A 288,358-nucleotide genomic window follows, 5' to 3' on the forward strand; every position below is an offset into this window, starting at 1 on the left:
TGCCAGTCCTCATGTATTCCTCGGAAACTTGGGTTCTTAGCAAGAAAAATTGCGAACTCTTGGCCGCGTTCGAGAGAAGAATCCTCCGAAGAATTTTTGGCCCCCTACATGAGGATGGACGATTCCGTAGCCTACACAATGACGAAATCTATGAGCGATACCATGACCGTCCGGTTGTGGATAAAATCCGGCTCAATAGGTTACGGTGGGCGGGTCACTTAATCCGTATGGATGAGGATGATCCCACCCGGAAAGTCTATAAGGGCAATATCTATGGTAGAAAAAGAAGACGAGGCAGACCCTGCCTAGGATGGAGCGATGGCGTGGGCCAGGACGCCAGACAGCTTTTAGGGATATCGAATTGGTGGACCTCGGCGCAAAACCGGGATGTCTGGAGTTCCTTATTAAGGCAGGCTTAGACCGGATACCGGTTGTTGCGCCGTTGATGATGATGATGTTATCGGTTGTGATTTTCGACCCTAGATAGGAGAAATTATCATCCTTATTATGGATGCCTGCAATAATCATTCCCACCTGATTGTCAGGGGGAATAGCGACGTTCAATTATCATGTGGTCAATTTGGGTAAAAGTGGTCCCGTCTGGAGGAACGTGGTACTTACACTTGTCTGTGGTACTTCTAACGACTATTTCGTGTGACATTGCTAATTAGATAATCCGCAGTCCGTTATCATTGGTGTTTTCATGGAAGCTATTCGAGCCAACGTATACTTAGCTACTTAAATGCTGAAATATAAAAGTATGATTTGAATATCATACTTGGGATAGTCTTCGAGGGTTCGTTCCACTGTCTCGTAGAAGGTGTCCTTCCCCGTCTTTGCAGTTTCCGTTGTAGGTTAAAGTTAATGAGCCTAAGCGCAGAGTGGATTGCCGTTCGTTTATATATAGCTGATAAAAGTAGGCTTTATTCTTTTGGCGGCCAGAAAACCTACTCCGAATATATGGTTTACTGAATTGTCGCTATTTGTTTGGGAGTAGGGTAGATGAATGCGTTTACGAACAGGGTGTTAGACTGCCGCAAAAATACGCTGTCGCACTACCAACTAAACACCTCCCTTTCATCACAGAAGTAGCCTGGAACCGTTTGACACATTACTTCGGGCTAGCCCTCCCGGGTTTGAGAGCCTTCAAGTCAGGGAATTCCTATTACCAACGGGAAGAGAGGGGAGGAAGGGAGTTGTCAGTTCAGGGAACCCCTTACCGTCTGATCCCTCCGCCGGTCAAGTTCAATCTTCTTCGCAATAAGAAGAGCCCAAATATAATGCACAATACGATTCCAGCTGCCAACGCTCTTCAGCATCTCTTTGACAATGTTGTCTGGAGGCAGCTCCCCTTTGTCTGCATAAAGCTGATGACGAAAGCCGTCCCACCTCTCGCAAGAGAAAAAGGTGTGTTCAGCGTCGTCCACCACTCCATTGTAGAACACACAATCAGGAGATAGCGCCTTCCCAATCATGTGCAGGTAAGACTAATCAATCTTACCGTGCATTCGGTTCAACCACGGGTCTAAATTGTCGATGGGCCGCGCAATCCATCTGCTCCTTGGCTCATTTTGCCAAGAAAGTTGCCACTCGGTAAGGGTGCGTTGACGTTCTTCACGGGCAACCACCTCTCCTAAGTTTTCGCCCTTATGGAGGTAGATAACTTTGCGTTACTTGGCAAGGAGGGCAACGGGGATCACTCCCGCGATCACCATCACAGCCGGTTCGGAGACAGTGCGATAAGCAGACATCACTCGCAAAGATCTCCGCCTCTGCACTTGAGCAATGCACTAATGATGCACTTCCTTGTCAAGGGCATCAGCCCATACCTCCGCGCCATAGAGCAGAACCGACTGCGTTGCTTCCATAAAGGAGACGTCTCATAGTAGATATAGGGCTCCCAACATTCGCCATTAGCCGACTCAAGGCCGCGGCTCCAGCTGCAGCCCTGTCCGCTGCTGCTTTGATTTGCTCGAAGAAGCAGATCTTCGAGTCGAGGTATTTAACCACTGGTTTTGACTTGCCGATCGATATGGGACGCAGGGTGAGGATTCTCCTTCTGGTCAAGATGGCTACTTTGGTTTTTTCCAGCGCAAGGCTGAAACCGTGAGCAGTCATCCATCCGTTCACCTGTTGCATCAATATGCCAAGTCTGCTTTGCGCCTGTTGAACAGTGCGTCCGGCAACAAGTGTCGCAACCTCGTCTGCACAACCGACCATGTGCGACTCTTCGGGCATATCGAGTCTCAGCAGACTATCATAGGAAGCGTTCTAGAGGTCCGGCCCTAGGATGGATTCCTGTGCTACTCCTGACGTGATTTCCATTCTCCTTTGGCCCTCTAGCGTCTCATAGAGCAGGGAGCGGTCTTTCAGATAATCCCTTAATATCCGCAAAAGATAGCTTGGCACGTAAAATGAGTTTTCTAATGTGCCTAGCATATCTGTCCATCTTACGGAATTGAAGGCATTTCTGACATCAACCATTAAGAGGAGCACTAACCGTCGAGATCGGTGGCTGTGTGCCTCGGCTAGATGAACAGCATCTTCAACCTTCATAATAGCATCTACCGTGGATCTCTGGATAAGTCCCCGGCAGCGCAGATCGCTTCAGCGAGTGTCAAGGCCGTGTCAAGCATACACAGCAGTCGGTATGCAGACGGGAGCTCCGGGTCTCCTTTACCCTTGCTGGTCAGCGCGAGTCTGGCCACTTTCCAGCGACAAGGAAAAATGCCCTCCTTCCAGCAAGCGTTGAACGCCTCAAGCAGCAATTCTGACCGTTTGCGGAACACCAGTCTGTAAACTTCCACCGGAATGCCATCAGGACCTGGCACCTTCTTGTTTTTTCATAGTGAGAACCGCTTCTTCGAGCTCTCTCATTGTGAAAAGGGGGTAATTCTCGACGCTTTCCGCGCTATTGACATCAACCCATACAGGATGTTTGGTGAACAATGCCCGCACAATGCGGTTCATCTGGTCTATACTTAGTATGCAGGGCCTCTGCAGAGCCTCGATTTTCCGGGTGACAAGCTTATAGCCAACTCCCCATGGGTCCTCATTCACCTCGTTGACAAGGTTCTGACAGCCGCGAGCTTTGCTTTTATTTATAGCGCTGCGGGGGTCTCCTTTCTGTTGATCTATACTGCGCTTTTATGGCGCATGTGTCCTTGTTGGCGTGCAAACTACGGAGCTTATGATACTCCCTCCGTAGGTGGGCAATTTCTGCCGTCCACCAGTACATAGAAGGCTGGTCGCGCCTGGGGCCCCTCTGGGGCATGGGAGCCTCACACGCCGTCGTTATCAGGTTCATTACTGAATTTACGATGGTGTCGGCTGTGATCCTCTAGCGTGGCCCTGCCTGATCCAAGAGCTTCGACGAACTTCCCGATGTTCACCCTCACGACAGTCCACAGGCAGGGGGAGCGTCGCGTTGGTGCTCGCCGCCAAGTAGCATCAACCACTTTGAACGCGATGTACTGGTGATCTCTTGCCGAGAAGTTTTCTAGGACACGCCACCCGTCCATTGATGATGCCAGAGATTCCGATGCAAAAGTGATGTCAGGAATGCTTCCTTCACAGCCTGGGCGCCGAAACCGTTTCCCTCTGGAGTCTGACTGAGGCATGCCCCATTCAAGCGCCCTGGCATTAAAATCACCGCCTACCAGGATTCGTCCCTCCGTGCTCGAAATGGCGTCCTCCAGAGCGTCAAGCCGGCGCCGAAATTCCGACATCGTCTCGTTCGGCGTCAGGTAAACGCTAAAAAACGTTATCCCTAAACACCGGATCCAGACAAACCCGTTTCCTCGGCCTTCGGCAAGAACACGAAGTCGAATGTCGTCTCGAACCCAGATGGGAGCGGTGCCCGGTAAATCGAGATGCCACGAGGACGGGTCCTTGTTTCGGTATTGGTCGCTAATTAGCACTAGATCAGCATTTACTTCCGCAGCGAACTGTGCTAGCAACTGGTGAGCGGTTGTACTCCGGTGCATGCTAATTTGTAATATGCGGATCATGCCCTTTTTAATTCCACCCTGAGCCCGCCGTGTGTGCGACGCTCTCACCAGACGCGCCACGATCCCTGCAAGGAACGCAACTCTCGCTTTCATTGCAGGTCTTCGCTTGATGACCCACTTGGCCGCATCTCCGGCATGCTATCCTCTTGTCCGGTCCCTTGCAAGCTGCTGACGTGTGTTCATAGTCCAGACACCTATAGCACTTGATGGGAACTATCCGCATTCGCACCCTGCATACAACCCATCCGATTTTGATTCTCCCGCTGCTAAGAAATTTCCCCGCATATTACTCGGGGACTTCCACTACGGCGAGCTTTTGGCCTCGAGCATTTACAGAGGTGATACCTACCCGGGTATTGGTTAGCTCTGGACATTCACACTTTATCGCCTCCTCCACTTCGACCTTTTCTGTGAGGCAGTCAAGATCCCGGATTTCCAGAGAAAACATGAACTCTAGGTTGGAAACAAAAGCCGTTAAAGTCTCCTTCAAGCACCTCATCCTTTTTCCGTTTTTCCCCAGTTCGCTGAATGGTCGCTCTAATATAGTGTAGTTGCTTTTCTTGAGGGAACCCGTCCCTGCTTAGCAGCTCCTACGCAAATCATTTATCTGTTTTCGTCGCTAAGTCCGTTGTTGTGCAACCCATCCAATCCGAGGCTCCTTTTCTAGCTTCTCCATCTTCAGTATTTTATTAATAAGAAATTCGCAACGATCAGCACGCGCGGGTGGAAATGAAGTTTGGTAATAGAGCAGTTAACGTTGGTTCAGCAAATGTATCTCGGGTTTTGTGCTCCATTGTGAGTAATAACTCACATTTTCGGGAATCTATGCTATCGCCCATTAGATGCTTTTCTATATTTCAGAAAATTTATTGTATAAAAGATTGTGTGTGATTTAGAAGAAATTTCCTGGGAATTAAAACAACTGTTAGAATATCGAACATAAAATTGTTGCGCAACATTTAAGACTTTCGACAGTGTAATTTCGATACTCGCAATGTTTAAAGTCGCAGACATCGCGTCATCGAATTTTGACACCTCACTGTCAACGACCTGATTGGCCTAAACTATTAGTCGCTCCGATTGTTTACAACTTTAACGTCGACTTTTTGAAGGAATTAGCTGATTTCAGGAAAGTATTGCTACATTGCAACAAGCCAAAAATAAGACAAATCATAGTAGAAAATGGTAAGGAACCCAGCTACAAAATTCGGCATCGAATAATGCACAGGTTATAACCTCACTCCGGCTTTTGCCCGGATGTTCAGTTTTCGTTGCTACATAGACAGGAGCAAGCCCATGAAGAGTGCATTTGGTCGTGCACATGGGGCCGCACAACCACGACAAATAATAAGGACAGCGAAGAAGCCGACCCCGATGCGAGCCGCGATTCAATGCATTCACAGAACACACCAGAGACCAGGGACTTCATAGTGACCGGTGGATTGGACGATTTAGTAAAAATTTGGGATGTTAAGGAGGACAATACGCTGAGTTTGAAGCACCAGCTCACGGGGCACTCGTTGGGCGTTGTATCGGTTGCAGTGAGTTCAGACGGAAGCAGTAAGTTGAGGGGCTAACCCAAAACGTACCATATTGTAACCACTTTGTTGTCCTTGTTTAGAAATCGCCAGCAGTTCGCTCGATTCTGGGCTCTGTTTTTGGAATGCGAATACGGGGCAGTTGGAAAACCAAATCGCGTTGGGTCCTGTGGATCTCTGGACAGTGGCGTTCTCACCTTGTGACAAATATGTAATCTCCGGCTCCCACGACGGGAAGATTTCTATGTACAGTGTGGAAACCGGCAAAGCGGAGCAGGTGCTCGACCCTCAAAATGGAAAGTTTACATTGAGTATAGCCTACGTAAGTGGCTTCACAATCAAAGTGACTTCTGTCAATAATTCTAAACATGTTTTATAGAGTCCCGATGGAAAATATATCGCTAGCGGCGCGATAGATGGAATTATTAACATTTTTGATGTCGCAGCCGGAAAAGTGGCGCAAACCCTGGAGGGCCATGCTATGTCTGTGCGAAGTTTATGTTTCTCGCCGGACTCGCAAATGCTGCTCACAGCCTCGGACGATGGACACATGAAGCTGTATGATGTGTGAGTACAAAGTATTTCCTTGCCATATTCGGAACTAGTGATATCATTTTCTTCTAATCACATTCCAGTGCTCACTCTGATGTTGCTGGGACGCTATCAGGACACGCCTCCTGGGTACTCTGCGTATCTTTTTCTCCCGATGGCAAGCATTTTACATCGTCTTCCAGTGACAAAACTGTGAAAATCTGGGACTTTGCAGAACGAAAGTGCATGTACACGTTTGCCGAACATAAAGACCAAGTGTGGGGCGTGAAGTACAGTTTCGACAATGATAAAGTTGTCTCCGTTTCAGAAGACAAGTGCCTGAATATGTACTTCTGCCCACCTAATATTGTCGTGTAGCGCAGTCGCTAGTGTAGAATAGGAAACAAATTTAGACTCGGCAATTTGTGACTCCTCGAATTTTGCGGAAACAAAACTAATATAAAATGCTGATAAAGTGTCAAAGGGGTGTCCTTCACAAAGGAAACAACGTTGTTTTATGCTTACTTTTAATACATAATTTATTTACAAAAGGCAAATATTTCGCTAGTTTCATTTCTAATTGGAAGGCTTTTGTGACTACTGACTGGTTACTGCTTTTTATCACTGTCGGAGGAGTCGCTAAGCGGTAGGGATTTATTGCTTCTCGGCTGCACCCTAAGGATGTTCTCCCGTTTGTGCTTGTCGGGAATGTAGATTTGAAACGAACGGAAATAGTCCAAAATTTTTCCTGAAAGAAATAAAATACGAAAAACGCTGGGTCAATAAATAATAGACTTAACTATTGAAAACGCATTCTTTCCGTAAAAAATAATTTCATTCCTCAATGGCCTTGTAACTCGATGCGCCTTTTTTGAAGTCCCTTTTCAAAATGTCGATGCTTTTTTTAATACGATTATAGGGGTGCTTACCACACCTACAGGATAGCAAACCTTTTGGCACCCACCCCAAGAAATATAAAAACATTGAGTGATTGATATCACAAGAGGGTCAGAATCTTTTTCCCCCTTTCCACCATCAAGTCAATCCAGAATTCAAGCGATGTAATTTATGCTTTGAAGTATTTTTAAGTTGTGAGCCAGGTTAGATCTAGGATTCCTTCTATCTTTCTTTGTCTTCCACGAGTCGCATTTTGATCTGTTTGGCTTATGCGTGAAGACCTTTAAACCAGTTGGCCTCTTCCGTTGCGTGGGGAGGCAAAATGTCTATAGAAAAATTTCACTTTTACTGTGGAAGTGATGTGATATTTGGAGGTCTACTTAATTTTTAATCGGTAGTGGGGAGTTGAGTGGGTTCTTTTTCGATTCTCCGTGTACCTTGCATGTTTGGCGCATTACTTGTGGCCGCCAGGGATGTTAGAGTTTGCGAGTTGCTAAATCTACAGTGCGTTGCAAAATTGTTCAATGAATTACGGCAAACAATTTCCAAAAAGGGTTTTAAATTGAAGTTTATTAAGTAATTTTTTGACTAATTCGTTAATAGTCATTAGTTTGATTAGTATTGGTTAAGCTAAACCAAAATATTATCAAAAACTGCATTAAGTTTGATTGTACATTTTTTGTAGTTTTTTCGGTTCACGGTAGACTGTTTCTGACTAGTTGCTTTGCCGGCCTGCTACCAACAGGTAGACGAACCATTCAAGCGTGTGAGTTGCGCTATTTTGGTGTAGAGCTTAAATGAACCTTTGCTAAACGGTTTCACACTACCCCACGCCCAGTTGATACTGGGACTCAGCGACAAAACCCTACTCCTGGCCCGCCAATTTACATTGAATCTCACACACCGTGCACTTTTCTTCCCCGAGACTTCAGCCCCGGGGGTAAAAGGCTTTAACCTGGACACGGAGACATTCTTGGGCCTGTGTCGGCTTCGAGTCTCAGGAAATGCTTCCCTCTGTTTAATACTTTACATGGGTCCTCGTATGGTGTTTGCAAGGATTTCCGGGAAGCATCCACGCGAACCAAGACCTGTGCGCAGACGTTCAAATTCCTGGGGGCGTTAGCTTTCTTCGATGAATGACGGGATGGCGGGGCTGATTTTAATTTGGCCACGGCGTCGCGGAGCAAAAACAAAAGCGCAATGGTGGAAAGGGCTGACCCGGTATCGAACACAGGATCGCTAGGGGTCGCAAATTCTCCCCATATATTAGCTCGGCGGAACTGACGGCAAAATCTTCACGATGGGCTGTATGTAGTTCAAGTAGAACGAACAGTCATCGTGTACCATTATAGCGGTTTTCAGTGTCCAATGTCAGCGTTCCCAGCATCCCATTGGATTGCGGGCGGTACGCAGTCGTCCGATGGTGTTTTAAGCCCAGGAGTTTACTTAACTCCGATAACAGACTAGACTCGAACTGCGTTTCTTGCTCAAAAATGATTTCGGCTGGAACTTCAAAGCGTAGGGACAAAGGGCCTCGTAACACGATTGTGTGGAAATGTCAGCCAGAGGTATTGTTTCAGGCTGCTGCGTGAACCTATCGACGATTGTGAGGTAACACTTGTAGCCATATGAAAACCCTTTGTAGACCGAGGGAATGAGCCTACCTTTTTCTGTACATGCTTGTTGACCTTAAACTTCTGGCACGTGATGCATTTTCTGGCCCAGGAATTAACATCCTTATTTATTGAGGGCCAGAAATATTTGCTTGTGACCAATCGATTCGTTGTCTGAATGCCTGCATGCAGAAAATCGTGTACTGCAAGGAATACCTCCTTGCGAAACCTGGCTGGAATATGTGGCTTAGGCCTAGTGTACTTCGGAGGTTGAGCCGAAAAGGGGGAACTCCCGAAATTTGTATTTGGAAATATCGCTGAAACTCTGCGTCATCCTTCTGCGCCTAGGCGATGGCGATGACGTGGCAAAACGTCTGCAACTGCATGGCCCTTGCCAGACACGGGCTGGATGTCCAAAGTAAACTGGCTTAGTTTAGGTGCCGAAATTGGCGAGGGGACGCTTTTCGGGCTTCTACTTAAAAGCGAAGGTAAGAGGCTTGTGTTCCGTGAACACGGTGAACGGTCTGCCTTCTAGGGATTGCCATGTACGCGGTTGTTGAGCTGTATTCAATTTCTTGGAAAAGAAGCTCAATAGCTCAAATACCTGGACGGCTCCCAGCAAGCAGGCGTTGAGGATCGCATGTTGTTGTTCGGCTTTGGGCAAGAAAGTAGTGGTGAAGACCAACAGCTATTTGCTGGTCTGCAAATACCCCGCTTTAAAAGTATGTCAGTATGTGAGCTTCTAGGGTGACAATGGACGCACCTTTGAGAAGATATAAAGCCAGTAGTACATATCATGCTTAGCTTATTGCAAGAGACTACTTTCGGTAGTTATATTGCTGTATTTTTGAAGGTGAATGCGAGAGTCGCCTACTTCTTCAAAAGTTATAGAAAGACTGACAGTAGAGCAGGTGGCGAGCTTTCCTGAAGACTTGAGCGTGGTTGCTGTGGTCTATAAGAGACCTATTCTGCAGATCCACTAACAATCCGTAGTGGCCTAGAAAGTCTGCGCCTAATGTGGGACTGATGATGTCCGCTACAACAAAACGCAATTAAACCGTTCGTTGAAGTTCCCGACTTACGTCTACCTACCTGTAGCCGTAAGTGCGTATGGTTGAGAAGTTTGCCGCCGCTAGTTTGAGTTGTTGCGGGATCAATTTGTGATCCCGCGATACCGGGAGAACTGAGACATCTGTGTCCAACGAGTTCAGTTTTTTGATTACATGAACACGGGCTGGTACACTTCTTTGTTTTGTCGGCATACCGGCAAATTGTAGGATTCGTTGAGGTCCCCGACGTGCGGCTACCTGATCTCCCATTTCGGTTGGCGAAACGCGAATAAGTTGAGGGCCCACATCTCGAACGCAAAGCTCCTACTGTTGCCGCTAGCTTAGAAACAGTAGCCGCGAGACTTCCCACCGTCTGCTGAAGCTCGGCAGTTTAGTTCGTAGCCTCCCGCGACATTTAATGACCACGGGGTGCGCATGCACCTCGTAGATTAGACCTACAAAGATCCCGACTCCGCACATGCCGAGATGGCCTGGCTGCTCTCCGGGAGCCGATGTAACGACATCCACTAAGCGGCTCCACACAGCAGTGCCTCCAACAATTTAACAAAATATTTTGTTCCTATTTGCTTATTGTATTATTATTCGTTTTAGTTAGTCGGCCATTCCGATTGAGAAGAAATTCGGGAGAAGGGGGAAACTGTGTGGAATGATTTTCTCATCAGATAGCAGATATGGCGAAATCATGACTAATTCTCCACTGAGTTCACTACAATTCCGATTCACATCCTCATCATCTTTATTAACTAGCCCGTTCAGATTAAATTTCTTGTTTTGGAAAAGAGTATTTTTCAGCAGATCTCTGCTCCTTTTATTTAAAGCTCTTTCGCCACGATGACACCATTATCATCTTTTTAAGATTTCATGGGAAACAAAACGTTATTAAAATTGGTTTACTGCCCATCTGTTTCTCACACCAAATTTCTCAGAAAGCATTACCCCCATTGATAGGAACTTTTGTAGAAAGGTGCGAAATTCGAATCCCCTTGCGTACAGTGAGTACTTTTAGTCGCTTTCCATCGTCTTCGATGCTGACGCCAATCTTGGCAAGTGAATTCTCGTTAGCGCGAATTACGTGAGAATACCATCGAAGGCGCCTATATCACAAATTTTCTACGGTCGACGCAACCCCATATCGATTGCGGATATCCTCATTTCGGATGTATTACGTTATTAGTTCAACATAACATAACAATATATTCGTCTCCGTTATCGCGGCGCCGTTCATTGTGTTTTATATATATAGAGCAATTTCACTCAGGGCACGAGTTCTTCTGATATTAGGGTTTGCCGCAGAGCATACCAGATGAGTTCGTGTGGTACACGGTTAAATGCCTTCTCTAGATCCTGAATTGCAAGAGGGCAATGCTTCTCACGGTGTTTCTCCATGAGTATATGCAGTTCTTGATAAACTTTTCACTCTTATTTGAACGATGTCAAGAATGCGTTCACATGGGGATACGGACTGTTGCTCCAAGCAGAAGAGAAATCATTTCGGCACTCAAACGGAGTAAAGGCTGGTCTCCCCACAGACTTATTTATCGTTCCCCCCCGCAGCTGCTGCAGATCTGCTGCTTCAGCTCTTACGGAAATCTTCGGAATCCGAGACCTTTCCCAGAGAGTGGAAGAAGTGGATGATCATCAAGATCCCAAATAAAGGGCCCCGTTTTGAGTGCGACAATCGGAGTCGCAAAGATAATAGTTCAAATAATCCTAGAACGCATCAAAGAAGAAAGAAGGCTGGTTTTCTGAAATGCAGTTACCTCAACACGAAGATTAAGTTGAGACTGTTCTATGCCAGTGTTCTTTCTGGGAGTAGCATATGAAAAGTGAAAAGCTCCAAGCTTGCGTTGGCCCCTGTCTGCGTCGTATCATCGGAATACGCTGGCCACAATTACAAACAGAGAACTTGGTCGGTGTATAGGCTTGTCACTCGTATGCACTGTGATCGGAAGACGGAAGTGACAGTGAAAAGGTCACACATTAAGGAGGGGCGACAATTGCATTGCGGGCTATGCCATGCAGTGCAATCCATTTTCCTAAGATGCCCGACGAGTGGGGCACCCAAGGGCACTTGGTTCAGAACAGCAGAAGAGGAGTGGGAACGTCTTGGGAAGTCGGCGAGTGAGTCAACTAAGGACACTTGGTGCAGAACAGTAGAAGAAGAGTGACAACGTCTCGGTAAGTCGTGGGGGGAGCTGAAGGACATTTCATATAACCGCGATCGATGGCACGTAGGTGTTGTTGACGCGGTATAACCCAACACCCCAACAAGCTAAGCCAGCCAGCCATCTAGATAAAATAGGTTCAAAAATGTTCATGGTATCGGACATCAATCGAGTCGGACGATAATTTGAACATTCTGCTGGAGTAACTTCCTTTTCCCATATTGGAATGGTGGTGCTTTCTTGCCGGTCATCGATGGTGTTCTATCTTCCTCAATAACTGCATTAAAGAAATCACTGAGCCACAATATTGGGTTTCATCTCTTCGCTTTCTAGAGCTCAGATGTGATGTCGTCAAGTCCTGTTCCTTTCCCCGATTTCATTCGTTTGATTGCTTCGTCGACTCCAGTAGCTTTGGCAGTTAAGTCCTGGTGGCTTAACATGAGTACCTGTCATTTGAGAGAGCATACAGACAATACCATCGGGGAATACCAAGGTGGCTTCAGATCCGAACGATCGACCATGGACCAGATACTCGCAGTTAGGGGAATATGACATCGATGTGCACCAACTGTTCGTTGATTTGTGTCGGGCGTACGTTAATGTAAATCATAATGTCCTATACAGAACAATGATCGAGCTGAAAATCCCACCGAAGCAGGTGCGACTAGTGAAAGCCACAATTATTAAAAACGGAGGCCAGGTAAACCTCCAAAATGAACTGATAAAAAGCTCAGGACTTGAGCAAGGATATGGTCTCGCCCCCATCCTCTTTAACTTGGTGCTCGAATAGATAAATAGGTGAAACTGGTTATTTTTGTTCGACCGATGCTTCGTGCGGAGGAAGTGTTCGACCAGCGGCGAGTGAAATGACGCAAAGAGTCAAAACGAAATACATAACACAAACTCGAAAAGCGGCTACTAGTATGCAGAACATTGTAATGGTCAAATATAATTTAGAACAAGTGGACCAGTAGCCGACCAAAACGTAAGACAAGGAAACGTTGGGAGGACTCAGTGGACACATATTGCAGATCAAATTTAAGATTTGCTAACTGGAGGACGCGGTCTTTGGATCGAGATAATTGGAGACGATGCATCCGGAAGGCCAAAGCTCGATTTGGGCTGTAGCGCCATCGAAGAAGAAGACAAAATACATGGCAGCAATGTCAAAACTAAAAACGAAAGCAACAACAGCACCGAATGGTCAAAGCTTACTGTACAAGCCATTGATCTTGCTGTACACGACAGTTGCGACTAGTAGACATGTTCAACCGTGTGACTCGAATGGAATTTCGTTTACAAATGTCGAATCCAGGCCATTATGAGCCGCATGCAGGACATAACATTAATGATCTTCAAGTCTACGCTATGACCGAGACAGAGCTTTACAAGTTCATAGGAATTCTGAAAGGAACCCATGCTCGAGTGGGTAATTTGAAGGATGCTCTCTGTCCGAATCTATGGGACGTGCAACGCTGGTGCTGATATTGCATCTAATCAGGAAGAATAAAATAAGCGCAATGTATTCGCTATCACTTCACTGGCATACACATTCGGAATATTACCGTGGAGGAAGACTGATCTGGAAAATGTTTAGCACACTGCCAAGTCGACTAGCTACACGCTTATTCCTGCAACAGAGATCGGGCAGGTCGCTTAAATGCGCCTTTTTGTCAAGCAGATTACGTACTAATTACACTTAACTTGAAGGGTCGATCTTCCAATCCTCCGAGTGAGATGAAGCCAGACCAAGAGCGGATAGATGAATGGAAGTCGAAGGCAATACGCGGTAACCAAGTCGCAGACATTTGCGGATCTATATGCTGTCGAACATGTGGCTAGGTGGTGGAGAGCTCTTTGCGGAGGCGGAGGGCTTGTAGAAGCTCATAATGAAAGAGCGGATGTCGTGCAGACTGTATGGACCACCTCAACTGCACTGTTTTGGTCAAAACCTTGCACACAAGCGTGGGCTAGCGTATCTCTCTCGGAGGGATCACGAGAGCATGTCGGGTTTGCCGATATGAACCGCGGGCATTACTCGATGATTCCGTTTAGGGCGAGTATGGGACCAGCGAGTTTTACTAATCTTTACTTTACTAATCGCCATATTGCACATAACAAACCGGATGTGCTGCTAGTTGACAAGATCGGTCGTTTCGCGTATATTATTCATATTTTTATCAACCATAATAGTAACATTGAACAGAAATACGTGAAAAAGGTGAACTGTAAGCAACTGGCTCCGAACATCAAAGGAATTCGGCGTCACGAGAGGATCGCTATGGTTTCTATAATATTGTCAAGTACAGGTATTGTGCATAAATCGCTCAACGAAGGATTTTCCTCCCTCTATTCCTTTGAAGTAAGTAAAATCGTCCGAGTTTAATTACTTAGAAATAAAATGTAAGTAAAAGATAATAAATTCAAAGAGCATAATAAACTAAAAGAAACCCATTCATCTCCCCCCCATAGTGTTACAATTACGGCTAGATTTAAACATTTTGTGTTCCACCTTCCTCGGAGCCGAATAATGGTGACAAAACGTAGACAAATCTAAGGACGACAATCGCAATCTACAGGAGAGAAGAACAGCCGCACATAATTTTCTTTGTAGATCGACAAGACACAGCTCGTGGTCTCACGTTTTTTGACGTTTTTGCCGTCTGATTATCCGGCGTTAATTCACGATACAAATTCCATCATTTATTGATTAATATTTGAAATACTTTAATGCTTTTAGTGTGACATGCTGTCGAAATGGGAACTGGGAATTTGTTAAATTTCAAGGTGCTAAAGAAACTACATACGTACAACAAAATGAACCTTCTCATCAGCTCGACGCAGGACAAAGACGAACGAAATTATGCATCTGCGGTGAAGCCGCGGACACTACAGATTGGGAAACCAAATAACTAATTCACTAACAAGAAACAGGATGGACGGCGAATCGAAATAGTCGAAATCCTGAAAGCTAATAAAATCAAAATGTGCACACGAAGCTTGAAACTTTTGAATAACATGGACTTCCATACAGTAACAAAAGAAAGAGCATTGGAGTGGAATGGCTTTAACTTGGTGTTAGTTTTGTTAAGAACCGATTTTGAATTTTGAGGAACTACTTACTAAGTGTAGTGTGTGGATCTTATAGCCGCTTTACGTCACTGTGAAGAAGTGAGACAACCTTTGACGTGTTTGTCCCTGTCCTGACGAACAAAACCGTCAGAAAGCAGTTTTTTTCTGTTGGCGTTAAGATAGTTGCAATTCCAATAAACGGATGCCACAAAATTCAACCACGCTTTGATCAGCCTGGAAGAGGAAGCCGTTGCACTCGTCGCCGACGTGCTCCTACGCCCGCCTAAAGGACCAGTTTATCAGACATCTGTCGGTAAGTGAGACAGCCAAGCTGAATCACTTGCTGACAGATTTAATGCTTGGCGACCACAAACCCAGTCAGCTCTCAGATCTCCGAAATCAACATCCTAGCCGAAGTCGATTTTTCGACACAGCTCTTTAGAGCTCGCAATCGGACTCCAAACACAAGTTCACGGTGTTCCCTATTTTCAGCTCATATTTCTCTATCGACTGCGAGATCTCTTTAGGCCTTATATTCCGCTTTTCGTAAGGAAGTATATATTTCACTTAGTTCACAATCTTCCGCATCCTGGCATTCGGACAATGAATCGATTAATCTTTAGCAAATATTTCTGGCCGTCCATTAACAAGGACGTGAACTCTTGGGCCAAAGAGTGCATCGCATGCCAAATGTGTAAAATCGCTAGACACGCGAGACTCGCACGGCTGCAAGTAATGCTTTACGATCATTGATCGATTTACGCGGTGGCATGATGCAATACCTCTGAAGGACATAACAGCACAGTCATGTACTGACGCCCTCTGTCGAGAGTGGATTCCGCGGTTTGGTGTTCCCGCCGTCATCATCATGGAATGCAATTTGAATCTACTCTCTTCTCGGAGCTTGGAAAGCTGCTGGGATTCAAACGTCAACGGACAACTGCATACCATCCGCAGAAGGTTACCGTGGTCTGCATAGTAGAGCGTTTCATTCTTGGGGAGGGTCTAAAATCACACCCACTACATGAAAACTAACATGCTTACCAGAGTCCTGTGAATCTGCTCTTCATTTTTTGGCTTTAAAAATAGAGGATGCATATTCATCCCTGGTGTGGTGGTGAGACAAAAAGGCTTCACTGTAAACTAGCCACACTATAAAGAACAGCGTGTCTGGGTGTTACCGGCATCCATATTCACAGTAATGCTATGAAGGCAGCTCATAGGTTAATTTGCTCAGATCAATAGAAACAACTGAAATGAGGGTTACATAGCGACGAGTTACTGGCGGAACTGGATCCAGTTCTTACAATGCCTTCTGATTCTTGAGTCTCCAGACATATGTTTGGTAGAAGTTATGAAGTTTCCCGGAAACGTAGAGAGAGGAAATTCCACAGGAATGCGCGGCGGGATACATCAATCAAATCAAAAACAGAACAGGGTTTTGGAGCAGGCGTCTACATCTTGAGTAAAAACGAGAAGTGGGAAAAGCAGGAAGATTTACAGAAGTATGTGGCCTGATAGGCCGTAATTCACTACCTGGACATATGTTCAGAATAGGAATTGTACAAGATGATACGTGTTTCTTCTCTAATGAGGAACTGGATTCTACGGAGCATTTTCTATGTTAATGTCTTGCCTACGGACGCATCAAACTTTAGATCTTTGGTGCTGACGTGCTAAAGTTGCAGCAAGTAGCTTCACACTTATCTGGGACATTTCGTTAGGCAGGGGAGTTCAGTACACTGAGCCACTACGGTCTAAGTGTTCAGAGGCAATGCTTCTCTCCCACCCCAAACACACAACAGAGGGCTATCAACTCGCTTCGCTTAGGTCTAGAATGTCCAGTTTATATCGCCAGAATTTTCGCTCAAGTTGGAGAAATAGAGCATTCTAAGAGACCTCGACACGGTTGTACCTTCCGGAAACTAACCCTTAACCGTTTTATATAGCCAAAGGTCGCGCCTGTGAGATCAGTTCCTATCCGAGGTGCTGGTGATGGCGCAGTAGTGAGAAACTTTCAAAATTTGCAAATTTTTAGGATGCGAGTTTTTAGCCTGCTGAAACAACACCAACAGCTCTACTACCAAACCCTATCTCCACGTCCGCGTGGTGATCGCTGAGAGTTCTTTCTTCATGAAAAACTGCAGACGGAGAAGAATGAAGGCGGGTCTCCCGCGCCTAAAAACGGGACAAAATGTACCAACTGGTCCTCCAAGTTGGAGGTTCGGTAGGGTTGACAGCCCTACACGGAAAATCGATGTTACGACGCCACGGAAGGAGCATCGGACAGGATGGATCTTACAACGACGAACCCGGCAACGACAATGGATTAATGATTTACGCATTTTCTCATGGAACGTGCGCTCCCTATACAAACCGAATGCTGCTGAGTAGCTAGCCGATACCCTGTCTCAATATCAGGCTGATGTAACAGCGTTGCAAGGGATGCGATGGACAGGGACCGGTTTCCTGGAGAAGAGCCGCTACATCATATATTATAGCGACCATCCAGTAAACCATGTGCTCGGAGTAGGTTTCTTAGTCAGCCAAAAAATGAAACCTGCTGTTATCGGCTTTGAAAATATAAGCGAAAGGCTATGCATTCTGCGTTTGCGAGGCAAGTTTAGAAATATAAGCCTCATAAACGTCCATGCCCCTACAGAGGAGACTGCAGAGTCGGAGAAGGATACCTTCTACGAGGCAGTTGAGTGGACCCTCGAAGTATGATATTAAAATCATACTTGGATATTTCAACAGTCAAGAAGGGACAGAGACCGTATTCGGGCGATACGTCGGTTCTCATATCTTACATAGGGATACCAATGATAACGGACTGCGTATTATTCAGTTAGCCGTATCGCACGAAATGGTTATTGGAAGTACCTGGTTTGCGCGGAAAGCGGTCCACAAACATACGTGGGCCATCATACGGGACTACTTTCAACCAAATTGATCACGTGCTGATTGAACGCCGCTTGCTAGGCCAGATAGCTCCATACACCCAGAACATCATTGGCCCATACCAAAGGGGCTTCACTCCAGGCAAATTAGTAACAGATCAGATTTTCTCTGTGCGGCAAGCGATGGAAAAACTGTTGGAATATGGACAACAGTTGCACCATCTGTTTATCGACTTTAAAGCCGCCTATGGCAATATAACCAGGGTAAAACTGTACACGGCCATGAGAGAATTCGGTATCCCGACGAAATTGATAAGACTGACTAGGCTGACCCTGACCAATGTGTGAGGCCAGATAAAAGCAGCAGGATCACTCTCGAGACCATTCAACATCAACAACGGTCTAAAACAAGGGGATGCCCTATCATGTGTCCTCTTCAACCTGGCCCCGGAGAAAGTGATTCGCGATGCTGATGTAAATGCAAGAGGCACCATCCTCTTCAAGTCCACCCAACTACTGGCCTATGCTGGCGATATCGACACCATTGGAAGAACTACCCGAGACGTACAAACTGCCTTCATCCAGATCGAGCAGGCGGTAATTGGCGCGAGATCTTGGGCTACACATTAAAGGCAAGACGAAGTACATGGTGGCAACGTCAGCACCAAAACCAAAAGAGCGAACAACATCGAATCGCACTGGTCAAACAAAAACAATGAAAAGAGGAGACTACAACTTTGAAACCATTGAAAATTTCTCCTATCTAGGGTCGCAAATTACAAGCGATAATAGCTATGACGATGAAATCCGCGCACGGTTTTTGGCAGCCAACAGAGCCTATTTCAGCTTACAAAGACTATTTCGCTCGAAATGTCTCACCATAGGGTTAAAGCTCTTACTGTACAAGGCTATGATCTTGCCAGTCCTCATATATAATTTCTTGGAGACTTGGGTTCTTAGCAAGAAAAATTGCGAATTCTTGGCCGCGTTCGAGAGAAGAATCCTCCGAAGAATTTTTGGCACCTTACATGAGGATGGACGATTCTGTAGCCTGCATAACGACGAAATCTATGAGCGATACCACGACCATCTGGTAGTGGATAAAATCCGGCTCAACAGGTTGGGTTGGCGGGTCACTTAATCCGTATGGATGAGGATGATCCAGCCCGGAAAGTCTATAAGGCAATATCTATGGTAGAAAAAGAAGACGAGGCAGACCCTGCCTGCGATGGAGCGATGGCGTAGGTCAGGACGCCAGACAGCTTTTAGGAATATCGAATTGGTGGACCTTGGCGCAAAACCGGGGTGTCTGGAGTTCTTTATTAAGGCACCCCTAGACCGGATGCCGGTTGTTGCGCCGTTGATGATGATATTGAAGTTTTTATCCCTTTTTTTAAAATGATAAAATGGCAATAGAGACGAAGATTTTGCGTTGGACCAGTGGCGTAACACGCCATGGTCACATCCGAAATGAGGACATCCGCTTTTGATATGGGGTTGCACCGATCGCGGAAAAATTGCGAAAGAGGAGTCTTTGTGGTGTGGCCATGTTATTCGCGCGGACGAGAACTCACTTGCTAAGATTGGTGTGAACATCGAAGCTGATGAGAAGCGGCCAAAAGATGGGCCAAAACAACGATTACCTTATACGCTGGCTGATGAACTGAGAGCCTCATGACTCCATTCAGATCATGTCTTTGATCGGGCAAAATGGCGCAATCGACGAAGACCATCTGACCCGCTTCAGATCTGTACAAATTCTGAAGGAGAGCCGCACTCTAGGAGGCTATGTGACCAGCATTGAGCTCACTATCTCTTTAAGCTGCCGTTTACGAAAGTGTTTGCCCATCAATTCGACTCCCTCTGAACATTTTGCATTAAAAAGGATAAGACGACCTCTGCAGAACGGGGCTAGGGGCTGTGGTAGGATATAAACAAGCCAACAGTGCAGTGTGGGAGCGTAAAACCAGATCCTACACAGGTTATCTCGCGACGGAATGCACTCAAGTATTCTGGCGCCCTTATCATCGATCTACCGTAGACCAACTCACCTACATTCTCCTCTTTTAGCTTATATTCTTCCGCAATTTTCTGCCTTGTCCACTTCTCGGGATCGCTATTGTGGTCCGTTATGAACTGCATCGCCTGCCTCAGTGTGCACCGACCGGGCGTCACCCTGCTTGGTTCCATGAAACCATACTCGAAATCTTGCACCACAGCCCTATCCAGCGGGAGCGGTCGATTCGGATTTTCCGCCTGTCGTTTCTCGAGATCAATCTAAACAAATTTCACATTTTAGTCAAATTTCCAACCACAAGTGCGAATAGGTTAATCTTACAAAGGTGTCTTTTGATGTTACATAAACTTGTTTCAATCGATTGTCAAGTCCAGTGTCCTTGCGCGATTGTTTCTCAATGTAATCAGGTTCCTCTGCAAAGTAGAATAATGAGTCACATATTCGTGTAATGTGTGAAATCTCCAAGCAAAGTTTTCTGTTATTGATTTACCTTTTAACACTCGTTCCATGTCCCTCAAATTCGATTCGAACTTGGGAGCAATATCTCGTTTTTCTTTGTCAAGGAGCCGATGTGCACGGTTTTCCACGTTGAAGCGATTTGCTTTACGCATCATCACAGACATTACTTTCCCCATTTCTAATAAATATTCTGTGTTGATTTGCCGGACGAATGTAATGTGTCCAAATCAACACGGTCCGTTCCCAATCGGTAATTGAGGTTAGTTGCAGAAGTTTGACAGTAGAAATGCCAAGAACGAACAGTTCTAAAAGAAATGACAGCGAAGACATAGGCGCGCAGTGCTACAAAATGTAGGGACGAATCCCAATAAGCATTGTCCGGCGATCAAATTTCGGGCGAAGTTTTAAATTCAAAGATCATGGTAATGCCAGATGTGTGCCGTCTCTTTATTTGTGTATTTTCTCCTTGTTCGGTTGTTAAAAGGAGTTCCTTCTTTCCTAGCATGATAGCATGTAATTCTGGGCAATCTTGGCTGATATAATAAACTAAGATACAATTCCTCAGATTTCATTATAATTTATTTGAATGACATGACAGCTGATAGAAACTTTCGCACTCGCACTTGACGCGAGTATCGTTGGAATGTCGCCGTGCCGAGCGAATTTGAGACAAATTTCAATTCAATTCCAATATGGCTGCTTGTCGCTTGCCAACTTGCGTTCGTGCCTCTCTTTGTTGTCTTCGCGTGAATTGAGATATCCCATCGCGATTTTCGACGTTGAACTGCTCAAATAGCAAGGAAGACATTATTCCTATCAGCTTCCAGAGGAGCTCAAGCCGCGCGTTGATCTGGAAGTCGCACATTGTCGCGCTGCTCTGTGTCTTTCGTGCGTGTGTGCAGATCCAATTCGACGACAAGTTTCTTATTACATTTTGCCAGATTCACGCGAATTTTCCCATGCGATTGTTCGATCACCCGCGTTTGGTGTTTGCCAACAATTCCAAAACTCTTCGGGTCAAGGGATTAGTTTGTGTTGGGGGCCTGGTGATTTGAGAGTGCAAGGAACCACTTTGGTGTGTTGAGTGTCAAAAATCGAGTCGACGTCCAATCTGAGTGCAAGCCAGCGAGCAAAACGACACAGACGGATCAGTCTCGTTCGAGAATTGTGCAATTTCGAGCTGTCCCCGACCTGGTATTATGTTTGGATGCCATCCAGTCGTTCCAAAGTGGATTTTCCGCGGCCAAAAATTGTTGTGAATTGAATTCAATTGCCCAGTGATAGAGCAATGAAGGTGTCCTTCTGCTGGTAAAAAACGAACCGCGATTCGCGTTGAAAACAAACCCAAAGTGGCCTTTTCGAAACGTGAAGAAAGTGAAACCCATATTTAGTGGAACCAAGCCACGCTCCCCCAGAAGAGCCTGAAGTGTCGGGCGCCGTGAATAAATTTGCGAGGTCATCGCCATCGTTAATAAAAGCATTCGCACCAGTGGCCCGTACGCGGGACACCGAAGTCACCTACCCTGTGGATTACTACTTGATCGCCGCCTGAAGCCTTGGGTTCGAAATCTCAAGCCAGCCACCACACGCTTTGAGGAATTCCCAAAAATAGACTCTGGGATCTGCGGCTCCGACGTTGCGGACGACGGTAAGTTCAGAGTTTCCCTCCTCGCCAGCCTGCCTCATATTTCTTTCCTTCGTCACTCGCTTGTGCAGCCTGCGGAAGAATTTCGCGAGCTCGGCCGTCTCGGATCCATCCGCCGGAATATTTGCAAGTCTTTTCGCCCAGCGACTCGTGAACTTGCCACAGCGCTAATGAGGCACACGTCTCGCTGGCTGTCAGCTTGGAATTTGTTTATCATGCAGAGAAAGATTTCGACCCCGAAAAGAATATTTTTTCGATACGCTCGCTACCGCTGCAGGGGAGTTTTTTGTCTGTGCTGTAATGAAAAATGATTTTCGAGTTTTGGACGGCGAGCCGCCAACGGGGAAAGCGCTCCGTTGCGTTCGTCGCTATGTAGCAAAAATGCACGCTGGACGGCGGCCACAAAATCAATCTGTTGTAACGATCGCTGCGCGGGGAGAGTGCGAGCGGTGGCGGCGGCGACGGCCAGAGATCTCCGCTATAAAATGCTCTTTGCCGCTGTGCTGTGCAATTTCAAAGATATGTGGAAAAATGCCGTCCATTCCATCCGTCCGGGCCGCTTTGCGGGCTTGCTAGCTCGCGATGTTGTGAAGGTTGCGATGTAGTGCGGAGTGCGCTAGTGCGAGTAGCCTTTCGGTGGATTTTGTTGTTTCTGTTGGAGGTTCAACACGGGACAGGCCAGGTTGCCAGATCTTATCGCTGCTCGGCTGCCTCGGCTAATCGAAATTTGCAAATATGTGCTGGGGGACTATCAGCTCCGAAATGTACAAACACTTGCCTCCATGCACATATAGGATCAGTCATGTACGCCAAACTAAAGTAAACATTGTCAGATGCTTGGTAAAAGTCGTGAGGCAATTGCTTAAATGGCAGCTAATGAGTCCAAATCGCCGAAATTCGGTTTGAGGAATACCACTTGAATACGCCCCCGTACTTTTGCCCAATAAAATTCGTTACGCTTTAAATGAAGTTAAATTGGTTTCAAGAATTTGTGCAATGGATGTAACCACCAGGCTACGCGGGTATTATCCGTCCTAAAACTTTTCAATGATTAGTCAATGAAATTTTAATGAAATCTGATTGACTGTCCGCCTTCGCTTTCCCTTCCTCGAAAACTCCTAATCCCTTGACAGCTGTTATTCATGACCTCTGAACTCGTTTTGAGTTAGCTAAAGTAATCGTATTCATAGGATATCAGTCCAAAATTTGCCTGGACGTTCAAAATACCGTGAAACCTCTCTAAGGTCAAATTCCTCTAGGCCTAATTATTCTCTACTCGTACTTTGGGGTCTTTCATGCGCGTTCCCATCAATTTCCTATATAAAATTGGACCTCTAAGTCTGGGGAAATTCATACCTTATAACACCTTTGAGTCAAAATCGAAGAGTCGATTCCACGGTGCAAATCACAAATTTTTCTAACAGCGTCCATTCTCTTGAGATCTGAGAGCAGGAGAAGTCGCTGGTCCCCAGCGGATCTGGAGAATATAGGGGATGCGGACGTATTTCGTAGCAAAATTCATGCAATTTTGTCATCGTTTTCATTGATTTGTGACACGGTGCATTGCCTTGAAGAAACAGCACTTTCTTTTTCTTCAAATTGTGTCGTCTTTCCGCGATTTCATCCTTCAAATGCTCCAATAATGCTATGTAAGATAGTCGATGAATATCATATCACATCACATGTACATCCCAAAGTACTGATGCCATAGCCTTGCCAGCCGACTGTTGCGTCTTTGTAGGCTTTGGAGTCAGTTCACCACGTGCATTCCAATGAGGTGACGATCGTTTTGATTCTGAGGTGAAATACTGGAGCCATGTTTCGCCCATTGTCGCATATCGCTGCATAAAATCGGTTTTTATTAAGGAAACTGCTCATAATTGCCAACGCCAACAATCGCTTTTGGTCGATTGCGAACCCACTTGGAACAGAACTTTCGGATACCCAAACATTCATCAAAGGAAGGAAAAGGATGTCAAAGGAACATCTTCAGAGCCTCAACTATTCCGGTTAACTTCACTTTGCGGTCCTCCAAAATCACTTTGTGGAATTTGTTGATGTTTTCGTCGGTAACCGGGTCTTTAGGGCGTCCATTGCGTGCTCTGTCCTCGGTGCTCATTTCGCCTCGTTTAAACTTAGCAAACCACTCCTCACCGGTTGATTTTCCAAACGTAAAGTCCAAATAATGCTTATCAATCCAAGCCTTGGTTTCAACAGTATTTTTCTCACCAAAAAGCAATGCTTTATTAACACACGAAATTCCTTTTTATCCATTTTTTTTCAAACTAACACAAGTTGTTTCACTCAAAATTCTCTGTCCCACAAACAAATAGGCGGACAGTTGCCAAATTTGTACACGTGTCTTTTAAAGATGAGGGTTAACTAAAAATAATATGGATTCAGTACAAGTAACGTCATCTGCGTTTTAGCATACGAACTTTTCAGCCCAAATTTTAATGAAGAAAGTGAAAATATTGGGGCCCCCACTATTTCCATTTTAACCTTAGTTTCTGTGCATGATTTTCACTCCGAGCCCAGATTTTCTCCCTAGTCAGAATACTTACATTCACAAGTTGCTAAAACAGGCAAATCTATTGTTCAATTTCAAATTTTCCTTAGAACTTGTATTCCAATAGCTCAGTGGTTAGAGCACAAGGTTATCATACGGAAGGTGGCGGCTCCAATCTCATTCAGTGGGATTTGTATCATGATTTGACGTCTGATACCGGTCGACTCAATTGCAAATGAGTACCTGAGTCAAATCAGAGTAATAATCTCGGGCGAGCGCAATGCTGATCAAATTGCCTCCTACAGTGTACTGTAGTCTACCGTTACGGTGTTGAAGAAGTGCTCTAACGCACTCCAAGGCCCTGCTCCAATTGGATTGTTGTGTCAACGATTATTATTATTAGTTCTTTATCTCCTATTTGGGTAGAAAAGGGCAGAAGCTTTGGAAATGCTAGTTTTAGTGGAAGTGTTAAGGGAAGATCATGCAAATACTAAGCTATTTTCGAATCGTTCAGTCTAACGAAGTAGTCACCCCATAGGTGGACCAATATTGAAGGATAGGGCCCTAGAATTCGCAAAAAGCTTGAATTATCCTGCTTTCAGAGTCCGCGATGATTAACCTGATTAAGCTGATTCAAAAATAGACATTGGATCCATGAAAAATGGAGAAAGTGCAGCAATTAAGAAACTGTGGACGACCGGATTGGAGAACTTTCTTTAATATTGTCGCATCATTCGACTGTTGAAATAAATATTGGAACAGAGAGCATAGGCTAACGATGTTGATCGGGCAGAAAATGACTAGGCAGAACAAGTTGAAGTCTTAAATAATACGGAGAACTAACTAGCCTCATTTTTTGACGAACAAATTACCTAACTGTCAATTATATGGCAGACAGGCCATCGCGGATAATAAAATATTTTTGCAAACTGGTTGAGAGCTGAGCACATTCAAAATGCATTACCAGAAAGTTAGGTTAAAGAAAGTTCTGGAGCTTTTGGAGAATCAAAACTCAATCAAGTTGTCACGCTTACCGTAATAACAAATTGTTTTAGAGAGTGCAGACGATAACGGTTTTGCCGATGGCACAGATAACTCATGTGATGCTGCTACCTTGGCAAAAGCAAAGTTTAGGCAGCTCTGATGAGTTGTCCCACTGCCCTGGACAAAACGGTAGTCGTCTGTGTTTTTAAAACTTTGGATGTTAGCCCAAAAAAGGGGTTTAAGAAGTTGGAGAAAGTTCAATTCCAAACAAAGTCGGGTGGGTTGACACTGCCTTTTTTCCAACGCAATAAAACGAATGAAATCGAGGAGCCACAGGACCTGACGACATCGCATCTGAGCTCTAGAAAGTGAAGAGCTGGGACCCAACACTGTGGCTTAGTGAATTCCTTAATCGGGTTATTCAGGAAGGAAGAACACCATCTGACTGGCATCAAAGTACCACTGTTTCAATATGGAAAAGGAAAAATAGTCCAGCAGAACGTTCAAATTACCATCCGATTCAGTGACTTTCCCATACCATGAAGATTTTTGAACGCATTCTTGGCAACCGTATTCGCGAAATCGTTGAAATAATCGTGAATCAAGCCGGATTCGTTAAAAACTGCGGAACTACTTAGGCAATACACGCTGCCCGGTTGCTCATGAAGAAACACCGTGAGAAGCATCGCCCTCTTTACATTGCCTTTCTGGATCTAGAGAAAGCGTTTGGTCGTGTACCACACGAACTCATCTGGTGTGCTTTACGACAACACTTAGGGCCAGAAGAATTCTTGCGCTCGGTTCAATTGCTCTACCACGATTCGAGTAAAGTTCGAAGTATGGCGTGTTCAAAACTGCTTCGTGTTTCGGTTGGTGTGGAAAGTAGCACACCCGATCAAGATGAGCCCTTCCTGCTTCTAAATGGAATAAACACTGAAGATTAGCCAATGGTACTGTCACTCAAATTGGCGGTTCCAATCCCGGCAAGGAGGAAATTGAATCCTCTTTTGTTAAGGCGTCCAAAATTTAATTCGAATCCATGCCACAAACACTAGGTGGCCAGAGTAGTTATCACCCAGGTTGTCATCCTTAAGATTGCATATATAATACTTCAGCCTGAAAGACCGTTATATATTGTGCCAGAAAAATTATTTTTACATGAGGGGTAGACCCCTGCTTCAGCACCTTGAACTGAGAATCAGATGAACACCACCATTATGTTATCCATCTAAGATTCAGTGTGTATTGCCAGTTCAGCAAGGAATAGAACCATTAACCTGGTACTGTAAGACCTACTGGACTCTCGGTTTTGTGGAACTTTCTTTCTAGAAGAACCTGGCCCTTTTTATGTCTCCGTTTTATTCCTTTGTGTAATATTTGCACAGTCCCTCATTATTGTTATTTTTCCCCATTTGATTTTCAATGAGACATTGCATCAGTTGCATTAGCATCAGACTTAATGTTGTAGAAGTGAGAAGCTTACATCAGGAAGACATGCATAAGACGAATAACACGCCTTGATCTGGCATGCTGCATTTTAATTTCACTGGCTTTAATTCTAATGTTGCGTATGACATTTTCTCCGCTTTGATTATAGTTAGAAAACTAAAAACAGCGAAGAATTTAAACAAAGGAAAGACGGAAATTGACCAGTGGGGAAGTAGCAGAAATCATGGAAAGACTCGGTGGACGAGACCACTTTAATGAATCGAGGTGCATGTTTGTCATGGGGAGATTTAGTAGCGACAGGGAAAAGAAGAAAAGAATTTAAGATTATCAAGAGTACGTATTTTTAAAATCAGTCAGTGGACTATAGAGTAGCCTTTATATATGGACCGGGGTGCTTCGGCACCGTTTTCCAAGGTCATATCAACCAGGGTTGATAAAAACCATGATTTTTTAAATTTAAAGGCAAACCAAGTTTTTTTTTATTTATATTTATTGCAAATTTTTTTTACCTTTATTCAGTGCAAAAATTCTAAGAAAACTACTAACTTTCTCCACCAGCAGCAATTAGGTAGAATTCTATTCAATGCCTTCGCAGTGGAGCGAAAAACTTGTCACGCGGAATGTTGCATAAATACTAACCACCAGTAATGATTATGTACTACTTTCGCTGATTCTTAATAAGAGTCCGATTTAAGATTTCGCGTGATAACTTTCTGTTCCGTAAGAAACGTGTTACAAGGGACGTCGGCCTCACACGGCAAAAACACTAGGATTCCCGCCGAATCGTCTGGCAAATATTGTTGTACTTCCAGGATACACTTAGACTATCTGAAATAATAAAAAACTTGTTTTTTTTCTTATTCGCTAGTGTTGATATTTTTATTTTTGCAAACACTGAAGGCAACAAGTGGTGAATAAAAAAAAAACAAGTTTTTTCTTATTTCAAATAATTAATCGCTGGAAACGCAGCACAATTACACTCACTTAAACTATTGTTTCTGTTGGTTCACCGGGTAGTCTAGGGGCCTTAAATTACAACATGTGCTATAAGACTCGGACCTAGTACCAGGACAGTAAAGAATATTTTAACATCTTCACTACTTCCGAAAAAAAGAGTTCGAACGTCAACTATTGTCAACGTTTGTTTCAAGAACTTCAGGTGTGTTCCAGCAACAGTTAGACAGGTAAATTCTACAAGCAACACTTAGCATCCTCAGATTACAAGAACAATCGAAATAATACAACCGCTATCAGTCATTATTACGATTCGAGTTAGTAAGAAGAAGATAAGAGGAATGCCACTTAAAAACTAACAATGAGATGAAAATGGTATATCAAGGTTAAGGTTGATAAAAATCATGACTTTTGGTCTTGACAATTTTTTTTATTTCGTGACAATAGCATCAGCTGTTTCCAAATAAATCGGGTATTGCAGACAGAAATTGAATCGATTCAAATAAGCTAAGATGGGTTAGAGAAATAGGAGGAGCTCAGTTTCAAGCATTCAGACCACAATAGTCCTATTGTATTATTTCCTAACGCGTCTATTCGGAGAACCTAACAACTGGCTATAAAAAGGATCGGTGATCTGAAGTTTCTCATATTCCCATTTAATAGACAGTGCTCCGTTGTAAACTCTGTTAGGGTTTTCATGTTCTCTAACGAAACATTCTTTCAGATCCCTTCATCAATCGTTATTTCATATTATTAAGCATTTTATAAAATTTCGAGATTTGTAAATCATTACTCCACCTTCATTTTCATCAGTTTAGTCTGTAAGGATAAGAATATCCTTTCTTCATATTTTCTAATTTTTGCGCTTCCTCAAGAAAATTCGCGCAAGCTATTCATTCAACTCAGGCACGAACATCACTTTGATATGGTGGCGTAGCCTGTACTAGTTCATTATTACACTAAAAGGGTCCGAAATATGGATATGGGGGCTATGGATTTTGCTCTCTGCAAATGGCAAAAGTCATAGACTTCGAATTCATCCGTGCCTTTAAACAATCATGTCGCGACTGACTGCTCTCACCTCTCTTTTCCAGAGCTATACCTGCAGTGCATTCTTGCTTATAACTGTGCTCTGTGATGTTTGGTTCCCAATTTGCATGCAGTCATAACTTAACTTTGCGGCGTTTGATGATGCGGACCGCCTCCGTTTATCTCCGCAAGTGTAAGATCAGAACTCTCTAGCCAAGCCTATCTTCTAGATGCTTTACGATTACAACTAGCGCTATATCGTCAAGGTAATACATCCGTTCTTGTAAATATATATCTACAATAGTAGCCAGACAGGAATACCAATCTTCGCCAGTGGTTTTTGTATTAGGTTCTAATTGGCCGAAGTTCCCTTTCCGTGAAATGCATCTTCGGCAAAGCCAATAACCAATTTGATGGCATAAATGGTTCATGTGGCTCTACGGAATCCAAAATTTCAATCTGAATGGTCTCTCAACGACCGGGAGCAATCTATTGTTGATGAACCCCTTTATCATTTTTTCCACAGTGTCCAGTCTTCTGGGTTTGTAGGAATGTGGTTCACGTGGAGGTTGTTGCGAACATGTCCAGTCTAGTTTTCACAGCGAGCTTAAAGGTGTGTTCGGTATGCCGTCCAGATGCGACAAGACAGCATGGAATCGAATCGCTGCTAATCAATTGGATCCTTCACATGCTAGAGTGGAGAAAAATCCACATATCGGTCGGCCAGAAGTCTATTGAAGCAGGATGTCTCAGGGGCTGCCCATAGGAAGGGGTAATCTCTCCACTGTTATGGCTCTTGGTAATGGATACCCTGCTATGGCTCCTGGAGGACAAAAAAGTCTTAGCGCAAGCATTTTCGGACGACCTAGCCGTAATAATTACCGGCAATTCTGCGGACACAGTACATCCGCAATGCACTCACGGTGAACGCTAGGAAGACTGGACTAGTTATGTTCACTAGGGACGTCAGGTGGGGCAGCTATACGCTAAGCTGCTAACGCAGATTCAGAGACTTGGTTGCCTAAGTATTACTGGAGCAATGAGCACTACGCCGATTGCGGCACTTGAAGCTATCCTAAATTTCCCCCCATTCACTTGGAGGTGAAACGGAAAGCGGCTAACGACGCATATAGGCTGGATACCATTGGGGCGTGGAAAGGCGGCCAACCAAACGGTCATGCGTCTATCTGGAAATTCCTTGAAAAACCTTCGGTAGCCCTAATGCCAACCGATCATATGGTTTCTAGATTCGTCTTTGAAAAGACATACACTGTCGTAATCACCGAAAGAGAAGAATCGTCGACAAGTGGCCATGAGTGTTTTCAGATTACAGACCTAATAATCTTCACCAACGGGTCAGTCATGGAGGATGGATCGGGCGCAGGGGTGTTCTCGGAGAATCCGATTATAGAACTGGCCTGACCCTGACTCGGAAAAATGACGACCAAATTCCAGCAGAGATATTATATATACCATTTCATTGGCAGCAGAAGAATGTCTGCGACAAAAATTGAGGGGTCGCACCATTCGAATCTGTTCCGACAGTCGGGCAACAACATATCAAGCCAGTTTTTGTGGAGTTGTCATCAGGTGCTGCTGAAACTTGGCCGACTGAAAGAAACATTCCTGATGTGGATGCCGGGGCACTCTAACATCGCCGGTATTGAGGACGCTGACAGACTGGCTCGCCGAAGGTCTGGATCCACAATGGTGGGGCCAGAACCAGCTCTTGGAATCCGACCATCTACTGTCAAGTCTACTCTGAAGAGCGACATTGCAAGGATTCACGCAACCGAGTGGAGAAATTTGGACTCTTGCCGGCATGCGAAAATCCTTGTGAAGGAGCCTAGGGCCACTAGAGTGGCATTTTTGTTGTCCCTTAAGACTTAAGGCTTTTGACGGGGCAATGCCCCTTAAACTACCATATGGAAAAGATTGGGGTAGTGGATTCGGCTGTGTGCAGCCAATGTGAGGAGGACGAGAAGACGGTCCTGCATTTTTTATGCAGCTGCCCGGCATCCTCAGATCTCAGACCAAGACATCTTGGTTTTCTTCAATGAAGAATCTGCACATTCTTTGCCTCTGGAGAATGTTCTAAGATTCGCTAAAGTCTGCTAAAACCGTAGGCCATTGAATAGGCAACTTACGGGGATAGTACAATGGGCTTAACAATGGCCTGAGTGCTCGGAGCTGCGGCTCCCCCCAGTTAACTAAACTAACTAACTATGCCGTCCAGATTCGGAGCTTTACTGTCGCCTATCCTACCACAGATCTCACTGAGACTAATGACACTTTTTTGCTCGGAGAATAATCCCTCGTAGATTTTCATTAAGAGGGTGAGGCATTTGATCTGAGGAGATGAACCATTACGGGGTGCTCCTTAACCATTCCCTCTTGTTCCGCTGGATGACCAGCTTGAGGGTCTTGCTGGCTTCCTTAGAGGCATATTCTTTTCCCTCTAATTTAATATTCAACCTGTTATTGGGTCTTCTTTTCGTAAATGTGCATCTAATAGGCATGGACGTGTCACATGCTCTGGCGATGTATTGTGCCACTTGGAGAGCTGTTTTCGTAGAAGCTCCTGCTTTATTATACTAAGTCGGGACTGGGAGCTTGGGACCGATGGTAAATTCGCAAATCATTCGATGGTCGCTCAGATTATAGTATTTACACTTGACACAACCGTTATTGATCTATGCAGATGTAAAGAGGTAGGAATGCGACTCATAACTTGATTGCCTTTATCTGATGCGGGTACACATTCCCGACATAAACAACAATGTAAAAAGGTTCTACTCTAATTCTGGTTCAAATATCTACCTAGCCTGAAATACAAGAAAACAAAGAAACTATCCAATCTCAAACGATCAGATAAAATCTGTATAAATTAGCAATTCTTCCAAACAAATAAATCAACGGCGAAATATAGCTTTTCGAGTTCTTGCAAATTCTTGTGTCACTATATGTATACTGGCGCTAGCGATTATTGATAGTGACGTATCTAAATCAATAGAATTTTGATATATTATTTTAACCATTTGCTTGGGAAATTCCCAAATCATCCATCATCCCAATTGAACCGCAAAAAGTATAAAAGTAAATCATCAGAACTCGAACAAGAAGAAAACAACTTACAAATTTGTTGACACAAATATCTACGTCAATTACAATTTATTTGGAATAAAGGAATGTGCGTTTGTGTATGTATTTTCAGATAAGCAACTCATCATTTTGCGTGGAGCAAATCGTAAATCATAAAGAAATGAACTAAAAAAAAATTGTGGAAATGCTAATTATTAAGTAAATTCCTGGAAATGTGAATCTATGTATGCAGAAGTCACCGAAAAGTCTTCCAATCTGAATTTAATCGGAGTTTTTTCTTCTTTTTGTAGAAAACGGCCTCGTCCCGAAAGACTCGATAAAGAACGAAATCTGCCTGTGGTTATTTAAGTTTGAATGTGTGCAAGTCTTATGGCAGAATTTTCATATGAAAAAATTCTTGGAATTTTCTCGGAATTTCTCTCGCATTGAAATTGATCCTTTTGTTTGTTTATTTTCGAATTCTTAATAAGAAAAATTAGATTGAAAATCTTTTTTGCTGTTCTGTGAAATATGACTGTTGATCTGATCTGATTCCGTTTCTTTTTTAATCTGGTTAGAATGCGTATATTGGATCTGCTCAAATGAGGACTGTGTCATTAAACCTTGTTTTTGTTGTTGTTGCGTAGAGTTTTTGTGATAGCTCAACGTTCGGAATTTCTGGTCAATTATCAGGCCACAATTGAGCAGAATAGAAAGCAGATACTCTTCGGATGTCTTCACACATTTCATTGTTTCTTATAAGTCATGTACGAATTCATCTATCGCCTTGTGGTTTGCAAATCATAACTCCAGCGCTTCCATGCTTTCCAATCAATGATCATTTGACCCAAGCTGTAGATACGTACAGATAAATTTGAAAAAATCATTCTATATTTAACTCAAACTAAATTAATTTCTTTCTGCTAACTAAAGAAAAACTTTTCCTGTAAAATTTCATTTTAATGATATTTCACAGCAATTTCTCCATCGCATCCAATATTTTTCCCATAATACAACGAATTCGGGGATGTATCTTCTATCTAGCTGGCTGCGAAACGTTTTCAATTTTCCTGAGATCATCACGACAATCATGGGCAAGAAAAGATCGCGATCTTTGGAGCGTTCAACGCATCCAGTACCGCACATTGCACAGCGTGTGCGAAGTGTGTTTAGTTTTGTATAATTTGACCCAAAAATATAAACTTTTTCTTTTCTTGTGTGTAAAACTAAAAATCTGTTTATACAAAAATGATCTTCAAATCGTCTGACGATAGTATGACTCGCATTTGCGATTTTCTGTGTTGATGAATAATAGGAAGTTTAGCTGATTTTTTGCTCATTTTAAGGTGGCCAGGGCCTCGCTCAATAATAAATAAATGTAGTTTGCATGGTCTCTCAATAATTCTTTTAAGCTCGGTTGCTCTGCGCACCTTCCGTGAATAAGCGAAAAATATGAAACCTTTCCATAAGTCAATGATATACCCTATCCCGAAAACACATTCCGAAGCACATAAAAGGAGATACAGTTTTCAAAAAGGGAATCGAAAAGTTTTGTCTTAATTCACAACATAAAATTTTAGTCCTCCCCTCTCAACTCTTTTATATTCTCCTTTTTATCTTTGGGAATTTTCGGACTCAATTATAGTATTCTTTATCGTTGCTTTGACAATGATGTTACGCTCATGCTATGCTAACATTCAATGCATTGAATTAACATCAAGGGATGTTATTTTATAAGACTTTCAGTCCCTATATGGGCATTTTCCTAAGCTGGAAGGTAAATTATATATGGACATTCACACAAATTGGTTCGATATGAATCTGTTCATTAAAATTTCATCGTTTAAGATTTTGTGTTTCCCATTGTGATAGGTAGCTTAGCCTATAATGACCAGATTGATTTTATTGTACATTCCGACCGGTGCTCAGAGGTCACGGTGAGGAAGACGGGGCGGCAACCCTGTCGCCCAAACCAAAACCAAGTGGCCGAGGAGGACCTCCATAGTGGTGGCATCGGGAGACGCTGTACTCACTTTGGCTTGCCGGGCGTGATGCAGTAGACGAATGCTCCAAAGGCATAATCAGAGCGATCAGACCCGAGTCCGCACGCATCTGAAGTGGCAAATTGGTCATGAAACGTCACCAGGGATATACTGGTACCATGGGAACCGGGATAGCTCCTGGACTCTCATACTTCGGGTGAACTCCCGTTGTATGTGAGTACAGCTAGGTTATTTGCGGTTGGCCCCCTAGTGGGAGATTCATGGGGGTTGTTGGTTATGCTCAAGCGAGAAGAGACCTTTGGGCCTCGGCGTGGTGTTGCATTTTAACACGGGTGCCGTACTCCTTAGTTCGGTAGAGATTTAGGTAGGTCTTGCATCCACCAGTATTGTGGTCACAAAATCAATCCGTGTCTTAAGAAGACCGTGGGATTAACCCGTCCAGACAGGTACACACGTTAAATCCTCAAGGATTTAACTATACATTCCGACCATATTTAATTTGCAAAGCATCCCCTCGATCATTTTACGTAGCAATATCTTTGCAATATTCCCCCAGTCTGCTGTTTCCCATTGGTGTGTCACATGTCTTATCGACATGAAATTTCGTTATTATTCTGTCTTTAGGTATTAGGCACATTAAGTCAACACTGCTTCGGGCTCTCCGATGTTAGAAATCATCCTTGTTCCGCCAAATTCGCGAGTAACATCTAAATCATAATTGCCAAGTTCCCATTTTTAGCAGAAACAATGACTCTATCGGCGCGTATTGAATCTATAGACAGAGTTCAATCGATTTCTGCGTTCCTGAACAATTTTAGAAGTGATCAAACGGTCACAACAGATTGTGATCAGCCTCCTTCAATCGCTCGTCAATCATCCAGGTTGCCGCCCTTAGGATCGCATACCCTGCAGCCTGAAAGACCGTTGCATATTGTCCTAAGGGAAAAGCCTACTTCACGTTTTTATTCGAGAGGTAGACTCTTGCCCTAGAACGCTGTTCTTTGTTGGAGCCATCGGTGTAAAAGATGTCAGTATATGCTGACACGCGTTCTTTTGATTTGTTCAAATTTTCTCTTTGTTTCAAAACAACTTAATATCTTCTATCAAACAAATGTATAACAATAATGGTTGGCTCGACAATCTAATTTGATCAGAGTCTTGAAGTGTTTTAGAGCACGTCGTTCAAGACCTGAAGGGTACACTAGAGTACACCACCTGAGATTACTACCCTGATTTGACTCAAATACTCATTCACAATTGAGTCGACTGGTATTCGACATCCAGCCACGATAACAAATCCTCCTGCCATCAATGAGATTTGAACCGTGAGACCTCTTCCATTGTTTCCCCATTGATCTGATCAAATTAGTCTATGAGTGTTCTCACTGTAGTGCTTTGAATAAACAAATCCAAGGACTGCAAATTAAGTAATGCATTAAGAGCTGCTCATGGCACCGGTAGATCCCAGTGGCGAGCTTACAGTGAAAATTCTTTTTGTTTCACTTTAACGTCATTTACTTCCCTCCTTTTTATAACAAATACCATTGTGGTTTTATTTGGATTTACTGAAAGTTCATGCCAGAGGCACTAACTGTCAATCAAATCGACGGCACGTTGGGTATTTCTACACACTATTCCAAGATTTCGACCAACAACGAGCGCAGCAACGTGAGCATGCTTAAACTTGAGCGTGTATTGGCAGATTTTGCAGTTTACATTGTAGTGAGTCGGGCAAGATACTTCCCAGAAGCAGCAACATACCATACTTCCCGGAAGCAGCAACATACCATACTTCCCAGAAGTGGCGATAGAACACCTGCTCCAGGGCAACCTTTCGTTTCTTCCATTGTTAGGTAGCGATCAATAACCACTTTAGCATACAGCAATCTCTGCCTTAGCATAGCAGGGATCCACTTAATTAAAGTTTCATCAACACCATGTTCTCAGGCGACATCACAGAGCTTTTCTAAGGGCGTATAGTCAAACGTCCCTTCAATGTTCACGAACGCCTCCGCAGCGTACCCACATTTCATAGTTGCATCCTCTATCTTTGAAAAAATGAAGAGTAGAATCACATTGATAAGAATGTTGGTTTTCTTTTGGTGAGTATGACTTTAGCGCACTCTCACGAATGTGGCGCTCAACCATACTCTCCAAACATTTTAGTAAGAATGATGTTGAGCTGATCTGTCGGAAGTTCTTTGAATTTGAATAGTCATCTTTCCTCGGTTTCGGTATGGAAACTGCCTTAAACTTCTGCCAAGAAGTAGGCACGTAGCCCAAAGCAAGGGTAGAGGACAGTGTGACAGCTCCCACTTTTTCATTGGTAACAATCGCTCTCATAATGTTCCAATTTCCCTTCCAACATTTACTTGTTGAGAAGTTTCCAGGAACTGCCAATTCTCTCTCTTCCACTTCTGTCATCTGATCTCTCGCATGGTGTAATTTCAAGGGAGTCTGTAATGGTTCGAATGGGGAGTTAGTAAAAGTACCATCCGGTTTTCTAAGGGAGTCCAACTTGGCCGACTTATCCCTTTTAAGAACTCTACAGAGCCTTGAAGTCTCTCTTTTGAGGAGATTTGCAAGTGTGCAAGTGTGGCACTGCTTTTACGGCGAGCTTGAAAGCCTTGTTAGGTTTGTCTTCCGCGCCAGAAGCTTTGTTTTCCCATATCCTACTGCAAGCTCCTGATAGTTGTATCCTGATCACGGTGGTTACTACTATTCTTTCCAAAACCTCTTATGGCATTTCAAACCTTGTTGACTGAGTGAATCGATCATAACACTCTAGAGACCCACCATAAATTTGCATCAGCCTCTGAGCAATGTGCTTTCAAAAATCTCCTTCACTTTGCATGCTCGCTAGAACCAGAAGTGACTATGGGCAAGACAAGATATATTTAAGGAAACCAAATTTAAGATGAATCTGTATTTTATGAGAGAAATGTAGATCTCTGAATCTGGCAGACGAGTATCTGGTCGATTCGAAAAAAGTGAAAGAACGATACAAGGACTCTCCAAGCCCTTATTGAAAAGCAGAGAAGATAACCTTCTTGCTCTAGGAAAAGCCGGAAGCCATTGAACATATAAATTACTCTCTGATGGAAATCGTGGAGTCAGAAAAAGAAGAACATGCAGGAAATGACTGCCTTTGCCACTGATAAGCTCCAGTTTTCATAATTGTTAGTACAATGGTCCTTCGAAGTATTCAAAGCGCGTTACCTAGAATAAAAAGGTAAGGATATCATGGACTGATATGGAGATGATGGCAAACTCGAATACAAGAATTGAAATTCGCTATTTCACGAGAACCGACAGACGCTCAAATTCATGGAGTTAACTGTAAGTTCCTTGAGTAGTTATGGTAGTTATCCAACCCCTAGTCTATTTTATTTTTTTAGACAATTGCAAGCATCTCTGCCCGTGATTGCGATTAGAATTCGGGGCGTCAAGTAGAGATCGTGATCCTGCCACCTAATCGTCTGAATATAGGCACCACTTATTAGATGTATTCTAGACCACGAAGCTTCGTCGGGAGTTATCTTGTATCATAGAAGCCAGGAGGGACCTTTTAAGTCTTATATAATGAGAAGTCGGAAGTTGTCAAGGGATAATCTGCACGCTTGAGGTAAAATTCACTTACAAATGAAATTATATATCATGAAATGTCAGATAAGGATTTCTATATCTGGTTTGGACACTTTATATCTTCTGATCTATCAGATTTCGACTGGACATAAATTAGTACTCTGGTTAAATCCCTGCAGGTACAATGTATCTTCATATTTCCAATTCGGTTTTCCCCCTTAAGCAAATCTTTTTCAAAATCCCGGAACAATCTCGGTTATAAATCTTTGTTTATTGTATGTCTCACAGTTGGAATTTGGGATAGCAATTATTCGCTCATTAAAGATATTCGTGCGAATCAGAAGCAGCTGGTCAGGAGGCATCATGCCATCTGAATTTATAAACAAAAGAATCGTTTTAAATTTAGAAAGAGCCAGAGGATTTCGGGTAATTCAAGTTGGAATTTTTCCGCGTTGTGCCTTAGAATCCATTAAATCGGAATAATTGGAACAAATTTCAAACTAGCGAATCATTTTCGTAAAGCTTGAGTCATTGGAGATCATAATAGGAAAAAGGTGTCAAATATAAAGAATTTCCGATCAATGACTACCAAAAGTTACTTTTGAAAACACAATTTTGTTACTATTACAGCTTATTCGGGCACATAAGTAAACTCTGCCGATATTTCGCAACTGATAAGAACTCGAATCATATAACGAATCTATATTGCGGTGGAGTACTTCACAAAAATGCTTGGAATGTCCGCCTGTAAACACAGCGGCGAGGTGATAATAATTATTTACATACATACATTTGAAATTTCGCCAAAAAATATATTCTCTAAACATGAGAGATTGTACGCCATATTTTATTTTTGCGATAGGGTAATTTTCGCTAAAATATCCATTACGAAATTCTCTGCGAAAACTGAACGAAATTATACCACAATTCATGGAATCAGTTGTGTTAATCTAAATACGTTATAGTTTCGGGGGAACTTACGTACTCGTAGACACATGTTACTTTGTTACGTTGTAAAGTTGTTCATGATGACTAATGAACCAGTTGGTGCTAATAAAAATATTCCGTCGAATTTATTTTTATTATTTATGTATAGTATTCGTTAATTTGCTCAAGGACCATGATTTTTTCATAAGCAAATAAATAATATATAGCTGCCATAAACTGGAAACCAAACAACAATTTAAACATGAATAAGTTGAATGAGTGGTTTAACTTTATGATGGAAGTCCTTGTTTCTGTCTTTGCCTAAAAGTATCGAAACCTACGCAAAACTAAACGAAGCTTATGCCTCCGAATCTAATTGAAAGTGAAAATTGAAACTAATCCTCAATAGATTTGGTGAATATAATTTGCAAATTTGATACTTTATCGAAAACCAATAAATTGAAATCAGATATTGAACAGATTTATGTATGAGAACTCGTTACAAATGTAAAATTTTTCCATCTAAACTGAAATTCAAGCCACGGATCGAGGCTTACAGATTTGTCAAACCTGTTAGCTAAACATAATGAGATTCCGGAATTAATATCCACTTGAAATGCTATTCCACTCATGTTTGGAAATTCGATTAGTTACAAATAGTTGCGTTTCAATAAAAAATTAACTTTTTAACTATAACCCAGCTAATAGCGCAAATCGATGAAGCCGATGAAAGTAACGAAATGTTGAGATAGTGGAGTCATCAATAACTGAAAACTGATCCACGATGTAAATTAAACATGATTCGTTATCATCTTGTTATAAATATTTCATTATTTCAAGCATATGTCGTCGTCGCGGTTTTTCCTCTCTATGACCCGCATTTATACGCATAATCGAATAGAGCCTATCCAATTACACAATTTGTTGAGGCTTGCATCGATTATGGTTTCTATGCAGGATGTATCAAAAGGTTTGAAAAGTTTTAGTTTAGAGCGGGTGCAATCTATTAAACTTAGTTTTTTGGGTAAGAGGGTTTGCAAAAATTATATATTGGGTTGTGGAAAACGTAATGTATTTGTCATCGAATTTTAACGCTTTATTTAACATACTTCGAATTATCCGATTTAAGTCAAATATGCGTCGTTTTGCACACTTGTTGCCATTTAGAAGGCAACTCCATTATCCTCCTCTTATAAAAGCCCCCCTCCTTATTTGCAAAAAACTCAGACAGCCAGTTTTCGCAAGCCTCTTTTGAGGCCAACTTAGTAGCACCAAGAGCGTTTTGCATGGACCGGAAGAGATGATAATCACTTGGTGCCAGGTCCGGACTATACCGTGGGTGCGATAGGGCTTCCCATCCAAGCTCCCGTAGCTTCTGGGGGGTCATCAAAAATGTGTGAGGCCAAGCATTGTCCTGGTGGAATAGAACACCATTCCTATTGACCAATCCTGGCCGCTTCTGGTCAATCGCCTGCTTCAAACGGTCGAGTTGCTCACAGTAGACGACCGAATTGAGGGTCTGGCCATAATTGACTAGCTCATAGTGGATGACTCCCTTCCAATCTCACCAAACGCTCAGCAAAACCTTCCTGCCCGTTAATCCGGGCTTGGCGATGGTTTGGGCCGGCTCGCCGCGCTTTGACCATGACCTTTTTCCCTTGAGATTTTCGTACGTGATCCACTTTTCATCACCAGCTACCATTCGCTTCAAAAATGGGTCGAATTCGTTCCGTTCCAGCTGTGCATCGCAGGCGTTGATTCGGTCCAAGAGATTTTTTTGCGTCAACTCGTGTGGCACCCAAACATCGAGCTTTTTTGGAATCCAATCTTCTGCAAATGGTTCTAAACGCTTTTATAGTTCTTACTCAGTTCCTGGCCAATCGAGCGAATGCTCATATGCTGGTCTACTTGGATGATTTCGACGATTTTATCTACGACGATTGGCCTACCAGTACGGGGTGTATCTTCGACATCCACTACACCACAACGAAATCGATCGAGCCAACGCTGTGCTATGCGAACCGTTACAGTATCGGACCCATAAACTTCACAAATTTGTTTGGCCGCCTTCGTTGGATTTTTACCTCTCAGGTAGTAATAATGTAAAATATGACGAATTTCTTTCTTGGTGGACTCCATCTTTGACGCGCTATAACTTGAGACTGAAACGTACGATCATAAAACTGTCAAAGAGATACCTGTAGCCCAGATTGTCGTCTTCAAATCGCCGTATAGTATGATGCGATAATTACAACACAACAACAGTGTCGCCATCTATTGACAGAATATGACATTACTTTTTCCCCAACTTAAGGGGGTCGTCCCGTGTGTCGGGTTGGAGAAATCGATTTTTTTTTTGCATGAATTGTATCTATATATAGTGGAGAATATGTGGGCAAAGGGATTTTCCGATATTCCGAGTCCTTCAGAAATTACAGGGTTAAACAGGTAAGGAGTTTGCAGCCGCGGCTAGAGTACTCGATGAGAAAGAGCATCGAATCTTTTTTTACCTGTTAGTTTTTTACCTGAGCCTTATAAATTTGAACACAGGTATAAATATAGAAAGATGAAAAACCAATCAATTGTCTAAACTTATTTGCTGTTTGGAATAAAAAGGATAATCCAGTCTAGAGTGAGCACTGAAACTCGTTCAAGTTACACTCAGTTATATTTTGTTGTAAGTATTGTGCTGTTTGTGTGTTCAGTGATTTTTTTAAATGGATCGTACGAAGGGAGATCGCTTAAACGTTCAACATCATGCTCGCACTAAAAAACGAGTATTTCATTGGAATCCATAGTTATCAGAGAATAAAAAAGACTTCGCATCAACATCAGCAAAGAAACTTTTAGCAAGCATGAACATGGATGTTCCAATTGCGACAAGTTTTCTATACTGTATATTGGATTTTGCTGGAGATTTCTCCGGTATTTCTGCAAATAATAAAATATACGTAGTAGTAAAAAAGGAATACGTAGGACATGTCGAGAAAAGAATGGGAACGCGGCTTAGAAATGCAAAGAAGAATCACAAAGGCATTGGTGGAAAAGGGGCTGCAAAACTTACTGATAAGGACCTAACTACATTTTCTGGGCTAGCTATTCGTCGACACGCAAATTCGATAGAAGGAATGAAGCAAGAAATTTGGGAAACTTTCTTCCATAAATGTTCTACAGACGGAAATCCTCAGCATCAAAATTGTCCAGCAGGCGAGGACAGTTGGTGCAAATGGCGCAAAGCAAAAGCTAAAGGAGAACTGGATAGTTTTCACCACGAGAAGGCACCTTTGACTGAAGAAGTTCAAACAGTCATCAAACCAATCTACAAAGATTTGTCATGAGATGATCTCTTGAACAGATGTTTAGGAGCAGAGACCCAGAATAACAATGAGTCGTTAAATACATTGATCTGAACTTTCGCTCCTAAACACCTTCATTCTGGGGCCAAGGTCGTAGAAATAGCCACTTTTCTGGCAATGAAGGATTCAATGGCATTCTCAAAATCCTAGTGACTATGGGATGTCAAGTTGGTCACATATATCAAGTTTATGCCGACCGCCGTAATGAAGCGTGAATTTGGCGGTCCGAACGACGATCGACTGACCTCGCTAAAAGAGCCATAATTGACACCAGAGAGCAACAATCGGCGTTACAAGACTTTTTTGAAGAAACGGAGGGTACTCTATAGACCAGGTATAGCAGATTAATGGTGAGCTAAAATTTTGCTGTTGATAATCACATTCAAATTTTCAAATGCGTTTTTCTCGAAACTGCATCTTGAAAATCGGCTGCCACCATAGCTCAAAATCTATCCAACCAAATTCTTTGAAATTTTCACGGCTTCTTTAGTACATATTTCTACGGTCCGCAAACTAGGATAATTGCAATCGGACGGGTAGTTTTTTTTTTATTCATAAAAAAAGCCGTAAAAAAACACCAAAATCCAAAAAATTAAGTTTAAAACCCCACCAAAAATTTACCTTTTAATATTTTCTAATTATCCTAGTTTGCGGACCGTGGAATATTGTCCACATTAAAATGCCGTTTAGTTTTTTTCCCTGAGATGAACACAGCGCCCTCCAGCGTGGCAGCAGAAAAACACCTTTTTTTGGAGATGGGTGCATAAATTAACACCTACTCCGAAAATTAGGTATGAAATCAAGCTGAAAAATTTATCACATATACTAGAGATATCAATAAACATATGCTGAAAAAATCACGTTTCTATCTTTATCCAGTCCTTCAAAATAATTTTTCAAAAAAGGGCAAAAAAAACGGTCTTCACACGGGATGATCTCTGGGGTAGAAACACAATAGTTTCCCAATTTTGTTCCCGGCTAGGCTCCATATACGCTTGACTTCATCTTACAAGTTTAGATTTCATGCCTCTACTATGTTGTTCGGCCGATTTTCCCAACCTTTCTTTGGTAGTATAATTCAATAGCTGGTAGTTTCTTGTGTTTGGCTTTAATAGTTAGCGTCTCGCGATTTACGGATCTTTGCGGCTCTATGCCTGAAGGTATTACCTTCCGAGCTCCTGAGGAGTGTCTTTCCCTACCTTTGTGTGAAACGGCAATCTATTCGTTCAGTAATTGAAAAGTTTAATATTCTATCTTCTTAGTCGGTCTGAAGTAACGAGTGCGATGAAATTTTGGTGGAAAGCGGAAGCCAATGCTCTGTCGTTCCGCCCCCACTGGTTTATCCTCACTTTGTTCGGATGACAAACGAAGAAGATTGAATTCTCGCGATTGCTTTTGAACTTGATTTGTGTTATCTTATAATCTGCGACGAGAAGCAACACGATTGATGTTTCTGCATCTAATAATACGTGTGCGGGATTTTCGCTGCGAAATTGGTGCACGCAGGTTTTGGGGTTGGGGTGGAATTTTGGCGCAGATTTCATGTAAAAGTTGACAATTTGGTGGAAAGAGGCGTCCTCAATTTGTTCATTACGTGGTTAACACACTATCTTCATCCAAACGGAGTAAAAACCGATATCTGGTCTAGGCTTGCCTTATGTCGTTTCCCTATCTGAGGTAGAGTTTGGCACGCCTTCCTTTTCAAACATAGCTATTGCCCTTTAGGCTTTCTGGACTTTCTTCACCCATGCAGATTAGGTAACCCGCGCAACTAGTGGGCCGTTCGTAAATTCCTTCGTTGTATAGACTACGGGATGGTCCATCCTCCTGCAGGGGACCAAAAATTCTTTGAGGGATTCTTCTCTCAAACATCAATCGCAATTTTTCTCACTAAAAACTCAAACCTCTGTAGGGTACATGAGGAATGGCAAGATCATTGTCGTGCATAATAGTGGAATAGTTTTCTGAGCTGAAATAGGCTGCGGCTGCCAGCAATTGTATGCAAATTTCATCGTCCGTAGTTGTTATCGATTGTGATTTTTGACTTTAGATAGGAGAAATTATTAACGGTTTCAAAGTTGTATTCTCATATCTTTATCATTCGCAGTTGACCAGTGCTATGTGCTGTAGTTTTGCCTTCATTAATGAAGAACTCAAAATCTGGGGCCGCCAACTTCTGCAATAAGTTGTACCATTTTATGTTCGTCATAAAGGGTACAAAATAATCCACTAATATGATGTGGGCATTCATCGAAAGGGCTACTTTGTTTTTGCAATTTTACGGAAATTTTTACATATTTCACGAAGCGGCCGCAAGAATCGTAACGTTACAAGCTCATATTTTCGGTAATTTTGTCATTCAGCAAAACGTAATCATGCCAAATATTAACTTGGTTTCAGTTCATTACATTACATTGATCAGTCTAGTTAGTCTTATTAATTTGGTCTTTCTCTAGGGTTTAATGAATTTTTACCACTTTACTAGTAATTTTATTGCTTTGCGCTAAAAAAAAATTGAACCTGATCAGCAAAAATTCGAAATCATTTTCAGAAATTTTTCACAGATTATCGGATAATTGCGAAATGAAAGCCAATATGCTTACCATCGTGGAAAGTTCTGTAAGTTTACTCTTTATTCCATTATTTCCTAGATAGAGAACATAAGACTGAAGGACGAGTATGCGACGGGGATGTTCGTGGTCATTGAAAGGAATTTTGACTGCGCACTTTTGCAAAACCTTTGTGTTGCTACCAGAGAGCATGGTGACGATGTTACTTTAATAATATGTCCTATGCTAACGCAGAGATGACTTTATATATGTGTTAATCGCTACTTGACGAGATTAGCAAACCAGAGGTTCGTCGTCATTTCTGGGCTTTGCGTTGATTGACTCACTGCTATGTAAAATGCAAAATCTGTCAATACGTGCCTGAGCTTATGCAGTGGAGGTGGCTGTACTAAGTGTTGGCCGAGACATCAAAACGGAGTGTGGAAAAATACAATGCGCGGTTGATTTGATTGACAGTTGGGGCCTCAGGTCTGGTCCTTCAGTAGATCCTTATAAAATCACAATGGTGTTATTCGCAAAGACGAGGAAACTGAACGATCTTTGCTTCCCAAAGATGAGGGAACCCTTTAGGTCTCCGAAGAAATTAAATATCTGGGAGGGACCTATACAAACTACACACACACTCGCATGAACTATCTTAACTTATCTTACTTTAAATATTTTTTTTTTTTAACTTGTAGAGGCAAAGATAAAACGAGTTCTTGTCATACAGTTTTTGCTCTAGGTGGGAACTTAGACGTCAGGTAGTAATGTGGATATATAGTATGTTGCTATCGTTAGACCATTGTTCATCCGTGCATCTGTAGTGTGGTTAAGATGAGGCGTAAGAGTTCATTGTGAATTAGCCTGACCGCAACGAACTGCATTTCTGGGTATTGCCGATGTCAGAAGCACAGCGTCTGACGCAGCTCTAAATGCCTTACTCTATTTCTAACCTTTGGGTATACATATGTATTCAGAGCATTCCAATAAGTGTAGCTCATAGCCTAATTCGTTTGGGACTATGGAGAAACATCGGATGTGGTGAAATCGTTCAGAAATGCAGAAATTATTTAGTTATACAGTTGATATCTACAAAGATTCAATTTGGTGGAACCACTCTAGATACTCTGTCACTGTGTCATAGTGTAAAGGGAAATCTTAGATAGCAAAGGTGCATCGAATTTTTGCTTTACCGGGAGCGATTGGAGCGTCAGACGCTTTAACTCATGCTGCTATCCAAATGTGGGAATAAGACTCAAATAAGGGCAAGTGGTAAAGTAAAATTGTTAGTGATTGGAATTTGTTGAGTCGATAAAAAAGAGTGCCCCAAAAGTATCGGTAGTATTTCCACGTCACTTGTAGCAGTACTACTAGCTATGATGAAAATTTCCTTTGTAAAAATTAAACATAACAATAACAATAAAACACATCTAAATTCAGTTGACAAAGAACATATTCCATTTTACCATCAAAAATCATTCAGAACAGGATGTACTCGTAACACTACACAGTACAGCACAATGTCACCTTACCTGCTGATGTTTGAGTCGAATAGAACTTCGCACATCTCACTGAATTGGATATGCAGTTTTATGTTGTGTGATCCTTCAGAAAGGAGTATAAGAAGGTGGTACGATTCCATTCTATAACGATGATGATGATGATCTACGGAATATTTCCTATATGGACGCATCAGACATCAGCTTTCTGGTGTTGATGTTCTCCAATTGCAGGCGGTAGCATCATATCCACCAACTGAAATCCCGGGATATATAAACCAATCCGGTATGTTTCGTTATTCGGGGGCGTCGGGTACAATGGACCATTATGGCCTGATTGTTCAGGAGCTATGTTCCTTCTTCACTCCAAAACACATTCATGCAAACACGCATTAGAGACTTGCGAGGCGTGGTGTTGTTAAGCCAGCATTCGATGCCTTTTTGATATTTCAATTTTCAATTTTCTCTTTGATTGCTCCTTTCAGCTAATAAACTTCCTGACGGTAGTGTCCTATATAGATTATTTGGTTATTAACCGGAAATACACGATACTTTTGTAGATCTACCAATCAAATAGAACTCCTTAAAGATTCCGAGTAAAATACAAAAAGCACAATTAGCTACTTGAAAACGGTTGAACTTGTTGATAAGAAATTTAGTAGGAGTATGTGTTGCGCGAAATTCTTTGTATGTAGTAGGTTCCTACTTGGAGGGTACAATCACGTCTATACCATTGCCGGTGTCAATACTTGTAACCTTGTGGACGGGCTCTTTCTACGAGCCATTAAAAGTTGCGCTGATTTCTACTTCAGTTTTCTTTGGTAGAAATTGTCTCCTCAAAATCGTTTTCCATTAACGTTTTGAAGTCGGGTAAGTTTATGGTGCTACAAAATATCTGTACTGAGCAGCCAAGTTTTAGATTTAATTAATTTTTTCCGTTTTGCTTCTTACCCAGTTCGAATAGTAATAGCAAATTTTGGAAAATATGTTACACTGTTTATTTAGGAATTTCTACGTTGTGCTGTTCGACGTCTTTCTTTACACATCTGTATGATATTCGGACTAGTTCCACCATCCAACGACTCTTAATGCTCCTTTTTACTTCAATTAAATTTACACACGTTCGGAAAAGTGTCTCCAAATTGTGACTCTCACCATTTTATATCCGTCTTCATCTTTAGCTTTTGTCCCGTTCAGCAACAGGTTCGGCTCATCTTGCCCATTTTATTCTGGAGTGACCTGGATGCACTTGCGAGGCATTTAAATCATCATCCAGCGGATCAAGCCACCGTTGTCTCGATCGGCCTATTCGTCGATTTCCATCAACTTCGATGTTCAGACCAATCTCTTTCGCAATTTTTTCATAACAATCAGTAGATATTCCTTGCTAATTCGGCGTTTTAAAAACATTTGACTTAATCACTGACCTTAAGGAACGGATTATATTTTTTTATTTTCAAAGAATTGAACGTTACAAGAGTTTTTCAACTTTTTGTTTTCTCAAAAAATCTGTACCCTACACCCTCTAATTTTTTTACAGCGTTCCAAACATTGGTAAATAATCGTCTAAATTTATGATTTCCATTATTGTTACTTGTCCCTTCGTTTTCAATCTTCCTCCAATTATCGATGGAATTGTTTTTTCGTAGCGGCCAAAGAATAATATTAAATTAAAATCAGGCCTTAGGGAAGAAAAATGAATTTTTAGGGCCAATTTATTGGTAAAGCAGATAATCAGCAAGGTTTTGTTAAAGTGAAGTAAACTTTTCACTTCGATTGGCATATAGTAGGTCGTCTACTAGTTTATAATTTGTACCAACGGACCTGAAATAGGTGTGTATAAATGATTTATACACTCTCACCCTTCTATTCTGTTTGACATTAGACCTCAGGGAACGTAGCACCGACGATTATCATGTAAATACCATCTGAAATGAATTCAAACTATTATTGCTAAAGATCACATTTGACAAGTCATTTGACCCAGCTTGATTTGTAAGGTTTTGTTGTTGATTTTAAAGGGGACGCAATTTTTTTCACCGGATATAGTCATCAGTGGTATCAAATGAAAGGACTTTATTATTGAGGTATTAGCTTTGACACTTTTCGACAAAGGAAGTAGTGCGGGATTCCGAAAAGGGTTAATTACTTCAAGGAATATTTACTGTGAACCCACCTTAAGTTTATCCTAGATCCGTGAAATTTTGCAGTAAAATAGGTTTTAATGTAAATCATCATACTGCCTTAGTACTGTTAACAGAGTTCCATCTTACGTGTCAAATCCCTAAGAGATAGAATTTCAGTACCACAACGAATTGAATATCGAGTATATTCAATGTATATGCACTACAAGCCAAGAACCATCGTACACCAAAATATCCTTACATAAAAAAATCAACTTTCATACCTGAAGGGCCGAGGTTCCGGTTTAAGACTTTTGTTTCGAAAATCTGTTCTTCCTGCTTAGATTTTATATTCGCACTGACAGTTCAGCTGTGCAGTCTAACCTTTCTTCAGTCTCAGTTCCACTTAATTGAGTAGTTGAACTGAAAAGAATGAATTTTTAATTTTTTTTCAACTGTTTGTTGCGTGTGTAGTGGTTCAGCTATACAGCTCTCAGTTAAGTGACAAGTGTGTTTGATTTTTTGATTTATTTACACTGTGAAAACTTGAAAAGTTTGTTTAAGAAATGAAAAAACTTGAAGATGATAATGTCATGCAAACCTCTGGCAAAAAAAGTTTGCATTATGCAATACTTTTACTACTCCTCGTATAGTTTTGTGATGTACCCTTGTTTAACAAATCGACCAAACTGTTAGAATTAAAAAAAAATAATAACAAATAAATCCTAATTTAATAGCCATTCATAAAAGAGACATAGATAAAATAACAGTTCGAATATTTGATTGGCAGAGACCAAACTGGATTCCTCTAGATCCTCCTGTACTGAACACATCATTATCCTGCGGATCAATGTGGAACGGTGCGTGGAGATTAGATCTTCGATTCGCTTGCTCCTCATCGATTTCGAGGAAGTTTTCGACAAGGTCAGCGGGTGGTATATCTGCAGGAGGGATATTTTCGAAAAACTAATAGCTGTTATTGGGGCGGCATATATTGGCACAAAATGCAAGATGTGCATCCAAGTAAAATGCCTAGGCTTATGTCTGCTATTTCTATTAGGAGTGTAGTTCCGAGAATTTACAAGTAAAAATAAACGATTCCGTATTATAAATTTGGTAAGGGTTTTAGAATGACTCCCATATAATTACTAACCACGCCTACGCATCGACGTGGTCGTTTTGGGAATGGAATTGTGCTTAATTGGTCTCCAGGGCTTCCCACGAACTGTTTACTTCTACTATAGGGAAAACATTGCCATGATATAACCTCTACTCAATGTTGGGGTTTTCTAGATTCTAGATTGAATGATTTGTTCATTGATGCCAATAGGGGTACTGCAATGACCTGTAAGTCTGACAACCTTGGTCGTCTGACTGTTCTTGCCTACTCCAAATTTAGTTTCGTTTAGCCAATGTGCATGACATGTGGTGCAGCAAACAGACCTCATCAACGAAACCGTATTTGAGAAGAGATCGTCAAGAGACGTCTTGCGACAAAGGCAACAAGAAATACATCATCGATGCAAGATGCGGAGACTATGCTTTTCATTTCTAATTGCAGAGATTTCATTTTACCTTTTTATTTGGTTTTGTTAACCATTAATGTACATGAATTTTCTATTCTGCATAAAAGAAACTTGTTAGTAATTTTTCTTAATAAGTTAGGCCAAGGTAGCAATTTAAAAAAAAAATTCTTTTTTTTTTTTTGTTTTTCGGCTGAAAGAATGTCCTGGCAACTTAAGAATAATATACCCAAAGGATTAAGATTTAGAAAATATCTAGTGTCCGATAGGAGCATACCGAAAATTTCTAAGCGTCGTGGAAGAAAAGCTGTACAGCCGTCATTTTCTTCTGTAATGCTTTCAAAAATATAGTTCATACAGATTATCATACTTAATAATTAATTTACTGAAAAAAATCCCAGTATAAGCTTATATAGCTTACTAGGCCGCTACAGTGGCCGCTCTCCGCCGCTGGAGTCAAAACTTTAATAAAATAAATATGCAAGAAAATAATTGTTTGAGACATTTATACCAGTATTCGCTATCCTTGTTCTATAGTGAGGAATATTTTCTCCCGTCCTGGGAAAATATTCTATTTTGCAAGCCAGTTTTATTTGTCTATGTTCGCCTGTATGTCCATACAGGCCTACCAAGCTTTGTCAGACTCCTTGAGGTAGTAACCCAACGGAAAGTTAGCATTAATGACTAAAATGTTTATAAAATATTCTTGCATGGTGATACTATTTGTGACTCTCTACACCTGTTTTCCTCTTGAAGAAGGACCCATTCATTGGATATCTGTAACTAAAACCTGTTAGCGAAGTAAATATACCCATAAATAGAGTATCATACTGGCCATGGGTCTGCTCGAACCCATTAATGAAAACATAACTTTATTCATTAGTAGTTACAGACAACAAAGTTTCTAAACTAGTTGCGTACCCTGCGCATACATACGTGATTAGTAAGTAAAAATTATGTATAATAAATTACGGAATAAGATTAACAATATTAATATGAAATTTCATGTTATCATTATCATCCTACGAGTGCGAGTATATGTAAATATGTGTCTATAGAAAATTATATATGCAAATCCATTTGAAAACCATTGATAGTGGAAATTCGCTGTCCTTCACGATATTATAGGGCACCCACATGCATTCCTACTGTGCCCACACAAACAGCAATTTGTAGCCCATTGGCTTCTGTTTTAAATAGATTATAAGTAGTTGTAAAAACACAGTTCAAACCACAGAATATTGAAAAAAGACCGTAATTTCCAGTTCACCAATATTTACGAGATTTAAGTTCCAACAATCGTGCACAAAATTAGCATTTAATTAAACTGTCAATCGGCTTGCTAAATTGATTATGCTAATAAGCGTTGGAATGTGGTAATATAACGATAATTATTCAAGAGCAAGGAAAAGTCAAACTAACTTCGTTGTAAAATGAGTTTGTATATTAAGTAAAAATAAAACGATTTTCGGGGGAAAGCATGGAACATTTAATCGAAATAGAGAATAGAGAAAAGTACTGTACGGTGAATAATATATCACCACCTGTCACACCATACACTAAATCAATTAAGAAAAACATAATTATTTTTTCAATTTATTAATTTTTGGGCAGGTATACCATAAAAGTGTTGCTCGCCGCAATCAATGGGCGCGATTGTGTTGATCACTGCTATTGTTGAGTGTTTATATCAATGGCGTAAGAATGCCACAAATTTTGAGCAGACAAACGGCGATACGATCCAATATTATCGTAGTTTTAAACGCCGGATCAACCCCAACGTTCCAACCCCCAGGCTTTGATGTGTGGATTCCCGACATGACTTTCGTGTCGGAATCACTGGCGTCGCTGATGGACGGATGGCGAGTTTTGGAAGACTTCTAGGCAAGCGACCATCAATACGTCGCCTTCGAACGGTTGACATAAACTATCCGTGTGCGCCACACCAGTGCCCTTTCTGTGTATGGAATGTAGCTAAGATGAACACCGGGAGATTAGTCGAAGCTCTAGGAGCAGATGGAGCGGCGATTTACGAAAATTCTTCTTTCTTATCTCATGGCAATAACAGAGAGCCAGAATCGTCTGAATTAATTTTTTTTTCATCTGAGGGAACAATTTAGTCCAACTTGGCAGTCCACCTCATCCTTTTCTTTCGTTTCTTGTCAAATTTGAATCTGGCGTCCTTAAGGTGGGGGTGGTGGGGCTGCAGCTGATCCTGTCGCAAATTAATTTATGAATCTGATAATGACGGTCTGCGAGGCTTTCATGTCCAGGAGGGCATCGAGACGTGGCAATACTTTTATGTATTGAAGGGCGAAAATTGCAGAGCTTCAGAAGGAATGTCACAGAAATTCGGGAACTTGGCACAACGTTTAAACCACCGGGAGAGGGCATGTATTACAATGATAAGAGTACAGATCAAATGGAGACTCCGCATCGCAATAAATAGAAGTAAAGTTCGCTGCTGGCAGACCTGGTCAACGAGGCGGGATCCGTTGTTACAAACCCGTAACCCGAAAAATCGGTGCTTTGCGGAAACCCTTTTCACTTAAGTCCGAGCAGATGGACACTATTCCCTGCGCATTCCGTACGCGTTGATGAACGATGGTAAACGTGCTTCCAGAAACTTATCCCTGGCGCAGTTCAGTTTTAGAGCAGGGAGATCCATATTGGATGCTAGCACGCAAGTCTTGGATGCGATCAGAGGCATACAGACGCCGAGCTTGACGGATGGTGTTCCTCATAACGTTTGATGTCAGCAACGCCTTTAATTCCGTAAGATGGAAAGATGTTCTAGGTAGACTAGACTATCCACGTGCCGAGTTATTTCCTACATAGAGGGACTATCAGTGGTACCGCTCCCTGCTCTATGAGACGCTGGAGGATGGTCACGTCGGCAGTAGAACAGGGAACCATCCTAGAGCCGGACCTCTGGAACGTTTCCTACGATAGTCTGCGAAAACTCGACCTGACAGAAGAGTCGGTTATGCAGATGATATTGCGGCCCTTGTTTCCGAACGGATTGTCGAGCAGATGCAAAGCATATTTAACATATTGACACGGCCGGTAAGCGATGGATGACTGCTAATTGTTTCAACCTTGCACAGGAAAAATGTGAAGTTGGCATCCTGATTAAGAAGAGAATCCCGACTATACGTTCCAAATCGATCGGCGAGTCGATAATCGACTCAAAAACAACGGTTAAGTACCTTGGGTTGACGCTTGACTGCAAGATGGACTTTTTCAAGCAAACCAAAGCAGCAGCAGATGAGGCTTTAACTGAGATTTCCACTTTAGGTTGGCTAATGGTAAACATTGGGGATACTAAATCGAGCAGGTGACGTCTTGTGATGAGTACAACGTAGTTTGTTCTACTCTGAGGGGAAGAGGTATTAGGTAGCGGTCTTGGAAAGAAGGCATATCGTAAGCGCCTTGTGCAAGTATAGAGACGAAGAGCTTTGGGGGGGGGGGGGGGCGTGTGCTCAAGAGAGATGGGCCAAGGGGATGGTGAAGAACGGCAACGTACACTAAATGAGTGGCAATTCCTTTGGCAAAATGAAACAAGAGGCAGATGAACTGCGCGGCTCATTGGCAACGGGGGTGCCTGACTTAATCGGAAGCATGGTGAGACTGACTGTTTCCTTATCCAGCTCCTAAGTTGTGGGCGTAGGTTTTCAGTATTGTGTGTATTGCAGTGTAGTTGGGGGGCGACACCGATCTCATCTTTTTTCTTATGGAAAGTGGGGTGGGATTCGCTAACTAGTTTATTTAAACATGGAATCTCTCTCCAGGCAACATCGTTGGCGAGATGCTGAGCAGTGCTGGCTGGTGGAACCATGATGCGCGGGCTAACACGAAGTCGTGTGGCAAACGATGGGGAGGACGAATTTTAATATGAAATGGGAATTCATTCCATCAGTGCAGCTTCCTATTGATATCTTAATGAGATAATATTTCACTGTGAGGAAAATAATTTATTGGTGAGTAAACAAGAGCATTTACTGTAGGCGATCTCGAATCCGTTTATCGATTCGGGGCTTGTAATCAGAGTGACGCGGTTTTTACTGGTGCAAGATATTATCAGTGAAATCTGAGCATAACTCCTGAAGTGACTAAAATTGATAGAGCTGGGGAAGTAATGAGGGTTTGAAAGAGGTTCGCACAGCACACAACGAAATAAAACCTTTAGCGAAGCAGCAGGTTCTTTTTGAAGAAGAGGACGGTGAATTGTACCGGCGAGGAATAGAGGGTTAAGTGTGTGTGATAGTAGAAAATCATTTTATCGTATAAAAATTAGTTATTTCATCATCATCAATGGCGCAACAACCGGTATCCGATCTAGGCCTGCCTTAATAAGGAACTCCAGACATCCCGGTTTTGCGCCGAAGTCCACCAATTCGATATTAAATTAGTTAGTTAGTTAAATTAGTTATTTATTGATAGTAATTGATATATTTCAAATTTGCTGCAATTCTAGCTCAGAAACAAAACAACCGATTGGCTCGACATTTTGACAGGTCAGAAACCAACCCTTTTTTGCAGCAAATTTCAAATGTTTTCTTCAAAACTACGCCATTTTGCCAAATTTCAATATTTTTTGTCAAATCCTAGTTTTTGGTACAGGATGGTCTCAACAAACATTTCGAATTTCTATACTTCATGCATGTTATCAGTCACAGATACTGTGCTCTCACATTTCTAGAGTCCTTATGAGGAGAAGCAAATCGAAGTTAATTAACATTAAAACACTGAAGCAGCTACTTAACATACAAAGCGTAGGATTCAACATACACATTTTACGAGAAATGGCGAATTTTGTATTCATTAACTTCAAAAGCCTAGGATTATTACCCTAGGTCTGGACATACTATCAATTCCAGAAATAGGTAGTTTCTACTCCTCCGTCCTGGAAGTTTAAAATATCGTAATTCAACTTCCCTACTCTCCAGCATGTACATTCAGTCCAGTTCATTCAGCTGCTCGTAGTTGTAGGTAACGTCCAGGTGGTATCAGGAGCATAGACGCAGAAAGGAACCTGCAATTAAAGATTCAATTTATTAACATCACGTAGTACCATTTGTAGCATTTGAAATTTGGAATTCATTTCAAAAGCCCTTAGTGGGCGGTCACTATGGGTTATGATAACGAAGTTTGACTATTTATCGCGATTTGCACAATAACTTCTATACGAGAAATGATCAGCGTTTAAAAAAAATTGTTCGGTCTTAGTTCTATCCTTGTAGCAATCAAGCTAAATATATCCCCTGTCAGAATTTTCATTGGCAAGTGAGACACTCGTGAAGCAATTGTCGCTTTTTTCTCAATGTGTGACATATCCGTTTCCGTTTTCTAATCAGCACGTTTACAGGCATTTTGTCCTTATGTTGTTTGTTTGATTTTGTTTCACGCCGATTTTTGTTTGTTTGCCTGCCAAGGTCATGAATTGATGAAAGCTTGAAGCTATCAAGTAACAGTGGTAGTTCCCTTTCATGTGCTGCTCTTTTGAACCTCTTCCCGTACTCCGCCCAAGGCAGAAAAGAGGGGGTTAGTAATAAAGAAAGGAAAAAATATCCATGAAAAGATGCAATCCTGTCGTATAATATTTTGTACTTAAAATTCCTTTCAAATTGTACCTCGATGCAGCATACGACATTTTGCTCCATCAAATGTCGCCCTTATAGTAGCTATAGATTTCTTCGCTAGTTTCTCCTCCAAATGTGCTCTCTACTCTTCCTGCCGAAAATCTTCTCGAAGCCAATAAAGAGCTGATGAAGAGGCAATCTAAACTCGGCGCTCTGAACGTGCTCGCCTCAAGAGGATTTAGAGTCGATTCCAATATTATTTTAGTTATCATTATTGCACACAAATACCCTTCCAATTGTCCTACTCAAGGTAGGTGCTCTTTTTCGAAATCTTAACAATCATCCAGTTCATTTTTCCACTCTCTAGGAAGGAGTTCACATTTCCAGGATTTCAAGATAGCAACTCTGTAGACTCTGCAGTGGTTGCAAAGAACGGAGACTGTGAAGCTCCGCGGGTTTACTTTACTTGGCAAAGGTAATTTGACATTTATTGAGATGAGCAATCCGTAAGCGCAGGTTATCTCTTTTCATCTACTAGAAGTGGAATTTTCTCAGATGTTATATGATTGAAAATCTTAGTGAAATACTCTTAAGCTTCTCATGGTCGTAGATGAGAAGCCTATAGTGTACGGTCTTAGATAATACAATATATGGTTTCGAATTTGTCGTTATCTGTGGCATCTTCTGCTTCCCTGAATAACGCAATAGTGAAATTTCTTCTTCACGTCGCACTCACTCCACGTTTCCATAGTCAGCCATGCGACGTTCTTTTGGGATTTGATCCACGCTAGGGATAAAGGCACTTTTGATGACATGGATACAGTGCTCATTAATAATCTCAGGTGAATTGTTTAGATTTTGTTTCGTTTGGGCAGCAAGAAAGTCTTACTATTGCTGGACGACAACCAGATTGCGGAGACGGGTGACATTGAATTTGCTTCTCTGCAAGCGGACGCATTTGCGCCACGCAAGCATTAGCAAACGACCATCAGATTTTCTATCGAACCATGTGGTTATTCTGATTAGACGTAGGTGGCAAGTCAGTCAGGCAGGCGCTGTGCTCGAACGGAACAGGAGCATGACATGCTTGAGCAAGAAGGGGAAGGGGTTCAGTGCCCACCTTGACATTCAAATTACCTTTCACATTCATGTTGTCATCTTTAGGGAGCCTTTCCTGAATTGCTTGCAGTTATTCACAGAAGGCATTCTTCATTTCAACATCGGAAATCTATGTTGATATGTAGCACTGTACGATTGTGATGGTTCTAAACGTGCATCTCCATAGTCGAGATCTTGTGAGAAGCGTCTCTCAGCCAATAAGAGTGCTTCTTGTTATAGCTGTCAGTGTCAGACCGACTTCGGATTTGCATCTACCACCACTAAACTTACCAGGCCTCAAAATCATACTACCGCAGAGGGACAGCAGTACTTTGCATACTCCCACTATCTAATTTCGTTGAGGAGCAGACCATCGAGTCAATTCTCGTTCAAGTTGGCGAAGGGAGCATTCTGGCGGTCGTCAATATCCAATATCTACAGCAAATAAAAAATCACAAAATTTGTTGTAGATGAATTAGGAGTAAGATGAGTTGTCAGGACCCAGTTCTATCAACTACGCTATCAGATCATAAACATAGCGGATAACCTGCACTTTGTCTAAGTTTCCTAGGTGAAAGGTTATGCTCCAGCGATTCTACCCTGACATTGAGCTACTTCTAAGGACTTCATCTCGACGTTTACAAAGACGTAATAAGTCAGAAAATATTGCACGATATTGGCAATTAGCCTTAAAGACTTTGGTTCATAATAGAACAGCGGGAGTTCATTCATTTCTAGGATCTCAAAGCATGAGGGAATTGAACGTCGATGAATAAGCAACAATCAACCCACTATTAAATTGTCGTTTTTTATCTCACATTAGACGTATTATAATCTCTTTTGTCATTAATATCATTAACATCGAGACCATATTAAGCACTACTGATATATTGTATGGCCATATCGCTAGACGGTCAATCTGACTCCATTCAAGACAGAGACGTTTAAAAACGCCACATTTTTTATTGTGCAATAAATATAACGCTGGAATATGTATATTTTTTTTTAAACCCACAACCAGTCACAATTCAAAAAGTATTTCGATCTATTCAATCGATGAAAAAAAGTGAAGCAAAAAAAGAAATGAAGAAATGTCTGCTATTTCATATAACATTTCCCCAATAGAAATGTGTAGATTTTATGCTTTCGCAAGAAAACGTTGCTCCCCATTAGATGATTAACATATGTGCAGTATGTGTTGTCCAAAGATCGCGGTCGGTCGTTTAGTTTGCGATTATAGGAAGATGGCTGCGCTCGTGAGGAACATGCTTTAGAGACTGCGATCATATATATGATCCACTGCTTGGAATTGACTCCATGTGCGCTACTGTACAGACAATATGCATTTGAAATCGAAATGAAATTTGAGAGTCTAACGAGATCGGGGGTCCAGTGGGCAAGTTCTGGTAGCAGTACTAATAAATCGTATCTTAGCTCGGTTGCGGATTGCTTGTTTCATTTACTCTCCGACGAAGACCAAGTCAGCAGGTTCCCCACAATGAATCTACGGAATTCCAACTAAATTATGGTCTATGGTTCCCCATTCTACTTTAATTAGTAATTTGGCCGTCCGTCGCATCTATTTCTTTCCATTTTGGCATGTCTATCTATTTTTGGGGCCAAAGTGGCAATCCGAGTTATTTGCACGCTTGATTGCCACCAAGCCGCGTCCCCCGTGGTGCACGTACATATTTAGTTTGAACATTCCTTGCTATTTGCTGATAGTTATGTATTGGCTACATAACATATCTTAGCAATACAACGTGACCATCGTACATATGAGAGCGCCTTTGGTGCTCGTTTGTTATTGGTCTCGCCCTCAATACTGGAATGAAAATTTGCTGTGATATTATCAAGTTAGCTTGACGAACTAATGCGACGTTAGTAGATACGAAGCGTAGCTATCAAATTTTAGTATTTTATTATTTAATAAAATTTGCACAATGATAGTCGCTAATGAGTTCTGTTCACAAACGGCTGGCAGCGGGAAAGATTGAATGCCAGATGCAGTTGTAAATAGACCGAAGATGTTTAGAAAAATTTGCGTTAAATAACAATGTGGCATTTCGCATTTATTTTCAAGCATTTTCTAGTGATAAAGGAATTTGGTTAAGATGAATTCAAGCTTCATGTAGAGGATGAATTGGGGAAGAGTAATAGCAGAGTAGTTCAGTACTTTTTAAAATTTGATTTTATGGATACCTCAGATTACTTATCCTGCTTTGTCCCTAGTTGATGTGTAGAGTGGCATTTCGGCCTAGTTTTCATTATCATCACCACGTTTTCAAATCTCATCGGAATTCCCGCTCTCAGATTGCCAAATTAGGATCTGCCTTGCTTTGGTGTTCATAAATCATATTTAGAGGGATGCGCCTTTGTTAATTAGAACCAGAAGTGGCGTGTGATCGCCCCAAAGAGTGGAATCAACACCTGATTAGTTGCTCGTGCTGCTGAACAAAGCCACCAATCCAAATATGAGTAATGCATTTTCCCAGAATGGCCGGCGGTGGGTTGCTCTAAAAACAATTGGTGGAGAACCAAAGAGGAGAAATGTAGGCTCTTTAGGAAGTCCTGAAGGAAGTTAAAAAACATTTACAGGAACCGGCAGGCGATGCACAAGCATGGCTGAGGCGCTTAAATTCGGAAGATATAAATACATAGGTTAGGACCAAATTGCGTATTTTTTCGTGTTTACAAAAAAGCAATGCACTTTCAAATTTTGAGCCTGTCTTCAACAAATGGTCGCTGCAAATGTCCAGTTTCTTTCTAAAAAAGAATGTAATCATGAGATGAAGGTTTCACCTTCATTCAAACAAAAAAATAGTGAAATTTTTGGAAAATATAAAGCGTTTGTCGTAATCACGAGGTACGCAAAATCAAACTTTTAGGCAGATACAATTTCTTCCAAAGGGAATGCGAAATCATTAGCTATCGAAGCAGTAGTAGAATTACGGCGCGTCAAATAACATCAGAATCATTGTCAGCGAAAATAGCACACCTCACGTTCGAATTAGTCGGCAATCTCAATATTCAAGATAGCAGTGAAAATAGCAAATTTCTTACAAATAAAATAATATTTTCTTTTTTTCAAATTGAAAAGTTGGACACTGATGTCTTCAGTTTCTTATTTTCGACTACAATATTTTATGAGCAATTCTCTTCGTGAACTACACCTACTTCAATAAAGGCAACACATCAGGAAGCCACCACCTTTTCATTGTCGGTGGTAAAATACAATTTTCTCAATCTACAGTTAGGATTTCAAATTCCAGAAAAATTTGATCGGGATGTAGTGTTGAGTCCATTATCGTTAAGTTCGTGGTGCGATCCACAAATATTTTACCTGAAATTGATTGTCTAGTGGCAATTTTTAACTTCTAAGAATATTTTAAATAATTCTTGTCCAATCTTACCACTCCCAAATAGAGTTCATTTGATTTTTTGTCCCCATGTTCTATTATCCTTTTCGTTTTCATATCCAGTCATATTAACATTAAAACGGGGCCTTTATTTGAAGACTGACGTTCGTAGTTTTCATCATTCTAAAATTTCCTTTGGTTCTCGTGGTCAGCTGAGGCATGAAAGGCTGCAAGGTTTAGATGATCTTTTTATTGTAGGAGGAAATCGAATTACTTCCTAAACCAAGGAATCTTGACATTGAAGAGGCTTTGCCAAGGATAAGATGGAAGCCGAACGATCGGGAAACGGAGATTTCACGAACAGAACACCACTGCGCAGAAACCTGCGTTCATTTACAGAGTGATCACATTGTTTCTTATGATCAGCGGTTTAGAAGTATCTTTGCGGTCACCATGCACCCGAATCTCGAGCGCTGTTACAGTGTAAAATCTCGCTTCAAACTTAGGAAAAACTGCCAAGTAAACAACTTCCAGAATTTGATAGTGAATTATCGATTCGTTTGATTAGTGGGAATGTAAGCCATTCTTACGGTATCGTTCAAATCACCATTGCAGGAAATTTCACAGTATGGGTAGTTTGTGCGAAGTTTGTCCCAAGAACTTCGAGAATCGAACAGAAAACGATTTTTTTAGAAATTTAAATAGATATTTTTTTCCTTACCTAGTTTCAGAAGACCAATCCTAGTGACCCCAGTATGACGTTCGAAATGGTACATAATCAACCTTCCTCGTCCGAAGAAAGCCCGGATGAGCAAGTCCAAGGTGAAAACAAAACAATGCTTCTGATCTTTTTTGATCATTATGGTATCATTCACGAGAAGTTGGTAGGTAAACCGTGAATGCATAGTTTTGCGTGGAAACCCTCAATGAGTTGCGAAAACGGGTTAACCGCGTACAACCAGACATTGCCGGTTCGTGGAAGATCCACTCCGGCAAAATGCCGCGCCACACCACCATGTTCTTGCAGGAGCGGCTGGCTCAATACAAAGTCATGTTGCCCATCCCTTAAAGTCGTGGTGTGGTTTCCTCAGATTTTTTTCTTTTCCCCCAAGAAAAGGGGTCGTGAACATGACTCGATAGAAGACGTCCAAGTCGCTGTAATAATGAGCTGGCAGCCGTCGAAATGCTACCCTTAAAAGAAATCGCATGTCTGAATAGGTCAGTGTTGCTATTCAAATCTCACCGGTGCCAGTGGGACTTGTATCGTGACGTCGGATACCAGTCGACTCAGCTGTGCATGAGTACATGCGCCAAATCAGGACGTGTCAATATCGATCGTTGGATACTTGGGGGTGCTGATCAATGCAAAGTTGGGTTTCAAGTGGCACTTTTACCATATACGAGAGAAGGCAACAAAGGCTAGTCATCTTTAGCAAGTATAATAACTAATGTGCCAGAATAGCTGAGTGGCACTAAGTGCCAAGCATTTAAGCTCGGACGATCCTACCTACTTAAAAACTAACCAGCGCTGGTGGTGGTGGCCGGTAGTAGGTTAATGGGAGAATCCGTCGAGAAGTCCCCGCAACATCGAACACGTATGCAGAATGGTGTACTTCTGCATGGTTTGAACCAGACTGTGCGAAAGTCCCAGGACATCAAGGGAAGCCGTGAGGGATTTAGGTACAATACCTGTAGCTAACAATATTATGGAAACTACAATCACCCGCTCGAGATGCCAAATTTCTTTGATTTCCCGAGCCAATGGCTCATAGTTCACCTTCTTCTCCACGTATTTCCGTCCAATGTTGCTATTATGGGGGATAGCAACATCAATAATATACGCGAAGCGACCCGTCTTGTCAACTAACAGTACGTCAGACTTGTTGTGTAGAGTATGGCGATCAGTCAGAACTTGCCGGTCCCAATACATGCTGTAAGCAGAACTATCAAGTACTGCTTGTGGCTGATATTGGTGACCCAGACATGTCCCCGTGATCAGCCCATGCTTGTATGCAAGGTTTTGATGGATAACCTTACATACAGAATTATGCCAGGTGATGTATTGCACTGGTGCCATGAGAGTACAGCCAGAAATGAGATGGTCCAACGTCTCTAACGCCGAACCACACATTTTGCACTGGTCGTTCTCCACCCGTTCTTTCATGATTAGCTTTTTATAAGAGTCGGGTAGCGACCACGCTGTCCTGAATGGCACACATGAACCCCTCCGTCTTGGCAAAGAGCTCCCCAGCATACAGCCATCTGTTCGACAAATGCAAATCGGCAAATGGCTGCCAAAGGCAATTCACGTGTTTACCGGATGGATGATGCTCCAGCTCGGTCTTCGTTGATCAACTCGACCATGGGTTTCTTGCAAAATTCCAAGGAACTTGTAGAAGTCTGTCTCGGTCATAGCTTCGATGTGGAGGTGACTAATGCTATGTCCGGCATGCGGCTCGTGATGACCTTTGCGAATGGCTTGGATTCGACACTTGTCTAATCCAAACTCCATCCGAATATCACGGCTGAACATGTCTATTATTCGCAGCAGACTTCTAAGATGGTTGTCAGTGCCAGCATACAGCTTGATGTCATCTAAGTACATCAAGTGTGTCAGTTCGCACTTAGCAGGTAGGCCATACTTTATTGAAAAACTATCAAGCATCATTCAGTAGCCATGAAAGGGGGTTCAGTGCCATACGAAACCAAACGGGACTCAACGAATCCCCCTAGACGATGCTCCTCCGTATACGGATGGGCTCTGAGGTATTAGCACCCTCAGATGTACACACTGATAATGTGGTATGCCACCCTTCCATAACTGTCGCCAGAAACTTTAGTTTCAGATCAATGCGATACAGATATAGGATATCGATTAGCCAGGTTTGCGAAACTATCAAAACCCATGGCATAATAGATATAGCAACTAAAGAAGTTTCTTTGGCTTCTAGTTGCTTGTCCTATAACTACCGAGTCGGTAATGAGTTGTCCTTTGCAACCCCTTGACCCAACTCGGCAGCGCTCCTGCTCCTCGGACAGAATGTTGTTGGTCTCGAAGTGCGCATTAATCCTTCCGCTAATAATGGACGTGATGAATTTGTAGAGGGTTGGTAAGCAAGTAATCGGCCTTGTCTCTGCGGAGTCCTGCATCGTGTCCTTCTTAGGGATAAGGTAGGTAATCCCCGCAGTGAGGAAGGGTGGAAATTCCTCCGGCCGACTCATGACCTCATTTATACTGCGTACCAACCGACTTTGTACGCTGGTAAATTTCTTATCCCAGAAATTCTGCACCCGATCCAGACCTGGGCCCCTCCAGTTTTTCGAGCTGTTTATGGCTCGTCGAACTCCCTCTTCGGAAACTTACGCAAAGTTCAAGCCAGACGTATTGGCATGGCGGGTGCCTTCAGCGGTGATCCACTCAGCATGCTGGGCTCGTAACCCCCAAAGTCTACCCCAATACCGAAAACTGTATTGTCCGCTGGTTCCTCACGTGTGTTGCATTCTGGACACGTCTGGAATAACTTTCGCCATACCCTCGTAACCGGCCTGCATATGACAGAAAGCTTCTGCTTTAGTGCCCAGTCCAGAATTTCAACTGCAGTTGTCTAACTGGGGATGGCATAGTCCCGGTAAACCCTCTACACTTTATTTCTCACCCGTCTGCTGGCATTATCAGTGCTGATCTGAATCAGTCTAGTAATGTCCTGCCTTAGTGAGTCCCGTCGACGTTCCAGACGAATTTTCCATGGTGAATCTCTTTGGTCACTCAAACCAATAACACGAAAGCGAATTTTCTGACTGTGCAATCTGATACACAAGTGATTGTAATTGCAGCAGTGACATATCAGCACACAGTCGAGATGCAATCTCATCATTAATTTGAGATAGAATTCCCGGAGTTGCTGGAGATGCATAGAGTCTGGGAATACCTGGTCTATGCAAAGGGTCCATATCCGAGAATTATATACACGCTCTTTGGAATTCGTCTCGAGCCGGAAACCTCAGTTGGACGGTGGAGAAGAGTGCTTCGGCGAGTACCGAAACTGTTGCCTGCAGTGCGGCGTGGTGTTGTTGATGCCGCCGTCTCTGCCCCCATCGACTCTCGGTCACTAGTTTCCCCGATGACCTCAAGTCGAACACGTTCCCTGATGGTGGTCGGGATTTTGTTGCTGCGAGTAATAAAGCGGTACTGGTTTGCGACTCGTTGCACAGTCACGTGCGCGAATTGTGGGAAACGCTCGACGAATCTCTGGTGCAACAAGGGGCGATAAGATGTTGTACCCGCCCTCGCCGTTATTTCGTAATAGGAGCGGGTGATGAAGAGGTTCATTTCTTCAGTCCATTTCATCTGCTGCCTACGCCTAGACGTCGAACCGCCTCATGACTAGCGGTTTCGACGCCGTGCTTTCCATTACGAGAGCTCGACCCAGTCACCAAGTCAGACGACTCCCGCCGGTTATCCGTACCGGACCTCAAATTTCTTCTTCTTCTCATTTTTGATGGTGCATTTTATCCCTAGATGCGAGGTGTGGGGATAGCTTCCTTAGTGAGTAATCTGCAAGACTGCAAAGTTCCTGCACTTTCCTCATCTACCCCCTGAGAGGCTGCGGTGGCATACAGCCATTCAGATTGAAGCTATCTATCCCTCCTCCTTTCACAACCGGGCTTGGGCTGGCTTCGGCGGAGTATTACTATTATGGGGTGGTGACATCATTCCTGCTCTGTCCGCTGGTAGGTGAATTGGAAGAGGGTTAGTTAATCATACCGGCCAATTGCACTTTGGGCAGCGCATTCAGGGCAACAAGGTTTGAAGCATCGCAGGAATGTTTCTTATAGATTTATCAAATGAGACGCATTATTTCTGACTGACTGGCGACTTCCAAAAAGCTGTAAGGAATTGTATAGAAAATAGCAGCAGCACTGAGTATTGGCAAATGGGCGAGCGAGAATAGAGTAAATTAAACGACTGCCTGGCATAGATTTTTACGGGACGGAATGGTTATAGAAGATATTTGCATTTGCAATGAATGCGTCGCTACACCGGTTGACTTAGAGCACATTGCCCGAAGTTCATGAATAGAAGATTGCGCGACGCCTTCAACGTACATATCGAGCCCAAAACTCTGTCGCCGAGATGCTGAGTTTAGATAAGAATATGAGATATGAGAAGAGTGACCTAGTGTAGCAGCGTCTTTATAAGTTTTCTACCTTCATCAATAAAAAAATAACCCTGAATATAACCCGTCTTTCTAACGAACGGCAATAAGATCACACTTTAGTGATTCCAGCCGCTGATCCTAAACGCTGTTCACCTGAAGAAAAAAAACTAGGAAAATCCACAGCGAGTTAATTTCTGAATGAAAATAAATATTCTGGAACAGTGGAACTGGTTTAAAATGTTGGCATTCTAATTACCCCAGAGGCTGTATCCCATTGGAAAAAACATTACAATTTTGCAAAGTGGCCCCTGTAACATATTTCTGTGATTTTTGAAGCGTCCAATCACACATAATTCATTCAATATTTTGAAATAATTCTTACACCGAATATATCAAACAATATTGCTCCACAGATAATTTATCCCGCTTTATTTTCGCAAAAAATAACGACGAGCGCCCCAACAATGTGCATTATTAGCAACAAATATCTTCTACAATAAATTTTATGGCCATCACCATTGCCCTCCCTCTACCCGTATTCCCACTCTGCACTGTCTGTATGCTGCCTTTATGTCCAGCGAGATATAACTACTCGAAAGATTGCATGCGGTCCATTTTTACATACAATATCTACGCTCAAGTCGTATCCATAACTATAAAGATATATTTATAGGAAAGATAAATTGCTATACACATCTCATGTGTATGATGTATTTTATGAATAAGTCACGCATTCAATAGTATTTGTCACATTCCAAGCATGCCATTCGCATTCTTATCGGAATACAGGTCCTTCAAAAAGGCAAACAACAAATACATATGTAACGCTGTATGTACGATTTCCCAATTGCAATGCATGGCAAATACTCAAGAAGATCCGTCATGTAGTGAGCGAATAATATGAAATATAAAGTATAGCCACACTCACACAATGAAATGAAATCGTTGTAAAATTTTTGATTTGCTGATCTTCAAAAGCAAAAATCGTACATTCATACATACGTTCGCGAATAAAAAATAAAACGCGCTTCAAGATTGAGAATGTGTAGTTCAAAATGCGGCGCGGTTCACACACTGAAGATGAATGTGTAGAAACGAGTGCTGATCGGCGAATGAATAAAATTATAATGTAATTTTCGCTGAGCTTGTGTGTGTGCGCTATGTATTTATTTATTATTCTCGGCTAAAATATAGCAAAACATGGAGCTATCTTTGCTGGCGATAAGCATAGTTTTTTCCTACACATAGAGACAAACATACATATTTTTTATTTTGACTTTTATTTCTGTTTATTATTTTATTTCTTTGGCATGCATAATGTTGATACGTGAGAGGCTCTTTCGGTCCGCGAAAGTATTCGCGTTTTGATTGCGCGAATATGAATATTGCAGTGCAATTGACTTTTATGGTAGAAAATAATTGTGCAAAATGAAATTTTTGCACATACGCCTGTGCAGATGTATCTTTATATGAACAAAATATGTGGGGGAATTGGCAATGATTGCTTTCGGATGATTCCATTTGTTAGGCTGGTTTGCATAGATGTGAACTGAAAGATGATGGATTGGCTAAAGTCAAGCACTCATTTCGGAAAAAAAATCTAGTTCAGATTTCGAATGAAAAGAGTCTGATAACTACTAAATTTGAAGTGAGTAAACCATCTTTACTGTGATATTTTAAGGTTTTGTGCAAAACGAAACCTTATTAAAATTGGTTCAATGTCTGTCTGTCACACGCACTTTTCTCCGAAACGGCTGAAGTGATTGGCACTAAATTTGGTGAGTAAATTTGAATTGGCAACGCCCACGCATGCCGAAAATCGTTTTACGTTGAGTTTAAGGGTGAGTACTAATACATGCAAAGGAAGAGGTGTAAACATTTTTTTACCGACTGTATTCATTTGGGATATTGATCATTTCTTTGACGAGACTCCCAAATAGTAAAATCTAAAAGAAATTACGAAGCTACAGCTCTATGGTGTCCAGGGTTCAAAATATCCTCCATATTTATTTCTGCTCAAATAAAGTTAGTAATATCTCTATATTTTTCGGAAATTGAGGCAAACCCGTACTATTACTGTCAATATTTACAAAAATTTAATCAAACTTATGTAAATTTTACTGCAGCCCAAAACACTGAATCTCAATATTACATTAAAGTGAATAGTCTGACATTATCATCATCATCAACGACGCAACTACCGGTATCCGGTCTAGGCCTGTCTTAATAAGGAACTCCAGGCACCCCGGTTTTGCGCCGAAATCCCTAAAAGCTATCTGGCGTCCTGACCTGCGTCATCGCTCCATCTCAGGCGGGGTCTGTCTCGTCTTCTTTTTCTACCATAGATATATAGACGAATTTTATCCACAACCAGACGGTCGTGGTATCGCTCATAAATTTCGTCGTTATGTAGGCTACGGAATCGTCTATCCCCATGTAGGAAGCCAAAAATTTTTTGGCTAAGTTTTTTGTTTTGTCTTGCTAAGAACCCAGGTTTCTGAGGAATACATAAGGACTGGCAGGATCATAGTCTTGTACAGTAAGAGCTTTGACCCTACGGTGAGACGCTTCGAGCGAAAGCAGAAATAGGCTCTATTGGCAGCTAACAACCGTGCGCGGATTCCATCGTCATACTCGTTATCGGTTGTGATTTTCGAACCTAGATAGGAGAAATTTTCAACGATCTCAAAGGTTTTAGTCTCCTACCCTTATTGTTTTCGTTTGACCAGTGCTCGTTGTTCGTTCTTTGGTTTTTGGGGCTGACGTTGTCAATCATGTACTTCGTCTTGCCTTCATTAATGTGCAGCCCAAGATCTCGCGTCGCCCGCTCAATTTGGATGAAGGTAAACTGTAGATCTCGGGTTGTTCTTCCCATGATGTCAATGTCGTCAGCGTAGGCCAGTAGGTGAGTGGACTTGAAAAGGATGGTGCCTTTCGCATTTACGTCTGCATCGCGAATCACTTGGTGAGACGTTTCGAGCGGAACAGTTTTTGTAAGCTGAAATAGGCTCTGTTCGCTGCCAACAACCGTGCGCGGATTTCATCATTGTAGCTGTTATCGGTTGTGATTTTTGACCCTAGATAGGAGAAATTGTCAACGGTCTCAAAGTTGTACTCTCCTATCTTTATTCTTCCCGTTTGACCAGTGTAGTTTGATGTTGTTAGTTGGTTGTTTTTCGGTGCTGACGTTGCCACCATATATTTTCCCTTGCCTTCATTGATGTGCAGCTCCAGATCTCGCGCCGCCTGCTCGATCTGGATGAAGGCAGTTTGTACATCTCGGCTGGTTCTTCCCATGATGTCGATATCGTCAGCATAGGCCAGTAGTTGGGTGGACTTAAAGAGGATCGTACCTCTTGCATTTACCTCGGCATCACGGATCACTTTCTCGAGGGTCAGGTTTAAGAGGACACATGATAGGGCATCCCCCTGTCTTAGATCGTTGTTGATATTGAATGGTCTCGAGAGTGATCCTGCTGCTTTTATCTGGCCTCGCACATTGGTCAGGGTCAGCCTAATCAGTCTTATCAATTTCATTGGGATACCGAATTATTTCATAGCCGTGTACAGCTTTACCCTGGCTATGCTATCATAGGCGGCTTAAAGTCGATGAAAAGATTATTCAACCGATGGCCATATTCCAACATCGCTTGCTGTAGAGAGAAAATCGGTTTGTTGCTGATTTGTTTGAAGTGAAGCCTCTTTAGCATGAACCTATGATCGTCTGGGCGTATGGGCTGCACTGCGTGATATCCCCCTTTTTATGTATGAGACAGATAATGCCCCGTTGCCAAACGTCAGGCATTGATTCGGTGTCCCACATCTTAAGCCTCAGTGGATGAATCGCTCGATGTAATTGCTCGTCTCCATATTTAAACACTTCGGCTGTAATTCCATCGGCTCCTGGCGACTTCTGGTTTTTAAGTCGGTGGATTCCATAGACTCTTTTTCTATGCTTGGTGGTGGCAGCATTTGTCCGTCGTCTTGATTTGACGGGACCTCCAATTGGTTGTTGAGCAGTTCATCAAAGTACTCGACCCATCGCTCCAATATACACATTCTGTCGGAAATCAGATTTCTCTCTTTGTCTTGGCAAGATGAGCATCGAGGTTTATAAGGCTTCATCCTGCTGGCTTGTTGGTAAAACTTTCGCGGTTGTTCTCTGTACTTTTCCCAGTTCGCAGACCTGTTGCTGCGTGCCAATGGAATAGTTCTATACTGAAATATTCTTGCAGAAGAAATACACAAAACCTTTCGCTTCTGAAGTGCCGATCTTCCGGTTTTCAATTCGTTGATGTTAATATCCTGAAGAGGATAAGGTTAGTTAAAGATTAATAGTTAAAATCAAATTTATCTCTCTATTCTGGATTTACAGTTGATTGATCAGTCGTACAAATAGATCCACCTTTTTCAGGTTTTGTGAACTAAAATCGGTTCAATGTTTGTCTGTCTGTTTGCCTGTCCGTCACTTTCTCTGTCTGTCTGTCACACCCGATTTACTCAGAAACGGCTGAACCGATTACAAAATTTGGTGAGAGTATGTGGGCTGTGTCCCTTTACAAGCATTTAATTTTCCCGGTGAAACATAGGGGAGATAGAGCACAAAATGTGTGCCCCAAAAAGTGAAACAGGTCTCGTTCTCAGAACCTACCCAACCAAAAAATCTCTGGTTTATCTAAACTAAATCTATACCCCAAAATACATCCTATTCCGATATCTGCACAAATCAAGTTAATGATAGAACATTACCATATTTTTAAAATTTGTCGGAAAGTCCCCCTTAAGTTCATCCGAGGAGTATAAAATTTGACGTCAGCAATCAGCATTGACGATAATATAGGACTTAATCCTGAAAAGTTTGAAGACAATCCGACTATTATTAGCAAAGTTATAGAAAGTCAAAGTTTTGCATTTCAGGTAAATTTATGGTACCCAAGGCATGTATGTCGTTATCATCAGATAAAGTGAACTTATATGAACGGCGGAGTCGTTTTAGTTGTCCTTTTTTGACTTTTTTTATTTATTTGCATTTCAGTGTCAATTACTCGAGGTGGACATGTGTATGTATAGGTAGATGCTAATAAAGCTTGCACGCAGTAACCAATATAATAGACATGTGTGTTCTGGTTACCAGCGGTTTTTAATTTCGATGCACGCTTTTGTGCATGGACTAAAGTGGAAATGCGTTACATCAATTTAGATGCGCATATATATCCATACATCGTGATGCAGTAATAGTCAATGTTTGTTTATTTCAGGTGAACATAGTATTGATGATAATATCAAATAACTAAAAAACTAAAAAAGAAAAATTAAAATGCCTCCATGGGCCTCGCTGTTCAAATAAGTTCGCTTTATATGATGATGACGTCATACAAAATAAATTAACGTGAAATTCAATAATTGAATTTCGTTCAAACTTTTCAGAATTCTGGGATGAAATTAAGGGATTTTCGGGAAAATTGTGTTGTTGTGTGTGGTGTTCCCTTTACATGCAGTAAGTGGCGCCATCTTGTGTTAAGTTTAAGGGGGGCTCGCCATACATGTGAATGGAGGGTGCAAATTTTTTTTTCACAGAATGTAGCCATGTGGGGTATCAGATGAAAGGTCTCAATTAGTACTTTTCGAAACTGGTTCAATTTTTGATATTCAGTGAAACATAGGGGAATGAGGGCTCAAAATATGACCCCCAAAAAGTGTAACAGGTCTCGTTCTCAGAGCCTATCCAACCAAAAATCTGAAAAAAATCACAGTAGTGCATCTCTACGAAATCTAGGCCTCAAAATATATCCGGTTCCGATATCTGCAGAAATAAAGTTAATATTAGTATATTTCCACATTTTAGATGGGAGGTAAATACCCGGCACCCCCCTTATGTTCATTGCAGAAGTACAAAATTTAGCATAGGTGTAATGAAGAACATGGTGCACAATTCGGTCAAGTTTGAAGAAAATGGACCATAATGCAGAAGTTGGTCAAGTTTGAAGAGAATCCAACTATTATTAACAAAGTTATAGGAGTAAAACTTTACAATTTTTTGTGAATTTCGTGCACTCTACAATCTGCATGACGTCATCATCACATATCAATTCGTCAATACCACAACGAAATGAGTTCTTATGAATTGGATCCCAGAGAATTATTTTGTTTTAGTTTTTTAGTTATTTGTCAACCAGACATGTGTGTATGTAGGTATATAATATATGCGTGCTAATGAACTTTGCGGGTAGTGCGAAATTCAAATAGATATAAGAAGTAAATCGGAAATATGCGTACGACCAATTTATATACATGCATATATGTGTACAGTATTCGGAAATAGGCAGTTTGTTTGTTTAGGGTGAGTGCAATATCTATGGCTGGAATATGTAAGTACGTATGTCTCGTTGTTGGATTGTAGCGATATACGGATAGAAAAATGTGCGTTGAAATTTCTTACATAAGATGAACACAAAACCTTTATACCCGAAGCGCGAGCTTCTGGTATTCCGACTTGTTTTTAAATTTTCATCAAATTGTAACAATGTTCTTACCTTATATACAGCTTTTGTATGACAGCGTAGTTTATGGTTTAATGAAGAATATACCTTCAAATTGTCAAAATTGTTCAAACTGATGGTTTTTATTGCCGAGCATTTATTTCTTGCAAAGAATTTGATCAACCAGGTTAATTGGCCATAGCATTCGTCTTTAACAGTCTAGCTGTAATTAAGTCATTGTTACTGTTACTGAGCATATATGAAAAAATTTAATTTTGATGTGAATATACGTTCGTTAATGGGTTTGATTGATCTAATTTTCCATCTGCAAAGGTGACAACATATTTTTTGTTACCTCCTTGTGGCTTCCTGTCCAAACCGCAATCACAGCTAACTGCACCCCTTGAGAAGGTACAGAGTAAACGGTTAAAGACTATATGAGAGGTATTGTTTCCTTATGGATTCCTCAATCCGGAGTATTTCTCCTAGGCACGGTATAGTGGCAGCTGCAGCCAGCATTGAAAAGTACTAAACGAAATCTTTCATTTGATACCCCACATGAATATATTTGATGAAAAGAGGTATTACACCCCCTTTTGCTTGGATGGAAACCTCCTAAGTTAGACATAGAACGATGTAACTCATTACATGCGTGGACAGATAGACACTAAGGTTAATAAGGTTCTGTTGTACACAAAGCCTTAAAAGGGACGGAATTGCTATTAAACCGCTCGCTGTGGGCGGTAAAAGTTTCAAATTGAAGTTTGAAAATGCTAAGAGATGTTTCATCATATGTGAATTGCATTGCTGTGTGGTCCTTAATTACAATTGAATTGGCAGTGGAATTTGTATCGTGATTTGACGTCGGATACCAGTCGATTCAGCTGTAAATGAGTACCTGAGTCAAATCAGGGTAGTAATCTCGGGCGAGCGCAATGCTGACCACATTGCCTCCTTAGTGTACTGTGGTGCACCGTTACGGTCTTGAATGAAGCGCTCTAACACGCCTCAAGACCCTGATCCAATATGGATTGTTGCGCCAACGATTATTCCTATACTATTTTTTTTTCTTTAATGATTGAGCGAGCTCCGACTTTGCATCCACTTGATTTTGGACTGCACCATTTGTGGAGAAACTTTTTCCCATTTAATTTTTCAAAATATTTTATTCAGAACGAAAACAACCTGGTTCAGACATAAGCTGGCGATATAGAATAAATTGCTTGTTTACGAATTGAACAAAACCACTTGATGTCTGATCAGACCACTTTTAAATGGTTCCAATTTTCAGAACGCTATGTTTTTATGTAATTTCCAAAGAGACATAAATTTTAATTTTTCCGAGAAGGGTGTAGAGTTTTAGGCTCAGAAAAAAATCAGAGTTTTTTTCATTTTTGAGGTTCTACGAGAAACAAAACTTTATTATTATTATTTCTGAAAAACGAAGCCCCTGCTACACACACTTTTCTTGGAAGGAGTGATATTTGCCGAAAAAAAAGTGGTAGGAAAGGTGTAGGCATATAGGGACTTTTCAAAGCAGGTTTTAGTTTTGAGATCGGCTAGAAAGTGAAAAGCGGTGAGGTAACTAGAAAGAGGTTAATTAAGTGGCTATTCTAAGAAAGTATCCAACTGGAAAATCTGTAAAAAAACACAATGATGCCCTTATATAATAGCCAGGCCTTAAAACACCTAATCAATATCTGCTCAATGAAGGTAATAATAGTATAGTGGAAAACATACAAATAGTCACACATGCATACATTGCTTCTTGAATCGATGGTCAATGGACACTATTTGTTCAGCCTATCTTGAAGACACCATTAAATGCAAATTTAATGTAAATTTACCTTTCATCACTGCCAAAATATTATAGAATCCAACATAAAAGCAAAATAGTTTATAGTTTGACACCTATAATAGTAACTTTGAGCTGTTTGCATTACCAGCTTTATTTACAATGAAATATTCATGATGGGATTTTCCCCAGGTGTCAAATTCATTTGTTATGTGTAATTTATGCTCAAATATGTTTGCAGAAGTTCATGACTAATTTTCGAAAGTCGATCAACCTAAAATTTCCCAACACGACATTAATATTTCCAGTGATTCGATTAGAACTCTACCACCCTAGCCAATCAGTCTCCCTCGAAATGACAAGTATCGCTACGGCGTTGGTGACTAACTACGATTTCTAAGCCTTATCTTACTTTTAATATGTGCTAATCATACTAATCTGCAATATGCTCGCCAATGATGGCATATTATCATTATCGTTGTTATAATGCGAAAAGTACATATGCAGACATTACGAATTATCAAGGCGTGACGCATAGAATATTTAACAAAAAAGATTATTTGGGAAAAATGCTCTAAAAATTGCAAATACCACATTGGTGTCATGGCAACAATTTGCATTTTTGCCTCTCTTTGATATTCTGTATTTATCGTAGCATAATCTCAAATAAATATTGACATAAAAGTGCTAAGAGGCTCAGAAAAAAGTAAGAAAGAAAATGATTTTAAGTGAATTTTTGATCATGTCGGAAGGTGTGAATAGAACAACTCAAGAGTTATTGAAGAATTCTTTGTGTCAACACATTGCATGAAATTTATTGGTTTTTTGTTTATTTCCACTGAGTTCCTTAGCCAAATCTTGTCCAACTAGAAAAAGTTGCGTGATTCATTACCATTTGGCCGTATGAATATGGTATGTCCAAAATTTTACTCTGCCTATTTGGCAATTTTTGGAAGGAGAGAAGGCGATATGTCTATTATTTGCACAAGGTCAGTTTTATGAATAATGCCGATATTTCTATTATTCAACCGATTGATTTGTATTAGATTTGCTTATTAGCTATTGAAAAGTTAACTGACCAGAGTATTAAATAAATTACTTCGGGGCTTATTTGGCCTGATTAAATTGACCAATGATTCATAGTCGACTTTGAAAATTGTACTTGCTTTAATGGCTATTTGGATGAGTTTACAAACTTCTGTCAGATGAAATAATAAAAAGTTGATACAGTGAAGAGTATACATAGTGTGAATGCTAGTAACTATCATATTGTAGAAGCTTTAAATCTTAGTGGGTGAAGCAATATTCTGCGTTCCAATCGTGGCTTTGCCGTTGATTCTGTTTAGAATCATCTATTCCTATGTATAGGGATCTCAAACGATGGGAATAAGTGAACCAAGTATGCTCTTATACAAAAATAGCGATCTTCGAAGCTTTTCAAGCCACGTAAAACATTGTACATATCGTCCCTGATGGCGGGTCAGTTCCATAATCGGGTTTCCGAAAATACCCCTGAGCCCGATCTGTCTTGTATGACCGACTCGTCAATGGAAATTATTAAGTCTGTAATTCCAAAAGACTCGTGTTCATTTGTCGATCGTTCTTCTCTCTTTGTGATTACGAGAGTATAGAGAGATATAGAGTAAAGACAAATCTAAAAACAATATAATCAGCAAGAATCAAAGTCACTTGATGTTTGCCAAGGGATTTCCAGATGAATGCATGATCGTATAATTGATGGCTTTTCCGCACTTTAATGGTATATTCCACATAAATATGCTTTCCGTTTCATTTTCTAATGAAAAAATGGCCTTTATTATAGACGTGTACATCCATTGAATCCCTTGTAGCGAAAGTCCCCAGGTCTGGCCTACCGCATTCCTACAGCACCAATTGGATCGGATGAAAACGGAAGGCGGACAATTTATGGTATTGTTCCTGGGTATGATTCTTTTACGTTTATTTGTCCTAAATACTTGATTTTTTGTCTCAGATTCACTCCTGGTAAGGTGAGTAATGTTTAGTTACCCCATCTAACGATCCTAGTGAACATTACTAGTCCAGTCCAGTCCAGAGTCACCAACTGCCGATTATCTGCAAAGTTTCATTCAAACGGTTGTAATTATTACGGCTTCATAGCAACGTGGCCATTATCAGGAGACATAACAAATGAGAAGGAACCACTGCTTGCGGGACGCTTCCAAACAAAATTTTGCCTCAATAGATATGTGACTCTGGAAAGCCTAGTGAAAGTGAGTGCGATCCGAGTTTTGGATGACTATACTACATTACATTTCTTGGGAGCCGCTTTCGATCAGGATATTGACTGCTAGATTCCTCTTCAGAATAAGAAACATTTCAATAGTACAGTGTTAGGCACCAACGGAGACTTTCGATTTAGAGAAGTAGAAATTGAAAGCTGTCTAGAAGAGACTTTCTAAACGTGACAGTGTGATCGTGCTGAGTGATCTTAATGCTAAGGTGGGCTCTGACAACGTCTTATTCGGACATATAATGGGGAAATACATTTTTGATGAACATAACGACAAATTGTCGATATTGCGAACAGCAGTAGATTTAGAGGCTGTTTTCTAGATGTACGTATCAAGAGAGACGCTGATATCGAGCTCGGAAGGGATTATCATTTAATGGTCGCTTGTATATTACATCCGGCGCCTCTCATAGGGGTGAGGAGCTGCCGCCTTCCCAAGCCTAACGTCGATCGCTTATATAATCCAGCTGTTACTCGACAGCGGGAGAACTATCTTGCTGATCGGACGGCAGATACCCAGAAATTTTGATGAGCATTGTGCTGCCATTCAAACTGCTCTTTTCTTGGGCACCGCTCAGATCTTTGCCCACATGCCGAAGGGACGTCATAAAGTTTGACTGATTGGGAAATCATCAAAAAGGATCGTTGAATGTAAGCGATTGAAGACTCTATTGAGCGCTGCGTGTAATAGCCGAACCAGTTGGTTAGCAGCTGAATAGATGGAAGGACCATTTCGCCACGGTTCTCAATCGTATCACATTTGGTGAAGTTATGATATATAGGCATTTATAGACGAACGTGAAGTGATATCATCTCGGTCACTAATGCATTCAAACGGAGTAAGATCGCTGAGTTTGAAGGCCTTCTCGCTATTCATAGCCACACTTGCTGTTTCTTAAGTTCTGCTACTTTCATTTTTACGAAAAACCTGAGAATTTGACAGTGGAAGAAGGCGATGGTCGTTATGATTCCAAAGAAGGGCACCCGTCTTGATTGCGGTCATTAAAACGGCGTGCTCTTTCCCATGGTAAAAATAATAGCTAAAATTATCCTAGTACGTATCAATGAACATTCGAAATTTGATTGATGAAAGATTTGATCTGCTCAGGATTCTCCCGATCATTTTGGAACATTGTGCGGAGCTTAGATTTCCGCTTCACCTGCTCTTCATCGATTTCAGGAAAACTTTCGACAACATTAACAGGGAGTGTATCTGGCATGCTCTACGCAGAAGGGGCATTCCAGAGAAATTAATAGCTATTATCAGAGGGACATATGTACAGAGTACCCCGTACTGCACCGAGTTTGAAGAATTTGAGTAATTTGAAGTGCAAAGCGGAGTCTACCAGAGTTAGAACTTGCGATCGATATTATTTCCTCGTGGAGGGCTTCTATCGATCATGATATATTTTCTCAGACACCTCGACTACGTTGGTGACATCTGTTTGCTCACTCACCATATCATAGATTTTAGGTTAATGGCTCTGTATTTGGAGAAGGGATCAAGCAGAGTGAGGAAATGAAAATAAACCCCAAGAAAACCAAAGTTCTCATTCTGGTTGGTCGTCGCATGCTTTCATCAATGGCGTTGATCAATTTGTATACCGCGGAAGCGCCGTTTGTGCTGGTGGGGACACCAAACCTGATATTGATTGACGTATTTACAGTCTCAAAAAGTTGATGGCAGGAATATAATCAAAATCAGCCTTTGACCTCGGAATTGTATGGAATTGTCGGATACTAGAAAGTGTTTTTTTGCTATCGACAGGGGTGGGAAATGTTAAGGACGGCGTTGGCCATTCTTTGAGCGGGGGGACGTTTTGCGCATGGGAATATCGACCAGTGTAGAGAGCTACTCCATCTTCTCTGTGAGCAGACGGATCTTACTGTTGTATGAAAATAGCAGCCCAAGGCGATGTCGATGCGCAATGTTTGGGGTGCTTCATATAAGATTTGTTTGGATACGTACTTTATACCATCATTGTTTTTTAATATGCTGTTACAGTGGCCTTTACTTCAGGCGGAATGTCTCCATCTGTGGAAGAGAGATATCGGTCGAGAAGATGATGTCGAAAGTGATTAGTGGTCGTATTTACTGTTTAAAGCAGAAAATCTTAACTGCTTTGGAGTGGGCTGCTTATTGACTTATTGTGGTCAACAAAGCGAGGACTGTTATTTAAGTTTGAGTTTGTTGTGACTCCAAGGTTGATGGTGTAATGGTTTATGGAGATGAGGAATTTATGGTCTCTCAGAGATATATTTCTAAGGTTAGCAGCCATTTTCAGTGTCATCTTCTTTGGCATTTTTACGGGTTCAGGACTAATTCTCACTTGGTAAAGCATCGGTAGAATTCAACCAAATTTGATATTCAGATGAACTTCACCGCGTATTACCTCCTTCGTGGTGATGTATATTATAAGATCATCAGCATATTGCAAAATTTTGATTGGATTGGGGCCACAGTTGGACTTAAGAATACCCCGTGAAAAGAACGAAAGTAGGGACGCAGGCAGAACGGAGCTTGTGGTATTCCAGTCGGGCTGTTATATGGAGATAACAGCTGCTGAACTTTCATTTGGAGTTGTCGTCCATCTAGGAGTAAGTATTAGAGGAGAGAGGTGCCGGTGGGAGTGAAGAATACTTTTAGCTTATGACGGAGTTCGCATTGCTATGCGAAGTTGACGTCAAGTAGGCTATTGCATGTCTCTTTCGATTAATTTCGAACAGAACGTCGGTTTTAAGGACTAAACGAGAATGTTAAATCGAGTAATCTGGTCGATTGACGAACTGAAAGCTTCGAACAGTGTTGTTCCTGTTGTGTTAATCGATAACTGGTTTAATAGTCCACTCGAGGATGTTCGTGAAAATTAATAGGGCAGAGACAAGCCTGTAGCTTTCAGGAAGTAGAGGCTTCTCGCTCCTTTTTGGTGTGGATGTTAACCTAGGTACAGATCCAGCTCGTGGAGAAGTGGGCGTTTGCTTGCTAAAAAGTTCAATTTTTTTTAATTGGCTAACATTAGATTGTTTAAACATGCTCCTAGCCTAGAAATTAGTTCATCATTAGCTTCATTAGCTCCTCTGTCACTGTTGCATTTTAAGACTTCTGTGGATGTTTAGGTTTTCCATATGCCAAGATGCACCGATGATCATTCGTATTATTCTGGCTTAATTTCTCTGTACCAATTTTATATTGGTATGCACGGTGAATCTCAGGGTTGAATTCTGTAAGTCTAGATTAGCATTATGATAGATTTAAACTGCTTTCAACTTCATTGGTTTCGTTGTGGTTAGGGCCGCTTTCCTGATTATGCCTTGGGGAATTCCAGCTTCAAAGTGGTAATCGGAACACGTAAAGTTTTTGTATTTCACTCTGATTTTGCGCTCAAAGAAAATGCAAATTTTTAATTTTAAAACTCAGCTAGAATTTGGGGGAACATTACGCCATGTTCAAAAAGGGTACTGAAAAGTACTTTATATTCTTTGGTGCACTTCTTAACTCAATGACAAGCCTGCGAATTTGCTCGATTGTATTGTTCTTCTGTTTTTCGTTGTATATGGGGTAATTTTTGAAACTATTAATTTTTCGAACATTTTTGAAAGGAAGATCTAGTTCCACACTTAGAAATAGTTATAATCCCTGAAATCTTCCCAAATCCCAGAAGATCGGTAAGACAAGGACGTGGAATTGAAAACTGAACAGCAGAATTATTATTTCATTGGACTTTCCTTTCCTTTGTTTTATAAAGGAAGGGAAGGGAAATAGTTGGTTGATTTGGCTCTTAGTTTTTGACATTTGTTCATTATTATGGGTACCCTTGTAAGTTTTGTTATGACTGGCGAATTGTCTGGAGGTTGCTCATAGTAAGGCTCGCTTCTTGTCAGCTCAGCCTCACATTTTTAATAACGATAAAATCAATCGGACATCGGATTTTTCGTCGATCTGGGCAGAAAGCGGGCTGTCCAGATTAGACGATGTCCAGCCTAGTATCTCGAATTAGCGCGTTCGATAACTGTTCTGGGTTTTCAACTCCCCGATGGCGAGAAGTATGTTCCCCAGAGAGTATTAGAGTCAGCTCAGACTTTGAAGGAGAGTAGACTGCTGTGATGGTTATCTGGCTGGTCGATTCCATTAATCGGATTGAAGCTGCTTGTAGATAGTTTTGCAGTATTTTGGGGGGGTTTTGGGGTTACCAATTTTCGGGAATATAAAATAAAGAAAATGAACTCTGGAGACCGGCAAATTTATACGAATTAACTGGAAATACGAATTATCGATGGAAGAATTATCGGGCTTCTACAGTATTTGCTTAATTTTGAGGTGCGAATTTTAGTTATACTGATCTGAGAGATACTGTTATCTGTCTTTGGTGATATTAAATGAAAAGATTCTAGTTTAAAAATAACGGGTAGAGTGTGCACGAGATTCATAGATAGAGTTATAAATGTATATACGAGTAAATATGTATATGATTCCCCTTCATAGCGAATTACTGATATTGTCATGCATTTAACAAAACACTAACATTACACTTTTAATGACGAATTTCAACTTTCTGATATCAGAAGACTGACATCTTTCTATTTTTGTCACATAGCTCCTGTTTGGCCTCCTTGTTTCGCTTAATTTTACTCTGAACAACAAAACTATTACTAGCCCATTCAAAATAAAGCGATCATATCAATCTTCTATTCTTTGGACTGAGACTCATCAATATTATATTGACTTCTGATCACGCGGGAAAACGAAAACGTCACTTTACAGATGTTTAAAGACTTTCAAAATCTTCCGTAAAAATTAGCGACAGATTTAAATTATGCCTCCGTTGAAAGAAGAGTCAACTAGTAGCGCTCCATATAGAAACCTAAATAAATTGAATTCCCTATTCGCCACACTTTCCTCTCATCGGTTCGCATTAATACATTTTTTTTAAAAAATTGTTATGCTTTGTGAATATAACAAATAATACATCTCAACACTTAACTATGTTCAGCTTTCATTAATATTCACCTCTTACTTCTTTCTCTGCGGCGATAAGCGACATTCAATTTTTCAAATGTACACGCGTTCAGATACAGATGATTTTCAACAGAAATTGGGAAAAGATTAAGACGATGTGATATTATCGTTTTCTGCCCACGGGTCAATGGAGGTTATTTTATTGTATTCATTTTGGACGATGGACGTAGAGTGATTAACACGATATTTAAAGTTGTTAGTATTTCTGTTGTTGGCTACCGATTGAATGTGAACTACTTTTTTCCTTTTTGGCTTATGTTCGGCCAAGTCTTGAATTCTTTTGTCTTTCCAATTTTCATTTCGAACAGAAGCTGAGGAGTGGGTTGGGTGACTAAAGCATAACTTATTATGAATCTTGTTGTTAAGGGAAGGTGTCTGATTACTGAACAGATTTTATACGATTCTTATCATATTTTCCTATGTGTCGCCACTATGTCAAGGTTTTTTCGTCATGAAACCTTCTTTGTCTGAAATCATGGAAATAGCAAAATCTACATCTTTTTCTTTTGTTGATAAAAGCTAATGGTCCTGCTTGTAACGAAATTTTCTGCTACGGGACTATCCCCTTAAATTTTTTCCTTGCTATAATTCATTCGAGGGCATCTTGGTACCCGCTGCCCAGCCTGGTGAAGTAAAAATTTGCATTTTTCTTTCTTTTCAATGAAAAATGATTCACCTCTCATGAAGCCGAATAACAGAAAAGTAATTTTCGTATTAATGCAAACGATTTTTCATTCTTTCTTTATTACAGATAATCTGCTAGAAGCATTTCGTCGCTGCTGTCGCGGTTGTGTCATCATCTATCCTCATTATCATCACAGGCATCATCGTGGCTTAAATATCGTTCAAATACTAGCGATTTGATTACAGTACGGTGTAGTATTTACACATTTATACAGTCGACGACTGGAAGCACGCGTATTCATTAGGTGAGAAGAAATACCTTTTCGTGGCATGACCGGAAAATCCACAAGCTTCTGAAGTGAGTGATTCTATGCCCATTGTGATTCATCCTTTAGTTTATATCCAATTCTGATCCAAGTTACGTAGAGTTGAATGTGTAAGCAATAGAATTGGGGGAAAAGTGATAGAGTGCGATATTTTATGGAAAGAAGTAAAAAGTGATGCGATTGAAATAATTAGTTTTTCCGAATATTTTATGGTAATTTATAGAAAATCCAAACGCTTAAATTGTTTCGAATACTCAAAGGCCGAGAATATCACATCGGTTCGCTTAAAAATATGATTTGAGTTCACCAAAAACCGCTAACATGTAGAGTTTAAGTTCACTAAAAATATAATCGTAATTAGTCGAGAAAAATTGAATTATGTGATATGACTACTAATACTTATTGTCGGCCACAAAAATGCATCCATCGGGCGGGAAAACAGCAACGGGTCGTCCCGTTAACTACGCTGCACTTGCAATCGAAATTATCAAGCAGGACTTGCAGACATATCAAGTGAGCAATGGACAGCTGGTTAGTATTAATTAAAATAAGCTTCTCTTATATAGTCGCCACGTATGACCTATACCCTTTTCTCTAGAACTCGGGCTCATCATCGCCACAAGTGCCTTTACAAAATGTTGGTACAACGCAAAATCAACTATCGGAACAGGATGTACAAATGTTGGAGAATTTATATGCGGGAAGCTATGACGTAAGTCTAAGATACAATATAATTAGCTATTCAGGAAAGTGAATAATTGATTAAGATTTGCTACGAGTAATAACAGGAAATTCGATAAAATGATTCTTCACAAGGAGAAAGAGTGTAGCAAGAACTATCAAAGGAAAAGATATGTATTATGTTGATTGAATCACATCAATTGCTGCGCCCTTCAATGGATACGTCCAACGGACTTCAACTATCCTGTCGCCATGAACTCTTATTATCTGCCGAGCTTTGATCTTGTAATGTATCGTAAAATCTTCGTGCTAGTAATCAATCGCACCACTGCTGAAAAAAACACGCCTCAAGGCATTGTCAATTCTAGACACTTTTCTAATTGCTTTCCTAACAGCTATACCATCTCAGATGATCTTCTTTCAATCGTATCTATAAATGAGCTAAACTTTCTTCGTCGATTCGGGTGCCAGCAATCAAACAATTTAAACCGATATGGAATCAATATGTTGCTTCTCAGTATGTGAATTATCATCGACTCTTCGGAGAATTTTGTCAACTTTTTCAGTGTTTGGTCCTGCAGTGAGAAGTGCTCCTGCCTAGAGATAATTGGTTGATGTATGTAACATCAGGAAAGTGATTTCGCCTGAAAGTGTAATATATCATTACTGAGCACGATCGAAGCATCACGTCACCAAACATCACAACATCCTCACATCACCACCCAGTGGAGAAATGATGATGATATTACTCTTGTAATATTTTATAATATCCGTGTCAATGTGATGGAAGATCATGAGATATCACTAAGCTTAATCGAGTAAAACTGTAACGTATCGTTCGATATAAAACACCGTTCATGTTATACTTTCCTGTTCTCTTGGCAGACTTTGGCCTAGAAAAATTATGTCGGGCCTGTGAGTGGGACGACTTTTAACTATGGGGATTCTATGCAACGCCGACCAAATCAACAGAAAATGCATATACTTTCACGTGATAAATAACGCTCGTTCATAAAAATCACGATGCCATGTTGTTTGTTTATGAAAATATCTTACTATAATATAGTATATGGGATTTTTTGCATTTCTTTTCATTCTTTTACTTGGCGCTAACGCACAAATTTTTTGTGTTAAGAATGTGATAAATTCAGATCACATATCACTATTCACTTTGTAACATGATGAGAAAGTGATGTAATATCACATTACCTACAAAGGTGATGTTTCACGCATTTCTACTTCCGTCACATTGAAATTTCTAGAGTGAAATCTCCAGAGCCATTGCTGTGCTACTAAATATAGATCCCACAATTTTTGTCATGGCCCTGCTTAAAATTTTTGCGATTCAGAAAAAAAAAATTTAAAACTTTAAAATATAGAAGTATATTTTTCTTGTTGATTTTTATTTTCTTTTATTATTTTTCCTGTCGCTTCCTTTTATTGTATCGTTTTACATTGTTAGTGGTCCGGACAGCTGAGTGGTTAGAGCGCAAGGCTGTCGTACGGAAGGTCGCGCTTCAAATCTCATTGGTGACAGTGGAATTTGTATCGTGATTTGACGTCGGATACCAGTCGACTCAGCTGTGAATGAGTACCTAAGTCAAATCAGGGTAATAATTCGGGTGAGCGCAATGCTGACCACATTGCCTCCTACAGTGTGCTACTGTAGTGTACCGGTCTTGAACGAAGTGCTCTAACACACTTCAAGGCCCTGATCCAATATGGATTGTTGCGCCAACGATTATTATTATTATTATTATTATTTACATTTGTACACGCATACGACATGAATGGCTTTATTCCCTTTCATTACGTTAGAATACACCGGCCAACGTTATATTGGTGCTGGTGTCTGTGTAAAAATGCAACTAACTACATTCTTTAGAGGTAATTTGCATTAAAAGTTGACCAAGATAACAAACTTAAAACATAACCATTTGCAAAAAAACTGACCGAGATATTTTTATATCAAAATATCCGGCGTCCGAAGGTGCCGTGGCAAAACAAGCTGGCATTATAACTTCGTCCACTTTCCATTGGCTTTGAATGCTGCCTTGATTAGTTATAACAAGTCTATTAGGCTCTTTTCTAATAATTCAATCAATATTTTCCCCATAACGATTTCTTAGTCGGAGATGTATTAGAAAGCACTTTTTTTAATTTCACACGCCCTGTAGAGGTAATTGTCAACTTTTTGGACTGGCGTCAGGCTTGTAGACGCTTATGCATCTACATCCTGAAAGCTACTTTCTAGATACTTTGCCGTCATGTTTCAATATTTGCAGAACGAATCCAGTTCCCGTTTTCCTCTTTAATAGGTGGGATTTGTTGAGTAGATCTTTCTAGATCTTTCGCAGCCTTGGATAGCGTTGTGTTTTTTTGTGCTGTCAGAATCCTAACAAATCGCCTGTCGTAGTGCAATTTCTTTGCCAGAATTTGGGTGCTCTTTTTGTTGGCAAGAGTTGCAAAAACATTCTCGATTAAAGGAAGTTCGACTAGTGTTTCATGGTTTAATCGGTCAAACTTGAATAAAATTATAGGTCGTACTGATGTATTTGTTGGATTGAGAAAACCTTAGTTCGACATACAATCTGAGTTTCCCTCTGGTAGTTCGTTCGACCCAATCTTGGTAAGCTTAATTCTTTTTGTTGGTTGTGCCAAGATATTCTTGGTCAAATCAGACATGGTAGTTGATCTTGGTTTCAAGAATGATTGCCTTTCTAGCGGAATTTTTTATTTTGTCTTTAAGTTTCGTTTATTTCTTGTTCGCCGAATATGTTGTCGATGTGCTGTTCCTCATATATTGCTGCGTTCGTTGTTCCTTCAAATTATTCACGTCGAGTTTTAAAAGGCTGTTTCACTTGACCACTCTCAGCAATTTTGATACCGGAACTTTGCTCTAATTACAATAACACACGTCAAATCATTCTGGGGAGATTGCCACATCTTAGACCTCCACTTTACTCACATTTTTTGGGCTTAGAAATGGCTTATTTTCTAAAAAGTTTCAGGAGCACTCTACATAGGGAAGAAATTTCGAAGAAACTAGATACTATCATCAAAGCGACATATAATTTCGCAAATAAAACGTATCACCTCGAGGTAAAATCTACGAGGAATTTAAAGTCCAAAGCGGTGTGCGATATATTCCTTTTGCTACCGGTAATGTCTTTCACTTTGCTTTAGCCGAAGGACGAGAAAGGGTTCAATGATCACGACTGTTATTCGAAGGCTCCAAGTACCATTGAATGACTTTGATCCGGGACAATATCAAACGACGGCATAAGAGCAGTTCTACTTCTGACTGTGCCATGAGGCTACTATTCCAGGATGTCCGACGAATGAGTTACCCTAGGACAGTTCATCAATAAAGGTGCGTAGAGGTAAAGAGCACGCTATGCCTAAATTAGTTACAGCCCGTATTTCGATTAAAACAGGGCCAATATGATTGAAGGTGCAACCATCAAATCATCCCCATTTTTGTGAGTGTCACGATATCAGCGCACGGTACTGCCTTTCAACCATCCATAGACTAATTTTGCTGTTCTAATTTTCAATCACATAAGCAATTGCATTCGAAGTATTGTGTTTCTTGCGAAACACACTTATTTGAACTTTCACAATAATAATCGTTGACGTAACAGTCCATATTGGATCAGAGCCTTGAAGTGTGTTAGAGCTCTGCACTCAAAACCGTAATGGTACACTGTGGTTCATCAAATACGCTATGTGGAGTATCAAAGGGTTCGATTAGTACTTTTCGAAAATGATATTGTTTCTGATATTGGATGAAACATGGAGGAGTGAGGGCTCCAAATGTGTGCCCCAAGGAGTGAAGCAGGTCTTGTTCTCAGAACCTATCCAACCAAAAGACCGGAAAAAGTCACAGTGGCGCATCTATACGAAATCTAGGCTTCAAAATACATCCGGTTCCGATATCTGCACAAATAAAGGTAATAGTATATTTCCATATTTTAGAAATTTACCTAGCAACCCCCCTTAAATTCATCCTAGAAGTACAAATTTGGCATTATTGTAAGCGATAACATAAGGCACAACTTGGTCAAGTTTGAAGAAAATTCAACTATTATTAACAAAGTTATATAGGGTGAAATTTTGCCATTTTTTTTTTCAATATCACAACAAAGTAAATTTATAGGAATGGGCTGCAAAGATACATATTGTTTTAATTTTTTAGTCATTTCTATATCAATTACTCCAGCCAAGCATATGTGTATATATGTAAATATATACATGCTAATAAAGTTTGCGGGAAGTGTCTGATTCAGATAGATATATTTATACATTAAACCAGAGGTATTCAATATACGCACTATATAAGTACATATGTATGCTTTTGTGCACGAACTAAATCGGAAATATAGGTACAATCAATTTATATACATGCATGTATATGTACAGTATTCGGTACTAGGCAGTCTGTTTGTTTAGGGTGAGGAAAATATCTATGCCTGTTTGGAAAACTATGAAGGAATATGTTGGATTTATAGCTATATGCGGATGGAAAAATGTGCATAGAAGTTTCTCACATAAGTGGAAAACAAAACCTTTAAACCCGAAGCGCAAGCTTCCGGTATTCCGATTTACTCCTTTGATGACGCGGAATGGTGCAGCTTTCCTTTTCTGAGGCGGCAATACCGCATACCATATGAATTTGGTAATTGTTGCTATTTGAGTCCTTCGAAGTATATACATTATTCAAAACAGCAAATCGAGCTGTGAAAAATTGTTATCAAAATAATAATTTTACCCATTGAACGTTTCAATTGTTAAGTGACGTTATTCGTCGATAAAACGATCCTATCGGGCATCTAGGAAATTTCTTTAGTTACGAACGAAAATATTCTTGTTAATTTTGCAAGCGTCATCATTGTTAAATCCGACGGGGCACGTAGCAATATGTTTCGAATTTCGTGGTGTCAGACTAAAAATTTCAAGTAAATTTAGTTTCATAGTTTCTTCTTTGAAGAATATAACAAATATAAGTAGACCTATTAAAAAATACGGAAATTATTATACTATCAATTAGCGATACCATGACCGTGAGGCTGTGGATAGGTTACGGTGGGCAGGTCACTTAATCCGTATGGGTGAGTCTATAAGAGTAGGTATGGTAGAAGAAAGAAGACGAAGCAGACCCTGTCTGAGATGGAGCGATGGCGTAGGTCAGGACGCCAGACAGCTTTTAGGGATATCGAATTGGTGGACCTCGGCGCAAAACCGGGATGTCTGGAGTGCCTTATTAAGGCAGGCCTAGGCTGGATACCGGTTGTTGCGCTGTTGATGATGATGATGATCAATATTATAAAATTGTAAAATTCGAAGGTCCATTTAAACATACATCCCAACGGGTTAAGGTCTCGTGATTAAACTTTTTCCATTGTGAATAAAATTTATAATTGGTAGTATATTATCATATTTTAGAGATTTACTGAAAACCAAGTAATAATATAGTACATAATATGTAGCGGAGCACATCCTGGAAAGTTTGGTTGAAAACCTATCATTACTAAAAAAGTTTTGATAGGCTCAAATCGCCTGTTTCAGGTGAAAATACTGCACCCTAAGGGATAAAATGTCAATATCACATTGAACTGAACATAGAAAATCTAAAAAAACCTCTATATCTCAAAGGCTTAGCTTCTGGTTTCCTACTCGTTTTGAACTAACTGCAGTTTTTTTGCGAAAGGTTTCATCAGAGTACTCAGAAGTGATATTTAGTTTTCCTAATTGATACCCGATCAGGTTATTTTTCGAAGAAAAAAAAAATTGACAATCAATCTCTCCAAGCATTTTGTAGCCTTTTGTTTTCGATTTCTTCCTGTTTCTTTGTTTTTACTGACCTCTTGCTGAGAAAATTACTTGGTGCGGTATTTTACAGTTGTCCATTTTAGACCATTTGGATGTTTGGTTAGAGAACACCACTTAAGTCGTGTTTTAAAATGAGAACTGTTCCACTTTTTATCTTGCAACAACGACACCATAAAAACAACTAGAATAAATGTTTGCAGTCAGATTTCTATATAACCGCCCAGATATTGTAAAACCACCTAACATATGAAGGGACGGAAAAACTAGATTTGAAACTATTATAAATAACTCGTGAATTCACTTTTTCCAAGTAAAATGGGTTAGTTCCTGTTAGTTTTTAGACAGTGTTGCTGACAGAACTGCTAGAATGCTTCAGGTTTTCATCCTACACACGCCTGAGACAATTATATGGTTTCGGTATCTTTTGAGACGGGAGAGAAATTACTGCAAATGGCTTAACTAAATTTCACATAGTTTGTTACCAGAATTGAATGACATGGAACTAGGATCCACTTACCACAATATAATAGGCTATGTTACCAAGCGACATCAAGGGACCATCAAATTCGTGTGATTTAACTCAGTCATTTTTTGCGAATATACCACGCCTCCCATAAAAATTTCAAACCAGTTCAGACCGATTAATTTTCGAAAAGTGATCCTTTCGGATTGACGGTTACATTAAAGAAATGCGCAAAATCAACTCAATGGTTGGAGCGCTAGGCTATTGTAGCGGAAAGGGGCGGTTCGAATCTGGCAGCCGAGGGATTTGTGTCGTGACTGGATGTTGGATACAAGTTGACTCAGCTGTAAATGGGTACCTGAGTCAAATCAATTAAATGATCACGGACAAGCGCAATGTTGGCAGCAGGGTGCCGTTGACTTGTGGTGTACGATTCTAGTGTTGCATGATGATAACACAGGAGCAGGAACGGCCTTTTCTTTGTAGTGATTATTCCACCACTCTGATTTTTCCAAGAGAAGGGAAGACTAGGATGTTCATTCCTTCTTTTTGGGATCTTTTTGCCCTCTGCTGGCGAAACTGCGGAAACTACGACATTTAAACGTTAACCATGAATGTTGTCTTCGTGGTATGTTAGAAGTTTTAATACATTCGTATTTTAAAAATCAGAATTAGACCTACTGAATCCATGAAAATAATCACTTCTTTGTAAAATATTTTCATAAACTTTTCCTTCACAAATAAATTCCACTATAGAATGAAGACATCAAACACTAATCTCAAAATTTCAAACATTTCAACATCAAACGCTATAAAATTCGTTGCACAGTGGTAAATGTCGAAGTTTGCCTATATTTCCTTCATAACAGGATTATTTATAGTTACAACTTCGTCGAATCATTACTCAAAATTGCATTCTTCAAATTCCAGTATAAAGTACAAAGTACATCCCGATCATATCGTAAACCTCCTCTTCATATTCTTTCGTCCAAATCAATTTAATCGGATTACTTATAATAAAGCCCTCCCATGGTTTATGTCTATTATTTGATTGGAGCGTACTAATTATAAATAGAAAATTATCTCAACACCATATTACAACAAATATAGCTAAGGATAAGATACACAAAACATGAAAAATTCTTAAGAAAATAGGAGCACAAAAAGACCAATTGAGTGGATTAAACATTTTTTTCTTGTGATAATGATCCTACTAAACAAAATGGACTTTTCCAAAAATCAACTCGAACGTGAAAAATATGTCACCGGATCAGCGGATAAAAGATGAGGAATATATATGAAAACATCTAGGATAATAATAAATTATCTTTGGTTTTGGGTGACAATGAGAATTTGAGAAATAAATCTAGTCGCCTTACTACACACTGCTGATGGTGGCTTCTGAATACTCGGTCTGTCTTGTCGCGTGCACATATGTATGTCTACTTGAGCGTCCCATTTTATCCCGAGTATATTACTAGTTGTTCGTCGTAGTCAGCAGCCTCGGAGAGATTTTACATAAAATTTTCATAATTCTCATAAAAATTAAAGAAAAGAAAAGAAAATATTTGAGGAATTCCGCTTGGAATGAAGAGACTAGGGTTGTCGAGTGAATTATGAAAAAGTGAACACGAAACAATGGACTAGCCAGGAAATAGCATATGACTTACGTTAGGGGAATTTGGCAGTGGGTTTTCACTGTGTAGGTAAATGAAGAGCATTTGGATACTTTATTTTCATAATGCATATTAGAAAACCAAGTATGTAGAATATATTTAAAGTACGAGGGGTAATCCAAAAGTAATGGTAAGTGAATATTTGGAATGAACATAAAAATATAAAAAGTATATTATCTATCCCCACTCCTAGTTATACACATAAAAACCGTATAAACAGTTTGTCTTTTCTGTTAGTTACATTCATTTGAACATTAACAGTCTTAAAAATGTATGAAAATAAAGTAATATCTGTCACCTGTCAGCAAAAACCTCCGCTTGTAAAAAAATATCTACCAAAGACGTACGCGTATACTCGGTAGAATCATATTACAGTTGGGTAAAACATCCAAAGAAGATGATTACCGCGAGAGTTGTGCCCTTATGTCCAAAGAAAAAAATTGAAAACCAAGTCATAGCTGACCAGTTATCAGATATCTAGTTGAAATCACAGGGCACTCATATGGCAACATCTACGGAATTATTACCAACCATCTTCACGTGAAAAAAATATCCTCACGTTACGTACCAAGAATGTAAACCAATGAACAAAAGAATCGACTTGACATTTTAAAAGTCTTGCAAATGCTCCAGGCAAATCAGAATGAATGTTCTTCTGGATGATCAAAAGACTAAGTAGCAGTCGATGATTTATTTCAATGCTGCCATTATAGCCGATAACTTTTGGGTTCTTCAGGGTTTTGACATCCGTTTTCTAGTATGCGTTCGTAATCATCATTATTGATTAAAGTTTAGCAGGCAGGAAATTTGAACTGTTTCGTTTCATTTAGTATTCGATAAACTCAGCTCATTATTTAAATTTTGCTTTTTTAACTTTGTCGCAAAGCAGAATATAAGCAATCTGAGTATATCATCATATACTCGGTGAATCTGACATTATTGAATCATGGGCAAGCTAGTTGCCAATTTCCATCTTATTCCTTTGCCGATATAAGTGGGCAATGACTTTGTCGATCACTTCTGATTGAAGAACTGCCTAAGAAATGGTGAATTGGAAAAACTACTTTTTTTCAAGAAGTTGATAGATTCTTCCCCGTAGAAGTTTCAAAATGATCTTAGTTTTTTACCGTTACCGTTCTTTGATGTTTAATCTTTTATTTCTGTTTAAGATTCATCTGCAATAGTATTTCTTGTTTCTTCTTACATCAACATGATTTTCCGTGGTTTGGTCCCCTGAGACCAAAGAAGGCATTATTGCGAGAAGCTCCAGAATAATGAAAAATTGAAATGTGTAATAAAGGCTCAAAAAATAATACCAATTTTCTGATAGAAAAATCAAGGTTTTTATTTTGTCCCTTTATTTGTTGAGCAGCACCGAAATCTAGCCCTCTAGCCAACTGATCGCTTTAAAATACCTAACGTTATCCATTAAAAACTAAGGATGGAAAGATCACAACTCTGCGTTGATTAAAGTTCGATCACACAATCCTGTGTTGATTAAAATCCGATGATTCGTAAGTCTCTGGAAAATTTTTAGTCCCCGGTCAATCGCTATCAAGTCTACCAACCAAATAATAAACAGACTGGCCGGCTTGGATTTGGAAAATGCACCTCTCCATTCTTACAAACAAATGCGTCCTAGAAATCAAGCGTGAAGGGTTAACATCGGCAGCTCTGCAATCAACATCGTCCCAATATTTAACCTCAGATCTTCCAAAGTATTCAAAGCAGCAGTTTAGATCAAGAAAGTGTAAGGCATTGTAAATGGAGACACTAAGGAATTTGATTCCTGTGGCTTTGAAAATCGAACCACTTTTCCAATCACGAATTATTCCCCCGGAAATCGGTCAAAAAAACTGAATAATCCGATTCTGCGCGATCAATCGTTGGACGGCAGTTGGACGAGAAGGGTTCAATATTTGTTTAATACTTGACAGCCATTTTCCAACCAAACCCTCAGGTAATGCAAGAAGAATTACCATCTTTGATTTTTCAAGATGCATTCTAACAAGCGGAATACTAAGATTCTCGGAAAGTCAAATTGACCCCAAAACATCTCTAACATTGCATGATTCCATCATCTTCAAAACCACAGAAGAGTTACACACAAATCGACTCCGATGATACATTGGGAAACGAGCACGTCGCCTGCTAAAAGGCATACCAATTCCTCAGGTTAATTAGATTAAGTACCTTGGAAATACACCTAAACGGAAAGCTTACTTGAGGAAATATATTGAAACCAAAAATCCTTCAGAGAGTGATATCACCTACTTCCTTATCGTGGTTTATTAGAAATTTCAGTATTCACCGCTTCTTAGGACATTTTTGCATTGACAGACTCTGAGTTACCTATGAGAGACTTTCAGCGTTAACCCATTGGTAGTAAATAAGAAAGCTAAAATTTGGTGTCAATGGGATGGATAGCTTCTCTAAAAGTGCATAGGGTCCACACATTTAATATGCCCAACGACATAGTTTTTGACTGCCTCTAAGCGAACAATTCCGCCCATTATGTTCCTCAAAATTTTGGTGTACATTTAATTCCAGTATAATTTTCATGGAAAACCCCTGTAAAAAGTTCATTATTAATAAATGCTGATCTTATTCTTCTAAAATTTTTAACTAGAAAGCGTTTTCTAAGTCACAACGTATCTGTAGATAATAGAAAAAAGAAAGTGAGACGATAATTGGCAAAAAAGTCACCCATAATCAATCAATCAAATTCTTCGTTGGCTTCTTCTCGAACGCGGCCAAGAGTTTGTAATATTTCTTGCTAAAAACCCAAGTCTTCGAGGAATACATAAGGACTGGCAAGATCATTATCGTGTACAGTAAGACCTTTGACCCTATGGTAAGACGTTTCGAGCGGAACAGTTTTTGTAAGCGCGCGAATTCCATCATCGTAGCTGTTATCGGTTGTGATTTTCGACCTTAGATAGGAAAAATTATAAACGGTCTCAAAGTTGTAGTCTCCTATCTTTATTGTTCCCGTTCGACCAGTGCGATTTGATGTCGATATTGTCAACATAGGCCAGTAGTTGGGTACACTTAAAGAGGATGGTGCATCTCGCATTTACCTTAGCATAACAGACCACTTTTTCCAGGGCCAGATTAAACTGGGTGAACGATAGGCCATCTCCTTATCTTAGACCGTTGTTGATGTCGAATGGTCTGGAAAGTGATCCTGCTGCTTTTATCTGCCTTTGCACATCGGTCAGGGGCCTTAAAGTCGATGAAAAGATGGTGCAACTGATTTACCTGGAGTGAAGCCTTTTTGATATGGGCCAATGATGTTCTGAACGTATGGGGCTATCCGACCTAGCAAGATAGCGGAGAATATTTTATAGATGGTACTCAGCAACGTGATACCTCTATAATTGCTATACTGCGCGGTATCTCCATTTTTATGAATGGGACAGATAATGTCTGGTTGTTGTCAGTTGTCATCAGGTATTGATTCGTTGTGCCACACCTTGAGCATAAGTTGATGAATCGCTTAGTTGTTGGTCGCCTCCATGCTTAACCAATTCGACTGTAATTTCATCGGCTTCTGACTACTTAAGATTTTTGAGCCGATGAAAAGGTGGCAGTATTTGTCCGTCGTCTTCAGTTGGCGCAACCTCCAATTCGCCATTGTTGAACAGTTCATCAAAATACTCAACCCATCGCTCAAATATGCCCATTCTGTCGGAAGTAAGATTTCTCTCTTTATCTCTGTTCATCCTGTTGGCTTCTTGGTGTGGTTGCTGACTGTATCTTTTCGAGTTCACAAACCTGTTGGTTTTCCCAAGCTTCCTTTTGCCGTCTGTGAACTGGCTTCTCCGCTCGCCAGAGTTCGTGATAAGTCTCTGCGTATGGCTGGGTTCTTGAAAAATGCAACATTACTCGGTATGCAGCATTCTTCTGTTCTGTTGCTAGCTTACTTTCATCATCGAACCAGCCGTTTCGACTTTTTCTGCGAATGAGGCCATATCAATGATAACGTTCTTCAGGTAGTTGTGAAAATCATTTGTCGATGCTTCATCTTCAGGACCTCTGTTGACTGCGGTTATTGCGGCATCCTTTTTCCTTCATAGGTATTACGTAGGGCTGCTTCAGTAATAACTCTCATCTGATTATCAGAAGGTATTCTAGGTGGTGTTTTTATTCCAGCCCGAAGCGCCATCCCAACAGAAAGATGGCGGCGTTCAATCAACACATGGTCAATTTAGTTAAAAGTAGTCCCGTCTAGAAAAGCCCACGTATGTTTGTGGACTGTTTTCTGCACAAACCAAGTATTTGCAACAACCATTTCTTGCGACATTGCGAGTTGAATAATCCGCAGTCCATTATAATTGGTAACTTTATGTAAGCTATGGGAGCCAAAGTGTCACCTGGAAATCTCCAAGTATGATTTTGATATCATACCTATAATCAGCGTTGAAAACAAGGTAGTATTCCCTTCACTATACATAATCTTATCGAAATAAAGAAAAATGCAATACATTTATTATGAAATCAAGCCCTCAGAACAAGACAGCATGACGAACGTCACGGATAACAAGAAGAAATAATATCGATCACAAGATGCAATTCTGACGGACTCCGCCAGGCGCTTTAAACCTTAAATTTCTCTGAGATTTTCCTCGGTCTAACACATGACGTGCCGTCATATGTCGCTCTGATAATAACTACAGGGTGCGGCAGCATAACTTCCTTTTTTCAAAACTCAATAAAAACTATTGTATGCATCGGAAAATATTCATTTATTTTTTATAATGTAGGTACATGTCTAAAGTTTTTATTTACATTGTTTTGGAGATCAAATCTGTTAGGTGACGTCCCCCATTCTCCATACATTGCGTAAACCGATTTCTGGCGTTTGTCATGACTCTTGTTAGCATAGCAGGTGTTATGTTGGCAATTTCTTCTTGGATGTTGGTCTTCAAATCTTGTAGGGTTCTTGGACGGTTCACATAAACACGGGATTTCAAAAAACCCCATAGAAAAAAATCACAAGGGGACAGATCGGGAGAGCGTGCCGGCCATTCCAAATCGCCTCTAATTGAGATAAGGCGCTCTGGAAAGTGTTCCCTCAAAACAGCCATCGATGCTCTTGAAGTGTGTGCTGTTGCACCGTCTTGTTGGAACCAAGTGTCCCCCAAATCCAAATTTTCTAGCCGTGGGGAAAAAAAATTCTGTAGCATGTTTACATACCGGTCCGAATTCACTGTCACTGTAACCTCATTTTCCTCAAAAAACCAGGGACTAATAATTCCAGCTGAGAAAATTGCACACCACACTGTGACTTTGGGTGAATGCAAAGGCTTTTGATGCAATTCTCGAGGGTTGGTGTCAGCCCAGTAGCGCATGTTTTGTTTGTTAACCGACCTACACAAATGAAAATGGGCTTCATCGCTAAAAAAACAATAGCACCCTCGGGAACGACATCAAGAAGAAGTTCACACGCGTTCATCCGAGAATTGAAGTCACGTTCTGAAAGTTCGTGCACTATCGCCATCTTATAGGGATGAAAATGAAGATCATCACGAAGAATTCTTCTCACAGAACGATCGGATAGTCCAAGGGCAGATGCGTGTTTGCGCGCAGAACGCCGTGGCGATCGCAACATTGACGCTCTCACTGCTTCAATGTTCTCAGGTGATCTAACGGGCCGAGGGACTCCAGTTCTTCCTTTTGTCGCACTTGCAGTTTGTCTGAATGTAGTGACCCATGTAACAATTGATTTGCGGTCTTGGACGGGAGCCAACGGGGCTAAATTAAAGCGATTCCGAAATGCACGCTGTGTTGCAAATGATCTGTGGGGTGTTATATGTTCAATGCAGGAGGATGCAGAGCGAAAACCAGCGTCTCTGTCGATCGAGCTTTCGAGATGTCCTTTGATACTTTTCAGGATTAGTTTAGCTATTATCTTTTGAATCTCCGTACGAGTGGAAGTAGCTGATCTATAGTAACTGCAAGTGCAGCGATAGCTCCGCGAGGAGACTGTGGCGGCTTTACATCATTTGAGAGCTTCAAAGAAGACTATATCAAAACAATATAAGGCTTCTCCAAAATAATAATAAATAAACAATCTCGCTTCACCTGGAGGAGGTTGGCACGGTGAAGAAGTGGACGAGGACAGATAGTTGCCGCACGAATTAACTGATGCGCAAAAAGAAACACGGCTCGACGCATGCTTTGTTGCCTGATTCTCAAGAAAAATGTATAATCTTTTAATTCATTTGTTACGTGTATGATAATCACAAGCGTTCATCGCCATTGTCCAAAACGGAGCATTCACCAAAAGAAGCTGCTGTTGTCTATTTGGTGGGCTGGTTCAGTTGCCATTGTCAACAGCTTCATGAAGCCTGGCAGATTGATCGTGGCGAACATCTTTTGTAAAATCTTGCAGTGAAACAGCCGAAATTGACCTATCGATCGACGTATTTGGCCAGAGCGATCGTGGCAAACCTATAGGAGTGGGAGTTGGAAATGCATCTCACTCACCACACTCGCAGTCATCATTTCAGCAGTTCATAGACTCCCGTGACCCAGATCTCTACGGTAAAGGGGATAAATGAGTTAACAACAGGCAGATGTGTATCGATAGTATGGCCAGTTTCATTGAGGATAAACAGTTTGAAAAGAATGATTAAATTTGCAGTTTTTATTTATCCATGTCGTAGGATAACGGATTAATATATTTAGTCGCCATAAACCCGAAGGCTCTATCACACTTCCTAGGATCTTTTGGTATTTTCCGTCTGCATGCCATCAAGCCTATTGTCACGAAACCATAACATTTCCTTCCTTGTGCTTAAGGGGGTCATCCCGTGTGTCGGATCCGCGGAATCGAATTGTTTTTTGGGATCAATTGTATCTAGATAAAGTGCAGAATAAAGGTAAAGTGATTTTTTGATATTCGGAGTCGTTCGAAAATTATAGCCTTAAATACGTCATAAGTCACATGCCAGATTTATGTCGATCGCCGTAATAAAGCTCGTATTTATCGGTCCGAATGACGTTCGAATGGCTTCGCTAAAAGCACAAGAATCGAAGCCAAAGCTGTACATGTGTTTCTTGAATAAACCTAAGGTTTATAGAATAGGTATAGCAGATTAATGGTCACTTAAGATTTTATGGCTAAAAATCACATTCTGCTTTTTAAATGCGTTTTTCTCTAAACTGCATATTGAAAATCAGCTGCCTAAATAGCTCAAAATCTATCAAACGAAATTCTTTGAAATTTTCACGTCTGATTCAGAACATATTTCTACGGTCCGCAAATTAGGATAATTGCGATTCATTCAGTAGTTCTTTTTTTCATTGAAGAAGCCGTGAAAAACACCTAAATTCACAAGAAAAAGTTTAACATGGCACCAAAAATTAAGCTTTTAATATTTTTCAATAATCCTAGTTTGCGGACTGTAGTTAAGTCTGCGCATTAAAATGCCGTTTACTTTTTTTCTTTAAGATGATCACAGCGCCCTCTAGCATGGCAGCAGAAAATCACCTTTTTTTGGAGATGGGTGTATAATTTGCTCTGTAATTCAATAAGGAACTATGTGATCGGGATGCAAAAATTTTTACGCATGCTCAAGATATTAATAAACATATGGTGAAAAATTTGTATTTGTATCTTTATCCAGTTCTTCACAAAAAATTTAAAGAAGAAGCAAAAAACGGCCTTCACACGGCCCCCTTAAGGGGGTTACACCAATCTAAGGTCTTAAAAAAGAGGATTTTTAAGATTTTTTTTGGAGTGAAAGAAAAGATTGCAGAGGAGTACAATTATTGCGGATATATTCAAGTGTATTGCACTAAATTTTTGTAAAGATGCCGCCACTGCAGCAATTCTCCTGAGGCCTGTTGAATTTGAGGTGCTCTGCGGCACGCAGTATAACTGTACGTATTTAAAGCTAGACAAAAGGAACAAAAATTCTTTCTTTTGTTTTAATTTTCACTAAAAATATTGACTTTGAGCGTTCGATAAAAGTAGGTGCAATGAATTTTGCCTAGGAATTGAAGGAGTCCTAAGTCCGCCATATACTTCATGGGGAATCGGACCAGTTGGGAAGCAACTTCCTTCCACAATTGTAGTCTACGGACTCCTCAGCGTTGGGTAAACACCCGAGCTGCAAAATTAGTTTTGCGGTTTGTCAAGGGCAGAGACACAAGTTCGCCAAACGTTGCCTCACGAGAAAACAAATCTAATTTTGTAACTTGGGGGGTTGCCCAAGACTGAGGGGTCCATGGACCACAACTGTGAAGGTAAATTGTTTCCTAACTGGTCCGTCACCGGAACGGATTTAGGACTCCCTCAATTGCTAAACAGAATTTAGTGTAATGGAAAAATATGGTTAAATTTTCAAGTAAAAGTATTGAAAATTGTTCGTTGCTGCGTGTCATTTTATATAATCATGTTGCGAGAAAAATGCCTCTAAAGACGCCATAGTCATCCCTCCAATTTGTTCATATATACTATCTTGTAGTTTTTAGCTACGTATGAAAGGAAAAACAAACACCTAAAGTTTCTCATATAAGAGAAATACAAAACCTTTCCCGATTTGTTTAATTTTTCCAATTATCACTCCAGGCAGGTTTATTAGTTGCTCAGGGAGAAAACAACAGATTCAGTCGTTATGTATGTGTTTTAGCGCTGATTAAATTTGGTTTTGAAAGGTTAGGAAGAAGTTCCTTGGTTAATTTTCGTATGATACGATCTGAGTTCTGCTAAGGAACACTTGCAGCCGGATTACTGGAGAAGGTCGTTTATCACCAACTTTGTTCAATCTCATCGTCGCCTGAAACGTATATTGGCTTTTCGTAGTTTGCTGGATGAATTCAAAAGCCTCACTTAGGATCGAATTGATGGCACTCAGTGAAAGATAGGTGAAATAAACAAAAGATTCATATTTATAAATTTGGCACTGTATTTCCTATTATTAAACAAGTCGGGAAACCGGAAGCTGGACGCTTCAGATACGAAAGGTTTTGTGTATTTCTTAGTACGTAGCACGTAATATATGCATATTATGTGAGAATATTCACTTTCGGATGATATTGACATTCATAGTCTGGAATTTGCAAGGAAGCGACAACTTTGACGTATTAAGCTTTGTTAGTGATAGTGCGATTTCCACCAAACTTGGTAGGATCATGCTCTATATTATACCCTACATTATTTCATAGTGCTAACATGAACTTAAGGGGGGTTTTGCAGCTAATTACTAAAAATTATAGTAATATACTATTACTAACTTTATTTGTACAGATATTAGTATGGAAGGTATTTCGGAACCCAGGCACCATATAGTGGCAGCCCCCTGATTTTTTTTTTCAGATTTTTGGGTTTGGTAATTTCTGAGAATGGCCCCCTTAAAGGAATGATCATTTTCAACCCCCCGCACTCGCCCACCTTTCCAACAAATGTCAAAACTAAGACCGGCTTCGAAAAGTACTAACCGAGACCTTTAATTTGATACCGCACATGAGTATATTTGATGAAAAAAATGTACACCCACCTTTTGCATATATGGGGACCTCTCCCTTAAATTCGACGTAAAAGGATGTTACTCACTGTATGTGTGAGCATTCATAGCTCCCACCTTTCTACCAAATTTGGTGTCAATCGCTATAACCGTTTCCGAGAGAAAAAGCGTGTGACGGACAGACAGACAGATAGACAGACAGACCCACTAGAAGATCCAATTATTGGTGAAATAGTAAACTTGCCAGCCTTCGATCGATTTGCCACAGAGCCAGACGAACGGCTCAGAGGACAATAGGTAGGATCGATCAGAGGCAAAAGGAGCATGCCTATAGGCAAGCTCGCCATCCAGCGGAGTAAGAGGGAATGTTTTAAGGAGCTCTGTTCGGAAGCGGACATAAATCCGTGGGGAAGCGCCTATAAAATCGTATCAGGACGATTCAGAGGCCGATCGTCTCCACAGATCACGTGCCCTATACTCTTGTTGAAAATAATCCATTAGCACTGGTTGTGGTCGCAAAGCATCTCGAGGATGCTGAGTTGTACTCAAGCGAAGCAATCAGTGTTGCTAAGGCTTGGTTAGGGAGTGCTAGACTGGCACTCGCGGAGGAAAAGACGGAAGCGGTCCTCATCATTAAGCGCCGCAAAAGAAATTACGCCTGCATTAGAATCGGGAATCGTATCATCACTTCCAAGCCGGCCATCAAATACTTGGGGGTGATGATAGACGGAGGACTTAATTTTAAGCAGCACATAGAGCATATTTTTAAAAGAGCATCCACCACGAGTATTGCTCTGGCAAGGATGATGCCGAACGTAGGAGGCCCGCGGCATACTTGCAGGCTGCTCATAGCCAGCGTGGTGAGTTTTATCATGCTGTATGCAGTCCCAGTTTGGGGAACAGCACTGCAGGTTTTAGGCAATACACATAAACTGAATACGGTTTACAGAAGAACATCCCTAAGGGTGTGTTCTGCCTACAGGACCGTCTCAGATGATGCAGCGTTCGTCATCTCGGGAATGATGCCAATTGACATCCTGCCAACCGAAATGATGAACATTTATAACACCAGGTCCATCTCTCCCTTATCTCAGGTGAAAAAAACCGAAAGTGAAAAATCCATAAGCAGATGGCAATAGCGGTGGGACCAGTCAGAAAAGAGTCGTTGGACCTACTGGTTGATCCCTTCCATCGGGGAGTGGCTGGAGAGAAAGTATGGGAGATCAATTATAATCTTACCCAGTGTCTCACCGGTCATGGAGGATACCGTCAATACCTGCACAGGTTTAAATTGGACATCTCGCCTAATTGTCCAAACTGCGACGGGTTCCAGAGGACCCAGCGCACGTTTTCTTCCAGTGTCCTAGGTTCTTGAAAGAAAGGAGGAACCTGGAGGAAACTCTAGGTGAAGTGCTAACACCGGAAAATTTTGTCCGGAGAATGGTAGCCTGTCAGGAAGACTGGGATGCGATCAATTCCGTGATCGCAGTAATCCTGGAAAAACTGCGAAAAGCAGAAGAAGTGAGGAAAGCGCGCTTACGAACCCCGCGGGTAGACGGAAGGAGACCTAGCTAAAGTAAGCTAAAGGTGGTTCCACGGGGTAGGAGAGGAGTCGGGGGTGGTTTTAGCAGGTAAAAATCCCACATTCTGGCGTGCTCAGGCTAGAGCCTTTTGAAGATTTCCACCTCCTTAAAAAAAAAAGCCGGACAGACAGACAGGCGGTAAACCAATTTTAATAAGGTTTTGTGTTTAAACAGAACCTTAAAAAATGATGGCTTTAAGTCAGTGAATTCCATTTATTCTCCCATATGCGAATTTTAGTAGCCAAGATGTTGTCACATTTATACCTATAAACAATTCTCAATTCTAATAGTTCCGTAATTATATTATTCTAATAGGTCTATCTAGTAATCCTGCTTGACCTCTTTCAATATTTCCACCTCGTCCATTAGATGTCCTTCCCTATTATATTTTCGTATTGTCTATTCTGTATCTGCTTTCATTCACGGTAGAATATACCATCGTTGTGGAACCTCAAAAACAGGCGTCATTGGAAGAAATCAACCTCTGTACATACATACTCTTGTCTCTTGATTTGGATTGCAAATCGCTTTGATATGAGTTATCCCCACATAGCCTTAATAAACAATGGATTTCACTGAATGCAATTAGAGCTTAAACTGAACCGAAAATTCAGAAATTATCACTCTGAATTTGCTGTGTCTTACAGATTACGAGTGAGTAATAGTAAATTGTGATATTATTACATTGGAAAATTGATTTGATTTCTTTCCTTCCTCTACCACTTACTTATATACTTCATACTAAGTTTACAACACTATTCACATACCCAAATCTTCCCATGAAGATTCAGCATACGCCGAGGAATCGTATCCACATAAAGAAGTTCACTCGTCCATGAATAAGTACGGACTTCTTGATCTTGGAATTCTTCACATTTTTTCTTTTTATTTTTACTCTTTTTTTTAAATTTTTCTTCACATTATTCAATGCGTAATATAGTTGATACATTCCTTCATGTGATGGAAGGGAGGAAAGAAGATGGCAGTCAGTAGCTGGCGGTGCATCCAAGTAGATAATTAGATATGCATTTTGATCGCATCAAGCAAGTGAAATGAGAAATGTTAAATATAAAACAGAACAACGAAGATGACTAATGGACATTGTAAAGTTCATTAAAAAAGTAGACTTAATGCAATTCCCATTCAAAACAAGAGACTAGATTAGTGAGTCATCATCATCTTGAAATGCTTTGGCAACAATTTATTAGACTCAAGAGTTTAGCCGCGAGTGCGTGTGCATGTGTGCTGTTTAAAAAATATAAACATTTCAGACTGAGTTATTGTATTTAGCAATTTTCAAGATGAAAATGAATAATAAGAGATCAGGAAATTCTTGGGTTGCAAAAAACGAACATCTGATTTCTGTGTAAAAGTTGATTTTTTCCGCTTGGTGTTGAAGATTGAAGATCGCGGAAGAAGAATCCCCTGAAATAATGATTGCACTTTTGCTTCTTGAAATTGGGCAATCGTCTGCCTCTGCACGAATTTTTCTATCCGTGATTTATTGAACATTCTCAATACAATCATCTCAGTTGACTTATTTCTTCTCCTTGAAAGTTTTTTATGGAGCTTGAAAATTGCTGTTTTTGAATCCAACCACTAAGAAAAATTTATTGAGGAATGCTACTGCAGAGGTTGAATTAAGATGTAATGAGAAGCTAAAATTAAGCAGTTTGTAATGAGGCTATTCCAACCGCAAAAAAATACAAATGCCCATTTTTGAGTAGATTTTCGGCTTTTGTAGAATTCTCTGTGTCACTGATGGAAGTCAGAATTTCATTCGACTTTCTAAAAAATGAGAATGTTTTCATTACAATTTCCATCTCAGTTGGATTCGCTCAACAAGAATTGCATTCTAAATAAGTTTGAAAGTAGTAATGAATTACACAGGAATTATTTGTAGATTTCGCACATTTTCAGCGTGATACTGGAATTTCATGTTGATTGCTCCGAATTGATTCAATGAATCTGTTGCTTTTCAACTTCTCCAGTAAAAGTGAGAAACTCTTCAAAGATCTTCTGTATGAACGGGATACGGTATATATGGTTGTCAATATCCCCTAAAAGAGGGTAAAGTGCGTCAACAACACCTGCGCGCCATTGTACTTGCTTCCTTCTCCAAATCCAGAGCCATTTGATCAATGTCGTAATCGAAGTATTCGAGGAAAGCTGACACCCGTCTACATTCTTTAACCAAGGCAACATCAAGAACGTTACTGATAACTAGAAAAAGAAGTACGGGAGACAAATTGGAAACCAAGCTGACTCCACTTTGAGCTTGAAATTTCTCTTAGATTTTACCTCGATGCTCCCAATCACATATCGTTTTGATAACAGATATTAATTTCTCCGGAAGGCCCTCCAGATACACTTTCTTTTGTGGCTTTCTCGAACACTTCGAAACGCAGGTGGAGCGGGGTGCTAAAATGGTCGACGCATTACGATTGAAAGTATTAGGTTGTTGCACATGAAATGGCCGATTTGGAACTAAAATTTGAAACGACTGTAAAGCTTACAAAAATTTATTTAATTAATCAAAATAGGTGCCAGTCGATTCAAAGCACTTCTCCCAGCGATATACAAGAGCATGTATGCCAGTTTCGTAGGAGTCCAATTTTCGGGTGTTGATAAACTCGTTGAAGGCAATTTTGATGGCCTCTTCATTCCTTAACTATTTTTCCGCCAAAAAATGATCCAAATGCTTAAAAAAGTAGTAGTCGGTTGGGGAAAGGTCCGGTAAATATGGTGGATGGGGCAGATTCGTATACTGCAGTTCGTTCAACTTTTGAACCATTGTTCTGGAAACATGAAGCCGCGCATTGCCATGAAGGAGTATCATTCACTGTTACCACAACGATGGTCAAAACTGAAATGACTCCTTGATTAAATCTAAAAGTATTTATTCTTCACTATCCGACACCAACAGCGCCAACTGGTGGTTTGATACAGCAAAATCACAACTAACTTCATTTGATTACCAAATCGGCCATTTCATGTGCAAAATAATAATAATAATCGTTGGCGCAACAATCCATATTGGATCAGGGCCTTGAAGTATTTTAGAGCACTTCATTCATGAGTATCCGAATAGCTCAGTGGTTAGAGCACTGGGTTGTCATACGGAAGGCCGCGGTTCAAATCTCACTGGTGACAGTGGGATTTGTATCGTGACTTGACATCGAATACCAGTCGACTCAGGTGTGAATGAGTACCTGAGTCAAATCAGGGTAATAATCTCGGGCGAGCCCAATGCGGACCACATTGCCTGCTACAGTATACTGTAGTGTACCGTTACGGTCTTGAATGAAGTGCTCATGTGCAACAACCTAATAGAAACCAACCTGCTCTCTGTCGATCGAAGTGTTTTAATATATAGGGTTGGGGAAAAAGAAATGTCGTATTTTGTCAATAGATAGGGACACTTAAACATATCTTGTCTTGTACTCATCGCATCGGGTCATACTATACGGCGATTTGAAGACGACAATCTGTGCTACAAGTGTCTCTTTGATAGTGTTATGATCGTACGTTTCAGTTTCAAGTTATAGCACATCAAAGATGAAGTCCACCAAGCAAAAAGTTCGTCATATTTTACGTTTTTACTATCTGAGAGGTATGCGACGAAGGCGGCCGAAAAAATTTGTGAAGTTTACGGACCCGATACTGTAACGATTCGCACAGTACAGCGTTGGTTCGATCGATTTTGTTCTGGTGTAGTGGATGTCGGAGATACACCTCGTACTGGTAGGCCAATTGTCGTAGAAACCGATAAAATCGTCGAAATCATGCAAGTAGACCGGCATGTGGGCGTCCGCTCAATTGGCCAGGAACTGGGTATAAAACCGTTTGGAACCATTTGCAGAAGATTGACTTCCAAAAAAAGTTGGATGTTTGGGTGCCACACGAGTTGGCGGAAAAAAATCTCTTGGACCGAATCAACGCCTACAATGCACTGCTGAAACGGAACGAATTTAACCCACTTTTGCAGCGGATGGTGACTAGTGATGAAAAGTGGATCACGTACGACAACTTCAAGCGAAAAAGATCGTGGTCAAAGCGCGACGAGCCGACCCAAACCATCGCCAAGCCCGGATTGACGGCCAGGAAGGTTTTTGCTGTGGGTTTGGCGGGATTGGAAGGGAGTCATCCGCTATGAGCTGCTCAACTATGGCCAGACCCTCAATTTGGTCTTCTACTGAGAGCAATTCGACCGTTTGAAGCAGACGATTCACCAGAAGCGGCCAGAATTGGTCAATAGTAATGGTGTTGTGTTCCATCAGGACAACGCTCGGCCTTACACATCTTTGATGACCCACCAGAAGCTACGGGAGCTTGGATGGGAAGTCCTATCGCACCCACGGTATAGTCTGGACCTGGCACCAAGTGATTACCATCTCTTCCTGTCCATGCAAAACGCTGGTACTACTAAGTTGATCTCAAAAGAGGCTTGCGAAAACTGGCTGACTCAGTTTTTTGCAAATAAGGGAGGGATAATGAAGTTGCCATCTAAATGGCAATAAGTTTGCGAACAAAACGGTGCATATTTGATTTAAATCGGATAATTCTAAGTATGGTAAATAAAGCGTCAAATTTCGATCACAAATACGACATTTCTTTTTCCCCAACCTAATATTTATGTTAAAATTATTTTATCACATATTGCGTGGCTTACAATATTATTCATAAGAGACAAGGAAACAAGGAGCTTCATTAAAGGTCATACGATTAGGAGTCATGGTGAAATGCTCTTTCTGTTCCTTGAATTACTATAAATGTAGATGAAAAGGCTTACGACTATCTACAAAATCTCTCGCAGTGCGCGATCATTGCATTCAGAAAATAACTTCTAAATTCATTACTGCTCGGGCTGCGAACGACTTGATTAGATATTTATTGCCGATCAGTCAAAATTCAATTAATCTTTTGGCAGGCTTTGTATTCGAGTAGTGCGCCGCTGCCGACGAGGCTTGAAAGTTGTTTAAGTTTGCACACCTTTCGTCGTTATTGTCATGCACAACAACCGGTCCAGGCCCGCCTTAGTAAGAAGCTCGCGATATCCCGGTTTTACGCCGAGGACACCACTTTGATATCTCTAAAAGTTATCTGGCGTTCTAGTCTGTACCATTTTTGCGCCTATTCCTAGTGTTCCGCCTCCCTCTCAGATATGCCTGACATGTCATGTAAATGGCCGCTAATTTTAAAAATATGTTCGACGGCTAAGATGTTACCTCTGAATTAAAAAAAATTCCAAATTCAGATAAACTAGAAGTTCAAAAGAATTGCAAATCAAAAATATAATCTTGAAAAAATAGTCAAATTGGTGCGATAAATTTTCTATTAAGTCATATTGCAGCCAAAGCCGAACTAGTTTCTTCTCTGGAGTAGTTTGCTTCTCCTTTTACAGCAATAATATACTGAATGGAAGAATTTGAGCCAGCTATCAAAATGAATATCACACAGACACGCCTGAAATGGTGAAGACAGATCACATAATTCAACTGGAATTGCGCAAGCTCATAAAATCGATGTTAAATTACTCACAATGGATCAGAAAGAATGCCGTGAGGACAATCAAAACCATGTAAGATGAAGTTCAAGATGCGGTCAAATGGGCTGTGAAGTGTTCAGGCGCAACTGTAAGGCGTATCGGATAGTGTGTAGCAGACTCAAGGTTTGAATCTACTGATGATTCTCTCCTCACCAAGCATTTTTTGACGAGGTCAGGCACGTGAAAACCAAATAGTAAACAAGTCCCTCAGGGATCGTCAACGATCCTTCATGGGTCGTTTACGATACGGGGAGTGGCGTCCCCGAGGTGCCCGAGCAAGTAGTTCTGACCCCCTAGCTGGCATAATACTTGCGTCCTAGGTAGTAGCCTCGAGAAAGTTTCTCGGTGAAGAGCGAACTGCTAATGACCGATACACGCTGGGACACACTGGGAGTCCCCGGAGCCGTCGACAACTCCCTGTCGACGTCGATGGGGTGATGTGAGCCTAGCTCTGCCAAGGTGGTAGTTGTGGCGTGTATCAGGAGCCAGCCCCTTCGGGACCCTGGTCGGGTAGTGTGCATTGAACCGGTGTTAGTAGACCGCGTTGCCCCGAGCGAGCGCTGATCCGTCCGTGAATTCCGGGATCAGCTAAGCGTAGGTCAGGCCTCAGGGAACTGGGGTAGGGGCTGTGTCCCCGAGGGTATACCCGTTCCTGACTATTGCGGCCCGCTCCCTTGCACACGATGCGCTGGTAAACAACTCAAATGGAGAAAAAAAACGAACAGAACGAGGAGATAGTGGAAATGGAGAGTGAGCTGACTGCGTTTATTCGCAGCACGAAAATGCGCCGTTCGCCCCAGCGCCCAGCGAAGGACGCAACAAGGGCTGAAATACCCGACGAGACATCGGGACGCGCAGACGGAGAGAAAGGCTCGGAAAGTGATGCAGCACCTGCAACACAGATAGGAGGAACCCAGACCATACAGCACAGTGCTGTAATTGGGGAAAGAGGCACAGTGGAAACTGCCGAAACTAATAAAATGGTTTCGAATATAAGCCGAGTGGGAGGACTGTCGATTACTCTGGCACAAGCGGAAGAGGAAAGACTTATTAAAAAATGCACAGCAATTGTGAAGCACATGCGATCTTCGACGTTCCTTCAGAAAAACGTCGGTAAGGGAGTGAAAAACGGGCTAATGGAACTGGAAGAGCTCCTGGACAGGATTTCATATTATAGGCGAACATGGAAAGTAAGACAAAATCCGCAGGAAGCAGAAACAACCGCGCTTCCCGAGGAGAACACCACGAGTACCAAACGGATCGCTGACAGCCCATTGCAGAGTGAACTTGGTAAAAAACGAAAGGAGGAAGGGACATCTGAAGGAGACTTCACTCAGGTACTCTCCAGGGCTGGAAAGAAGAAGGCGAAGAGGATCAAAAGACAACAACACGTCGCGCCATCAGAAAAACCTCTGCCTAAAACTAAAGCGGACACGAAGGATGGAGTGTCAAAAGAAAAGGTGGGGAGACGAAGGAGGACTAGACCGCCAGCTTTGCTTATTAAGCCGACGGAAGGCAAGACTTTTGCGGAAGTCCTCAGCGAAATCCGTTACAAAATCAAACCCGAAGACAACGGAGCGGAGGTGTCTTCCATACGTAAAACGAAGGGTGGTGGAGTCTTAGTCGAACTAGGCCCGAAGACTATAAATAAAGTCACGTTCTGTGAAGCAGTCAAGGGGCTTCTAGGAGAAAAAGCTTTGGTTTCTAGCCTGGAACCCACGTGTGCTTTAGAAATACGAGACCTTGACTGTCTCACGGAAAAGAACGAGGTAGAAGAGGCCATCAAACGCGAATGCCCGGAGGTAACCAATGTCCGGATTGGTATCACCTCCGCAAACTCACGAGGCCAAAAACTCGCTGTGGTGGAAGTTGCCGAGCACTACGCGAGGAAGCTTCTAAACAGCGGGAAAATAAGAATTGGTTGGGTAGTGTGTAGGATACGAATTCGGGCCGCCCCAACCAAATGTTACAGATGTTTGGATTATGGGCACACATCTGCAAACTGTCGGGGACCTGACAGAAGGGCAACATGCCGTAAATGCGGTCAGGCAGGCCATAAAGCGAACAGCTGCAATGAAAAGGAAAGCTGCGTTCTATGCAAGGACCGTGGCGCGACTGATGAGAGCATTGCGCACACTGCGGGATCGGGGCGGTGTCCAGTTTTCAGAGCAGAACTGGAAAGAGCTAGGATACGGTCAACATGATTCGCATCCTACAAATCAATATGCACCGGAGTGCAACCGCTCACGAGTTGCTAGCGCAGTTCGCTGCGGAGACCAAAGCTGATTTAGTACTCATCAGTGAGCAGTACCGAAACAAGGGCCCAGTTTCATGGCACCCAGACATATCAGGTACCGCTGCCATCTGGGTTCGGGACGGCACCCTCCTGGGGGTTCTTGCCCAAGGCCGAGGGGACGGCTTTGTTTGGATTCGGTGTTCAGGGATAACGTTTTTTAGTGTCTATCTTACGCCGAATGAGACGATGCCGGACTTTCGTCGGAGGCTTGAGGCATTGGAGGACGCTATCTTAAGCACGGATGGGCGGATCCTGGTCGGAGGTGACTTCAATGCTAGGGCACTTGAATGGGGCATGCCTCACACAGATTCCAGAGGGAAACGAATTTTGGAAATGGCGGCGAGAACAGGACTGGTAGTTCTAAACACCGGATCCACCCCAACGTTCCGGCGCCCGGGCTGCGAAGGAAGCATTCCAGACGTAACCTTCGCATCGGAATCACTGGTGTCGCTGGTGGACGGGTGGCGAGTTCTGGAAGAGTTTTCGGCCAGTGACCACCAATACATTGCTTTTGAAGTGGTGGACACAAACTCTCGGTGTGCGCCACCCCAGCGATCTTTCTGTGTATGGAACGTCGCGAAGGTGAACACCGGGAAGTTTGTCGAAACTCTGGGAACGGGTGGGGCCACGCTGAAGGGTACTCCTGGGGGCGGTGGCGCCGCTGCTGACACTGTCGTAAATTCAGTTATGAACCTGATAACGACGGTCTGCGGAGCCTCCATGCCCAGGAAGACATCGAGGCGCGGCAAACCTTCCATGTATTGGTGGACAGTGGAAATCGCAGAGCTCCGGAAGGAATGTCACAGGCTCCGCCGCTTAACACAACGTCTAGGCGACCGGGAAGAGGCATGTACCATAATGATGGAGTACAAATCAGCCAAAAGGAGACTCCGCAGCGCAATAAACAAGAGCAAAGCTCGCTGCTGGCAAGATCTGATCGACGAGGTGAACGGGGATCCGTGGGGACTCGGTTACAAACTTGTAACCCGAAAAATCGGGGCTCTGCGGAAACCCTGTTCACTTAAGGCCGAGCAGATGGACCGCATTGTGAGGGCACTCTTCCCTGCACACCCCGTATGGGATGGTGACGTCGGCGCGGAGAGCGCAGAGGACTGTCCACTTTTCTCTGTAAAAGAGTTGGAACAGGCAGTCCTCTCTATGAAAAACAAGAAGGCGCCAGGACCCGATGGTATTCCAGCAGAGGTGTACAAACTGGTATTCCAACACCGGCCAGGCCTACTGCTCGGTGCATTCAACGCTTGCCTGAAAGAGGGCATTTTCCCTGCTCGTTGGAAAGTTGCGAGGCTTGCGCTGATCCCTAAAGGGAAAGGCGATCCCGAACTGCCGTCTTCATACCGCCCGCTATGTATGCTTGATACTGCTGGGAAAGTGCTCGAAAAGCTCATCAGAAGTAGACTCGCTGAAGCGATACGCGCTGCCGGAGATTTATCTCCCCGGCAGTTTGGTTTTAGGGCAGGGAGATCGACAATTGATGCTGTCATGCAGGTCGTGGACGCCGTTCAACGAGCAGAGGCACATAGCCGCCGAACTCGACGGGTGGTGCTCCTCGTAACGCTTGACGTCAGAAACGCCTTCAATTCCGTAAGATGGAAAGACATTCTAGGCACACTAGACAATACCTTCAACGTGCCGAACTATCTCTTACGGATTTTGAGGGACTATCTGAGGAATCGCTCCCTGCTCTATGAAACACTAGAGGGTCAAAGGTGGATGGAGGTCACGTCGGGGGTAGCACAGGGATCCATCCTAGGGCCGGACCTCTGGAACGCTACCTATGACAGTCTGCTTAAACTCGACATGCCAGAAGAATCGCGCCTGGTCGGCTACGCAGATGATGTCGCAGCGCTTGTTGCTGGACGCACTGTCGAACAGGCGCAAAGCAGACTCGGCATATTGATGCGACGGGTAAGCGGATGGATGACTACTCATGGTTTCAACCTTGCACTGGAAAAAACCGAAGTAGTCATCCTGACTAAGAAGAGAATTCCGACCCTGTGTCCCATATCGTTCGGCGAGTCGATAATCGAGTCAAAATCAGCGGTAAAGTACCTCGGGTTGACTCTTGACTCAAAGATGAGCTTTTCTGAGCAAATCCAAGCAGCAGCGAACAAGGCTGCGGTTGGAGTTTCGGCGTTAAGTAGGCTAATGGCAAACATTGGGGGTCCTACGTCTAGTAGGCGACGTCTCCTGATGAGCTCAACGCAGTCTGCCCTGCTCTACGGCGCAGAGGTATGGGCTGGCGCTCTTAACAAGGAGGTATATCGTAGACGCCTCGCGCAAGTACAGAGACGGGGAGCTTTACGAGTGGCGTCTGCGTACCGCACAGTCTCTGAACCGGCCGTGATGGTGATCGCGGGAGTTATCCCCGTTGCCCTTCTTGCTAGGGAGCGTCAGGCCATATACAAGCGCAAGGGAGATGAGCCAAGGGAGGTGGTTGCTCGCGAAGAACGGCAACACACTCTAGACGAGTGGCAGCTCTCTTGGCAAAATGAAACTAGAGGCAGATGGACTGCGCGGCTCATCGGCAACCTAGGTGCGTGGCTGAATCGGAAGCATGGTGAGACTGACTATTTCCTTACCCAATTTTTAAGTGGGCATGGAAGTTTTCAGTCTTACCTGCACAAGATTGGAAAGGCGCATTCTCCGGACTGTGTGTTTTGCAATGGAGTTGTGGACGATGCCCACCACACTTTTTTTTTCTTGTGGAAGGTGGGATGGGGTTCGTCAGCAGCTCTATTTAAACACAGGGGATCTCTCTCCAGACAACATTGTGGAAGAGATGCTGAGGACTGCTGACAGCTGGAACCGTGTTGCCCATTACGTTCGGGCCCTTCTCGTTGCTAAGAAGATAGAACTCGACCGGTGGAGGAGCCGGATGGCAGGGAGTTCCTTGAACTGACAGTTCCCTTCCTCCTCTCCCCTCCCGTTGGTGAAAGGAATTCCCTGATTTGAAGGCTCCGCAAGGCGGGAGAGATCGGGGGCTGGCCCGAAGTAATGTGACAAACGGTTCCAGGCTAGCTCTCTGACGATGGGGAGGTGTTTAGTTGGTAGTCCGACGATGTACCGAATCGGGAGTCCAACACTGTGTGCGTAAATGCATTCACCTACCCTACCCAAAAAAAAAAAAAAAAAAAAAAAAAAAAAAAAATAGTAAACAAGTCGGGAAACCGGAAGCTAGATGCTTCAGGTATGAAAGGTTTTGTGTATTTCTTTTATGAAGAGATTTGAGTGTGCATTTGTCTTATTAGCATGTAGCACGTAAAATATCCATACATTATGGAAAATATCCACTTTCAAGTGATATTGACATTCATAGTCTTGAATTTGCAGAGAAGCGACAGTTTTGACCTACTATAACTTTGTTAGTAATAATGCAAATTTGGCAGAGTCATGCTCTATGCTCCAAAATTTCGTGATTCTAGGGTGAACTTAGGGGGTTTTTCCTGTCAATTATTAAAAATTATAGTAATGTACTATTATTAACTTTATTTGAACAGGTATCGATAGGTAGCCTAGGCACCATATAGTAGCAGCCCTCTGATTTTTTTTCAGATTTTTTTTGGGTAGTTTCTGAGAATGGGTTCGTTAAAAAAATGATCACTTTCAACCCCTCGCACTCCCCACCTTTCTAACAAATGTCAAAACTAAGACCGGCTTCGAAAAGTACTTATCGAGACCTTTCATTTGATGCCCCACATAACTATATTTGATGAAAAAAAATTTACAAAATTTAATTTGTGTTTGCATAAAACCTTAAAAAGTGGATATCCAAAGATTAATATTAAAGGAGGGGGGGGGGGGGTTGCTTATGTGACGGTTTCCAGAAACCTATTTTTTTTTTTTATATATTTAAAATGAAGTAAAATAGCACGAGCCATATTGACGTGCATACAAAATGAAAACACGGTTTCCTCGAACCCACATTTTTAAGATTTTGTGTAAAACAAAAGCTTATTAAAATCGATTCACTGTCTGTCTGTCACACGCACTTTTCTCCAAAACGTCTAAACTGATCCGAACGAAATTTGGTGGATAGATGGACAATGAAATCCCACGCATACAGCGAGTGACATGTACGTGGAGTTTCCATACAAAGGGGGGATTTACATTTTTTTTCACCGGATATAGTCGTGTGGTGCACCAAATGAAAGATCTCGTTTCGTATTTTCCGAAACTGATATTAGTTTTAACGTGAATTGTAAAGCGCGCGAGTAAGGTGTCAAAATGTACGTACTGGAGATGGTTTCGGAAACTACCCAACTCAAACATCCGAAAAATATCAGGAAGGTGCACTTAGGTGATCTAGGCCTCAAAATATGTCCCATTCCCATATCTGCTCAAATAAACTTACTAATAGTATATTACTAACTTACTAACTTACTACTTCTCCCCAGCCCTTTTTTGTCTCTTTTGTTGGTTAAGTTCTTCACTTTTCCTAATAATGTTAAATGCCGAGTGTGAAGCATATTAGGTTGACCATTATCAATACAGTGCTTTCCATCAATGTTTTATTTAAATGGCTTCCTAAAAATTGAGGACAATGGGATTTTTAACTATGTACATGCGGAACTGTCGTGCACTGATCGCTCCTCACTTAGGGAAGTACAAAACCTTTCATACCTGAAGCGTCAAGCTTTTGGTTTCCGGACTTGTTTCAACTTGTGGGAAGCACAACTGAAATTCGGTTCATCCGATCGAACTGAAATTTTATACATTATTCTACACATCAGCAGTTCTGGTCCGAACCACGATTATGTAATTTTTTATTTTCATTTTTCCGATGAAAAATAGACGCGTTTTTTGAAAAATTTTCTTTACAATTCCGCCATTTTAAAATTTAGTAAGGTCAAATTATAATTGTGGTTTGAACATTAGACGCAAGTATATGGAATAAAAAACTGTTTGATTTCAGATTGGAGATCTGCGTCGCACCAGCAGTGCATCTTTTTTAGGGGAGCCAGCTTTCACTGTAAAAAATAAATACAAAGGATTAGTACAATCGTTAATTGAACATTTTGTATTATAGTCCAAGACCCCAATAATATTATATAAAAATTGGAAAAATTACATTTATTTTTATTGCCAAAAAAAATTAAAAAGAGTTCAAATATCGACTACAGGCATTTTCTCGATCGACATGTGTTCGAACCTGATTAATAAGATCAAAGTCACTGATTGCGTTGGTTATCCGATCAAAACTCATGAGAAATCCTCGAAGCTGGATATCATAACCTTTTTTGCTAATGAAATTCTTTCTTTGTTCCGTCTTTTTAAGGTTTTGTGTAAACACAAAACCTTATTAAAATCGGTTTACTGTCTGTCTGTCTGTCTGTCTGTCTGTCTGTCTGTCTGTCTGTCTGTCTGTCTGTCTGTCTGTCTGTCTGTCTGTCTGTCTGTCTGTCTGTCTGTCTGTCTGTCTGTCTGTCTGTCTGTCTGTCTGTCTGTCTGTCTGTCTGTCTGTCTGTCTGTCTGTCTGTCTGTCTGTCTGTCTGTCTGTCTGTCTGTCTGTCTGTCTGTCTGTCCGTCACACGCATTTTTCTCGGAGACGGTTATAGCGATTGACACCAAATTTGGTAGAAACGTGGGAACTGTGAACGCTCACGCATACAGTGAATTATATCCTTTTAGGTGGAATTTAAGGGGGGGTCCCCATACATGCAAAAGGGGGGTGTAAAATTTTTTTTCATCAAATATACCATGTGGGGTATCAAATTAAAGGTCTCGATTAGTAATTTTCAAAGCCGATCTTAGTTTTGACATTCGTTGGAAGGGTGGGGAGCGCGGGGGGTTGAAAGTGATCACTTCTTTAAGGGGGCCATTCTCAGAAACTACCAAACCGAAAAATCTGAAAAAAATCAGGGGGCTGCCACTATATGGTGCCTGGGCTCCGAAATACCTTTCATGCTGATATCTGTTTAAATAAAGTTAATAAATTACTACTAAATTACTAAGTTAAGTATATTACTACAATTTTTTGTAATTGGTTAGAAACTCCCCTTATGTTCATCCTAGTACCATGAAATTTTGCAGTGATATAGGCTATAATATAGAGCATGATCCTACCAAGTTTGGTGGAAATCGCACTATTATTAACAAAGTTATAATACGTCAAAGTTGTTGCTTCTTTGAAAATTGAAGACTATGAATGTCAATATCACCCGAAAGTGGATACTCTCACATAATATATGTGGATATATTACGTGCTACGTACTAGGAAATACACAAAACCTTTCGTACCTGAAGCGTCCAGCTTCCGGTTTCCCGACTTGTTTTATCTGGTTCCTTTTCCCTGAATCTGAATCAAAGGCGATGAGTCAAGGTTTCATTGCGCTTTACTCTTCATTACAAATAGCCTCCTTTTTAAGGTTTTGTGTAAAACAAAGCCTTATTAAAATCGGTTTACTGTCTGTCTGCCTCTTTTTCTCGGAGACGGTTATAGCGATTTACTCAAAATTTGGTGCAAAGGTGGGAACCCTGAATGCTCGCACATACAGTGACTTACATCATTCTACGGCGGATTTAAAGGTGAGGTCCCCCCCATACATGCAAAAGGGGGGGTGTACATTTTTTTATCTCTAAATAAATAGCTGAGTGGTTAGAGCACAAGGCTGTCATACGATAGGTCGCGGTTTCAAATCTCACTGGTGGCAGTGAAATTTGTATCGTGCTTTGACGTTGGATACCAGTCAGGGTAATAATCTCGGGTGAGCGCAATGCTGACCAAATTGCCTCCTACATTGTTCGTGTAGTGCGCCGTTACGGTCTTGAATGAAGTGCTCTAACACACTTCAAGACTCTGATCCAGTATGGATTGCTGCACAAAACGGGGTCAAAACTGATGGTTTTTTTTAACGGACCTCTTCTCAGAAATTACTTAGCTAAGTATTAATGGGAAAAATGCACACTGTCTTTATAAAAGAAATACAAACGAACTTTCATACCTGAAGCGTCCAGATTCCGCTTTCCCGACTTGTTTCACTTTGAAAATAAAGGAGAAGTTATTCACAAAATTCGAAATTTTATTGTGTTTGGAACCAGGGCTAAACTAATGATATAAAGTTATTTGGCTGAAAGAATGAACATATTATAGATACTCGTCAAAACAATGAAATAGAGGCAGGACCCATTATGCAGGTCAGGATAACAACTTTCAATGGATATTGCTGATCATCCACTTTTCATTTTTGTCGGTATCTACTTACTAAAGAATATCTGAAAATGCTTCTAAAAATTTGGGAATGTTTTTTTTATATAGCTGTTCTTTCTTTTCGCCCCTTCCTTGAAGTAACAACTTTTGGCAGGCATGACATTTTAAAACTTTTAGATTTTCCAATCTATACGATGGGGTTTTCCTGTTAAATAAGACATTAATCGGATTCAGCTGTGACCAGTCACAAGAAAATTTTAACTTACATAATCTGATGAACTTGTTATAATAACTCCAAACTAAATCCATTTGATCATTTGGCTCCATATTTCAAGTGATTCGAGCGAAATTTCTTGTGAATCGCATAGCCAGTGTATGCATATCTCTTCACGACGTTGCTAATTTTTGGCACTTTTCGCAATGCACTAAAAAAATGAGCTATTCAAGTATGCCAATGGAATCCAACATAAAATACTAAGGTCTTTGTCATTCGGTCCATATGTCTCTAGCCCGCTGCATGCATTGATAATTCAGGCGTGTGTAATGAATGCCCTTGACCAGTCCACAAAGCACTCCAATTGATCATCGTTGGCAAAGATGTATTTCGTCATTCAGTGCGCTAACTTATCAGGTGCTGTATCATGTTAAGTTTTATGGATTATTTGATTGATTATTAAACTGGCGAACAGTGCTAATTTCTCTATTCAGTAGTTATTGTTCAAAATGGAAATCAGTTTTGATCCAACACGATGTGAACTAAGCGTTCAGGTGTCCCGAGTCAAAGACAACTTGGCTTAATAGGTCGTTAAGTTTGATATAATGCGTGGGTTGAATTATCTTTAGCAAGGATCTCTTTCACATCCAGATCCTATTTCACTGATGTTATCCTAATGGATAAGTCTTGGCTTTATATTTGCTTGGCCGGAATGGTTTACTATCAACCAATTTGAGTAAATAACCAGTGCCCACGTGTCTAGACGTTTACGATTTAAATATTTATATACTCCTATATAAATGTGATCAGTTAAAACCACAGTTGACAAAGATCTATCAGTGTTTATGTAAAATGTTGCATTTCATGTGAAAAGTGATATTTTTTAGATCATTAACAGTTCCTAGTTTACATGAACAGTTGAGGTTTCACTATAAATTGATACTGGTCAGTTTTTGCCATAAACAATAGAGTCCAACTTAAAGTATAGAAACAATCTCTCTCATGGTATTAATTAATCCTAAAATATCTTCTCTTTTAAGACTAAAATTTATTATCGCTTGAATTCGAAACAAGGACAATAAACTTGACTAACCATAATTTGTTCTGAAGTCTTCTGTTTCACAAAAGCATGGAACGCAAGGGGACAAGTGATGTTGACAAAGATGAAAAGGTGCAAATAAAAATTGCCTGCCTATATATCCACAATACAAACGACTAGCAATGCCAAAAATATGTCTTTTCTTATCTTTTATTTTTTTATTCGGCTTTTACGACAACATTGGCATTCACGGTACAAGGCAACACTATTTTAGACTGAAAAAAATGTGTAAATCACCATCTAGATATTTTAACGATATCCGCGGCATCAGCATCGCCACCGCCCACTATCCACTCTGGACATTGATCTGCTCGGAAATAAGCTACGGCTTTTTCACACAAGGCATCATTTATATTTGTATGGAAAATGAAAATTAATGTGGAAATAATTGAAGTAAAACTTCTTGCATACATATTTAGTGAGAAGCAAAATACTTTCTGTGGTTAATTGCATATAATTGCTAAAGTGAATGTTGAATGATGAGGGGTTGAAAAATAAAATAAAAGGAATTCCACCTTGATGTTTACATAATATCTTTTATCTCTAGAAATCTTCGCATGTAGGAATTTCTCTGCAGGATGTTTGCACATGCAGTGAAAAGTAAATATAGCGAGATAGAGACGAATTTCTAATGAATAAATCTTTTGAAAAACATCGTAAATAACGTAAAAGCCCGATAAGGCTAAGCTGTATATGTAGCAATTGTTAAAGAGCAGCAACGACAATTCGGAATGAGAAACTGCAAAAACATCCTCTAAATCGCTAGCCAATGTCAGTTATGATGAATTATTTCCATGTTGTCTTTGTCGCGTTGTTTTTTACGGAAACGCGCTAAAAGCACTTTAGCTTATCTCTCCTTCACCGCGACTGGTGCGAAGTTCACAAAGATGAAACGTTTATGCAAAAGTATGCGCAAAGCAATAAAGATAAATGGCCTCGTGCTCCATTTCTGTTGGAGACTGATTCTACTTCCTCTTGATTTTGTACGATGAACCAGAATAAATGACTATAGATTTATCATGTAGATTTAACACTTTTTCATCGCATAACTCTAGCTACAAACTCAACAGCAGCATCTATTTTTGATAATATTGTGAATTAAAATCTTTAGACGGATTAAGATTACCATAGATAAGGAAAAGCCGTGAGTGAAATCGGTTATATTGAGATTTACTCACAGCTAATCGTTCAAAAGATTCCCCATTTCTCATCTTCAAATTGTTGGACTAAACAGAAATTCAAATATTGACGCTTTCGTCAGGAGAATCCATTTTCCAACTCAAGCACTCCTATGTGTCTGATGAGTTGCCTCTACCTCTACCCCCGTAGTCGTCTTTTTAAAAAAGTGTATATGTAGATTTTTGTTTGGACATACATGGATGTGTAAAAATCTTAGAAAAACACGTCCACACTTGCTCAGCCGCGCGAGCTTAATTCGCAACCGCGCCGATCTTTCCTACTCCACTTCCCAGCGACTACCATTTACGTATTACTCGCGCGAGGTGGGCTTTCCTTTAGGCACTCGTACTCCTCGTCCTTTGCGTTTCCTCCTTCTTACTAACTTCACTAGCTCGTTTCGTATTTTTACAATGGTGGAGGAAACCGTAATCCAGTCTTTCGACCTCACCATCTCTGCAATTATATTCTCCGAGTCCACGCTCCTTCTCAGCGCTTGATTGAGGTTTCTTCCCTCTATCGCGGCAGTTGGACAGTGAAACATCACATGCCTTACATTCTCTGGTGTGCTACTGCATTCGGGACAATTCACCGACTCATTGAGCCTAAAGTAGTGCAGATACTGCATGCACTCTGTCCCGTAAGGAACTTCCAAGCCATATCCTAATGTTGGAAATGAGCCTGTGTGTCCTTCGTTTCATCTGTCTTGCCAGAGATCATGCAACTCTAATCTTGGCGTATTCCTGTGTTCTATGTGTCCATTGCTACGTGTTGCATGTTGTTCGTCACAAGTGAAGCGTAAAGCAAAAAGGAGCGCATCGGTTAAGCTAAAAGCAATATTCTAAATGTTTTGCCTTGCCAACATTCGGCAATATTCTCGCAAGTACCTCAATGGTACTAGCTGCCTTTGCTACGTCTCTAAGTACTCCCTAAAGCTCAGTTTGTCGTGACCAGGTGCATGATAGTCGGCCTTGAAAACGGCCGTATATCTACCGACTTCCACTTTCACAATGTTTTTCTTTCTAGGGCTCGTTATTAAGATCGCTTCAATTTGTTAAAGTTTTGTGTAAACAGAGAATGTTGTGTAAACACAAAACCTTATTAAAATCGATTTACTGTCTGTCTGTCTGTATGTATATCTGTCCGTCTGTCTGTATGTATGTCTTTCCGTCTGTCTGTCTGTCGGTTACACGCATTTTTCTCGGAGACGGTTGCAGCGATTGACACCAAATTTGGTAGAAAGCTGGGAACTGGGAACGCTCACGGATACAGTGAGTTACATCCTTTTACTACGAATTTAAGGGAGGGTCCCCATACATGCAAAAGGGGGGCGTACATTTTTTTTTCATCAAATATAGTCATGTGCGGTATCAAATTAAAGGCCTCGGCTAGTACTTTTCGAAGCCGGTCTTATTTTTGATATTCGTTGGAAAGGTGGGGAGTGTCGGGGGTCGAAAATGATCATTACTTTAAGGGGGCTATTCTCAGAAACTACCCAACCGAAAAATCTGCAAAAAATCAAGAGGCTGCCACTATGTGGTGCCTGGGCTCCGAAATACCTTCATGTCGATATCTGTTCAAATAGAGTTAATAATAGTATATCACTATAATTTTTAATGGTTGGCAGGAAAACTCCCCTTAAGTTCAAATTTTCAAGTGACGTAGACTATAATATAAAGCGTGATCTCACAAAGTGGTGGAAATCGCACTATTACTAACAAAGTCAAAGTTGACGCTTCTTTGTAAATTCAAGACTATGAATGTCAATACCCGAAAGTGGATATTCTCACATAATATATGCATATATTATGTGCTACGTACTAAGGAAACCCAAAACCTTTCGTACCTGATGCGTCCAGCTTCCGGTTTCCCGACTTGTTTTTGAGTGTAATATGGTTGGTTGCTAGAAGCTTCCCGAAATATCGTTCATTTCTAATTAAGATGTTTCTTCTCTTACAAGTTACTACTATTAAAATGTAGACAGTCAAACTAAGAAGGCTAATCAGACCAAGTCTGTACAACACCAGGGTTTTGCGACGAAAGCTGCTATTATGATAACTAATAGATTGGGTCGTTCGTTAGCATTTCTCTTTGCAAAGTACCTTCATCGGTAACTTTACTGACTACAAAAAGTAATTGTTAGAAGGAGGATAGGGGAAAGGGCGGTAAATTAATCAATCTGTCAGATAGTCTGACATCGCAGCAACATCACAGATCGATCCTCCAGCAACAAGTGAATCTTGCGTCGGTGAACTCAATTATATTTCAATTACCACCCATACCTACTTATTGCTGGCTCTGGCTATTCCATTGCTGAGTCAAGAAGATTTGAACTTATGTCAATTCAGAAAGTTGTTAAACTATCATAAATATGAAATAGTATCGTTATTCCACTCTAGGTATTCTAAATATAGAAGTGTTGATTACTTGTCAACCAAAGTTGCCTGCTATCGTTTCCGCTTATTAGTAGATTCATAAAATGGGAGATACATTTCTCTCAAACCATATCTTTATAAATATTCTCAGTCCATGCAAAAAGCCTCAATCTTCTTTGCCAGATAGATTCATTCAGCACATCGGAATGTATTTTAACATTGAAAAGTACATTGACGCGCCTTTCCAACTATTCATTTGCCACCAATCTGTGGCGTTCACGAATCGCGTTTGAGATTTTCAATTTGCAAATCCACAGTCGTGAGACTTATTCGCAAGTCAAAAGATCGACGGAACTGTGAAATGAAACGATTCAAGATGAAATTACGCTGGTTGGCGAGCGCCTTCACAAATCGCTGATCTTTACCATCGTCCTCTTGGTCAATATTTTATAGATTAAAAGTCTATGATACGGACGTAGAAATTTGCATATTATATTAAATTTTGATTGGGAACAGGGAACGAGAGAAAACTTCTACTCTGCTCTCCAGTCAACCGCAAGACAGGAAAAAGAAATAAAACGCCATACTATTGGCAGAGAACATCGAAATGTTAATTGTGTTTATGATTCTATAAACATTGTGATATTTATAGGATATGTAGACATATTTAAAATGCATGTGCTATTCGTGCTCACATTGGGGATCCCATTACCTTGACATGTTTATACGGATAGCGTGATTCTAAAGATTGTTTTAAATGGACAAGATTCTACAACTATTTTGAATATATTCCACGACAAAATTCAGAACATAAAAATCCTTTTTTCTCTCTTATTAGTGGGACTCACCTTTTATGGCGAATCGAACAATTCATGCTAATGAAGTGGAACGCCTACATGTATTAAAATCTTGGTAATTTGAAGCTTTTCAATGACTTTTTGTATTCATCCATGTTTTCCTTCCTCTAGACATTTCTTCTACAAAAGAATTTCATTTGAATTTAAAATTTAGTACATCTCTAGGGAACCAAAGGATATATTTCCCTGCATGATTCATGAAAGTGATTAACTGTATGTCGACGTTAATCCAACTACGTAACTTGGGCGCAAAATTAGTCACAATCAAGATATGCGAGGAAACTGCAAAGACTGGAAACGGGTCAAGATGTAAATGTTAAATTTAACATAAAATCATTAGCTTTCTCATGAATATTCACAATGATAACAAAATTAATCTGTTCGTTAATAGCGAGCGAACGGATGCCGGTCTGTATACGTATATGCTCATATATTATATTTTTGTTATAAAATAATTACTTCTTGCTGGCATCCCACACAGCTTCGTAGAAATTTTTTCTATAAAAAAATTGGGTATCCAATTAAAAAAGACATTTCTGAGTTTCTATATATGGTGTATATGAAATGAGCCTGCTTTATGCCATAAAATTGAATATATTTTTAACACTGAGAAAATATTTCTCCACGTTTCACATAGGCGTGAGAAAACCTGAAAAATGGGAATGATGGAAATTGAATGTGTCGTAAGTTTTTTGTGGTACATGCCGTTCAGAGATAGAAGTAGCTAATCAAATTGACAGGGTTTAATGTGAAACAAATCAGTGGTCAATGTATGGAAATTTGTCAACGGAAATTGAAAATGTGTGGATTATCAATTAGTTTTGACTTATACGTGTTGAATCCCGTTCATAAATTGTAATGGACGAAAATAATACCTTGTTTCTAACGTCTCCCGACTCAAGAGTCAAGTAACTTACAGACACAATTAATTTCCAAATCGACAAAAGTCATCTAAAGTGGTATGCGGGTTATCTGCAATAGTTTTAATCCTGGAATTGTATAACTTCCTAAATTGCATGGGCATTTGGTTCAGCAATATTTGGGTTTTTCAAATTGGTGTTTCGCCTTCGTCGATAGTTCAATTTCTGACTTTTCGCACAAGAATAATTAACGTTTTCTCTAACGCACAACCAATGTTAGTCCATGAGGGAAAATTAGAAAGCAAATATGTTAATAATAACGATTTATTTTCTCTCTAAGGATTTGTGTACAACAAAACCTTATTAAAATCGATTCAGTATCTGTCTATCTGTCATACACACTTTTCTCAGCAAGTTACATCATTCTATGTTTAGTTTAAGGGGGTCTACATACAAAAGGAGAGTGTGAAATCTTTTTCACCCAATATATTCATGTAGGGTATCAAATGAATGACCTCGATTAGTACTTTCCGAAGCTGGTTTGGTTTTGACATAAGTTGCAAAGGTCGAAAGTGATCATTTCTTTCAAGGGCCCATTCTCAGAAACTACCCAAAAATCTGAGAAAATCAACAAACTGTCCTCAAATGGCATCCCACGCTCAAAATAGCCTCCATATCGATATCACCGCAAATAAAGTTAATAAAAGTATATCAATATAATAGATTCATAAAATTCATAGTAATAAATGTATACACATCACAAGCTACGTGCAACTGGAACAATTCTTTCTCAAAAGTTCTACAGAAGAAATACACAAAACCTTACATATCTGAAGCACCAAACAATAACTTTTGGTAGACGCGCCACTGGTAAAACTTTGTAGGTTGGTGTCGTCATATATCCAGCAATTTTTCTTGGATTTTTCTCCACACTTTCCCGGACAGCGTCGATGTTGTATGGCATACGGGCTGATTAGTTGATTGTTTTCAGAAACCGTTCCTGCAAACTTGTCACCAAATGCTGGAGAGTCGAATTTTAGGGACTACCACGTCCGTTGTATTACTTTTTTCCCATTCGATAAATGCTGATGGTTGATATCCTGTAAGACGTCTCAATAGTTTATAATAATTCAAAAGAGGTTGTGTACTATAGGATTGTCGCAGCTCTGGCATGCTTCACAATTTAAAATTGCCAGAATATAAAATGTATATCCGCTAGTCATGCACGTTTGACTAATGAAGTGACAGAAGACGAACCGCTTTATTTCAGCCCGACTTGCATTCAGATTACGTTTATTAGATTGTTGTTGATTCAGACCAGAACTGTCGATTTGCGGATGTCCGGATGGCTCAAGTGGTTAAAGCGCTTGGCTGTCATAGCGGAAGGTCGCGGTTCAAATTAAATAATGTTTTTCATATTTTTTCGATAGCAGATCGGGCCAAAATAAGTAAAAGTCAAAATCAAGAACTATAGAGATGTTGATTAGAATTGATGTGAACCTAGAATTTCAAAGTTTGTTGAAAAGGTATATCGCCCCGTTTAGTATAAACTCTTCCACACAGAGTCTCAAAAAAAAGAATCTTGAAATTAAGTTAGAGCTACATTCTTTGATTATATTCAATATACTATTGTACTAATGACCTTATTTAAGCCAACTAGTACTTTCGTTAACTGCTATTGCAATTTGGAATGCCCAACTTTCGAACAATTCGTGTAAAGATGTCTCTTATGCCAATCCATCTGGAAATAAAGCAGTCATTGAACGAATTAAATTTATGGAGGCTTTAGATCATTATTTCCAACCAGTTATTATCGGTATATGAGCTAGAACTACATATGATTACGGTAGAACGGTTCGGTATAACGCACAACTTTGTCAAATCTTAAATCGTATGCTAAAGGCATTGACGAATGCCGAATGACAAAGGATACTTTATTTCGATCCTTTGCAGTCAATTTAGAACATTCGAGGGAAGAATGAAGGTATGATTTCTTTAAACAACGCAAGTCAAATATTCAAGAAAATACGAGTATGTTTGTGTACCATGTTTTGTAAAATATCCACAGAAAATTACGCACAATGAATGTCGCGTAACAGCTGGAAAAATCAGATTAGCCTTAATGGAGCAACAATGCAAATATTTGAATTCTTTTTTCAACACTCTATGCTGCTGCTAGAAAACTGGAACCTCCATACCTTAATATCCAGACTCATTTCCGGAAATTTGAATATAATCGCAAGCAACCGTTTCTGTTTCGAAACAGTTTTGAAATTAGAATAAGTTGGTATTTTGGGGTGAAATACTCATTAATATCGAAAAATTCTTCTTGGTAAATGATCGGACTGGGATCATTCATTTTTCTACAAGCAAAGACTGCCCTTTTAGCAAAAGGTAGACGACGTTAAGGATGCAAGAATGAGTTAAACAACGTATTGCTGTGGTGGAGTTCGGGTTGAAAAAGAAAATTTATTCCTAAGTATCATGTTAGACAGGCCACAATATACTTCTTTCTATAATATTGCTTTTGTTTAAATTCATTGTTTTTATAAAAAAATAGTTTGCTGCTCTGGGATAATTCCAGAAAGGTAAAACTATAACTCATTGTTCAATCGGCTGAAAAAAATAAATTTTCTGTAGGTTCTGTAGAAAGATTTTATTGTGTAATTGATTCAATTTTAAGAGTGTAATACTCGTTGAGTTTATTCCAAATAATTGTACCGTCAACGAAAATTTCTATTGAGCATAACTCAACAGAATGTACGTAATGGAGTTGAATGAAAATTACAAAACATCAATCGAAGCCCTACTTTTACACCACTTTTACTTCTACACCAATGCTTGACCTTACACTGCTACGTAAAGTAAGGATTTGAATGGTGGTCTTCTGCTGCGAAGATTCAAAAAGCATTCTACACAGTTCTTGAAAAGAGATTTCCTATAGGGCGTTGTCTGAATTGATTTAATTTTCTGGTAGGGCATCTGTTACCATCAACGAATTGGTCATCTATGATACCAATGTATGTATCCCTTATGAATCGACCTTCTACTAGACAAGTTAAGACTGATCGGTCCAAAGTTTTTTGCATCCTTGTGGTGGGTTTCCTCGGTTTAGGAATAAATATCAGCCTTACATCATGCCAGGTAATTGAAATATAAGCGTACGTCATTCTGAATATGTATATCCCGGGCACCAATAGCCTCTATTACTAGAGCCGAAGTGATGCCACCCCTGGCCGCAGACTTATGCAAGTCAATACCTATGGGATTGCGTATTCTGCATACCAAAGTCGTCTCTCGAATATTTACGTTTCTTTGACATATCGAATAGATAGCTTCCTTCGAAAGCTTCTGTCATATTAGTTTTGAACATCCGGGTTGTTTTCTTAATTCCAGTAATATATTTGATGGGTTTTCCCTGGGTCTTTGCTTTAAAGAAAATTTTATCCTTTTTGTTTCTAACATCTCTCGAGTCGTTCAAATTATTAATAAACTAATACGTATTCCATGTCGAATCTTGTTTCTTGCTCTAGATCAAAGGTAAACTTTTCTGGCGAATTTTTCTGAATAAATTAAATACGAAATTTATTTTTACGCCTTCCAATCAGAACGCATGCAATAATAATGCTTTATACTCAGTATTCTTAGAAAAATTATTAATTTTATTTCTCGTGTTTACATCGTTATTTATAAATCAATTACACAAATTTTAGTCTCATCTTTTCGAAAATCCTTCTCAGTATTTCTAAGAATTCAGCAACTAATCTGACTTTGCAATAGAAGTGTCAATTCTTACATTTTAAAATATATAGAATACAGAAAAATGAGTATATATCTAATCATAATTTCTGAATGTGACGTCAAATATCTATAAAAATTCAAGAAAACATGATACATTCTAAATTTATTCTTCACTTGCGCTGATCTAAACCGTGACCAGTTGCGTAAATTCGATACATATTGTGGTAAACTAGGAATATTTTCCAGTGTGCATGTTAATATGTGTCAATTTCAAAGCAATCAAATGTGTTTGATTAGTAAGTTAGCTTTAGAGCACAGAATCTATCTACGTCAGGGGATTCCAAGCGTGCGCCAATTTTGGGTTTTTCTAAATATTACGTGACGTGCCATTAAGTATGGAAAATATCACCTGATTAAATTGTTAAAATGAAGTAAATTATGGGCTTGGGTAGAATAAAAGCAGCGTGGACTTTAAAATTTGAACAGTTTCGAAGCGTTTCATTATTAATTCAAATAAATGTAAACTATAAAGTGATAATGAAGCCCAATTCATTGGCTCTGTTTTTTATTTTTATCAAAAGTATGTAATAATAAACATGCCAATTAATAACCAGAGAATGGAATGTGCAAAACAAAAACATATTCCCTATTACTCAAACTATGATAATTGAACGACCGAACGGAATGTTAACTATTCAAAGTTAGACAATTTCCCCTGTAGCGAATCTAATTGATATTGAGGATTTATCGAGACTCCTTATAATATTATTTCATGTAATCCATTATTTTTCAGTTCCAGTCTAATCGAAGAATCCAAAATAGTTCAAGAAATGATTGTAAACATCCTAAACTATTGAGCAAAAATGAAATTACCTGGCATATATCAAACATTTTTGACAAGAGTTCCATTTATTTGGGTCTCTATTAAATTTCTCATTGTTTTTAGAAGAAGAAAAAAACATTTGAAATGAATGTATTCTTTTCGAAAACAAGGTACAAATGAAAGAAATTAATAATTGTATCTGGTAGAAAAACATGATTTGGTTGTACCGTACCAAATCATTTTTAAATCAATCCTTCTAAGCGTAACTCAAGAAAACAATTACTTCATTAAATAATAGTTCCAGATATCTACTACCTGCATTTTTGTAAGAGTAATTTACTGAAAGAAAAAAACACCAACCAAAGCAGGTAATGGCAAGTCGGTTATATTTTTTCCCTTGCCCATTTGATTGGAATTTTTCCGAACCCATTCTGAATATCTTCAGCACCGATAACACAAAAAACATCAACTTTCTTAAAGGAATTCCACAGTGAAAAAAGGTCTTCACGGGTAGACTAACGTAAAAAATGATCTTGGAAGCAATAAGAAATGCTAAAAGTCCAATCTGAAATACCGTGTGCACAGTAAAAAATAAATAAAACGAAAAAAAGAACTAAAGATTCTTGAAGACAAGACATACAGAAAAGAAAAGATACAATAAAATAGTAATAATACAAAAAGTAGCAACAGAACGTTCAAGGCAAGGCAAGGCTCCATGAGGAACAAGACGACGAAATTGTGGGGGCACAACAAAACTGGAATGGGCCTTCTTTTGCTGCTGTTGCTGCCTGTTGGGTTGCGTCTCTCGCGTTCACAGCGTCATCGTCATCAACGTATAGAAGATACGCTTTAAATCCAGATATATTGACTATAATATGTAATCTTATTCTTAGCGGGACAACGGTCTCACTCGCTCCAATTGAAAAAGCACCCGTGCAGCGTATTTCGGTAGCTACGGAGAAGTCAAATCGCACAAATTGAAGAACTCATGTATTAAAGCCGAACATCTGGCAGCGTGCTAATGCCATGGCATCCTATGCCATGCCAATGCCGGTTCGGGACCAGGTCCAGTACCATCTTTTCTTTCACTCTCCATATTATCATCATAAGCAACCCGTAGGAGCCTCAGAAGCAACAAAGCAACAACGTTGTATGCTATGTGTACGGGTACTATAGCAGATGTATGAAGAGTCATTGATAATGAGATAGAGCACTTTTGAAAAATATTCGTACACCTTTGGAACTTCAATGAGGAATGCTTTTCAATTTTCGGGGTGTTTATGATGATGGTGAAAATTGTCTCAATAAAAAAGTTTTGTAATAATGAACCGAAGATCAGAAAACTATAACCGTTTTAGCCTAAAAGCAACTCTAGCCTTTCTTTATGTCTTTGGTGTTGTACTTTCTCTTTCTTGTGCAATATACTGCAATCTTAAATCTAGGAAAGTTATCAAGTATCAAAATATAATACCCCCTTTGACGATAAGTCCAGTCTCTTTATTTTTAAATATTTAGAGGACTCTTAGTTTCCCCATGATATAGCGAAACCCCGAGGGGAATTGTCCATCTTCGTCTTCAGCATTGTTTGTAGCTTCGAGTCCAGGGAGATCTTAACATCGGAGGTTGAAAATTCTTCCAGTTCCTCTTCTAATTAATTTCCGAATCCTTCAATTGCTAGTTGATAACTATGTGAATTTCACTGAACCTGTACGCCAGTACACAGAAGGTGCATTCCGGAGAAACTAACAGCTATTATTAGGGTTTCCTAATCACTACACTACTGAATCAAGGTAAAATCTGTGAAAATTTTGAAATCCAAAGCAGATGTAATGAACTTTGAATTAAGAGACGGGCGTTGCCTGTGGTCAACTACGAGGCGGAGATGAAGGGCAAGTGAAATTTTATACATAACATGTGGAGATCTATAGTATCCCAAAGGGTCGCCTCCCCTTATCCCCCACAATCCTGAGCCAGGTGTCGTGCAAGCGTGTCAACGAGATACTTCAATATAGCTGCACTTGGGCAGTTCTCTCTATCCTTGTGGTTGGCTATAACCAATCCGGATAGTCGCTGGTAATTTCCAACTTTTACTTACATAACGCGTAATTGCGCAAGGCTGTAGTTTTTCGTCAATATTATTCCTTCTTGTTATCGATGATGTTCTATGTTTTAATGGACTGATATATCTTTCCCTAAATAGTTTCCAGTGCCACTCAACACATTAACATCGCTGGTTTGGCTCAAATTTGGAAACACATATATTTTAATGCCAACATCAAGTTGAGGTTGTTGCGTGTCGATTTTCTCTCTGCGTTACTATATGGGATATATGGGAGCTGCTGAAAATGACGGCGACTGCGTATTTAGCTTAAATTTCTTCCAGCAATCGGTGATGAACAGAACCCGATTTTGTACATAGAAGATCCTCTGAAATGGCCTTGAGGTGTCCGCGTGTCTCGGACAATGGAACTTAACCTCGGGTGAAGCGGCATATTCGGACAGTCGGGAGACTCGTCTAATCCGAAGCGATGCAAGCTGTTCATGTATCCATGGTCTCCCGTAAGAAACTGTGTTCAATGGCAATTCGATTTTCCGTGTTTTCGCTTGACTCATTTTTCAATATGGGTCCAGCGGCCTTTTCCGGACTTATCCCATCTTTGCTGCCATTTCTAGTATAGCTCCGTCCTAGTGTTTTCGCAGTCACGTCTCGCACTGTCTCCCTTCTCTGGTAAAGACAGTGCGCCTTATTCGCTAGAGGATCCAAAGGAATCATTTTCGCGATGACACACACTTCCTCGCCCCCTGCCCCTTGAATCTGATCTTGGAGTCGATCTTTACTCGCAAGTATCTAATGATTAATTTTGAAACAAACTTGTGATTACCAACCCGGATTTTGACAATATTGTTTTTCCTGCGATTGGTAATAAGGAAGGAACCTACATAACATTCCATTACCAATTATCGAAAGTCGTTATGGTCTGATCACTGAGGTTAAGCGTTATTAGAAGGGGTTACTTCTTAGACGGGGGCCAAAGTGGGAAGATTTTATTTTAATCTTTTTACCATTTTTAGGTAATTGTAGAGCTAATAGTTGATAATGGATAAGAATGCAGATTCAAATAACCAATTAAAAAACACTTTTTTTGAACATTCAAATCGGTTCAATGTGTCTTTCACGTCCAATTTATTCGGAAAAGACTGAACGGATTGTCACGAAATTTGGCGAGAATATGTGGTCTAAATGTCCCTTTACATGTTGTGAGTGGCGCCATTTTGTGTTGAGTTTGAAGGGAGCCTTTTTCACAGAATATGGTCATGCGGGGTATCAAACGAAAGGGCTCGATTAGTACTTTTTGAAACTGAGATCTGATTTCTGATATTAGGTGAAATATATTAAATCTACGCCTCAAAATACAGCCCGTTGAGATATCTCTACAAATAAAGTTAATAATAGTATATTACCATGTTTTAGAAATTTATCAGAACCGGCTTGTTTTATATCTAGCTCTTGTAGTTCAGCTTTCAAAATAAATGTTCTTTTTAGCATCTCCTTAGTACTTAAACTGTCGTACGGAAGGTCGCGGTTCAAATCTCACTGGAGGCAGTGGGATTTGTATTGCGGTTTAACGTCGGATACCAGTCGAGTCAGCTGTGAATAAGTACCTTAGTCAAATCAAGGTAATAATCTCAGACGAGCGCAATGCTGACCACATTGCCGCCTACAGGGTACTGTAATCCTGTAGTATACCGTTACGGTCTTGAATGAAGTGCTCTAACACACTTCAAGGCCCTGATTCAATTGGATTGTTGCGCCAATGATTATTATTAGTACTTAGTACTTTTCCTAAGTCATGCCTTGGTAAATGCTAGGATTCATTAAGGTTATCGGTTTTTAATGCAACTCGGGAGTTGACACTGACGATGCTTGCTCTCCATGAAGGTTTTGTTATGGCAGACTAATTGTCATTTTTTCTCAATTTAAGTTTATTTGAAATTTTTATTTTTCCTTTGAAGGACGAGATTTACTTTTTTCTTTTGAATGTTGTCTGCTATTTGGGGCATTCACAGCGCTAGATCTGTCTTCACTCTTTTGCCCGTAATTTGGGTATGCAGATACTTTAACGTCAGCATCAAGTTGAGGTTGTACCTTGTCAGTGTTCTCTTTGTGCTGTTATATGGAAGCAGACTGTGGATAGTGTTTACTGTTGCTTAAAACATCTATCTCCATCGCACAATTGAACAACTGCTTCGGCGTACAAAACGCTGTCGCACATTATGAAAGAGCGAAAACTCAACTGCAGGTAGTGCAATGCGTTTTCCAAAAGTGATCGATGTGTAGATTGTAATAGAGCACGTGGCGAAAATTGAAAAGGAGCTGCAACATAAAAAGCGAAGGCATTAATGGCGCTAGTGTGTGATTGACGCGTCATGGCCTACATAGGGGTCAATGATAACAATAAACTTGATAAAAAGTTCCCAGAATTAATTTTGTAAATTTAAAATGTAAGATTTAAAATAATCCCCGTCATTAATTCAAGCGCTTGAGTAGAACGAATTCGCAAGGAGTTGAACCAGGTGCATTACGTTGCTCTTGAATTGTATTCGTTGTGTGTTTATCCAAGTCTTGGATAATGATGGCATTGTGTTTTGGTGCATTATTTTGGTGCAAAATCTATGAGTTTGTTGGACACAAATTTATTCGTTTTTGGCAAACTGCTTCACGCAAATGGCTCATCAATAACACTTCTTGTTGACTGTATGGAAAAAAAGATTTGGTGCCTAACTCGGTGTTATAATCGATGAAAGTCGTGAGCAGCACCTGAAAATACGTTGTTTCTTCGGTCTTGGCTCATTTATGCCATATTACTTACTCGCTTGATTTTTTGATTGCGTGTTGTATTCATAAACCCACGTCTCGTCTCTAGTAATGACCCGTAGATGAATGTTGGGTTAAATTTAGCCATTAAAATCCTTAGTTAATTTTTTAATTTAATGTTGACAGAAGTACTCAACACGATGTCACTTTCAAAACTGCTGAACTAACTATGGCGAAATTTCCAAGGAAAATGAGTAACAGGCAACAGCCGAACCTAAATCTGGTCAAGTAGGGGTACCACAAGAAGAACTGTGGGAACTTTATGACCTAGGTGGTATATCAGTTGCCGCCGCTCTTGTCCTGTATTTTTTGGATTATTTGCAATTATATACATATTAGGGGGGAAAATGGGAATTATCATATTATGTAGGTAGGACAAGTTGAATTACGATAGGTCTTCCGTAGCAAACTCCCATGAGGTTATAAACAAAGATAGCTTCTATATTTTTACCTCTATAAAAATTAAGTTAGTGCTAACAAAATAAAATATAAAGACGGTTAGATGCACTGTATCTCAAACACAATGGTATCAAGCATCCTATTCTATTATACAATTGTTGCATTACTTTGCTTCACTGCTAGCAGGCTGCCTGCCCTGGATCTTCACATATCGTCATAATCGTTGGCGTCGTCGTCATCACCATCATGTAATCATTTCGATTTCTTTTCTTTTGCAGATTTGTTTTTCCTATGGTCTTATGCTTTTTACTGAACATTGCAATGGTTCTGCTGTGTGTTGTGTTCCTTTTCTTATTGCATTTTTTACTCTACACGTATGTATATTTAGTTTTTACCATACAAATGGTCTTCGTTGTTTTTTCCATATCTGCAAGAATGTATAAAAAGCAAAAGAAACATTTGTTATTGGACTTTATTTGATTTTCTTCCAAGTCATATCTAAATATGCACCAACTCTATAGTGAGATACAAGTTCAAGTTTTTTACGGACGCTTTTTCATAATTATAAATAGATCAATTGGAGTTTCATATACACCGGTTTCTAAGTTTTGTTTTTTTAAACATCATTTTAGAAATGAAATGCTAAGGAATGTGTCCTTTGAATTGTATGGAATCTCTTCAAAGCATTTCTACCAGCATATTAAAACCCGCCAAGTTCATTATTTTTAATAGTATATATAAATAATAGCTTCTATTGAAATAAAATGTTTTTGCTTTATATAAAAAAATAACAAATTTTCGAGTTTTTTTGTACCGAATATTGCTTCTAACATCATCATTTTCTTTTCTTACAGAAGTCCGGACTACGTGGAATTAAATTGCCGAGGCCGGATGGTAATGACTATCTTCCGAAATCGCATGACCTGCCTCCTCAACTCAATGGTCATAGTTCTAAAGTGAAATCAAAGGTGATTCGAAAGCCAAGTGATAGTGAGATACCACAGCCACCCAGTTTATCATATCATCGTGGTAGTCCGGCGTTAGATTCAGGAGCAGGTAGCTCAAGATCGGACAGCCCCCATTCGCATCAGCAACTTGTTCCAGGCTGCCGAACTAGTACCGGACAATACAGTCCATCACCATGCCCGTCGAATTTTAGCGATACTCCTCCACTGCCACCGCCGCGAAATTCCTCAACGCCACCAACTCCACCTCCGGCTCCTACAATATTGAAACGAAGATCACCGGCAACAACACGACCGGTCACTCAAAGTCCTGCCCGTGGTACATCGCCAGTTTCAAATGTAAATCATCGACAGCCACCAAATCCCGTAGTTGCGCAGAATGGTCCGAAAGCGCAACAGCAATTGTCGCAAGCTATGCAAGCGTTAAGTCTATATCAAAGTGGTGGAAATTCGGGTGAACCTCCTCCGCCGTATCCCATTAATGCAGGTGCACCGCCGCCTCCAAGTTACACCGCCTCAATTCAAAGTCGCCAAAGTCCTACTCAATCACAGTCTGACTATCGGAAATCTCCTAGTAGTGGAATATATTCTGCCACATCAGCAGGGTCTCCAAGTCCTATAACTGTATCGAACAGTGCAATTATCCCGCCATCTTCTTCTATGGCTCGAACGCAACCTTGGAGTGCATATCAAACAAGAACCCAACCTCCCATCATCATGCAATCGGTGAAATCAACACAGGTTCAAAAGCCGGTTCTGCAAACAGCCATCGCTCCACCTACGCCAGCGACTCCTTCGGCATGTGTTTCACCAGTTCATGTGACACCTGCTCCACCTTCATATGCTTCATCTATTCAACAAAAAACTCAAGCATCACCCCTAATTGCTGGGACAACGACAATCGCTCAAAAAGCACAGCCTTCTAATATCCAAACTACAACGCCGCCAACAACACCACCCATCATTTCGAATAATATAAATGGAGCGAATGCTCCTATAGTCCCAACAACAGAGCCCCCGTCGTATGCAAGTACAATTCAGGCATTGAAAGCCGCTCACCATCATCAACAACAGCAAAATCAGCATCAACAACCGCAACCTCCAGCTTCCCGACAACTACCCCCGCCACCACCTTATCAGATATCTCCAAATAGTAACATTAGCAATAATAATAATTTAACAAATAACAATTTAGATGCTGTGCCAATTTTAACAAGTTCAAGCGTTATCGCGTCATCAAACAATAACATAACATCAACTCCCCCATTGCCTCCAACGTCATCCTCATCTGTGAAGAGTGGCGGAAATACAAACAACAATAACGGATCATCCAACCAAACGGGCAACCCTCCAGAAAAGCCCAAAATCGCCATAAATCCATCGAGTAGTAGCAGTACAAAATCGTCTACAATAGAGCCCTGTCGAAAGATCAAACACCAATCTCCGAAGCCGGAACGGAAAAAAGTGTCGAAAGAAAAAGAGGAGGAACGCAAGGAATTTCGAGTACGACACTATTCCCCGCAAGCTTTCAAATTCTATATGGAACAACATATCGAGAATGTGATGAAATCTCATAGGCAACGCATATTCCGGAAGAACCAGCTCGAAAAGGAAATGTTGAAAATTGGTCTGTCGGCCCAGGCTCAGGTACAAATGCGCAAGATGCTAAGCCAAAAAGAAAGCAACTACATTCGTTTAAAGCGCGCTAAAATGGATAAAACCATGTTCGTTCAAATTAAACACATTGGGGTGGGAGCTTTTGGGGAGGTTAGTCTTGTACGAAAAATCGACACGACAAATCATTTGTATGCAATGAAAACATTACGAAAGGCGGATGTCCTGAAGAGGAACCAAGTGGCTCATGTGAAGGCCGAACGTGATATTCTAGCTGAAGCAGATAATGAATGGGTTGTTAAGTTGTATTATAGTTTTCAGGATAAGGATAATTTGTATTTTGTTATGGATTATATACCGGGTGAGTTAGCATGGCGCAATCAAGTTGTTTGACATATTTTGTTAATGGTTCTTTGGATTCCAGGTGGTGATTTGATGTCGCTTCTCATTAAAAAGGAAATTTTTGAAGAACCACTGGCTAGGTTCTACATTGCCGAATTGACCTGTGCTGTGGAGAGTGTTCATAAAATGGGTTTTATCCACAGGTGAGTGTTGTAGTTTGGTTTCGTTTCACTGTTTTATCATGGCTGTTTAAAAACTTGCTTTTTTCTACTTGTACATTCACCGCTCCGAGATGGTCTTCGTAGTTGTGTCGCTGGAATGGAAGTACTTCCCTTTTGGAAGGTTTCTGTTTGCTTATTAGCACGGCAGCAATAATGATGAAATCTGCCGCTTAGAACAAGAAACTTCAGCGCGTAAAACGATTCCGAAAATGACAATGGGTTTGATGAACTGATCATATCCGATAGGCTGTTTCTTTCTCAATGTGAAGGACAATGAGTAGCCAAAATTATCTTATCACGTCGATATAGATCTTCTTCGAAGATAGTAGCATTATTGTGGTATTTTAGAAGTGATGATGTCCTGATTTTTCTCCATGTCAGTTGTATATATCTATGAATCACTATCGTCCGAAATATGCATAGAAGGCATAGTCATGTTTAGAGTTTTCCGACTGATTCTGAGAAGGAAATTGAACTTCACTGAAAGTCCGGTTTGCGTGGAGCCAGTACGCTTTCTTTCTGCTTGAGAGGGGGAGGGACCCACACTACAATTTTGTGATTCTGTGGAATCATATTTGGGTTAACTATTTTTTTTTTAAGATCGAAACAAAAATAAATTTCAATTATACAATAGTCAGTAGTAAAGTTTGATGATAGATTAAGACCCAAATTTCGAAGGCTTGGTCTCGCAACTGGAGTGATAACCTAGACAAAGAAGGCAAGAGTTTGTGGCGCAGCGGGATTAGCAACATTCGAAATTTCCTCCACACCTGTGGAGGATAACATAACAGTTGAACTAATACTTAATTGCCAAGTCGGAAGCTCGGCGCCTCAAGTACGAAAGGTTTTTGGTGGATTGTTTATATAAGAGTATTTGGCCACACGACGGTTTTATGCACTGACTATGTCCGACTACTCAATTCCATGTCATATGCCTTATGCCTTAAGTTGAAGTAACTTTACGCCAGAGGCAACTTATTATAACATTATTAATGGAACGATTTCCACCAAATCGTCGGTTGTGATGTTTTTAGAACCTGAAAGTTCTTCGCGCCTCTAGGAATGTTTGGTTACGAGAATTGTAGAGAGACTAACGGCACGAAAAACCTAGCCAGGGAAGTTATGCTAGAGCTTTCACGCGCGTCAAAGAAGACAGTGAGTATGATCTTTGAGTTGCTCAAGAACGTGTTCCTAATTCGGAGCATTTGCATGTCTTATAGTTTGTTAACCAACATTAATTTTATACAATGCAATGAACCTGTGGGGTCTCGATGGTCTTTATAGCATTGGAAAACTTATGATTTGGATAACCTTGCTTGTGCCAGTATAGAACTTTAAATTAAACAGGCAAAATCAATTGAATTTAACTAATTAAAACTATTCGGTGACAGACTTTCCAAGCTTGTTTGAGTTGGTGAGGGAAGACATACAATGTCGGTGAAGAGGCAGGGATAGAACGAGAGGATAACGATGAAACGGGCCAGAAATGTTCTGTCAAATGTCAGGCATCGATTTCGTGAGTACGCGATAGTTTGCAAAAATGCTACATAAAAAACTTCAGTAGGAGCAAGAGGATATCGACTGCGAGTTAATGGAAGTTATTTTTATAGATGAGTCGTCTTCTTGGTTATTTATAGCGGAGAAAATGCGAAAGGGGTAAGAAGGATAACCTCACTTATTTCTCATGAGAGCGAGGGACAGCCAGATTATTTATTAACTATTTGAAAAGTATCATAAAATTGCATTTAGTAAATGGTTGGAGAATGTCACTTTCTCTTGAATCAATATCAATTTAGTTGAATCTCCTCCATTTTCGAGGATTTTACTCAGAGGTGGATTTCACGGTGGTGGTAAAGCTACGACAATTGCAGGGTATTCAAAGCCACTCCTGAAGGTCGCCGCCCATTGGGAAAGCCACGCAAATGGTGGGAGCACTCAGTGGAAGAGGCCAGTAAGAACCTGCTAAAATTTTCCAATTGGAGCACGCGATCGAAGGATCGAGATGGTTGGGGGAAGTCTATCCTGGAGGCCAAGGGCCGATTTGGCCTATCGCGCTATTATTTTGGGTTTATATAAATTTCATGAGGATGATAGTAGACTTTCAGATTATGTGATACGTTTATGATAATCTAACTACAAATATTGAGGATATTTGCTCTTCATAATTTCGGCACTGATTTTCTATTCACTAGGACTGACGTCATCATTCGGGATTCTCTCATCGTCGGAAGAAATGACGTTTCCTAGTTATACAAATTGATCAACGCTTCCGCCGCTCTGTCCATTAATATAGATCGGAAAAGTGCGATGACTAATTCGACTGAGAATCTTGGTTTTGTTAGTGTTTATCTTCGGTCCGACTTTGCTTGCCTCTCTTTCCAAATCCAGTGTCATTTAGCCAGAGCCCATGACTAGATGAGAAAGTAAATGGATGTCATTATCGTAATTGAAATGTTTGAGCAAAGATGTCATGGTCAGCTGAAGTCCTTCACGTCATCGATAACAAGAGCAATAGTATCGGCACCAGAATGCAACCTTGCCGGACTCCGCTTTGAACTTCAAATTCTTCACATGCAGAAATGCCCCTTCTGCGTAAAGCATTCCAGATACATTGCTTGTTGACGGTGATGAAAGCTTTCTTGATGTTGATGAAGAGTAAGTGAAGTATATCTTCCGCACATTGCTCGAAAATGATCCGCAGTGGGTTCATGTAATCAACTCAAGAGGATTCAGAGCAAAGTTGCGATGGACAGCTCTTTGGAGAGACCATCAAGCCCAAAGACCTTGGTTCGCTTGTGTGCATTGATAGCCGAGACCATTTCCCTTTTGTTTGGAAGAGTATTCGCATATTATGGTTACTGGTCACTTCACCCACAAGAGCTGAGGCTACACCAGATATATGAATAAGGACGGTGATGAAATGTTCGCTCCACCTCTTAAGCTGCGACAGCGAAATCGTAGTTGTTCGCGGTAGCGTTTGCTTCTCCGATCAGCGCAATAATTAATTCCCCTTCCTCACGGCGTACGTTATGCTTCATTTCCCGGAATTTTATGCGACACTTGACCTCAGGCGTATGACGTTCTCACCCACTCAATTTGCCTCCATGTCTCGGCAGAGAGATCTTATGGCGTCCCTTTAGGGCGTGGCCAAGAACCTCCTTGCACCGGAGATAAAAGCATTTTTAATGACGGAGCAATCCTCATCAATATTCTCCGGTGAGCTGTTCACAATGTCTGCCGTCCGACCAGCAAGATAGTTTTCCCACTGTTGAACGACAGCCGGATTCTGTAAGTGAATCGTGTTAAACTTGGGAATCACCCTATGCAAGCGAAGGCAGGCAACCATCAAGTGATGGTTTCAATCAAGGGCAATATCAGCACCTCTCTTATTTCGCAGAAAACAAGTTTTAAATCTATTGCTGATTGAGATGTGGTCGATCTGATTAGAGGTACGTTGCCGAACTTCATGCCACCCACCTGGCCTTATGGTAGGCTCTTTGCTTGAACAATGTGCACCAATGACAAGGCAGTGGGAGCTGCAAACCTCTCATCATTATCGTTCCGACCCCCAAGAGGATGTATCCCTGCCACGTTGTTAACAGAGCTCACCTTGGTGTTCAGATCCCCCCCCCCTACAATCGCAGTGCCTCCTTCAGAAACGCTTTCCAGGAGGAGGGTTAACTTGATTTCTGTCTGGATGAAATATGAAAATTTAAAGGCAGTAAATGGCTTAAAAGAATCTTGATTTTGATTGGCAGTTAAATAAATGAAAATAAAGTATCAGAGCACTGTTGATTTTTTCGGATGATAGTATTTCTAACAAATAAATCGTAAATTTGATATTAAGTTCGAAATAACCATTAACAATTTCCGAAAAGCAGGCAACTTCTCCGCAGTTTCCTACTCTCTTCCAAATGCATACTCTGGTATTGTTAACCATAAAGGTATTTATGAAAATATAAATCAGTGGTGACCACTGATGAAGAGACTAAGTTCTCAAAATATTGGTGTTTGCGTAAAGATGAAATTTACTAACGAAGTAAATGACGTTAGCGTTTTTATTCTTCTAATCAGATTTATTTTATTTTGGTGTTGCATTTGGGGAGTATCGATTAAGGCTTCTACCTAGCGCCATATTTTCTCTTTCGGTTAAAATAGTAGGATTATCATCATGAGATTTAAATTTTAATATTAAAAAAAATTTCAGCTCCGAATCAAATTCCAATAAAATAATCTGCGACAATCTGATAACAGTTGGTCTAGCACCCCTACTATGGCGTACATGAATTCAGTCACGATTTCAGTCAATGAAAAATGCATTTCTTATCACCTTATCCTGTCAAATATCTGCAAGTAACATTGACCTTTTCAAATTGATAAGTCCATACCAGTACAAAAGTGGATTTCTATGATGGATTGCTCTCTAAGCAATTATCTCTGTCAATAAATATTATTTTAAACATTTCATTCAGATTTTTGTTTGATCGCAATAATCTAATCAAAAGTAATTTCTGATTGGATTTGGAATTTTGATTTATTAACATTCTTGTATACTTTTTTGTTACAGAGACATCAAACCTGACAATATTTTAATCGATCGTGATGGCCATATTAAATTAACAGATTTTGGACTTTGTACAGGTTTTCGATGGACTCATAATTCAAAATATTATCAAGAAAATGGTAAGAGGAATGCAGAAGCTTAGATTATCTTGAAGAATTTTAAGTGACTAATCGGGGGAATTTGATGTTCGATAAATTGCTTGCTTTTCAGGTGACCACACAAGACAAGACTCGATGGAACCTTGGGAAGAATTTGGCGAAGATGGAAGAGTACCAACAGTACTTGAACGGTTCGTACAAATTTTTCATTGATATATCTTATCTCTATCACTCTCTATAGCAAAATAGAAAAAAAATCAGGAGAATTTCATTGCATTTGAAGACTAAGGAAAGCAAATCATAATAAATCTAGTTATACTGAGGGTAAGGTAATAAAAGGGGACGACATATATAACTTTTATAGAAGTCTTATTCTATGGCGCTTATAACTCGCATATTGAGTTATTGATTTGCGTCCTCCATATAAAGAGCAACTTTCGTATCATTTAGAAAGTTGTGACCGCAAACATATAGGTCCTTCTCACCGTACCCCAAAGCATAGCCTTTCTCTGAATAATGATGCCCGGCTGTTGAGTATGAGCCCGGCCTGTTGAGTATGAGCTCACTTGAACTAAAAGAACCGCATGATTTTTTATTTAGCCCCAGTTGGAAAAACTTTATCAAAAGTTTGCTTACAATGCATCCGAAAGTTATTATTGTTATTATTGTTATTAGTGATTGCGGCTTGGGGACGTTTAGGATTTATTTTGACGGAATAAGCGGAAAGCCAAAGCTTTTTGATGTGAGTCAAGAAATTGATTCAAATATATACTAAGTCTTGCACGAAGGTTTTTAAGTAAAGCTGAAGTGGTGACGTTCTTGTGATGAATTCGTTGCCTTTCGTCGTTTTGTAATCGATGTTGATGTGAATTTCCATAGACTTTTTGCAGATGGCGTCGAATTTTCCTCTAACTGTTCGACTAATGGGAAGTTCACTTGTTCATTGAAATGTTTAGAAATAAATTACCATAAATACTGTTTTTCTACTCGCTTGTCGCTTATCTTGTTAATAATTTTCACGAATTCTTCGCGAACTTCTTTTGCAATGGTGCTATAGTTCAAATCGGACTTTCAATTCTAGAATACATCATCACCAGCTATATGAATCCAATAATTGGATCGTCCACTTTACAAATCCTAGACCCATTCTGTTATCCTGTTAATTAAGTTTTTCCTTGAGTTTATCATCCCAATTTGCAATTGGGGATACTATTGACGCCCATGCGCTTCACGTGACCATTGTAGTTTAAAATATGTATTTTAGTGGCTGCAGCTGGTCGTCATAGATGTCGTGCAATAAATAGTCCAATCTATTTTCCTGCCTTGTCTACCTAGTATTGGTCGAATTATAAGACAAAGTATTCGATGATCAAAAAAGTTGTTTTTGTTTTTCATTACCTTACTTCCATTCGCACTCTTGCAATATCACAGACCTTATTGGGGTTTTTTATATGCGAAGCGTGCTTTTCTTTTGTACCTTTATTGAATTCAATATTGGGAGAACTAAGAAAAAGGACTTATCTGCTATTTTTATTCGCCGTTCGATTTCGTCTACTTCACTGTTGCCTTTATTCAGTTTTGCATCAAGGGTAAAGGGAGAATATATCAACTCACTCAATATTGGAGTTCCTAATAGTCATATATGGTGTCACTTTCGCACTACGTTGAGTCATAAGTTCCATTCTAACCTCGTTAACTTTCAAATCAAAATTTTTTTCTGTTGACTTCAGGGGGAGAAATGTTTTCCCCACGTCTAGTGGTTGGGTCAGTGGACTTGATGAGTAGCGTGTGTTGAAGGTAAGGCAATGAATGCTCCTGACAACATACTCAAACGCATGGGGCTAGGTCATTTTATTATTTTATTTTAGTCCTAAGTTCATGTAGAAGTTTTGGATCTCCACTTGGGATTCGATGTTATCTTTGGTGACTTGAATCGACGCCAAGTCAAACATAATTTTATGAAAGAAATTTTAATTTTTTTATCTAGAGTCAACCAAAATCTGGCGCATGCCTATTTAGAAACCACAGTGCTTTTCCAGCGTATGTTTAAATGAGAATCTTTGATTCGCTACAGATCGTCCGACTTGATATTCGTCAATGATTTTTCCTGTATTTAACACTTGAGAGAATTTTTAGAAGAAGAATTTAAGAGCGTACACAATAATGAGATGTCTCTGTGCTTGTCAGAACGGAGTTTGTCTCCCCTTTTGTGTATTGCGGACAGGAAAGTGGATCCTCAGAGCGTTGAGTTTCTGTAATTCCGTATTTCTGATTGCGTATTGCTGCCTTGATTACATCAACTGGTTTTGACAGCATTAGGATATGTGGATGTAATTATCAATTTGGTGCTCTGGAAATTCTACACCCATTTCTTTTAGATGTCGTTATAGTTATAGTTCCCAATTATATTTACATACTTGTCCCTGTCTCAGAATTTTTATTATCGTGAATGCGGTTTGTACATAATTTTTATCTGTAAGTCTTATTGGCAAATGTCCTAAATTTATCTCATTTTTTTTTACTCGTGTTAATTTTTCGATGCAGTGTTGTGCTTGGCATTTAGGCATTATTCGTTCCCTTGTGGTGCATCTTACGCTTTCTGTCGCTATCGTTTTGTTTCCATTCTGGATATATGGCCATAATTCCTCGACTGTGATCTCTGATTCTACTGCAAATTTATCGGTAAGAAGTGTCATTAGTTCTGATGCATATCTGCCACTCAGTCGCAACTTACATAGATTTCTTATTTTGATATGTTGAGTCCTAGTTGATTTCATAGTATATTCTCTAGTACAAACAGCGGTATTTGCTATCAAATAATGTTGTTGACGAATGCCATCTCACCTACCACAAGAGCAGAAGACGCGATCATTACAGCTAAAGCCAAGGGATCTCCCAATTTTGTCCAGAGAGGAATGAAAACGTCCATGCCTAATCAGAAGTTGGGTAGGTTTCGATTCAGCCACGGATCTAAATTGTCGACGAGGCGCGCAGTTCATCTGCCTCTTGATCCATTTTTTCAAGAGAGTTGCACGATGCCGTTCTTCAGGAGCAACTTCCTTGGAGTTTTAAGTATCGAGTACTGCCTGAGGCTCATGACAGTAAATCAGACATGCTCCTGTGATCAGCCCGAGCAAGGTTTTGATAAATCACTTTAAATACATCATTATGCGTGTGTATGTATTATAAGGGCACCATGCCAATAGTGGTTAAAAATCAGATGGTCTCACGCCTCTATCGCCGAACAACGTATACGGCATTGGTCGTTCTCTTTCATTTTGAGTTTTCCATAAGCACAAGCGGCGACTACTCCATCCTACATCGGGCATATAGACCACACAACCATTTGTTCAACAAATGCAGATTGATAAATGGCTACCAAGACAATCCAAGTGTGCATTATCTACGACTTCTGCCCATAGATCGACTCCTCGCCGGACTTTACACTATTCAAAGGATTGAATTATTAGTGGTCCTGTGCTGCTGTGCCGTGACGTCAACCACACCCATGTCTCCGATGTCACGAAGCAAGTTCATTTCCTCTATGGCAGAATTTGGATGCTGCATTCGGAATTTGGAAATCTTTCACTGCTGTTTTCCAGATCGGTCTTCGTCCACGGTAATATTCCGAATACATATACCAAGGAAGGGGTAGCAAACACATTCAGTACGTCTATTTTATTCTTCCCCTAGAGTTAATAATTCGGACAGCAGAGCATCCTTCGAATCATAAACTCGAGCTTGTGTTCTTTACGGAATTTCTAAGGACTTGTAGAATTCTGTCTCGGTTATAGCTCCAATGGCTTGCATTCGGCATTTGTGTCGCAACCGACTGCATACAACCGAAAGTTTCTCGTTGAATATGTCCCGGAATCTCAACTCTAGGTGTTTCGGGGAGGATAACATAATTTCGGTAAACCTTCTGCATTTTATTCTTCATCCGCTTATTGACATTGTCAGTGCTGATTTGAATCAGATTAGAAAAAACTTGACTTAATGAGTCGTGGCGGTGTTTCAAAAGAATTCTCTTTCTCTTCGGACCCATTACTAAAAATTCTATAAATGCTCTTTGCAATTTGTTCTGAATCTCAACGAAGACGAGAAGCGGCCGCCTCTGTAAACACCAACAACAAGAGGCGGAGGGATATTGTACCTGCCCCCGCCGTTGTTTTTCGCAATAGGAGGGGATGAGGAGGTTCATTTCCTCAGTCCACTTCATCGAATGCTTATGCGAAACTGCTAACATGATATGGAAACAATCGTGATAGGCATAATCATAATGTATAGACGTCGAACAGCCTCACGATTAGCGGTTGGGATCCGATGCTGTCCATTTTAGGAGCCAGCCCCAATCACCAAGTTAGACCGCTTCCGCTTTTATCCGTACCGGACCTTAAATTTTTCCTTCTTCTTTTCAACTACCAGGTGTGTGAATAATCTGCAAAAACAAAATTCTTGTATTTTCCTCATCTACCCCTGACACGCTACAGGGTCCTAGACTGAAGCTAGTTCTTTTCCCCAACCAAGCTTGTTACCAACTACGGAAAGGGCAACTCAATTATTTTGAATATTTTCTCTCTACAGACGAAGAATGCGCGACCATCAGCGAACTCTAGCTCACTCCCTAGTCGGTACGCCAAATTACATAGCCCCCGAAGTTTTGGAACGAAGCGGCTACACGCAACTTTGTGATTGGTGGAGTGTTGGCGTCATCTTGTATGAAATGCTGATTGGGCATCCGCCGTTCTTGGCGAACAGTCCACTGGAGACTCAACAAAAAGTAAGTTGACCGTTGTTAAAAAGTGGATTTCATTTCTGAATTCCTTTTCTGCATTTGCAGGTGATAAACTGGGAGAAAACTCTTCAAATACCGCCACAACCAAAACTCTCACCCGAAGCGACTGATCTAATACGCCGTTTGTGTTCATCATCTAAAGTACGCCTGGGGAAAAATGCTGATGAAGTGAAATCCCATCCGTTTTTCAAAGGTGTCGATTTTGCGGATATGCGTAAACAGAAAGCACCGTATATACCAAAAATCGAATATCCCACTGACACATCGAATTTCGATCCGATCGATCCGGAGAAGCTTCGTAATTCGTCGGCCGATTCCAATAAAAGTGGTGACGATCCTAATGATACAGGCAAACCATATCATGGCTTCTTTGAATTCACATTTCGACGCTTTTTCGATGATAAACTTAATCCAAATATGACTGACGATCAGGGTCCAGTTTATGTCTGACGATGAGTGTAGACAATTGAAAAGGAAATGCGAAATGAACAAGTAACTTTTAGATGAAATGCTGCAATTGTGTAGAGATGCGCAGAATACATTGAAATGTCGACTTTCTTAGAAATTTTCGTGCGGAGTTTCCGGATAAAGTGTAAAATCGATCGGGAAATTTCGACGGCCCGTTAGAACCGTTTGAGGTAAGGGTATGATAGTAAGTAATGGAATGGAGCGTTTACTACCCATCCAGTTTCTTCCTAGACACAGTCCCGGAGATTGGTGGGGAGAAAGGGATAGTAGTAAACGAAGGGAATAGTTAGTTGAATAATTATTGTACTTGAGGTAAATTTTCAACCATTTTCAGAAAAAGGAACGATCTTTTGTGTTCCAAGAGTAATTCTTCATGGTTCAGACAAACTATTCTGCGCTACTCTGCATTGTATTTGTTTTATTTCTGAATTTTAATTCATATCCACTCTAAGCAAATACTTTTTAAATTCCTCTTTATTAATTAAAATTGTTTTCATCGTTTTTTGGTGAATTTTTATATATACACATTTCTTGTTGAATTTTATCTTATAATTTAACATATATAACCATTTTTAGCTCCTTTACAAATAACCTCCTTTGTTTTGTTATATTGGAAATAAAGTGCTCCTTTCTTGTTGTTGCGATAAAGTAGAAAAAAGAATACCCCCACCGGATTTTAGTATCTAAAACCTTTTTTTTTTGTTTTCGTTTTCTAATGAAGAGAACTAAAGAATGATATGAAAATTGAATTTATAAAGAATAATTTGTCTCGTAAATGGTAGTGAAATGAACTTAGGTTTTAAAAGAATTTCATTAGGTCCTGAATTTAAAATGATACAAATAGTGTGAAAATTATTGACGTGATCTTGAAGTAATGAGAAGGGAAAAACGAATTGATTTGAACGACTTTTCTTTTGAAAATGAAATGGAGTATAGATATATTTTTAAATATTTATTGGTATGATCAAGAGAAGTGAATTGAAGTGATTGATGTAAATATGATGGCAAATGGATCATTAATGGATCCAGAGTGCCTAGTTGAAGGTATCTTATTTGGTGTTACTATCATGTGAATTGAATTTAAAATAAACAAAAAGGAATTTGGCAGATGTTGAAAGATACTTACGTAAATATTTATGGAAATTTCAAATATTTGCTAGAGGTCATTGATTCGGAGTTTTTACTAATTTTTCGTGTATGAAGAAAGAGTGAAGATGCTAGTTGCGTTCACTGACGAAGCGCGATGAGGTCTAGTGAGAAATTTTATATTGTCCCAGAATAGTTTTAAAAGTGAATAAGCGCTTACTTTTCAAAGATCCTGGTAGCCACTTTGCTTGAAGCAGATCCTCTGTGCGGTAGAATTTTTCCAGTGATATTTGCACATTTTTTTCTTTCGGGGTTTCCATCTAATTGAATCAATTTTTAGTTGAGTTTAATAGAAGGAGTCTCCGAAAAACTAGGCGTCCTGCGTTAACGGAAAATAACTTATGCAGGTCATTGTTATCACTAGAAAGAGCGATCATTACGATTTGTGTAGGTTGGTTGATGCCTAAGTTCAATAGTTTGAGACTGACGACTTCTCGGTAAGCTTTTACTCCTTCTTTAACTAGCACGTTGGGTTATATCATTGTAATAAAAACTGTTTGCCCTATCTAACTGTAATTATCACTTTTGGGGAAAAGTTAACCATGAATCTATAACGGGAAAAAAGTCGGGGAAGTGGGAAGATGAAAAATCTACTATTTTAGCCGATCAGAGAAACTACCTTAGCTAGCTTAAGTACTGAGGAAGAGAGTAAGTAGCTTTCGAAATACGTATTTACTAACTATTAAAATATATTGTAGTAGGAGCAAGCTACCTAGTTTTATTTTTATTTAGAAGAACTACAAGCATCGGAACGATAACTATTTTTAGCATTACATTCCTATTCTTCTCTAGCCTTTGTGTCATTCGATAGCGGGGTCGGTTTGTCTAGATCACATTTGTTACTTTTCACGGTCATAGGATTGGTTCGCATGGATTGTTCCGAATCACTATTTCTAGTGTATCCACATATTGAATGTACTGACGACTAATGTCAAAATCTCAGCAGTTCTCAAAGCACAGTTCAATTCAACGTCAACCTTCAACAGTCATCGTGTCGTGACATTTACAAACTAGGGGAAGCTGATAACGGGAGATCGGATTAATGTTTATTCATTTTTATAATTATTTAATACTTTTATTTTTAAATATCAATGGCTTCGGCTTTTTTTCAAAACCTAGAATATAATGTGGAGAAACCGTTTTCTTCATAATATTTTTTATTTAGAATATTTCAAAGTTTGGTAATTTCTTTCCATTTATTGTCCCAACTCTCGTTCGTGCCTAAGCTGAATAACTATTCGTTTTTCAAACTACCGCTGCGTAAGTGTTGATTAGCTTCTTATGCTTACTTTGGAGTTAGAAATTCAAGCCTATTTTGAGCATTTTTTTGAAAATTAATATTGACCACTCCTGGGATCTTGAAACGTTATCACTACAGAAGTGACCTCAACCCAAGGACACGGTCATATTTTTCCCTATCCTCGAGAAGCTGAATCATGAAAACTCATCTACAAAACATTAAAATAAATATTACGCGTGGTATTGTAATGACACGATGTGCGTAATGAGTTACACTTGCTTTTGAACGAAAGGGTCCAGGAACTCCGTGTAAATTCATTTTTTGGAATCTTTTTCCAAGTGATAAAAAATCGCCTTGGAAGGAAACAACTTGATGATGATGAAGCTGACAAAATGGAATTCTTTTAGCAATTGTTATCCTTTTCGTAATTGGATCGTCGGGGCAATGGGTTGACATTGCATTTGGCTAGGATTCTCACTTGATTTCACACACACTTATTCCCTAAGTCGCTTCAGCCAGCAAAGAAATTTATACCTTGATTTTCTGTTGGGGTAACGCCACTGATGATGCGGCAAAGGAATGAATATATATGACAATATGTCATGGGATGGCTGGTGGCGATAGTCAATCTTTGATTTTAGTTAATTTCACTCAAGATGCCTGAAATCCAAAGTCCGCTATAGTCGAAGGATGCTCAATCAGTTTCTTACTGGTTTTACGTGGGTTTCAAGGAGTAACTGTTTCGAACCTTTCTCGTTGAACTCGTTAGAAAGGCGGAGAGTGGGAGGGGTGGAAAATGATGATTTCTTCAACGGACCCATTCTCAGAAACTACCGGACCGAAAAATCTGAAAGAATTCATGAAGCTGCCTTTATATAGTGCCCAGGCCTCAAAATACTCTCCATATCGATATCTGCTCAAATTAAATTAATAATAGTATATTACTATATTTTTGGGAAAATTGAGTAAAACAACTCTTAAGTTTATCCCAGAGTTATAAAAGTTGTATAAAATATAATATGGAGCATATCATCCCCAAGTTTGATCAAAATCATACTATTAGTAACAAAGTTATAGTAGCTCAAAGTTGTCTTTATCGTGTAAATTTACAACCCGAAGCACTAAATCTGACATGCTAAATACATATACATAACGGGCTACGTACAAATGGGATAGTTCTACACTCAAATATATTCACAGGAGAAGTAAACAAAACCTTTAATACCTGAAACGCCCAGCTTCCGGTTTCCCGACTTGTTTAAAGATTTTTATTTAACAAAAAAGAACAATTATATTTGTTGTTACTGCTGACGTCTCATCTTTCGATCAATTTGTTGACCCTGTTCCGCCAAAAATTGTGCGGTCTTTTGACGAAGAAATTGTTGAGCCATTTTTTTGATTTTTGAGGTCCTTTTCGATGTCAAAAGTAAAGCTTCTCATTTGGTCCGATATGGAGTTTAAAAGTTCTGGACAGTATTGTGGATGCTGAAAAATCCCCATTCGAGCATTGGAGTGTGGCTTTGATGACTTGTGCAACAGGACTTGTTAGCACTGATGAAAGGAACAAGTGGTTCTCGAAATATCGGTATTTGCAAAATAAACAAAAACAAGTTTTATTATTTTGAATAATTAATCGCTATAAACACCGCGGAGTTACCCTCTGATGGGGTCCAGCATTGTCATGAGGCAGTATGGTTTGAACCTGTCAGTCGGGTCTCTTCAGCTAAATTGACCCATTTAAGTGTTCCAGCTGGTAAGTACAACTCGTTGATCGTACTGTTTCTTCCAACTATCTCTCAATGCACTATACTCTTCTAGTCCCACCAAAAACAAATCATAGTCTTCTTTAGATGCAGATTCTGTTTGACTGCCGGATTCGGCGTTTCTCCTTAAGCCACCGTCGTGATCGCTTATATCCACGTATTGTCCCGTCCCCGAACAAAAAAAAACAAATCGTTTTAACACAAAAGAAAAAAAAACACGTTAGGCACATATGGGCCAACTAAAAAATATTTACTTCAGCCTGGTTTAGGTCTGGACTGATGACGGATTCACTTGAATTCACTTGAATATAATTCGTACTCATTACGAGTTTGCGATTATATTTAAGTGGAGTATTTATCATCTGTCGTTACTTTTGGTCACGCTGCTCCCAGGGCGCAGGTGAGGCAGCGTCTGATGAGTTGCCTCTGTCCTGGACGAAATCGTCAACCAACTTTTTCGTTCTTTTTTGCAAACCCAATAGGTTTAATTTCCGTTGATACTAGCTCAACTAAAAATACTTCCTTGGAGAGAGCCACTCGAGTTCGTCTCCTATCCGCTCATAGCCAGCCCCATACTTCGCTTCGGTGGTTAGAACATGAAAGCTGTTCAAATCGCAAATTGGATGCTTCTATTTTGTACGGAATTCCACTCCATTGCCAAAAACCAACACAGTACAATTTTACCCAGAACCAGCGAAATCGCACCAATCACTACGGAAAATAAGCAGTTATATTCATGTGTTAATAAACTTTCTTTTTTATTCCTTTTGCATTCATTTTTTTTATACAAACTCGCTTTACACAAAACCTTATTAAAATCGGTTTACGGTTTGTCTGTCTGTCTATCTGTCCGTCCGTCACACGCTTTTTTCTCGGAGACGGTTATAGCGAATTTGGGGGAAAAGTGGGAAGTGTGAATGCTCAAGCATACAGTGAGTTACATCCTCTTACGTCGAATTTAAGGGGGGTGTAAATTTTTTGTTAGCCAAATATAGTCATGTGGGGTATCAAATGAAAGGTTTCAATTAGTCCTTAGTTTTGACATTTGTAGGAAAGGTGGGAAGTGCGGGGGGTCGAAAGTGTTTATCTCTTTAACGAACCCATTCTCAGAAACTAACCAACAGAAAAACTTGAAAAAAATTAAGAGGCTGCCACTAAATGTGGCTGCAAACTAAACTAAATACATGAAGAGTAATCGAGCATCGAGATTCCAGGCGGCACAGAATGTCATTTTAAATACGTGGTTTAGGTACGAGTTTGTCAGTGACGGCTAGATAGTGGATAGGAGGATTTTTGAATTCAAATTGCTTAAACTACTAAACATTTTTCTTCGTAAAATGCAATACTGCATGAACTGGATGCATTACCTGTACCTTACTTTGTAACTATAACTTTCACTAAGCGTGGACGCCTTTGGTGGCTGCTTAACCTTTAATTCTCTATTAAAGATGCTATCATGAATCTCGCCAAATTATTCTTAGATATTTACATATATGATTGCCAAGAACCCACTTGTAGGGCGCGTCGGCTGCTATTGCTCAGCCATTTTTGGCTCCGCCTGGACTTTTTGGGAAGCTTCTCCTTTTCCTCCACTCTGTGTTCTTTTCTGTGGCATGTAGCTCACTCGCCGGCTACGCTAGGATAGTGGGCTTCATCGCATGGCATAACCGACCATGAATTTATTTCCATTTCTCAATGCGTGACTTGTCCACTGCGATTTCCGCCTTCTGATCAACATGTCAACGAGTATTTGACCTGCACGTCGACAAAGTTCTTAATTTGCTATTGTCTCAGGCCAGAGTACTTCGATGATACGAAGCAGACATGAGTTAATACAGCTTGGGGCTACCAAGTGTAGTCACTTTCCATGTATTACTCCTATATTGCAGAACGCAGAGAATATTGACGGAGGATAACCTTAACTTAATGTTGGTATTCAGATAACCGCATTTCCTGATTTTGAACAAACAGCGAAGATGGGCTAAGTGCTGTGAATATTTGGAGGAACACTACGCTTTCCAGATATATAAAATGATCGACGGTCTCCATATTGTGCCCCATGCAAATAAAAAAAGTACAATGACCAATCAAACTGAGAAACTTGATTTTGTTGGTAGTTCGACTCCCTTTGTCTGCTTTTCCAAATTCATTTGCCATTTGCCCAAGGCTTAGTAGAGATCAAGCAGATGTCATCAGTGTAGTTGGGCTGTTTGAGGCACGATGAGAACACTTCGATTCTTGGTTGTACAATGCAATGAAAATCATTACATCATCCGAAGTTATTTAGCAAAGAATAGCTCAACTCTAGTGTTTATAACATGATTGGTGTAAAAATATATTGAACTACTATAATTCAGTTTATTTTGTACAATTTTGACGAGAATGTGGCGATTACATGTTAGCTAGAACATTGTCCTCAGAAGGACATCTTTGCACCCTTCAAAGGCAAGACTTGCTAATCTTTTCTAGCTAATCTTCTTGCAGAAACCAAACCCTATGTGCCTATGTGCCGTTATGAGTCTCTTTGTAAAAGCGCAAGACTAATATCAATTCTAGACTTTTATTAGTTATAGACTTTATCACGAAGCCCTTTCATCATCTAATAAAGGCGGTGATATTATGTCATGTTTTCTATCTCATTAGCACAATTGCGTTTCGTCATTTTAGTAAATTGCATCTGATTCTTTACTCACAATTTTCGCAAGGACCTCTATTATCAGCGAATCAAACAAGGTTGAAATTGTAATATCTTTCACTTCTATAAGAATTCCGTACTGTTTCCCTCCTATTTTGGGATGAAACTATGTTTTGAATTTCACTCTTTATGTTTATAAAACAATAAATTGTTGGTTCGATTCACGTCTTAACACATTAAAAACTTATCGAACTCCGTATGTTTACTATCCTAGAATGAAAATAAAATACGTATGTCCAGTTATTGCGGTGTCTTGAAAAGACATAAATAAATGTATTCTGCCTCATTTTTGACATTGAATGATTTCATCGAAACTTACTTCCATGTCGTTGAGGGAGCAAATGGAAAATTAATAAGAAAAATGTCACTAAAGCACTCATAAAAAGAATTATATATATATTTTCTCTCTGCTGAAAAGCTTTGAGAAATTCATAGATACGTTTCACAAAACAAACAAAAAACTTTGAGTGTAAACAATTCAAGTCATTGGTGCTGTCATAATAATAAAAGTATATAAAATATGTATAGCTTGTTTATATGTATCTATATCCACAATTTATATGTAATATTTAATTCGCTGCGTGCATATGTATTTTATTCAAACAAACGAAACGGATAATAAGCTAAGAGTTTCCCCTTGTTTAGCTCTAATGTCTTTTGGAAGTGTATAGTGTTCAGTAGGAACTAATTAATTTTATATTATTTCTATAATGAATTTTATTACTTTGTGTATTCTTTTCTGTATGTAATAAGCTTGTAAATGAGAAATGTTTAGGGTAAAATTTCTCTGCGAAATTTTAGATGAATGGAGAGTCAACTGTATGCAGATATTCCTAGGTACGATTTTCTTTCGTATATTTAACTTAGACAAATTTCTATTAATTTTTAATCCTATTACTGAAAGGGATGTAAATTAAAGATCGATTGATTGAAGTACGTTAAGTTTAAACTCAATTTGATGCATTGGTGCTATCAAATATGCCTTTACTAACGAATTCGGAATCTTTGCAGTGGAAAAAAGATCTTTAGAATATCAGGTGCCTTAAAAATTCCTATACAGCCGCACATATTGCAAATGAGCCGTGCCTGAAAGTTTACATTTAATATGATCTAGCGAAAAATATTAAATAGATTCAAGCCTATCGATCAATCATCTTCTAATTGTTTATGTGTAAACACGACTGCAAGTGGTAAAACAGCGATAACTACATATAACAATACATAAAACATTTAGAATCCTTAAACAAATTGTTATTACTAATTTCTGTAATATAATCTATCCTAAGCCAAACGAAATTTTTTATATACGAAATGCAAAAAAAAATCTTCAAAAATGAAGAATAAAGAACAACTATTTTAAAATTTATGAAATTTTGAAAAACTATGATGAAAATATTCCAGCGGGCTGGAAATTAGTCTCACACGCACTAGATAGTAATTTAATTAATTGAATAAAATGTAATTAGGAAATTAAGTTATTTTATTCTTATTTTAATAATTCTTTTCTTCTCTCTTTGCAAACAAAATGTATCATACACAAAAGTTCATATCAGTCAAAAATCAAATGAAAATAAAAAAATTAAAAAAACATAAAACAAAACAAAAAAACAGCAACGCCTTAATAAAACAATAATTATTTCTGTTCTAAAATTGATAGGTCATTAGGAAAATGTAAAACTCTCAAATGCAGTAAACTTATGCTTAACATGATACAAAACATCGTTTTCTTTTCTAGATGAAAGCCATAAATAAAATATTAAAAATGATAGAAAATGAAAAAAAAAATGCATGAAAGCACTGAATTTAAATCAAATAAAAATAATTATATATTTTTCTGTAATATATACATAAATATATATAGAAAAAGAGAAAACTATATATTTCATTCAATAGCCCAAAAATATACAAAAAATATTAAAGTAATAATAATTAAACAATGTCTAATGTGAATTTTAAAATTATTTAAATAAATAAAATCATGTTTGTAGTTAGCTATCAATACACAACATATGAAAGATAACCAAGATTGGTTTTGTGTATTTTAAATACAAGAGCGAAGAAAAATTTGAAAGAGAATAAGAGATTGAAAAGATGAGAGAGAAAAAAACTATATAAAATTTTTGAAGAAAAATGAAAATAAATAACAGGGAAAAAATAAAACAAAAAATACAAAAATAAATATTGTCTTTCGTTGTATTGTTTTCAGTTTCCTCTACTTAACTCTGAAGATTGCGAATTACAACGCCAGAAATTAGTACTATTTTACTATATCCAAGGAAATTAGCACTTTTTCTCAAGAATTTAACTCTTTTCTCAAATATCAGAATCGTCAAAAGTTTGGTTATTTTTTAATAATAGGGAGAATGTCAATACTAAATATTGTGCTAATTTTGACAGGTTTAACAGGGGTGGTCGAGCGTATGCATTGTCAAAAAGCAGCAACAAATTGTGGTGAACCTTTTTCCTAGCATAAAACCTATGACTGAAAGTTCCTAGTTATTAACAAAGCATTTCTTCTTCCAGCTCCATGTCGGTTAAGAACAAGATCACGCAGTCCATGATCACTTTACTCATAGCCACTTTGAAAAGTGGTTTAGTTTCAGTTTCAAATATTGACTTCACTTTCTAAAACAGTCATTATCCTTTCGATTTTGCAACTGGTATCCAGTCTAGTTCTGTCTTAATAAGGCACTCCAAATATCCTGGTTTTGTGGCGAGGTCCACCAATTCGATATCCCTAAAAGCTGTCTGGCATCCTGGCCTACGCCATCGCCGCGTCTGAGGCGGGGTCCGCCTCGTCTTCTTTTTCTAATAGATATTGCCCTTATAGTCTTTCCGAACTAAATCATCCTCATATATACGGATTAAGTGACCCGCCCACGGCGACTTATTGAACCGGATTTTCTTTACAACCAGACGGTCATAGATTTCGTCGTTATATAGACTACGGAGATGTCCATCCTTTAGAACGCGGCGACTAAGGGCTCACAATTTTTCTTACTAACATCCAAGTCTCCGAGGAATACATGAGAACTGGCAAGATCATTGCCTTGTACAGCAAGAGCTTTGACTTTATGGTGAGGCGTTTCATGTGGAACAGTTTTTGATACTGACTTCGCCAGCATGTATTTCCTCTAGCCTTCATTAATATATAGTCCAAGATTTCGTACCGCCTGCTCAATCTATATGAAGGCATTACACTACACCTCGGATTGTTCCTTGGATAATGTCAATATTGCTATCATAGGTCAGTAGTTGGGTGGACTTGAATAGGATGCCTCCTCTCGCATTTAAACCTAGGTTAAAACGAATATATGACAGGGGATCCTATTGTTTTAGGGCGCTGCTGATGGTTAACGATCTCGAGGGTGATCCTGCTGCTTTTATCTGGCCCCGCACATTGGTCAGGTCAACCTAGTTCGTCTTATCAATTTCGTTGAGATACCGAATTCTCTGGCTATGCTATCATAGGCGGCTTTTAAGTCGATGAAAAGATGATGCAACTGATAGCCATATTCCAATAGTTTTTCCGTACCGCACAGAGAAAATTTGATCTGTCGCTGATTTGCCTGGAGTGAAGCCTCTTTGGTATGGGCCAATGATATTCTGGACGTATAGGGCTATCCGTCCTAGTAAGATAGCGGAGAATATCTCATAGATGGTACTCAACAACGTGATACCTTTATAATTGCTGCACTGCGTAATACCTTCATTTTTTAGGTATGTGACAGATAATTCCTTGTTGCCAGTCATCAGGTAATGATTCGCTGTCCTACACCTTGAGCATAAGTTGATGAACCGCTTGGTGTAGTTGGTTACCTCCATATTTAACCAGTTCGGCTGTAATTCTATCGGCTCCTGGCGACTTATAATTTTTAAACTGATGAGTTGGACTTCCATGTTGATGGTGGCAGCGTTTGTCTGTCGTCTTCAGTTGGCGGGACCTCAAACTCGCCGTATTTTGGTTGTTAAGCCCATTCGGTCGAAAATCAGATTCCCCTTTTTGCCTCGACAGGATGAGCATTGAGGTGTAGAGGGCTTTATCTTGCTGAGTTGCTGGTAAAACGTTCGTGCCTGGTACGGTAGTACCCTGTACTTATCGAAATTGCAAACCTATTGGTTCTCCTAGGCTTCCTTTTCCGCTTGCCGAAGCTCGTAATAAGCCTTCCTACGTGTCCGGGTTCTTTGGGACTGCAATATTACCCAGTATGCAGCATTCTTCCGTTCCGTTGCTACATTACATTCATCGTCGGACCAGCCAGGTTCGACTGGGGCCAAGTATGTTTGTGGTCGCATCAATGATAACGCTCTTCAGGTGGTTGTGAACATCATTTGTCGATGCTTCAACTCCAGCACCTTTGTTGACTGCGGATATTGTGGCATCTATTGCCCTATTATATGTTGTGACATTCATCAAGGCAAAAGGGTTCAAACAATATGTGATCAATTTGGTTGAAAGTGGTCCCGTCTTTAGAGGTCCAGGGCCCACTCTACAGCCTCGTAGAAGGTATCCTTCTCCGGCTTTGTAGTCTCCTTTGTAAGGGTGTGAAAGATAATGAGACTTATATTTTTAAATTCTTCTGGCAGGCATAGATTACATGGCGTTTCGCTTATATGTTCAAAGCCGATAACAGCAGATTCCATTTTTTGACTGACTAGGAAACCTAATCAGACCACATCTTTTACTGAATGGCTTCTATATTATATTTTATAGTGCGTCTTTTCTAGGAAGCTAGTCCCTGTTCAGCGCATCTTTTGTAACGTTGTTGCATCAGCCTTATATTGAAACAGGATATCGGCTAGCTGCTCCTCTTCTATACATGGAACGCACCTTCCATTAGACAGTGCGCAAATCGTTTGTCTGTCTTCGTTGCCGAGTCCGTCATTGTAAAATCCATCCTGTCCGAGGCTTCTTTCGTGGCTTCGTAACATCAGTTTTCCGTGTAGGGTTGTCAGCCCTACCCAACCTCCAATCTAGAGGACCAGTTGGTACAGTTTGTCCCGTTTCCAGACGCATTTTCGTTAAGAAAGAATTCCCCACGTGGAGGTGGAGATAGGGTTTGGCAGTAGAGCCACGCGTGGGGCGCGGCCACTCTATCGTAACTTTTGCATTTTGGTAATCGTGGAAATTTCTTGCACACCAAATATTTTGTACAGCGCATGTGCCTGAGTCACCATTGGCCTAAAGCTAGCTTCGCATCGATATAACTTTCATAACTCTCATCCACAGGTATTCAGCATACTTGCATCAGCGTCTATGTATGTTTCGCACTCGTACCATAACACAGGTTTTATAGTTGATTTGTTTACGGCCAGCTCCGTACTCCTGTGTATGCAACTGACTTTCAAAATTACCAGAACGAGATGAATTCGCTAAAATTTCTTGTCAGTTGTGCGCCTACTTGTGCTCTAATCACTCAGCTATCCGGACACTTTTTAATGCGACGGAAAATTCAGCGACGAATTGGCTGAATTTGAATCTTATAACGACGGACTCATGAGCGCAGTAAGTGAACGCCAAGGAATCATCAAATTGGGGGAACTACCGAGTTATGGTAGGTAGGTATCAGTGGCCGCTCCGAGGAGCCCAATTAGCGCTTTGGTGCGCCGTTTTGATGCCACAAACTCCTAAGACCGTGACTGTTGTTATAGGAACAGGGAAGCGGAGTCCAGCTGGCTCGGATCTTCAGAGCCAGCCCGTAGCATTCACGAAGGAAAGCAACTCTCCGACCCTGCAGCTAGAAATCTCACTGAGGTCCCCAAAGAATGGTTTACCCAGTGTCCGCAGCCTGACTCGAGCCAGAGCTAGGCAATCGCAGAGAAAGTGCATGAGGGTTTCCCTTCCTTCTCCGCAGTTTCGGCAATGCGAGTTGTCGGGTAAGTCCCCTATGGGTCAGTGCCCCATGCAGACCGCCGTAATCTTGAATGCATTTGCACGCGTCTGGCACAGGAGCTCTCGTGATAGGGCTATGGTATAAACGGGCCAAATTCTCCTTGATTTGGCACAGCTTGTAAGCCTTCGCCATCTCAGGCCCGCGGCTGCTAGATAGTGCGAGTAGACTCGGCCCCCGACAGCCGCTAGTGGAACACCGACTGTATTCCCCGAGGGACTGCCAAGAGCAGAGCCTTGCCTGGCCAATCCGTCAGCCCGCTCATTCCCCTCTATGTTCCTATGCCCGGGAACCCAGAGGAGAGTGATCTTGAGCGTGCCGCCCAGATGGTTGAGCGCGTCTCTGCACTGCCCCACCAACCGGGAAGATGTCGTCATTGAGTACAAGGCCTTGATGGCTGCTTGGCTGTCGGTCAGAATAGCTATGTTACGCTTGGGGCTCGAATCACGCCCCAGCCATCGACAGACTTACAATATCGCCAGCACTTCCGCCTGGACTTGGATACACCGTGTGTATTGTGTATTCGAGAAAGCCCCCGCGTCGACTCCATAGGCCATCTTTGATCCGTCCATAAAGAATACCGTGTCATAGTCTTGCAACACGCCGCCGGTCTTCCACTTTGCCCTGGTTGGAAGGTCCACAGCAAAGTTTCTCGTGAAGTTCAGTTTGCGTGTGACATAGTCCGTGGGGGGTGCCCAGATTTCTCGAGGTATTTCATCTAGGATGTTGCTGTGGCCGTAGGACTTCGCTGCCCAGCATCCGGACTCACGTAGTCTGACGGCACTGCACGCTGCAACATATTTGATGTGGAGGTCTAGGGGGAGGAGATGCAGGAGTACATTGAGAACATCTGCCGGGCAGGACTGCAGAGCCCCCGTAGCACCTGCACACGCGGTTCTTTGAATCCTATTAAGCTTCGTTCTATTGTATTTCTTCTTCAAAGCTTGCCACCATACAATAAAGCCGTACGTCAGGATCGGACGCACTACAGCGGTGTGCATCCAGAGAACCATCCTCGGCCGGAGACCCCATTTCTTTGCAAAGGTTCTCTTAGAGACATAGAAGGCTATACAGGCCTTCTTAACCCTCAGTTCTATGTTCAACCTCCAATTTAGCTTAGGATCCAGGATTACACCCAGATACTTTACATTAGAGGAAAGAACCAATCTTTGTTCATTCAGCCGTGGTAGTTGGAATTCAGGTATCCTTGTCTTGGTGGTGAGTAGCATCAGTTGCGTTTTGGTTGGGTTTATGCTGAGTCGGCATCTTGCGGCCCACAGGCACACCTTTCGCAACGCTCCTTCCATGATGTCGCTCATAATGGACAGAAACATCCCTGATACTAATATCACCAAATCGTCGGCATACGCCACCACCTTCACCCCGCTGCTGTCCAATGTACGTAAAATTTTGTCCATTACTATTAACCAGAGCGTCGGTGAGATGGCACCACCCTGGGGCGTGCCTCTGTTCACAGCTCTGGTCAAGTGGTTGCCTCCCAGATCGGACTGGATTATCCTGGTACTCAGCATGGATATAATCCAATGCGTGAGATACCCCTCCAATCCAATACCGGTCAAGGCTCCCTTGATGGCGTTGGTACTGACGTTGTTGAAAGCTCCTTCTATATCCAAGAAGGCAGCAAGGGTATACTGCTTGTACTGCAGCGACCGCTCAACCGTGCCAATTACCTCGTGGAGGGCGGTTTCTGTGGATTTTCCTTTGAGGTAGGCATGCTGGGACTTAGAGAAAGGCGTTCTCTCCATAATCGTCCTTAAGTGAATGTCCAGGATGCGTTCTAGGGTCTTCAGCACGAAAGAGGTCAGACTGATTGGCCGAAAGTCCTTCGCGGACTCATGACCGCGCCTGCCCGCTTTCGGTATGAAAACCACTCGTGCGCGCCTCCAGGACTGCGGTACGTATCCTAAAGTGATGCAGCTCCGGTAAATCTCAACAAGCCACGGCACAACCCTTTCCTGCTGCTTCTGTAGCATGACTGGCATTATGCCATCTGGGCCTGGAGATTTGTATGCGGAGAAGCTGTTTATAGCTCAGCCGATCCTATCCCCGGTAATTACCGATTTGATAGTCTCGCACAGCTGGGGTTGCCGCAAACCCTCCAAGCGAGGTTCTGACTCACAGTCCTCCTCGCTGGAGGGAAAGTGCGTTTGCACCAGCAGCTCCAAGGTTTCGCTAGAAGATTTCGTCCAGGAGCCCTCCGACTTTTTAAGCAAGGATGGACTTTTATGTTCCTTGGACAGAATCTTACTGAGCCTGCTTTCAATGTTCTGACAATAGTCTAGCCAAGACCGCCTCTTGGCGGTCCTGATGGCCGGCTTGTACTTCTTTAGGCAGTCCTTGTATGGCTGCCAGTATTTTTGCCTGTAGCAGATGTTCCAGATTTTTCTGGTCAGCTTCCTGAGACTAGACTGTACTTAGCAGGGCACGAGACTTTGAAGGCGGTATCAAATGCCTTCTCCAGAGCCCCGACCTTTGACTCCAGTTCGTCTGTCGTGCCAATCCTACCAATTTGCACACCGGAGAGTTTTTTCTTAATTATCTGACCAAACTTTCTCCAGTCGATCCTCCTGGGGTCTCTAAAGGGCTTGAAGACCTCTGCGGCGAGATCTAGACTGAAGAGTATCCAACTGTGGTCAGAGAAGGATCTCTGGTCAGATAGTCTCCAGTCCTCCACCTCAAGAATCCCGTTGTCGGTTATTAGGGTGATATCAAGGACCTCCTCCCAACCGTCACAGTTCTCGGAGCAGGGGAAATGAAAGGTTGGTGTACTGCCCCTGTTACACACCGATAGATTTGAAGTAATAATAAAATCAAAGAATGACTCACCTCTTTCGTTGATTTCGGAGCTGCCCCAAAACGTATGCCTTGCATTTGCGTCGCAGCTTATCAGCAGGTTGGCTTTCTTTACTGTTATGGTGTTCGTCAGATGTTGTAGTTCTTCTGGCGGAGCTGATCGGTCGTGAGCCATGTACGCCGAGGAAATATACACGTTCTCTGCCCCCACCTGCTCCAGCTTGACCACAACTAGGTCACTGGAACTCAGGTCCGGGCACAGGAAAGCGTGCAGACTCTTCCTCGCAAGAATACATGCTCTAGGTTTAGCCTGATCAGCGTCTCCTGTGCTGTGGAATAAATTAAAATATTTGCTTTGGAGCCCTTTGATGGTTCGGTCGCTTCCGAACCAGGGCTCCTGTATTAATGCGATGTCGATGTCTTCCTCTAAGAGGAAGACGAGCAGATTAGCCGAGGCGCACTGCGAGTGCTGCAGATTTATCTGCGTTACCCTCAGCATGATCTGCTTGCGTGGGGGGTTTGTCAGCCCCCGTCGGACCGTCGATCGTCATCTCCTTCAACAGCTCGTTGGCGGCGTCGATTGGGTCAAGGTCGTCGTCCGGTTTTGCAGAGCGGAACACTTTTACTTTGGCATTCATGACTCCGAACCACACTTTATAATCAGCCTTTTTCAGTGCCTCCAGGCACTCCTCGTTTATGCGGAGTAGTACGGGCTGGCTGTTTATCTGAGGTTCTTCCTCCTTTATAACAACGCAGTCGTCCATGGGAATCCCGGGGTTGTGAAGGCGCAAGAAATGGACGAGCTTGTCCTTCTCCATGCAGATCTTCGCCAATCAGATGCGAGCGATCGGTCTCCTGGGAATCTCGTCGTAAGGGATAATCTTGAGCTTAACGCCCTCCCAGGCGTTGCTGATCTTAGCGACACACGAACCGAGAAAATCCTTAGAGAACTGGTCCATGCAAGCTATTACGTGGAACCCCCGGACCACCTGAGATGAATCAAAGTGGGGAGTGAGTCCCGGGTGTTTGCCTCCGGTCTCCACAAGATGTTCATAGACCATGCCCGACAGCGTAGCCTCAACACTGGTCCACACCTCCAGCGTTAGTTTGCCGCTAGCAGAATTGCCATCCGCCAGCGCCACACGTAAGTGACTCCTGGCCACGTGGCTGAAGGGCTTCGCAGTACGTGGCCCGCCGGCTGACGGTTGCTGTACAATTTCCTTCGTATGTTGCTTGGCGTCTGCGCTCTTGCCCACTCTGCTCCGCTTTTTATCTTGTTCGACCTCGTCTTGAGATCGATTGCGTTTTAGAGCGATGGGCTTCGCCTTCTGCTCGTCAGCCCGGCGTTTGCTGTTGTATTCATCAACAATCGCCTGGTATTTAGCGAGGTCTTTTTCATCCCGCTCGTCGACGGTACCGGCCTCCTTATTCTTGGCAATCTTGTCGAGAATATGCATGGCCTTCTGGTACTGGCTCTTGAGCAGGACACTCATGAACCTTCGCTTCTTGGCCGGTTTCGGCCGACCGACATTCTTGTTGGTTTTCGCTTTCGAGGGATCCCCCGACGCTGAGGGCTTGGGGTCAGGAGTACTATGTCTGGTACTCGCTACACTCAGCTTGACGGCAGTGGGTTCCAAGCCACCAGGGTAAGGGTCTTATTTGAAACTGAAGGTGCCCAAGGTATTCAGAGTTCGCATACTAAAGACCAAGCTCCCCATTGGCCATGCAGCCCTCGGCGTATGCTGTTCCACCTTGGCTTGAGGTCCTATTAGCACCTTCTCCGGTGCAGGGAGGACAATCCCCGGGCTGTTACTTCAGTCCATCCCCCCGTCAGATCTACTTGCCCCTAATACATGACCAGCAGACAAGCAGATCCTCGTCAGTTGGATGAGCCTACTCCCAGCCCGGCCCTACACACTCTTGGCCCGCCCGAAGACGGTTTCCAGTGGCCACCACGCGGAAGTCGTGTGAGGACTTGCCGAATTATGCAACTTTAACCTGAAGCATAATCAGACCAGGCCGCCTACCGAGTTATAAAAAGCCAGTGCGACAGAACGTATGTAATCAATTCAATGTTGTGTTCAGTAGTCAGTTTGGTATCAATTTTCTTGGTCTCGGCGAGAGGTTGACGTTTTAAGAAAAGACGATAAAAACGTTATTTTTCGCGAAATGGGGTTATTAGGAGCAAATTGGGAAAAACCATTGAAAAACGTGTTTAAAGTAGAAAATTTATGGTTTATTGTTTCAAAATACAGAAATAATGGAATAGAATGACAAAGTGAAAATATCGTAAAGGAAAGAATGCGCGTTTAAGTCGCTGCTGGAATCGTCACATAAGGTCGTCCATTTGGACGGAGCTCCTGGTCATTTTGTTACTCTGCACTGTGTTCCTTATCGCATCGCGGCTAGTGGGCGGCCTTTTTTTGCTGACTGAGGAGTGGTGACGTGTGACGGCCTTGGGTGAAGCGATTCCTACCGTAAATCAGGGGAGCTGATACTTTTTCCTGGAGGAAAATTCAGTTTCTCCTTGCCGTTGCCGGCGTTATCAAATGCCATCAATTTTGACAAGCTCATGCTGCGATGGAATTGTAGTGCGGAAGTTTAATTGATCGGGTAGGTTCCGCATTCGTGGAAACCGTTCACAACGCTGTTCGACGCGCGGCCGTTCATGTTCAGGCTTTCTATTAATTTCCGCAAATACAGAGGGGAGATAAATTTGGGATGATTGCCTCCCTGACAACAATTCGACTTCGGTAAAAGTAAAAATGGTTAGGTCTTGTAACCAATCTAGATTAGACGATGTTTTACATAAATAGTTTAAAATTCAAAGAAGCCGCAATATTCCCATCTGCGGTTCTATATTACAAGCAAAAGCGGCCGAATTTGTTAGATAACTTGAATTAGAAGATTTTGAATGCACGGTTGGATGGATACAACGATTTAAAAAGAGGCACAACATTGTTTTTGGTTAAATAAGTGGGGAAGCAGCAGATGCACCAGAAGGGATCTGTAACGATTGGATAACCACAGTATGACCAAATTTAAGAAAAGGATATTTTTTAGAATGAAATTTAAAAGAGAAAAGTGTGCTGGAGGTAAGCAAATATGACTGGATCAGAAGAATTTAAACTGTTGGTTATTGGCAAAGTTAAACGGCCTGAATCTTTTAATAATGTTAAATCGCTACTTGTTGAATATGAAAACTACCCAACTACTACAAGAACATGGATGAGGACAGCAATATTTGAAAAATATTGCGCGATGGGATAATCAATTTATTCGGAAAAAAAAGAAAATGTTATTGCTCTTGGTCCAGCTCACCCAAATATTCAAAATTCCTCCAAATACTACGGCAGTTCTCCAACCAATGGATCAGAGCATAATAAAGTCACTGAAAACACATTTTAGAAAAATCATGAAACTTAAAAGATAAAGGTCTTCCTGAAAATTGCATATTCTTGAGGACATTTTTCTAATTTCAAAAGCTGGGGATCGTGTTTCTTCACGCACAATAGCCAATTCTTTTACACATGCAAGATTTAATTTAAACGTTAAAGAAGACTCTTTTAATGAAGATGATTTACTGTCCCTAGCAGAGTTACGTCGTCTACAAACCACAAAGTGGTTGAGTAAATTACGCAAAATGTATAATTTTTATTGGATTTATTTACCTTACCCTTGTCTATCATAAATAAAAAATATTCTTGGAGTATTCATCTGGTGTTTGCGTATAGCAACCTACGGTTTAACGATCGAATTTCACTAGTCCCTTCGAGGTCGTTATAAAAGATATATACTGTATACATTTTTATCAATATATTAGCTTTCATCATCATCATCAACGGCACAACAACCTGTATCCGGTCTAGGCCTGCCTTAATAAAGAACTCCAGACATCCCGGTTTTGCGCCAAGGTCCACCAATTCGATATTCCTAAAAGCTGTCTGGCGTCCTGACCTACGCCATCGCTTCATCTCAGGCAGGGTCTGCCTCGTCTTCTTTTTCTACCATAGATATTGCCCTTATAGACTTTCTGGGTGGGATCATCCTCATCCATACAGATTAAGTGACCCGCCCATCGTAACCTATTGAGCCACAACTTGACGGACATGGTATCGCTTATAGATTTCGTCGTCATGTAGACTACGGAATCGTCCATCCTCACGTAGGGGGCCATTCTTCGGAGAATTCTTTTCTCGAACGCGGCCAAAAGTTCGTAATTCTTCTTGCTAAGAACCCAAGTCTCCAAGGAATATATGAGGACTGGCAAGATCATGGTCTTGTACAGTAAGAGCTTTGACCCTATGGTGAAACGTTTCGAGCGGAACAATTTTTGTAAGCTGAAATAGTCTCTGTTGGCTGACAACAACCGTGCGCGGATCTGTTCTCGGTTGTGATTTTCGACCCTAGATAGGAGAAATTATCAACGGTCTCGAATCTGTATTCTCCTATCTTTATTCTTCCTGTTTGACCAGTGCGGTTTGATGTTGTTGATTGGTTCGCCTTCGGTGCTGACTATATATTTTGTCTTGCCTTCATTGATGTGCAGCCCAAGATCTCGCGCCAATGGTCGCCTGCTCAATCTGGATAAAGACAGTTTGTACGTCTCGGGTGGTTCTCCCCATGATGTCGATATCGTCAGCATAGGCCAGTAGTTGGGTGGACTTAAAGAGGACCGTACCTTTTGCATTTACCTCAGTATCTCGGATCACTTTCCCGCGGGTCAGGTTAAAGAGGACGCATGATAGCGCATCCCCTTGTCGTAGACCGTTGTTGATGTCGAATGGTCTTGAGAGTGATCTTGCTGCTTTTATCTGGCCTCGCACATTGGCCAGGGTCAGCCTAATCAGTCTTATCAATTTCGTCGGGATATCGAACTCTCTCATGGCCGTGTACAGTTTTACTCTGGCTATGCTATCATAGACGGCTTTAAAGTCGATGAATAGATGGTGCAACGGGTGTCCATATTCCAACAATTTTTCCATCGCTTCCCTAAGAGAGAAAATCTGATCGGTTGCTGATTTGCCTGGAGTGAAGCCTCTTTGGTATGGGCCAATGATGTTCTGGGCGTATGAGGCTATCCGGCCTAGCAAGATAGAGGAGAATATCTTATAGATGATACTCAGCAACATGATACCTCTATAATTGCTGCACTGCGTGATATCCCCCTTTTTATGTATGAGACAGATAATGCCTCGTTGATAATCGTCAGGCATTGATTCGCTGTCCTATACCTTGAGCACAAGTTGATGAACCACTTGGTGTAATTGGTTGCCTCCATATTTAACCAATTCGGCTGTAATTCCATCGGCTCCTGGCGACTTATGATTTTTTAGCCGATGAATTGTACGGATTATTTCTCCTAAACTTGGTGGTGACAGTATTTGTCCGTCGTCTTCAGTTGGCGGGACCTCCAACTCGCCTGTCGGAAATCAGATTTCCCTTTTTGTCTCGGCAGGATGAGCATCGAGGTGTATAAGGCTTCATCCCACTGACTTGTTGGTAAAACTTGCCTGGTGGGGTTGCTCCCTGTACTTTTCTAGTTCACAGATTTGTTGGTTCTCCCAGGATTCCTTTTTCCGTCTGTGAAGTCGCTTCTCCGCTCGACGGAGTTCGTGATAAGTCTCTGCGCATGCCGGGTTCTTTGAGAATGCAACATTACTCGGTATGCGGCATTCTTCCGTTCCGTTGCGTGCTTACTCTAATCGTCAAATCAGCTGTTCTGACTCCTTTTGCGGCTGGAGCCAAGTACATTAGTGGCCGTATCAATGATAACGTTCTTCAGGTGGTTGTGAAGATCATTTGTTGATGCTTCATATCCAGGTCCTCTGTTGACTGTGGTTATTGCTGCATCCATTTCCCTCTTATAGGCGTCGCGGAGGGTTGTGTTGTGGATGGCTTCAGTGTTAACTCTCACCTGATTGTCAGAGAGGTTTCTGGGTGGTGTTGTTATTCGAGCTCGGAACACCATGCCAACGAGATAGTGATCCGACTCTATATTGGCCCCCTATATGTTCTGACATTCATCAGGGGTGAGAGGTGGCGGCGTTCAATCAACACGTGGTCAATTTGGTTGAAAGTGGCCCCGTCTGGAGAGGCCCATGTATGTTTGTGGACCGCTTTCCGTGCAAACCAGGTACTTCCAACAACCATTTCGTGTGACACTGCTAATTGAATAATCCGCAGTCCGTTATCATTTGTATTTTGGTGTAAGCTATGGGACCCAGCGTATCGCCTGAATACGGTCCCCTTCCCTACTTGACTGTTGAAATCTCCACGAATGATTTTGATATCATATCTGGGACAGGCTTCGAGGGTTCGTTCTACTGTCTCGTAGAAGGTATCCTTCTCCGACTTTGCAGTCTGCTCTGTAGGGGCGTGAACGTTAATGAGGCTTATATTTCTAAACTTGCCTCGCAAGCGCAGACTGCATAGCCGATAACATGGTTTACTGGATGGCCACTATAATATATGGTGTAGCGGCTCTTCTCCAGAAAACCAGTCCCTGCCCAACGCATCTCCTGTATCGCTGTTACATCAGCCCCATATTGGGACAGGATATCGGCTAGCTGCTCATCAGCTTCATCTCTGTACAGGGAGCGCACGTTCCATGAGAAAATGCGCAAATCGTTATTCCGTTGTCGTTGCCGGGTTCATCGTTGTGTAATCCATCCAGTCCGAGGCTCCTGTTGTGGCTTCGTAACATGTTGTTTTCCCTGTAGGGTTGCCAACCCTACCCAACCCCCAACCTGGAGGATGAGTTGATACAATTTGTCCCGTTTTTAGGCATGGGAAACTCGCCTTCATCCTTCTCCGTCTACAGTTTTTCGTTAAGGAAGAGCCTCCAGCGGTCACCACGTGGAGGTGAAGATAGGGTTTGGTAGTAGAGCTGTTGGTGTTGGTTCAGCAGGCATTTCTCAGGTTTTATGCTCCATCGTGGGTACCAATCCACGTTTCGGTTTCATACCGAAAAATATATGTAAATAAAAACTTTATCATATTTTCCTAGTGTTTGTAATTTTTTGGCCAGGGACCGTATTTTAATACGACATTTTGAACTTATTTTGAAATTTGTGAATTCTTAGTTTTCTTCTATCTATCGTCTTTACTCGGTTCGAAGAACAGTGTCAGTGGTATTTTGAAGTTAATAGCATTATCCGGATGGCTATTCTCGATTATTTCTTGAGTTGTTTGAACATTTTTACTATATTCATAGTTAGTCAATCGGTGGATTAGAAAATTAGATTATACCTTCAAGTTTTCCTTCCATCTTGCGATTCTCTTCTTATTCGAATTAGTGTTTATCTCTAAATAGAAGTTTCGTACAGTGCGAATTACTCGCTGTGATTACACAGTCCAAAGATTCAAAACCCGGAATGTTTCATAATTTCAATTTAGCCTTTGAAGGAGTAAGCCTTCTACAATTCGTTCTGCCATCTTCTGGCATTACTAGATACCAACATATGACTAGTACAATTTTCCGGTTGTCACAATTGACACGGTTTTGACATCCACGTGCGACTTTTCTAGATCGTGTTTACTTGGACGCGTTGTGATATTTGAGCGGGTCTCGTAGTAATTTTCGAAAAAATGTCTATCCGTGAAAAACTATTAATGAAAAAGATCAAGAAGCGTGAAAAGAAAAAGAAGGAATTAGCCCTCAAAAAGCAAAATGATCAAACAGTTCAAAATTCAGATGGTAAGTGTGAGTTGAGTTCTGGGTTGTTAGGTTAGGCGCTCCAGGGATTTATGTTTCTCCCTCATTTGCTCGGTGTAAGCTAACATTTTACTTTGATTTCAGATTTTGACGATGAAGTCAGCGATGGACAGGTTGCAGGTAGTGCTGACGAGGAGTCAAACCAGGTTCCGGGGCAATTTGTTATGTTGAATAGGAAGCGGAAGCCAGAAAGTGAAACGGAAGAGGATCCTGAACAGAAGAGTAAGTAGCGTTTCATGTGTTAAACTGGAACTTCAAGGACTGACACCACTTGATGAGTCAAAGGCGAATTTGATTGGGCTTCCTCGGAGGTTGACAATTTAAAGTCGTCTTTCGCAGTTGAAGCCTAAATTGATATCAGACCTTTACTGATGGAACTGTTCCCGTGTCACTTCCGACAAGTCCAAAAAACGCAAAGTCTACATGTCGTTTTTCTTTCAGAGAAAAAGAAAAAGAAGAAGGTGAACCAGGGCCAAGAAGCTGAAGAAGACCAGGGTGCCAACCACGATTCGTCTGATCCTGAACAAAATGGACTTTCTTCGAAAGAAATAAAAATACAAAAGAAGAAAAAGAAGAACAAAAAGGCGGGTGATTCGGAACAAGAGAATGATGGCGAACAATCGACACCTCCTTCAGCCACTGAAGGTAACTTTTCCGCTTAGAATATCTGTTCGCAGCCACATTGAATCGAAATAATCTTTTTGTTGTAGCTTCAGGTCCTTCGCTCTCGAACACTGATACAATGGCAAATCGATCGTTCGACACATTAAAAGGCTTCGTCTCTGACCAAACACTGAAAGCCGTTGCCGACATGGGTTTCACAACGATGACGGAGATCCAAGCGAAAGCCATTCCACCACTACTCGAGGGTCGCGATCTTGTTGGTGCCGCGCGAACAGGATCGGGCAAAACTTTAGCGTTTTTAATTCCAGCCATCGAACTCGTGTATAAATTGAAGTTTATGCCACGCAATGGAACTGGCGTGATAATTATTTCTCCCACGAGGGAATTGTCCATGCAGACTTTTGGAGTGCTCAAGGAGTTAATGGAGCACCACCATCACACCTATGGCTTAGTAATGGGCGGCGCCAATCGACAGGTTGAAGCAGAAAAGTTGGGGAAAGGTGGATATTTGCATTTGGTTGGGTGATTCCTGGCTTAGACCTCGTTTTAATTATGACTCTGCTCGCAGGTATTAACATATTGGTTGCCACCCCTGGTCGTCTTTTGGATCACTTACAGAACTCCCCAGACTTCCTCTATAAAAACTTGCAGTGTTTGGTAATCGATGAAGTTGACAGGATCTTAGAGATCGGTTTCGAAGAGGAACTGAAGCAAATTGTGAATTTGCTTCCGAGTAAGTGACCACATCATTTCATAGTTCTTTTCACAATGTAGCATTCCAATCTTGATCTCTATGCAGAGCGCCGTCAAACAATGCTGTTTTCTGCAACCCAAACTGAACGAACGGACGCTCTATCCAAATTGGCGCTTAAGAAGCAACCAATCTACGTCGGAGTCGACGATGACAAAGACACGGCTACTGTTACTGGGCTGGAACAAGGATACATTGTGTGTCCGTCAGAGAAACGTCTCCTAGTGCTGTTCACGTTCCTGAAAAAGAACCGCAAGAAGAAGATAATGGTCTTCTTCTCGTCTTGTATGTCTGTGAAATATCATCATGAACTATTCAATTATATTGATTTGCCGGTGACTTCAATTCATGTGAGTTTTGTTGATTTAAATCCTTCCTTTGAGTGTGGAGAGTGTTCTCTGAACTTTTCGAATTATTATTGACCAACGGGTTTTACAGGGCAAGCAGAAACAAACGAAGCGAACAACCACATATTTCCAATTTTGTAATGCCGAGTCAGGTACTCTGCTATGTACGGACGTGGCTGCTCGTGGACTTGATATTCCGCAAGTTGATTGGATTGTACAATTCGATCCACCAGATGATCCTAAGGTGAGAATTGAAGAGGTCCTTGTTGATTAAATCCATAATTGACGTTTTGTTTATTCCAGGAATATATTCATCGTGTCGGTCGTACAGCCCGTGGTGAAGGCAGTTCAGGGCATGCTTTACTAATATTGCGGCCTGAGGAGTTGGGATTTCTGCGGTATTTGAAGCAAGCGAAGGTACCTCTCAATGAGTTTGAGTTCTCATGGAGCAAGATTGCCGACATTCAGTTACAGGTGAGTTTGGCATTTATTTTAGCTTATTGTTTTCTTGCATCGGTGATTCTTCTTTATTTTATCGAAGATTGAATAACCTTCGATGATCTATTCTTCCCAATTCTTTCTAGTAAGAAGTTGGGAAGTTTTCAGATCTTTTCAAAAGGCTTTGGTTACCAGCCAGTGTTTCGTCTAAGGTAGCGTCGCTACAATTATTGAAGTAGACATCGGAGCGCTCGACTGTACTCAAGGCGACCGTCTAAGAACTATCCCAGGCGCAGGTGTCACAAGATTCCCGTTAGTGGATATGATTCTACCTGCTGTCTGATGCGTCCATAAACGGGATATTTACATAGAAAATGTTCCGTGGATCCCCTCATTAGAGGAGGGATACGCATCTTGAATAAATGCTATTCTGAACACATACCCAGCTAGTAAATTATGGTCAGTTAGAATGTCGAATGCCTTCTTTTCGACAGAATAAGCTTGGCGGTATGTTTGTTTGGTATTGATAGGAAACGTTTGGGGTGTTTAGCAGCATTTGGGCTCTGTCGTCTGCTATTATGGGAAGCCAATGCTAATCACACTTCAATTGCTTCCAACTGTTTTCCCATAGATCTACCTCTTGGAGGATTGGTGTATGAGCTGGTTTCATGGCAGTTCTTTGAATATATATCCAAGGGTTGCAAATTGAGTAATGCATTTAGAGCTGTCCCGAATGTCGTGATCATGGCGCTGCTAATAATCAGGTTCTTTGCAGTGAGGCTGAGAGCTCTTTTGTTTCAGGTTACCCCATCACACTAGGGATGCATAACCGAACATCGGCCACATTAACATTACTGCATGTGGATTAAGTCGCAATGTACAGGCAAAAGCCCAACCGGTAGGTTGTAAGAGCTCGGTTCAGCTTACTTCTACATGTTTGTTCCAAAGAAGCTTTTTATCTAGAATGATTTTCAGATATTTTACTTCTTCGCAGAGTTGAAGAGTTGTATCTATCATCTTTGGAAGGCAAAACCCATCCAGTCTCTTCTCTTTTGTATATAGTATTCACATTTGAATTTACTGAAATCAACGGCGCGTAGTATCTTTCTACACACCGTTCTGAGATTCCGATCGACGACGAGCACAGCCATCTCATCCGCATAAGCTTAGGTGTGTATTGGCAAATTTGTATCGGATTACAGAAGTGGCGATAGCACACTTACTGGGGGACAGCTTTGCGATGCTGCAGTTGCCAAGTAACGATGAATGTTTACTTACTTCAGCACACAGCAATCTCTGCATCACCATAGCATAGATCCACTATATAAACGTATCATTGCTAGTAGCAACACAATGTTTTTGGAAATGCGCACAGTCAAAGGTCCACGAACACCCCATCGCGCATTCTTCTTTCAGAGTTGGCTCCTCTATCTTTGATACCAACAAATGAAAAGTACACTTATATGACTTTCCACGTTGGTAAGTGTGTTAGTTTTCACCTAGTGGGTACGACCTTAGAACCTTCTCATGAATGTGACGCTCAACTAGCTTCTCTAAACATTTCAGCAAGAAGGATGTTAAGCTGATCTGTCTGAAGATCTTTCGTTTTGAATAGTTACCTTTCCCACAGTTCGGTATGAAGACTACCAAGAAGTGGGCACGTAGCCCAGAGGAAGATGTGCTAGGAAAATATTTCTTAACAGTCGCTCTAGGTGCTCCATACCTTCCTTTAGCATTAATGGATAAATGCCAAGCCAGGTGCTTTGAAGTGTTCGAAGGACGCTCTCGCAGTGTTCCAATTTCCCTTGCAACACTTTCGGGTGGAAAGGGATGCAGAAACCGCCAACTCTCCTACTTCCACCTGCGTCTGTTCCGTTCTCCCGAATGGAGGGCAAGCTTCTTGAAAACACTCTAAAAGTGTTTGATTCAGAATTTCATTAAACTTTGTCCAATTCGCTTTCATTGGATTCCGTGTTTTGTATTACACTCTCTTCTCTTCAATAGTTAGACTAAAATCTAAGTAAGGATGGTCTGGCTTCGTCTAGCACCCGCCAGTCTGCAACATCTTTGAAGTCCGGATTGTTAGGTAATTACTTCACCTCTTCTTCGTCCCACGAATCTAGGGGCGTGCCTTACGTTCACAGCCATGAGACCAGCTGAAGTGATGAAAGGATTGCATTTACTACTCCCCCAACAAATATGTTGAGTGATCGTATCACACCTATTGAGAGTTCAAGATCATTTGATTCTGCATACACTACCAGATCCCTTAGCTCTTGCGCTGACTGAGGCAATAATAATGTTTTTCCTCCCGTCATTAACCTAGCATTGTAAGATGATGGCAACTAAGTCCTGGGATAGAATTGTCTTAGCATTGTTGCCTCTAACAATTTTGACCTCAGGAGATAGGCTCTCGGTCTTGTTGATTTTTCATGGTGAAAGATCCTACGCCCTTAACTGATCCAAATGTCAGCTTCGCTAACAATAGATAGGAGGAGGGTTTGGTATGCTGCTGATTAATTTGACCAACTTCTATGTTTTTCGACATAAGCTTAGTCTAATATGTAGTAGAAAAGAGAAGCATATGCCATCGTCTGTGTGTAAACAGGTTTCCTTCCATCATACTGTCAAAGTATTGATGCACTCATAACCGATTTTTCTGCGAATTGCCGCATTCGGGGGCGCAGCAGTTTCCATGTCCTCGTCCACAAAAGGTTTCGTCTCTTCACGCAGAGCATTCTTCTATTTTCTACTTAATGCCTTCTCTTGTTCGCAGTGTCAGTTTTCTGGTACGATTGAGTTACAATCTTTCCTAGAAAAATTGGTGCATTAAATGGTAACTGTCGCTGAGAACATTCAGATTAGTTTGGTTCAGTTCAAACACCAAGCTGAAATCCTTCGCGTTTGTGTATTTGGTCTTCCTGAAATCTGGGCGCTGTTCACCCAGTCTGTGAATGATGTTTTCCTTCGAGTGCCAAAACCCAATATCGAACATTCGCCATTTTCCGTCCTGCAGAGCTCGGTATTCACAACAGTGGACTTGGGTCGACCGCCAGAGCTCAAAGCTGGGATCATTTGCTGGAGCCACTTTAAGGCACTCAAATGGAAGAACCCATCTCGAAAACCTTGATTATTAAGTTATTGTTTTGTTCCAGGCTTCAACATTTTTTTTCTCCAGGCATTCATGGAGGATGGCAAATTATCTCTCTGACATTTTCCCAAACTTGGAGGATTATGACAGCGTTCAGAAATGAGGCTTGCGCATACGCTCTGGTGCTTCCTTACGTTCGTTTCTCTGGACATTACCACAATTGGTGGTGCAGCCACGTCCATGTTCTCATTCCCAAGGAGTTTCTCCATCTTTTGCAGTGCCTTCTTTCGTCATTGGCTAGGAGCTTTCTCAGGGTTACGGTATGCGGGTCGCTTGGCTCCATTTACATCTACCGGTGTTAGACCACTTTAGTTTCTTGTTTTTGTTTTAAATAAATCAATGTACGAACTTTAATTGATATTGAAACGAGCGAAAACAATCATAAAAGAATAATGAAAATGTATTTAGTTTCTTCCTCATTAACAAACCAGTCCCGTCTCATGCAAATTAATCCACAACGCTTGCAATGGACAGTTATAATCAGCGTTTATTCGAGAATTAGTTCCCCTGAATAGTTAAAATTGGATTATACTACGCGTTCAAAGTACACTAATTGATTCTAGTTTTGGATTGGCGATTCACGACTGTTACCCGCAACGGTTGGAGACAGAAGAGACCGGCTTATTTCCATGCGATTCTTTCTGTCCCAACCAACGGCACTTTCTCACCGCTAATTCTCCACTCCCGTGGCGATTTCTAAATGTGTGACGAGTTCTAAAGTGAGTGGAGAGCTCCGCGCCATCTACCCGTCCGCATCCGCAACATTCGAACTAAATTTCGAATACTGCGGATCCTGCCGCGCCACACCACTGTTCGCGTCAATAGCTTCTTTTTTTCCGCTCTTCCTATTAAGGGTGAAAGCGGGGATTCTGAAGCAGGATTTAGCCCGTGTTTCCGCCGTCTTTAATGGGTGAAGTTCCTTGTAAGGAGACACGAATTTGGTGAGGTCTCCAAAACCTGCACTTCGGGCAGGAACTAATCGTTCATAATTGCGCGTGGATTTGAAGTCTGTGACTTCTTACCACTTGCAGAGTTCAAATCATTCCGTATTCATGTTTTGGACGTTCTTGGTGTAGGAACACTGCATTTGTCATTTAATTTCTTGTTTTGACATTAAGAGCGACTAGTTGATTCATTTACTAGCCATTCCTTTGCTTTTGAACATGGAATTGATCACCAATGTATTTACTTTACCCTAGTTTGCAACCCCGATAATTCGTATTTCCGGCTATTTCACATAAATTTTCCGGTCCTCAGAGTTAATTTTCTTTATTTTGCACTCCAAATACAATGGAGCCCACTGTGTGTTGCAACGCATAAACGCAAATTCTCTTTAAATGCATGCTTTCCTTGAAGCACATGCCTTTTCCTTCAAATTTGTTTTAGAATTTGATTGACAATTGCAGCACGTATAAATGCAAAATACTTATAAGTACGAAAGAAATTTTAGGCGAATTAGGGGCATGGCATGTGTTTAGATACGATTAAATACAAACTCAAGTTACTTCGTTTAACAAGTGATAGCAGCATCATGCTGCACGCATGTACATACATTTTTTTATTTATTTGCTGATTTTTTGTTGCTGGTCTGATTTCTACTCTGTTTTGGTTATCATTTTGAAGCCCAATTACTAATTCAAATCTACGTACGTATTAACTTGTTGGGAAACAATCATCCTTGTGATTAACGTTGATGGTTTGAGGCCATTTCTGGGTGACTTCATGGATGGAAAGTCCGTGGGAAACGAGCGGTGAAGGTCTCAAGAAATAATAAACTGTTGCAAAACATATTGCAGTACACATCTTGTTTGAAAACTGCTTTTTGCGTTAGAAAGGAAAATTTCACTACAAGATTTTGCAAAAATAATGGGGCCAAAAATTCTTCGGAGGATTCTTCTCTCCAAGATCACTGGATTTTTAATAAACGGAAATTAAATTTTCCTTTATTACGTTTGCCTTATTTTTATGAATAATTTTATTGTTAATTTTTTTTAAACAACCACTGAATTTTATAAGTTGTTTTCCTTACCTAATAAAATTCATTAATTGTTAAACGATTTTTTTGAAATCCACATGTCGGTTAAACGCAACAATTTTGCAATTATATAAAGGACGGTTCTTCTTTTTCTTCAGCCTTTGTCCCGTTCACAAGCGGGGTCGGCTAATTATATAAAGGACGGTTAATTGCACAATATTGCATTTATCTGAGCTCCGGCTAATTGCACAGCCCGGTTAAATGCAAACGATTTTGAGGCCAGAACTGATTGCATTTAAGCGGGTTCCACTGTAATTAGTAATCCCGATATGTCGTACAAAATCGTCAGTATCTTGACGATACGAATTATCGGAATTATACTTTGTATAATTTAGCTCTTGATCGTAGATATCTAGGGAGATATGTGTTAATGCTAATTTGTACGAGAAGCTATCGTTCAATTCCCTTGGGATAGTTCTTCTGGGGTATGTGAGATTTCTAAACACATTCCATTCTAAAGATCCTTTGCTGTTGATGAGATCCAAAAAGGGAATTTATCACGTTCTTCCCTTTTGGTGAACGTTATTCTTTTTTCACTAAACTTAATCTTTCGTCCATATTATATGCAAAACCTTTTGAGATGGTTACTTTCCTAAAGTTACGGTCTTAATGTATTTTTGTAATATTTCCTCCTTGTTTGGCTTCCTTGGAATCGTTACTCTACGTTGGGCGTTCCTTGATTTATCACAATATCGCAGCTCAAGCGCATTACATTTGCATAGACTCGATTATTTCCTACGTTTGTCGATTCGCTTCCATGTTTCCGCAGTCAATCAGATTTTAAGGCGCACCTTGAGGACTTAACTTACGACTAGCGTCAAAAATAGAACATAGTCGGTACAGTGTTCATTGATATTTTTTAGTGGATTGTTTAAGATATTGCCTGGTTAGACAGATACTTCTCCCAAAACCCAACGATAATGAAAGCGGTTTGTATCGAACTTGGAGGTAAGCGACTATTCAGTAACGATCTGCATTCAGTTTCTCATAAAACGGATTTCTTCGCTGTTCTGTTGACCTGTTAGTCATTCTGAATCGGAATTTCGCAGTCTTGAACAGGTTTCCAAGTCATGAGAGCACATTTTGCGAATACTGTTGGTCTTAATTCGGCACCGAATTCACATTTGATTTTGAGAGTATTAGTGCCGCAAAAGGAAGAGAAATGCTTTCCAAAGTATCATTTTATTGCTTCTTTTACCTAAAGAATTTCCTGTCTATAGTGAAACCCTCGCTTAAGGTGAAGAAAACGGACGACAAGCGTAGGCACATCCAAAAAACCAATCGATATATTCATTCATATGCAAGGATAACATTTCGATAGCGAAAAAAAAGATGAAACCTGGAAATTACTATCCCTTTTAGGGGTCTCATACGTCTAGTAGAAGATATTTTGAGTTAATTTTAGTCATCCAACTTTTAGGGCAGGCATTATCTCATATACTTCGAACTAATATTGACTTCTATTAATAATTCATGAAATTACCTCACTTACTCCCTGCCGCCTAGGTGTTTTTGGCCATTCCCGCCTCTTCCAGACAGGACGGAGCTCTTTGGCGTAGTTATTTTCTTGAATTTTGTGAAAGAATGTAGAGTGAGTTCGAGCATTTTTTTGACGGATGATGTCATTTTTTTTCTGTTGAAAGTCGCATTTCTGGCTGGCTTTTGCTTTCTAAGTCATTGCAAACTCGCTTGTTTGAATTGATACGTTTGGGAATTAAACAGTTTCATTCCTATCTATAATTGCTTTTGCGATCCCTTATGAGTTGAGGTCTCTGAATACCCTCAGTCTCTCCTGCTTGATGTAAAAGGCGAATAAAGGGCACAGAAATGCTAATCCTCCAATTTCTGCAAATTTCGAGACTTCACTGCTACCGAAACATCAACTACAGCTCGGATAGGAATTTACCTCACAGCTATAATCTTTGACTATCGAAACCGGCTTATTATTGGTTTTTGGAATGTGAGCACGCTTGTCGACAACGATATCGCAGGTTATGCTCGCTTTCTTCAACGCGAATTTCAGAAGAAGTGAAATTATGGGACCCTGAAGAGTGCTAGCCTTCCGATTTCCGATATAGTGGATGCATGAATGAACAATTACCCGCGTTAGGAGAAGCTTCCTAAAGGTGTCATTGTGATCGTGATCGGTGATCTGAATGCCAACGTGGGTGACAACACCTTGTCGGTTCCGTCACGGTTCGAAGCGGTGTCGCAAGATCTGGCTGACTGCGGAATCATGGAAGCGGATCGATGAACGCAATGAACTATGGTGAGCGTCACGTGTTCTAGCCCATACTGTGTGAAATCCCGTGAAGGTCAGCATAGTCTGTGCCATGACAAAAGTCTGTGTCAGGGAAGCAGACACTGCCGCAGTTCGCAATCATTTCAGAATTGTAAAACGCTCAATGAAAGAACGTGCATGTGGTTGCGAATTTTTTGATCGCTCTGTGAAGGACTTTAACGGTAGTTGAAGAGGTATAAGGGAGACTTTGTTACGGTTCTTAACCGTATCATATTCGGTTAAATCCTCCTCTTTAGTCTTCGTAACATGCGGGCACAGACTGTTCCTGTGTTGAGAAATCATTTTGCCCATCAATACATTCAAACGGAGTAAAGCCGCTGGGCTTGGTAGCCTCCCCGCATAGTTATCTATCGCTGCAACTCAGTCTGCTGCTTCCACTCGTATAACAATTTTAAGGAAAGAGCGGAGGAAGGAGATGATGGTTAAGATTGCAAAGAAAGGCACTCGTTTCGAGTGTGACAATTGGAGGGGCATTTGTGTCCTCCCTGCCGTCGTAAAGATAATAGCTAAAGTAATCCTGAAGTATATCAAAGATCATCTCGAAAGCTTAATCGAGAGAGCAGGTTGGTTTCCGGGTCGACCGCATCAACATCACCTGTTCTTCATCGATTTCAGGGAGGATTTGGACAGCGTCACACATTAAGGAGAAGCGTCAATTGCAGTTCTGGCTACGCCATGCAGTGGAAACCACGCTCTCAAGATGGCGGACGGGTGGGTCGCTCTAAAGGCAATTGGCGCAGAATAGTAGAGAAGGAGCGAAGACATCTCAAGAAATCGTGGAAGATCTGGAGCAAATTTCAGGTAACTGAGAACGATAGCGCGTAGGTGTGGTTGACGCACATTGGCGAACATATTCCCGGACAAATAAAAAAATAACCACATTTCAAGCAGAGAAAATATTTTAATTTCACATATAGGCAACGAAAAACAGTTTTGCGAAGCTCGGACGGAAACACTTTTAAGCGTATAGCTTCAAAAGTCTATAGTTTCTAAGTAGTTTCAGTTTTAATTCTCTGTCGGGGCGGCGCACTATGTAAGTTGACAAAAATATTGGGTCCAGTCTTTAATACTTTGTGTAAAATTTGGAAATACTAACACATTAACATTAAACATTCTAGCGAAAAGGATAAGGGATTGAAACGCAGCACCGTTTCTGTCGCTTGTTCTCTTTGTTAGTGTCGGATGTCTACTTCACACACGGTACTGAAGAAGTGAACAAGTGGTTCCCGAAATATCGGATTGTGGTAGACACCTAGCACTGAAGAAATTCGATTTTAAAGCTATATTCAAGTGAGAGTTCTATAGAAATGCATCTAGCAATTCTGCAAAGCGACTATGCCTTTGGTTATCACTTACAAGGAGGTGGCTTTGCCAACTCTAAATTAAACCAGTTTGTCTGTAATTTCATCGACTCGATTGTGGTTCTTAAGCCGATGAATTTCACAGCTTGTTTCTTCCGTGCCGGTAGCACCATTTGTTCGTCGTCTTCAGTTGGCAGGGCCTACAAGGCGATATTTTGGTTGTTGGGCAGTTGTGGGTACTAGAGGTGGGTAGGAGATGTATATAATATTACAAAAGTGATATAACCTTGAAATATAATATTACATTACCCATCATCAAGTGTGATCCAAGCGTTACAACTTAACCAAATATTACTACATAACCCAACATTACAACATCACCTAACATTACTGTATCACCACATATCATCACATTGCAAAAGTGATGTTGTAATAAAGCATCACCTGCATTGCCGTTCTATATAGTACAAGTCGCGGCGACAGTTGTCGGTACCGACGTCGAGTACCGGGCTGGCTTTGGAATTGCTTTAGGGTGACTTCGAGTTGGCTTTGAGCTAGAAAATGATTTCGGGTCAATGTGAATATGCAGGATGTGGATTCTTGGCTTGAAAGTAGTACAGTGTGACGATTTTAAAAAATCGATTATTTTTTCTTTACATATTTCGAAAGTATAACATTGAAAATCTACAGTCAAAATCTCAGATTGAAATTCAAAATATTTCTAAAGCTGTAGCACAAGCCCGCTACAGTAGGTACATTAGCCGGCATCAGTTGTTCTAATCGTCCCTTCTATATAATATCTTCGATCCTATGTAGTTTTAGTCAGCTGACTAATGTCTAGATCTTATGTAAATATATATATATATTAGAAAATAAGGAATCGACACAACATACGTGGAAGAATATGGGAACATTTCCTCAGTAAGTTTTGTTACGGAAAATCTATTGTCAAAACTTTAAACGCGTGTTACTCGCAACCACGTTTTCAAAGTTTCGGGGAGGCACTCATAAGAAACTACTTAAACGATTCAGTTGAAATTTGAATTACGTATTCGGCACACCCACACTGAAATTTTGTAATAATAAATTTTTAAAAAAATATTTTAACATAAAAAAATACAACAAATTTGAATTCTTTTTTTACAACCGTCCCGCTTTGTTATTTTTAAAAAATATTTGGATATTTGAGGTTCCGCATATTCCGATAAGTCTACAGAACGGAAACTCATTTTTTTCTTTAAATTAGGGCCAGGATGTATGCTTCCCCCAGTGAGACTATCTATTTTTCGGGGGGTCAACTTTGGTCTTTAAAAACATATATCGATTAATGCAAAATTAAGTAAAAAATAATTTTGTTGTATATTTTAAGCTTCCATCCACTAATGCGCTATCCCTAAAAGCTGTCTGGCGTTTTGAACTACGCCATCGCTCCATCTCAGGCAGGGTATGCCTCGTCTTCTTTTCTACCGTAGATATTGCCTTTATAGACTTTCCGGGCTGGATCATCCTTATCCGTACGGATTAGGTGACCCGTCCACCACTACCTGTTGAGTTCGATTTTATCCACAATCAGATGGTCGTGGTATCGCTCATAGATTTCGTCGTTTTGTAGGCTATGGAATCGGCCATCCTCATGTAGGGGGCCAAAAATTCTTTGGATAATTCTTCTCTTGAACGCGGCCAAGTGTTCGCAATTTTTCTTGCTAAGAGCCCAGGTCTCCGAGAAATACATAGTCTTGTACGGTAAGAGCTTTGACCCTATGGTGAGACGTTTTGAGCGAAACAGTTTTTGTAAACTAAAATAGGCTCTGTTGATAGCCAACAACCGTGTGCGGATTCCAACGACATAGCTTTTATCGGTTGTGATTTTTAACCCTATGTAGGAGAAATTTTCAACGGTCTCAAAGTTGCAGTCTCCTATCTTTATTGTTTTCGTGTCACCAGTGCGATTCGATGTTGTTGGTTCTATGTTCTTTGACGCTGACGTTGCTACCATGAACTTGATCTTGCCTTAATAAGTGTGCAGCCCAAGATCTCTCTCTGCCTGCTCGATCTGGATGAAGGTAGACTATACATCATGCGTTGTTTTTCCCATAATGTCAATATCGTCAACCTAGGCTAGTAGTTGGGTGGACTTGAACAGGATGTTGCCTTTTGCAGTGACATCTGCATCGTGAATCACTTGCTTCACAGCCAGGTTAAAGAGGATGCATGATGGGGCATCCCCTTGATTTAGACCCTTGTTAATGCTGAATGATCTTGAGAGTGATCCTGCTGCTTTTATCTGGCCTCGCATATTGGTCAGGGTCAACTTAGTCAGTGTTTAAGGTTATTAAAATCGATTCACTGTTTGTCTGTCTGTCTGTCACACGCACCTTTCTCCAAAACGACTAAACCGATTCAAACGAAATTTGGTGAACAGATGGGAACTATAAAATCCCACGCATACAGCGAGTAGCATAAATTTAGGTTGAGTTTAAAGGGGGGCTCTCCATACATGCAAAGGGGGATTCGAAAATGTTTTTACCCGATATAGTCATGTAGGGTTTCAAATGAAAGGTCTCGAATAGTACTTCCCGCAACTGATATTAGTTTAGTCGTGAATTTCAAAGTGCGTGAGTGAGGAGTCAAAATGTACGCACTTAAATTGAGACAGGACTCATTTTCGGAAACTAGACAACCTAAAAATCTGGAAAAAGTATGGTGCGCTTAGATGAAATCTAGGGCTCAAAATATGTCTCATTCCGATGTCTGCTCAAATAAACTTAATAATAGTATATTACCAACTTTTAAAAATTGACTGAATAACTCCCCTTAAGTTTATCCTAGGAGCACTAAATTTTACATGTTAAATTTTCATGAAAATCCAAGGATTAGTGTCAAAGTTATAGCAGTTCACACTTATCAACTTCGTGCGGATTAACAGCATCCTAAGCCATACAAATAAGATGCTGACGTCATAATTAACGACAATAATTGACATTCCAGTGAAATATTAAAATTCCACTCCAGAAGAATCTAATTCTCCCCAGTCCTTTTTTAAGGTTTTGTGTGAAACAAAACCTTATTAGAATAGAGTCGATCTCTGTCTGTCACACACGATTTGTCACAGAAATTGGTAGGAGCGTGTGATCTGTTGTTCCCTTTACATGCAGCAAGTGGCGCCATTTTGTCTTTAGTTTAAGGGGGGGTTCTCCATAAATGTGAATGGAAGTGCAAACTTTTTTTCATAAAATGTGGCTATGTGGGGTATCAAACGAAAGGGCTCAATTAGTATTTTTCGAAACTGATACCAATATATTTGATATCGGGTGAAACATAGAGGAATGAGGGCTCAAAATATGACCATCAAAAAGTGCAACAGGTCTCGTTCTCAGAACCTATCCAACCGAAAAATCTGAAAAAAACTCATAGTAGTGTATCTCTACGAAATCTAGGCCTCAAATTATATCCGGTTCCGATATCTGTACAAATAAAGTTAATAATAGCATATTTCCACATTTAATTTATTATGTTGGATTTGTAGCTATATACGGATAAAAAAAGTTTCTTACATAAGATGAACACAAAACTTCCGGTATTTCGACTTGTTTATATCTGACGTAGCTTAAATTATTGGCATTTGCTAATAAAATTAAACTCAGAGTGTGAAGCGTATGAGGTTGACTATTATCAATACAGGGTTTCCCATCAAATGATTTATTTATATCGCTTTCTAAAACATAGAGGGCAATGGAATTTTTAGCTATGTCACACGGAGCTCTCGTGCACTCGTCGCTCCTCACATCTTCTTTTTCTTCCGCCTTTGTCCCGTTCACAAGCGGGGCCGTCTCGTCGTGATCATTTTCGCAATTTTATTTCATCAAATGCCTGATCAGGATGTAATCGCGGGGCCTTTAAATCCCCACCTAAGCGTATTAAGCCACGGTTGTTTCGGCCGGCTTTTTGGTTGCTTACTATTGTCTTCGATGTGCAGACCAATATTGGTAAGTAAATTCTCGTTAGCGTGAATTTCGTGACAACACCATTGAAAACGCGTCACTTGTAGTTTTTCCACGATCGGTGCAACCCAATATCGATCGTGGATATTCGCATTTCGGACGTGATCAAAACGTGTCACGCCATCAGTGGAATACAACATCTTCGTCTCCATTACCGCAAGACGTTCATTGACTTTTATAGTCGACCAACAATCGGAACCATAGAGAGCGGCAGACGGACGACATTGCAGTAAACACCAGTTGTGGAATGCCACTTCATCCAGGTTGCGTTAATGCGTGAAGCAATTTCATTACGCAGTTCTCCATTGGCTGATACCATTGACCCGAGATATTTAAATCACTCAGCTCTGGGCAGGTTACTGCTATTGCCAGAACTGAGCGATTTAAATACCTCAAGTCAATGCTATCAGCCAATGGAGAACTGTGTTATACTCCTCACATAGGGAAACACAAAACTTTTTATACTTGAAGCGTCAAACTTCCGGTTTTTCGACTTGTTTAAATTTCGTCGGGATACTGAATTCTCTAATTGCCGTGTACAGTTTTACTCTGGCTGTGCTGTCATAGGCAATCTTGAAGTCGATGAAAAGATGGTGCAATTGATGGCCATATTCCAACATCTCTTGCCGCAGAGAGAAAATCTGCCGTTTGCTGATTTGTTTGAAGTGAAGCCTATGATGGTCTGGGTGTATGGGGCTATCCGGACTAGCAAAATAGCGGAGAATAGAAGGATGAGCATCGAGATGTATAAGGCCTCATTCTACGGACTTATTGGTAAATCTTCCGTGCTTGGTATGGTTGCTCCTTGTACTTTTCGAGTTGACAGACCTGTTGGTTCTCCCAGGCTTCCTTTTTCCTCTGTGTATTATTTTGTAATATCAATAACAATATAATAATAATCGTTGGTGCAACAATCCATATTGGATCAGGGCCTTGAAGTGTGTTAAAGCACTTCATTCAACACCTTAACGGTACACTACAGTACATTGTAGGAGGCAATGTGGTCAGCATTGCGCTCGCCCAAGATTACTACCCTCATTTGACTCAGGTACTCATTCACAGCTGAGTCGACTGGTATCCAACGTCAAATCACAATACAAATCCCACTGCCACCAGTGAGATTTGAACCGCGAATTTCCGTACGACAACCTTGCGATCTAACCACTCGGCTATCAATAATAAAAATTAGTAAAGTGATATGATATCAGATTACCTACTAAGGTGATGTTTTGCACACCTTTAATAGGTACTCAACTCATTGCTCCAATATTCTTTGTCGTGGCAGAATGTGCATCGAGGTATATATGGTTTCATCTTGCTAATTTGGGCGCCTGGTGCGGTTGTTCCCTATACTTGCCGAGTTCACATACCTGTTTCTCAGGTATCCTTGTCTGTGAAGTCGCTTCTCCACTCGACGAAGTTCGTGATAGTTCTCTGCGTGTGCCCACATTCTTTGGAGTATTTTTCCGTTTCGATGTTAATTTACAATCATCATCAAATTAGTTGGTCCAACTTTTCTTATGGATGAGGTCAAGCATGTTGTCAAACTTTCAAACTACCAGCCACATTTATAAAGTTCATAGGGAAGATTGTTGGATCGTCCCTGAGGTTGTGATAGCCTAAAAATAATAAAGAATATTTTTGGGGAAGGATGCATTATTAACACATGCATATATTCTTATTTATTTGGCCTTAATTCTATCATCACCGCGCAGACGACATAAAAGAATATTATTATTCTATGCAGCTTGGAAAAGTCTCATCGAATGATCTGGTTTTTCATGCAAACGAGACAGACACAATTCTATCTGTCGAGGAATTCTGTTCCAAATACTGCCCTTGATCACATTTTAATACATCACTGACTGATATAAATGTCTGTAATTAAAATACATTTCTCGACCCAGGGATCAAAAAGCAAAGTGTGAATATTAATTTTTTGTAAAAACGATCATTCTTGCTCGGGGTGTCTCCAATTTTCGACTTTATATTCTTGTCACTCGTTCAAATATTAGTATTCAGCTTGAAGGAGTAAACAAATAAAACGAATTTGAGGGGTGAAAATTATATTTATTAATTATACACATGCAACGTTGGCTACACATTGCAGGTTGCATTTACGCAGCCATTCGGATTTATTCTTGCGTACAGTCCCCGAGTCCCAACAACCTGATTATATTACACCCACATGTTTGTGCCAAGATTTTTCGACATGGAAAACTCCAAGAATTCCGAATTACATTTAAAAATAGTATCAGCGTGTCTCATCCGCTCTTGCAACGGAGTGTAAACAATAATGCATACATATACTTGTTAATGTTCAGATATTCTGTAAGAAAGATTTGAGCTAATTTCTGTTCCATAGTTTGGAACGGAAAGAGGAAAATTGTAGAATTGTGAACAATCGATCCATGGCGGTTTCTATTTTTATGTTGTTTCTTAACTGCAAGCAGAGTTTGATATAGCGAGAATGGTCCAACTCTTCCCATTCTGATTAAATCAATTTTCAGCAAGTGGGAGCTGTCCCCAGCCTTAACAATGTTAACGTAGTCATATTTTATCAAATAACTTGTAGCTTAAGAACAAATAATTCAGCAAACAGAATCAAGATCGCATCTAAAAGAATGTGGAAAATTCATTCAAAAGAGAAATTTCTCAATGATTTATCACTGAACTCACATTGTTGACATTATTATGACTTTTCACAAAACTTCTGAGAATATCACCTACGAGTATTTACTTTTCGCAAAAACATTTCTACTACGAACCAGAATCAAGAATATTTCATTAGAAAACGACAGACAGGATAAAAAACAGAAATGTTATCTTGGCAAAATTAAATTCAGGTTAAAATTAAAAATATGTCAGGCGAAAAGTATTAGTTGGGTTTCTGCGGATTAAATACAAATTTGAAAATATAATTTCGAATGTCTGTGCATGATTTGCAGTGAAATTCTCTAAACGCTTTGATTTAGTTTGGCGAGAAGCCCGAATCCTGATATCGACGTGGTCCGATCAATCCGTCCAAATTCTATGAAATATGGTTGCCCAGAAATTTCATGAATAAGTACTATTTGGAGTGAGGCCTTGATTCATCGGAGAACCAATTGATTTTCACGATCATCAGAACGTGTACATGTATTAGGGAACATATGCAAGCCTTTTGAGATTTCATTACATGAGAAATAGAACGATTTTATGATTTATGATGACTATGGTAAATGAAAATTCAGAAGCAATCTCTAAACTTTTTCAGTTCGGAATGTACTTTTCCATTTGCCTTTCGTTAGCACATTCCTTTCCTTGCTTTCAATTTTAGTGCGTTAAATTCTTGGTATATTTATGCTAGTCGAACGACAAATCAAAATACAAAAAATTCTCGCTGCTAAAAAAGGAACTTTTACTGCTTCTTTTGCGGCATTTCTCCAGAATTATCTGTTATAAAGTTCAAGGGGTGGTATAGGTTCCAGAGCAAAACGTGAATTGGTAGTCACGATGGAGCATACAACTTGGGAAACGCCTGCTGAATGAACAACTCTACTATCAAACGCTATCTCCACCTCCACGCGATGATTGCTTGGAGATCCCTCCTAAGAAAAACTGCAAATAGCGAAAATGAAGGCGAGTCTCCCACGCCTAAAAACGGGACAAATTGTACTAATTGGTCCTCTAAGTTGGGGGTTGGATAAGGCTCACGGAAGACCAAAGTTACCGGCCACGAAAGGAGCTTCGGATTCTACCTCAATGGACCCCGCAACGAGAACGATCGAACGATTTGCACATTTTCTCGTGGAACGTGCGTTCCCTGTACTGTGCTAACCAGCTAGCCGATACCTTGTCTCTATATAAGACTGGCGACCGTTTTCCTGGGGAAGAGCCACTACACTACACTATATTATAGGAGCCATTTAGTAAACCATATGGTTAGAGTAGGTTTCTTAGACAACCAAAAATTGAATCTTACTGTTATCGGCTTTGAAAATATAAACGAAAGGCACTCCGCGTTTGCAGGGTAAATTTCTAAATACAAGAGACTGCAGAGTCGGAACAAGATACCTTCTACGAGGCAGTAGAACGGACTTTCGAGGCCTCTCCCAAGTATGATATTAAAGTTTAAAAATACTTGGACGTTTTAACAGCCAAATAGGGGCGGAGTCGGTGTTCAGGCGAGTCGTCGGCTCCCATAGCTTACATAAAAACATCAATGATAACGATATGCTGGTGTTAGAAGTATCTAGTTTGCACGGAAAGCGGTCCACAAACAAACGTGGATCTCCCCAGACGGAACCACTTCCAACCAAATTGACCACGTGTTGATGAACGTCAGAAAATATAGGGGGGCCACTATAGATTCGGATCACTATTTCGTTAGTATAGTGCGCCGTGGTCGAATTACAACACCATCTCCAATCTCCTCTTGCAATCAGGTGAGAGTAACTGCTGAAACTATCCACAACGACCACAAACATAATTGACCCCAGTCGCAGAAAATTCTGCACTCTCAAAGAATGTCGCAACGCGCAGAGATTATCACGTCGTCGAATACGCCCAGAACATCATCGGCCTATACCAAAGGGGATTCACTCCAGGCAAATCAGCAACAGCATAGGCAGGGTAAAACTGTACACAGTCATGAGGGAATTCGGTAGCCTGACTGAAACTGATAAGACTGACTAGAGGTCTAGGTTGACATTGTGGGGGGAATAACCCCAGATATACAGTCTCCCTTTATCCCGATAGAGTAGGCGGCGCAAGACCTTGGGCCAAGAAGACTACCTACAGGAGGCGCCCATTAAGTGTTTTCGGGATGCGGAATGACATTGTGTATTCATGGGATAGGGATGAAATAGCTAACTGGTTCATGCATTGTGGTGTGTTTGTACCGATGGGGACTAGATGTTTTTTTTTGTGTTTTCACCCCATGTGGCAAGCCATAAAGAGCTACGCTCGCAATCACGTGGCTGCACACCAATACACTGCATCACATTTTTCTTGCGCACCTACCGAAGACGGTCGGTGATGCGCAATGATTTTTCCCATAATAAAATATGTACTAATGGACCTGGAGACGAGTCTTCTGTGTTTAGTCTTCTTGGGCTGGATATTAATGAATGCAAAACGAAGTTCATAGTAGCAAGGTGAGCACCAAAAACTACAGAACCAATAGCATCAAATGGCACTGGTCAAATGAAAATGATAAAGATGGGAAACTACATCTTGTAGATCGTTGATAATTTCTCCCATCTAAGGTCGAAAATTCCAACCGATAACAGCTATGAAGATGAAATTCAACAGAGTCTATTTCAGCTTACAAAAACTGTTTGTTGCTTGAGACAATAATTTTATCAGTTGACAAGATTCGGCTGAATAGATTGTGGTGGATGGGCCACTTAATTCGTATGGGTAAAGATGATCCAGTCCGGAAAGCCTATAGGGGCAATATCTATGGTAGAAAAAGAAGACGTGGCATACTTTGCCTGATGTGGAGCGATGGCGTAGGCAAGGATATCAGCTTCTGGTGATATTGAATTGGTGGACCTCGGCGTAAAGTCGGGATGTCTTGAGTTGCTTACTAAGGTTCAAGGAAGACTTTTTTCAATTTTCTCAATGGATGGCCTTAGAGTTAGCCTTGGTGTGGGGAAAACGCTAATATTAACAGTAGTCTTGTTTAAAAATGATCTATCAACTACATGAAACAATTAGGTGTTGGAGCATCGAGGATATAGGAGAAGAGAGACATTATACTGCTGCCGATTCATATCAACATTATTTCCTTGGTCACTGTCAGGTCGCCACACTACCCGCTCCTTAGTAGTTTAGATTTGAAAGTTGCGTACATATGAATTTGCTTAAACACAGTGCATACATTTTTTTCGCTTTGCGAGGTTTCGAGTTCTCTCTTGGACGCTTATGGTTGTGAACCCGATTTCGTGTTCGTGTCCATTATTTCAAATAGAAATTCGAAGTAGGCTGGTTTCAGTCGGTAGACATTGATGTTCATTGGTTTGCTGTGAATTTTTAGGTTGAAAACATCGTAAAGTCAGTCTGAAATTTTATACGATCTTTCGTATGCTTGTTCCTAATGTACGGACGTACACATGGGAACAAACAGAAAGGTTCCTATCGACGAATATCTTCTTTTATGTGTTATTGGTATTGCACGAACTCCTTTCATATGTTCCCGAATTTTTGAGTAAATAGTGCTGGGTCCGGTGACTCCGAAGTTTCCTGGGCACAGGGCCTGCGATAAGTCAGTTGGGTTTCCTATGACGTGCAACGAACTTCGAGTAACACTGATTGCGTCCCTATCAGCAGATTTAAAATTTGCCTTCTGAATGTGCGTAGCAAAACAGATGCTTACATTGGCCTCAAAAGGGACAGATCTGATGAGCGCTTACTTTGGTCACTACCGCGTTTATCCGGAAAAGAACAGAATGTCTCCTCCAAATTCGATAAGCTTTCGCGATCCTACTCTTGTCCAGCAGTGGAGAAACGATACAAGTTTTAAATTATCCGATGTGAATAAATTGTCATCGAAAGTACTTTTAGCTCTGATGCGGATGGATTTGTCAGCCACGTTTTTAAAGGGCGTTAAAGATCTTATTGATTGCAGAAATGTGGAGGGAGAGCGATAAATATAAGAAGCTGAGAGCTCTGTTGATGGCAGCTAAGGCGGCACGTTTGAGCGCCAATATCATCTTAGTCGTCAACACGCTATGGTCTCGTAGGAAAAGATTTTGTTTTTAGCGATGCTGAATGGATGGTGGTTGCGTTTTATGATGAGAAAATAGTCTATTTGTGCCTTATTAGCCCCACTATGAAATGTAGGAAAGTAAGTTAATAATTTAATAAACTATATGGCGGCTAGTACAGGAACGTGAGTGTCGGCAGAATCTACGATATTTTCATCATCTCACTGTGTGTGCCGAACTGTAATGAGCTGCAATGTAGAAAATGACTGAAGTCTAGGTCTAGGTACATTAATTCCTAAGGCCAGCTCCACTGAAGTTTCGGCCTCTCCAACAGCTGGTATATTTTGTAAGCGAGTCTCTGCAAGCAAACTATGTAATTCCTTTACCGTGAGGATGTCAATAGGAAATAGGGCTCGCATTACCTCTGCTCAGAAACTTCTTTATAACGTCGCTTCTCGGGGTGGTATTTCCAATCTGAACATCATTTTAACGATACCAGTCAGTGCCAGTGGATTAGGTTAGAGTTTTGACCATGAAAAGAAACTTATAGATTGGCAACGACCCTTTTGATCATATTTGTACCCCCACGAGCTTAAAATGTATGTCAGTCTGTCGGGGGACAATGCGCCACAGGATCGTTCATGCTGAATTAACTGGGAGTAACAACATTCCTGATTTCTATAACGAATAAATTCATCCGTTATATAAGTCGACCACAGCGCCCATAAAATCCTCGTTCGGGAAAATGTACTATTGTACATAGAAAACTCCTGCCTTCAGATTATCCATGCATGGGCTACAAATTTAGGGGAGTTTACGGCCATTTTTGGCGTATTTTCTGCAAACGAATTCAAGGAGGTTATGTACAATGCCATTGGAAGTGAATCGAATTTATGAATTCATTCCAACCTCGCTGGCATCACTTACACCCAAAATGAGCTCCAAAATGTTCACTAAGGATATCAGCAGAAAGGTCAAGGAAGCAAGGTCCAAGCTCAATTTCCTCTGAACAGCGGGTTTTCATTTCCTAAGTTCTCCAGAGTTGTCGTCGCTTCTATTCAAAAATCCGGAAGGAAACTTCAGCGGTAAATTCTTGAGCAGCCCTCGCTCCAAAAATTTTCATTATAATCTCAGGCCGCATGCGTTCAGCTGTTTCCTGCAGACATTAATGGTAGCATACTGCAATTTGTACGGAAGCCAACAACAAAAAAGATTAATGATCATTTTATTTGATAGTTTGATAATTTGAAAATTTCTTTGTTATAATTGAATAATGTTTAAATAGGTTCTATGGCTTCGGAAAATTTAACGATTTTGTGATGAAAATCTTAAAATCGGATTAAAATGGTAATTTATAAATTGAGCCCAATGTTGACCACATTGTCTTCTTCAGGGTACTGTAATCCTGTAGTGTACCGTTAGGGTCTTGAATTAAGTGCTCTAACCCACTTCAAGGTCCTGATCTAATTAGATTGTTGCGCCAACGATTATTATTATTTATAAATTAAGAGTTAAAATACTGATTTTATGTGACTGCTAGATAGGAAGGAACAATTTTCCCTTGTTCCACTGCTTGACATGAAGACCTGCAAAGCTCGTGTTGGTTACTATATCGTTGTTACGGAAAATCCTCATGGTCACGGGGGTGAAGAGGCAGATGACAACATGTACCATGGGGAAAGGGGTTTGGAACATCGAATAAGGGTTGAGAGCGTATATTCGATTTTGAGACCACTAACGATCTTAATGGTTTGTTAAGCGAGTATCTCACCTTCCTACATTTTATAGTGGAAACAGTAAGACGGAAATCAACTATATCCTCATAAGATGCCGGCATTTTATTAACGTCGATCATTACAAAGTCGTTCCCAAAGAGACAATTGCACCTTAACATCGACCGTTGATTGTGAACCAAGCTAGCGATAAAGCAATGAGGAGAACGCATTGGTCCGCCGAAAATTAAATGGTGATGTGCTTGAAGACCGTTACGGATGACGAAGAATCGTAGAACCAAGTTAAAGACACGATCCACAATGTGGTTTATGTAACTCTCGGGGTCAACCAGCCCGGTAAGCAGTTCATGCATCGTGATAACTGGCTTTGGAACGATGATGTTTAAATGAAGGTCCGTGATGAGAAGAAACGACTCTATCATACGATAAAGTCCTGGTCAATTGGCAAATCTACAAGAATACCAACCGGGAAGTAAAGAAAGTGATCACGCGGTCTATTAGAAAGATCTTTACGATAAACGGACACACAGATCTGCATCGACTTGTTGAAAGCAGACACTAACCTCCATAGTGTATTACACACTTCTGTTGCTTACCAAATGAGGAGCCTCGATGGGTAGATGGCGGGAATATTTTGACCGGTTTCCCACGGAAGAATTTGATCATCTTCGCTTTCATAAGCACTCCCGACATTTGGAGCAATTTCGTGTGTTAGCGCATAAAATCGGAGAAAGTGACAGGACCTGATAACATCGCCTCTGATCTGATCGCGTTGCTGTCACATATCGCGCAGATTTTAGGCCGCATTATTGACAAACGTATTCGGTACATTATTGTTGAAATAATAGTGAACCAAGCCGGGATTGTGAAGAACTGGAGAAACACTGTGAGAAGGAAGCATCGCCTTTTTTACCTTCCGTGTTTGACCATGTGCCTCACAAACTCTTCTTGTATGCTTTGGGGCAACACGTAGCACCCGAAGAATTCTTGCTCTGAGTTAAATTGCTTTATCGCGATCCGAAGAAAGAAGTTCCAAGTATGGCAGGTATATCAAAATCGCTTTTTGAGTCTGTCAGTGTTAATCAAAGAAACGCCCTCTCCCTTTTCTTTGTTTTTATTATGGATACTGTCACCCAGGACACAACGTTTGCGTAGCGTTTCATTCCAAAGTTGATTTTGAGTAGCTTGTACAAAATTGGAATGGTCATCTGAGATCAGTCTGTTGTCCTTTATGGTTTTGAATGCTGGACGACTATCAAAGACAATGATTGCGGTAATGGAGACAAAGATGTTGCGTTGGATCAATGTCGTAACATGCCATGATCACATTCGAAATGAGGACATCCGCGATCGTTTTCGATGTTATGGACATATAGTTCGTGTTGATGGGAACTCACCAAGATTGGTCTATACAGCCAAGACAACAATGACTTGATAAGCTAGATGGTGATTTGAGAACCTCTCAACTCCATCCAGATTAGGTCTATCGCCGAGCAAAATGACGCAATTGATCAAGACGTGCCTAATTTTTTCGGAGAGCTTAGTATGAACATTCTTAATCCATGTATTTTGTATAGTATAGTGTAGTGCAACCTTTCCCGTGACAAAGAACACAATTTTCTTCCTTCCAAAATCGTCTTGTCATAATATTAGTGATAATGTTATCATCGCCAGGGCACCAAAAATTTGTGGTCTGAGCATGGTTAGACTGAGATATTATAAAAATAGATAAACAAAAAATATGGAACAGTTCCAAGCACTTCCATTGTTTAACCGAGGCGTACTCAGAAGTCTTCCTGTTCACAATGTGCTTCCCTATTCTTCTCAAACCTATTTTCATTTCCGCGTCATTGCGAATAGCTACTTCAGATAATCGCAATCTTCTCAAAATATCTTTGAACCCTGCTGCAAAGAAAACAATTAAAACCGCTTTTGCTAAAAAGCAGAAGGATGAATTACATCGAAGAGGAAAACAACACTTGAGAAGTGCATATTATTAAACGATGCATCAAAACTGACTGACGGCTATTACTAATAGTATCTTTCGCTGTAATAGAGTATCATCGACAATATTATTTTTGCAATGGATGATTTCGAACCGTAAGTGGATGCAGAACGCTGTAGCCTCGTTGGAGTGTTTGTAAACGGATAAAGAATCAACTTGTGCCCGTCAGATGGTATTTTGAACATAAACAAAACGAGGAGCTGAGTTTTGAATCATTAAAGTGGACGTTCATTGCGTATGCTTGGCATTTTGCACTGATGGATTGCGTGATTTCAATAGAACCCTAGTTAGAGATGTCTGCTTCAGTGTTCCTTCCAAGTCGTGTAATATTAGTTTCTTGAATTTGCTCCCTACAGAAGCGATCATCGTTCATTTTCATATGATGATAAGATGCTAGCTGAGCGTTTCTTATCTTCAAACCATCTTCGTAGAGCAGAAACAGGAATACAAACCTTAATGGACCAAAATACTCCATCCCAAGGCAAGTTGGACGAATAATCTCAAGTGATATTGTACATTTCAACGCTTCACTTGAAGCACTAATGAAACTGCTACTCCCCCAATTTAGCAGTTTCCATAGAATATGCGATGTTACATAACAAACCCATTTTCCGAACACTCCTCGACAATTTGAGATCTCACAGCTACACATTATTAAAGAGCGAACTTCTTGCAATAACATTCTAACAAGTTCTATTTTTCCTTTGATTCCAGCTGGAGCAACTTATCATGAAAAACTATTTCCTGCACCAATCGGCTAAGGAGGCGTTCAAGGCGTACGTTCGAGCATATGATTCGCATCAATTGAAAACTATTTTCGATATCAATACACTCGATTTACAAAAAGTAGCGGAGAGCTTCGGATTCAAAGTACCACCCGTTGTAGATTTAAAGGTCGGCGCAAAACGGCAACGACCCGAGAGGCGTGTTGGCGGCGGTGGTTTCGGATACTACAAAAATATGAATCGGGACGAGGGGAAGAAGAGAGTTTTCAAACAAGTGAAAGATCGCGAGGAAATTAAGAAGAATAGAAATTTCATGAGATGAAAATCATGTCTACAGATTATGCGTAAAAATTAGCTGGCTAAGGTGATATGTTTTTCTTGCTTCCCTCTGAGCAGGGGAGATTATTTCAATAAACCTTGTTTTTAAATAACATTGTTATTGTTGGTTTCAATTTTGTTGGTTTTTCGTGTTTAGTCTGAGCTCCCGATTTGGCCAGATATCCGGTTTAATCCTCTAAACCCAATGATTAGATATGAAATGAAGGAATAATTTTCGGATAAATCTGGTTTTACTGGTCGAGCTTCCCAATTTGAATTGTATTTATATGAGGCCCCACCTATTGTGTGCTAATTTAGATTGAATAAGATTTTAATTCCTTATTTTCGCGGCCTTTGGCTAAAAAGTCTATCTGGAAATCCTTTCGGTGTTGACGCTGCTCTTGTCAATAGCCTCCTTGATTCTTTTACTCAATCCAATTAGATATTTTTGAGAATTTTGGGTATTTTTCCGTGCAAGTCTAAGAAACTAAGACCTTGTAAATAAAATTGAAGAATTTTCTTTGATCGAGAAATAATCAAGTTCGAAATCTAACAAAGTCGTTACCTGTTCACTATTGCGCAATAACGTACGGTATATCCCCTTCTTTATCGATTCCGGAAAGTCTTTCGAAAACGTGAATCGGGAAAGCATCTAAGCTGTTCTGCACTGGAGGGGTACTCCGGAGAAACTAAAGCCGGCCATCCACGTACGGTTCGGCCTGTCGCACAGTGGTTCTGCTAGAGGCCAAAACTCAAAAATATAAGATCTAATCTATGATTAGTTGACATCCAGTCATTCACTTCCGCAATAAAAAATTGTTTACCTGACTTCCTCACTCTCGCAAGTTGACACATCACATTTTCAGTGTGAACCGTGTTATCTGAGACTCACTGTCCCCACCTGTCCTTTTTTAAGTTTTTGTGTAAACACAAAACCTTATTAAAATGGGTTTACTGCCTGTCTGTCCGTCACACGCATTTTTCTCGGAGACGGTAGAAAGGTGGGAACTGTGAACGCTCACGCATACGGCGAGTTACATCCTTTTACGTCGAATCTAAGGGGGGGTCCCCATACATGCGTTTTTCCACCAAATATAGTCATGTGGGGTATCCAATGAAAGGTCTTGGTTAGTACTTTTCGAAGCCGACATTTGTTAGAAAGGGGGCTTTAAAGTGATCATTTCTTTAAGGGGGCCATTCTCAGAAACTACCAAACCGAAAATCTGAAAAAAATCAAAAGGCTGCCACTATATGATGCCTAGGCTCCGAAATACCTTCCATACCGATATCTGTTCAAATAAACCCCCCTTTAGTTCATCCTAGGTTCATAAAATTTTGCAGCAAAGCTATAGTATGGAGTTTTATCCTACCAAGTTTGGTGGAAATCGCACTATTACTAATAAAGTTACAATACGTCAAATTTGTTGTTTCTTTGCAAATTCAAGACTATGAATGTCAATAGAAGCCGAAAGTGGATACTCTTACATAATATATGCATATCTTACGTGCTACGTACTAAGAAATACACAAAAATGTTTGTCCCTGAAGCGTCCAGCTTCCGGTTTCCCGATTATTATTATTTTCCGAGTTATCACAATCTCGGCAGATGCCGGATTTTACCTAATACTAGCACTAAGTGCCAAGCATTTAGGCTCGGACGATCCTACCTACTTAAAAACTAAAGGGGCACTGGTGGTGGTGGCCGGTGGTAGGTCAGTGGGAGAATCCGTCGAGTACCCCCCGCAACATCGAGCACGTATGCAGAATGGTGTACTTCTGCATGGTTTGAACCAGACTGTGCGAAAGTCCCAGGACATCAAGGGAAGCCGTGAGGGATTTAGGTACAATACCTGTAGCTGACAATATTATGGGAACTACAACCACCCGCTCGAGACGCCAAATTTCTTTGATTTCCCGAGCCAATGGCTCATAGTTCACCTTCTTCTCCACGTATTTCCGTTCAATGTTGCTATTATGGGGGATAGCAACATCAATAATATACGCGGAGCGACCCGTCTTGTCAACTAGCAGTACGTCAGGCTTGTTGTGTGCGGTATGGCGATCAGTCAGAACTTGCCGGTCCCAATACATGCTGTAAGCAGAACTATCAAGTACTGCTTGCGGCTCATATCGGTAAACCGGACATGTTCCCGTGATCAGCCCATGCTTATATGCAAGGTTTTGATGGATAACCTTACATACAGCATTATGCCTGGTGATGTATTGCACCGGTGCCATAACAGTACAGCCAGAAATGAGATGGTCTAACGTCTCTAACGCCGAACCACACATTCTGCACTGGTCGTTCTCCACCCGTTCTTTCATGATGAGCTTTTTATAAGCTCGGGTGGCGACCACGCCATCCTGAATGGCACACATGAACCCCTCCGTCTCAGCAAAGAGCTCCCCAGCACACAGCCACCTGTTCGACAGATGCAAATCGACAAATGGCTGCCAAAGACAATTCACGTGTTTACCGTGCATTGCCTTCGACTTCCATTCCTCGATCCGCTCCTGGTCCGACTTCACCCCACTCAGAGGATTGAAAGATCGATCCTTCAAATTAAGTGGAGTCAGTCCACAGTCTGCCTTACAGACAGCCGCATGCAAGGGGCTCGCCTGCTCTTTACTGTAAAAATAAGCGAGTCGACTTGGCGATGATGTTGTGCCGCCACGTCAACCACGCCCCTACCTCCGATGTCACGAGGCAGGTTCATCCGCTTCACGGCAGACTTTGGGTGATGCATTCGGAATTTGGACATAGTTGTCCGTATCCGCCGCTGGACGTTTTCCAGGTCAGTCTTCGTCCACGGCAATATTCCGAATGCATAAGCCAGTGAAGGGATAGCGAATACATTCAACGCGCTTATTTTATTCTTCCCCGAAAGATGCGATTTCAGCACCAGCTTCACACGTCGCAGGAATTCGGACAGCAGAGCTTCCTTCAGATCACCAACTCGAGCATGGGTTCCTTGCAGAATTCCTAGGTACTTGTAGAAGTCTGTCTCGGTCATAGCTTCGATGTGGAGGTCACCAATGCTATGTCCGGCATGCGGCTCGTGATGACCTTTGCGAATGGCTTGGATTCGACATTTGTCTAATCCAAACTCCATCCGAATATCACGGCTGAACATGTCTATTATTCTCAACAGACTTCTGAGATGGTTGTCAGTACCAGCATACAGCTTGATGTCATCTAGGTACATCAAGTGTGTCAGTTCGCACTTAGCACGTAGGCCATATTTTATTGCAAAACCATGCCCTCTAGCATCATTCAGTAGCCATGAAAGGGGGTTCAGTGCCATAAAAAACCAAAGAGGACTCAATGAATCCCCCTGGAAGATGCCCCTCCGAATACGGATGGGCTCTGAGGTATTAGCACCCTCAGATGTACGGACTGACAAGGTGGTATGCCACCCTTCCATGACTGTCGCCAAAAACTTTATTAGTTTCGGATCAATGCGATACAGATGTAGGATGTCGATTAGCCAGGTATGCGGAACGCTATCAAAAGCCTTGGCATAATCGATATAGCAACTGAAGAGGTTTCTTTGGCCTCTAGCTGCTTGTCCTACAACTACCGAGTCGATAATGAGTTGCTCTTTGCAACCCCTTGACCCAACTCGGCAGTCCTTCTGCTCCTCGGACAGAATGTTGTTGGTCTCGAGGTGCGCATTGATCCTTCCACTAATAATGGACGTGATGAATTTGTAGAGGGTTGGTAAGCAAGTGATCGGTCTTGTGTCTGCGGGGTCCTGCACCGTGTCCTTCTTAGGGATAAGGTAGGTAATTCCCGCAGTGAGGAAAGGTGGAAATTCCTCCGGCCGACTCATGACCTCATTTATACTGCGTGCCAACCGACTGTGTACGCTGGTAAATTATTATTTCCGAGTTATCACAATCTCGGCAGATGCCGGATTTTACCTAATACTAGCACTAAGTGCCAAGCATTTAGGCTCGGACGATCCTACCTACTTAAAAACTAAAGGGGCACTGGTGGTGGTGGCCGGTGGTAGGTCAGTGGGAGAATCCGTCGAGTACCCCCGCAACATCGAGCACGTATGCAGAATGGTGTACTTCTGCATGGTTTGAACCAGACTGTGCGAAAGTCCCAGGACATCAAGGGAAGCCGTGAGGGATTTAGGTACAATACCTGTAGCTGACAATATTATGGGAACTACGACCACCCGCTCGAGACGCCAAATTTCTTTGATTTCACGAGCCAATGGCTCATAGTTCACCTTCTTCTCCACGTATTTCCGTTCAATGTTGCTATTATGGGGGATAGCAACATCAATAATATACGCGGAGCGACCCGTCTTGTCAACTAGCAGTACGTCAGGCTTGTTGTGTGCGGTATGGCGATCAGTCAAAACTTGCCGGTCCCAATACATGCTGTAAGCAGAACTATCAAGTACTGCTTGCGGCTCATATCGGTAAACCGGACATGTTCCCGTGATCAGCCCATGCTTATATGCAAGGTTTTGATGGATAACCTTACATACAGCATTATGCCTGGTGATGTATTGCACCGGTGCCATAACAGTACAGCCAGAAATGAGATGGTCCAACGTCTCTAACGCCGAACCACACATTCTGCACTGGTCGTTCTCCACCCGTTCTTTCATGATGAGCTTTTTATAAGCTCGGGTTGCGACCACGCCATCCTGAATGGCACACATGAACCCCTCCGTCTCAGCAAAGAGCTCCCCAGCACACAGCCACCTGTTCGACAGATGCAAATCGACAAATGGCTGCCAAAGACAATTCACGTGTTTACCGTGCATTGCCTTCGACTTCCATTCCTCGATCCGCTCTTGGTCCGACTTCACCCCACTCAGAGGATTGAAAGATCGATCCTTCAAGTTAAGTGGAGTCAGTCCACAGTCTGCCTTACAGACAGCCGCGTGCAAGGGACTCGCTTGCTCTTTACTGTAAAAATAAGCGCGCAGCGAGTCGACTTGGCGATGATGTTGTGCCGCCACGTCAACCACGCCCCTACCTCCGATGTCACGAGGCAGGTTCATCCGCTCCACGGCAGACTTTGGGTGATGCATTCGGAATTTGGACATAGTTGTCCGTATCCGCCGCTGGACGTTTTCCAGGTCGGTCTTCGTCCACGGCAATATTCCGAATGCATAAGCCAGTGAAGGGATAGCGAATACATTCAACGCGCTTATTTTATTCTTCCCCGAAAGATGCGATTTCAGCACCAGCTTCACACGTCGCAGGAATTCGGACAGCAGAGCTTCCTTCAGATCACCAACTCGAGCATGGGTTCCTTGCAGAATTCCTAGGTACTTGTAGAAGTCTGTCTCGGTCATAGCTTCGATGTGGAGGTCACCAATGCTATGTCCGGCATGCGGCTCGTGATGACCTTTGCGAATGGCTTGGATTCGACATTTGTCTAATCCAAACTCCATCCGAATATCACGGCTGAACATGTCTATTATTCTCAACAGACTTCTGAGATGGTTGTCAGTACCAGCATACAGCTTGATGTCATCTAGGTACATCAAGTGTGTCAGTTCGCACTTAGCACGTAGGCCATATTTTATTGCAAAACCATGCCCTCTAGCATCATTCAGTAGCCATGAAAGGGGGTTCAGTGCCATACAAAACCAAAGAGGACTCAATGAATCCCTCTGGAAGATGCCCTTCCGAATACGGATGGGCTCTGAGGTATTAGCACCCTCAGATGTACGGACTGACAAGGTGGTATGCCACCCTTCCATGACTGTCGCCAAAAACTTTATTAGTTTATTTCCGAGTTATCACAATCTCGGCAGATGCCGGATTTTACCTAATACTAGCACTAAGTGCCAAGCATTTAGGCTCGGACGATCCTACCTACTTAAAAACTAAAGGGGCACTGGTGGTGGTGGCCGGTGGTAGGTCAGTGGGAGAATCCGTCGAGTACTCCCCGCAACATCGAGCACGTATGCAGAATGGTGTACTTCTGCATGGTTTGAACCAGACTGTGCGAAAGTCCCAGGACATCAAGGGAAGCCGTGAGGGATTTAGGTACAATACCTGTAGCTGACAATATTATGGGAACTACAACCACCCGCTCGAGACGCCAAATTTCTTTGATTTCACGAGCCAATGGCTCATAGTTCACCTTCTTCTCCACGTATTTCCGTTCAATGTTGCTATTATGGGGGATAGCAACATCAATAATATACGCGGAGCGACCCGTCTTGTCAACTAGCAGTACGTCAGGCTTGTTGTGTGCGGTATGGCGATCAGTCAAAACTTGCCGGTCCCAATACATGCTGTAAGCAGAACTATCAAGTACTGCTTGCGGCTCATATCGGTAAACCGGACATGTTCCCGTGATCAGCCCATGCTTATATGCAAGGTTTTGATGGATAACCTTACATACAGCATTATGCCTGGTGATGTATTGCACCGGTGCCATAACAGTACAGCCAGAAATGAGATGGTCCAACGTCTCTAACGCCGAACCACACATTCTGCACTGGTCGTTCTCCACCCGTTCTTTCATGATGAGCTTTTTATAAGCTCGGGTGGCGACCACGCCATCCTGAATGGCACACATGAACCCCTCCGTCTCAGCAAAGAGCTCCCCAGCACACAGCCATCTGTTCGACAGGTGCAAATCGACAAATGGCTGCCAAAGACAATTCACGTGCTTACCGTGCATTGCCTTCGACTTCCATTCCTCGATCCGCTCTTGGTCCGACTTCACCCCACTCAGAGGATTGAAAGATCGATCCTTCAAGTTAAGTGGAGTCAGTCCACAGTCTGCCTTACAGACAGCCGCATGCAAGGGACTCGCCTGCTCTTTGCTGTAAAAATAAGCGAGTCGACTTGGCGATGATGTTGTGCCGCCACGTCAACCACTCCCCTACCTCCGATGTCACGAGGCAGGTTCATCCGCTCCACGGCAGACTTTGGGTGATGCATTCGGAATTTGGACATAGTTGTCCGTATCCGCCGCTGGACGTTTTCCAGGTCGGTCTTCGTCCACGGCAATATTCCGAATGCATAAGCCAGTGAAGGGATAGCGAATACATTCAACGCGCTTATTTTATTTTTCCCCGAGAGATGCGATTTCAGCACCAGCTTTACACGTCGCAGGAATTCGGACAGCAGAGCTTCCTTCAGATCACCAACTCGAGCATGGGTTCCTTGCAGAATTCCTAGGTACTTGTAGAAGTCTGTCTCGGTCATAGCTTCGATGTGGAGGTCACCAATGCTATGCCCGGCATGCGGCTCGTGATGACCTTTGCGAATGGCTTGGATTCGACATTTGTCTAATCCAAACTCCATCCGAATATCACGGCTGAACATGTCTATTATTCTCAACAGACTTCTAAGATGGTTGTCAGTACCAGCATACAGCTTGATGTCATCTAGGTACATCAAGTGTGTCAGTTCGCACTTAGCACGTAGGCCATATTTTATTGCAAAACCATGCCCTCTAGCATCATTCCGTAGCCATGAAAGGGGGTTCAGTGCCATACAAAACCAAAGAGGACTCAATGAATCCCCCTGGAAGATGCCCCTCCGTATATGGATGGGCTCTGAGGTATTAGCACCCTCAGATGTACGGACTGATAAGGTGGTATGCCACCCTTCCATGACTGTCGCCAAAAACTTTATTAGTTTCGGATCAATGCGATACAGATGTAGGATATCGATTAGCCAGGTATGCGGAACGCTATCAAAAGCCTTGGCATAATCGATATAGCAACTGAAGAGGTTTCTTTGGCCTCTAGTTGCTTGTCCTACAACTACCGAGTCGATAATGAGTTGCTCTTTGCAACCCCTTGACCCAACTCGGCAGCCCTTCTGCTCCTCGGACAGAATGTTGTTGGTCTCGAGGTGCGCATTGATCCTTCCACTAATAATGGACGTGATGAATTTGTAGAGGGTTGGTAAGCAAGTGATCGGTCTTGTGTCTGCGGGGTCCTGCACCGTGTCCTTCTTAGGGATAAGGTAGGTAATCCCCGCAGTGAGGAAAGGTGGAAATTCCTCCGGCCGACTCATGACCTCATTTATACTGCGTGCCAACCGACTGTGTACGCTGGTAAATTTCTTATACCAGAAATTCTGCACCCGATCCAGACCTGGGCCCCTCCAGTTCTTCGAGCTGTTTATGGCTCGTCGAACTTCCTCTTCGGTAACATCCGCGAAATTCATGCCAGGTGTATTGGCATGGCGGGTGCCTTCGGCGGTGATCCACTCAGCATGCTCAGCATGCTGGGCAGGTAACCCCCAAAGTCCACCCCAATACTCTTTCGCTTCCGTCACCGAGAACTGTATTGTCTGGGCGCTCTGTTGGGATTCGTTGAGAGATCTGAAAAAGCTCCGCTGGTTCCTCGCGTATGTTGCATTCTGGACACGTCTGGAATAACTTTCGCCATACCGTCGTAACCGACTGCATATGACAGAAAGTTTCTGTTTTAGTGTGTCCAGAATTTCAACAACGGGTGTCTCACAGGGGATGGCATAGTTCCGGTAAACCCTCTGCACTTTGTTTCTCACCCGTCGGCTGGCATTGCCAGTGCTGATCTGAATCAGTCTAGCAATGTCCTGCCTTAGTGAGTCCCGCCGACGTTCCAGACGAATTTTCCATGGTGGATCTCTTTTGTCACTCAAACCAATAACACGAAAGCGAATCTTCTGACCATGCAATCTGATAGCCGCAACTGCACCACAATACACAAGTGATTGTAGTTGCAGCAGCGACATATCAGCACACAGTCGAGATGCAATCTCATCATTGATTTGAGATAGAATTCCCGGAGTTGCTGGAGATGCATAGAGCCTGGGAATGCCTGGTCTATGCAAAGGATCCATATCCGAGAATTCTATACACGCTCTTTGGAATTCGTCCCGAACCTCAGCGGAAACCTCAGCTGGACGGTGGAGAAGAGTGCTTCGGCGAGTACTGAACCTGTTGCCAGCAGTGCGGCGTGGTGTTGTTGATGCCGCCGCCTCTGCCCCCATCGACTCTCGGTCACCAGTTTCCCCGATGACTTCAAGTCGAACACGTTCCCTGATGGTGGCCGGGATTGTGTCGCTGCGAGTAATAAAGCGGTACTGGTCTGCGACTCGCTGCACAGTCACGTGCGCGAATTGCGGGAAACGCTCGACGAATCTCTGGTGCAACAAGGGGCGGTAAGATGTTGTACCCGCCCCCGCCGTTATTTCGTAGTAGGAGCGGATGATGAAGAGGTTCATTTCTTCAGTCCATTTCATCCGCTTCCTACGCGAACCTGCTGAAGTGGTCGCCACAGGTTGTGGCGAAACAGCTGCAGCAGGCGGAGCTGTGCTCCTGGTCGTCGTGGCGCCTAGACGTCGAACCGCCCCACGACTAGCGGTTTCGACGCCGTGCTGTCCATTACGAGAGCTCGACCCAGTCACCAAGTCAGACGACTCCCGCCGGTTATCCGTACCGGACCTTAAATTTCTCCTTCTTCTCATTTTTGGTGATGCATTTTATCCCTAGCTGCCAGGTGTGTAGATAGCTTCCTTAGTGAGTAATCTGCAAGTCTGCAAAGTTCCTGCACTTTCCTCACCTACCCCCTGAGACGCTGCGGTGGCGTACAGCCATTCAGACTGAAGCTATCCATCCCTCCTCCTTTCACAACCGGGCTTGGGACCGGCTTCGGCGGAGTTATTATTATTATTATTATTATTTATTTTCTTTGCTTAAAGTTTCAAAAATCTTCCCGGGCAGTGCTGGACGTTATTTTGTTTAATGAAAACTCATGTTATACAGATTGAAATAATATATGTACTAGCTGCTCCTTTTTGATCCTTTAGTTTATACATATCTGCAACGATATAGGTACCACAATGCCACGCAATCTGTGAACCGGACCTTTACCTAAATATGTCCTTTTTCTATTAACAGGTAGTTCATATAGCTGTCCGAAATGTGGCGTTTCCTGCGTGGCACTCAGGTAGATAAAAAGGAGACAATTTTAGAAAACTTGTTTGCTGCTGAGTTCTGGAAAAACTGTTTTAGGTCAAGAGAAAAAGTGAAAAACAAGCATTCAAACTGGTTGAATGTGACGGGCGTTGTAATTCTGCCTAAATATGCAACCACGTCACTGACGACATCAAGAAATGACAAGTCTCATGTCCAGTGTCGAACTGGTCGACCGTCCAAAGGTTTGGCAGATTGTAGTGAACGTTCTAAGCGAAGAAGATTAACGCAACTGTAGTTATTAAACCATACAACAAAGCACGTTTTGGAGTTACAGAAAGCAGTTTTTGCTTCGATTTACTAGGAGATTTGTGTTTAATTGGAAAGTGGGGTTTCGATGAAAAATCTAGTGCGAGGTGTTACGCGTGTAATGAATTGCCTACAAGAATGAATAATAGGCAGTTCCACTCAAAGATCGATTGACTATAACACTATTGAATTTGGTTTGCCGCTCTTGTATGCATGAATAACGTCTTTTGAATATTTTATTCACGTTGCTTACAGGATGGAATTTAAAAGCGCGAAAGACCAAAACTTTTTAGAATGTAGGAAAAAAAAAACTACGAAGTGATTTTAAAAACCTATTGGGCCCAACAGTAGATAAACCCCGAAGCGGAGGTAGCGGTACTTCGAATACTTCGAACGACGGAAACACAGCGAGGAGGTTTTTCAGTAACTCTGCGTTATCTTCGCAAATAAAGCCTGAATTCAAAGATGTGGGGCTACTTTAGAGTGTTTGTGGTCAGGTTACTAAATGAATACTAGCAGATATAATCAGTTCGCTACAGAAACAGCGCGACTGCTTGTGAAAGAATTTCCGTGGTACAACCTTCCTGCCACAGTACACAAGGTCTTACTACATCGCTCTTCCATAATAGAGCATGCTCTATTGCCAGTTGGAGAGCTTTCCGAAGAAGCAGCAGAGTCAACTAAAAAGAATTTCAAGGCTTTCAGGCGCGATCATTCTCGTAAAATGGGGTTTCACTAAACTCTGATCCTTTTATTACTAGCTTGAGAGAACTCCCACGAAAGAAAAAAGGGTGTTTTAAGTAAAGTAGCTCTTGAATTATTAGCTGTATAGTGTTCTTATTGTACGTACATTTTAAGTCCATTTCCTTATTGTGTAATCTTTTAGTTAGTGTTTACTTTTAATTTTAGTGGCTTTTGTATATTTTACTAAGATATTTATATTAGCTTTGATGGCTCATGTAAACTGCTACAAATGGTTTTTTCTATATTTTAACGGTTTTAACTTGTTTTTTATAAGGTTTTGTGTGAAACAAAACCTTATTAAAATCGAGACGGTGTCTGCCTGTCCGTCTGTCTGTCTGTCGAAAATTGGTGAGAGTATGTAGTCTGGTGTTCCCTTTACATGCAGTAAGTGGCGCCATCTTGTGTTAAGTTTAAGGGGGGGCTCCCCATACATGTGAATGGAAGGTGTACATTTTTTTTTACAGAATGTAGCCATGTGGGGTATCAAATGAAAGGTCTCAATTAGTACTTTTCGAAACTGGTTCAATATTTGACGCTGGGTGAAACATAGGGGAGTGAGGGCTCAAAATATGACCCCCAAAAAGTGTAACAGGTCTCGTTCTCAGAACTTATCCAACCGAAAAATCTGAAAAAAATCACAGAAGTGTATCCCTACGAAATCTAGGCCTCAAAATATATCCGGTTCCGGTAACTGCATAAATAAAGTTAATAATAGTATAATGCCATATTTTAGAAATTTACCCGGCACCTCCTCTATGTTCATCCCACAAGTACAAAATTTAGCATGCGTGTAATGAAGAACATAATGCACAGTTTGGTCAAGTTTGAAGAAAATCCAACTATTATTAACAAAGTTATAGGGGGTGAAACTTCACAATTTTTTGTGAATTTTGTGTACTCTATAACCTGCATGACGTCATCATCACATATCAATTCGTCAATACCACAACGAAATGAGTTCTTACGAATTGGGTCGCAGAGAATTATTTTGTTTTAGTTTTTTAGTTATTTGTCAACCAGATATGTGTGTATGTAGGTATATTATATATGCGTGCTAATGAACTTTGCGGGTAGTGCCTAATTCAGATAGATATAAGAAGTAAATCGGAAATATGGGTGCGATCAATTTATATACATGCATATATGTGTACAGTATTCGGAAATAGGCAGTTTGTTTGTTTAGGGTGAGCGTAATATCTATGGCTGTAATATGTATGTATGTCTCGTAGTTTGGAAAAATATGAAGGATTATGTTGGATTTGTAACTATATACGAATAGGAAAATGTGCGTTGAAATTTCTTACATAAGATGAACACAAAACCTTTATACCCGAAGCGCGAGCTTGCGGTATTCCGACTTGTTTTTAAGGTTTTGTTTGTAAAACAAAACCTTATTAAAATCGGTTTACTGTCTGTCTGTCTGTCCGTCTGTCTGTCTGTCTGTCTGTCTGTCTGTCTGTCCGTCACACGCATTTTTCTCGGAGACGGTTATAGCGATTGACACCAAATTTGGTAGAAAGGTGGGAACTATGAACGCTCATGCATATAGTGAGTTACATCCTCTTACGACGAATTTAAGGGGGGGGTCCCCATACATGCAAAAGGGGGGCGTAAATTTTTTTTTCATCAAATATAGTCATATGGGGTATCAAATTAAAGGTCTCGGTTAGTACTTTTCGAAGCCGGTATTAGTTTTGAGTTTTGCTGAAAAGATGGGGAGTGCGGGGGGTTGAAAGTGGTAATTTTTTTAACGAACCCATTCTCAGGAACTACCCAACCGAAAAATCTGGAAAAAATCAGGGGGCTGCGACTATATGGTGCCTAGGCTCCGAAATATCCTCCATATCGATACCTGTTCAAATCAAGTTAATAATAGTATATTAAAATAATTTTTATTAATTGACAGGAAAACCCCCCTTAAGTTCACCCTAGAATCACAAAATTTTGCAGCAATGCAGGCTACAGTATAGATCATGATCCTGTCAAATTTGGTGAAAATCGCACTATTACTAACAAAGTTATACTAGGTCAAATCTGCGCTCCTCTGCAAATTCAAGACTATGAATGTCAATATCACTTGAAAGTGGCTATTTTCACATAATATATGCATATTTTACGTGCTACATGCTAATGGGACAAATGCACACCCAAATCTCTTTATAAAAGAAATACACAAAACCTTTCATGCCTGAAGCGTCTAGCTTCCGGTTTCCTGACTTGTTAAATTGTTGCATTCATTAGTCACTAGTTAAAAGCAGTCTCTTATGAGTTATATATTGTTTTTCAGTATAAGTTTTTAATAAGTTTAAAATGACCCTTTTTAAGGTTTTGTGTAAACACAAAACCTTATTAAAATCGGTTTACTGTCTGTCTGTCTGTCTGTCGGTCTGTCCGTCGGTCTGTCCGTCACACGCATTTTTCTCGGAGACGGTTGTAGCGATTGGCCCAATTTTGGTAGAAAGGTGGGAACTTTAAACGCTCAGGCATATAGTGAGTTACATGTTTTTACGTCTAATTTAAGGGGGGTCCCCATACATGCAAAAGGGGGGTGTACATTTTTTTTTCATTAAATATAGTCATGTGGGGTATCAAATGAAAGGTCTCGGTTAGTACTTTTCGAAGTCGGTCTTAGTTTTGACATTTGTTGAAAAGGTGGGGAGTGCGGGGGTTGAAAGTGATCATTTCTTCAAAGAACCCATTCTCAGAAACTACCCAACCGAAAAATCTGGAAAAAATCAGAGGGCTGCCACTATATGGTGCCTAGGCTCCGAAATACTCTTCATACCGATACCTGTTCAAATAAAGTTAATAATAGTACATTACTATAATTTTTAGTAACTGACAGGAAAACCCCCCATAAGTTCACCCTAGAATCACAAAATTTTGCAGCAATGTAGGCTACAGCATAGAGCATGATTCTGTCAAATTTGGTGGAAATCAAACTGTTACTAACAAAGTTATACTAGGTCAAAATTGTCACTTCTCTGCAAATTTAAGACTATGAATGTCAATATCACTTAAAAGTGTAAATTTTCACATAATATGTTATATTTTACGTGCTACATGCTAATGGGACAAATGCACACTCAAATCTCTTTATAAAAGAAATACACAAAACCTTTCATACCTGAAACGTCTAGCTTCCGGTTTCCCGACTTGTTTAAATATGTATAAGTTTCTATACTACTAATATTCACTTTACGTAAAGAGCCTATCACTACAATGCAAATGAAATTATTTTTAAATAAACCATAGCTCAAATTCAACCGATAAGTTATTATGACCGTACCGCCAAAGGAGCTGAACCAATGTGTTTTGGTCGGTCGCCAGTTGAACTGAATGCACCAACCACATATCGGCAAACGACAACATCATTAGTTCAACTCTGGACGTGGAAGGCCTTGAGAAGAAAATTTGAGATTTTTTACATGTAAGCATTTATCAAAAATGTTCCCTTGCGATAAAAATGCCCATAAAATTCTCCTCCTCATCTTAGACAAACAAGAAATCCTCACTCACAGCCTAAACAAACATGTCTGGCCGGTTGGCAGTATGATTTTTCATTCGACCACCGGCCCCTTGAAGAGTCCAAACTAACAGACCAGAACCTCCCATCTACGTAACTGATAAGCCAAACTGTACGTGGATGGCGGGCTTAAGGCAATTTTTCAGACACTGCCACACCTCCGCCCTGTTAAGCAGCGTGAGCGATCTTGCTGATGCACATTTATGACAACTATTTTTGAATTTTTAAAAACTGGATAGTGGCGCAACACGAGCACTAAAACGTAGGACTCAGTCGCTCTTTAAAATTTGTGTAGTCCGCCATGAAATAGATGCGGAGTCAGGAACAACCTAGGTTTTCAAACAAAAAAATTGCCTAATAGCTGTTATCAGGGTGATATATATACATGCCATGTGGTACATCGAGGAAAAACCTCGGAGCAGAGTACACAAGGGTTGCATTCTGCCCCCGGTACGTTTTTTTCGTTATCGGTCACGTGCTTTTTGCTGCCTTTGCTGGAGGTTATAGAAGCTCTACATCTGGAGAAGGGAGAAAATTGATTCGTACTGAAGATAAATACTAACAAAACTAAGATTCTGAGTTTGACTGCTCATTCTTCCCATTTGCAGCACGATATCAAATGAATTTTGATTTTCTTTACTTATACAGAGTGTTTCGTTTATGATGGCATAAATTTTAATGGGGAATATTACCACTTGTTTGAGGAAAATTGGTCCATGGAATGGCCACTCTATTTTCTACCATTAGAGTTGTAGCGTTTTCGTGAACACTCTTAAAAAGCTTGACCTTCCCAACAAAAATCACATTTTCTCACTTCCTTAATCATTTAAAGCCAGATTTGATATCATTTTCGGAAACTACATAAAATTTCTTATAATGGATATTTTTCAATTGCAACGCAAGCATTATACCAAATAATAACAAGTCCAATTGTCGCTGCAATGATAGACACCGTGTACACGTGCTGTCGGCTAAATTTTATTTCAATGTCACTACGAGATTTTTCCAAATATTAGGTTATCGCCGCGTTCGGTAAATGAAGGCTAATCCAAAATGGCGGATGCTGGTTGGTTTGAAAAATTTGGATTAGGAGATATGGAAGTTGAAAATGAGCCACGTGAGCACGTAAAGCAGCCATTGACGATGGTCAATTAAAGCCGCGACAATCAGTTCGAGATATCGCAAAAAGAAAGTTGTATGTTCATTATTTAACTGTTTCCAGACATCCGAATTCGATCAGAAAGATGAAAAAGATGGACAAATGTGTTCGGCACCAATTGACGGAGCGGCACAAGATACAACGATTAGAAGCATGCACCTCTACCCTTGCACGAAACGAAACGAATCCAAGTGTAATCTCGCGGTGTTTCTAGGGATTAAATTATTTATTTATTTTATATATATATAGCCTCACTTATACTTGTTAGCACTGATGAAGGGAAGAAATGGTTCCCGAAATATTCGTATTCAATAGTGAATAGAAAAAGGCAAGTTTAAGTATTTCAAAATGAATCAATTTTTGCACAGAATTGTGTTATGCGATGAAAAATGGATCCTGTTCGATAATTGCTAACGATTTGTTCAATGACTTCACGCCGATTAAGCATCTGGACTGTTTGGTGGTCTGCAGCTGGTTGTATTCATTATTCTCTCCTAAACCCCACTGAAACATTAGATGCAACAAAGTTTTGTTCAGAACTCCAACAAATTCGAAAATTCATTGCTTCCAGAAATCTATATTTTTATAAAAAACTAAATACACTTATCTCTCGTTTAGAAAAATCGATTGAGGATGTCGGTGATTATTTTGACTAATAAATTTAATTTTGACCAATATTATATATTATAATAGTATGAAAATGATACTTAATATTTCTTGTATGTTTTATACGGCGCTTAACTTTCATGGGCACCATACGTTTTCAATTAGATTCATTTCTGATGCTTCTGGAGTCAATCCCATCAATGTAATGAGTTCCATGAATAGTTACCTACAATGCTTCGAGCTGTTATACTCTCGTGTTCAAATCTGCGGCAAAACATTTACGGGTAGACTTAGGTAAACCCTCTTGGTAAGTTTCCTTCATCCTTTCTGCGTTCAAAGTGTCGACAAACAGATAAAGGGTACTGACCTCTTTTTATTGAAACATTCCCAAATGAGGAACTCAACTGAATGTTCAATGGTGCGTTGAAAGTGTGGCTTTTGGCATATCGATAATGTTCCCTTGTAGGTACTTCATGTCCAAAAAGACGTTTTGTCAGCTAAATGTCGTGTTCGCTATTCTCTCTATCGCGCTTGTCCCCACTTTCCGCCAAAAGTTCTGCCCCCTTTTCTCCCGATATTCCAACACTTGATGGCGACGCCCATTCTTTTACTCCCAAAAAGCTTCGCTTACTTTCGCAGTAGCTGTGTCTGCTTGTTTGTTGTTTCTTCTGCTTTTCCTGGTAGAGGCAGAAGGAAGGCTTTGATAGGCAAGATTTAGCTCTTTCCTTTGCGGCTGAAATTTCTTTCTGCCGAACCTTCCTCTTCTGACTGTTGCATTCAATACGGATTCCCTTCTTTAGAACCTTAATTATCATCTCCTTTTTTCTCTCTCTGGGAAAGCTGTTGGATTTTCAGGATTAACGTACGAATGAAGGAGGTAGATTTGCAGGGACTGCAGGAGCGGCGACGAATATTCGCACATCACGGTGACTAGCTATGTCATTCACAAGAGACGGAACTTCATCGGATTTCAATCAGTTATGAACCATGATGGAGTACTTCCTCCACCTCTTCAACTACTCGTCATCTTGAATGCAGGGTCAACCATCGAAAGATATACAGTTCTGACATCATTGCTATCTACGGCATCTTTCGCTTCCCAGACCAGCACGACAACAAATTCCCTTTTGTCACGACGCGCACTATGTTTTTCGGGTTTTCGGTATCGGAGTCCGAGCGGGTTAGGCTAGTCACAACTTGCAGGGATCAATGGAGACTTCAATCCCTTCCGTTCGTCAATCCGAGTGTGTGATTCCGCAGTCAGACATAACAACACAAAGGCGGCCAATATTGAAGTTGGAGGTTGCATTTCACCAACCCTGGGAGAAGTGGCAAATGGAACACGCAAGCGAGCATTAGATGGTGATCCTTTTCGACGCTAACATCAGCGCCTTTCATGTTATGCACATCCAAAAGACAACTCCTAAATCTATTGCAAAGTGTTCGTTGAAACCCAACTAACCAGGTGGCACCCGATGGCAAGACGGTGAAAGCTGAAGAAATCCACAAACCTCTCACCATTATCGTTACGGTTTTAAAGAACATGTTTCCCCACTATATGTCCGAGCAAATTGTTGTCATTCAGATCACCCATCACGATTGTCACAATGTCATCTTTATGAAACTTCTCTTGATATAATTGCTAATAAAAAATATTCTTCTACACTATATCGTAAATTTCCGTCAGTGCATAACATTGTACAATTGTCATGCTCCATAACCTGGGCCGCAATCTTGCAATCAGAATATTGTCAGAAACGCTACCAAGTCAGGAAGGCACGTCTTGCGCTTCGACACTGGATTCGCGTCTACTACCATTTGATTTCCCAGAATACAAAAGCACATTGCCACAAGAGTGAGAGGGGTATTCTATAGAGTCTTTCCATTTTACTTCACGTGGGATCAGAATGTCCAGCTATATCGTTGAGGCGTTTTTGACGTCCCTGTATCAGTAAAGTTTCGAAATTTCCAGATTACTAGCTCACAAATTTCTATCCTTTTTAGTAGCTCATCTCATATGACAGGTAAAGGTTATTTATGAAAAAGTCGTTAGGCTAAGGCCTCACTGATACCTAGTCGCCTCAGTGAGCTTGACTTTACCCTGCTACGGGGGCTATGGTACGACGCACCTCACAACCCCCGTACTTCTGGGATTCAAATGAGGACACCTATAATAAAAGAAAAATATTAAATAATTGAGCAATAAACCCCCCCTCTCCGTATATAAATTGGTCCATTAGGCGGAGACACATCTCTGCAATATTGAGAGTTAGGTAGCGCAAGAAGGGAGACGTTGGGAAGTGAAGCAGTGAAGCCAAGGACAACACTGGCATACTGCGGAATTGGGAATTCAACCAGTGGAGCCAAGGTCAACGCTGGCATGCTGCGGAATTGGGAATTCAATCAGTGGAGTCAAAGTCAACATTGGAATTGAGCAGTTAAGTGGATCATGGCATCAGGATACTTCCCAGGAGGCGACATCAGGGTCCAGCCGGAATTAGTCGTTCGACTGGGAAGCACTGACGACATATATCAACGCGATCAGGGAAAGGAATCAGCTTTAGGGAATTCTGTGAAAGGATAAAATAAACCACGATAGCATCCAGGCTACACAAAGCTATATCAAAACACAAGGCAATGACTTCTATCTGTCTGAAGAAGAAAGCTGTGACATTTATCGAGAATGAGGAGGACAGAGTATATCTGCTTCTTGGAACTCATTTCCCGGGGTCCTACTTTACGGCGAAAGGCAATAACAACGGACAGAAGGGGGAAGAGGTGAATTGGAAACTGGCGAAAGAGGAATGCTCTGGAGCTAGAGTAAGATAACTACTGAAATCACTCAGAGTAAATGGCGCTTTCCCAGCACTACTCCAGAGAGTCCTAGAAATCATCTTAGGATTTCTCCTAAGAATGGTAAGGGGCAGCATGGGTAAGGATATATAACAAGGGCATAGCGATGGTCAAAAATGGTCTTTATTGCGAAAGCGGGTAAAAAGTATTCTTTCGGACCAATCTGCCTAACATCGTTGGTACTTAAAATGGTGGAGACTGTCATAGACAATTAACTATATTAGAACTAATATTCTAATGGGCAATAGTCTATATCATGTCAGCATGCTTACCGGGCAGGACGGTCAACCGAAACTGTCCTATATCAACTGACGGATGCCATAGAAACAAAGGAAATAGCACTGTGTCAGATACCAGATGTCCTAATTCGTAAGGGAGTGGGAAATACCCTGGCTTTCTGGATGGGTAGGATAAATCTACCGATAGGTACAATTTCTGTTGTCATAAAGATTACTCAAGGTTGTTCACAAGGTTGGGTATTATCACCGTTGATGTGGAATACATGCCCAGGTAGGGGCAAATATGAGGAAACCTTATGTGACGAAATCCGAAGTGGACTACGAATTGCTAGTAACTGGTGCCGGAAGGTAATATAGTGCCATTTACTAGGAAGCGCGGGTGTATCAGTGGGGCAATGAGATCTTGCCCAACCGCATCCCTTCACGTCTTTCTGGGATTGACTTCTCTTAATCTGCACATACAGATGGGGGCAAGGAGGGCGAAGGAAACTTGATATTCTTTCTCGGTGGTGTCTCGAATTATTGTTACCAAGGGATAACACTTCGATAAGAAGTTTGAAACACGTTAGAGCAAACTGGGGACTAATTACCTGGTATACTGACGGATCCCTTTCTCCTTCAATCTTGAAAGGAACTATAGGGGGCAGATGATTGCTACTCTTATCGACAGCCAAGCTGATATTAAGGCATTCAGGTCTTACCAGGTAAATTCCAAGCTGGCATGGGAATGCCTTAACAGGCTGAACACGTTCTGCTCGCTTAATAATGTCTGGATACTCTGGGTACCAAACCACACTGGGTTAGACGGCAATGAGGCAGCGGGTAAGTTGGTCAGGAAAGGAATAGCGACGGGGAGTTGATTGATATTGTGTTTCATTCTCTTTGGGGTGATACGATTGCCTTGCTGGCAGAGAGAATACTGATTTTGGTTCATACGTATTTCCTGGTATACTTTTCCTGTCACTTCTTCTTTCCCATTTATTCCACATACCGTCTTCTGAGAAACAGTGATGTATTGGCCTATGGGTGTGGCCTGTCATGGCTTGAGTTCACTCCATGTATCTCAGAGCTCCTCCTGTGTGTCGATATATATGCGTTGACTCACTTGGTTATCATCTCAGTGATACCATAGGGAATATGGTAGTATTGGATTGGCTTAAAATAATTACTCACATGCATGTTTGTATTCGACAGGGGCCTACATGCCTCTTGTTCATTAGGAAGCCCAACGGTGACAGTTGCAACAGATTTTCCAAGGCAAAGGCCTGTCTTTTGAACAAAAATGATTTCTTGCCAGCTTGACTCCGCTCCACATTTGGTCCACAGATATTTATTCTCTAGATTGTCGAACTTACCGATTCCATGAAAACGCGTCTGTGGCCTGAGGATGAGGGATTATCAGACTCATCTCGTCATAATTCATTGGAAACAATTCGAGCTCTAGAGAAGATAGTAGTAATTATTTCCAGGGTCGGGGTATGTAGTCGATCTTTAACTAGCTGATTTATGCAGATTAAAATCAAGACTCCTTTGACCAATTAACTACTGGTAAACGGAGGCCGAGTCCTTCACCTTCACGTCTTTTGTATCATTTTGCTTTGCTCGGGACTCAGCTTTTCTGGCGGACAGTTTTCTAACAATATTGTAATCTTTAGAGGACCTAGTGCTTCCGTGTAGGTTTTCCCAGATGTCATTAGCACACCGCGTCTTATCTGTGGAGCATTCACGCTCTTCGGCTGTTCTTGTTCCTTTTCCTTTTTTGATTCCGACTTTTTTCTTTTTGCTTGATTATAAGTATTGTTGGCAATTCCGGTCTTCGGCAACAAATGACTGCCAGTCCTTGTTTCTGTTCGTTTTAAGGCCCTCGTTCGCTTCTGGGCTCCAGGCAGTTTTCTCTTGACATAGGTGGACAACTCCGGGTGTGGTTGCACCTTTACATTACTCTGTCAGCAAAGTTTGTGTTTCCGTTGTTCTGCCCACTTCGCAAGCGTTGGAATTACGTTTTACCTTGAGGTGTGCATGGGTTTTTTCTCAATGTTCGGAGGAGCAATTAGTCCATTTCTTCATGTTGCTGTTATTATTATCTTAGTCCTTAATCTCCCTTAAGTGGTCCCACGAGTACTATAATTATTGGTTAAGGTGCCCAGTGACTCCGAGAGGCACGCAACGTTTGCTCCGATGGGAGTCACTCATCAGCATGAGTTGCGCCATACCTTGGGTTAGTGGTTTTCGGGGTACCTTTTGGTTTTCCAATAGTTATCTACTAAGCTTCCCCACCCCCGTTACGCTACATACCGTGCAGGGGGCGAAAAGTCAAATAATGCAAACTTAAAGTAAGAATGAACTACGTTTTTAAAATATGTCCTTTATGAGAATACCAAAGGTCCATCTACACGGTGAGAGTATTTTTGCCAGATTGATCTCGATAAATGTTGTTAGGAATGATTAATATTGGCACACAGGGCGCTTGGAAATATACGTGTGGCTGTCATCGATGTGGGTAAAATAAAAATATAATACCTAATTGGTTGTAAGGAGGAATCGCTCTTGCAACGCAGTACTGAATAAATCATATACTGTCAATAAAGTAACTGTCTTAACTTTTTTGGTGACTGTGCTGTGGCATGCTGATGGGGTTGATAAATTCTGCAAGTTATATCTCATTAACCATTTTTTTAAAAACCAAATACCCGCGACTGCAAGAACTCTTAGATGCAAATTTCTAGCTATTCGTCTCCTGGACAACAATTGATTCATCGAACGATTGTCATTAGGATTGCTTTATTCTTGCCCGTAACAAATCGCTAAATTAAAATTAGGTCAATCTCCATAATTATTGCATATTTTATACTTATGTACATGTGTTCAATTCCATGAAAGATTTATAGGTCTCCGGAGAATTGAATAAATGCAATCAACAACAATAAGTACTCGTTGGTGCTGGGAAAAAATAATTGATTAAGTTTTCGAGATTTGCACATTTCTGTATGGCGGACGGGAGTACTGAGTTAAGTAGTTATCAAGATACCGAGTGCAGGGTGCCTGTCTACAGTCGACGTTGTTATGCATGCAACACCTTAGCTGGTGGCACCGTACCGTAACAATAGTCCCAACATGGAAGTATTTATACCGGACACAGTGAGATGCCAATGCGCTTCCATAAATCATGAATGTGTACAATAGTCTAGATATTTTCCATTTTCATGGCGTGAGTATTGGCAAACAAATCTAGTAGTTTTATATTATTTGCGGAATAGATGACTAATCATGCGGAGAGGGACCTGAGATTGTTGATTTTCATGCCGGAAACCATTTCCAGTAATACTAGGGATACGAGGGCAGTCGGTCTACAAAGGATTCATCAGAAATGGTTTCCACAAGAGAGTGTCACCGGGGATCATCTTATATAGCGGAAACTGAGGTAACTCTCGAGGGGTCTATGCTTTGAATTCTCACATTTGAAAAGCTGCATGCACTACCTGTCTGGTATCTTTTCTAAGTGTAATTTGTGGTGTGATTTCCAGGTGTAGCTGTATTCTACTCTTCATTCCGTAAATACTTACGCGGGATATGATCTTTCAGATGGTCCTTAGATTTGTTTCTATTTGCCTCCAATATATTCACGATATATATATTGTATATATGGTTGCCATTCACCGCTTGGTGGGGTATAGTGCATGAACCACCCCTACGCGCCATCGTTCGCGCTAGGAGTCCGCAAGATGCCTGTACTCCTCCTCTACTGTTCTGCGCCAAATGCCTTTGGGGCGACCAACTCGTCGACCATCTTGGGAGAGTGGATTGCACCGCATGGCATAACCCGTAATGCAATTGTCGCCCTCCTTAATGTGTGACTGCCACTTCCGTTTTCCGACGTTCATCAATTTTAGGAAATGGTTAATTTGCCAATGTTCCATTTACAATTAACTCAGACTCATGAAATAAAGGCTTATATTGAAAACAACAACCGCAGCGCAGTTTAAATGTATACGTGGTGTATCGCTCCTGTCTATTACTGGGTCAGTACTGTACCGGAAAAGATTTTGGTTTCAGTAGATCTCAATAATTTTTTTTCATATTGGATGTTTTATTTATAAGTAAATTCCAAGATTATGAGCGGTCAATCCAGTAAACTTAACTTCCGGAGACAGCAAAATCAGAAAAGGATACCTTCTAACGAACCCTCGAAGTCTGCCCCAGGTATGGCTTCAAAACCATACTTGAAGATTTCAACAGCATGTAGGGACGGAGGACGTAGTCAGGTGGTACATCGTCCCTCATAGCTTACATAAGAACACCAACGACAACGGACTTCAGATTATTTAACTAGCAGTTTCATATGAAATAATTGTTGGAAGTACCTAGTTTACGAGGAAAGTAATCTATAAACAAAAGTGGGCCTCTCTACGCGGGACCAATTTCAACCAAATCGACCACGTGCTAATCGAATGCCTCTTAATCACGATGAATTTCCAAACATATATGTATATATGATTGCCATTTACCCCATCTACGTGCCATCGTTCGCGTTTACATAAAATGCCCTACAGCTCCGCCTACAACTTCCCGGGAAGCCTGTACTCTTTCTCCACTGTTCTGCGCCAAGTGACCTCGGGACGATCTATTCGTCGGCCCTCTTGGGAGAGTTGGTTCCACTGCATAGCGTAGCCAGCCATGCAATTGTCGTCCCTCTTTAATATGCGACCTATTCGCTGCCACCTCCGCCTTCCGGCCACCTTGTGCATGGGTGCTAGGCCTGTGTGCCGAACAAGTTTTTCGTTTGAAGTAGTATCAGGTCATGTACTGCGACGATATGACGCAGACAGGTGTTAACGGAGGCTTGGAGTGGCGTCCACTTTCCATGTGCTTTTCCCATATAGCAACATACAAAGAACACTAGCACAGAACAGCCTCAACTTGATCTTGGTGTGAAGATAACTACATTTCCAGATTTTAGACATTGCAGCGCAAGTGGATCTAGGGTTGCTAGTTCGATGCCACTGGGAGAGTACGATGACCCAGCAGAACACGAACCTTGGTTTTGTTGGTGTTTATCTTCAGCTTAAATCTACCTGCATCTCTTTTCAAATTTAGAGCTGTTTGGCCAAGGCGCATGAGAGAACAAACAGACGTCAACACCGTAGTCGATGTGGTCCATGTCTTCCAGCAGGGCGGAATGAAGAACGTCATTGATAACAAGAAAAAATAATATCGGTTATAAGATGCACCGTGAAAAGTGAAATTTAAAGACCGCGCACTGTTTCAAAGTGATCCGCATCGTGTCTATGCGGTCAATGCAGGAAAATTTGGAGCGGAAACCAGTCTTCTCTCTGTCGATCAAGTTTTCGAGATGTTCCTTGATGCATTCCAGGATTCTTTTAGCTATTATATTTGCGACAGCAGGGAGCATGCAGATACCCTTACAATTGTTACGCTCAAAACGGGTGCGCTTCGTTGGAATCTTAACGCATGTCCACTTCTTCCACTCTCTAGGAAAATTTCGGATTCCTAGAATTTGCGAGTGGAAGTAGCATATCTATAGTGATTGCAGGTACAGCGTTGAACAATTCTGCGGGGAGACCGTTAAGCCCGCCTTTAAAGGCGGTCCGGAGCCTGTAACTAGTGGACGATGACATGGGAGGAAAAAAGAATTAACAGTGATTTAGGAAATGTCAACAGTTTGCTTTTTGGGTTAATTACGTAAGTAATTAAATGTTAACTGGCAACTAAGGTCTTGATTTAGGTTTTTAAGGACAGGTTGGATCATAAGCATTTTAGCACTGAAGAAGAGGACAACTGGTCGAAATAGCGGTATATGAGGAATAAAAACTCATTTAAAAATTAAAATTTTTTTGCTTGTAAAATAAGCCGAAAAAAACGACACACAACCGAAAAAATTACGTTCAGTATAATTCACATTCACATTACTCTTTGCGGATTATATAAAGGACTGTTTAATACCTGCGAACCGTTTCGATCACGCGGCTCACCGGGAACTTCTGCTCTAGCACGAAACCGTAAGTCGTCTTCGACGCCTTCATTATTAACAAAACTTCCGTTCAGAGTGAGTAAAGTTGTTGATATAAGAAAAAACCGCAAAACCTCTTTGTTTTATTTGTCGCCTTCGTCAGTGTTAAACACATTCGCCGAAATAGGTATATTTGCCATTTAATAAATATTTTTTGGCAAAATGAAAGGAAACGGTTTTTGGATTTTCTTTTATGTCTTCGATGCCTTTTGTTTCCGGGATGTTTGCAATTCCTTAGGCAGGTCTAGAGTGGATACCGACTATTGTGCTATTGATGATGATGACGCAGCTCATTAATGATGGCTTTATCCATTCGACCAACATGCAGTATATTGTTTAATCCTTCTGTTAGGTTAACAAGAATGAATATGGATAGAGAAAGGTTTGGAGTCTTTTGTGGCGAGATCTAGACTGATCAATTATGAACTGAGAAGGATCTCTGGTTAGACACTCTCCTGCTCCCCACCCTAAGAATCCCTTTGCTGTCACAGTTCTCCGGGATGGGAAAATGGCAGGTTGGTGTACTGCCCCCAATAGATTTGTATTACTAATCAAATCAAAGAATAACACATCCCTTCTGTTGATTCCCGATCTGCTCCAAAGCGTGTACATTGCATCGGTGTCGCAGTCTATCAACAATGGCTTTGTTCTGTGTCTCCGCCTACTCCGGTTTGACCACGACTAGGTCGTTGGAACTCAGGTCCGAACACAGAAAAGCGTGCAGACTCTTCTTCGCGATGATACATGCTCGAGCGCTTTTTGTGCTGTGAACTAAGTGACAATATTTGCTGTACTAGTGCAACGTCAATGTCTTCCTTTATGAAGGCGACCAGCATATTAGCTGAGTCTCACTTCAAGTGTTGCAGATTTATCTGCGCTATGGTGAGCATGATCCGTCAATTCGTCAATAGCTGCGTCGACTGGATCCAGGCCGTCGTCCGGTTTTGAAAGCAGAACTCTTTCACCTTAGCTTTCTTGACTCCGAACCGCACCTTGTAGGTCGACGACCATCCCCGACCTCCTGACCTCAACACTGGTCCACACCTTCAGCGCTGCTTTACCGCTATCGGAATTGCCATCAGCCAGTGCTACACGTAAGTGACTCCTGGCCACGTCGCTGAAGAGTTTCACAGTTCATGGCTCCTCTACTCGCTGTTGCCGCTTACCTGTTTGCAGAGGTTGCTTAGCGTCCGAGCCTTTGCACACTCTATTCCGCTTGTGTTTTTGTTCGACGTCGTCTTGATTGTGGTTGAGAGCGGTGGGGTGATTTCAACACAGCGGTGCTACGCCTGGCACTGGCTGTACTGCCTCAACGGCTACTGCCTTCTGGCTAGATGCCTGCAGCCTCCCTATTAGCGACGCAGCCTCCGGTGTATGCTGTTTCACCTTTGGCTGTTGCTTCGGTGCAATTACGAAATCTTAACCTGAAGCATAATCAGACCAGGTCACCAAAGAATGTGTAATTGAACCTAAAATGAGCAGGAGTAGGAGAATAATGTCATTACGTTCAGTTCTGCATAGTTTTCGGATATTTTCTGTTGAAACAATGTTTATGCTTCTTTTTGTAGTTCACACCATATCTTACCAAATTTAGACTCATACTTTCGCCGAATTTCCACCCGGTATACAATTCGCATCTCCCGGTATTCCTTATTGCGCTTTCCCTTTTTTCTCGGCATCCCAGAACTTTGTCGTTATTCCATATGCTTTGTACAATTTCACGAATTCTGATCTTCAGATTAATATAAAAGCTGATTTGCCATCTAGGTCCGCAAATAACGTGGGGCCAATCCATTTTTCTATTATATTGCACCGTCTCTTTGCATCGGAAAAATTATATTGCTACTAGCTTCATTGACTTTCTTCCAAGTTTTGACATCTTAACTACTTCCGGCACCATTAAGATGCCTTTCGTTGGTTTTTCCGAATTTGTCGACGAAAATTTACACGGCATAAGTAATATTTCTTTTGCTGAGATCCGGCTGTAAGTCAGAGATTTATCCAATTTCCTTCCGCTTGTCTCCCTCTAAGAATGACAAGTGAACCGATCTTATTCGACCTCGGTAAAATACGTTATAATCCTCACTTACGGGCACGACCTCTGTAGATTTTTATTCGTTATGTATCATCTTATGGGCCATAATGAAGTTGTAGTGACAACACTGAACAACAGAAACGGATTGTGGTTTGGTGGTGAGCCATCTATTTAAGGACCGTTCACGAAACATGATTGAATTTTGAGTTAAGTAATGTCTAAAAAAGGGTCCTGTCTGTAAGTACGTACTTTCAACTCCTTTAGTCGTATCTTCCTCTTTTAAAACGAACGTCAAAACTAAGTTTCATAAAGTAGTTATTAAGACCTTTTATTTGATATCCCACATGCTGATATCTTCGGAAATAAAGAACTTTACAACCTCTTTTGGCGTATACGTGCCATCGATCGCGGTAATCTGAAATGCGCTTCAACTTTCCCGAAGGCTTCTCAAGACGCACGCACTTCTGTTGTGTGCCCTTAATGAGATCCACTCGTTAGCCATCTTGGGAGAGTGGATTCCATTGCAGTCTCGCAACTGCAATGCAATTGTCGGCCTTTCTTAAAGCGTAACCTATTCACTGCCACTTCCGCCCTACGATCGCATTGCGTCCAGGATTGCGGCGACCAAGTTCTTCGTTTGAGATAGTGCCGGAGATTCACTTTTCATGTTAACATTGCTGACAATAAAACATGGAACTGGGTAGAAAACATATCGATAAATTCGACGACCGGACGAGCGAATTTTGTAAATGAAGTTGACACTCACAGACGCAAAATAAGATGATGAGACTTTTGAGACAATTGGGCTTTTCTATTGGTAAACTTTGCAGATTCCGGTTCAAGTTAACGAGCCTTATAATTGTGCAGTTCTCTACACCAACGGGGACTTCCGATATAGAAAAGGGTTCAGGCTTTTTGAAGGTGATGTTGTAAACACGGTGTGTGACCTGAATGTCAACGCCTAGCCCATACTTTGCTCAGGCATATTCCCTTAACAACAACGTTGAAAGGATCGTATATTTCTGCAATATTCACCCTCTGGTCAGCAACAACTATTCGAGCACATGACTTGCCATAAGGTCAGTAAAACTGCAACTGGTAGTAACGAGTGTCGGATCAGATCATCAGTAGATGTAGGAGTTGTCTTTTGAATTAGTGTAACAAAAGGGGTCCTGACAGTGTGGGCTGTTTTCACGATCAGACTATTGTCGAACAGGGGAAAGACTTAAGTGTTCTATTGGTAGCTATGAGTCGGGGTAAACGTGTTGTGTTGGAGCTTTGCTGTCGTGGTAAAGCATGAGAAGCAGGGAATTCAATAAAAGGAATTCCAACATTGGTCACGGAAGCAGAAATTGCCGCAAATAACAAGAAGCTCTTCACTGTGTATGCATTATGAAACATCCTTCGTTAACGGAGGCTTTTCCACGAAAATGAAGGTGGCAAGCAGATTCGGACCTCATCTGGTCGTCTGATCAATGCAATAGCGTTAAAAGACAAAATATTGGAGGTGCTGAACAGTTTGAATATCTATGTCTCTAAATGTTAAAGTTATTTCTGTATAAAAAGTTGACTCACTGAAAGTTACCGCAACTGTTACTGGAAAGTTCCAAGATTTCATAAAGTTCTGGATCGATACTCGATACTTTCCGAACATCTCTGTTGAAGCAATGAGTGCGTTCGGCGGACATGCCGACAATTAGGGAAAAAAGAACGTTGTCGGCCAGAAGAACTCTAGTGAGTCAGTTTCAATTAGCTGATGAGAACGGGACGTTTTTCTCAAGCAAAATAATGAATTCCTCTCTAAATTGATAATTTAATGTTAAATAGAATAGAATAGGAGAATAATAGAAGAGCATTCCGTGAAAATAAATTATCAATTCACCTGTCATTAAATCAGAAATATTTTTACTATAATGTTTTATCTAATTCAATAAATACTCTTCAATCTAATAATAATTGAAAATAATTTAAGTTTCTAAAAACGAATTTAAACGGTTAGGCTTAATAAGTAAGCATATTTTGGGATTTTTTTTCAACGTGACAATGAAGTAAATTAAAATTCTGGGAAAGGGCTTTAGTTGTGCATATGATAATCTGTGTAAACAATGCAAAAGGAAATCGCGTTACACAGCTTTTCTTCGACGACGTTTTCTTTTTTTGAATGTCATGCGGCCGAACCGATATTAACTATAAACGATTTTCAATTCACGATAAACAAACATTTTTTTTAATTATACACTTTTATTGCCAGAGAAGTAAATAGGATTTTGCCGATATGTCGATTTTTGTAAAAATGCCGCAGTTTTAAAAAAAAATCAGAATTAGAGACAAAAATGGTCCGAAAATGATTTATTGAAAAAAAAGTAATATGTCGCAAAAATGCTACCCACTTCCATGTAGAATATAAATACAAATATAAATAATAATAGTTAACATTTCAAGTCAACCAGTCAAGATTTGTTAGAGTTATGAACTCGTTCAACTTGAAAAATGTAGTTTCGAGTAAAACGCGTCTGGAATTTTCGGTATATTCGCATCGGACGAAGAGGGGCTACTCTACAATTCAAAGTAAAAGCATTTAAATATTTTCCCCAGCATAATCCTTTTAACGATTTGCGCATTTTCTCATGGAACGTGCGCTCCCTGGACAGAGATGAAGCTGATAAGTAGCTAGCCGATACGCTGTCCCAATATAGGGCTGATGTAACAGCGTTACAGGAGATGCGTTGGAAAGGGACCGGTTTCTTGGAGAAGAGCCGCTACACCATATATCATAGCGGCCATCCAGTAAACCGTGTGCTCGGAGTAGGTTTCTTAATAATAATAATAATCGTTGGCGCAACAATCCATATTGGATCAGGGCCTTGAAGTGTGTTAGAGCACTTCATTCAAGACCGTAACGGTACACTGTAGGAGGCAATGTGGTCAGCATTGCGCTCGCACGAGATTATTACCCTGATTTGACTCAGGTACTCATTCACAGCTGAGTCGACTGGTATCCGACGTCAAATCACGATACAAATCTCACTGCCACCAGTGAGATTCGAACCGCGACTTTCCGTATGACAGCCTTGTGCTCTAACCACTCAGCTATCCGGACTCTTAGCCAGCCAAAAAATCAAAACTGCTGTTATCGGCTTTGAAAACATAAGCGAACAGCTATGCACCATGCGCTTGCGAGGCAAGTTTAGAAATATAAGCCTCATTAACGTTCACGCCTCTACAGAGGAGACTGCAGAGTCGGAGAAGGATACCTTCTACGAGGCAGTAGAACGAACCCTCGAAGCCTGTCCCAGATATGATATCAAAATCATACTTGGGGATTTTAACAGCCAAGTAGGGAAGGAGCCCGTATTCAGGCGATACGTTGGCTCCCATAGCTTACATCAAAATACAAATGATAACGGACTGCGGATTATTCAATTAGCAGTGTCACACGAAATGGTTGCTGGAAGTACCTGGTTTGTGCGGAAAGCGGTCCACAAACATACATGGGTCTCTCCAGACGGGACCACTTTCAACCAAATTGACCACGTGTTGATTGAACGCCGCCACCTCTCAGATTTGATGAATGTCAGAACATATAGGGGGGCGAATAAGACTCGGATCACTATCTCGTTGGCATGGTGCTCCGAGCTCGAATAACAACATCACTTAGAATCCCTCTGACAATCAAGTGGGAGTTAACACTGAAGCCATCCATAACCGCCGTCAACAGAGGACCTGGAGATGAAGCATCAACAAATGATCTTCACAACCACCTGAAGAACGTTATCATTGATACGGCCACAAACATACTTGGCCCCAGCCGCAAAAGGAGTCGGAACGGCTGGTTTGACGATGAATGTAAGCTAGCAACGGAACGGAAGAATGCCGCATACCGAGTAATGCTGCATTCTCAAATAACGCGGGCACGCGCAGAGACTTATCACGAACTCCGTCGAGCGGAGAAGCGACTTCACAGACGGAAAAAGGAAGCCTGGGAGAACCAAGAAGTCTGTGAACTAGAAAAGTACAGGGAGCAACCACCAACCGCAAGTTTTACCAACAAATCAGCAGGATGAAGCCTTATACACCTCGATGCTCATCCTGCCAAGACAGGGAAATCTGATTTCCGACAGAATGGGCATATGGGAGCGATGGGTTGAGTGCTTTGATGAGCTACTGAACAACCAGAACATCGACGAGTTGGAGGTCCCGCCAACTGAAGATGACAGACAAATACTGCCACCACCAAGTTTAGGAGAAACAGTCCGTGCAATTCATCGGCTTAAAAATCATAACTCACCAGGAGCCAATAGAATTACAGCCGAATTGGTTAAATATGGAGGCGACCACTTACACCAAGTGGTTCATCAACTTGTGCTCAAGGTATGGAACAGCGAATCAATCCCTAAAGATTGGCAACGAGGCATTATCTGTCTCATACATAAAAAGGTAGATATCACACAGTGCAACAATTATAGAGGTATCACGTTGCTGACTACCATTTATAAGATATTACCCGCTATCTTGCTAGGCCGGATAGCCCCATATGCCCAGAATATCATTGGCTCATACCAAAGAGGCTTCACGCCAGGCAAATCTGCAGCAGATCAGATTTTCTCTCTGCGATGTCTGCGGCAAGCGATGGGAAAACTTTTGGAATATGGACAACAGTTGCACCATCTATTTATTGACTTTAAAGCCGCCTATGATAGCATAGCCAGGGTAAAACTGTACGCAGCCATGAGAGAATTCGGTATCCCGGAGACTGACTAAGCTGACTCTGACCAATGTGCGAAGCCAGATAAAAGCAGTAGGATCACTCTCAAGACCATTCGACATCAACAACGGTCTACGACAAGGGGATGCGCTATTATGCGTCCTCTTTAACCTGACCCTCGAGAAAGTGATCCGTGATGCTGATGTAAATGCAAGAGGTACGATCCTCTTTAAGTCCACCCAACTACTGGCCTGACGATATCGACACCATGGGAAGAACCACCCGAGACGTACAAACTGCCTTCATCCAGATCGAGCAGGCGGCCATTAGGGCGAGGTCTTGGGCTGCACATTAATGAAGGCAAAACAAAATATATGGTGGCAAAGTCAGCACCGAAGACGAACCAGCCAATAACATCAAACCGCAGTGGTCAAACAGAAAGAATAAGGATAGGAGAATACAACTTTGAGACCGTTGATAATTTCTCTATCTAGGGTCGAAAATCATGACAGGGTCGAAAATCATGTCAGCCAACAGAGCCTATTTCAGTTTACAGAAACTGTTCCGCTTGAAACGTCTCACCATAGGGTTAAAGCTCTTACTGTACAAGACTATGATCTTGCCAGTCCTCATGTATTCATCGGAAACTTGAGTTCTTAGCAAGAAAAATTGCGAACTCTTGCCCGCGTTCGGTTATTGCGCCGTTGATAATGATGATGTCGCAAAAATGCTACCCGTTTCCATGTAGAATATAAATACAAATATACATAATAATGGTTAAAATGTCAAGCCAACCGGTCAAGATTTGTTAGAGTTATGAACTCGGTCAACTTGAGAAATGTAGTTTCGAGTAAAACGCGTTTGGAGTTTTCGGTATATTCGCATCGGACGAAGAGGGGCTACTCCCCAATTCAAAGTAAAAGCATTTAAATATTTTCCCCAGCTTAATCCTTTTAGCAGTGTCATTGTTCAGTTACCATCGGAGTACTACGGAAACTTCATCAGCGTATGTGCCGTCACACATTGAAAAAGTTCGACAACTCCATTGTGCGCAAGTCATGCTATGGAATAATTTACTTAGCGACGGAAGAAAGGACGCACATACATATCCAATTATCGCAATCAAGACTTTACGATCATCTCCTTCTTTAAGTCACTAGAAAAGGGCTGAAATTCCCAAGATTTACCGATAAGTGGAGAGGAGTCATTACACCTACAAGAGGTGGAATCGTGGTCAAGTGCTCCTTCCACTTCTTCTCTTCATCGTGGATGAGCTAACCACTAAGGACTGGTGACCACCTACAAACTCTTTCGTGATATGGTACTGAAAAATAGTAATGATTTCAATGCAATTTCTCTTTCTAATGACAATAAATTTATTTCTGTCATTATACACACAACACGGGACTTTTTGAGATTACCCACGATCCCGTATCTCACGCTATTACGTTAGCCTCCATTCGCAGCGGTTCTTTACGCTCGTCAATTCAATTTTCCCCAGTCAGATAGTTCTTATCACACCCATTCAGGACATGGAAACTTCACGTATGCCAGAAGATGTGCACTGTTCAATGCTTGTCAATATTCTTGGCCGAATTCAAGATGTTTGCAGTTCTGATTGCAAGATAGATAGGTTTCTCATCAGCAAATGACAGCGAGGTTCTGAAAGCGAACCGATCGATCAAAGCTCTTTAAACCTGCGAGTAGATGTGGCCGCAAAACGTCAGCGAAGCCAAGTGATGATCGCCCGAGGTCGATATTACCGCTCCTCTTTTTACGCATATCTAAAAGACTTTTTCGAAATCTACCAACTGATCTTATGGCAGGTTCTGCGCTCGAACTGTAGAAAGCTACAAACGTTTTATCATTTCGGTCGCCAAGACCCGTTCCCTATCATATGTCCGAAAAATGGGTCCAGCTTCGATGCATTTCTGAGGCATATTAAAATTCGGTATTTGCTTGTTATTGGTCCCCAAATCTTTATCCCTTTTGCGGTGAGGGTAGGAATTTGAGTGAATTCTAGTCCCCTTCCTTCACAGGGAAGTTACGACCTTAACGATGCATTGGTTTCTCGTAATACGTAGTAGTAAATACTTATTAATATAAGTCGGAATAAAATTGACTCCACCTACCTCCTGAGACACCTACATGCAAACTATAGCGCGACTCTTTCTTCTTTCTCTCCCGTGCCGTCCTGGGACCACCTAAGTTGTTCGATTGAGCCTGAAAAAATTCTTTCCATAATCCAGAGGAAATGCATCACTTCTATTAGCCCATTCCAGTCCTCCATGATCAAACATTAGGTGGGAAGCCGGCCCCGCTATAATTTCAGACATTGACAGGATCACCCACATCAACAAGGTTGATGGCTATGGAAATAATGTCTATTGACACTAGCATCAGTTACAGAAGTTTCTACTGTAATACGTTAATCTGACCAATAATCGGTTTCATTTTCATCTTCTGAACTAACTTTCCAATCTCTCATCGATTTCATATAAACCAGATATGCGGGGATATTTGAAAGTTGGTAGTCCCCCCTTCCTTAGTTACAGAATATCGCTCAAACCTCTAGAAATGTGAGTATTATTATAACCATCCTCTCGATAAAGAGGGTAGAGTAGTCCTTGGTGACGCCAGTGCCACAGTACGTTCCCCTACCTTTAACTACTCTCCCCCGATACTATGATGGTGCATAAATTGGAGTTACTTACTATTTGCAGCCATACGAATAGATGAATACCGACTTCAAGACCCTTTGGCTCTCACTAGAAGCCAGCAGCAGAGTTGGTTTGAGAACATCTTTACGAGTAAAACGTTTCAATTAGTTCACCTTTCAAGGAATAATAATATAAAAACATCTACAATAATGGTTCCGCGACGAAGAAGTAAAGATAATTTATCCAATCCCACAACTAGATTCCCATATACAGCGTAGTCATGATCACTTATGGTCATTTAAAAGGCATTGGGGTCACAACTGATTGGCCCAAATAGTCCGTTGGATCAAAGGTGACATGACATTTTAAAAGCCAGCTAACAATGTCGCCCACCTGCCAATTCTTCAAGGAATATTTCCAACGTCCTAAGGAATACGGCTCACGACCGCTACATACTATCTGTCCACTTTGAAAATAATTACAAATTTTGCTGGTGCTATTGCGCCGTTTAGCCCCAATCGGCGAGTGAAAAAGACATTGATTTCTCACTAAAATCAAAATCTTGTTGCTTGAATAATGGCACTGGAACTCCTAAAATGGATTTGTTTACGAAATCCGATTAAAATATCATTTCGAAATTCACCGAGAGTGGCTGTATCGGTTTTTGCTCTTGTACGTGGCGTATGCGGTTTTCTTTCATACGCTTGAAGGTGCGGACCCCAGCAGCCACGGTAGTAGCTCAATCTTGTTTTTCTCAACCATATGTGCTCCTCCTCGGCACAGCCGTGGTGACTGTTACTGGAGAGATGGATAGTAAGCACATGGTGGGCAACGTACTTCTTCACTTTTCCAAGACATCTTCCAACTAAATTCCGTTGTATAGTAAGACATCGCATCCGCTGACCATACTTAGAAGGAAATGAAAGTGTTACGCTCCTCCGGTTGGGCGAATTACCCCCTAAATTTATCAGATGGTCTTGCTCAATGAGATAATGCAGGAATTGTCGTATACTACCAAATGCAGACTCACATTCGACGATTAAGCCCAATTTAGCGGCCAACAATCAATTTTGTCTGGTAATTTATGGATGCGCGATCACAAAAGGTTAACTATGAGTCGATGACTCTCGTCACAATGCACATCCCACCCCCTAATTCTCGAGCCATATTTGTTCAATTCTGAATGACTTTTCGACTTTTCCACTAAAATTATAAAATCATGGCCATTAGCAACAGAATAGACGAAGACATTAGCGCACAATTCACAGAGGCTACGAGATCTTGCTACAAAAGTCATCTTTTCGGTTGCCCTTAATTGGAAAACGATTGTGTGTGGATGTAATTTGTGTAATAAACATCTCGAGTTCCTTAGGAAAGATACGGCGGCAAGAAACGAATGTGTTGAAAAAAAATGAAATTGAAAAAGCGAACGCCTACTGGACGAGCTGAACGAACCAAATATGTAAGGCTGCTTTTAGGGGTACGAGGCAACAATAATGATACTCATAATGCGGGAGACAAGAACTTCCAAATTCAATTCTTTTATAATGTAATTCGTGTTACTGACAGTTTTGGATAGGATGTGACATCATCGGATTTCATGGTTCTTCAGCTACCATTTGTATTTCACAGATATCGCGAATGTGACGGGGGATAAAGTATGGTCATATTCCTTTTAGTCAAGTAGCCTGACCAATTTAATTTGATGAAGAGATATAACTTTCATGAGAAAATTAAAAGTCTGGGAGCATAGGTTGAACGAAAACGGCGCTTAATCAGACATTTTGGTGGGATTCACAGTGAAGAAATCAAAGGTAGAGCCTAAATATTCAATTTTTATAATTGTAATACTTTCAGAGATTGAATATTTTAGCAATTCGCTCCTTCCCAATAGTTCTGTTACTAAGTACAGCGTGTGGAGTTGCCAAATCTCCCATCAGGCGCGTCCCTTCGTGCGGATAAGGGAATGCTCGGCGAATGTGTCATGGCCATGCACATGCACGCATCCGGAGATGTGCGTGTATGGGCATGTTTATGCGCAGGCCGGGTAGGTGGGAAGTAAACGCCCACCCGTGGATAAAAATTGGCTATGGGAAGGATACCCAGAAATAAAACCAAACATGGAGGAGCAGAAGAAGAATGAAGTTACGGTGCAGGGCTTCGGAAACCCAGTGCCGGCGGTTTTTGGGAGTGAGCAAGCGGGCTCCCGGCCGTCGATATTCAACGACCGCAGTGCCTCAGTAGTGGGAACCTTGGCTACTGTGGCATCTAATGTTACAAGCGTACGGGAGGAACTTGAACTGACTCCAGTGATGGATCCGTTCAGAAGGAGCTCGATTTTTCGCAGATCCCCTCCTACACGGGCACAAGCCCCCACGATCGCTACCCCCAGTGGGAAGCGTATAGCGGGAGTCTTCGATGAGGAAGAATCGCTGACGCCGATTCACCCGAGCGATGTTTTGGGCAATGATCAGTCTGGAGCTGCCTTTACTGCCCTCGGTAAAAAGATCATGGAGCTGTGTGAGTTTATAAAGGAGCGCAGGAACATTCACCAAAATATAAGGGCCATGATAAGAGGCATCCGTTTGACGTACGGCAAGGCCCAGGATGAACGAGTAGGGAAGTCGCCGATTGGAAAAGTGAACCAGGCAACTCAAGTAACGCCGGTTCAAAACACAAAAGGGGAGAAACCGGGGAAGAGGCTGCGCGAGAAGTTGAATGACTCAACAGGCCAGCAAACCCCGAAAAGAAAAAAGGACTCAACTCCCAAAAAGGCGGAGTTCATGAAAAGTACGTCTGAAGCTACCAGGGAAAATACTGCAGTGGCTACCTCGAGAAAAGGGATCGAACCTTCAAAGGCGGATGCGGAAGCTTGGAGGAAGGTAGAACCGCGGAAAAGAAATTATCGGAGGAAAATTAGACCGGAGGTGATTTTCATTTCCAAACGAGGCGAAGGGTCATACGCCGACATTCTCAGGAAAGTGAAGGCAGACCCCGAACTCACCAATTTGGGAGACAACGTCAGCCGTATTAGACGGTCGCAGAAGGGAGATCTTATGTTGGAACTTAAGAAATCCAAGGATGTAACCGCGGAAAAATTCTTAAGCCAAATCGGGAAGACTTTAGGGCAGGAAGCCGACATAAGAGCTAGCAGGCCAGAGATCACTATAATCTGCAAATATATAGATGAAATCACGACGAAGGAGGAGGTTCGCGAAGCGTTGGAGAAACAGTTCGATCTTGCCGGACTACAAGAGTCAGCGGTGAAAACGCTAAGGAAAGCCTATGTTTGTTTTGGATGCAAGAGGACGTTGGCCGATCATAATAGGAGGCGATTTCAATGCGTGGGCTCTTGAATGGGGCAGCCGGATAACTAATGTCAGGGGACGTGTTCTCCTCGAAGCATTCGCGGATCTGGACGTGGTACTGGCGAATGTTGGGTCTTCGTACACTTTCCGGGGAAGGGGCCTGGGGTCTATAGTGGACCTGACATACGTGAGTGCCACTTTAGCCAGTAGAATCGCTTGGCATGTCAGTGAGGACTATACTCACAGCGACCACCAGGCAATCTGCATAGAGATCAAGGGTGGATCGAGTTCGAAAAAGAGTTTTCGCAAAATGCCGGGTGGTATGCTTGGCTGGACAGTGAAAGCGTTCGAGGGGGACACGTTTTCCGCGGTGCTCAAATCCGACATATCCCTGAATGGTACGGCTGGAGAGAAAGCCACCCAGATCACTCGATGGGTGACGGAAGCATGCGATGCTACTATGCCCAGAAGGCGATTGCTCCCCAGTAGGCAACCCAACTACTGGTGGAACAATGAAATCGCAAGTTTGCGAGCCGCATGTTTTCGGGCAAGGAGGCTTTGCCAGAGACTCAAGGGAAAACCCGGTGGCGACGGTCGAGAGGAGGCACACAAGCAATTGCGTGGCCGCCTAAAGGAAGCCATTCGGAGGAGCAAAAAGAACTGCTTCAAACAGCTGTGCGACCATGCCGACATAAACCCTTGGGGCGAGGCTTACAGAGTGGTGATGAAAAGGCTGCGGAAATCACCCCAGGTGACCTGTCCGCGCCTCCTGAAACAGATTGTTACCACTCTGTTCCCTCACCACGAAAATAGGCAAGTTTTTGTCCAGCCAAATGACGGCATAATACCGCCTGTAACTGTGGAGGAGCTGCGGGAAATATGTGGTAGGGTCGGTGACAACAAGGCTCCAGGTTTGAATGGCATCCCCAACCGAGCTTTGAAACTGGCAGTGAAGACTAGGCCCGACCTTTTCGCCAACACCTTCGAGGCGTGCCTAAAAGAAGGAATATTCCGTGCCCAGTGGAAAAAGCAAAAGTTGGTGTTGCTTCCGAAGCCTGGCAAGCAACCTGGAAACCCAGCGTCGTATCGTCCTATCTGCCTGTTGGATACAATGGGGAAAATGATGGAGAGAGTCATCTACAACAGACTTCTGCCCATCGTCGAAGCCAGCAATGGTTTGTCGGAACGCCAGTTTGGTTTCCGACGAGCCCACTCTACGGTGGACGCAATTGGCATGGTGGTAAACCTGGCAAAAGGTGCACTGATTTCTGGCGGCTGCTGTGCCGTGGTGGCGTTGGATGTCAAAAACGCATTCAACTCGGCCAACTGGAATAGAATTAAAGGGGCGTTGGCTGACATAGGTGTCCCCGGATACTTAGCGAATTTGGTGGAAAACTACTTCTCAGAGAGGACTCTCTGGTACGGGACGGATGAGGGCCCCAAAGAGTACATTGTCACAGCCGGGGTACCACAGGGATCGGTACTTGGTCCCCTGTTGTGGAATATCATGTATAATGGGGTGCTTGCTCTTCCCGTCCCAGAGGGGACTACGATTGTCGGCTTTGCTGATGACCTAGCTGTGGTTGTTGCAGCAAAACACCCAGAAGATGTGGAGGTTTACGCAACGGAAACAGTGAGAGCGGTAAAGTCCTGGCTAGAAAAGGCCGGGCTGACCTTGGCGGACGCGAAAACGGAAGCGGTCTTGATAACGAAACGCAGGAAAAATAATACTGTAAAAGTGGAGGTCGGTGGACATACGGTCGTATCAAAGCCGGCTATCAAATACCTGGGGGTAATAATTGACACCAAATTGAGTTTTAGGGAGCACCTAGAGTATGCATGCCAAAAGGCAGCCAGTGCCACCACGGCACTTGCAAAAATGTTGCCAAATATTGGTGGGCCGAAACATTGCCGGAGGTTGGTGCTAGCCGGAGTGGTGCGCTCCATCCTGCTCTACTCGTCGCCTGTGTGGGCAGAGGCGCTTGCAAACTCTCAGAGACGGAAGCAGGTGAACTCGGTTTACCGGCGGATGGCTTTGAGGGTTTGCAGTGCTTTTAGAACCACATCAGATGAGGCAGTATTGGTGGTGGCAGGCATGATCCCGGTTGACATTCTGGCCAAAGAAATGAGTGTCCTGTACAATGCAAGACATATGGAGGGGCATGCACAGCGTAGAAATGCGGCAAGGTCAGAGTCGCTTGATCTCTGGCAACGCAGATGGGACGAGTCTGCGAAAGGTCGGTGGACGCACAGGCTCATTCCCAACATTAGGGTGTGGCTTGAGCGAAAACATGGGGATACCAACTACCACATTACCCAGTTCCTCACGGGACACGGTGGTTGCTACAGGCAGTATCTGCACCGCTTTGGGTTGGATGACTTTCCGAACTGTCCCAGATGCGATGGCATACCGGAGGATCCAAAGCATGTGATGTTTCACTGCCCACGATTTGCGATGGAGAGAAGGAGCTTAAACCAGGGGCTGGGCAGGAGCGTGACCCCGGAGAGCTTGGTTACTGAGATGCTGGAGTCCGAGGAGAAGTGGCTTGCGGTTAGCTCCGCAATCATCCAAATGCAGGAGGAGTTGCTGAAAGAACAAAGAAGGAGGAAAGCTGCAAATAGGAGAAGGATGAGTGCCTAAGGGCAAACCTACCCCGCGAAGTAATACCTCAATGGTGGTCCCGCGGGGCTGGGGCTGGAGAGACCGGGGGGGGGTGGGTGTGAATCCCACACGCGCCCGCTGTTGTTCCGCCGTTCGGGCGGCGGAGCTGCGGCGGACGTGTCTTTCTAAGATTTTCCACCTCCGTGTACGCACAAAAAAAAAAAAAAAAAAAAGTACAGCATGTTTGGGTTTGCAACCGTGTCATATCTACCGGTTAGGTGCAAATTTGATTCGGGATGGAAAATAATGTTTTGTGCAGAACACAGTGGTGGAAACCTTCAGAAGATCCACTAGTGTGTAAGGGTTCTAACGACTAACCACTATAAGGTATTACAAGAGTTAGTGTAGTTAGCTCACTTTCACTTGCTTCATGTGTTCTATATGTGGCACTAGTACCCCGGCGTTCCTCGCCTTCTCCGATTCTTATAGTTTATGCTGGATTGATCCGATATTGTTGTTCATCGTATCCATATCTTTCTAGCATGCCAGTATTCTTCCTGCATCAGCGCCACACGTAGAGTTTTCTTTAGATTTCCTACCTTGTCCGCAAATCTGAGACTCTGGAAAAATATGTGCTCTGGGTCCTCAGGACCTCCATTGTAGTTTAGACAATACGGTAAATTGAGATACTGGCGATACCCCCATTCCCCGTGAAAAATTGGGTGAGATTATAATTCATCTCCCCGCGCGGTCTCTCCAATCATTCGAATCTTTCCGGAGAATTCGCAATTCCCAACGCCCATGCCAAGTACTTATAGATCTCTCCTTTTCAGCATTTTTAGCCTGCGTTAAAGGAGGTGCTTGTCATTTTATTTGCCAAGATACCAATCGGCGCAGTTTTCTGAGATGACGGATGCTTCCTCATCTGAGACAGTTCTAAAGCCAGAACACATCCTCAGAGCTACCGTTTTGCATATCCCACCTAGTTTATGTGTATAGCACAATGGAGCGAAATCGAGCTTATCCCTTGCAATAAGTGGTCTATAAGTATATCGTGGCTATCTCACGTTCAGGGTTATTATTGCAGAGCCATACTCGCCGTGGATGCTAATGCTCTGTCACAAAACTTCGTGTTTATTATCACTCCGAAGTATGTAATTCTAATACGAGCATAAATAGTTTCAGATAAAGGGTTTGGTTTCGAAAGTGTCAGTTCAGCGCTCTTTAGCCAGGCCTTAACAGCACTGGTTGCTTCGCATGAGTACAACTCAGCACCTTCAAGATGCTTTGCGATCGCGATCAGGGCTATATCAGCGGCTAAGTCCGAAACCCAGTGAGACACCACGGAGACAACTATTTCTTGGGTCGGTCATCAATGTCCTACGAGGCGCCAGTGTAGGGTTTGGTCTACATAAAAAAGTTTGGTCTACAATTGAGCCAGACACTACTTTCCTTCAGCTTTGTTGGCCAGAGTTACATAAAACAGTGCAAAAGCCTTTAATCGACTTTGGCCCTTTGTGTTACTTTCTTTTCTTGCCTAATCGAGAGCCAAGGCATTAAAATCACCGGCAATTAATCAAGTGAATCAAATTCCGAAATGTAAGACTGAGTGCGACGTAACAGCTTTACGCGCCGAAAGTCTAATGATATATTGTATAGCTTGGCGATGGCACGCCAATATCGATACTCTACCCGTTAGATGTAATATGCCTCCTTTAAAGTTTCCGTAGAGTTCATTTATAATGGTAGTTTCCACCTTGGATTCGCAAGCGGTCTGCTCAAGCAAATCCTGAGCGACCTTGCAATGATTGAGGTTTATTTGAATAAACGACTTCTCATTTAGTAGAGAGAAGGACTAACTGTTCTGTCCAGGGCTACTACAAGAGTTTTTTGAGGTTTTGTGTAAAACAAAGCCTTATTAAAATCGGTTTACTGTCTATCTGTCTGTTTGTCTGTCACAGGCACTTTTCTCAGAAACGGTGGTACCGATTGACGCTAATTTGTTGAGAAAGTGGGAACTGCGAGTATCCGCCAAATGTAGACATGTGCGGTATCAAATTAAAGTTCTCTCTCCCTCTCTCTCTTTTACGGGCCTGTTCACAGAACCTAATAATAATAATAATAATCGTTGGCGCAACAATCCATATTGGATCAGGGCCTTGAAGTGTGTTAGAGCACTTCATTCAAGACCGTAACGGTACACTACAGTAGACTGTAGGAGGCAATGTGGTCAGCATTGCGCTCGCCCGAGATTATTACCCTGATTTGACTCAGGTACTCATTCACAGCTGAGTCGACTGGTATCCGACGTCAAATCACGATACAAATCCCACTGCCACCAGTGAGATTTGAACCGCGACCTTCCGTACGACAGCCTTGTGCTCTAACCACTCAGCTATCCGGACACAGAACCTACCCAACCGAAAAATCTGAAAAACCACAATGCTGCTACTGTACGGTGCCTAGGCTCCGAAATACTCTATAGTGATATCTGTTCAAATGAAGTTAATAGTATTAAATTACTATAATTTTTAGTAATTGATTGCAAAACCTCCCCCAGGTTCATCCTAGAGTTATAAGTATGGATTTTTTTCAGCTCAAACATGAGATCAACTTTCAGGGTTTTTCGAATCTTGTTAACATTTTGCTCTAAATCGTTTAGGTTGGGGTCAGCTCACTAAGTCACTAAGAAGCTAGCGCTATGCCAATTGAGTATTTGGTTGAAATTATAAGAGTGCGGTGAGAATACTCATTCTCTCTCACTCTCCATTCCAGAATTTAACACGCGATGATTTCCTTTTCTTTTGTACATCGATATACTATGTTCTCTTTTTTTTCCAAGAGGAGATCGTGGGATACCCTTGAATCAATTCTGATGTGTATTCAGGGCAAAGCGGCATTTATCCTGTTTCTGAAACGGGTTTCGACATAAATTGTGGCACACCATAAATAAAGAAAGTTTTCCCCCACACTGCTTGCATTTAATGTTATGTCTGCGACTGTACATCAGAGAGTAACCGATATCTGAAAATCATTTCCGATCATGTTGCTCCTAGGGTAAGGTAGCGTGTGGTGGGTTGCCTCTTCACTGGCCGAAACTTGCCTTTTTTAAAAGTTGTGTCCTACGAGTGAGCGATACCACGGTTGTGGAGTCACTTAATCCGAATGGGTAAGGATGGTTCAACCAGGAAAGTCTGTGGTCGAAAAAGAAAATTTGATAGATCCTACCTCAGATGGAGCTATGGCGTTGACCAGCACGCCAAACAGCTTTTGGGGATACCGATTTGGTGTTGTTACGTCGCAAAACCGTGATGTTTGGAGTTCTTTACTAAGTCAAGCTTAGACCGGATACCGGTTGTTGCACCGTTGATGATGATGATGATGTGTCCTTCGCACAAAACTGGGGTTCCACGTGACAGAAAGTGAAAAATTTTTTTCCGCAATCGGCCTAGTTCGTTATCAAGTGGATGCAGACTCAGGACTTCTACAATCCATGAGCAAATTATTTTTAAAGACTTATTTTTCATTTTGCATTAATGCATATAGACAACCAAAAAATGAAGATTATGTTATCATCAACGGCGCAACAACTGGTACCCGGTTTAGGCCTGCCTTAGTAAGGGACTCCAGACACCCCAGTTTTGCGCCGAAGTCCACCAATTCGATATTCCTAAAAACTGTCTGGTGTTTTCTACCATAGATATTGCCCTTATGGAAAATTCTTCGGAGGATTCTTCTCTCGAACGCGGCCAAGAGTTCGTAATTTTTCTTACTAAGAACCCAAGTCTCCGAGGAATACATAAGGACTGGCAAGATCATTGTCTTGTACAGTAAGAGCTTTGACCCTATGGTGAGACGTTTCAAGCGGATCAATTTTTGTAAGCTAAAATAGGCTCTGTTGGCAACCAACAATAGTACGTTGTTGTTCATCGTGGTAGCTGTTATCGGTTGTGATTTTCGACCCTATATAGGACAAACTTTCAACGCTCTTAAAGTTGTAGTCTCCTATTTTTATTATTTTCGTTTGACCAGTGCGATTTGATGTTGTTCATTCTTTGTTCTTTGGCGTCGACGTTGCCACCATGTACCTCGTCTTGCCTTCATTAATGTGCAACCCAAGATCTCTTGCGGTCTGCTTCTTCTGGATCAAGGTAAACTGTACATCTCGGGTTTTTTTTCCATAATGTCAATATCGTCACCGTAGGCCAGTAGTTGTATGGGTTTGAAGGGGATGGTGCCTCTTGTATTGGCATCTGCATTACGAATCACTTTCTCCAGGGCCAGGTTAAAGAGGACGCATGATAGAGCATCCCCTTGTCTTAAACATTTGTTGATGTTGAGTGGTCTCGGTAGAGATCCCTGTGCTTTTATTTGGCCTCGCACATTGGTCAGGGTCAGTCTTATCAATTTTGTCGGGAGGTCGAATGCTGTCATAGGCGGTCTTGAAGTCGATAAAAAGATAGTGCGACTGATGGCCATATTCCAACATCCATCGCTTGCCGCAGAGAGAAAATCTGATTTGTTGCCAATTTGCCTGGAGTGACGCCGCTTGGGTATAGGCCAATGATGTTCTGGGCATGTGGGGCTATCCGGCCTAGCAAAATAGCGGAGAATATCTTACAGATGGTATTCAGCAGCGTGATAATATAATTGCTGCACTGCGTGATATCCCCCCTTTTATGTATGGAACAGATAATGCCTCTTTGTCAGTCGTCAGGCATTGATTCGCTATTCCACACTTACGGTTTTTAAGCCGGTAGATTGCACTGACTTTTTCTTTTATGCTTGTTGGTGGCAGGATTTGTCCGTAGTCTTCAATTGGCGGGACTTTCAACTCGCCGATATTTTGGTTGTTGAACAGTTCATCAAAATACTCAACGAACCGCTCCAATATGCTCATTCTGTCGGAAATCAGATTTCCTTCTTTGCTTCGGAAGGATGAGCATCCTGTACACTTGTTGGTAAAACTTCCGTGCCTGTTGCGGTTGCTCCCTATATTTTTCGAGTTCGCAGACTTGTTGGTTCTCCCAGACTTCCTTTTTTCGTCTGTGAACTGGTTTCTCCGCTCGCCGGAGTTCGTGATAAGCTTCTGCGCGTGCCCGCGTTCTTTGAGAATGCAACACTACTCGGTATGTAGCATTCTTCCATTCCGTTGCTAGCTTACATTCATCGTCAAACCAGCCGTTCCGACTTCTCTCGCACCTGGGGCCAAGTATCTTTGTGGCTATATCAATGATAACTTTCTTCAGATGGTTGTGAAGATCATTTGTTGATGCTTCATCTTCAGGATATCTGTTCGCTGCGGTTATTGTGGCATCCATTTCGCCCTTACAGGTGTTGCGGAGGGTTGTGTTGTGAATGGCTTTAGTATTCACTCTCACTTCGCCTTGTAGAAGGTATCCTTCTCCGACTTTGCAGTCTCCTCTGTAGGGACATGAACGTTTATGAGGCTTATATTTTTAAATTTGCCTCGCAAGCGCAGAGTGCATAGCCTTTTCCTTATATTTTTAAAGCCAATAACTGCAGGTTTCATTTTTTGGCTGACTCTTAGTCAACCTACTCCGAGCACATGGTTTACTGGATGACCGCTATAATATATGGTGTATTGGCTCTTCTCCACGAAACCGGTCTCTGTCCAGTGCGTCTCTTTCAACGTTGTTTCATCAGCCTTATGTTGGGACAACAACAACATTCGGTTTGTATAGGGAGTGCACGTTCCATGAGAAAATGCGCAAACCGTTATTCCGTTGTCGATGTCGGGTTCGTAGTTTTAAAATCAATCCTGTTCGAGGCTCCTCCTGTCGCTTCCGTAACTTCAGTTTTCCGTATAGGGTTGACAGCGTTAGGATACCCATTTTGGATTTGTTGTGGTCAGATTCAGTTTGAGCAGCAGCCAGTCAGTTAATAGGTCGCTCCGAACGTGCTGCATATATCTCTGCGGGGTCTAACACTGACTGAAAGCAAGTTATTCAGAAAATTCCTCAACTGCCTAACTTTGCAATTGTAGGTTGGTCTGTCTGAACCGTGAACCGTATCCAATTGTTACCTTTTAACGATGAGCCACAAAAACACCAACACCAACAGACACAGACTGTGGTGGTATCGAATGTTGCTTCTTTCGATAAAAAAGTAAGCCAACTAAAGGACTACTTATACATGAATTGTGTTCACGGTACCACATACTCCTCAAAGTATGATAATAATAATCGTTGGCGCAACAATCCAATCGAATCAGGGCCTTGAAGTGTGATAAAGCACTTCATTCAAGACCGTAGCAGTACACTACTATACACTGTGGGAGGCAATGTGGTCAGCATTGCGCTGGTCCGAGATTATTACCCTGATTCAGGCATTCATTCACAGCTGAGCCTACTGGTATCCGACGTCAAATCACGATACAAATTCCACTGCCACCAATGAGATTTGAACCACGACCTTCCGTACGACAGCCTCGTGCTCTCTGCTCTCCGGGCAGATATTGGGAAGAAATGCAAGCGAGGGTAGAAATAAGAATCATTCTAGGGAGCTCTAAAGACTGTGTGACTTCCAGGTTCAGTTACCAGAAATTCGAATTGCATAGAGACTATGAAGATTTGTTGTCGTCAACCGATGTATGCGGGTGGAAAACCTGCAATCTCCAACAAAAGATCCTGTTGTTATAATTTTGAATGAAAGCTTTGCAGCCCATATTCACTGCCTGTTCCTGCACATTCATATTTTGCCTCATGCAATTCATATGCAAATTTCACGAACCCTTTTTATCTGATTTGAATGTCGATTATTGGCTGCGAAGATTTATTCGACTGAAACTAGCTCACGTTGTTATAACATCGAAACTCGAATTAGATAATTTATTCATTATTGTTGTTCAAATTCCACCGCTCATAAATAGGGTGCCAGATTTATTGACACCAGCTCCCTTGTTAAGTAGATTATGCTATTCAATTATTCAATTTATTGTGCATAGATAATGTTATAAGCGCCACTATATTCCTGAATGCCTTGTTATTGTGGGAACAGGCGTTCACTTTTTCATGGCACACTTTTGGTTGTAATGCAAATGTAGAAAAAAATGGGCTCTTAGGTTGGTCCAAGGAATGTGTCGGGGATTATTTGAAGCAGCAATACACATATTAAGAAGTCTTTATTTCCACATGAAGTGATTTGTTGTATTTTTGAGGAATAGAAAAACATACATACGTAGATATATGATGTATGCACAGTTGTTCTCGTCCGTACGGAAACCCATCAATTTTGATTTTCGGTATTTGTGTCCAAAATTAATTATATTTATTGAAGTAAAGATTCATTTATTAATGTGCATTGACACAATGTTACAACAGTGCACGCATTTGCTGTCGAGTTGAGATGAGACCAGTGAGATTTTTATTTCTCCTTTCAAAATTGTTGGGGTTTAAGCTAGATTTAGAACTTTGAGAAATATTTTGAGTCATTTTTAAGGTTTTTTGTGAAACAAAAACCTTATTAGAATCGAGACGGTGTCTGTCTGTCTGTCTGTCTGTTTGTCTGTCCGTCTGTCTGTCTGTCACACCCGATTTATTCGGAAACGGCTAGACCGATTATCACGAAAATTGGTCAGAGTATGTAATCTGATGTTCCCTTTACATGCAGTAAGTGGCGCCATTGTGTTACGTTTAAGGGGGGGCACCCCATACATGTGAATGGAGGGTGCAAATTTTTTTTCATAGAATGTAGCCATGTGGGGTATCAAATGAAAGGTCTCAATTAGTACTTTTCGAAACTGGTTCAATATTTGATATTGGGTGAAACATAGGGGAGTGAGGGCTGAAAATATGACCCCCAAAAAGTATAACAGGTCTCGTTCTCAGAACCTATCCAACCGAAAAGTCTTAAAAAAATCACAGTAGTGCATCTCTACGAAATCTAGGCCTCAAAATATATCCGGTTCCGATATCTACACCTTAAACTTAATAATAGTATATTTCCACATTTTAGAAATTTACCCGGCACCCCCCTTATGTTCATCCCAGAAGTACAAAATTTGGCATGCGTGTAATGAAGGACATAATGCACAGTTTGGTCAAGTTTGAAGAAAATCCAACTATTTGTAACAAAGTTATAGGAGGTGAAACTTTAAAATTTTTTGTGAATTTCGTGCGCTTTACAACCTGCATGACTGCATCATCACATATCAATTCGTTATTACCACAACGAAATGAGTTCTTTTGAATTGGATCCCAGAGAATTATTTTGTTTTAGTTTTTTAGTTATTTGTCAACCAGACATGTGTGTATGTAGGTATATTGTATATGCGTGCTAATGAACTTTGCGGGTAGTGCCTAATTCAAATAGATATAAGAAGTAAATCGGAAGTATGGGTACGATCAATTTACTCAACAATATCGATAATTCCTGATTCAGATAGACCTCCTTTGCCATTATTCTACTGTCCTCTACTAATGACGCCAATTCGGAAAAGAAACTCAATAACAAACCATCAACTTCTTTCTATCAAATGGACCCAATAATATATTTTTAATTGAATCTCATTAACTCCCCTCTCAGATTTCAGATTTATTTATTGAGCAAAGAAAAGAAATACATGTGCGGTACAAGAAGAATAATAACTTAAGGGGGTCATCCCGTGTGTCGGGTTGGAGAAATCGGTGCTTTTTGCATGAATTGTATCTATATATAGTGGAGAATATGTGGGCAAAGGGATTTTCCGATATTCCGAGTCATTCAGAAATTACAGTGTTAAACAGGTAAGGAGTTTGCAGCCGCGGCTAGATATTCGATGAGAAGGAGCATCGAATTTTTAAAAGATGGAAAACCAATCAATTGTCTAAACTTATTTACTATTTCGAATAAAAAGGATAACCCAGTCTAGAGTGAGTACTGAAAGGCTTTCAAGCTATACTCAGTTATATTTTGTTGTAAGTATTGTGCTGTTTGTGTGTTCAGTGATTTTTTTAAATGGATCGTACGAAGGGAAATCGCTTCAACGTTCAACGTCATGCTCACACTAAAAAATCAGTATTTCATGAGAATCGATACTTATCAGAGAAGAAAAAAGACTTCGCATCAACATCAGCAAAGAAACTTTTAGCAAGCATGAACATGGATGTTTCAATTGCGATAAGTTTTGAATATTGTATATTGGATTTTGCTGGAGTTTTCTCCGGTAAAGTTCAAACAGTCATCAAACCAATCTACGAAGATTTGTCATGAGACGATCTGTTGAACAGATGTTTAGGAGCAGAGACCCGGAATAACAATGAGTCGTTAAATGCATTGAACTGGACTTTCGCTCCTAAACACCTTCATTCTGGGCCCAAGGTCATAGAAATAGCCACTTTTCTGGCTGTAATTATTTTCAATGAAGGATTCAATGGCATTCTCCAAATCCTAGTGACAATGGGATGTCAAGTTGGTCACATATGTCAGGTTTATGTCGACCGCCGTAATGAAACGCGAATTAGGCGATCCGAACGACGATCGACTGACCTCGCTAAAAGAGCCAGAATTGAAACCAGAGAGCAACAATCGGCCTTACAAGACTTTTTTGAAAAAACGGAGGGTGCTCTCTATGGACCAGGTATAGCAGATTAATGGTGAGTTAAAATTTTACTGTTGTTAATCACATTTAGATTTTCAAATGCGTCTTTCTCGAAACTGCATCTTGAAAATCGGCTGCCACCATAGCCCAAAATCTATCCAACCAAATTCTTTGAAATTTTCACGACTTCTTTAATACATATTTCTACGGTCCGCAAACCAGGATAATTGGAATCGGACGGTTTTTTTTTATTCATAAAAAAGCCGTAATAAAAACAAAATCCAAAAATTAAGTTTAAACCACCAAAAATGTAGCTTTTAATATTTTGTAATTATCCTAGTTTGCGGACCGTGGAATATTGCCCACATTAAAATGCCGTTTAGTTTTTTTTTCCTCAGATGAACACTGCGCCCTCCAGCGTGGCAGCAGAAAAACACCTTTTTTTTGGAGATAGGTGCATAAATTGACACGTATTCCGAAAACTAGCTACGATATCAAACTGAAAAATTTATCACATATACTAGAGATATCAATAAACATATGGTGTCACGTCACGCTTCTATCTTTATCCAGTCCTCCACAATAATTTTTCAAAAAAAGGCAAAAAAACGGCCTTTACACGGGATGATCCCCTTAAAAGCTCAAGCGTGACTAATTAAGTATGTAACAGTGGACAGGGTTGATCCCAGCCCAGCCCTTTCTCAATGGTGGTAGGATTCTGAGAAAAGGCTACCTTTTACTCGATTTGGGCCTGTGCAAGGACAGTGACCTAAGGCGGGAGGGATGAAGAGGACTGTGGGATTGCGGGGCATGTATTGTGTGGAGCCTAACTGGTAGAAGGAGAGACCTTAATTTAGGGAAGAAGTTAATGTTTGCAGATATTCCATATTTTAAAGCCTTTTCATGTCTATTATCTTAATCTGGACTAAGTAAAGAAAAATAATGAAAGGTGATCTATACCTACGCGGGGATTGACTGCCGGAACATTGGACTTACGCGGTTAGCCTCTGTCAAAGTCCGGGGGAGGAACTTTGATAAAAGGAGGGGATGAAGGAAGGAGAGGAGGCGTGATGGTTGAGAGGAGAATTACTATCTGAGAGGAGTGCCAGCTCTGACACGTAGTACCCCTGCTCGCGTAACAATGCGAGATTTTTTATCAGCGAGTTAGGGTGGGACTGCCACTTTTTCAGTCTGACGCGCGAGATCTTGATCATGCGGAATTATGGGGCAAACCCCGGAAAGGTCTTACAAAAGAGAGTTTTGATGAAATTTTAGGTTTGGCCTTCTGTATTTGGCCGTGCATTTCCTGAGTATCGTCCTTTCAAAGCGCTGGAGGGCTTCTGCTACGTTCGGTGACATGGTAGCCCATGGTGGGAAATCGTACGTCAGGATTGGACGAACAAGAGTTTTGTATAAAAGGGTTTTGGTGGCAAGGAACAGGGTCCGGGATGAGGCAGCTGAGGCCTTAGAGGCATTGGCAATAGCAGATCTGAGGTGAGGGTTGGATTTGAGTTTTTTGTTGAGGGAGATTCCCAGATATTTAATGTTTGATTTCGGCTTGAGTGTGTGGTTAGCAATGCGTAAATGCAGGTTTTTGCTTTCTGGCACTGTGCGCCAGTGGCACTTCCCACTGGGGTTTCTGAAGCAAAAAACATCAGACTTAAGGGAATTAACGGTGAGGGCCCACCGGTTGAAATAAGCGATGACCCTATTGGTTAGGAGATTGAGAGAGAGGGAGGCTATTGAGGGCCCGAGGCCACTCGCATATAGAATGGTGTCATCATGCCATGGAGGTCCGAAGATTTTTTATCGTTGCATCGGGAGATTGCCAGTTCGACTTCTTCTAGGGAGGTAAAGAAGGAGGCGAACGGGCCTGTTCTGACTATATCAGCCGGGCATCTGGGAGAAAAGGGGCAAAGGTAAGGCTCTTTCAAGTTCAACCTTTTATCGCTGACAGCATTGGCGACCACCGGGTTGTAGATGGGGTCCGCTGGCGATTTGGCTCTGTATAAGTGGCTGAAATAGCCTACGCAGGCGGATATTTTTTCCTCAGGGGCGTGACACTGGAGGTTACCTATCTTTATCGGGATTTGGTTGAAGCAAATAGATTCTTTTCTTCCAGCTAATCGATTAATTATTGAGAAAACTTGTGGGCCGGGTTTGAGGGATTTGAGGAGTTTCTTGTGAGATGCATTCAGACCGAATAGCTCCATTGATTTTGCTGGGCAGGTCTTTGATGATCTCGGAGAGGAGATGGTAGTCAGCGTTGCATCTGTAAAGAGGTTGAAATAGACGTTACTAGCGTTAATGATGTCCGCGCTAAGGAATGGGCCTGACTGGAACCAATCGAAGAGCACTTTGCCGTTTTCGTTGTTAACTGAGTCGCCCCAAGATACGTGCCTCGCGTTGAGGTCACCGCCGAGGATGAAAGCGTCGATACTGGTCGCGATTTCCCGGAGTACGTCCAGAGTGGGAGTGAGGTGACGACCTGTGCCGCCCGGGAAGTAGAGAGAACCGATTAGGACTCGGAGGACGCCACCACCCCTGACAGGAAGTCTGACTACTGCTAACAGGCAGTTTGATGCCAGTGCAGCCGATGGGATGCTATTTGCCCTTAGTCCCGCTTTGATTAGTATGTCTGTGCCTCTGCCCGCGTCGTTGCGGAAAGTACTGTAACCGGGAGCATGTAATTTTACGTTGGGGGCTCCCCCCAGTCTGGTTTCGTTTAGGAGAGCGAGGTTAGGACTGGAATCCTCTAGGAGCTTGTCGTTAGAAATGAGCGAACTAGTGTTGAGTGTGAGCACCTTCATTTTGGATGTCTAGCAATTTGAAGAGGAATTGTAGGTACGCTTCGGGTTTGTGTTCAGGGGGGAGCCGGAGATAGTTGTGATAGGAGTCGGAAATTGAAACATTGGGTGACTTCTCTTTTCGGGGCTTCTCCCACCTAATCCGTTGATACAGTAGGGTATCTTTTTTGTGACTAAAAAGTGAAAGTGACACGGAAGGGGCTCAGATTGGTGTCATTGGCTCGTGACCACGGGGTGGAAAGCTTAGTTACGTGGACAGGCGTAATCTGCGTTAGCTCCTTGATTTCCGAAGCCACGTCTTCGGGACTCATGGGGGGAGATTCCTCTGAGGATGAGGGTTGGCTTCCTCTCCTCTTTCAGCGTGAAGGAATGGCCTTCCAGTTTGGTGATCTTAATTAAATGTATTAGTTTCTTATGGATGTTGGGACAAGTGAGCCAGACTTTGAGCCTGTCGGCCGGTAGGTTGGTAATTTCAAATGTGGCATTTTTGTCTATGTTGTTGGTTACTAGGCCCAGTGCTCTGGCAGTCAATCCATACAAGAAAATCGGGGGGAGAAATCTAATTCTATTCTTATCTGTAACTAACGGTGGGTTGGCCGTGTCAGCAGATTTCGGTTCCGGGACGTGCGTGCGTCGATTTGGGGTGATGCTTATTGTCAGATTAACTCCACTCTCTTCGGACAAGAAAACGTGATCCGATCTCTCCTAGTCCAATAATCCTTTGCAAAGCGAGATTGGGTATTTTTGAGTCACTTTCCATTTTTCCAAAGTTTATCTCATTTCTATGCAAATATATTGGCAGTTTGTATGTAGCAAATTATGAAAATGGACTGATTTTCTTAAACGCTCCAGAGGGGCTATACATATATCTGGAAGAGGTTGATTGGCATGTAACTAAAAAGGCAGCTCTCATCATATCATCAAAATTTCTTTGATAATAGTTAAGAATGATGAGTACTTAGATTACTTAGTTGGATTTAAACTGACTAGCAAAGCACATTTTATTAGATCGACCACATGACCACCAGCAAGAGATTTAGGAAATGCTTTCCGGATGTGTGAACAAGAAAATGGTTGTGTTCGCTTTGTTTCGACCCCGAAACCTAACACGGTTTGCTTACGGGATCCGGTAGTCTTTCGGCAGTGGAAAAAGTAATCTTGCTGACCGGGCTGATATCTTCAACATCTCGTCGTAGAATGTTGATGAGCACTGAGCCGTCATCAAAGGTCCTATTATCTCTGACGCAAATGCTGTTGGTCCAATCTCGAAGGGGTGACAAAACGTCTGACTAACTATTAGAACTTGTAGGCGGCCCGAGGAATATAGGGAACTGAAGGCTCTTATTTACGCTCCGAGTGGAGGCGAACGCGATGTGCTTGAGCTCCGATATCGCAGCAAATTTTTGGAAGTGCAGTATAGCCTGGGACGTGACAGAATGAAATTTGTTTTTACGCTAGTCAGGGAGGTAGAAATCACGGTTTCTGGGTTCTGTTCGTCGTAGTTCCTGCTCCTCTGGTAAATCCTGGGAGTCTGAGATCTTCTCCAGTGAGTGGAAGATGATTGTCAAGATTCCGAATATGTGAACCAATCTTCACTGTGAACATTGGAGAACTACTTGCGTGCTCGCTGCCATCTCTAAGAATGTAGTTAAAATTATCCTGGGATCCATTAAAGAATGTTTCGAAAGCTTAATCGACTCAGAGGAGAGTGTTCTTCTGTTCTTCAATGAGCCATGACATCTTTCCTTAAACACATCGGCCAAATGGCTCTGAATTTGGAAGGAGAAGTAACATCAGTGAAATCCAGTTTTGCAGTCTGATCATACATTAATGGGCAGAAAATCGAGGATGTCGACCAATTCGTCTATATTGGTAATGTTATTTCTGTCAGCAATGGGACTAAAATCGATGTCATTCGGCGCAGTAGCAGTGCTTTCGCTGTTTTGTCTAAAGTTTGAAAACACTTCAGGACCGACGTCAAAGTGAGGTTGTTCTGCGCAAATATTCTCTCTGTTCTGTTATGTTGGAAAGTGGCACTACTACCTCGAAAAAACATCTGAGTCGGTGAATGGGCCGGGTCCTGGTAGATGTGTTAGTTAGAGGGTGGAAGCGGCAGAGAATAGGTCACACTTTAAGAAAGATCAACGAATGCATTGTTGGGTATGTCATGTAAGGAAAGGTACTTTCCCAGAGTGGATCGCCCTAGAAACGTATGATGCAGAATAGTATAGAACGAGTGTAGGCTTCCCGGAAAGATTTGGGCGGAGCGCATTTCATCAAATCTTAAGGCTATATTTCAATGTAAATCTGGAGTGCATAGCTATCAAATCATGAAACGTTGAACAAAAAGCTGTCGTAATTTATTACAAGACTATTTGTCAAAATACATTGCTCTTTCTACGTAAGCCCCATAGAGTAAAAAGTACTTATCTCAGAGCTTCATCGAATTCATGAAAAATTGTTTATACTCGTTTATCTTCGATCATCTCATCTCGAACTGAAGGAAATCGAAGAGGTGAAATTGGGTGACTTCGGTGTCTCTCTTCCGTTTGTGCTTTTATTACCCGTTATTCTTCTATTATGCAACTGATATCAAAACGAAAAACTGTCCGAGAAGGCACTTATCAACAATAACATCCAAACAAAAAATTATATAACCCTCAGTAGCGTTTGTCCCTCTGTCCCTCTTCATTACACTATACACAAAACATGTAATTCACTGTATGCCTGGTATTTCACAATTCCTGTATGTTAATTAAAGCTCGCGCAGTCATTTTCGAGAATAGTATGCGGAAATTATAGTTCAAGAGAGGCTTACTAAAAGTGACATTGTGATCGTGATAAGTGATCTGAATGCCAAGGTGTGCTGTAACAATCTTGCTCGGGCATGTGATGAGAAAACGTGCGACTATAATATGGTACGTTGTTCAACCACAGAGCTTGCCATAACGTCAGATGAGTTTCAACTGACCGACGATGTACGAGCAATCAGATTCATTACTTTAAGATTCCAAAGTATATATATATATATATGGTTTGGCTGCCCTTCACCACTTGGTGGGGGTTAAGTGCGTCAACCACACGTACACGCTATTGCTCGCGGTCACCTGAAATGCCATTCAGCTCCCCCATGACTTCCCGAGACAGTTGCACTCAATCTCTGCTGTTCTGCGCCAAGTGCCCTTCGAGCGACCCACTCGTCGGCCATCTTCGAAGACTGGATTCCACTGCATGGCATAGTCCGCCCCTCTTTAATGTGTGATCTATCCACTGTCGCTTCCGTCTTCCTATTACATCGCATACGAGTGCCATATTGTTCGTTTGACATAGTGTCAGGCAAGCGTACTCCGATGATACCATGTTGACGAACGCTTGGAGATTTTGAGTAACAGTGGAATTCACTTTCTATGTGATACTCCCATATAGCAACACAGAAAGAACACGAGCACAGAACAGTCTCAATTTAATCTTAATGCTAAGATAACTAATTGTATTCCCAGATTTTAGACAAGGCAGTGAAAGCGGATCTAGCATTGTTAATGCGTCGGGAAACATCTAGTTCGGTGTCGTTGTCGGCAGAAACCACACTTTCGAAGCTCTGCCCATTGACTCGGAAGAGCGCGATAACCCGTCAGACTGAGAACCTTGCTTTTGTTGGTGTTTATCTTCAGTCCAACTCTATCTGCCTCTCTGTCCAAATTAGAGTCATTTGACCAAGGTCCATGACCCGAGCAAACAGATATCATCAACGTAATCGAGCTGTTTGAGAAAAGATCCTCCACGTGCTTCGGACAAGGCGGCATGAAGAACGGCACCGATAACAATAAGAAATAATACCGGCGACATAACCCCAAAATCTTCCGAGATTTTACCTCGGTGCAGCACGTGACATTTTGCGCCGTCATATGTCGCTCTGATAACAGCTATTAGTTTTTTCAGAATGCCCCTCCTACATAGAGCACCTCAAATACACTCTCTGCTCACGCAGGAGGGTCCGGAGCGGAAACTAGGCTGCTTTCTGTTGATCAAGCTTTCCAGATATTCTCTGATGCGCTCCAGAATTATTTGAGCTATTACCTTTGTGACAGCAGCGAGCAAGCAGATACCCCTCCAGTTGTCACACTCAAAATGTGTGAACGTTTTTGTGATCTTAACGATCATCCCCTTCTTCCACTCTCTTGGAAAGGTCTCGGGTTCCCAAGATTTCCGAACGAGTGGAAACAGCGGATATGCAGGAACTATAGGTACAGCGGTAAATACCGTCAAGCCGAGTGGATCTACTCCTTTGAGTGCATTGATGACTGAAACGATCTTTCTTCTGGTTGGAGGAACAGTCCATATCCATATTTTATCCATAAGAGGAGGAACCTCACCGAATGTAATACGGTTAAGAATCATGGTGAAGTGTTCTTTCCACCTCTTCAGTTGTTCATTATCGTGGATGAGAAGTCGGTCGTTAACGTCCTTCACAGGACCATTGAATGAGTTCCAATCACATGGAAGTTCTTTCGTATTATAACCAGCGCAATAGCAAATTCTATCTTGTCGCGGAGTACACTATGCTGAACTTGTCGGGATGTCGCTGGGTATCGGAGTTCGAGCGCGTCATACCCGCCATCAGCCGAAGCGGTCGGTAGACCCTTCAAGCCCCTCCATTCACCGATCCGCTTCCACGACTCCGTAGTCAGTCAAATCTTATGACGCCCCTTAAGGACGTGGCCGATGATCTGTGCAGCAGCCGAGATGAGCATTTTTGATGGCGCCCCATGCTCATCATCCTCATCAATTCTCAGTAGATCTGCGGATCGATCAGCAAGATAGTTTTCCCATTGTCGAGCGACAGTTGGATCGTACAACCGGTCGATATTGAACTTAAGGGGTTGCAGCTCCCTAACTCTGCAAGAATGTGGGGGCCTTCGCGCATTTCGATTCGCACCATTCTCGTACTTGTTAATATATGGTTTATCAAAGGATTGTCTCACCTTCCTAATTTTTATAGTGGCAACAATGAAACGTAATTCTCATAGGACGCAGGCATTTTATCACCGTACCTAACTGCGAAGTCGTACCATATCTTACGAATCACGAAAAATGAGAAGAAGTAATGTTATGATATTAACACGGTCGCCGACCCTTACGAATGTCCAACAATAGTAATAAAAACACAATCCACAAAGCGCCAATGATATCGAACACACGATGCTTTGTTTACCGATTAACAAGCCATGATGGACAGGTGGGAACATTTATTCGTCCGCCGTTTCCACATGCATCGCCAACAATTGGAGTAATTCCACTTATCAGTGCGACTACACTTTGATCTTAGCCATAAGATCCACCAGTATGAATAAATTGAGCCCTGCACTCGGTATAGACTGGTACCGTTATGCTTGTCTCAGCGGAACTCGCATTGTGGTCACAAAATCAATCCGTGACTTAAGAAGACCGTGTTGGTAAGTCGACTCGACAGGTACTCAAGTTAAATGATATAGACGTAACTGTCACGAATGAAATCAGGAAAGCAAAAATACTTGAATCGAGCTGTTGAGGAGGCAAGAACACCGTCTGACCTGCAAGAAATTATGAGCGTTGCAATAGCGAAAAAGAAAGGCAGTTAAGCAGAAGAATCAAATTTCCCTCTAATGCGGTTTCTGCTCGATACCATGAAGATTTTTGAACCCATTGTTAACAACCGTATTCGCAACATCGTCCAAATATGTTAACAGCGAACCAAGCTGGATTCGTTAACAACTTTTCTTTTGTTCGTAGACGGAGGTGGAAAATCTTAGAAAGACACGTCCGCCCCAGCTCCGCCGCGCCGCTACAGCGGGCGCGTGTGGAATTCGCACTCACTAAAAATCACCCCCGGTCTCTCCAGTCCCAGCCCCTCGGGACCACCATTAAGGCATTACTTCGCGGGGTAGATTCGCCCTTAAGCACTCGTCCTTCTCCTACTTCCGGCTTTCCTCCTTCTTTGCTCTTTCAGCAACTTCTCCTGCATTTGCATGATTGCAGAGGAACCCGTAATAAGCCACTTCGCCACTTGGATTCGAGCATCTCTGCAATTAAGCTCTCCGGGGTCACGCTCTTACCCAGTTCCTCCTCTCCATCGCAAATCTTGGGTAATGGAACATTATATGCTCTGGATCCTCCGGTATGCCATCGCATTTGGGACAACTCGGAGAATTATCCAACCCAAAGCGGCGCAGATACTGCCTGTGACAACCGCCGTGTCCTGTTAGGAACTGGGTAGTTGGTCTCCCCATGTTTCACTCAAGCCACACCCTAATGTTGGGAATGAACCTATGTGCCCACCGCCGTTTCGTAGACTCGTCCCATCTGCGTTGCTAGAGATCATGCGGCTCTGACCTTGCCGCATTTCTATGTCCTGTGTGCCCCTCCATACGTCTTGCATGGTACAGCGCACTTATTTATTTAGCCAGAATGTAGACAGAGATCATGTATGCCACTACCAATACTGCCTCATTTGATGTGGTTCTAAAAACACTGGAAACCTCAAAGCCACCAGTGGTAAACCGAGTTCACCTGCTTTTGTCTCTGAGAGTTTGGGAGCGCCTCTGCCCACACAGGTGCCTTTTGGCATTCATTTCTAGGTGTTCCCTAAAGTTCAATTTTATGTCAATTATTACCCCCAGGTATTTGATAGCTTTGATACGACCGTATATCCACCGACCTCCACTTTCACAGTGTTATTTTCCTGCGGTTCGTTGTTAGACCGCTTCCGTTTTCGAGTCCGTCAAGGTCAGCACGGCCAGGACTTTACCGCTCTCACTGTTTCCGTCGCGTAGACCTCGACATCTTCTGGGTGTTTTGCTGCAACAACCAGAGCTAGGTCAGCAAAGCCGACATTCGTTTTGCCTGGTTTACTACCATGCTAATTGCGTCCACCGTAGAGCGGGCACGTCGGAAACCAAACTGGCGTTCCGTCAAGCCATTGCTGGCTTCGACGATGGGTAGAAATCTGCTGTAGATGACTCTCTCCATCATCTTTCCCATTGTATCTAGCAGGCAAATAAGATAATACGACGCTGGGTTTCCAGGTGGCTTGCCAGGTTTTGGAAGCAACACCAATTTTTGCTTTTTCCACTGGACAGGGAGTATTCCTTCTTTTAGGCATGCCTCAAAGGAGTTAGCGAAAAGGTCGGGCCTAGTATTCACTGCTAGCTTCAAAGTTTGATTGGAGATACCACCCAAATCTGGGGTTGTTGTCACCGATTCTACCACATATTTCCCGCAGCTCCTCCACAGTTCCTGGAGGTATTATGCCCACACTAAGTTGGATAACCATTTGCCTTTTCCTATTTTCGAGGTGAGGGAACAGAGTGATAACAATCTGTTTCAGGAGGCGCGGACAGGTCACCTGGGGTAATCTCCACAGCCTTTTCATTACCACTCTGTACACAACTGTTTGAAGCAGTTCTTTTTGCTCCTCCGAATGGCTTCTTTTAGGTGGCCACGCAATTGCCTGTGTGCCTCCTATCGACCGTTGCCACCGGGTTTTCCCCTGAGCCTCTGGCAGAGCCTTCTTGCCCGGAAACATGCGGCTCGCAGGCTTGCGATTTCATTGCTTCACCAATGGTTGTGTTGTCTACTGGTGAGCAATCGTCTTTTGGTCATAGTCACATCGCCTGCTTCCCCCACCCATCGGGTGATTTGGGTGGCTTTTTCTCTAGCCGTACCATTCAGGGATATGTCGGGTTTGAGCGCCGCAGAAAACGTGTCCCTCTCGAAGGCTTTCGCTATCCAGCCGAGCATACCACCTGGCATTCTGTGAGAACTCTTTTTTGAGCTCAACCCGCCCTTGATTTCTATGTAGATTAGCTGGTGGTGGCTGTAAATATTGCCCTCACTGACATGCCAAGTGACTCTATTGGCTAAACTGGCACTCACGTATGTCAGGTCCACTATAGACCCCAGGCCCCTTGCCCGGAAAGTGTACGAGGCCCCAACATTCGGCAGTACCACGTCTAGCTCCGCGAACGCTTCGAGGAAAACACGCCCCCTCACATTAGTTGCCCGCCTGCTATTACGGTCGCCCATGTCCTCCTGCATCCAAAACCAGAGCGGCAAGCATCTTCTCATAGTCGGCGACTGTAGCGCTAGGTGGAGCATAGCAGCTGTAGATGTGGACCCTTTCACCTTCGCTCTGATGAAACCCTCCACCGGGTGCTCCATTATTTCCTCGAATGGTAGTTCTCCAGAAGCCCATAGTGCTGCTTGGCCCGTTTCGTATTTCACCCAAATGCTACCACCGTGGTTTCGATATGGCTCACTTATTATGGCCACATCAATTTTTTTCTCGCGGTTTTCGAGAGCAAATTGTGCCCCACCTCGCAACCTGATCTGCGATTTGTGTTACGAGCTTTCCTATATTCCGGGCACCTGCTGCTGCCTGCAATGTGCCCATGATCCTTTGCACAGTAGGCACTTTGGGTCAACTCCGCAGTCCTTGCTGATATGGCCACTCCGCATATCCTGCATTGTTTCGATCTGTCATTTGGACTAGTGCATGCCTTCGCAATGTGACCGCCGCCAACGCAGCTGAAGCACCGTTTCAACGCCAAGGACACACAACCCAGCCTATTTTCACTCTCCCTGCCGCTAACGATTTGAGTGCGTTCTCTACTGGTAGGCTGATGATGGCGGTTTGTATTCCTCCGTAAGCTTTCCTCAGCGTTTTCACCGCTGACTCTTTTAGTCCGGCAAGATCGAACTTGCTTTACCAACGCTTTGCGAACGTCCTCTTTCGTCGTAATTTCATCTGCATCTTTGCAGATTATAGTGATCTTCGGCCTACTAGCCCTTATGGCTGTTTCCTGACCTAACGACTTTCTGATTTGGTTCAAGAATTTGTTTGCGGTTACATCCTTGGATTTCTTAAGCTCCAACATAAGGTCTTCCTTCTGGGAATGTCTAATGCAGCTGACATTGTCTCCCAAGTTGGTGACTTCGGGGTTTGCCTTCACTTTTCTAAGCAGCTCTTCCTCCGATCATTTCTTTTCTGCAGTTCCACTTTCCTCCCAGCTTTCGCATCCGCCTTTGAAGGTCTGGTCTTTTCTCCGAAGGTCGCCGCTGCAATAGTTTCACTGCCAGCTTTAGGCGTAGTTCTCATGAGCTCCGCCGTTTTGGGAGTTGAATTCTTTTTTTATTTTCGGGGTTTGCTCTGCCTCTTATCATGGCCCTTATATTTTGGGGAATTTTCCTGCGCTCGTTTACAAATTCACATGATTTTTTACCCAGGGCAGTAAAGGCAGCTTCATACTGATCGTTGCCCAAAGCATCGCTCGGGTGATTCGGCGTCAAGGATTCTTCCTCACCGAAGACCGCCCACTACACACCTCCCACTGGGGTTAGCGATCGTGGGGGTTTGTGCCCGTGCGGGAGGGGATATGCGAAGAATCGAATGTAATATTAGATGCCACAGTAGTCAAGGTTTCCCCTACTGAGGCACTGCGGTCGTTGGATACTGACGGCTGGGAGCCCGCTTGCTCACTCCCGAAAACCGCGGTATTGGGTCCTGCACCGTAACTTTATTCTCCTTCTGTTTCTCCATGTTTGGTTTGATTTCTGGGTATTTTTCCCATAGCCAATTTTTATCTACGGGTGGGCGTTTACTTCCCACCTACCCGGCCTGCCCATAAGCATGCCCATACACGCACATCTCCGGATGCGTGCATGCCCATGACACATTCGCCAAGCATTCCCTTGTCCGCACGAAGGGGGATGAGATGGGAGATGGGAGGTTTGGCAACTCTACGCAGGTGGTCAACAACTGCACAGGTACTATATGGTATATTGGATACGCTGTCCGGTTATTCATAGAGATACACCGTGAGAAGCATCGGCCTACATTGCTTTTCCACATCTAGAGAAAGCGTTTGTGTGTCATACAAACTCATCTCATATGCTCTATGAGCTGGGTTAAATTGTTCTACCAGGATCCCAAGAGTAAAGTTTCAAGTGTGTGTTTTTATTAATGAAGTGCATTCTCACCACTCTACTTCTTATGGATATTTTCACAAGGAACATACAACGTCTATCGTCTTATACAAGTGGTATTTGCAGATCTCAAAAAACTTGTCCAAAAGAGGGATGATCAGCACAGTCTGTGACTGAACCTGAGGAAAACAGAATTTTTGACAACCGACAAAGATTATCACTGTGAGCGACAGCAGGAACTGAGCAATTGGAATAACTTCGAACAATGTTATTAGTCGATGGTGAGCTGGAATCATGAAATTGTTTGACCGATCAGCACAACCTGGATTAAGTGGCGTTCCACAAGTGACTTTTCTTGTGGCCGACGCATAAGTGAACGTCTCAAATCCAAAATTAACAACAGTGTCGTTCATTTTGTCATTCTCTATGGTTTTGAATGCTGCAGATCATCAAAGACAATGAACGGCACCTCGCGGTAATGCAGTCAAAGATATTGCCTTGGATCAGTGACGTAACACACTATTACTTCGCTGATGAGCGTTCCCTTGTCAAGATTGGTCTGAAAATCGAAGTCACTGGCGAACGGCCGAAATAACGACGGCTTTGAGAGCCTGTAAAATGAGTAAAATGGTGCAACTGATCAAGTCGAGCTACTTACCGAGGGGTCCTCGTCTGAGGTCGGACTACATGTGAAATGCAAGGCCTTCTTGTCGTTTTCCTCACATACCTAAGACGAAACTCTTGCATGAGAATGATGCAATTTATGCGCCAAAAGGGGGATGTTAAAATTCGGCCAATAAAGGAAGCATGTTAAAAAAGTTACTGGAAGTTATTCAGGAATTGGTAAAACTTTTCCAGGCGTAGTATCTGAAGGCACGGGGTTTTGCTTTCAGTGACGAACTAGGAATTTAAGTTAACAGGGCTGCGATCAAAACCAATAGCAAAATTCTGATTCTAGACAATCAAAATGCATCTGAGTATCTTCCAATCAATTCGTCAATAATTTTTATGTGCCTTAATGTACGAGTATCTGCTAACTTGATCTGCATACATTTATAAGTCTGCGAGAAGTAACTGCTAAGAATATTTGTAGATGAGGAACGTGAAGATAATACTATTGCGTGCTATGGAGACACGCTTCCCAAGAAATAATGATAACTCTGAATGCATTAGGGGTACTGCGATTCTGCGAGATGATATCAACACGTCTGCTAAACAAGTATCTCTATCGCAACTGATTCTGTTGTTATAACATAAAAAAAAATATTTTTGTCGCCAAGAAGTGTTGAATTACACGTAGAAATCTTTATAACTTGATCGGTCTGATTTTGGATTTTTGAAATATATAGGGAGCAGGCTTGCCAACTGTGGTGGAGTGATAAGATGTTTATAGATCTAGTTAGTAGTAAGTCTTATATCCATAAAGGTTGATCCTTGCCCATGCCGAGGAGCGGAGACTTGATGTTCCTTGTTATATTTTAGAGGTTAGGGGCGAGGGGGCGCTAAGATTTTCGTTCCTACGTATTTTGTGAGGATATTTATTAGAACTTTTTCAAAGATTTTGGTTAACCTCCTTTTTACTTCGCCTTGATAGTTCAAAAGTCTGCCCACGATTATGCGTAAGATGGGGTTTTTAAATTTGAATAGATTCAGACGTTTTCCATAATATGGTGATTATGGACCCACGTACTCGATAGAAAATTTCCACCGAGACCCACGGGATCAACTGATACTGAAAGTTGGATCTGGTAGTAGTGGGACCTGGTTAACTATTCAAAATTTCTTGGAAACGTGAAGGTATTAAAGGGGTTACTAAATAAGCCTGTTTTCTTATTGCTCACAGACGGAGTCTCAAAAAACGTCCAAAGGTTTCATCTGATGGCAAGACTGTAACGTAACCTTATCAAAACCCGATCGCGGAATAATATTCATATGGAAATAAAAGTGTATGAAAATTGTTCGTGCGTTTTAAATGCAATAAGTGAAAACGCGACGCCAGTCAGTATGTAGGCCGCATAAAGTGACTTGTTTAGAGGTCGTCATGATACACACATTATACCTACTATCATTTCCTGAGGCATCATGTGTGGGTTTCCTCATAGACCTTAACATTTATTACTAGGATTACTGCGCCACGTCGGTAACCGTGGTACTTTCGAGCCATTTTTTATAACCTCTTTTTTAAATATTTACATAAATGTATACATATACGAGTATATCGTTTGAAGGAAAACTTTGTGGTTCTTATGAATGAACACTGCGGGGGCAAACTGCTAGTATTATGTAAATGTGCGAAGATTTGAATGATTGAAATGAATGAATAATAGCATTTAAGTAAAAGGCTTAGTTTCGAAATCCGATGAAGATGGCCAATCGTTTATATAATAAGCATTATGTTTTGTAGTGAAAATTTCTTGAAAAACAAATGAAATTATGTTCCGTATAGAGTCATCTCAATACGAAGAAGTCAGAATACCGGAAGCTGGGCGCTTCTGGTACAAAGGTTTTGTGTTCATCCTACGTGAGAAACTTTTTATGCACGTTCTTTAATTCATTCGTAGTTGAAAATACAAAGTATTCCTTCCTTTTATTACCAAACTCCAAGATATATGTATATATTAAAAGCATAAATGTGCTCATCCTAAACGAATAAACATTGCCTATTATCGCATACCGATGTATATGTATGTACGCATCTAAATTGATCGCTTTACTCCGTACACAAAAGCATAAATACATAAATATTTACGTAAATTGAATGCCACTGGTACTAACGTGCATGTTTATATATTCATCTGGATTGGATACCACCCGAAAACTTCATTAGCAGATACATATACACATGTCTATCTCGAGTAATTAAAACTAACATACAAACAATTGCTAAGCTTAAAGAAAGCAAAGCTAAAATGTTCACTTTATATGATGACAGTTCTTAGAGTGCAATAAATTCACGTGAAATACAAAACTTTGACCTTCTATAACTTCGTCAATAAAAGTTAGATTTCCTTCAAACTGCCCAGAATTATGCCCTATATTATCCCTTCTACTTTTGGCAAATATTTTCTATTTACTTTATTTGAGCAGATATTGGAAAGGGACTTATTTTGGGGCTTAGGTTTCATATTGATGCAGGTTGTGATTTTTGGAAATTTTTCAGATGGATAGGTTCTGAGAATTAGACCGGTTTCAGTTTCTCGGGCTCACATTTTAGGCTCTCATTCCCTTATATTTTCCCTAATATTAATTGAATCTTTTCATTTGATATCACACACACGCCTATTACAAATTTGCTCCCTTCTTTTCAATGTACCCATGAATCCCTCCCCTCCTATTATTCGACAGAAAATGACGACATCCTATACATACAGGAATTAAAACACCACAGGTTCTCAGCAAATTTCGTGGCAATTGGTTCAGCCGTTTCCGAGTAAATCGGGTGTGATAGACAGACGAACAGCAGACAAGCAGACCTGTGAGAAGTTTCGAGATCCCCCTCGAGGTTAGGTGCGACTCCAGTTGGCAAATAGGATATACATGTTGAAGTGTAAATATGTGTTCATGCACTTTCTTTTCTGACTGGAAGGTTACTCAGAAAATAAAATCAAAATGGAAGAAGAGAGAATGGGGAAATTTGTGCTGCAAGGGATCGGAACCCTAGTACCATAGTAAAAGGTCAGTGAATTGCAGAGGTGAAAGACTATTTAAAAACTGCAATCCGGCTGGGATTCATGGAGATTAGAGCCTTAATCTGAAGAAATCGGCTTTTGTTGGGAAAATAGTTGAGATTTTAGGCTAGACTACAAATAGCAGACAATATCTAATCTCATAGTTGAACTGTCCGAGTTCATGAGGGACAAGCACAGCTTACACCAAGCTTTCAAAAATATGGTGAGGGCTATCAGAGTGTTCTATAACAGATCGCAGAAGGCTAACCGTATTGTTGTTAACCTGCCACCAAACAATAGAGTGCGGGAAAAAAATATAGACCCTCTGGAAAATCAGTAGGTGCCTAAGTGGAAAAAAAGGCATACGACCTGTTTCGAAAAACGGTACTAAAAATACGGAAGGGAGAAAGCAGGTCCTTGAAGTGCTAGTTCCGGTAATCGAATGTGGAAAATCTAAAGAGCTCCCAGCAAGGACAATTTGTTCTTCTGGGAGATGTGTAGGCTGAAAAAATCTAGCTTGTATAAAACTGATGGCTTTCGCACCCAAGTTAGGTACTTACTTGGAAAGAATGTCACAGTATGAGTTCAAAGGCATGATGTCTATAAATATACAGTGTAAGGACCGCAATGAAGTGACATACAAAGGAGAAATTTACACTGCCTTGAAGGAACGGATCAAGTAGGACGAACTTGCCGAGGAGTCTATTGTGAGTTTACGAAAAACCTATGACAAAACTCAAACGGCCACATTGCGATTACTAGCGTAGGCAGCGTAGAAATTATTGTCGGCAAGGCAAGTTCGAATCGGATGGGTTGTAGACCGCCCGAGAGAGCATATTTTATTCAAAAAGGTGCTCCCAGTGGGACCCCAAATGCCTATTATGCGAAGGAAAGACGAGATAGCCGGCATATTGCCGGAAATGGAAAGTGCCTAAAATTTAGGAAGACGCTGACTGTAATAAAAAAATGAGGTTTATTCAAATCAGCTTCAATCATTGCAGGGCCGCTTAGTATTTGTTCGAGCAGACCACTTACGAATCTGAGATGAAAATTTCCATCATAAGAGAACCCTATAGAAATCACTACGGTGGCGTTACAGGAGGGTGGGGGGTTACAGATTCGACAGGTGGTGCGGCGATATAGGCATGTGGTTATCAAACCATAGAATCTACCGCGAGTCAGCAGAGTCAGCGTTGAGTCGGCTCACCGCCTCAATTTATGCGGCAGCGCCTCAGTACAATAAGCAAGGTAGACATCTGACTCAGCGAGATGTGAGTCGACTCAATTGGTGAGGCGATATTGGATGGCTTGTTTATGTTGGGTACTGTTGTCATAGAAGATACATTTCTGTTTTGCGAATGAAGCAAATATAAGTATTGTACGTATGTAGGTAGGTATGTTAACAGGGCAATCTTGTACATGTTTGTTTATCAAAGCGGTCATTTTACTTTTTGATTAAAATATTGCCTCGCAGCGGTAATGTGCAGGTGTGCGTTTAAGGGGCCGTCCCGCCGTCCAATCTCAGTATCTAGATATAGTGTAGAATATATGGGCAAAGTGATTTTTTAATATTCGGGGTTGTTCGGAAATTATAGTGTTAAACACGTGATAAGTCACATGCCAGATTTATGTCAATCACTGTAATAAAACGCGTATTTATCGGTCCGAATGACGTTCGAATGACTTCGTTAAAAGGACAAGAATTGAAGCCAAGACTGTACATGTGTTTCTTGAAGAAACCTAAGGTTTATGGACTAGGTATAGCAGATTAATGGTCAGTTAAAATTTTATGGCTAAAAATTGGATTCTACTTTTTAAATGCGTTTTTCTCGAAACTGCATGTTGAAAATCGGCTGCCACCATAGCCCAAAATATATCCAACGAAATTCTTTGAAATTTTCACGACTTACACACGGTCCGCAAACTAGGATAATTTTATTCATTGAAGAAACCGTGAAAAAACACCAATATTCACAAAAAAAAGTTTAACAAGGCACCAAAAATTTAGCTTTTAACATTTTTTAATAATCCTAGTTTGCGGACTGTAGTTAAGTCTGTGCGTTAAAATACCGTTTAATTTTTTTTTCTTTAAGATGATCGCAGCGCCCTCTAGCGGGCAGCAGTAAAACACCTTTAAATCTATGGTTGAAAATTCGTATTTGTTTCTTTATCCAGTTCTTCAAAAAAATTTTCAAAAAAAAAGCCAAAACAAGACGGCCTTCACACGGGATGACCTCCTTAAATGGTTCGTTCCTCAAATAAATGTTGCGTTTAAGGTAAATCTATTGCCCTAGTCGTATTCGATCGCCGGAAAAGATTTCTAGGCAAATTCGCTTGTACTTTACCTTCAAAGAGGTGTAGTTGGACCAACCGAATAAAGCAGGTGCTTCTACCGAAAGAGTCCATGTGGAAGAGCGCAGAGGACAGTAGGTCGAATCGATCAGGAGCAAAAAGAGAGTGGCTATCTGGAAGCCCGAAAAACAACTAGGCTCGGCATCTACCAGAACAAGAGAAAATGCTTTAAGCAGTTTTGTTCGGAGGCGTTCGTTCGGAGAGTGCCTTGTGATGGGATAGTTCAGGAGATCTGCGGTAGAATAAAATGGCTCCCCGCATAGAGTCTTTAAGATTGTCGTGAAATTCAGACCGGATATGTTCACTGAGTTGTTTGAAGCGTGCATATTTGAGGAGATATTTCCTGCGGTATGGGAGCGCCAGAAGTTGGTATTGCTGGCTTAGGTTCGCAAACTTCCAGATGAGTCAACCTCCGATAGACCTACATGTCTCCTGGACACTAGCACGAGTAATATTCAATAACTTACTGGCAGTTATTGAGAACCAATGAGACCTTTCAGACCAGGAGTATGAGTTCTGTATAGCTAAATCAACAAATGATGCCATCAAATTGGTTACCGGTTTGGCCGAAGGTGCAATTTACGGAAAGGGCAGTACATGAGAAATGCGGTCAATTCGAAAATCTCTGGCGAATATTGGTACTCCCGCTTACCTAACAACTATTGTCAATAGCTATTTACAAGGGGACTCTGGTGAGGCACACACAAACTCGGTGCTGGATCCACTGCTGTGTAACATCATATATATACAACGATGTTCTTATTCTTCTGGTTCCAGAGAAAGCCTCGGCGGTGGGTTACGCAGACGATATTGCGCTGGTAGTAGTCGTAAAGCATCTAGAAGATCCTGAGCTATACTTATGCGAAACAATTAAAGGTGTTAAGAGGTTAGAGAGTTCTGGTGTGACACTTGCAGTATAAAAAACGGAAGCGATTCACGCGCCGTGTTGCTATAAAATTTTGTGATTCTACGATGAACTTATTATTAAATTATATAAGGTCTACAAATAAATTCTGTCGGTTTTCACAATAGATGGCGTAGCTTGTTTTTATTCCATTAATCCACATTTCCAAACGTTCATCGGAAAGCTACTGTCAATAGGCACAAACGTCAGTATAAATTATTTAATTGAAGTGTAAACAACAATACTTTGTGTTTTTGCGGAGAGTTCTACTTCATTATTTCAATATGAAGAAAAAAGCAACCGAAAGTCATCGCATTTTGGTGGAAGTTTATGGTGACCATGCTCTATCTGAGCGAACGTGTCAGAGGTGGTTTGGATGGTTTAAAAGTGGCGATTTTGACTTGGAAGACGAAGAGCGCGCCGGACGGCCAACAATTTTTGAAGATGAAGAATTAGAGGCATTGCTCAACCAAGATCCATCGCAAACGGAAGAAGAACTTGGAAAAACACTTGGAGTCATTCAGCAAGCCATTTCCCACCGTTTAAAAGCAACGGGAATGATCCGAAAGGTCGGAAATTGGGTTCCGTATGAACTGAAGCCAGGAGACGTCGAACGCCGTTTTTCCACGTGCGAACATCTGCTCCAACGACAAGAAAGGAAGGGTTTTCTGCAGCGAATAGTTACTGGCGATGAAAAGTGGATCCATTACGATAATCCCAAGCGTCGGGCAACGTGGGGATACACCGGCCATGCCTCATCATCGACGGCCAAAGCGAATATTGATGGTGAGAAGATCATGCTGTGTATATGGTGAGACCAGCTGGGTGTGGTATACTATGAGCTGTTAAAACCGAACGAAACGGTCACGGGCAAACTCTACCGACGTCAAATTATGCGTTTGAGCCGCGAACTCAAGAAAAAACTGCCGCAATACCACCAAAGGCATGATAAAGTTATTTTGCAACATGACAATGCTCGTCCACATGTTGCACAGCCCGTTAAAATATATCTAGAAACGTTGAAATGGGAAGTCCTACCCCACCCGCTCTACTCTCCAGATATTGCTCCTTCTGATTACCATTTGTTCCGGTCGATGCAGCATGGCCTGGCTGACCAGCACTTCTCCAATTACGACGAACTCAAAAAATGCCTCGATGAGTGGATAGGGGCCAAGCAGGCCAATTTTTGGCGCGATGGTATCTATGAATTGTCTGAAAGATGGAAGAAAGTTGTGGCTAGCGATGGGCAATACTTTGAACAATGAATGTATAATCAATTTTTCACAATAAAGCTTCAAATTTAAAGAAAAAACCGACAGAACTTATTTGTAGGCCTTATAGTAATATACTATTATTAACTTTATCGATATCGGTATGGAGTGTATATCGGAGCCTAGAGCATATAGTGGTATCTTCTCCATTTTGTTCAGATTTTTGGGTCGGGTAGTTTCTGAGAATGGGTCCTTGAAAGAAATGATCACTTTCTGTCTCCGCACACCCCACCTTTTCAATGAAATGTAAAAATTGTACTGTACATATCGTCGGTATTTAGCACGAAGTGAATCGTTTCTGGAGTGGCAAAAGAGATGAGTTGAGTCGAGTAAAGGACTTTGGACTCATAGGATTATTCCAGATGATTTAAAAATGGATCAAAGCAATGCACGGTGAAGTTAGCTACGACCTGACTCAATTCCTAATCGGGGACGGGGGTACGGTGCATACCTTTATCGCTACGGGCGTGACTACCCCTCATTTTGCCCATCGTGCGAGGATGCGGAGTGTGTTGTAATTGCCCGATTTTCGCCGTACACAGAGCGGAGACGGGAATTGACGCCGGGACGCGGTTGTCATCCGAGAATATCGTTTTCGAAATGTTAGCCTCTCAAAAAAACTTAGACGCGGTAGAAAAATTCATGAAGGCGATCCACAATCTGCTAAGGAAGGAGAAGCTTGGAATAAAAGTATAATAGTAAATAATGGCACAAGTCGCAGTTTGCGCCGCGGGGTAAGCGAAGGAGAAGGAGGTGGTTTTAGTGAGTGAAAGTCTCACATAACCGTATAGCAGGAACCAGCGGTAGGTTGTGCACCTTTCCATTTTCGAACGCAAAAAAAAAAGAAAAAACAGACAGACAGACAGTAAACCAATTTTAATAGAGTTTTATTTTACACAAAACTTTCAAAATTGGTCATATCGTATTTTTGTGAACCGTCCTGAACGACGTCCTGTAGATCAACTAACTCAAAATCAGATGTTTCGAAGTCTCCTTTGAAAGCGTGACGTGGTTTATTCGGTTCGTATGATTTTTCATGCAGTTTACAAACTAAATGTCGAAATCCTCATCTTGTAGAATTCTCACAAGCGTGAGACCTTTGATTGATAGTGCCTCTAACCAGCTAGCGAGCCTGTTAGTCATTATTAAAACCCAGACATTTGGTGATATTGACTTTCGAAGTCACCTCAAGACGATGCACAGGTGTTGGTTATATTTCTCCGGTATCGCAGATGTTACTGGGATATCATCTACATTGAAAAGTAGAATTTCATTAGATGCTCTAGTCATACTTTGTTCAGATTCGCAATCAACAACGTCCAACGAAAAATTCTTACGTCGTTGATGCGACGATAATCCTCCAGACGGCCTTTTACCAGCAAGGTTGCCAGTTAACTCTGAGTTCTTTTAGGACGCAGTACAACTTTTTTTTTAACTTTTTAACATTAATTTTTAACATTTATTATCATTATTATTGTTAGATCTAAAACTGCTTGCCCCTATGTTGCGGCATTGGTTGACTATCCCATAGAAATGGTCTAAAAAGCGCTAGGCCAACGTGCTGAAATATGCTATCAAATTTCGCTCTATCGTATGTAATGCCGTTGATATCGAAAATGGTTTCAACCTGGGACAATCAAATGACATCTTCTTGTAGAAGGTAGAGCTTTGGAATACGGGAAGCCTTCACGTCAACCTCAATTCTCAGGTTTTGACACTAATCTAAACTGAACATATTGGTTGGGCTTTTAGTTCTAGGTATCTATCGTATGTAATGCCGTTGATATCGAAAATGGTTTCAACCTGGGACAATCAAATGACATCTTCTTGTAGAAGGTAGAGCTTTGGAATACGGGAAGCCTTCACGTCAACCTCAATTCTCAGGTTTTGACACTAATCTAAACTGAACATATTGGTTGGGCTTTTAGTTCTAGGTAAGACTTCGTACCGTGCCCATTTAGAAAGAAGGTAAGCTATTCGGGAAGTGGTGAAGGTTCGATATTTTTATACTTTTATATTTTAATACTACTGACTTATACTTTGTGCAAACTGACATTGTAATATGTAGGAACTATTCAACACCCGATGCAACGTATAACTTTTTCAATTCTTCCAGTTATTTATTAGTTGTCCTTCTTTTTCAGTAGCATGGCTTTGGCGACTTTCCAATCAGCATGCTGCGTTACTGAAAAGTGCAACATCTGGCCGTTCTGTTTGGCTTCATTGATTAATTTGAAGAAGCGTCACTGGTCATGTGTAGTCTGGTTTTGCTATATTATTGCAATCAATTCTATCTAATTCTATCTATCAATTCTGCTTTCTGAAAGGGTACTTACAATTTTAGTGCTAACCTATTCTTTTTTATTAAAAGCAGTCGACTATCGGTATCGTCCAGGGCAGAGGCAACTTATCAGATGCTATCTCACCTCTGCCTTGGGAGTAACATGACCGAAAGCGGTAAAAAAATGAAAATGGATAACTATATTCAGCTTAAAACCGACAATAGTTTAAGCCTAAGCTAGGTCAAAGCTATGTCCACATCTACGCAATGTCGAACCAGTCCAAAGCGAGGATAACTTATTCTCACTTTTGCCCCACGGACCTTTCGTTTTAGGCTTCTTTTTGTTGTTTTTTTTACTAAGATGACCAAGTGAGTTTTCGTCAAGGTACATCCCGCATTTTCTTGCTTGCCTCTTTCACTCGCAAATTCTATGTTGTATGGCGGTAGATGCTATTCGTGTTGGTGCCTGTCGCTAGGATGAAGACTGTTGCGGTGCAAGTAGTTAGCCACATGTAGAAGGTATCGCAACTTCAACTTTGATTTTATGGGGTTTAACTAAAACCCTAAATTCGTTAACCGATCTTATTAGCTGCTATTTGTTCCCGCAAAACTTTATTTTTTGCACGGAGCCTCTTGTTCTCACACCGAAGATCGGAGTTCTCGCTAAAGGGCTAAGTCAAGTCTTCTACCAAGCTATTTTCTGGGACATTATCGATGATCGGAATTTCTTCTTCAATGCTTATTTGGCAGGGCTAGGAACATGCTAGAAAGTAAAGGTTTGAGATTGCCTATGTGGTCTACTGTTATGAGCTGAACGAGTGTGTCTAAAATCTCCACATAGTTCCGGCGAACCCTCTGTTCTTTATTTTGCAATTGTTTGTTTCATTGTCAAGGTTGATTTAAGCCAGTTTGGCAACGACCTGCTTTAACGTGTCAGGGAGAGGTTCCATCCGACTTTTTCATAGTGGGTGACGACAATGGACATTGTGAAATGTGAAAAGAGCGTACCACCGTACTGTAGTTGTAGCACGTTGCTATCAGTGCACGATGAAGACGTACTCTTATCAAGCCTGAGAAGACCCGGACTATGCATGCATTCATTTTTGAAAATCACATACCCCCACTTTCCGAAATTTGTGTTGGTGCTAGTGATAAAGCGGTGTTGGCAAGAAACCTGCGGCAGCGTCATGTGTACGTACTACTGAAAACGTTCGATGAACCACAAAAAGGCAATATGAAATGTTATCGTTTTAGCGTTTTAGGATAAGATGATAAAGTAGTGTATTTCAAAGGTTTTCGTCCCATGTCTAGGTGAGCCTGCAATAGTATACCTATAAACTATAGTATGTCGTTCAAGCTTATAACCTACAGGAACTTTAATATGTTTCCTACTTCCAAGTGCCTCTACTTGGCATCTAGAATTCTCCCAGATACCCCTAACTACTTTGCGAAAGTGGCGAAAACTGTCCCAGAACATGTATGGATATGCAGTATCCGCAGATATTTATAGATTCCCTAAGTAATAATTTGACCTGCAGAGTCAAGTGAATATTCCTACTATGATCCAGAGCCTCTTCTTGGCCAGGTTTAAACAATCTTTCGAACGCTTGCATTCGTATCCCTCCATGAGCACCGTGGACCATTCCAACACAATTCCTTTAGTCGTTCTTGTTCGTTTTTCAGCGTCGTGGCCATTAACCCATTTCCGACTCCACAGAATGGCTTTGGTCTCTGCTCCTTTTGTATCCAGCTCCACTTTGCCTTATTACTTCCTAACCCAGTGTGACCTGGAAGGAGGCACATCTTTCTTCGGTGTGTATTTGGTGCCCTCGCCATTTGGTGCATTTGGTGCCCTCCCAAATACGTATCTCGGCACCTGCTCTCTCCTTTGTAAAGGACTCGTCAGTTTACCAGGTATTAGATGCTGGTTTAAGTCACATGCCACTGCCATGCTCTCCCAGTTTGTCCTATTGCTTCAATGTCTTTCAAGCTTCTTATCGAAACGAAAGCTCGCTGTCATTTTATCCCTTAGTATCAGTAATTTGGAATACCGCCTAGAAGGAATCAATCTTAATTCGATTTAGGCTAGGTACTCTCGAACATTCTGAAGAATTATTTTCGGGATGCATCCTATGCTATAGATCTGCAAGTCATCATAGTCCTTGTACCTTTCCAACATATGTTTTCAACATGTGTCAGAGAGTAATTTTTGGTCTAGTGTGATTCCCAAATAGTTGACCTCTGTTATTCGCTTCAGCTCCATGCCATGTGATGTAATCACCCTCGTGCTTCCTACTAAATGGGGTTACATTGGCTTGCCAAAAATTATACGCAGCCTCGCTTTCATGTACTAATTACTATTGATTTTTAGTCCAGTTTGGATTCAGTTACATAGGGTATGCAATGTCATCAGCGTAACTATGGATTCGTATTCCAGTGTTAATTAGCTCTCATAGGTGCTCGTCGACTACCATACTCCCCATTAACGGTGACAATATCCCACCCTGGGTATTGTTCATGACAACAGAATTTGTACCTGTTGGTACTTTTGTTTGCCTACTCTCTAAAATCCTGCTTAGTCAGAACGCCAGGGTGTTTCCCACTCCCTTGCGAATCAGGGCATCTCGTAACTCTGTGTGAGATGTGTTATCGAACGCTCCTCCGATGTCTGAAAAAGGTCACAGTGCTATTTCTTTTGTTTTGTCCGGTAAGCGAGTTGACATGGATATAGGGGATTGCGCATTTCACGTTCTGTATGTTGTTGGTGGATCAGGCCATTGCCTTCCTAGGTGGAGTACGGCCTCGGGAAACGAGTTCTGAGAAGCAGATGTACCCTGTAATAATATTGTTTTAAAACTAACGTTTCCCTTTCTGGCTGGTATTGGAGTATCAGGCAGAATGCCATTGCCTCCCACCGTAGAGTAGAACCTCGGGAACCCAATTCTGAGGAACAGATGCACCCAGTCCTTCTCATTCTCGGTAAATGTCTTATTTTCTTCCTTCAGACAGATATATTTTATTTATATTACCCTGTCTTTGGCTACAGCTTTGTATAGTCTAGGTTTTCCTTTTATTTGCTCGATTCCTCCACAGAATTCCTTGAAGCCGTTTCGTTTAATTTCTCTGATCATGTTGCTGTACATCGTCAGATCATTTGGTTTGATTGGTTGGTTGTTTCCGGTTGAATAGTGTTTGGACCTCCGTTCTCATTCTGACTAGGTTTCTGTATCACCAAGGTACGTCTCTTGATGACTTGACCGAGTCACCACTTATTCGTTCAGCTGGCCACAAATGTGTGGACAATGACTTTTTCTGCCACTATTTCCACCTATATTTCGCTGCTGATATCACCACCCGCTTGCAGATGAACAATGTTGCCTCTCAGGTGTTTTATGTAGGAGTCCCTGTTTCCTTTCCTTTGGTTTCTTAGTACTCCCTTTACTTCCGTGTTGCCCTCAATGTCGAATCTGATTATTCGGTGATCCCATACAGAAGACTCCTCCCACACCCTCCAATTTTTTACCAAGCCGCTCGTCAGAGTGTTCCCTAGAGTTATGTCTAGCATCCCTTGCCTAGTGTTGGCCATGAATGCTGGCGTGTTCTACCTTATTGCTAGGAAACTGCGAAACATATAAATATTTTAAGTTTCGTTTGAGAAAGATGCAAGTTCTTGATTTGTCACAAATTATCTACATGCTTCATCTTCATCTACATGGTCTGCAAAGAGGAGACCTGGAATCTGCCACTGGTACACCCAGGGTTCTTGAGCCAGCATTTGCAATTACTACAGATGCAGCTTTCGCATGCTGGAGTTTTACGCGGGCTATTTTAGCACTGGCCATGGGCACAATTAGTGCTTGGAGCTCCTTTCCAAAGTCGAGTGCCATTCTTCTCCTTTGATATGACACTTCGTCGGATTTCGCTTTCCAACTTGAGCTAGCTTCTTCTCTTCTGTGGACAGCAGATCCACTTCGCGATTCTTTCGGGGATCTAGTTAGGCTTTGCTCCCGATGTGTCTTCCGAAGTATCCCTCCTTAGTTTCTCCTTGTGCACGTGCACAAGCATGCTTTGTGGCATTATGTTGTTTAGACAGCTGCTGCTCCTGTTTTGTTGAATGCTTAGGTCTGTCCTGAGCCTTCTTCTAGTTCCGCTGGATCTAATTATTACTACTATTCTCAAATTGACTGTGTGTGTGATAATGGACTAAAAACAGCCAAAAGAATAACTTAATTGGGTCAAGCAGTGCACTGCAGGATAGTCTGACGCGGAACATAGGTCCCTGAGGCCAACCTACCTCTCTCTGAGGATGAGCTGTCTCTCCTCTGGGGCGGTGCGTGGCTTTTCAGGGGCCAAGCCTCTCGTCTACCATGACCGTTAGTGAGTGATGATAGTTACACCCTATTATTAACAAACCGCTACTGGGGAGCCGAAAAACACCTCCCTCAATCCAGGGTGTTATGTGAACTGTGCCCACTAGATAGTTTGCAGTCGGGGGTAACTGACTGTATTCGAACGGAGCCACACTGATACTTGATCGTTTCAGTGAGTAAGTTACACCTTACCGTGCTACGGAGGGCTATGGCACGGCGGACCTCCTAACCCCCATACTCGTGGGAATCAAATGAGTACAAAAAAAGAAAAGAAAACGAAAATCAAACAAGCGGGGCCCCGTACCGCACAAAACCTGGTTAATCAGGCGGAGGCACATCTCCGAATTACTGAGAGCTAAGGGATTACACCCAAGAAGGGAGAAGTTAGGACGTCAAGCAGTGGATCCAAGGTTAACATTAGTATACTGCGTGGACAACAGCCAAAGAACACCACTGCTCAAAGCGCAGAGACCAGCAAAAGCGCGTCTGAGATAAATATAACAGACGACAGGAAAGAGACTGGTCTTAGTGTCGCCCGTGTTAAATGGTACCTGCGCTATTTGAAGGAAGGCCTGAAACCAGAAGAGGCCCTTAAGAAGGTTCAGGACAGACCTAAGCAATCCTTCCCGGAACCGAGAAAGCGGAGAGCAGCAGAGATCAGCCCGCATGAAGGGAATACTCCCAAAAAATCCAAACCTGAACCCAAGGGGAGGGGGGGCAGGTCAAGAGTGACGGCAGGACCCAGGAAGCCCGCCATTAGCTATGGCAGTGTGGTCATTCAACTGGCAGTATAGCCGAGTATGTTTCCCGAGCAAATACTCACTCGTGAGGAGCAGGAAATCATTGAGGGCCTTGTCGTCAGGCTGATGATCAAGGGTTGGACTTCGAAACTGGTGTTCACCGGGATACGCTTTCGACCAGGCCTTATACTGGTGGACTGCGCGAAGGAAGACATCGCAAAATGGATTAGAAGCATAGTTCCTAGATTGCCAGGCTGGGAAGGGGTGGGACTGTCAACATATGCCGGGGATGATATACCAGGAGCCCACATGGTGACAGTTTTTCTGCCAAAAGCCGCGGCAATAGAAACGGAAGACCTTATGGGCCTCCTAATCGCTCAGAATGAAGATCTCCATACCCGACTATCGAAAGTTTTCAGAAGCAAGGTGGAAGGCAAGGGTAAACTCCTTACGATCGGGGTAGATGACCGATCCCTGGAATTAAACGCCGGAGTTGCCATAACAATTACCGATTTGGCAACATACCCGTGCATGTGCACAGGGAAAAGCCGAGGAAAGATACCTCGGAGGAGACACCGGGTGAAAAACATACCGTGGTCCCCAAGGAGTCTCGAAAGCCATAGAGGTGGAAAGGACTGGATCAACCAGGGAAGTAGACCTGCTGCCCAGTGAAGAGCAGAAACTGGACGACCCAGACCTAGGACTCCTAGGGCTCAGGGTGGACAGCGATGCGCAGGAAAGCGCCTTGTCGGAGGAGGAGGGCGACACTCCGACAGTGGAGAAGAGCTCCAAACAATAACGGAGCCAATGGCTACCACTAGGATAGCCCAGATAAACCTCCACTATACGAAAGCTGCATCTGCAGTGATTGCAACGGCAAGTTCCAAGGAGAACATTGGAATAGTGCTGGCTCAAGAGCCCTGGGTGTACCGGGGGCAGATTCGCGGTCTGCAAGGAGGAAGCGTGCAAATAATTTGGGACTCCTCTTGTGAAAAAACAAGAGCTTGCTTAATTCTTAAACGTAATTTAAAATATATATGTCTTTCACTCGAATGGCAGTTGTGGCATCGGGATACTTCCCAGGAGACGAAATCCGGGCTCCACCGGAACAAGCCGCAAAACTTACGAAGTATTGCGAGAAGAGGGCGTTACCACTTCTTCTCGGCTGCGATGCCCAGGTCCACCACGAAGTCTGGGGAAGCAGCGACACCAATCGTAGAGGTGAGTACCTTCTTGAATTTATTCTTAGCAATAAGTTAGAAATATAAAACGTAATGAACACTCCAACATTTGTGACCAGCACCAGACAGGAGGTACTAGATATAACGCTAGGAATGGTTGGAAATTGGAGGGTGTCGGATAAACCTTCTATGTTTGATCACAGGATAATCAGATTCAAAATTGAGAGTAACTCCGAAATAGAAAGAATAATAAGGAATCTCAGGAGAACGCATTGGGAATCCTATGCAACGCACTTGAGCAACAACATTGCCCACCTTCAAGGGGGCGGTGCCATCAGGAGCGAACTGGAACTATTATAGAAACAGTGGCGGAAAACCTCAACACAATCGCCATTGACGCATATGAGGCCAGCTGTCCGGCTACGACTGTTAAGTCATCAAGGGATATACCATGGTGGAACAAGAACCTGGCCAGAGATACGAAAACTCTTCAACCGGGCAAAACAAACCGGGGACTGGCAGAAGTACAAAAATGCACTGACTGCGTATAGCAACGCGATCAGGGAAGCGAAGCGGAACAGCTTCAGGGAATTCTGTCAAGGGATCGAACAGATCACAGAAGCAACCAGGCTGTACAAGGCTGTTTGTTTGAAAAAGGAAGATGGGACATTTACCGAGAATGAGGAGGACAAGGTACACCTGTTTCTCAGAACTCATTTCCCGGGGTCCTACCCCACGGTGGCAGGCGACCACATTCTGCCTGACACCCCAACAACGAATAAAAGGGGAAGGAAGGAGAACTGGAAACTAACAAAAGAGGTATGCTCAGAAGCTAGGCTAAGATGGGCAGCGGGAACTTTTAAACCACTGAAATTTCCCGGAGTAGGGCATTTTCCCAGCACTTATCCAGAGAGGCCTAGGAATTATCTTAGAATCTCTTCTGAGGGTGGTAAGGGGGAGCATAGCACTGGGATACAAACCAAGGGCATGGAGACGGGCAAAAGTGGTCTTTATTCCGAAAGCGGGTAAAAAGGATAATTTTCACCCTAAATCTTTCAGACCAATTTGCCTAACATCGTTCGTACTCAAAACGGTGGAGAAGGTCATAGACATCTATATTAGAACTAACGTTCTAAAGCGTAATCCCCTACATCACTGTCAGCACGCTTACCGGACAGGACGGTCAACTGAAACTGCTCTGTATCAGCTGACAGAGATACTACGGGATGCCATAGAAACAAAAGAAATTGCATTGTGCGCGTTTTTGGATATCGAAGGAGCATTCGACAACACATCGCATACAAAGATACAAGACAAGACAACCGAGGACTGGCAGAGGTATAAAAATGATGCACTGACTGCATATAGCAACGCGATCAGGGAAGCAAAACAGAACAATTTCAGGGAATTCTGTGAAGGGATCGAACAGATCACAGAAGCAACCAGGCTGTACAAGGCTGTCTGTTTGAAAAAGGAAGATGGGACATTTACCGAGAATGAGGAGGACAAGGTACACCTGTTTCTCAGAACTCATTTCCCGGGGTCCTATCCCATGGTGGCAGGCGACAACATTCTGCCTGACACCCCCATAACGAATAAAAGGGGAAGGAAGGAGAGCTGGAAACTAACAAAAGAGGTATGCTCAGAAGCTAGGCTAAGATGGGCAGCGGGAACTTTTAAACCACTGAAATCTCCCGGAGTAGGGGCATTTTCCCAGCACTTATCCAGAGAGGCCTAGGAATTATCTTAGAATCTCTTCTGAGGGTGGTAAGGGGGAGCATAGCACTGGGATACAAACCAAGGGCATGGAGACGGGCAAAAGTGGTCTTTATTCCGAAAGCGGGTAAAAAGGATAATTTTCACCCTAAATCTTTCAGACCAATTTGCCTAACATCGTTCGTACTGAAAACGGTGGAGAAGGTCATAGACAACTATATTAGAACTTACGTTCTAAAGCGTAATCTCCTGGATGGGCAAAATGCAAGAAAGCAGGCAAATAGAAGTACCGACAGGTACAAATTCTACTGTCATGAAAACCACTCAACGCTGTCCACAGGATGGGGTAGTATCACCGCTGATGTGGAGTATGGTAGTGGATAAACTCCTGGACGTGTTAACAAATACTGGAATATAAGTCCAGGGTTACGCGAACGACATTGTTTTCATCTGTAGGGGCAAATATGAAGATACCCTATGTGATAGAGTCCAAACTGTACTAAGGGTTACTAGTGCTTGGTGCAGGAAGGTGGGACTGCGGATCAACCTAGCCAAAACCACCATAGTAACATACCATTCACTGGGAATGCCTTGAGAGACTGAATACACTCGGCTCGTCGAACAAGGTCTGGATACTTTGGGTTCCAGACCATGCTGGGTTGGAAGGCAACGAGGGAGCGGACGAACTAGCCACGAAGGGAGCAGGGACACCTTGACACGACCCAGAACCGGTCTGTGGAATCGGAAACGTTTCATGGCTATGAATCCAAGAAATGAAGAGGAATGGGATGGGATGGAGCACTCCAGGGTACTTATTGGGGGATACGAACCCATGCGCACGAAGAATTGCTTAAACCTCATTAAAAAGAACCTCCGAATCATAGTGGGAATTGTTGGGAGTTCTGTTGGCTGAACTATCACCTAGGGAAGCTAGGGATATCTACGAACACTGCCTGCAGCTTTTGTGAGGAGGATGAGGAAACCTCTATACACGTCCTGGGACAGTGTGCGGCACTTGTGCAAAGTAGGTCGAGACATCTGGGAGAATACTTAATACCAGATGCAAAGCTGAAAGATCTAGAAGTAGGGAACATACTAAAGTTCCTAACGGTTATATGCCTGCTTGAGATACTATGATCAATTGGTACACTATAACCAGCAAAAGGGGTACAATAGTACTTCAAGGACGCGGTGTGACTTTCCCTTAACAGAATAATAATAATAACTTAATTGTTCAGATATCAATCATTGACACACAAAACAAACTTTTTTAATTTTTTGTGACAACTTATAATTTGCAAAATCCGTAATGTATTGCTGATTCAAAACACTGAAGTCTACCAATTTAGTAGGTATCTATTGCGACTCACACTCAATTAAAAGTCGCGTAACTCTATAGGAAGCATTCTCTAGGATATCTCCACATGTATGGAAAATGCATTCATTCATAATCTCAGGAAGGTCAATTAAAAGTTTTGCTGGTTTTACTCGGCTCTTTTGAATGCTGCGATTGTGTTACCTCTACGACTCCCAAGCCTGCGAGCCTCGGAGCATCTGTTTTGAATGAAACCTGCGCGATCGTGATCGAGATGGCTTAGTAGTATCTCCAAAAGCCAATGCTAATTGCCCTTGTGCCTTTCATTTGTCGCAAGATATTAGCTTAGTTGATTGGTTTGCAACCCGACTTTAATGAAATTGTCGCAGTTCGCCGATGTAAGGAGACTGATCCGTTGGCATGTGGGAGTCGATAGCTTCTACGAGCTTTCGAACGCTATGGTGATCGCGGGAGTGACGTGTCTAATGGGCCCGTTTGTGCCCATTTCTGGTTACTGGCGGAGGCGATTAAAACAGATGACCATTCAGTAACTTGTTTCCGAGTTACAGGCCATATCACTTTTTTCTTTGGATGTATTATTTGCCACTTGAAGGCATAGTCACTTATCGTAGGTGTTGCGTTTCCAATGTAACAAGAAAAAAACATGAATTTTATACTTCTTTGTACTTTCAAAAATGGTAACGACTCGTTAATGTTATTTTTTTCCTCTTCGGGGCCGTTTTATTGCGAGAAAGCATTTTAGGGAATAACTTGTTCGACAAATAACAAATAGATGGTAGATTTGTTTATGAGAGGCTGTAGATAGAGCCGCGCCGCGATTGGAAGGTGACCAAATAGGGACAGTGATGCGCACTATACGTGGGCTTTTCAGCGTTTCAATATTAATATTCAGCAGCTTTCAAACCACTGAATTTAAAAGTGTTTGTCTTCCGAGGAAATGAAAATGAGAAATCCGCGCCTGCTCGTTGTAAAGGCTCTGCCCACACGAAACTAGTCTACACTGTATTGTGCAATAACACTAATAAACTAGCGAATCTGTCGATTGAACAGCACATTCTGACACCGTCGCAAATCTAGTCAATCAACGTGTTATGATTGTTTGAAGTCAGAAATTAATCATCTGTGCATAAGTCCAGGATGAAAAATGGGCACTTTTATAGTCAGATAGTTTTAGTACTTTGGGGCGGGTTTGGTTGGGCAGGTATCATGATGGTAGAGAAGGCACGCCTTTGCGGTTCAATTTTGACTCAATTTCGACGGAAAATACAGTGGCAAGTACTTCAGTGAATTCTCTTTAAAAACAAATAGGGGATTCTATTTGACCCCTATGCTGTTAGCTGTATCCTGCGAGGAGAGATTGATTAACCAACTGCCAACTGACGGCAGTCATCGACGCAAGACAACGCGACAAACACTTCGCAAAATATTTTGTAAGCCATATGATAGAAAACTAGACTTTAATTATCATTATGTAATCAGTTAATAAGTTTCCAAAATATATCATAAATATATCATATTACCACTTCGCAAGAGAAAACAGGCTGATTGTATTTGTTAATCTATTTGTCAAATTTCAATAGAATTTATATATTTTTATCTTCTAAAAAATGTCTGGTTTAAAAAGGTCTCTAATATAATATGATGAGAAAAGAAAATGGTGATAAAGTTAAAGCGAAATCAGCCTTTGAAAGGAACGCATGACTCTTACCATAAAATATGCCTATTGGCAAGTTGCAATACTATAAATTCAAGAGAAAATGGGAGGAGCGTCCCGTAGCCATACTACATGAAGTGAAAACCCCTTAACCTCATGAAGGATAAATCGATGTAATTAGAGAAAAATAAAGTAATTTGCCGATGTTAGTTACAGTTACAGTTAGAAGCTACAACTAAACAATCAAAAACACAAAACGGAACAGTAATCCGTACTGGTTAACGAGGAGATGGCGAAGTTTTGGGGGCACCGGTGGACCGGATTGAGCGAGTGAATTAGAGTAAAGCGCCGCCCTTTTTTGTTAGAATTAGGATCCGGAGAAAGAACTACCTTTTACTTAATTTAGGCTTATACCAGGATAAGGCCAAAAGCGGGAGGGGAGAGAGAAGATTGAGAGATTGTGGAAAGGTGAATTGGATAGTCTAGATAGTGAAATGAATGGCCTTATTTCAGGTGGTACGAGGACCTGTCATTTGTCTTAAAACGAAGAGAGATCATTTTATTATTATTTTGTTAAGGAAGAAAAGGGAGTGTACCTATTAACTATAGTATGTCTCTTAGACACCATGGGGAAGATGTTGGAGAGGGTGATATTCAACAGGCTGTTCCCATTCATCGGGCTTGCGAGTGGTCTTTCAGAGCGGCAATATGGGTTTCGGCGAGCCCATTCTACGGTCGATGCAGTAGCGCTGATTGGTTTTGCGGACGACCTGGCGGTAGTCGCAATTGCAAAGCATCCCGAGGATGTGTAGCTTTATGCAAATGAAGCCATTCATACCATCAAGTCATGGTTACGAATGGACAAGCTAGACCTAGCGGACGAAAAGACGGAGGCGTCCTCATTACCAACCGTAGGTAGAACAACACGGTTAACATTCGGGTTGGTAACGTGAGGTCGTCTCAAAATCAATTGTCAAATACCTGGAGGTGATGATCGATGCCAAGCTGAGTTTCAAGGAACACTTGGATTTTGCGCGAGAGAAGGCAGCAAATGCTAGCTCATGCCTTGCAAGGATGATGCCTAATGTGGGGGGGCCGAAGTATAGTCGCAGGCTACTCATCGCGGAAGTGGTGAGGTCGATCCTGCTATACGCAGCCCTTGTCTGGGCGGGAGCGTTGAACCACGCCGTCAACCGGAGGAAGATAAGTTCGGCATACCGGCCAATTGCGCTAAGGGTGTGCAGCGCATTTAGGACGCATTTATCGAGCGAGGCACACTGGCTCTACGAAAAACCAAAGGCAAATCCAGCCGAGATGAATGCGGATTTCCGAAAAGCCATCAGGAGAGAGTTGTGTGGCAAGTGGCAACAACAGTGGGATAACCCCGACAAGGGCCAGTGGACCCATACATTGATCCCGTGTATCGAGAACTGGGTCGACCGAAAGCACGGAGAATTGAATTACCACCTGACATAGTTCCTTATGGGGCACAGTGGCAATAGGAAGTACTTGCATCGCTTCGAGTTGGACGAGTCTCCAAACTGTCCTGAATGTGGTGCTACACCCGAGGACCCGGAGCACGTTATGTTCCATTGTCGCATCTTGTGGGCGTACGTCGAACCCGAGATGCTGAAGTCGGAGGAAAAAAAAGGTGCCTACAACTAACTACTTTGGACCAATGCCGGACACTCCCCCAGAACGTGTATGGAGGTTTTATCATATTCTGCACTGAATCTCCAGGCAGTGCGCGAAGATATTACTAGCTTCTCCTGGTAACAGTTCGGTAGTAACCATTGAGTATTCCCACTATAATCCGGAGATTCTTCTTGGTTAGGCTTTAGCATTTCTCTGTACGCTTGGGTTCGTATCCCCCCATAAGCACCCTGGACTTCTCCATTCCTGATAAGTTCACCCAGTATAGTTCCCTCTGTTGTTCCTCTTCATTTTTTAGTGTCATAACCACGAACCCGTCTCCGATTCCACAAAAGGGTTCTAGTCCATGTAGAGGTGTCCTTGCCCCTTCGTTGCTAGTTCGTCTGCTGTCTTCCAACCCAACATGGTCTGGAACGCGGAGTATCCATATATTATTGAACGAACCGAGTGTGTTCAGTCTCTCAAGACATCTCCATACCAGTTTGGAGTTCACATGGTAAGACCTAAGTGCCTATCTTCGGGGTGTAACCTCATTATGTTTCCGCTCCCTCGTAGCTTTCCGATAAGTGTTTCCGACATGCGTCTTCTAGAGTAATTTTTGGTCTAGTGTAATTCCTAAATATTTGATTTCTGTTTCTCGTTTCACGTTCTTGTTATCTAATCTAATGACTCTCAGGTGATCAAGGTTACATTTCTTAGGTGAATCGTACTATGGTCGTTTTGGTTGGATTGACGCACAGCCCTGACTTCCTGCACCAGGCGCTTGTAACTCTTAATCCAGCTTGGATTCAATCACATAGGGTATCCTCATATTTGTCCCTACATATTAAAGCAATGTCTTCAGCGTAACCCTGGACTCGAATTCCAATATTTGGTATTTGTTAGCTCTTCTAGGAGTTCCTCCACTACTATACTCCACATAAGCGGTGATAATACTTCGTCCTGGGGGCAATCTCGAGTAATATTCATGACAATAGAATTTACGCCTGTCGGTACTTCTGTTTGTCTACTCTTTAACATTCTGTCCAACCAGAAAGCAAGTTCTAATATAGTTGTCTATGACGTCTTCCACCGTTTGGAATACCAACAATGTAAGGCACATTGGTCTGAAAGATTTAGGGTGAAGAGGGTCCTTTTTACCCAATTTCCGAATAAAGACCATTTGAAGTAGTATTGGGAAGATTCCATCCACTCCTAGTCATTTCAGTAGTTTAAAGTTTCCCATCTCATCTTACCCTCGCTTCCGAACATACTAATTTGGTAGTTCCCACTTTTCCTTTCTTCCTTCTAATTCTGGCTAGGTTCCTATTCTACCAGGGTACATTCCTTGATAACTTAACTGTTTTAGCCGCACAGTAGGCCTTATATGTGTCAATGATGACTTTGTTCCATTTCGCTTTTGATATCACCGCCCCTGTGTAGGTGAGCCATATTGTTGCTCAGGTGCATTGCATAGGAATCCTAACCTATTCTGCTGGGATAGCTTAACATTCTTTTTATTTGGGAGTTGTCCTCAATATCGAATCTGATTCTGTGATTCGACATAGAGGGCTCATCCGACACTCTCCAATTCTTGCCAAGCCCGGTCATAAAGTATTCCCTACAGTTATGTCTAGTACCTCTTGTTTAGTGTTGGTCACAAATGTTAGAGTGTTCCCTTTGTTGTATACTCTCTGTATACCTCTTGGATTAGTGTCGTTGCTTCCCCAGACTTCGTGATGGGCGTTGGAATTGCGGCCGAAGCGAAGTGATAACGCCCTTCTCTCGCAGAACTTCACCAGACTAGTGACTCGCTCTAGTGGAATCCGGATGTCGTCCTCTGAGAAGTAGCCCGCTGCCACGACTGCCTCCCGAGTTTTCCTCCGGCTTGTATAGCAACAAGGTTGTCGCAAGAGAAGCCCCAAATTACCTGCATGCTTTCTCTTTGCAAACTGTGAATCTGCGCCCTTCATACCTAGGGCTCATGAGCCAGCGCTATTCCAATGATATCCGTGGAATTTGCCTTTGTAATTACTGCAGATGAAGCTTTTGCATTGTGGAGGTTTACCTGAGCTATCTTAGTGCTAGCCATTGGCTTGGTTAGTTCTACGAACTCTTCTCCACTGTCGGAGCTTCACATTCCTCCTCCGATATGACACTTTCTTGCAGGTCGCTGCCCACCTTGAGCCTTAGAAGATCTAGTCATCCAGTTTCTCCGCTTCACTGGGCAGCAGATATGTTTCCCTGATCCAGTCCTTTGAGCCTTTATGTTCTCCGATTTTCCTCCGGAGATCTCGGTAGATTTTCCACCCGATGTCTTCTCCGAAGTGCCTTTACTCGGCTTTTCCCTACGTACGTGCACTTGGGCTCGGACGATCCTACCGAAAGAACGAACAACATCGAATCGCACTGGTAAAAAACAATGAAGATAGGAGACTACAACTTTGAGACCGTTGAAAATTTCTCCTTCCTGGGGTCGAAAATCACAACCGATAACAGCTATGACGATGAAATCTGCGCGCGGTTGTTGTCAGCTAACAGACCCTATTTCAGCTTACAAAAACTGTTCGCTCAAAACGTCTCACCATAGGGTCAAAGCTCTTATTGTACAAGACTATGATCTTGCAAGTTCTCATATATTCCTCGAACTTTTGGCCACGTTCGGGAGAAGAATCCTTCAAAAAATTTTTGGCCCTCTACATGAGGATGGATGATTCCGTAGCCTAATCACGACGAAATCTACAAACCATGACGATCAAGTTGCGGATAAAATCCGGCTGAATAGGTTGCGGTGTTTGGGTCACCTAATCCGTATGAATGAGGATGATCCCACCCGAAAAGTCTATAAGGGCAACATCTATGGTAAAGAAAAGAAGACGAGGTAGACCCTGCCTAAGATGGAGCGATGGCGTAGTTCAGGACGCCAGACAGCTTTTATGGATATCAAATTGGTGGACCTCGGCGCAAAACCGGGATGTCTGGAGTTCCATATTAAGGAGACTCAAACAAATACTTTGATGGATACCGGTTGTTGCGCCGTTAATGATGATGATGATCTTACCTATTTAAAAGATAAAAGAGCGCTGTTGGTGGTGGCCGGTGTTAGGTTAATTGGAAAATCCGTTGAGAATTCCTCGCAACATCGAACACGTATGCAGAATCGTGTTCTTCTACATTTTATAAACCAGACTGTGTGAGTTCCAGGACATCAAGGGGGAGGTGAGCGATTTAGGTATAATACCTGTAGCTAACCATATAATGGGAATTACAACCACTTTCATGAGATGCCACGTTAGCAACATCAATAATATAAGCAGAGCAACTCATCTTGTCAACTAACAGCAAGTCAGGGTTTTTGTGTGGTATGTGGCGATGGCGTCCCTGCCTCCAGTGTCACGGGGCAAGTTCATCCGGTCCACAGATGAGTTTGGATGATGCATTCGGAATTTGGACATAGTAGTCCGTATCCGCCGTTGGACGTTTTCCAGACTGATCTTCGTCTAAGACAATATTCCGAATGCATAAACCAGTGAAGGGATAGCGAATATGTTAAGGATGCTTATTTGATACTTCCCCGAGAGATGAAATTTCAGCACTACCTTTATACATCGCAGGATTTCGGACATCAGAGCATCCTTGCATATTCTTAGGTATTTGTAGAAGTCTGTCTGGGTCATAGCTTCGATGTGGAGGTCACCGATGCCATGTCCGGCATGAGGATCGTGATGACCTTTGCGAATGGTTTGGATTCGACAATTATTTAATCCAAATTCCATCTGAATATTACGGCTGAACATGTCTACCATTCGCAACAAACTTCTAAGGTTTTCGTCAGTACGATGTCATCTAAATACATCAAGTGTGTCAGCTCACACTTAGCACGTAGGCCATACTTTATTGCAAAACCATCCCTTTAGCATCATTCAGTAGCCATGGAAAGGATTCGCTTCCATGCAAAACCAAAGGGGGCTCAACGAGGTCCTTCTCCTCATCGGACAGAATGTTGTTGGTTGTAGAAGGTTGGTAAGCAAGTAATTGGTCTTGTATTCGAGGGGATCTGCACCGTGCCATTTTTAGGGAAAAGGTAGGTATTTAGTTTTGTCCAACAAAGGGAACCGTAGAACAAAAATAATGATTAAGACATATAATAAATTATTATTTCAATTATGCAGAAATAGAAACTTTTATATGAATAAATCCACTTATCAATTAGCACGAAAAACTAATTTCGTTGAAAAGTCAAATTGTCAAATAAAACAAATATAATAATAATAAAACGTTTCAAACTTTGATTTAATTCACGACCGGCTTATTTCCATGCGGTCCTTTCTGTCCCAACCAACGGCACTTTCTCGCCGCTAATTATCCACTCTCGTGGCGAGTTCTAAAATGAGTGCCATCTACCCGTCCGCATCCGCAACATTCGAAATAAATTTCGAATGCTGCGGATCTTACCGCGCCACACCCTCAGGGAGGAAGGGTGGAAATTCCTCCGGCCGATAAATGACCTGATTTACCCTATGTGCCAACCGACTGTGTATACTGGTAAATTTCTTATACCATAAATTTTGCACCCGATCTAGACCAGGAACCAGTTCATCGAGCTGTTTATGGCTCGTCGAAACTCCTCTTCGGTAACATCCGCAAAATTCATGCCAGGCGTAGTTGCATTGCGGGTGCCTTCAGCTGTGATCCACTCAGCATGCTGGCCGGCTAAACTTGAAAGTCCTCCCCAATAATATTTCGTTTCCGTCACCGAAAACTGTACTGTCTGGATGGTCTAATGGGATTCGTTCTGAAAAACTCCGCTGGTTCCTCGTATAAGTCGCATTGTGGACGAGTCTAGAGTGACTTTTGTCATACCTTCGTAACCGACTGCATCGGCAGAAAGTTTCTGTTTTAGTGGGTCCGGAATTTCAACTACGGGTGTCTCCCTCGGGATGCCATAGCTACTGTCAACTCTTTGCACTTTATTTTTCACCCGTCTGCAGGCATTGTCAGTGCTGATTTGAATCAGCCTAGTACCGTGTTGCCTTAGTGAGTCCATCCGGCGTGCCAGAAGAATTTTCCATGATGGATATCTTCGGTCACTCAAACCAATAATATGAAAGCAAATCTTCTGGCCGTGCAATCTGAGAGCCGTACCGGCACCACAATACACAAGTGGTTGTAGTTGCAGCAGCGACATATCAGCACACAGCCGAGATGCAATCTCATCATTGATTTCAGATCGAATTTTCGGAGTTGTTGGAGATACATAGAGCCTCGGAATACCTGGTCTCTGCAACGGATCCATTTCCGAAAATTCTATACACGCTTTTTGGAATTCGTCTCAAACCTCAGCGGAAATCCAACGAAACGCATACTAGTGCTCCGACATGTCATTGGCGCTGTTGTAGATGACTCTTTCCATCATTTTCCCCATTCTATGCAGGCAATATGATGCTGGACCTCCAGGTGACTTATTTGATTGGGAAGCGAATGGAACTTTTGTTTCTTCCACTGGGTAGAGAATATTCCTTCATTAAGCACGTCTCGAAGATGTTAGCAAAAGGTTTGGGCTTAGCTTTCACTATCATTTTCAAAGTTCTCTTAGACAAGTTACCACGATTTGCCTTCCGCTGTCGAGTCGCTACCGGGTTCATGCGGTTCGAAAACTTACGCTTTCGTTGTTTCACCTGTAGTTTAATCTTCACAAAGGGACCAAAGCCAAGGCATTTAAAGCACTATTTCATTGGCACCTTTCTGAGACGACACAGAACCCACTCTACTCTTAATCTTCCTATCGGCAGCAGTTTGTGCCTCAACCGAGGCCCTCCGTAACGGTTTCACCGTTGGGTCTTGCGGTTCAATAAGCCTCACAAACCTCTTTTGTGGGGACCTCACTTATAGCCCTTGCAGACTATGTAGATCTCTGGCTTACTAGCCTTTATATTGACATCCTGTCATAAGCACTTTCTAATTTGGTTCAAAAATTTTTTACATACATCTTTGAATTTCTTGAACTCCAACATAAGGTTTCCTTTCTTCTTCTTTTTCTTTAGAATTTGTTTCGTCCACAAGTGGCGTCAGTTCCTCGTGATCGGTTATACGCAATACGCAATGAAGCGTATTAAGTCATCGTTGTTTCGCCCCGCCTTTTGGTCGCTTACCATCCACTTCGATGTTCACACCAATGTTGGCAAGTGAATTCGCGTTACAACAGTCTCCAGGGATTTCAGCAGCGGCTTCTGGCATATCAATCCCGCTGTGTGGTACAACCACACGGACTGCGAATGCCCTTTAGTTGGTTCGACAGCCGCCATTTTTGGGCGCGGAAATAAATGGTGCTCGCAAACCGTTTTATCATTGGTTGGTCGCTCAAATTGCATATTGGCATATTAGTTAGCACTGTCAACCAAGTTAGTCTGCCACCATAATTTCGCTGAAAAATTCTGAATAATTAATTGGTACAAGCAGCAAGATTGACTTAATCACTTTCAAATGTTTAAGAAAATTTTTTTAATCATAATAATTTTTGTGGCGCTCTTAATTGTTAATTTAGCAGCGGTTATTTAGAGAACTTCTGAAAGTAGGATTATATAAACTTTTCGTCCGTATATTAGAATGATTGCATTTTAAGATTCAGATTTTATAATATTTACTTGTACAGTAACGATTTTTCAATTTTTTGGTTGGATAATTCCTTCCTAACTCCTTCCTTAAGAAAATATTAAGCGCCCTGTTGGGATTGCAAGGAGTGCGGATCATTTGCTCCTAAATTTGCCTCCCGTTTATTATTCATGTAAGCGTGAGCGAGTGAAAGTAAAGTAAGTAAACATTTCCAAATCTTAGCTGTAGTCGCCATTCCCCTATAAGATTCTTTTAAGGCGTTTACATAGGTCACACTGATAACTTCATATTAGCATAACTTTTCGATCGCCGAAGTGTTAAACAAGTAGTACTTAGGTGTAAAGTGCAAGATATTCTAGATATTTATCATTTAGAATTGATGGATTCTATTAAAATGGTAACAGGGAGTGGAGACTGTTAAAAATAAAGAGTAATTCAAATAAATCACGCATTGATAAAGAGAAGAAACCATTTGAAAGTCCGCCTACGAAATGATTCAAATTTCCATATGAAATTTCAATGGTTTAGAGCTGAGACACGTGATGGTTACTGCG

The 288,358-nt window shown here is 41.6% G+C and overlaps 4 protein-coding genes and 1 long non-coding RNA gene across 8 annotated transcripts; 3 read left to right on the forward strand and 2 right to left on the reverse strand.

Moving 5' to 3' along the window:
* Positions 1–5,045: 5,045 nt before the first annotated feature.
* LOC119652646 (WD repeat-containing protein 61) lies at positions 5,046–6,603 on the forward strand. Its single transcript, XM_038056894.1, has 5 exons — positions 5,046–5,195; positions 5,276–5,570; positions 5,632–5,870; positions 5,928–6,115; positions 6,184–6,603. Exons 1-5 carry the CDS (start codon positions 5,193–5,195, stop codon positions 6,455–6,457), a joined length of 999 nt encoding a protein of 332 aa, XP_037912822.1. The 5' UTR covers positions 5,046–5,192; the 3' UTR covers positions 6,458–6,603.
* Positions 6,577–20,564, reverse strand: LOC119652647 (protein NDUFAF4 homolog). Its single transcript, XM_038056896.1, has 4 exons — positions 20,304–20,564; positions 20,135–20,226; positions 19,848–20,073; positions 6,577–6,827 (listed from the first exon to the last, which is right to left on the reverse strand). Exons 1-4 carry the CDS (start codon positions 20,446–20,448, stop codon positions 6,688–6,690), a joined length of 603 nt encoding a protein of 200 aa, XP_037912824.1. The 5' UTR covers positions 20,449–20,564; the 3' UTR covers positions 6,577–6,687.
* Positions 20,565–20,834: 270 nt separating this feature from the next.
* On the forward strand, positions 20,835–148,686 carry LOC119650571 (serine/threonine-protein kinase Warts). Of its 3 annotated transcripts, none has more exons than XM_038053388.1 (10): positions 20,835–21,920; positions 81,004–81,733; positions 81,801–81,914; positions 133,200–135,285; positions 135,349–135,469; positions 140,055–140,170; positions 140,262–140,340; positions 144,734–144,929; positions 144,990–145,436; positions 145,507–148,686. In XM_038053388.1, exons 2-9 carry the CDS (start codon positions 81,620–81,622, stop codon positions 145,392–145,394), a joined length of 3,231 nt encoding a protein of 1,076 aa, XP_037909316.1. In that variant the 5' UTR covers positions 20,835–21,920; positions 81,004–81,619; the 3' UTR covers positions 145,395–145,436; positions 145,507–148,686. The 3 variants fall into 3 exon arrangements, 2 of the variants coding, with proteins under 2 accessions (XP_037909316.1, XP_037909315.1); XR_005249334.1 differs by having other exon boundaries at positions 20,836–21,920; positions 144,990–145,582; positions 145,747–148,686; XM_038053387.1 differs by having other exon boundaries at positions 20,836–21,920; positions 144,990–148,686.
* LOC119650572 lies at positions 132,523–152,711 on the reverse strand. Of its 2 annotated transcripts, none has more exons than XR_005249336.1 (3): positions 152,576–152,711; positions 152,255–152,466; positions 132,523–132,772 (listed from the first exon to the last, which is right to left on the reverse strand). It is a non-coding gene; the product is annotated as an uncharacterized LOC119650572 (long non-coding RNA). The 2 variants fall into 2 exon arrangements; XR_005249335.1 differs by lacking the exon at positions 132,523–132,772 and adding an exon at positions 146,740–146,877.
* Positions 152,712–168,464: 15,753 nt separating this feature from the next.
* On the forward strand, positions 168,465–195,214 carry LOC119652459 (probable ATP-dependent RNA helicase pitchoune). The gene is made up of 9 exons (XM_038056623.1): positions 168,465–168,660; positions 168,763–168,900; positions 169,120–169,323; positions 169,389–169,802; positions 169,871–170,035; positions 170,102–170,403; positions 170,492–170,644; positions 170,704–170,874; positions 194,773–195,214. The coding sequence occupies exons 1-9, from the start codon at positions 168,552–168,554 to the stop codon at positions 195,103–195,105; spliced, it is 1,989 nt and encodes a 662-aa protein (XP_037912551.1). The 5' UTR covers positions 168,465–168,551; the 3' UTR covers positions 195,106–195,214.
* The last annotated feature ends 93,144 nt before the right edge of the window (positions 195,215–288,358 follow it).

Source organism: Hermetia illucens, chromosome 3 (assembly GCF_905115235.1).
Source record: "Hermetia illucens chromosome 3, iHerIll2.2.curated.20191125, whole genome shotgun sequence".
Lineage (NCBI taxonomy): Eukaryota > Metazoa > Arthropoda > Insecta > Diptera > Stratiomyidae > Hermetia > Hermetia illucens.

What these genes read in the sequence shown, in the direction of transcription:
- LOC119652646 (XM_038056894.1), top strand. An exon ending in TTACATTGAGTATAGCCTAC is followed by an intron (nt 5,871 to 5,927) that starts GTAAGTGGCTTC and finishes CATGTTTTATAG; the next exon opens with AGTCCCGATGGAAAATATAT. An exon ending in CACATGAAGCTGTATGATGT is followed by an intron (nt 6,116 to 6,183) that starts GTGAGTACAAAG and finishes ATCACATTCCAG; the next exon opens with TGCTCACTCTGATGTTGCTG.
- LOC119652647 (XM_038056896.1), bottom strand. Translation starts at nt 20,448, where the DNA reads ATGGGGAAAGTAATGTCTGTGATGATGCGTAAAGCAAATCGCTTCAAC. An exon ending in CATGGAACGAGTGTTAAAAG is followed by an intron (nt 20,227 to 20,303) that starts GTAAATCAATAA and finishes TCTACTTTGCAG; the next exon opens with AGGAACCTGATTACATTGAG. An exon ending in GCTAAAAGAGGAGAATGTAG is followed by an intron (nt 6,828 to 19,847) that starts GTGAGTTGGTCT and finishes TATTTCTTTCAG; the next exon opens with GAAAAATTTTGGACTATTTC.
- LOC119650571 (XM_038053388.1), top strand. Translation starts at nt 81,620, where the DNA reads ATGCATCCATCGGGCGGGAAAACAGCAACGGGTCGTCCCGTTAACTAC. An exon ending in AAAATGGGTTTTATCCACAG is followed by an intron (nt 135,470 to 140,054) that starts GTGAGTGTTGTA and finishes TTTTTGTTACAG; the next exon opens with AGACATCAAACCTGACAATA. An exon ending in CACTGGAGACTCAACAAAAA is followed by an intron (nt 144,930 to 144,989) that starts GTAAGTTGACCG and finishes CTGCATTTGCAG; the next exon opens with GTGATAAACTGGGAGAAAAC.
- LOC119652459 (XM_038056623.1), top strand. Translation starts at nt 168,552, where the DNA reads ATGTCTATCCGTGAAAAACTATTAATGAAAAAGATCAAGAAGCGTGAA. An exon ending in AATTGTGAATTTGCTTCCGA is followed by an intron (nt 170,036 to 170,101) that starts GTAAGTGACCAC and finishes ATCTCTATGCAG; the next exon opens with AGCGCCGTCAAACAATGCTG. An exon ending in ATCCACCAGATGATCCTAAG is followed by an intron (nt 170,645 to 170,703) that starts GTGAGAATTGAA and finishes TGTTTATTCCAG; the next exon opens with GAATATATTCATCGTGTCGG.